Source organism: Hypanus sabinus, chromosome 15 (assembly GCF_030144855.1).
Source record: "Hypanus sabinus isolate sHypSab1 chromosome 15, sHypSab1.hap1, whole genome shotgun sequence".
Classification (NCBI taxonomy): domain Eukaryota; kingdom Metazoa; phylum Chordata; class Chondrichthyes; order Myliobatiformes; family Dasyatidae; genus Hypanus; species Hypanus sabinus.
The window spans coordinates 36908773-37197130 of record NC_082720.1 but is presented as its reverse complement, the minus strand read 5'-3'; the positions used below and the strand labels follow the sequence as shown (position 1 = coordinate 37197130).

The following is a 288358-nucleotide window of genomic DNA, read 5'->3' as shown; positions in this document are numbered from 1 at the left end:
CCCCCGCCACTGGCCACCGGCATCGCGACCCTGAGTACCGGGGGTCTGTTCTTCTCAGCAGAGACCTGGACGTCACAACAGCAGCAGCAACGAAGAAGGCCTTCCTGGAGATTCCCAGATGTTCCTCCGTGCTCCCACGTCCATTTTTCATCAGATTAGGATCGCACATGACACCCCGCTTAACAAATAACAGATATCAGCTCTGGAGTGGCCGCTGCAAACTGTGTTGCACCGCCATCTTGCTGTATATTATGGTTATTATCCTAATATGAATTTATTGAGTACACTCACAATGAAATGAATGTCAAGGTTGTATGTGCTGACATGTATGTGTATTGATAATAAATTTACGTTGTACTTTGAACTTTTGAATTTCCTTGTATTTAAGAAATTTTGTAAAAATAAAACCAATAATTCATCTCTTAAGATCAATGGATACAGAGACCTGTCAGCCCACAATTCCACTGTGTTTATAATTTTCCTTCCTCCCCACCAATTTTCAATTTTTATCTATATTTATGTTGGTTGTATTCTCTATAATGATGATAACACTCTGAATTAATTACCTATTCCCTTTTATTCCACTAATAATACCCTGAGGCATTTTTCGTAGGACCAAGACTCACCTGGTTTACCTTTCCTTTTTAAGCATCTGTAGAAGCCATTTGAATATCCATTTCTGGTTTGTCTTATCTTTATTTGTTGTATTTTCTTATTAATTTTTATATTATTCTTTCCTGGTTTTTATATTCTGTGCAATATTTTAGCAAGAATCTTTTGCAGCTGTATTTACTCAGGAGATGAACACCGAGTTTTTAGCAGTGTGGTCTTGGACCTTATACAGATTGTAGAGGAGGAGGTGTTTGTTGTCTTGAGGCAAATTAGGGTAGATACATCTTTAAGGCCTGACAGGGTGTCCCCTCAGACCCTGTGGGAGACAAGTGCAGAAATTACAGGGGCTCTAGCAGAGATATTTAAATTATCCTTAGCGACATGTGACGACTGGAGAATAGCTGATGTTGTTCCACTATTTTAGAAAGGCTCTAAAAATAAACCAGGATATTATAGACTGGTGGCATCAGTGGTGGGAAAGTTATTGGAAAGTATTCTAAGGGACCAGATATATCAGTATTTGGATGGACCTGGCTGATTAGGGATAGTCAGCGTGCTTTTGTGCATGATAAGTTATGTCTAACTAATATTATAGAGATTTTTGAGGAAGTTATCAGGAATTTTAATGAAGGTACGGCAGTGGATTTTGTCTACACAGACTTTAACAAGGCATTTAACAAGGTCCCACAAGGGACGTTGGTCAAGAAGGTTCAGTCACTTGGTATTCAACATGTCATAAATTGGAATAGACATTAGATTTGTGGGAGAAGTGATAGCGCTACTACCTCAGTGCAAGACAAATTGTTATAAGTTATAATAACAAATATAATATATAAGTAGTTCAAAAGAAGAATATCAAGGTATATTCATGGGTTGATGGACTGTTCAGAAATCTGTTGGCAGTGGGGAAGAAACTGTTCCTGAAATGTTGAGTGTGGGTTTCCAGGCTCCTAGATCTCCTCTCTGATTAGAGTAATGAGAAAAGGACTTATGCCGGATGGCGAGGGTCCTAAACCCTCTGCAGCCTCTTTCAATCCAGTGAATTGGAGCCTCGAAGGCAGGACTATCTGAATGCTCTCCATATTGCATTTGAAGAAACATATTAGAGTCTATGGTTACAGATCAAATCTCCTCAAACTCTTAATGAAGTACAGTGTGCCTTCTTTGTGATTGCATCAAAATGCTAGTTTATCCCATAATCCTGGGTTATCCATGTCGCCATATGGTATCAGTTCATACGTACTTACCTCTATTTGTGTTCTCATCTGCTTTGTTTTGAATGCTGCGTGTATTTAAATACAGATCTATTAGTTTTGTTATTTTATTGTTCTTGCAACACAAGCATTGTTTGCTAACATTTGCTTAGATTCATATTCTCTATTTCTTGCTCTGAGATTTTGCTTATAATTTCTCACATTAATACTCTTTTCTTTAGCCTTGTCTCTCATTTGATTTATCATATCTTTGCTGATCCATTGATGATGGCTAATGTTGTTGCCCATCCAAACCTCCCCGATTCTATCCCAACTGGTGAATAGCTTCTGGAGCTGCAAATTCAAGGCTGCAGTTCTGTAATGCCCTCTCACTGATGGCGAAGAACCAATCTGTCCTAGGCTGCATGCAACATAATCTATAATTGTACGACATACTGGTCTAAATGGTTGATCTATTTCCTGGGCCATTGACTTTCATTTTAGGCAGTAAATTGTCAACAGAAGTAGTTAAGTGAGAAAATGCTATGAATAAAGTCTTCTATAAATATAACTTAGCCATAATAAGGCCATTTTTTTTACTTTGAAAGGATTTCTTTTTCCATTCACTGTTCCCAAGAAGACTTTTTTATGAACTTGTATACACATTGATCATTTCGCTGTTCATGTCTGCCACCTATCTGCACTTCCTAATATTCTCAGCAGTGGTTTACAAAGCACGCTTATGAATATTTTAGCTAGACTTTTTACGAGTTTCACAGCATGTCTTAACTAAAACTGATAACTCTCTACAGCCCTGGCCACATCTCTTTCAATTTCCATTGGAAGAGATGAGAAGCATTGAATACATTGCCAAAGCTGAAACCTGAAATAGCTTCCCAATGAAAGAAAAATATCATACATTCTCAAAATTTTCCAGAAATAAAATCACACCATAAAGGACCTCCATTTGAATTAACTTAATTTTGGCCAGGTTGCTAGGAATAAAAAAATCCTAGATTTTGTGTCCAAGCTTTCACAGGACAGCTTGTCTCCATGTCCATATTGCTGTTGTACCTCCTCTACCTTACAAACTAGTGGAAAGAAACCCAGTAATCCAGCAAAATGCCTTTCGACTCATTCTCATCTGCTTCAGAATACAAATCCTCTCCAACATTTTTGGTTTCTAAATACTGATGCATAGTACTTCCTCAATACAGCATCTCTACTTTTTTGGATAATTATCTACAAGTTAACCGTGGGCTAGACATTGACCAGGTTACTAAATCTTTTAATGTGTTATTCATATAAAATTTATCTAAAAACTTCAGTATACAGGTCATGCTACTCTAGAATTTTGTTCTTGATCCTCTGACCGCCATTGACCCCACAAAAAGTGAAGGCCACTACTAAATTTGGCCTGAACAGGTATTTTTGATCCCAGTATCAGTTAAAAGGACATGCTTACCTATGCCTCACTCAGAGCATTCAAGACACTTATGTTCATAATGCAAGACAATTTTCCCAACCACAATACTGCTGATGCTATATAGGTCTCATCACTACACCCAAGGAGTTACAACAGCCCCCACTGTGCCAACTAGATCCAGATGCTGAGTCATTTGACTCATCACTCAATCTTTCATGTTTCTCCATTGCCCAAGGTCCAGCTCTGTCTGCTCATGATGCTTCGGGCTTTCACATCCGCCACTCTTTCAGCTGTCCTGACCTGACTTCCTACACTCAGCTGCCCTTTCTGGCCTTCACACACAGAAGTATTTAGCTGCTGGGGTCTCTCACTAAACTACTGCCGGTAACCAAAGTAATATGGATTCAATGCACCTTTCCGGGCCGGGATAAATTTCTGATTAACAATCTTCTCCTTGCAAGGCCCTGCCATTCTTCAAAATATTCTCTTTCTGTTAATAGATTCATTGTTTTCTTTCACCTTAGACCCTGAGTGAACTTAGATTTTAAACTTAAATTCTTTAGCTTTTCATCAACACTCATACACAAAAATGTAATCATTCTTAAATATGATTATTGTGTTTCTATAATAATAGAATTAAGTTTTTCTGGTAAATAATTAGCCATAATTGTATTGAATGCAAGAGCAAGCATGAAGAGCTGAATAAACTTTCTTCAGCTCCTTTATTTCTACGTTTCTATACTTCAAAGTTCAAAGAACATTTATTTTCTAAGTATGCATATATCATACAACCTTCAGGTTCATCTCCTTACAGGTAGCCACAGAACACAGAAACCCAAAAGGACCCATAAAAAAGAAGGACCAGTAAACACATACTTAGATTTTAAATGTTTTAAAAAATTGTTTTAAATATTTTTCATGTAAAATGTCTGCCAACCCAGTGCAAGTTTCTTCTTTGGTTAGCTTATACCTCTTCTGATAATCCTACCTTGGTTTTCAGTTCACGTTGGGTAAACTGAGGGTTGAAGACAGCAAAGCAACAGGAAGCTCTCTTTATACTGTGTATGCTAACAAGCAGCAATTCTGCCCATGCATTAGGGGCAGAAGGACTGAGGGAAAAGTGAAGGATAGAAAGGACAAACTACTCAATTGCAGGACTGCCTCAGTGGAGAGTTGGGAAGGCTGAGGAAGCTCGGCTGTCCCTTTGGTGCAGCATGAAGCTTACAGCAAATGGCTACTGGGCAGTGGCTATGTTATATCCTACAATCCAAAGTTAAGTACTCTTAATTGCCCCATGTATAAACAAGTGGTAGAATCTCAGGCAGGAGGGAGCTGCCTGATGAGAATACATTATGAGAAAAATTAGTAGAGGAATGGGAGCTGGTATTGACTGAATGAACCAGAGTGGTTTCCTTCCATGTTGTTAGGAAATATGAATATATGGAAACATCAAAGTAAAATTTCTGTTCCATTAATTTGATCAGACTGGTGCTGAGCTGTGATATACATCATGGCTCAAACTTAGTTGTATTTCTGAGGTTTTTAGGGAACATTCTGAGGATAGCACAGGGAGTTAGGTTAGGATTTTGGGACAGGGTTGAGGGAAAGATAGAGGTTACAGATTGGGGCTGTAAATGAAGATTCAGGGGCAGGAATAGGTGTTTAGAGTTCAGATTGGGGCTTTCCATGGTCAGCGATCCTGAAGGTTGGGACTTTAGGTGCTAAGGAGACCAGCAATCCCCATGTTGGTCAGTCCCAGGTTGGAGGCCTGAATTCGCAGAAGGCATAGAAGCTAGTGACACCTCAAACCCTCCCCCCAGTCAGTGAGCCTCGGCTTCAGAAATCCATGCGAGTCCAAATGTTGAGGCCCAAACGTTTGTGATCGTCGGGTCCTGGGGCAGAGGCCCAAGCTCAAACTTGGAGGTCAAGGAAGTCTAGAGGTCAAAGCCAAAGATTGAAGACCAAAGTTGACAAGTCCCGAGGTAGAGACTGGAAGATCAAAGCCCTGGGTCGGCTTGCCTGGAGGTCAGAGGCCTGATGACTATCAGTCTGCAAATCCAAGCCAGGGATTGGAGGTTGGAAATTCGATGTCTGTGAGTCTAAGAGTCCAGGACCAAGGGCTTGAGGTCCAGAGTTGGCCTTTCCTGGGGTTTTGATGTACATGTGAGAAATAAATCCAAATCTGAATTAATGTAAATCTGTATGATGAAATCAAACTGACAAAGCTTAGTTTATCAGTGTTTAGTTACAAATTAATAATAGTGAATTTAGTATTGATGAACTCTGACATTGTGCTGATATGCAATATCATGTCTGTTTTTTTAAAGTTTTATCCTTTCATTGCGTTATCATTACAGCCAAGCAAAGGTGCATTTAAAGAAATATCCAGTCTGTCCTTAGATGTTTATACCAGTTTCCCCAGTGTATTCCCAAACAGACCACTGAGATGAGATCATTGATATGTGTTAATATATTAATTATAAAGCTCTTGTTAGTTATGTCAAAATAAGCAATTTTCTATTTTTAATGTAAATAGCAAATGGCAAAAATAGCTTGAATTTTCCTCCTCTATCCCATAATAAATCAAGTGGAAGTAGCTGGAAAGTTGCAGTGAGTCTTAAACCCACTTGGCAATTAGAAGACTGAGAAGGCAAATTAATGGCTACTGCTCTTTTTGAAATGGATTCAGAAGCATATCAGCTGAACACAATGGTTTAGACTCAGGAGTGGTGTTCTCATTTTTAAACTGTGTGTTTGCTTTTTATTTATCCTTACCCTCCAGTGGTGCAGAGTGCGACATGTTCCAGAATCAGATCATCTAAATAATCAAGCTGGACAAATAATTTCTTGACTGGAGTGATCCTACCATGAATCTGACTTGCATGACTAGGTTAGGTTTGGAATAAATGAGAACTCCCTCCCTATGTCTCTTCCATATACCCATATAACAATTACAGCATGGAAACAGGCCATCTCGGCCCTTCTAGTCCGTGCTGAATGCTTACTCTCACCTAGAGTACTTTAAGTTGGGTGACAATAATACGATTTCACAACAGATATCTCATGAAGATAGTCCCCGGGATTGCAGACATATTGGGAAATATAATGAGCATGATCTTCATCCTTATTTCATTTGGAAGTGTATACAGTATTTCCAATTTTGTTTGTTCCCAGTAAAATTCTGAAGGACATGGATTATACCTCAGGATTTATGGTACCATTGTACCAGCACTCATAAGGAAGCACTAACATTTTTGTGTGGTTTCACGTGAGTGAATCAGGTTGATGCCACCTGCCATATTTCCCAGATATCAGTTATTTCCAATTGTGTTTTAAGGTTATTAAGTGCAAAGACAGAAAAGAATTTGTAGCGATGGAAAATGGTGGAGGTGTGGGGGAGGGAGTTAGTGAGAGAAAAAGTGTGTGTGTAAGAGAGAGAGAAAGAGAATCTTTATTTGTATGCATTCTCTCAATTCTCCCAGGGACAAACTGGAAGGGAGAGGAAGTGTTTCTGGAAGCTTCTCCTTGGGCATTGTTGCAAGATATGCAGGCAGAAATCCTTAAAATTTGTGAGTGTTAGTAAGTAGATATGGTATGCATAAATACTTGTATTAGATTGCCAAATATGAATTTTATAGTTCAACTGACTTTCCATCATATGAGGGGTGATTGATAAGTTTGTGGCCTAAGGTAGAAGGAGATGTTATTAATTTCAAACTTTCTGCATAATCACTCAAAGAGTTGACCTGCACGTGCATGTAACAAGAGCTGTATAACTCATCTCCTTCTACCTTAGGCGACAAACTTATCAATCACCCATCTATGGACACTTTCTGGAGGTCCAAGATCCATATGCTCCACGACCGCTGGACTGTGCGTAAATGTAGGAGAGGACTATGTTGAAAACTAGATGTGCTAGGTTTTCTAAAATTGACTCCTTCTACCTTAGGCCACAAAGTTATCAATCACCCCTCGTATGCTATTGTTGAAAATTGTTTTGATGTGTTGGATGTTGACTATTTAAGTCCTTATGACAGCTACTTGTCTAAGCATGCTGAATAAATTTTTGCAATTTGTATTTCAGGATTGAATGAAATTATTGATGTTATTTTTTTGATTCACCAAACTTTATTTAGCAATAAAAGTAAAGCTAACAATGTGCTCTCGATGTGATATTATTTATGCTTTTTAGGCTACTTGACAGACACAATTGCCGCCTTCTCCTCAGGCTCCACTGCTGGCTGCCAATTCATTGGGTTTTTACGATACATAGGCCATGGAGGGAGTGTTAGCAAGCACGAAATGGCAAAACCAGCCAGAACTATGTAAACAGTCCATCCAAACTGTTCAATTATGTAACCATAAATGAAGCCAATAATAGCAGATGCAATAAATACTCGTTGAAAAGTTAGTTCCGCTAACTGTTGTCCCTTATAATCCACGTTGGTCGGCGGCGACTTCAAGTAGGAAAGCATCTTTAGAGCTATTGCCACCAACGGCCCAGCAGCACTTCTCACTTTCCCATTCACAGCCTGGGGCAGGAGTTTCACCTCTACCGCCTTAAGGATACGTGTCTGAATGTAGCATAACCTAGAGAGGAAAAGATATATTTGCTTCCCTTTTGACATTTATATAGCATTATGAAAAGGTATTATACCATCTACATTAATTAACCAATCAAAATTTCTAATTTCCCCTTTGTACATTATGATATCTAAATTGTGTCAGCTAGCACTTTGTGACATCTGTAAAAAAAAAACAAATTGAAACAAATTTCTGTACAAATGAAATTACAACAGTATCTGATTTGGGCAAACAATGTCAGTTTCAGTCTGATGACATTCAGAATGAAAACGATAAGTACTGTGGATTCCAGTTAATGGGCCACCGGTTAATCAGGGCACTCTGCTTATTTGGGACAGCACTTAGAAAACAAAAACAAAATAGCCAGGCATCCCTTTGTTTATTTGGAACAGTATGCTGCTTAATTTGCGAGGAGGCACTTGTGTGGCTGTTAGACGCGACACCGATCCGAGTTGAGAGCGAAGAGTTGCGTCATTTGCGTGTGTTTGTGTGATGTTATCCATTTGGGACGATGGACGCCAATTAAATAAAAACAGTTATTTTAGATCTTTGACTTAAAAGAAAAAGTTTTTGAGACCTTTGTCACGAAAAGATTTGGCCATAGCCGGCAAAAAAAAAGATCCTACCGGCCCAAATTAAAAACCATCCGCCTACTAACACAACTCATCGTCATCTGGCAGAGATAACTGGAGTGCGGAAATCTGTAACTGCACGCTTGATACATAAGCAGTGAGAAGAATGGGTATTACGCGGAGGACAACAGAAACGAACACGTGAAGGTAGGGATCCAGATGTTGAAGGGGACCTCAGTCAGTAGTTTCCATTGTAAGTGGTCGAGGTGTACGTGTCCAATGGATCAAGCAAGTCAGACGAGATAGCTAAGATGCTGGGTCATGAAGATTTTAAAGCAACAGACGGTAGGTTGTTTCGATAGAAATGTAGGCACTACACTAAAGCCATGAAAGCACTTGACAAGAAAAAGTAGCGCTGATGCTGTACAAGTGCAGAAACAAGGAAATCTTGTTTCAAAAATGTTGTGGAGATGGTATCTACAATGCTGATGAAACGGGACTTCTCTTCATTGTGCCGTGCAAACATGCATCAGTATCAGTTTCAGCGAAAACAATGGATCGGTTAACCGTGTTGTGATACTCAAATATGCCAGGAACTGATAAAAATAAACTCTTGGTCTTTGGGAAAAGCATTAAACCTTGCTGTTTTAAGTGGCTAAGAATAGATAGTTTATCGATCGAGTATTATGCTAGCGTACATTTGACGAATTCCTCCCTCGATAAACTTTACAAATTAATACACAGTTCTATAGTACTGTAGTGATAATTGTATTGTCCTCATTTGTTTTGAATTTTACTTAAGTACATAAACTGTTACTCAGTTAAACAGTAGTTTGTCTTTTAAAAAAGTATCTATTTAACGATTTCAATGGAACTTCGAATAATTAGGGCAGCGGCTTAATTGGACCAAACGTACTTGTCCCGATGTGCCCCAATTAACTGGAATCCACTGTATATCAAATTCAATTTGCAACACCTTCTCCTCATGCTTATTTAATTATTTTAGATGGAAAAATTCAGACTGCTACCTGGAAACGATTTTAATGCCAGCAGCAAGACAATTGAATTCAACTTTTATTTAACAACATGTAAATTTTATAAAACACGAATGTTATAAAAGTAGTAGGAATTTAATTATCTCTTCCAGCTGATACATTGTGGGCAATAAAGGATTTACAGTCATTCAAATAGAATTTTACTCTTTTTGTTTGATCAGCGGTAATGTCACTGCATAGTCAAAACAATCCTCCTGAACAACCAAACAGGGCTGATTCCCCAGCTTTTTATTCATTTTTCAAGTCAAGTCACTTTTTATTGTCATTTCAACCATAACTGCTGGTACAGTACATAGTAAAAACCAGAAAACATTTTTCAGGACCATGGTGCTACATGAAACAGTACAAAAACTAGACTGAACTACGTGAAAACAACACAGAAAAAAAACTGGCTACAGACCTGCCCAGGACTGCATAAAGTGCACAAAACAGTGCAGGCATTGCAATAAATAATAAACAAGACAATAGGGCAGTAAGGTGTCAGTCCAGGCTCTGGGTATTGAGGAGTCTGATAGCTTGGGGTAAGAAACTGTTACATAGTCTGGTGGTGAGAGCCTTAAACTGTTCTTCAACAGATTTGACACTGTGGCCCCTGCCCATTCCCCCACATGATTCATCTGTTGTTAGCCCCCAACCAACGCATACTCCACTCTCCCCTCCTACCCCTCCTGACAGCCCCCCACCCTGCTCTCATGACTACACCCCTCCCTCACCTGAAACCACCACAGTGGGCTTCACAGCTGAACAGGTGAGAAGACAGCTGAAATGTCTCCATCCAAGCAAGGCTGCAGACCCGGATGGTGTCAGCCCCAGGGTGCTCAAAGCCTGTGCCCCCCAGCTATGTGGAGTACTTCACCATGTCTTCAACTTGAGCCTGAGTCTCCAGAGGGTTCGTGTGCTGTGGAAGACGTCCTGCCTCGTTCCTGTACCGAAGACACCGCGCCCCAGTGGCTCTAATGACTACAGACCAGTGGCATTGACCTCCCACATCATGAAGACCCTGGAGAGACTTGTTCCAGAGCAGCTCCGGCCTATGGTTAGGCCACACTTAGACCCCCTGCAGTTCGCCTACCAGCCCCGACTAGGAGTTGAGGATGCCATCGTCTACCTGCTGAACCATGTCTACGTCCACCTGGACAAGCTGGCGAGCACTGTGAGGGTCATGTTTTTTGACTTCTCCAGTGCGTTCAACACCCTCTGCCCTGCTCTGCTGGGTGAGAAGCTGACAGTGATGCAGGTGGATGCTTCCTTGGTGTCATGGATTATTGATTACCTGACTGGCAGACCACACTACGTGCGCTTGCAACACTGTGTGTCAGACAGAGTGGTCAGCAGCACTGGGGCTCCACAGGGGACTGTCTTGTCTCCCTTTCTCTTCACCATCTATACCTCGGACTTCAACTACAACACAGAGTCCTGCCATCATCAGAAGTTTTCTGATGACTCTGCCATCATTGGATGCATCAGCAAGGGAGATGAGGCTGAGTACAGGGCTACGGTGGGAAACTTTGTCACATGCTGTGAGCAGAATCATCTGCAGCTTAATGTGAAAAAGACTAAGGAGCTGGTGGTGGACCTGAGGAGGGCTAAGGCACCGGTGACCCCTGTTTCCATCCGAGGGGTCAGTGTGGACATAGTGGAGGATTACAAATACCTGGGGATACGAATGGACAATAAACTGGACTGGTCAAAGAACACTGAGGCTGTCTACAAGAAGGGTCAGAGCCGTCTCTATTTCCCGAGGAGACTGAGGTCCTTTAACATCTGCCGGATGATGCTGAGGATGTTCTATGAGTCTGTGGTGGCCAGTGCTATCATGTTTGCTGTTGTGTGCTGGGGCAGTAGGCTGAGGGTAGCAGGCACCAACAGAATCAACAAACTCATTCGTAAGGCCAGTGATGTTGTGGGGGTGGAACTGGACTGACGGTGGTAGCTGAAAAGAGGACGCTGTCCAAGTTGCATGCCATCTTGGACAATGACTCCCATCCACTCCATAATGAACTGGTTAGGCACAGGAGTACATTCAGCCAGAGACTCATTCCACCAAGATGTAACACTGAGCGTCATAGGAAGTCATTCCTACCTGTGGCCATCAAATTTTGCAACTCCTCCCTTGGAGTGTCAGACACCCTGAGCCAATAGGCTGGTCCTGGACTTATTTCCACTTCGCATGATTAACTTATTATTATTTAATTATTTATGGTTTTATATTGCTATATTTCTTCACTATTCTTGGTCGGTGCAACTGTAACAAAACCCAATTTCCCTCAGGATCAATAAAGTATGTCTGTCTGTCTGTCTGAATGCTTCGGTGCCTTTTCCCAGATGGCAGGAGGGAGAAGAGTTTGTATGAGGGGTGCATGGGGTCCTTCATAATGCTGTTTGCTTTGCAGATGCAGCGTGTAGTGTAAATGTCCATAATGTCGGGAAGAGAGACCCCAATGATCTTCTCAGCTGACCTCACTATCCACTGCGTCCACTATTTACCTGCATTCTGGCTTGAAGTAGACCTAGTAACCTATTTGAGGTCTGCTGTCCTCATGCAAAAGCAGAAAAAAATTCTTGTTAAAAAGTACTTGAGAATTAGAGATTAATTTGTCTTAATAGTGTAGTCTCAGTAAATTTCTAATGATCTGTGAAAAGGATGCAAAATCAACAAAGAAAATTTGTGAGTGGATGGCTGGCTTCATTTTCAAATGCACCAGGAAAATCTTATTGCTCAATTTTAGTTCTGCACAGACTTCACTCAGAATGAGCAACACAGTACATCCAACTAGTTTGCAATGAACTGAGGGGGAAGTAAAATTCAACCTGGTTTCCACTTTATGTTAGTACAAACGTGTCCAAGGTGAATTGAACACTATTCTCCAAATAACTCAATTCTCACTGGCATTTATTGAACCATAGAATCATAAAACATTACAGCACAGAAACAGGCCTTTTGGCCCTTCTTGGCTGTGCCGAACCATTTTTCTGCCTAGTCCCAATGACCTGCACCTTGCCCATATCCCTCCATACACCTCTCATCCATGTGCCTGTCCTAGTTTTTCTTAAATTTTAGTAGTGAGTCCGCATTTACAACTTCATCTGGCAGCTCATCCCACACTCCCACCTCTCTCTGTGTGTTTCCTTTAAACTTCTCCCCCTTCACCCTTAACCCATGTCCTCTGGTTTTTTCCTCCCCTAGCCTCAGTGGAAAAAGCCTGCTTGCATTCACTCTATCTATACCCATCAAGTCTCCCCTCATTCTTCTATGTTCCAGAGGATAAAATCCTAACCTATTCAATCTTTCTCTGTAACTCAGTTTCTCAAGTCCTGGCAACATCCTTGTAAACCTTCTCTGCACTATTTCAACCTTATTAATATCCTTCCTGTAATTTGGTGACCAAAACTGCACATAACACTCCAAATTCGGCCTCACCAATGTCTTATACAACCGCACCACAACATTCCAACTCTTATACTCAATATTTCAATTTATAAAGGCCGATGTGCTGAAAGCTCTCTTTACTACCCAATCTACCAGTGATACCACTTTTAGGAATTTTGTATCTGTATTCCTAGATCCTGCTGTTCTACTGTACTCCTCAGTTCCTTACCATTTAAGTTGCATGTTCTACCTTGGTTTTTCCTTCCAAAGTGCAATACCGCACACTTGTCTGTATTAAACTTCATCTTCCATTTTTCAGCCCATTTTTCCAGCTGGTCCAGATCCCTCTGCAAACTTTGAAAACCTTCCTCACTGTCCACTACACCTCCAATCTTTGTATCATCAGCAAATTTGCTGATCCAATTTACCACATTATCATCCAGATCATTGATATAGATGACAAATAACAATGGACCCAGCACTGATCCCTGTGGCACACCACTAGTCACAGGCCTCCACTCAGAGAAGCCATCCTCCACTATCACTCTCTGACATCTCCCATTGAGCCAATGTCTAATCCAATTTACTACCTCTCCATCTATACCTAGCGACTGAAACTTCCTAACTAACCTCCCATGTGGGACCTTATCAAACGCCTTACTGAAGTCCATGTAGACAACATCTACTGCCTTCCCTTCATCCACTTTCCTTGTAACCTCCGTGAAAAACTCTAATAGATTTGTTAAACATGACCTACCATGCACAAATCCATGTTGACTCTCCCTAATAAGTCTCTGTCTATCCAAATACTAGTAGATCCTATATCTTAGTACTCCTTCCAATAATTTACCTACTACCGACGTCAAACTTACCGGCCTATAATTTCCTGGATTACTTTTAGAGCTTTTTTAAACAATGGAACAACATGAGCTATCCTCCAATCCTCCGGCACCTCACCCATAGATACTGACATTTTAAATATATCTGCCAGGGCCCCCCGAATTTCAACACCAGTCTCCTTCAAGGTCTGAGGGAATACCCTGTCAGGTCCTGGGGATTTATCTACTCTGATTTGCCTCAAGATAGCAAGCACCTCCTCCTCTTCAATCTGTATAGGTTCCATGACCTCACTAATTGTCTGACTTATTTCCATTGACTCCATGCCCGTTTCCTTAGTAAATATAAACGTAAAAAACCCATTTAAGATCTCCCCCATTTCTTCCGGTTCCATACATAGCCGACCACTCTGACCTTCAAGAGGACCAATTTTATCCCTTACTATCCTTTTGCTCTTAATATACCTGTAGAAGCTCTTTGGATTATCCTTCACCTTGACTGCCAAAGCAAACTCATGTCTCCTTTTAGCTCTCCTGATTTCTTTCTTAAGTATTTTTTTGCACTTTTTATACTCCTCAAATACCTTATTTGCTCCCTGTTTCCTATACATGTCATACATCTCTCTCTCTCTTCTTCTTTATCAGAGTTCCAATATCTCTAGACAACCAAGGTTCCTTATTCCTATTCACTTGCCTTTAATACTGACAGGAACATACAAACACTGCACTCTCAAAATTTCTCCTTTGAAGGCCTCCCACTTACCAACAACATCCTTGCCAGAGAACAACCTGTCCCAATCCATGCTTTTTAGATCCTTTCTCATTTCTTCAAATTTGGCCTTTTTCTAGTTTAGAACCTCAATCCAAGGACCAGATCTATCTTTATCCATGATCAAGTTGAACCAAAGTGTTCCCCCCCCCCCAACCCTTCATCCCTCTGCCTCTATCACGTCTGAAACATTGGAACCCTGGAACATTGAGCTCCCAGTCCTGCACCTCCTGTAGCCAAGTTTCAGTAATGGCTATGATGTCATAATACCACGTGTCAATCCACGTCCTCAACTTGTCAGCCTTCCCCACAATACTCCTCGCATTGAAATACACATACCTCAGAAGATTATCACCATCACACACAACCCTTCTATTTGTGACTTTGCATGAAACTTTAACATCATTTATTTTCACCCCTACTCCACTATGGCACTCTGGTTCCCATCCCCCTGCAAATCTAGTTTAAACCCTCTACAACAGCACTAACAAACCTCCCTGCAAGGATATTGGTCCCCCTGTAGTTCAGGTGTAACCCATCTCTCTTGTACAGGTCCCACCTGCCCCAGAAGAGGTCCCAATGATCCTGAAATCTGAAACCCTGCCCTGTCCACCAGTTCCTCAGCCACGTGTTCATCCTCCAGAGCATCCTATTCTTACCCTCACTGGCACGTGGCACAGGTAGCAATCCCGAGATTACCACCCTCGAAGTCCTGCTCTCCTTCCTACCAAGCTCTCTATACTCACTCTTCAGGACCTCCTCACTCTTTCTTCCTACATCATTGGTACCAATGTGTACCATGACATCTGGCTGATCACCCTCCCACTTCAGAATCCTGTGCATGCGATCAGAGACATCCCTGACCCTGGCACTCGGGAGGCAACAAACCATCCGGGAGTTTCTGTCACGACCACAGAACCTCCTGTCTGTACCTCTAACTATCGAGACCCCTATCATTGCCGCTCTCCTCTTTTTCCTCCCTCCCTTCTGCACTGCAGAACCAGACTCAGTGCCAGAGATCCAGCTTCCACAGCTTGTCCCAGGCAAGTCATCCCCCCAACAGTATCCAAATCGGTATACTTGTTGTTGAGGGGAATGGCCACAGGGCCCTGCTCCTCCTGCCCTTTCCCCTTCCCTCGCCTGACGGTAACCCAATTACCTGTGCACTGCTCCTTTGGCATAACTGCCTCTCTGTAGCTACTATCTATAAACTCCTCATTCTCCCAAATGATCCGGAGTTCATCCAGCTCCTGCTCCAGTTCCCTAACGTGGTTTGTTAGCAGCTGCAGCTGGATGCACTTCTTGCAAGTGTCATTGTCAGGGAGACCTGACTTCCCACATCCTGCAAGAGGAGCATTCCAACATCCTGCCTGGAATTCTCTCTACTCTAAACGAACAAAATAAAACTTACCGGAACCTACCCTCACCTCTGCCTGTTCACACTAAAGCCTGGTGAGCCAAAGCCGTCCCACACTGACTCAGTCCACTCCAACGATGGCCGCTACAATGATGGCCACTGTTTATGGCAGTCTTTCTTTTAAACCTTGGCACGCTACGTCACGCGCCTGCGCAGTCTAGCCTCTTTTCCCTAATCAGTTAAAAAAAATGGCTTCTCTCCAAGATGCCTTTACTTCTTCACTCTCCGCCTCTTGCTTTGATTTGTTTAGTCTTATAGATAGAAAATGGTCATTCAGATAAAATACTGAATAACGGGAAAGACATACCCAAGCTCTGGCAGTTAAGCTTTGGTGTTATAAGATTTTTTTTCTTTCAGCAATGTGATGCAAAGTTTTCTTTTCAATGATTGGTCCATCTTTTATTGAAGGAATATTAAATCAGTAGTGTATCATTCTAGGCAAACAAATCACTGAGAATTCGAAATCAGAGACCACTGCTTTTCTTAAAAAGCAAGAAGGGAAGAAAAAGACACAAACACAAGGAAATCTGCAGATGCTGGAAATCCAAGCAACAGACACTAAATGCTGGAGAAACTCAGCAGGCCAGGCAGCATCTATAGGGAGAGGTACAGTCGACATTTCGGGCTGAGACCCTTCATCAGAACTAACTGAAAGAAAAGATAGTAAGATTTCAAAGTGCGAAGGGGAGGGGGAGATTTGAAATGATAGGAGAAGACAGGAGGTGGAGGGATGAAGCCAAGAGATCGAAAATTGATTGGCAAAAGGAATACAGAGCTGGAGAATGGAGAGGATCATAGGATGGGAGGCCTAGGGAGAAAGAAAGGGGGTGGGGAGCACCAGAGGGAGATGGAGAGCAGGCAAGGAGTGATTGTGAGGACAGAGAGAGAAAAAAGAGGGAAAAAAGGAGGGAAATAATAAATAAATAAACAAATAAATAAATAAATAAATAGATAGATAGATGGATAGACAGATAAATAAATAAATAGATAGATAGATAGATGGATAGATAGATAAATGGACGGATGGATGGGCAAATAAATAAATAAATAAATAAATAGATAAATAAATAAATAGATGAATAGATAAATAAATAAATAAATAAATAGATGGACGGACGGATGGATAAATAAATAAATAGATAAATACATAGATAGATAGATAGATAGATAGTTAAGGGACGGGGTAAGAAGGGAGGAGGGGAATTAACGGAAGTTAGAGAAATCAATATTCATGCCATCAGGTTGGCGGCTACTGAGACAGAATATAAGGTGTTGTTCCTTCAACCTGAGTGTGGCTTCATCTTGACAGTAGAGGAGGCCATGGATTGACATATCAGAATGGGAATGGGACGTGGAATTAAAATGTGTGGCCACTGGGAGATCCTGCTTTCTCTGGCAGACTGAGCGTAGGTGTTCAGCGAAACGGTCTCCCAATCTGCATCGGGTTTCACCATTATATAGAAGGCCTCACTGGGAGCACCTGATGCAGTATATCACACCAGCCGACTCACAGGTGAAGTGTTGCCTCACCTGGAAGGACTGTTCTTTTTCCTCTCTCTTTTTTTCTCTCTCTGTCCCACTCACAATCACTCCTTGCCTGCTCTCCATTTTCCTCTGGTGCTCTCCTCCCCCTTTCTTTCTCCCTAGGCCTCCCATCCCATGATCCTCTCCCTTCTCCAGCTCTGTATCCCTTTTGCCAATCAACTTTCCAGTTCTTAGCTTCATCTCTACCCCCTGTCTTTTCCTATCATTTTGGATCTCCTCATCCCTCTCCCACTTTCAAATCTCTTACTATCTCTTTTTTCAGTTAGTCCTGACGAAGGGTCTTGGCCCAAAACGTCGGCTGTGCTTCTTCCTGTAGGAGGAAAAGGAGGCATCTTCTGAGAATTCATTGCCCAGTGGTGATGCTGTTAGGAAGAGTAAAATCTGTGCCTAAATGAAAATGTTCGTAAGAATTTCAGTGGGCCTGCAGGGAGCAAGCATATCTATTTGATTGATCATTTGTTGTGATATAGTTACTTGAAACCATCCATTTTCAAAATGTTAAATGCAGTTTATTGCTTATAGAACCTGATAAATAGTAGTCTACATATTTAGACACATGGTGCTATATATATTTCTATGATAAATTATTGACAAAGTACTTTATGTGAAGTGTAATAACCATTTTAAAGTTGTTTTGTATTACTCCAGATGTTCAGCCAGCTGTTCATTTCCTAGCATGATGAAAACAGCATTAGACATACACCATGTCATTTCATTTCTCATACAAAGTTGCTTTAGAGCTTTGACAAGTAAATTCTTGCCTGTTATCCCAGGAAGAACCTGTCACATCTAGTATAATCATAAACACAAGTGATTCTGCAGATGCTGGAAACCTTGAGCAGTACTTTTTGAGTGTCATTACGTCTAGGATGACCATCTTTTCATAGTGCACCAATGAATGGGGATTCTAGTCAGATAGATCCCAAACTTACCTTTCAAATTCCCTGCACTGTCTCACTATTCTTGCACCAGTGTAAAACTTCTTCCCCCAATAATTTAAAAGTCCAATATCATGCTTGTAAGGAACAACCGTGGACCCCAACTGGTTTGCACAGAAGGCAATGTTCCTGGAGAAGAATTACCCAAACCACTCACATAAAAAACATGACAAAGTAAACAGAACATCTGGATAATAAGAACATCTGGGTCCAAATGCAAAGGAAGATGGATAATCTTAAGAAAGACACCTAGTAATTACTTCCAGGAGATTTTTATAACTAATCAACTTCCACAAAGATTTCTTGCAGTAATTGTCATGCAATACACATAACAAATATATATTTGAAAATATGGGTGTGATGAGAAGTAAGCAATGATTCAGATACTGGTTGTTTCCAACCCAACCTATCTCTGGAGATGAACCCCTCCCCATACTGGAAAGATGGCCAGATGATCTCCTGACATTTTGGAAATCAGGAAATTCAGAAGAACCTTCTCGAATTTCACATCTGCTACATTACTATTTTGAGTCCCAGCAACCCCATAACGTGGATCCTAAATTCAATTCCATGATTAATGAAAGCCAATACACTGTATGCCTTCTTAACCACAGAGTCAACCTGAGAAGCTGCTTTGAGCTTCCTATGGACTCGGACCCCAAGATCCCTGTGATCCTCCACACTGCCAGGAGTCTTACCATTAATACTACATTCTGCCATCATATTTGACCTACCAAAATGAACCACTTCACACTTATCTGGATTGAACTCCATCTGCCACTTCTTAGCCCAGTTTTGCATCCTATCAATATCCTGCTGTAACCTCTGACAGCCCTCCACACTATCCACAACATCCCCAACCTTTGTGTCATCAGCAAACTTACTAACCCATCTCTCCACTTCCTCATCCAGGTCTTTTATAAAAATCATGAAGATTAAGGGTCCCAGAACAGATCCCTGAGGCACCTCACTGGTCACCGACCTCCATGCAGAAGATGACCCATTTACAATCACTCTTTGCCTTCTGTGGGCAAGCCAGTTCTGGATCTACAAAGCAATATCCCCCTGGATCCCATGCCTCCTTACCTTCTCAATAAGCCTTGCATGGGGTACCTTATCAAATGCCTTGATGAAATCCATATACACTACATCTACTGCTCTTCCTTCATCAATGTGTTTAGTCACATCCTCAAAAAATTCAATCAGCCTCGTAAGGCACGACCTGCCCTTGACGAAGCCATGCTGACTACTCCTAATCATATTATACCTCTCCAAATGTTCATAAATCCTGCCTCTCAGGAACATCTCCATCAACTTAACAACCACTGAAATAAGACTCACTGGTCTATAATTTCCTGGGCTGTCACGACTCCCTTTCTTAAAGGAACAACATCCACAACCCTCCAATCCTCCAGAACCTCTCCCGTCCCCATTGATGATTCAAAGATCATTGCCAGAGGCTCAGCAACCTCCTCCCTTGCCTCTCACAGTAGCCTGGGGTACATCTCAGCCGATCCTGATGACTTATCCAACTTGATGCTTCCAAAAGCTCCAGCACATCCACTTTCTTAATATCTACATGCTCAAACTTTTCAGTCTGCTGCAAGTCATCACTACAATCACCAAGATCCTTTTCCATAGTGAACACTGAAGTAAAGTATTCATTAAGTACTCCTGCTATATAGTTACATACACACTTTCCCACTGTCATACTTGATTGGTCCTATTCTTTCATGTCTTATCCTCTTGCTCTTCACCTACTTGTACAATGCCTTGGGGTTTTCCTTAATCCTGCCCTCCAAGGCTTTCTCATGGCCCTTTCTGGCTCTCCTAATTTTCTTTTTAAGATCCTTAGCCTTATAATCTTCATTGGAAACAGTCCTGGGGGAGGTGGGACCAGAATAAACAGGACGGTCTGCACCTGGGCTGGACTGGAACCAATGTCCTATGGGGAGTATTTGCTACTGCTGTTCAGGAGGCTTTAAACTAATATGGCAGGGGGATGGGAACAAGTGCAGAGAGACAGAGGGGTGTAAAATGAGGGTAGAAGCAAAATAGTAGTAAGGTGAAAAGTGAAAGTGGCAGGCAGGCAAATCCAGGGCAAAAAGCAAAAGGAGCCACTTTTCAACATAATTGTATAAGGGCTAAGAGTGTTGTAAAAACAAGCCTGAAGGCTTTATGTGTCAATGCGAGGAGCATTCGTAACAAGGTGAATGAATTGAATGTGCAGATAGTTATTAATGAATATGATATAGTTGGGATCACAGAGACATGGCTCCAGGGTGACCAAAGATGGGAGTTGAACATCCAGGGATATTCAATATTCAGGAGGGATAGACAGGAAAGAAAAGGAGGTGGGGTAGCATTGCAGGTTAGAGAGGAGATTAACGCAATAGAAAGGAAGGACATTAGCCTGGAGGATGTGGAATCGATATGGGTAGAGCTGCATAACACTAAGGGGCAGAGAATGCTGGTTGTTGTGAATGTTGTGTACAGGCCACCTAACAGTAGTAGTGAGGTTGGGGATGGCATCAAACAGGAAGTTAGAAATGCATGCAATAAAGGAACAGTAGTTATAATGGGTGACTTCAATCTGCATATCGATTGGGTGAACCAAATTGGTAAGGGTGCTGAGGAAGAGGATTTCTTGGAATGTATGTGGGATGGTTTTCTGAACCAACATGTTCAGGAACCAACTAGAGAGCAGGCCATTCTAGATTGGGTATTGAGCAATGAGGAAGGGTTAGTTAACAATCTTGTCATGTGAGTCCCCTTGGGTAAGAGTGACCATAATATGGTGGAATTCTTCATTAAGATAGAGAGTGACATAGTTAATTCAGAAACGAAGGTTCTGAACTTAAAGAAGGATAACTGTGAAGGTATGAGATGTGAATTAGCTAAGATAGACTGGCAAATGATACTTAAAGGGTTGACGGTGGATATGCAATGGCAAGCATTTAAGGATCGCATGGATAAACTACAACAATTGTTCGTCCCAGTTTGGCAAAAGAATAAACCAGGGAAGGTAGTGCACCCGTGGCTGACAAGGGAACTTGGGGATAGTATCAAGTCCAAAGAAGAAGTATATAAATTAGCAAAAAAATGCAGCACACCTGACAACTGAGAGAAATTCAGAGACCAGCAGAGGAGGACAAAGGGCTTAATTAGGAAAGGGAAAAAAGATTATGAGAGAAAGCTGGCAGGGAACATAAAAACTGACTAAAAGCTTTTATAGATATGTGAAAAGAAAAAGATTGGTCAAGCCAAATGTAGGTCCTTAACAGTCAGAAACAGGTGAATTGATCATAGGGAACAACGACATGACAGACCAATTGAATAACTACTTTGGTTCTGTCTTCACTAAGGAGGACATAAATAATCTTCCGGAAATAGTAAGGGACTGAGGATCTAATGAGATGGAGGAACTGAGGGAAATACATGTTAATAGGGAAGTGGTGTTAGATAAATTGAAGGGATTAAAGGCAGATAAATCCCAAGGCCAGATGGTCTGCATCCCAGAGTGCTTAATGAAGTAGCCCAAGAAATAATGGATGCATTAGTGATAATTTTTCAAAACTCCTTAGATTATGGATTAGTTCCTGAGGATTGGGGGGTGGCTAATGTAACCCCACTTTTTAAAAAAGGAGGGAGAGAGAAACCGGGGAATTATAGACCGGTTAGTCTGACATCGGTGGTGGGGAAAATGCTAGAGTCGGTTATCAAAGATGTGATAACAGCACATTTGGAAAGAGGTGAAATCATTGGACAAAGTCAGCATGGATTTGTGGAAGGAAAATCATGTCTGACGAATCTTATAGATTTTTTTTGAAGATGTAACTAGTAGAGTGAATAGGGGAGAGCCAGTGGATGTGGTATATTTAGATTTTCAAAAGGCTTTTGACAAGGTCTCACACAGGAGATTAGTGTGCAAACTTAAAGCACACAGTATTGGGGGCATGGTATTGATGTGGATAGAGAATTGATTGGCAGACAGGAAGCAAAGAGTGGGAGTAAACGGGACCTTTTCAGAATGGCAGGCAGTGACTAGTGGGGTACCGCAAGGCTCAGTGCTGGATCCCCAGTTGTTTACAATATATATTAATGATTTAGACGAGAGAATTAAATGCAGCATCTCCAAGTTTGCGGATGACACGAAGCTGGACGGTGGTGTTAGCTGTGAGGAGGATGCTAAAAGGATGCAGAGTGACTTGGATAGGTTAGGTGAGTGGGCAAATTCAAGGCAGATGCAACTTAATGTGGATAAATGTGAGGTTATCCACTTTGGTTGCAAGAACAGGAAAACAGATTACTCTCTGAATGGTGGCCAGTTAGGAAAAGGGGAGATGCAACAAGACCAGGGTGTCATTGTACACCAGTCATTGAAGGTGGGCATGCAGGTACAGCAGGCGGTGAAAAAGGCAAATGGTATTTTGCATTCATAGCAAAAGGATTTGAGTACAGGAGCAGGGAGGTTCTACTGCAGTTGTACAAGGCCTTGGTGAGACCGCACCTAGAATATTGTGTGCAGTTTTGGTCCCCTAATCTGAGGAAAGACATTCTTGCCATAGAGGGAGTACAGAGTAGGTTCACCAGATTGATTCCTGGGATGGCAGGACTTTCATATGAAGAAAGGCTGTATCAACTAGGATTTTACTCACTGTAATTTAGAAGATTGAGGAGGGATCTTATTGAAATGTATAAAATTCTAAAAGGATTGGACAGGCTAGATGCAGGAACATTGTTTCCAATGTCACAGTTTAAGGATAAAGGGGAAGCCTTTTAGGACTGAGATGAGGAAAAACTTCTTCACACAGAGAGTGGTGAATCTGTGGAATTTTCTGCCACAGTGAACAGTTGAGGTCGGTTCATTGGCTATATTTAAGAGGAAGTTAGATATGGCCCTTGTGGCTAAAGGGATCAGGGGGTATGGAGAGAAAGCAGATATAGGGTTCTGAGTTAGATGATCAGTCATAATCATATTGAATGGTGGTGCAGGGTCAAAGGGCTGAATGGCCTACTCCTGCACCTATTTTCTATGTTTCTATTCCTAACATTACCTAGCTCTCTGAACCTTTTGTAAGCTTTTCTTTTCTTCTTGACTAGATTTCTTATAGCTTTTGTATACCACGGTTCCAGTACCCTACCAAAACATCCCTGTCTTATTGGAACGTACCTATGCAGAACTCCACACAAATATCCCCGTTCATTTGCCACATTTGTTCTGTACTTTTCCCTGAGAACATCTGTTCCCAATTTAAGCTTCCAATTTCCTGCCTGATGGCTTCATAATTCCTTTTACTCTAATTAAATGCTTTTCGAACTTGTCTGTTCCTATCTCTCTGCAATGCTATTGTAAAGGAGATAGAGATCGCTATCTCCAAAATGCTTTTCTGCTGAGAGATCTGACACCTGACCAGGTTCATTTCACAATACGAAATCAAGTACAGTCTCTCCTCTTGTAGGCTTATCTACAGAATCACTGTAAATATGTAAAGCAAATTAAAAGAAATTGAAGGTCTGTATGAAATATTTAAACAAGTAGATTTCTCCTTTTTTTCAATAAATCGATACTGTGAACCTGTACTGTGTATAAAATAACTCCCAGTGAACTGAATTCAGAAATGTTCAGAACTGTTCAGAGTTCAGAACCTAATGAGGTAATCTGAGAAATTTACTTTGTCAGTAATTCACTATAAATCAATCCTTGCAGAGGGATAGATTTAGGAGCTATGTAAATATATCTATTTTCAATCAATTGGGCTGGCTATGCAAGTTAATTAGAAATGTTATTTGACTTTTATTCCATATGCAGATATTATTAACGTCAAATTAATATATTACTGACATTGGAAACTGGTAGTAGCACATTATAAAACAATGGCTTTTAAAAACTTATCAGTCATTTCAAATATTGTGGTGAAATACACTATTTTCTAATGATTGAGAACATTGTACTCTCCAGCAAAAGTGAAAATCACAAGGGTTGCAATGAGAAAATATTTTGTTTTTTTCATTTTGAAGTCTCTTGCTTTCCTTCAAGCCACTTGTTATCAGCAGTATTTATATCTTTGCATGACCCTAGTTACCATGTTTGTGACATTACTAGGTACATATCAAAAGATAATCCATTACATTATGTGCACCTGCATTAGCTATATCCTTGTTTCCAGATGTTGCAAATCACTTTCGAAGTTTTATTTTCAACTTGTTAAACTTTAACTAAATTTGTTTAAGTGGCGGGTATTAAATAAATTTTTCATAATCTACCTCAGTTTATCAGGAACGTTTTACTAAGTGTTAGTTTATTTTAGAACAAACAAAAATGCTGGACAAAGATTTACAATGTCATTAGTTATTCACTTAAGCAACATATGACCATTTGTTCTTTCCTTTAATATTTAATAGTAGCTTAAAATATCAATATTGTATTTGATTAAGCAAATGTTATTCATCACTTTATTTAAACTTAGCTTCAAATGTTTTTTATGCATTTACGTAACTGCAAGTCATTCACAAGATCATATTTATTTATTTACTGTGCCGAGCTGTCGTGTTATGCTGTGTCTTGCTTGTCTTTAATAAGTTCCCACATGAGAAGGTAATGACAAAATTAGAGCAATATGGGATTGGTTGTAATAATTCCATGTGGATCAGCAGTTGGTTGACAGGCTAAGTTGCTCTTTTGCTATCTGGCAACTGATGACTCACGAGGTACAGCATAGGTCAGTGCTACGGCCTTAATATGTACAATATTAATCAATGATTTGGATATCAGATATCCAACAAAGTAAAATGTTCTTCTTCGCACAAAAAGTCAGGATGCTAAAAAGTTTTTTCTGATGTACATTAATAACACAACTGCTGGGTAAACCAAAGAGAAAAGACACTGGGTCCAGTTCAAGCTCCATCTTCAGGATCTTTTCCATTTCACCCAACATATAACTCCAGTATTCTAAATGTAATGTAAATACTGGAACTTTCACACACTGTATTGGACATGTCCCAAACTTCAGGCCCTAAACTTTTAATCCCTCCCTCGCCGGCAAGTGCCATAGGGAGTAATCTGGAGACTACAGCTATTGAGGATCCTCTGTGAACTGCTTGTATTCACTCTGCAGGGCCTCAGCTGCTTCTCTCCCTACATTGTTAATGCCAAAGTGTCCTTCAACATTTGGTAGCTACCCCTCCCTTTCAGAATATTCTGCAGCTGCTTGGAGATCAAGTTCATGTTTAAGTTCAAGTTCAGTATTTTCTCTTTTAAAACTCAGATGAAACAACATTCCTTCTGACCAAGGTAAACCACACAGTACATATAACACACACATTCAACATATAAAGTAATATTACCACGAATAAGCTAACAACTAATAAGCTGCACTTATGAGAGAAGTTAATGGTATAACACTGCTGACGTTTCATATGTGAGGAGATCAGGGTGGTGACAGGGAGTTAAGTAGCCCTACGGCCTGGGGGAAGAAGATGTTTCTCATCCTAACGGTTCTTGTCTTAATGCAGCAATACCTCCTGCCTGATTGCAGGGGATCAAAGAGATACAGTAGTTGGATGGATGGCAGGGTTTACTGGCAATGCTAAGGCCCTGCACACACAGCACACCTGATAAATATCTCTGATGTGTAGAAGATAGAACCCAGTGATTCTCGCAAACTTTGTAGCGATGTGGTCAAATGCTTTGCAATTCCCATACCAGATGGTGATGCAGCTGGCCAGGACACTCTCGATGGTGCTGCTGTAAAAATTTAGATATCCATTACCCTGGCACCCAGGAAGTAGCATACCATCGTATTGTTTTGATCATAGGCACAAAAACTCCCGTCTGGCCGCTAACTATTCAAGTTTCCTATCACACTCTCTCCTTGTCTCCCCGCTGTGTATTACGAGCCATCCACTGTGCCACAGACCTGAATGCAAGTGCTGCTCTTCTCTGAAAAGCCATGCTTCCCCACCTGCTCCCCACACTACCTCATAAGATCAAAAGCAATATACTTGTTACTGAGGGGAATTGCCACAGGGGAACTTTACACACCCTCGCCTACACCCTCTACCTTTCTTGGTGGTTACCTGCCAACTTGCTACCGAAATTTTTGGAATGACTACCTTGCCAAAGCACTGGTTTCTGGAAATCTCAACATCACCAATGCTTCTGAGTGAGTCCAGCTCCAGCTCCAGCCACGTGATGCAGTCAGACAGGAGCAGCAGCTGTTTATATTCCCCACAGCTTCAGTCACCAAGGACACCGGACTTTGTACTGAACAGAAGGGTCTCGAGGTTCAAGTCACTAACTCCCTGAAAGTGATGAAGATTAAAGATTAACAATAACTACCTTTATTAGTCACATGTATATAGAAATATACCTTCAGAGAAATGGATCACTTGTAGTGATGTGCTGGGGACAACCCATAAGTTTTGCTGTTTAACTTGTGACAACCTAACACGCCCACAACTTGCTAACCCTAAGTTGTGTGTGTATTTGGAATGTGGGAGGAAATCAGAGCTTCTGGGGGAACCCCACACAATAACGGGGAGAACATGCAAACGCTTTTCAGACAGCAGTGGGAATTGAACCCCAGTCTCCTGATCACTGGCACTGTAAATCATTAAGCTACATATCATTATGCATCCACTGCATAACAGATGCACAGTTTGATAGGGTAGTAATGAAGGCCTTTGACCTATTTGCCTTTATTAGTTGAGGCACTGAGTTGGAGTGCCAGCGAATTACGCTGCAGTTTTGTAAAGCTGTGGCTAAGCAGAGTATTACCTCTAATTCTGGTTGCCCCATTATAAGAGTGATGTGGAGGCTTTGAAAGGGTGCAGAAGAGGTTTACAGGATGTTGCCCAGCTGGAATATGATGTGTGAAGACATTAGTGCAGTGGAGATTTGGTGGAGACCTGCCAAGGGCATGCTTCTGTGCTGTACTGTGTTCTATGCTCTATGTACATTGTTTATATTCACTTGTAAATTGCTTCAAGTTATCCGTCCCCCATCTTTCCTTTGCTGCATCAATAACTGCATTGACGCTGCCTCCTGCACGCATGCTGAGCTTGTTGACTTCATTAACTTTGCACCCAACTTTCACCCTGCCCTCAAATCTAGCTGGTCCATTTCCAACACCTTCCTCCCCATTCTTGATCTTTCTGTCACCATCTCTGGAGATAGCTTATCTACTGATATCTACAATAAGCCTACGGACTCTCACAGCTACCTGGACTATTCCTCTTCCCACCCTGTCTCTTGCAAAATTGCCATCCCCTTCTCGCAATTTCTTTGTCTCCGCTGCATCTGCTCTCAGGATGAGGTTTTTCATTCCAGGACGAAGGAGATGTCTTCCTTTTTTTAAAAAAATGGGCTTCCCTTCCTCCACCATCAACTCTGCTCTCAAACGTTTCTCTCCCGTTTAACGCACATGTGCTCTCACCACCATCCTCCTGCCACCCCACTTGGGATAGGGTTCCCCTTGTCCTCACCTAGCACCCCACCAGCCTCCAGGTCCAACATATAATTTTCCGTAATTTCTGCCACCTCCAGCGGGATCCCACTACCAAGCACATCTTTCCCTCCCCTCCTCTTTCTGCTTTCTGCAGGGATTGCTCCCTACGCATCTCCCTTGTCCACTTGTACCCCCCATCCCTTCCCACCAATCTCCCTCCTGGCACTTATCCTTGTAAGCAGAACAAATGCTACAACTGCCCTTACACTTCCTCCCTCACCATCATTCAAGGCCCCAGACAGTCCTTCCAGGTGAGGCGACTCTTTACCTGTGTGTCGGCTGGTGTGACATACTGTGTCCGGTGCTCCCGGTGTAGCTTACTATATATTGGTGAGACCCGATGCAGACTGGGAGACCGTTTCACTGAGTACCTATACCCTATCTGCCAGAGAAAGCAGGATCTCCCAGTGGCCACACATTTTAATTCCACATCCCATTCCCATTCTGATATGTCCATCTATGGCCTCCTCTACCGTCAAGATGAAGCCACACTTAGGTTGGAGGAACCACTCCTGATATTCTGTCTGGGTAGCCTCCAACCTGATGGTATGAACATTGATTTCTCTAACTTCCGTTATTGCCCCTCCTCTCCTTCTTACCCCATCCCTTATTTATTTATTATTCCCCTCCTTTTTTCCCCCCTCTCTCTCTCTGCCCCTCGCACAATCACTCCTTGCCTGCTCTCCATCTCCCCCGGTGCTCCCCTCCCCCTTTCTTTCTTCCTAGGCCTCCCGTCCCATGATCCTTTCCCTTCACCAGTTATGTATCCCTTTTGCCAATCACTTTCCAGCTCTTAGCTTTATCCCTCTCCCTCCTGTCTTCTCCTATCATTTTGGATTTACCCCTCCCCCTCGCACTTTCAAATCTCTTACTATCTTTTCTTGCAGTTAGCACTGACGAAAGGTCTCGGACTGAATCGTCAACTGTACTTCTTCTTAAGATGCTGCTTGGCCTGCTAGGTTCCACCAGGATTTTGTGTGTGTTGCGTCAAGGAATTTGTTCTTAGATTAGAAAGACTAACTTGCTCGTTAGTGGATTGTCATCAAATCATCGCACCTGACATTATATACCACCACACAATCCCCCATCATCCAAGATGGAATACCTCTCTTCAAAACTATGCTTATGAAAAGAAATGTATTTGACAGGAGTGAGATATGCCAACTAGTGAAATGGTGCTGCAGCAACAACCTGGCACTCAACAACAATAAGACAAAAGAGCTGATTGTGGACTTCAGGAAGGGGAAGACGAATGAACACATAGCAATCCTCATAAAGGGATCAGAAGTGGAGAGAGTGAGCAGTTTCAAGTTCCTGGGCATCAAGATCTCTGAGGATCTAAACTGGTCCCAACACATTGATGTAGTCATAAAGAGGGCAAGACAGCGGCTATACTTTATTAGGAGTTTGAAGTGATTTGGCATGTCAACAAATACACTTGAAAACTTCTATAGTTTTACCGTGGAGAACATTCTGACAGGCTGCATCACTGGTATGGAAGGGCTACTGCACAGGACCGAAAGAAGCTGCAGAAGCTTGTAAAACTAGTCAGCTGCATCTTGGGTACTAGCCTACAAAGTACCCAGGACATCTTTAGGAAGCGGTATCTGAGAAAGGCAGTGTCCTTCAATGAAGGACCTCCAGCACCCAGGGCATGCCCTTTTCTTACTGTTACCATCAGGTAAGAGGTACAGAAGCCTGAAGGCACACACTCAGCGATTCAAGAACAGCTTCTTCCTCTCTGCCATCCAACTCCTGAATGGACTTTGAAGCTTTGGACACTACCTCACTTTTTTAATATACAGTATTTCTGTTTTTGCACTTTTTTAATAATCTATTCAATATGTGTAATTTACTTGTTTATTTATTATTATGTTTTATTTTATTTATTACCGTACAATATTTGTTACTGTTTCTGCTAGATTATATTGCATTGAACTACTGCTGCTAAGTTAATAAATTTCACGTTCAATGCTGGTGATAATAAACCTGATTCTGATTCTGAATTAATGAACCTAACCCCACAGTGGAATCAATGGCATTGCTTTTTATGTAAAAAGATCAATTTTAAACAAATTTAAACTATCCAGATTATTATACTGGTTTTCAAGTGAGTGGAAATAAAATCAAGACATGGTAATTAATTATGCTGTTGATTTTATGAACAAGTTTGTCATTGCATTTGCAAAAAATGCACTTTTCCTTCTGGTGTTGAAATGTGTAAATCAGCAAACTCCTCGTCTACTTATACGAATGTTGGTCTGACGTTGCCTGAAGAAAAATAAAGAATATTGATAGTGAGCTAGTGATTATTGAATTAGATAAACTTGGTATAAATTCAAACTGGCAGAACTTCAACAAGAACATCTGAAACATGTTGATATATTCACACAAATAAGGAAATCATAAAGTTTTCATTTGCTATCAAATACTTGGATTGTTTAAATTCATCTGTTTTTCTCCACCCACTAATTCTGAAGCACCATAATTAATTCAGAATTTAATTGTTAATCTTCCTTGGACAGTGATAAATTAACTGATCTTAATTGTACTCTACATTTTCAGATCCATGGTGGCCAGATACATATTATTGTGTATTGACATGTAATAGCAAATGCATTTTTGTTTTCTGGGTCTTCCCATAAAATTAATGGTGATGTGTTCTCTCATACCTACTGGCATATCAGTGTTATAACTATGTTTCTGTGTACTTTCAGAATACAAATTATAAAGTGGCATTATTATTCTAGTCGAACATAGCAGATCTGTAACCAATGTCCATTTGTGTGCTCAGTTACATATTCCATATTATACTTCTTGTCAATAACCCGAACGGCTCAGTCTCAAGTATTCATACCCTGTTTTTTTCTGAGCAATGGGACATTGCTGGCATTTTCCTCAGTAACCAATGAAGAACTCAGAATATTTAGAAATGTGTGCAGTCACAGAAGTCCTGGATGCCTGCAAGGAGTTCACTGCAACTGCTTAAGTGTACTTTGTTACTGGAGGTGTTCCACAGAACGGCTCCAACTTCCTCCAGTTCCCCAGCAGTTGTACTGCAGAATCTACCCAGTGAACCCTGGTGCTCCTTCACCTTCATTAATTCAAATTCAGAGGAACAGCTGTGAGTCAAGTTTCTGGTCATCTTTTGAATTAATTGCAATATTTTTAAGACCCTTCTAGCATTTTTAAATACCTTCTTAATGAAATAATTAAAACAACAGTTTTAATAGCTTTTAAATGTTTGTGAGTATTTCATAAATATTTTTGACAGTTGGTTGAGGCAGGGAGCATGGTTTAGTAACTTTCAGATCATTTCTGTGGGTGGGACATCTCCCCATGGTGCCACTTACAACCAAAAGACCATCTGCTTCACTAAGTCACAGGTAAAAATCTGATCTAAGTGCGTGCAGAGCAGTGTCAAAAAATCTGCTGGAGGAACTCAGTGAGTCAGGCAGTATCTGTGGAGGTAGAAGGATGGTCTAGATTTTAGGTTGTTGTCAGGTAATATCAGACTAAATTTTTGGTAGACAAAAAATATCAAGACAATTCTTAACTTCAGCAAGTTCTACTCTCTACTTTCAAAGGACTAGTAAAGACCTTTACATTTTATGAGGCTTCTATTTCTTTCATTCTTAAAAAGGATAAAGATCCTACTGATTGTGCCTCATAAAGACTTATTTAATTATTGAATGTTGATGCTAAATTTCTCTCAAAGATAATGGCCAATCGGTTGGAGAGTCTTTGGCTTTATAAAGGGTCATTTTTTTTTCAAATTTTCTGAGACTATTTAACACTATATATTCACCCTCTTCTAAATCTCCACTATGCGTTGTATCTTTGGATGCTGAAAAAGCATTTGATCGGGTCAAATGGAAATAATTATTTAACGTTTTAGAAAAAGTTGGTTTTGGTATTAATTTTAATAATTAGATTAAAATGATATATAAAGCTCTTATTGCTACTGTTGTCACTAATAACCGTAGGTCTCCTTTTTTCAGCTATCACAGGAGACAAGACAAAGTTGTCCATTAAATCCCTTTTTATTTAATTTAATATTAGAACCCCTTGCTGTTGCTTTTCGTGAAGTCAAAAATATTCATCGGATTTTTGTGAATGAGACCATGCAGAAGATCTCTCTTTACGCTGATGACTTATTGGTATATGTTTCTAAGCCTGAAGAATCTGCTCCTGCTTTGCTAAAATTATTTGACAAATTTGGAGATTTTTCAGGATATAAAACAAGTTTTAGTAAAAGTGAATTACTTCCTTTAAATGAATCTGTCTCTATATATGATAATATTCCTTTTAAAGTTATGGATTCTTTTAGTTATTTAGGTGTCATAATTACTAAAAAAATATAAGGATCTTTATAAAGCCAATTTTCCTCCTTTAGTGGACTCTATGATTTAGTAGATGGAGCCCACTTACATTTTCACTTGTTGGTTGTATTCATGTAGATAAAATGGTGATTTTACCAAAGTTTTTATATTTATTTCAGAATATTATTGTTTTTTTGACTAGGAAGTTTTTTGATCAGATTGATTCTATTATTCTATCTTTTATTTGGGAGAATAAAAGACCAAGAATTAGTAAATATCATTTACAAAATTTGAAAAAGGACGGAGGGCTCACTTTGCCTAATCTAAGAATGTATTATTGGGCTGTTAATTTGTGATATATGTCCTTTCGGTAATATTGGTGTAATAGGAATGACTGGCCAATCTGGGTAGACCTGGAACTGAGAGCTATGAAACAGTTTTATTCAACTTCATTATTAGGAGTTGCTCTACCTATACAATTAGATAAAGTTGCTAATTTAAATTTATACCCTATGGTTAAGCACTCCTTACAAATTTGGCTCCAGTTCCGCAATTTTTTTAATCTTAAAAAATTTAAATTTTGTAGTATAATTTATTGTAATTACTTTTTTAAACCTTCCTGGAGTGATCCAATTTTTTTACTTTGAAAATATAAAGGTATTAAGTATTTTGTGGACTTATTTAAAGAAGGCAGATTGATGTCTTTTGAACAATTAGTTGATAAATATTCTCTTTCATACTTACTTTTTTAACAATATCTTCAAGTTAGACATTTTTTACAAAAAGATTTAAGTAATTTTCCTTATATATTGGAGGCCGAATTGTTAGATACTGTTATGAATAGGAACCCTTCAATGAAAGGTTCTATTGGAAGAATTTATAATTTATTATTACAATGGGATAAGCGTCCTTAAGAATAAACAGGATTGGGAGAAGGAACTCAATTTAACTTTTATATAGGAGGATTGGACGCGGATTCTGAAGCTAGTTAACTCTTCTTTGATTTGCGCTAGTCATTCACTGATTCAATTTAAAATTGTACATCGTTACCATTTGACGAAGGAGAGACTTTCTAAAATATTTCCCAATGTTGACAAGTATTGTGATAGATGTAAAACTGAGATAGCTGCACTGACACATACGTTCTGGTCATGTTCTATATTAAAACTGTTTTGGAAGTCAGTCTTTTCGACAATTTTAAAGCACTCAGAATCAACTTACAACTGAATAAATTGACTGTGCTTTTTGGAATAATTCCTCAAAATATCCATGGTATTTCTGTGTCTGACCAACATGTTATTGCACTTGTTACATTGATAGCTAGGAGGGCCATCTTGTTAAAATGGAAGGATATATCAGCTCCTACTTTGTCACAATGGTTCTCTCAAGTGTTGCTGTGTCTTAGCTTGGCGAAAATTAGAAGTCGAACCTTTGAAACTTTATTTGATTTTGAGAAGAGATGGGGCTCATTTGCTCGTTATCATCATTTCAGTTAACTGATAGACTTCCTCCACAATCTAAGTGTAAACTTTTTTTTTTAAATATCTTTCTTTCTTGTTGGCGGATTTGATGTTTATTTTTATAAGCTTTCTGTATGATGCATGGCTCCGGGGTTATACCCCCAATGGGTTTCTTTTTTTTTCTCACTTCTCTTGCTTAGTAGGGTTTTTTTATTAATAAATTTTCAATCTTTAAGATAATTTCTTTTTTTGAGGCATTGTAAGTGCTGTTACTTCAATGTACCTGTATTATTTTTGAATAATAATAATAATAATAATAAAGATTTGAAAAGAAAAAAGATCAAGACAATTCTAAACTTCGGCAAGTTTTCTGAAAGGTCAAAAGGTCTGAAAAAAATTTTGAGCCAATGTAACTCGGCTTCATAATGTTCTAAACTGTTAACATGGTTGGAAAATATGTTCACCATTTCTCAGAGTTTTTCAGGTACATTCTGCCAATTTTATTCCTTATTCTTTATGATATATAAATCTTTAAATTGGATTTGTTTTATTGGTAGTAATTCCAATATGAAAATAGTTTACTGATAGAAAATTCAGTAATTTTGTTCCTAGCTTATTGAGAGTTTTTTTTAATTTTATGTTTGATTTATAGTATGCCTACATTTGACAAAGTATTGTTTGTAACAGATTTATATCATTTGTGTTATTATAAGAGATCCCACCATTATTTTTTGCAAACAGACTGTGCAATAGATTCAGGTGATCGATCTTTACTACTCATCTACCTCACTCAAAAGAAAGAATGAATTTACTCACTTGATCTGAAAGCACAGCACACACTCATTTGGGTAGGTATTACCATCCGTGCCACAGACGGGAGCATAATTCATTGGACATGCTGGCAAATTGTAATTATCACATGTCAGCTGTAAAGAATTAAAAATGTCACATCTCAATGATAGGAAACAAATTCTGGGAAAATCCTTTCAACTATCATATGGCAAATCAGATGATCTTACTTGTTCTGTTTCTTCAATAGTCTGACTATCAACGGACATACCTGAAATACAGTAACTTTATTGTAACTGATCGATTAACTAAATTGATTTTGCAGTCCACATCATTATGTGCAATGTAATGCAAGGCAATAACTCAATATAATGCATTAAAACATGCTGGAAACTGAAAGTGGTCTTTCGAAATATAAGATGAAAGATTTATCAAAAATAATATCCAAATAAGTATGTTTGTTAATTTAGAAACATTACTTTTGTAACCATCATCTAGAGTCACCACATAGGTTAATTCAACATAGAAACAGAGAAACATAGAAAACCTACAGCACAATACAGGCCTTTCGGCTCACAGAGTTGTGCCGAGCATGTCTCAACCTTAGAAGTTACTAGGCTTACCCATAGCCCTCTATTTTTCTAAGTTCCATGCACCTATCTAAAAGTCTCTTGAAAGAACCTATCGTATTCGCTTCCACCGGCATTGCTGGCAGCCCATTCCACACACTCACCACTCTCTGCGTAAAAAACTTACCCCTGACATCTCCTCTGTACCTACTCCCCAGCACATTAAATATGTGTCCTCTTGTAGCAACCATTTCAGCTCTGGGAAAAAGCCTCTGACTATCCACACGATCAATGCCTCTCATCATCTTATACTCCTCTATCAGTTCACCTCTCATCCTCTATTGCTCCAAGGAGAAAAGGCCAAGTTCACTCAACCTGCTTTCATAAGGCATGCTACCCAATCCAGGCAACATCCTTGTAAATTTTGTAATGTATTAATACCTCTCGGCTCCTAAATTCAATTCCATGATTAATGAAGGCCAATACACCATATGCCTTCTTACCCACAGAGTCAGTCAGCACAGCTGCTTTGAGCACGTTATGGACTCGGACCCCAAGATTCTGCCATCATATTTGACCTTCCAAAATGAACCACCTCACACCTATCTGAACTCCATCTGATACTTCTCACCCAGTTTTGCATCCTATCAATGCCCCACTGTAACATCTGACAGCCCTCCACACTATCCACAACACGCCCAACCTTTGTGTCATCAGCAAATTTACTAACCCACTCTCCACTTCCTCATACAGGTCATATATAAACATCACAAAGAGTAAGGAACCAGAACAGATCCCTGAGGCACACCACTGGTCACCGATCTCCATGCAGAATATGACCCGTCTACAACCACGCTTTGCCTTCAGTGGGCAAACCAGTTCTGGATCCACATAGTAATGTCCCCTTGGATCCCATACCTCCTTACCTTCTCAATAAGCCTTGTATGGGGTACCTTATCAAATGCTTTGCTGAAATCCATATACACTACAACTACTGCTCTTCCTTCATCAATGTGTTTTGTCACATCCTCAAAAATTCAATCAGACTTGTAAGGCATGACCTGCCCTTGACAAAGCCATGATGACTATTCATAATCATATTATACTTCTCCTAATTTTCATAAATCCTGCCTTTCAGGATCTTATCCAGCAACTTACTAACCACTGAAGTAACACTCATTGGTCTATGATTTCCTGGGCTGTCTCTACTCCATTTTCTTGAATAAAGGAACAACATCTGCAACCCTCCAAACCTCTCCCATCCCCATTGATGATGCAAAGATCATCGCTAGAGGCTCAGCAATCTCCTCCCTCACCTCCTGTGCTGTCTTTACGACAGTTATTTAGTTTATAATATTTTCGCTTAGTAATTCATTCAATAGTATTTTCTAGTTAGAATTAGAAGTGTTTAAAGTATATTCATTGCATGTAAAATATATCGGCATGCGATGACGTCACGTCCGGTTTCGCCGCGTCTTGTGGGAAAATACCGGTTTGAAATTAGCGCGAGGGTGGGGGCTTACCACGAGGCTCACCTGAGCAGAAGTAGTTTTGCAGGCATGAGAAATCACAGTGAGAGCAACGCTGTAAGTTAATAGATAATCGATATATTGAACTAAGATGTTAATGCCAATCCTGTTAGAAGTAACGACGGTAGATAATGTTTATGCTTTCGTTAGTTAAAGAGTCGCGGATAGTTTGCATGGAAGTGTATTTAGTCAATGGAGCAGGTAAACTCTCCCTGTATACTGCACCTTAGTGTAATGTAGTTATAGTCACCTTTGCAAGTATTTACACTTGAAATGTGATATTAAGGAAGGAACAAATACTGTATCAATCTTGTATTGTTTTATCAACAGTTTTCACCATATGTTAATGTGAAGAGTGAACAGTAAATGGTTAATCTTACTGCGATCTGGTTCTTATTAACTGTGGTTTATCCGGACGTTAAATTCGGCGTTCGTTACACCCGAAGGAGAACGTTACACCTCCTACAGTAGCCCGGTGTACATCCCGTCCAGTCCCATTGACTTATCCAACTTGACGCTTTCTAAAAACTCCAGCACATCCTCTTTCATCATATCTACATGCTCAAGCTTTTCAGTCTGCTGAAATGTCATTACTACAATCACCAAGATACTTTTCCATAGTGAATGCTGAAGGAAAGTATTTATTAAGTACCTCTGCTATATCCTCCGGTTCCATGCACTTCCCCACCATCACACTTGATAGGTCCTATTCTTTCACATCTTATCCTCTTGCTTTTCATATACTTCTAGAATGCCTTGGGATTTTCCTTAATCCTGCCTGGCAAGGCCTTCTCATGGCCCCTTCTGGCTCTCCTAATTTCCTTTTTAAGCTCCTTCCTGTTGGCATTATAATCTTCAAGATCTCTAACATTACCTAACTCTCTGAAACTTTTGGAAGCTTTTCTTTTCTTCTTGACTAGATTTATTACAGCCTTTGTACACCACGGTTCCTGTACCCTACCATAACTTCCCTGTCTCATAGGAATGTACCTTTACAGAACTCCACACAAATATCCCCTGAACATTTGTCCCATTTCTTCCGTACTTTTCCCTGAGAACATCTGTTCGCAATTTACGCTTCCAATTTCCTGCCTGATAGTGTCATATTTCCCCTTACTACAATTAAATGCTTTTCTAACTTTTCCGTTCCTACCTCTCTCCAATGCTATTGCAAAGGAGATAGAATTATTATCACTACCTGCAAAATGTTCTTCCACTGAGAAATCTGACACCTGACCAGGTTCATTTCCCAATACAAAATCAAGTACAGTCTCTCCTCTTGTAGGCTTCTCTACAGAATCACTGTAAATATGTAATGCAAATTAAAAGACTATAATTGAAGGTCTGTATAAAATATTTAAACAAGTAGAGATCCCTTTTTTTTCCAATAAATCCATACCGTGATCCTGTACTGTGTATAAAGTAACTCCCAGTGAACTGAATTCAGAAATGTGCAGAACTGTTCAGAGTTCAGAACCTAATGAGGTAATCTGAGAAATTTACTTTATCAGTAATTCACTATAAATCAATCCTTGCAGAGGGATGGATTTAGGAGCTATATAAGTATATCTATTTTCAATCAATTGGGCTGGCTATGCAAGTTAATTAGAAATGTTATTTGTCTTTTATTCCATATGCAGATATATGCAGACATTATTAATGTCAAAGTAATGTTACTGAAATTGGAAACTTGTAGTTGCACATTAGAAAATAATAGCTTTTAAAAACTTATCAATCATTTTGAATATTGTGGTGAAATACACCATTTTCTAATGATTGAGAACATTGTACTCACCAGCAAAAGTGAAAATCACAAGGGTTGCAATGAGAAAATATTTTGTTTTCTTCATTTTGAAGTCTCTTGCTTTGCTTCAAGCCACTTGTTATCAGCAGTATTTATATCTTTGCATGACCCTAGTTACCATGTTTGTGACATCACTAGGTACATATCAAAAGATAATCCATTACATTATGTGCACCTGCATTAGCTATATCCTTGTTTCCTGATGTTGCAAATCACATTCAAAGTTTTATTTTCAACTTGTTAAACTTTAACTAAGTTTGTTTAACTTGTGGTTATTGAATAAGTTTTTCATAATCTACCTCAGTTTATCAGGAATGTTTTACTAAGTGTTAGTTTATGTTAGAACTAACAAAAATGCTTACAAAGATTTACAATGTTATTAGTTATTCACTTAAGCAACTTATACCATTTGTTCATCCCTTTAATATTTAATAGTAGTTTAAAATATCAATATTGTATTTGATTAAGCAAATGTTATTCATACTTTATTTAAATTTAGCTTCAAATGTTGCTTTATGTATTTACGTAACTGCAAGTCATTCACAAGATCAATATTTACTTATTTACTGTTCTGAGCTACCTTGCTATGTTGTGTCTTGCTTGTGTTTAATAAGTTCCCACATGAGAAGGTAATGACAAAATTAGAGCAATATGGGATTGGTTGTAATAATTCCATGTGGATCAGCAGTTGGTTGACAGGTAGGAATAAGTTGCTCTTTTGTTATGTGGCAACTGATGACTCATGAAGCACAGCATAGATCAGTGCTACGGCCTTAATATGTACAATATTAATCAATGATTTGGATATCAGATATCCAACAAGGTAAAATGTTCTTCCTCACACAAAAAGTCAAGATATAAAAAAGTTTTTTCGGATGTGCATTAATAACACGACTGCTGGGTAGGCCTAAGAGAAAAGACACTGGGTCCAATTCAAGCTCCATCTTCAGAATCTTTTCCATTTCACCCAACATATAACTCCAGTGTTCTAAATGTAATGTAAATACTGGAACTTTCACACACTGTATTGGACATGTCCCAAACTTCAGGCCCTAAACTTTTAATCCCTCCCTCGCCGGCAAGTGCCATAGGGAGTAATCTGGAGACTACAGCTATTGAGGATCCTCTGTGAACTGCTTGTATTCACTCTGCAGGGCCTCAGCTGCTTCTCTCCCTACATTGTTGATGCCAAAGTGTCCTTCAACATTTGGTAGCTACCCCTCCCTTTCAGAATGTTTTGCAGCTGCTTGGCAATCAAGTTCATGTTTAAGTTCAAGTTCAGTATTTTCTCTTTTAAAACTGTCAAATGTAACAACATTCCTTCTGACCAAGGTGAACCACACAGTATATATAACTCACGCATTCAACGTATAAAGTAATATTACCATGAATAAATTAATCAATAAACAGCTGCACTTATGACAGAAGTTAACAAGTAAATGGTATAACGCTGCTGACATTTCATATGTGAGGAGATCAGGGTGGTGACAGGGAGTTAAGTAGCCCTACGGCCTGGTGGAAGAAGATGTTTCTCATCCTAACGGTTCTTGTCTTAATGCTGCAATACCTCCTGCCTGATTGCAGGGGATCAAAGAGATACAGTAGTTGGATGGATGGCAGGGATTACTGGCAATGCTAAGGCCCTGCACACACAGTGCACCTGATAAATATCTCTGATGTGTAGGACAGAGAACCCAGTGATTCTCGCAAACTTTGTAGGGATGTGGACAAATGCCTTGCGATTCCCATACCAGATGGTGATGCAGCTGGCCAGGACACTCTCGATGGTGCTGCTGTAAAAATTTAGATGTCCATTACCCTGGCACCCAGGAAGTAGCATACCATCATATTGTTTTGATCATAGGCACAAAAACTCCCATCTGGCCCCTAACTATTCAAGTTTCCAATCACACTCTCTCCTTGTCTCCCCGCTGTGTATTACGAGCCATCCACTGTGCCACAGACCTGAATGCAAGTGCTGCTCTTCTCTGAAAAGCCATGCTTCCCCACCTGCTCCCCACACTACCTCACAAGATCAAAAGCAATATACTTGTTACTGAGGGGAATTGCTACAGGGGAACTTTACACACCCTCGCCTACACCCTCTACCTTTCTTGGTGGTTACCTGCCAACTTGCTACCGAAATTTTTGGAATGACTACCTTGCCAAAGCTCTGGTTTCTGGAAATCTGAACATCACCGATGCTTCTGAGTGAGTCCAGCTCCAGCTCCAGCTCCAGCTCCAGCCACGTGATGCAGTCAGACAGGAGCAGCAGCTGTTCATATTCCCCACAGCTTCAGTCACCAAGGACACCGGACTTTGTACTGAACAGAAGGGTCTCGAGGTTCAAGTCACTAACTCCCTGAAAGTGATGAAGATTAAAGATTAACAATAACTACCTTTATTAGTCACATGTATATAGAAATATACCTTCAGAGAAATGGATCATTTGTAGTGATGTGCTGGGGACAACCCATAAGTTTTGCCGTTTAACCTGTGACAACCTAACATGCCCACAACTTGCTAACCCTAAGTTGTGTGTGTATTTGGAACGTGGGAGGAAACCAGAGCTTCTGGGGGAACCCCACGCAATAATGGGGAGAACATGCAAACGCCTTTCAGACAGCAGTGGGAATTGAACCCCAGTCTCCTGATCACTGGCACTGTAAATCATTAAGCTACATATCATTATGCATCCACTGCATAACAGATGCACAGTTTGATAGGGTAGTAATGAAGGCCTTTGACCTATTTGCCTTTATTAGTTGAGGCACTGAGTTGAAGTGCCAGCGAATTATGCTGCAGTGTTGTAAAACTGTGGCTAAGCAGAGTATTACCTTTAATTCTGGTTGCCCCATTATAAGAGTGATGTGGAAGCTTTGAAAGGGCATGCTTCTGTGCTTTACTGTGTTCTATGCTCTATGTGCGTTGTTTATATTCACTTCTAAACAGCTTCAAGTTATCCGTCCCCCATTTTTCCTTTGCTACATCGACGTCTCATTGGCGCTGCCTCCTGCATGCATACTGAGCTCGTTGACTTCATTAACTTTGCATCCAACTTTCACCCTGCCCTCAAATCTACCTGGTCCATTTCTGACACCTCCCTCCCCTTTCTTGATCTTTTTGTCTCCATCTCTGGAAATGGCTTATCTATTGATATCTACAATAAGCCTACAGACTCTCACAGCTACCTGGACTATTCCTCTTCCCAACCTGTCTCTTGCAAAATTGCCATCCCCTTCTCACAATTCCTCCAACTCTATTGCATCTGCTCTCAGGATGAGGCTTTTCATTCCAGGACGAGGGAGATGTCTTCCTTTTTTAAAGAAATGGGCTTCCCGTTCTCCACCACAACTCTGCTCTCAAACGTATGTCTCCCATTTCACACACATCTGCCCTCACCCCATCCGCTCACCACCCCACTTGGGATATAGCTCCCCTTGTCCTCACCTACCACCCCACTAGCCTCCGGGTCCAACATATAATTTTTCGTAATTTCCACCACCTCCAGCGGGATCCCACTACCAAGCACATCGTTCCCTCCCCTCTTTCTGCTTTCCGCAGGGTTCACTCCCTATGCGACTCCCTTGTCCATTCGTTTCCCCCACCCCCCCCCATCCCTTCCCATCCATCTCTCTCCTGGCACTTATCCTTGTAAGCAGAACAAGTGCTACACCAGCTCTTACACTTCCTCCCTCACCACCATTCAAGGCCCCAAACAGTCCTTCCAGGTGAGGCAAGTCTTTACCTGTGAGTCGGCTGGTGTGGTATACTGCGTTTGGTGCTCCCAGTGCAGCCCTCTATATATTGGTGAGACCCGATGCAGACTGGGAGACCATTTCACTGAACACCTATGCTCTGTCCGCCAGAGAAAGCAGGATCTCCCAGTGGCCACACATTTTAATTCCACATCCCATTCCCATTCTGATATGTCTATCCATGGCCTCCTCTACTGTCAAGATGAAGCCACACTCAGGTTGGAGGAACCACTCCTGATATTCCGTCTGGGTAGCCTCCAACCTGATGGCATGAACATTGATTTCTCTAACTTCCGTTATTGCCCCTCCTCTCCTTCTTACCCTATCCCTTATTTATTTATTATTCCCTTTCCCCCCCCCCATATTTCTCTCTCTCTCTCTCTCTCTGCCCATCGCACAATCACTCCTTGCCTGCTCTCCATCTTCCCCTGGAGCTCCCCTCCCCCTTTCTTTCTCCCGAGGCCTCCCGTCCCATGATCCTTTCCCTTCACCAGTTATGTATCCCTTTTGCCAATCACTTTCCAGCTCTTAGCTTTATCCCTCCCCCTCCTGTCTTCTCCTATCATTTTGGATTTCCCCCTCCTCCTCGCACTTTCAAATCTCTTACTTTTTTTTCTTGCAGTTAGCACTGACGAAAGGTCTCAGACTGAATCGTCGACTGTACTTCTTCTTAAGATGCTGCTTGGCCTGCTAGGTTCCACCAGGATTTTGTGTGTGTTGCGTCAAGGAATTTGTTCTTAGATTAGAAAGACTAACTTGCTCGTTAGTGGATTGTCATCAAATCACCACGCCTGACATATTATTCCACCACGCAATCCCCCATTATCCAAGATGGAATACCTCTCTTCAAAACTATGCTTATGAAAAGAAATGTATTTGACAGGAGTGAGATATGCCAACTAGTGAAATGGTGCTGCAGCAACAACCTGGCACTCAACAACAGTAAGACAAAAGAGCTGATTGTGGACTTCAGGAAGGGGAAGACGAATGAATAAATAGCAATCCTCATAGAGGGATCAGAAGTGGAGAGAGTGAGCAGTTTCAAGTTCCTGGGCATCAAGATCTCTGAGGATCTAATCTGGCCCCAACACATTGATGTAGTCATAAAGAGGGCAAGACAGCGGCTATACTTTATTAGGAGTTTGAAGCGATTTGGCATGTCAACAAATACACTTGAAAACTTCTATAGTTGTACCGTGGAGAACATTCTGACAGGCTGCATCACTGGTATGGAAGGGCTACTGCACAGGACTGAAAGAAGCTGCAGAAGCTTGTAAAACTAGTCAGCTGCATCTTGGGCACTAGCCTACAAAGTACCCAGGACATCTTTAGGAAGCGGTATCTGAGAAAGGCAGTGTCCTTCAATGAAGGACCTCCAGCACCCGGGCATGCCCTTTTCTCACTGTTACCATCAGGTAAGAGGTACAGAAGCCTGAAGGCACACACTCAGCAATTCAGGAACAGCTTCTTCCTCTCTGTCATCCAATTCCTGAATGGACTTTGAAGCTTTGGACACTACCTCACTTTTTTAATATACAGTATTTTGGAACTTTTTTAATAATCTATTCAATATGTGTAATTTACTTATTCATTTATTATTATGTTTTATTTTATTTATTATTACCATGCAATGTTTGTTACTGTCTCTGCTAGATTATATTGCATTGAACTACTGCTGCTAAGTTAAAAGATTTCACGTCACATGCTGGTGATAATAAACCTGATTCTGATTCTGACTCTGAATTAATGAACCTAACCCCACAGTGGAATCAATGACATTGTTTTTTTTATGTAAAAAGATCAATTTTAAACAAATTTAAACTATCCAGATATTATACCGGTTTTCAAGAGAGTGGAAATAAAATCGAGACATGGTAATTAATTATGCTGATGATTTTATCAACAAGTTTGTCATTGCATTTGCAAAAATGCACTTTTCCTTCTGATGTTGAGATGTGTAAATCAGCAAACTCCTCGTCTACTTATACGAATGTTGGTCTGTCGTTGCCTGAAGAAGAAAAAATAATATTTATTGTGAGCTCGTGATTACTGAATTTTTTGTTAGCTTTGATTACTGGCAAAGTAGACTAACAACTGAGCACAGGGTTATTTGATTACAAATTAGAACTTTAGAACATGTCTAAAATTAGATAAACTTGGTATAAATTGAAACTGGCAGAACTTCAACAAGAACATCTGAAACATGTTGATATATTCACACAAATAAGGAAATCATGAAGTTTTCATTCACTATCAAATACTTGTAATGTTTAAATTCATCTGTTTTTCTCCACCCACTAATTCTGAAGCACCATAATTAATTCAGAATATAATTGTTAATATTCATTAGACAGTGATAAATAAACTGATCTTAATTGTATGCTACATTCTCAGAATATTTAGAAATGTGTGCAGTAACAGAAGTCCTGGATGCCTGCAAGGAGTTCACTGCAACTGCTTAAGTGTACTTTGTTACTGGAGGTGTTCCACAGAACGGCCCCAACTTCCTCCAGTTCCCCAGCAGTTGTACTGCAGAATCTACCCACTGAACCCTGGCGCTCCTTCACCTTCATTAATTCAAATGCAGAGGAACAGCTGTGAGTTAAGTTTCTGGTCATGTTTTGAATTAATTGCAATATTTTTAAGACTCTCCTAGCATTTTAAAATACCTTCTTACTGTAATAATTAAAACAACAGTTTTAATAGCTTTTAAATGTTTGTGAGTATTTCATAAATATTTTTGACAGTTGGTTGAGGCAGGGAGCATGGTTTAATAGCTTTCAGATCATTTCTATGGGTAGGACGTCTCCCCATGGTGCCACTTACAATCAAAAGTCCATCTGCTTCACTGAGTCTCAGGTAAAAATCTGTTATAAGTGAGTGCAGGCCGGTGCAAAAAAATCTGCTGGAGGAACTCAGTGAGTCAGGCAGCATCTGTGGAGGCAGAAGGATGGTCTAGATTTTACGTTGTTGTCAGGTAATATCAGACTAAATTTTTGGCAGACAAAAAATATCAAGACAATTCTAAACTTCAGCAAGTTTTCTAAAAGGTCAGTAGGTCTGAAAAGAATTCTGAGCCAATGTAACTCGGTTTCGTAATATTCTAAACTGTTAACATGGTTGGAAATTATATTCACCATTTCTAAGAGTTTTTCAGATACATTCTGCCAATTTTATTCCTTTTTGATATATAGATCTTTAGATTGGATTTGTTTTATTTGTAGTACTTCCAATATGAATACAGTTTACTGGTAGAAAATTCAGTAGTTTTGTTCCTAACTTACTGAGAGTTTAAAAAAATTTTTATGTTTGATTTATAGTATGCCGACATTTGACAAAGTATTGTTTGTAACAGATTTATATCTTGTGTTATTATAAGAGATCCCACCATTATTTTTTGCAAACAGACTGTGCAATAGATTCAGGTAATTGATCTTTACTACTCATCTACCTCACTCAAAAGAAAGAATGAATTTACTCACTTGATCTGAAAGCACAGCACACACTCATTTGAGTAGGTATTACCATCCGTGCCACAGACGGGAGCATAATTCCTTGGACATGCTGGCAAATTGTAATTATCACAGGCCGGCTGTAAAGAATTAAAAATGTCACATCTCAATAATAGGAAACAAATTCTGGGAAAATCCTTTCAACTATCATATGGCAAATCAGATGATCTTACTTGTTCTGTTTCTTCAATAGTCTGACTACGTACGGACATACCTGAAATACAGTAATTTTATTGTAACTGATGGATTGACTAAATTGATTTTGCAGTCTACATCATTATGTGCAATGTATGCAAGGCAATAACTCAATATAATGCATTAAAACATGCTGGAAAGTGTAAGTGGTCTTTTGAAATATAAGATGAAAGATTTATCAAAAATAATATCCAAATGAGTATGTTTGTTAATTTAGAAACATTTCTTTTGTAACCATCATCTTGAGTCACCACATAAGTTAACTCAACAAAGAAACATAGAAACATAGAAAACCTACAGCACAATACTGGCCTTTCGGCATACAGAGTTGTGCCGAGCATGTCTCTGCCTTAGAAATTACTTGGTTTACCCATAGCCCTCTATTTTTCTAAGTTCCATGTACCTATCCAGGAGTCTCTTAAAAGACCCTACTGTTTCCGCCTCCACCACCATTGCTAGCAGCCCATTCCACGTACTCACCACTCTCTGCGTAAAACACTAAAAAACATCTCCTCTGTACCTACACCCAGCACTTTAAACCTGTGTCCTCTTGTGGCAACCATTTCAGCCCTGGGAAAAACCTCTGACTATCCACACGATCAATGCCTCTCATCATCTTATACACTTCTATCAGGTCACCTCTCATCCTCCATCACTCCAAGGAGAAAAGGCCGAGTTCACTCAAACTGTTTTCAAAAGGAATGCTCCTCAAACCAGGCAACATCCTTGTAAGTCTCTTCTGCACCCTTTCTATAGCTTCCTCATCCTTCCTGTAGTGAGGTGACCAGAACTGAGCACAGTACTCCAAGTGGCATCTGACCAGGGTCTTATGTAGCTGCTTCATTACCTCTAGGGTCCAAAATTCAAATCCACGATTAATGAAGGCTGATACACCGTATGCCTTCTTAACCACAGAGTCAACCTGCCCAGATGCTTTGAATGTCCTATGGACTCGCACTCCAAGATCCCTGTGATCCTCCACACTGCCAAGAGTCTTACCATTAATACTATATTCTGCCATCATATTTAACCTAAGAAAATGAACCACTTCACACTTATCTGGGTTGAACTCCATCTGCCACTTCTCAGCCCAGTTTTGCATCCTACCAATGTCCTGCTATAACCTCTGACAGGGCTCCACACTATCCACAACACCCCCAAACTTTGTGTCATCAGCAAACTTACTAACCCATCCCTCTACTTCCTCATCCAGGTCATTTATAAAAATGACGAAGAGTAAGGGTCCCAGGACAGATCCCTGAGGTACACCACTGGTCACCGACCTCCATGTAGAAGATGACCCATCTACAACCACTCTTTGCCTTCTGTGAGCCAGTTCTGGATCCACAAAGCAATGTCCCTTTGGATCCCATGTGTTTCGTCAAATCCTCAAAAAATTCAATCAGGCTCGTAAGGCACGACCTGCCCTTGAGAAAGGCATGCTGACCATTCATAATCATATTATACCTCTCCAAATGTTCATAAATGCAGCCTCTCAGGATCTTCTCCATCAACTTTACAACCACAGAAGTAAGACTTACTGGTCTATAATTTCCTGAGCTATCTCTACTTTCTTTCTTGAATAAAGGAGCAACATCCGCAACTGTCTAATCCTCTGGAACCTCTCCTATCCCCATTGATGATTCAAAGATTATCACCAGAGGCTCAGCAATCTCCTCCCTCGCATCCCACCGTAGCCTGGGGTACATCCCATCCAGACCCGGTGACTTATCCAACTTGATGTTTTCCAAAAACTCCAGCACATCCTCTTTCTTAATATCTACATGCTCAAGCTTTTCAGACCACTGCAAGTCATCACTACAATCACCAAGATCCTTTTCCATAATGAATACTGAAGGAAAGTATTCATTGTACCCCTGCTATTCCCTCTGGTTCCATACACACTTTCCCACTGTCACACTTAATTGGTCCTATTCCTTCATGTCTTATTTTCCCCATTTGGAATACTGCGTGCAGTTTTGGGCCCCATATCTTAGAAAGGATGTACTGATGTTGGAGAGAGTTCAGAGAAGATTCACTAGGATGATTCCTGGAATGCAGGGACTAACACATGAGGAGCATTTGTCGGCTCTTGGATTGTATTCATTAGAGTATAGAAGAATGACAGGGGATCACACAGAAACATTTTGAATATTGAAAGGGTTGAACAGAGTAGACGTGGAAAGGCTGTTTCCCTTGGTGGGTGGGTCCAGGACAAGAGGTCACAGTCTTAGAATTAGAGAGTACCCATTTAAAACAGAGATGAGGAGAAATATTATTAGCCAGAGGTTTGTGTATTTATGGAATTCATTGCCACATACAGTTGTGGAGGCCCAAACATTGAGGGTGTTTAAGGAGGAGATTGACTACAGTGATGTATCTAAGGAGGTATCTAATTAGTCAGGGTATCAAGGGATAAGGGGAAAAAGCCGGAACTTGGAACTAAATGGGAGAATAGTTTAGCTCATGGTGGAGCGGTGGAGCAGTCTTGATGGGCCGAATGGCTTACTTCTGCTCCTTTGTCTTCTGATCTTGTGATCTTATCATCTTGCTCTTCATATATTTGTAGAATATCTTGGTGTTTTCCTTAATCCTGTCCGCCAAGGCCTTCTCATGGCCCCTTCTGGCTCTCCTAATTTCCTTTTTAAGCTCCTTCCTGTTAGCATTATAATCTTCTAGATCTCTAACATAACCTACCTCTTTGAACCTCTTGTAAGCTTTTCTTTTCTTCTTGACTAGATTTCTTACAGCCTTTGTATAGCACGGTTCCTGTACCCTACCATAACTTGCCTGTCTTATTGGAATGTACCTGTGCAGAACTCCACACAAATATCCCCTGAACATTTGTCACATTTGTTCTGTACTTCTCCCTGAGAACATCTGTTCCCAATTCAAGCTTCCAATTTCCCGCCTGATGTCCTCATAATTCCCCTTACTCTAATTAAATGGTTTTCGATTCTGTCTGTTCCTATCTCTCTCCAATGCTATTGTAAAGGAGATAGAATTATGATCACTATCTCCAAAATGCTCTTCCACTGAGAGATCTGATACCTGACCAGGTTCATTTCACAATACGAAATCAAGTACAGTCTCTCCTCATATAGGCTTCTCTCCAGAATCACTGTAAATATGTAATGCAAATTAAAAGACAATAATTGAAGGTCTGAATGAAATATTTAAACAAGTAGATTTCTCTTTTTTTTTCAATAAATCCATACCGTGACCCTGCACTGTGTATGAAATGACTCCCAGTGAACTGAATTCAGAAATATTCAGAACTGTTCAGAGTTCAGAACCTAATGAGGTAATCTGAGAAATTTACTTTGTCAGTAATTCACTATAAATCAATCCTTGCAGAGGGATGGATTTAGGAGCTATATATAGATATATATATCTATTTTCAATTAATTGGGCTGGCTTGCAAGTTAATTAGAAATGTTAGTTAGTTTATTCCATATGCAGATATTATTAACATCAAAGAAATACGTTACTGAAATTGGAAACTGGTAGTCACACGTTATAAAACAATGGCTTTTAAAAACTTATCAATCATTTTGAATATTTTGGTGAAATACACCATTTTCTAATGATTGAGAACATTGTACTCACCAGCAAAAGTGAAAATCACAAGGGTTGCAATGAGAAAATATTTTGTTTTCTTCATTTTGAAGCCTCTTGCTTTGCTTCAAGCCACTTGTTATCAGCAGTATTTATATCTTTGCATGACCCTAGTTACCATGTTTGTGACATCACGAGGTACATATCAAAAGATAATCCATTACATTATGTGCACCTGCATTAGTTATAACCTTGTTTCCAGATATTGCAAATCATTTTCAGTTTTATTTTCAATTTTTTAAACTTCATCTAAATTTGTTTAATTGGTAGGTATTGAATAAGTTTTTCATAATCTACCTCAGTTTATCGGGAATGCCTTACTAAGTGTTGGTTTATGTTAGAACTAACAAAAATGCAGGACGAAGATTTACAATGTCATTAGTTATTCACTTAAGCAACACATGACCATTTGTTCATCCCTTTAATATTTAATAGTAGTTTAAAATATCAATACTGTATTTGAATAAGGAAATGTTATTCATCACTATATTTAAATTTTTTTGTTTGTAATTTATTTTTTTATTGAAGTTCATCATCAAACAAACATTTCCATAAGATGTATTTCAGACATTGTACATATATACCATATAATCATATATATTTAGCTTCAAATGATGTTTTATGCATTTACATAAGTGCATGTCATTCACAAGATCATATTTATTTATTTACTGTGCCAAGCTGCCTTGCTATGCTGTGTCTTGTTTATCTTTAATAAGTTCCCACATGAGAAGGTAATGACAAAACTAGAGCAATATGGGATTGGCTGTAATAATTCCATGTGGATCAGTAGTTGGTTGACAGGCAGGAATAAGTTGCTGTTTTGTTATGTGGCAACTGATGACTCATGAGGCACAGTATAGGTCAATGCTATGGCCTTAATATGTACAATATTAATCTAAGATTTGGACATCGGATATCCAACAAGGTAAAATGTTCTTCCTCGCTACAAAAAATCAGGATGCTAAAAAGTTTTTTCTGATGTGCATTAATAACACAACTGCTGGGTAAACCAAAGAGAAAAGACATTGGGTCCAGTTCAAGCTCCATCTTCAGAATCTTTTCCATTTCACCCAACATATAACTCCAGTGTTCTAAATGTAATGTAAATATTGGAACTTTCACACACTGTATTGGACATGTCCCAAACTTCAGGCCCTAAACTTTTAATCCCTCCCTCGCCGGCAAGTGCCATAGGGAGTAATCTGGAGACTACAGCTATTGAGGATCCTCTGTGAACTGCTTGTATTCACTCTGCAGGGCCTCAGCTGCTTCTCTCCCTACATTGTTAATGCCAAAGTGTCCTTCAACATTTGGTAGCTACCCCTCCCCTTGAGAATGTTCTACAACTTCATGTTTAAGTTCAAGTTCAGTACTTTCTCTTTTAAAACTATCAAATGAAACAACATTCCTCCTGACCAAGGTAAACCACACAGTACATATAACTCACGTATTCAACATATGAAGTAATAATACCACGAATAAGCTAACAAATAATAAGCTGCACTTATGACAGAAATTAACAAGTAAATGGTATAACACTGCTGACATTTCATATGTGAGGAGATCAGGGTGGTGACAGGGAGTTAAGTAGCCCTACGGCCTGGGGGAAGAAGATGTTTCTCATCCTAACAGTTCTTGTCTTAATGCTGCAATACCTCCTGCCTGATTGCAGGGGATCAAAGAGATACAGTAGTTGGATGGATGGCAGGGATTACTGGCAATGCTAAGGCCCTGCACACACAATGCACCTGATAAATATCTCTGATGTTAAGAAGATAGAACCCAGTGATTCTCGCAAACTTTGTAGGGATGTGGTCAAATGCTTTGCAATTCCCATACCAGATGGTGATGCAGCTGGCCAGGACACTCTCGATGGTGCTGCTGTAAAAATTTAGATATCCATTACCCTGGCACCCAGGAAGTAGCATACCATCGTATTGTTTTGATCATAGGCACAAAAACTCCCATCTGGCCCCTAACTATTCAAGTTTCCAATCACACTCTCTCCTTGTCTCCCCGCTGTGTATTACGAGCCATCCACTGTGCCACAGACCTGAATGCAAGTGCTGCTCTTCTCTGAAAAGCCATGCTTCCCCACCTGCTCCCCACACTACCTCACAAGATCAAAAGCAATATACTTGTTACTGAGGGGAATTGCTACAGGGGAACTTTACACACCCTCGCCTACACCCTCTACCTTTCTTGGTGGTTACCTGCCAACTTGCTACCGAAATTTTTGGAATGACTACCTTGCCAAAGCTCTGGTTTCTGGAAATCTGAACATCACCGATGCTTCTGAGTGAGTCCAGCTCCAGCTCCAGCTCCAGCTCCAGCCACGTGATGCAGTCAGACAGGAGCAGCAGCTGTTCATATTCCCCACAGCTTCAGTCACCAAGGACACCGGACTTTGTACTGAACAGAAGGGTCTCGAGGTTCAAGTCACTAGCTCCCTGAAAGTGATGAAGATTAAAGATTAACAATAATTACCTTTATTAGTCACATGTATATAGAAATATACCTTCAGAGAAATGGATCATTTGTAGTGATGTGCTGGGCACAACCTTAAGTTTTGCCGTTCAACCTGTGACAACCTAACATGCCCACAACTTGCTAGCCCTAAGTTGTGTGTGTATTTGGAATGTGGGAGCAAATCAGAGCTTCTGGGGGAACCCCACACAATAACGGGGAGAACATGCAAATGCTTTTCAGACAGCAGTGGGAATTGAACCCCAGTATCCTGATCACTGGCACTGTAAATCATTAAGCTATCCACTGCATACCAGATGCACAGTTTGATAGGGTAGTAATGAAGTCCTATGACCCTCTTGCCTTTATTATTTGAGGAACTGAGTTGAAGTGCCAACAAATTATACTGCAGTTTTGTAAAACTGGTTAAGCAGAGTATAAAATACCTTTAATTCTGGTTGCCCCATTATAAGAGTGATGTGGAGGCTTTGAAAGGGTGCAGACGAGGTTTACAGGATGTTGCCCAGTGGGCATATGATGTGAGAAGAGATTAGACCAGCAGAGATTTCGAGGAGACCTGACAATCGCATGCTTCTGTGCTGTACTGTGTTCTATGCTCTATGGACGTTGTTTATATTCACTTCTAAACTGCTTCAAGGGATTTGTTTTTAGATTAGAAAGACTAACTTGCTCGTACATGGATTGTCATCAAATCACCACACCTGATAGTATATTCCACCACGCAATCCCCCATCATCCAAGACTGTATACCTCTCTTCAAAACTATGCTTATGAAAAGAAATGTATTGGACAGTAGTGAGATATGCCAACTAGTGGAATGGTGCCACAGCAACAACCTGGTACTCAACATCATTAAGATGAAAGAGATGATTGTGGACTTCAGGAAGGGTAAGATGAAGGAGCACATACCAATTCTCATAGAGGGATCAGAAGTGGAGAGAGAGAGCAGCTTCAAGTTCCACAAAGTCAAAATCTCTAAGGATCTAACCTGGTCCCAACATATCGAGATAGTTACAAAGAAGTCAAGACAGCCGCTATACTTTATTAGGAGTTTGAAGTGATTTGGCATGTCAACAAATACACTGAAAAGCTTCTATTGTTGCACTGTGGAGAGCATTGTGATAGGCTGCAAACTGTCTGGTATGGAGGGGCTACTGCACAGGACCAAAAAAGCTGCAGAAGGTTGTAAATCTCGTCAGCTCCATCTCGGGTACTAGCCTACAAAGCACCCAATATATCTTTAGGGAGCGGTGTATAAGAAAGGCAGTATCCATTATTAAAGACCTCCAGCACCCAGGGCATGCCCTTTTTGCACTGTTGCCATCAGGTAGGAGGTACAGAAGCTTGAAGACACACACTCAGCGATTCAGGAATAGCTTCTTCCCCTCTACCATACGATCCCTGAATGGATTTGAAGCTTTTGACACTATCTCACATTTTTAAAATACAGTATTTCTGTTTTTGCACATTTTTAATAATCTATTCAATATGCATAATTTACTTGTTCATTTATTATTATGTTTTATTTTATTTATTATTACCATACAATATTTGTTACTGTTTCTGCTAGATTATATTGCATTGAACCGCTACTGCTAAGTTAAAAAATTTCACGTCACATACTGGTGATAATAAACTTAATTCTGATTCTGATTCTGAATTAATGAACCTAACCCCACAGTGGAATCAATGGCATTGCTTTTTATGTAAAAAGAACAATTTTAAACAAATTTAAACTATCCAGATTATTATACTGGTTTTCAAAGAGTGGAAGTAAAATCAAGACATGGTAATTAATTATGCTGATGATTTTATCAACATGTTTGTCATTGCATTTGCAAAAATGCACTTTTCCTTCTGATGTTGAAATGTGTAAATCAGCAAACTCCTCGTCTATTTATACGAATGTTGGTCTGTCGTTGCCTGAAGAAGAATAAAGAATATTGATTGTGAACTAGTGATTATTGAATTAGATAAACTTGGTATAGATTGAAACTGGCAGAACTTCAACAAGAACATCTGAAACATGTTGATATATTCACACAAATAAGGCAATCATAAAGTTTTTATTCACTATTAAATCCTTGGAATGTTTAAGTTCATCTGTTTTTCTCCACCCACTAATTCTGAAGCACCATAATTAATTCAGAATTTAATTGTTAATATTCTTTGGGCAGTGATAAATTAACTGATCTTAATTGTACTCTACATTTTCAGATCCATCGTGGCCAGATACATATTATCATGCATTGACATGTAATAGCAAATACATTTTAGTTTTCTGGGTATTCCCATAAAATATGTGTTCTTTCGGACCTTCTGGCACATCAGTGTTATAACTATGTTTTTGTGTACTTTCAAAATACAAATTATAAAGTGTATATAATTGTTAATTCTTTATTAACAATATAATTGTTAATATTCTTTGGACAGTGATAAATTAACTGATCTTAATTGTATGCTACATTCTCAGAATATTTAGAAATGTGTGCAGTAACAGAAGTCCTGGATGCCTGCAAGGAGTTCACTGCAACTGCTTAAGTGTACTTTGTTACTGGAGGTGTTCCACAGAATGGCTCCAACTTCCTCCAGTTCCCCAGCAGTTGTACTGCAGAATCTACCCAGTGAACCCTGGTGCTCCTTCACCTTCATTAATTCAAATTCAGAGGAACAGCAGTGAGTTAAATGTCTGGTCATATTTTGAATTAATTGCAGTATTTTTAAGACTCTCCTAGCATTTTAAAATACCTTCTTACTGAAATAATTAAAACAACAGTTTTAATAGCTTTTAAATGTCCGTGAGTATTTCATAAATATTTTTGACAGTTGGTTGAGGCAGGGAGCATGGTTTAATAGCTTTCAGATCATTTCTGTGGGTGGGACATCTCCCCATGATGCCACTTACAACCAAAAGACCATCCGCTTCACTGAGCCTCAGGTAAAAATCTGTTCTAAGTGAGTGCAGACCAGTGCAAAAAAATCTGCTGGAGGAAACTCAGTGAGTCAGGCAGCATCTGTGGAGGCAGAAGGATGGTCTAGACTTCAGGTTGTTGTCAGGTAATATCAGCCTAAATTTTTGGCAGACAAAAAATATCAAAACAATTCTAAACTTTGGCAAGTTTTCTAAAAGGTCAGCAGGTCTGAAAAAATTCTGAGCCACTGTAACTCGGCTTTATAATATTCTAAACTGTTAATATGATTGGAAATTACATTCAGCATTTCTCAGTTTTTCAGATACATTCTGTCAATTTATTCCTTTATGATATATACATCTTTAAATTGAAGTTGTTTTATTGGTAGTACTACCAATATGAAAATAGTTTACTAGTAAATTCAGTAATTTTGTTCCTAACAGATTGAGAGATTTTTTAAATTTTATGTTTGATTTATAGTATGCCTACATTTGACAAAATATTGTTTGTAACAGATTTATATCATTTGTGTTATTATAAGAGATCCCACCATTATTTTTTGCAAACAGACTGTGCAATAGATTCAGGTAATTGATCTTTACTACTCATCTACCTCATCCAAAAGAAAGAATGAATTTACTCACTTGATCTGAAAGCACAGCACACACTCATTTGGGTAGGTATTACCATCCGTGCCACAGACGGGAGCATAATTCCTTGGACATGCTGGCAAATTGTAATTATCACAGGTCAGCTGTAAAGAATTAAAAATGTCACATCTCAATGATAGGAACCACATTCTGGGAAAATCCTTTTAACTATCATATGACAAATCAGATGATCTTACTTGTTTTGTTTCTTCAATAGTCTGACTGCGTACGGACATACCTGAAATACAGTAATTTTATTGTAACTGATGGATTAACTAAATTGATTTTGCAGTCCACATCATTATGTGTAATGTAATGTAAGGCAATAACTCAATATAATGCATTAAAACATGCTGGAAAATGAAAGTGGTCTTTCGAAATATAAGATGAAATATTTATCAAAAATAATATCCAAATAAGTATGTTTGTTAATTTAGAAACATTTCTTTTGTAACCATCATCTTGAGTCACCACATAAGTTAATTCAACATAGAAACATAGAAAACCTACAACATAATACAGGCCCTTCAGCCCACAAAGTTGTGCCGAACATGTCCTCTACCTTAGAAATTACTAGGCTTACCCATAGCCCTCTATTTTTCTAAGCTCCCTGTACCAATCTAAAAGTCTCTTAAAAGACCCTATCGTATTCATCTCTACTACCGTTGCTGGCAGCCCATTCCACACACTCACCACTCTCTGCGTAAGAAACTTACCTGTGACATCTCCTCTGTACCTGCTCCACAGCACCTTAAATTTGTGTCCTCTTGTGGCAACCATTTCAGCCTTGGGAAAAAGCTTCTGATTATCTACACGATCAATGCCTCTCATCATCTTATACACCTCTATCAGGTCACCTCTCATCCTCCAAGGAGAAAAGGCCAAGTTCACTCAACCTGTTTTCGTAAGGCATGCTCCCCAATCCAGGCAACACCTTTGTAAATCTTGTAACGGAACATTTCCTCTCAGCTCCTAAACTCAATTCCACGATTAATGAAGGCCTATACACCATATGCCTTCTTAACCACAGAGTTAGCCTGTGCAGCTGCTTTGAGCATCCCATGGACTTGGACCCCAAGATCCCTCTGATCCTCCACACTGTCAAAAGTCTTACCATTAATACTATATTCTGCCATCATATTTGACCGACCAAAATGAACCACCTCACACTTACCTGGGTTGAACTCCATCTGCTACCTCTCACCCAGTTTTGCTTCCTATTAATGCCCTGCTGTAACCTCTGACAGCCCTCCACACTATCCGCAACACCCCCAACCTTTGAGTCATCAGAAAACTTACTAACTCATCTCTCCACTTCCTCATCCAGGTCATATATAAACATTACAAAGAGTAAGGGTCTCAGAACAGATCCCTGAGGCACACCACTGGTCACCGATCTCCATGCAGAATATGACCCGTCTACAACCACGCTTTGCCTTCAGTGGGCAAACCAGTTCTGGATCCACATAGCAATGTCCCCTTGGATCCCATGCCTCCTTACTTTCTCAATAAGCCTTGTATGGGGTACCTTATCAAATGCTTTGCTGAAATCCATATACACTACATCCACTGTTCTTCCTTCATCAATGTGTTTTGTCACATCCTCAAAAATTCAATCAGACTCGTAAGGCACAACCTGCCCTTGACAACCCATTCATAATCATATTATACTTCCTGGGCTGTCTCTACTCCCTTTCTTGAATAAAGGAACAACATCCGCAACCCTCCAATCCTCCAAACCCCTCCCATCCCCATTGATGATGCAAAGATCATCGCTAGAGGCTCAGCAATCTCCCCCCTCACCTCTTACAGTAGCCTGGTGTACATCCCGTCCAGTCCCATTGACTTATCCAACTTGATGCTTTCCAAAAACTCCAGCACATCCTCTTTCATCATATCTACATGCTCAAGCTTTTCAGTCTGCTGAAATGTCATCACTACAATCACCGAGATCCTTTTCCATAGTGAATACTGAAGGAAAGTATTCATTATGTACCTCTGCTATTCCTCCGGTTCCATGGACTTCCCCACCGTCACACTTGATAGGTCCTATTCTTTCACATCTTATCCTCTTGCTTTTCATATACTTCTAGAATGCCTTGGGATTTTCCTTAATCCTGCCTGCCAAGGCCTTCTCATGGCCCCTTCTGGCTCTCCTAATTTCCTTTTTAAGCTCCTTCCTGTTAGCATTATATTCTTCAAGATCTCTAACATTACCTAACTCTCTGAAACTTTTGTAAGCTTTTCTTTTCTTCTTGACTAGATTTATTACAACCTTTGTACACTTCCTGTACCCTACCATAACTTCCCTGTCTCATTGGAATGTACCTTTACAGAACTCCACACAAATATCCCCTGAACATTTGTCCCATTTCTTCCGTACTTTTCCCTGAGAACATCTGTTCGCAATTTACGCTTCCAATTTCCTGCCTGATAGTGTCATATTTCCCCTTACTACAATTAAATGCTTTTCTAACTTTTCTGTTCCTACCTCTCTCCAATGCTATTGCAAAGGAGATAGAATTATTATCACTATCTGCAAAATGTTCTTCCACTGAGAGATCTGACACCTGACCAGGTTCATTTCCCAATACCAGATCAAGTACAGTCTCTCCTCTTGTAGGCTTCTCTACAGAATCACTGTAAATATGTAATGCAAATTAAAAGATAATAATTGAAGGTCTGTATAAAATATTTAAACAAATAGAGATCTCTTTTTTTCAATAAATCCATACCGTGACTCTGTACTGTGTATAAAGTAACTCCCAGTGAACTGAATTCAGAAATGTACAGAACTGTTCAGAGTTCAGAACCTAATGAGGTAATCTGAGAAATTTACTTTGTCAGTAATTCACTATAAATCAATCCTTGCAGAGAAATGGATTTAGGAGCTATATATATATATTTTTTTTTTCAATCAATTCGGCTGGCTATGCAAGTTAATTAGAAATGTTATTTGACTTTTATTCCATATGCAGATATTATTAATGTCAAAGTAATATGTTACTGAAATTGGAAACTTGTAGTCGCACATTAGAAAACAATAGCTTTTAAAAACATCAATCGTTTTGAATATTACGGTGAAATACACTATTTTCTAATGATTGAGAACATTGTACTCACCAGCAAAAGTGAAAATCACAAGGGTTGCAATGAGAAAATATTTTGTTTTCTTCATTTTGAAGTCTCTTGCTTTGCTTCAAGCAACTTGTTATCAGCAGTATCTATATCTTTGCATGACCCTAGTTACCATGTTTGTGACATCACTAGGTACATATCAAAAGATAATCCATTATATAATGTGCACCTGCATTAGCTATATCCTTGTTTCCAGATATTGTAAATCACTTTCAAAGTTTTATTTTCAACTTGTTGAACCTTATGTAAATTTGTTTAACTGGCAGTTATTAAATAAGTTTTTCATAATCTACCTCAGTTTATCAGGAATGTTTTACTAAGTATTGGTTTATGTTAGAACTAACAAAAATGCTGGACAAAGATTTACAATGTCATTAGTTATTCGCTTAAGCAACATATGACCATTTGTTCATACCTTTAATATTTAATAGTAGTTTATAATATCAATATTGTATTAGATTAAGCAAATGTTATTCATCACTTTATTTATTTATTTTTCTGTTTTTGTTTGTAATTTATTTTTTATTGAAGTTCATCATCATCAAACATTTCCATAAGATGTATTTCAGACATTGTACATATATATCATATAATCATATATATTTAGCTTCAAATGTTGTTTTATGCATTTACGTAAGTAAATTTATTTACTGTGCCGAGCTGCCGTGCTATGCTGTGTCTTGTTTGTCTTTAATAAGTTCCCACATAAGAAAGTAATTACAAAATTAGAGCAATATGGGATTGGCTGTAATAATTCCATGTGGATCAGCAGTTGGTTGACAGGCAGGAATAAGTTGCTCTTTTGTTATGTGGCAACTGATGACTCATGAGGCACAGTATAGATCAGTGCTATGGCCTTAATATGTACAATATTAATCAATGATTTAAATGAGGGAACTGAACATAATCCTTTAAGCTTAATGATTACATAAGACTAGATGGGGTTTTGAGGAGGTCTCAAAGGAACTTGGACAAAGCAGATAAATTGAGTAAGTGGGCAAGCTCAGACACTAAGTCATCCATAGCGGAAGGAAATAATGTGGCAGAATGAAGGCTGAATATTTTTCAGATGACATTGTATTGGGTAAGGTTAACATATAAAGGTACCTGGATGTCCTTATATACCTGTCACCAAAAGCAAACATGAAGCGAACAGTTTAGAATGCAATTGGTATGCTGGCCTTTGATACCAAGAAAGGGAAAAATTTTATCATTCAGAGGATGGCAGACTATATATATATATATATATATATATATATATATATATAGAGTTTAAAATCTCTCCATTCTCCTTTTATGAATTTCTTGATTCTAGAGTGCCATTAGAGGAGGGTGGGGGATATTTTTATCTTACTATTTGGTTTCAAGAAAGTCAAATAATTGGGTGCACCAGATTGATTGCGATATGAAAACATTAATCACCTGGTCATCCCTTCATTTAAGGACTGAGCATTCTGCCAAAGAAATCTGGAATTAATTTTTCCTGCACCAAAGCAACAGGGGAGTTATTACCAAAGCCAATGATAAATGATGTGGAGACCATAGCAATCACTTGAACAAATCTTGCAGGTGTTCGTATTTTTTAAAATTCCCATGAACACATCACTGATGGTAAATTATTTGCTACATTTTCCAAATACTGTGTAAGCAGTAGTTAATTTACAGAGTAAAGTTTCAAATATCTTTTGTGCTATTTTAATGATTTACTGAGATTATGGGACTGAACTGTACAATTTGTCATCTATTGATACATAACTGTTTCTGATGCAAATAACCATGGAAGGAGGAACAACTGTTAAATGAGAATGTTCCAGTTTATTCAACAAATACACTGAGATCTAAAGGTGCAAGATTATCTTCAACAGGTAGCTCCACACCTTTAAGATTGAACCAGGATCTACAAAGTTGTCAATGAAAATTCAAGTTTAAGATGCCCTAAAAAAGTATTCATTTCTCCCAGGATATTCTTTTTGGCAAGCAGTAATGGCAGAGGAGATGCAAGATGCTGTAATTCAGATGCTGTAACCTGGACCATCAATACCTCTAGTGGAGAAACACAGCAGGTTGAGCTGCATTTGAGTGACAGCAGAGGATTGGTATACCTCCTGGACTTGTAATAGACCAGAAATAGGCTACTATTACCAGACTAGAAACTTCATTCTGAGGCAGATGCTGTGCCATACTACTCTCAGCTGGCAGAATTACTGAAATGCTTTGTTAGCCCATCCTTTAATGTAGCTGTAAATAATTAATGATAATACAATAAAACTGATTTAATGGCCTGAGTTGGCGGTACTTACTGTATCTGTGACTGTTCCATAGAAAATGACTGGGAACATTCTGTTCTGTGGACCTGTTCTGATTTTAACATGGAAGTCTGAACTTCCACGTAAAAATCAGAAACTAGTTGATGGTCAAGTACCAGTTCTTCTGTGTAACTGCATCTAGAGTCCAGTTTACATTTTTGGTCTCCTTATTTAAGAAAAAAGATAATACATCGAAAGCAGGTCTGTCTGAGAAGGATTACTGGATTACTAAATTTAATGGTGTGATTACTTTTTGAGGAAATATTTACAGACATGACCAGTATCCACTGGAGTTTAGACAACTGAGAGATCTTGATTGAAACATCAGGGTCTGAGAGTTTTGACATGGCGGATATAAAGAGGGCAGTTCCTCAAGTGAGATGATCTCAAATTAGGAACTACTGTTTAAAATAAGGGATCACTATTTAAGGTATAGATGAGACTCTTTTTCTCTCGGGGAGTTGTCTTGTGATGGTGGGGGTTGGGGGTTGGTGGATACTTATGAAGAAGAGGTTCACAGAATTTTGATAAATAAAGAGGCTATCATGCAGAGGTGGGATTGCAGAGTTGAGGTTATAATCAGATTGTTCATGAATATATTAAATAATGTCGGGGGACTGAGTAGCTTGCTCTTGATCCTAATTCGTGAGACTTCCTGCTTCAGCAAGGATTACTTTCACCATGGTTAGCTAAAAGAGTACAGACAACACAAGCTTTGGATTCAAATCCATTGATTGAGCATATATAAATAGAATTCAGTCTGAGTTTTAGAAATTAATTATAAAGATATTTCTGTAGAATTTAAGTTGTTAATTGATGCCATTTCTAATTGTTAGCTGGTAAGTGAGATCATAAATTTGAAGACAAACATCTGAAAATGTTTAATAATTAGTATTTTTTAGTACAAAAATGTTACCAGTGCCTTTGCTACTCCAACCCCAATTGTCACAATGTTCAGAAATGGCCCAAGTGCAGAGTGAGAGAGGTCGATAGTTCACAGAATTTAATGCGAACAGAGTTAGAGGAAAAAGAAAACAATAAACACTAGGCAAAACAGGGCTGTTAACTAAAACTCTCAAATTGGAAAATGAAGCCAACCGTATCGCTGAAAGGAATAACTAATTATAAAATGAATACTGCTAGGCTTCAGAGTCAGATGACTCGACAGTACAAATTCTCAGGCAAGGCCGAATGCAAGCAAGCAGCAAAACATTGCTGTGCTTTGTTCAAGACAAAGCACTATGATGAAAAGAATGGAGTTAAATACCATCACAGTGAAATAATAATTAGCTGACACGAGCATATTCACGAGCGCAATTGCTGTATCTGCTGTGCTACTAAATCTGTGGTTGTGACACCAATGAGGAAATGCAAAATTGATGGTAGAAAGTTTACAAGGCTGACTATAGTTTGTTAATCTGATATATCAGAATTTGAAAGAAAATTCAGTTATAACAAATGATCTGGTATGCAGTCTGGTGACTAAAAGGCTCAGTCTTAGGTGGGCTGCAGGGGTTTTGTTGGTCAATCCCTTTGCCAAGCTTACATCTGGATGGGCATCTCAGGACCCTAGAAAGGAAAGCCATGAGGAATACTATAGCGGCAGCAGAGAGAGCCTCGAGATGGCTATGGATCAGGAGAGGTGATCTATGGCAGAATGCTACTCAGACACAAGTCAGGGCTTGAGCAGTCCCAGCTGGCTACCACAGGCAAGGGTCTCCGATGTTGAAAGACCTGAAATGCCCTGTGACTCAGGTTACATCAGTGATGAGTACATCCCAAAATGTATCATTCTATCACTGAAACATAGCCTTCCATTGTAGGGTTCTTTTCTTCAGCCTCTCATTGGACATATTTAGGTTAAGAAAACAACAATTTATCCTTGGTTTCACATAAACCAAAGATTCCCATGGACTCTCAAAGCAGCTGCGCAGGCTGATTCTGTGGTTAAGAAGGCATATGGCGTACTGGCCTCCATTAATCGTGGTATTGAATTTAGGAACCAAGAGGTAATGTTGCAGGACCCTGGTCAGACTCCACTTGGAGTACTGTGCTCAGTTCTGGTCGCCTCAGTACAAGAAGGATGTGGAAGCCATAGAAAGGGTGCAGAGGAGATTTACAAGGATGTTGCCTGGATTGGGGAGAATGCCTTATGAGAATGGGTTGAATGAACTCGGCCTTTTCTCCTTGGGGAAATGGAGGTTGAGAGGTGACCTGATAGAGGTGTATAAGATGATGAGAGGCATTGATTGTGTGGATAGAAAGAGGCTTTTTCCCAGGGCTGAAATGGTTGCCACAAGAGGACACAGTTTTAAGGTGCTGGGGAGCAGGTACAGAGGAGATGTCAGGGGTAAGTTTTTTTACGCAGAGAGTGGTGAGTGCATGGAGTGGGCTGCCAGCAACAGTGGTGGAGGTGGATACGATAGGGTCTTTTAAGAGACTTTTAGATAGGTACATGGAGATTAGAAAAATAGAGGGCTATGGGTAAGCCTAGTTATTTCTAAGGTAGGGACATGTTCGGCATAACTTTGTGGACCGAAGGGCCTGTATTGTGCTGCAGGTTTTCTATGCTTCCATATTTCAAAAATGAAACAATCTCAAAGGCAGAGGTGTGTAGTTAATCTGAGGGAACAATGTAGAAAAGTTTCACATAAAATAAAGACTTCCTTTATGATAGGTAAGCAAGGGAGAAAATGGTTGATAGGCTGTTACTTGAGGCTCATGGAATGCATTTCTTTTTGGTCCAGGATCACAATGATCACACAGTGGCTGCAGAATTCCAAACTTTCCATTTGTTTGAGTACAAAAATCCAATTTTATAATGGAAATTTGATTGGTAAAGATTTGCAATATGATGCAGAAATATAAATTAACAAGACACATAGTTATTTCATCGCAATGGGAAAGAAGTCAATAGAAAGAAATGGAAGAAGGCAATAATATTGAGAAACTTCAACTATTAACTAATTTAAAAAACAATCAGTATTATTCTTTCTGATGTACCATATCCATAACTTACTTTCCATTATGTACAAACTAATAAGCCACTTATTAACAGCCAATTGGTTTCATTAAATTTCAGTGAATATTCTTGTATTTTGTTGTTGATCTATTAACATTTTAAAATCTGGGAACAGTTTTCATTCCTAATTGTTTCACCTTCAGTTTTGGGAAGGAAAATACAGGATGAAAATTCTTTTTTTTTACATATTTTATAGAATGATTAATCCTGAACTAGCTGCTTTAGTTAAATGGGTAAATATTATTGAATTTTTTCCATTCTTCTAAATGAACAATGGTTCCCCAGAAAAATTACAACCTTCATATAAATAAATTTTCCACCATTCTTTGACCAAATTTATGGTAGAGGACCAGAATTCTCTCTGCAATTCATTACTGAAAGGCAAGTAAAGAGAACATTCAGAATCTATTTTGATGTTTTCCTTTGTCTCAAACATAGCTACAATATCACTTGTAATTAAATGGTGCAGTGCGCTATACTGATGGTATACAATGTACTGCACAACAGGGTATAAGATAATTCAGCTTCAGTTTAAATATTAGGAAAGACTCTTTAGAAAAATGCAGCTACAATGAGATAGGAAGATGCCTAGAATTTGAAAGTTCTTGGTCCTGACAGAGAGAAGATGATAACTTAATAACTACAGCTAATCTTTCAGAAGGAAAAGGTGGGTGGGGGGGGGGGAGATAGATGAGAACAGATAGATGAAAGAGGGAAAACGATGTTGAGACTATGAAATACAGGATACTGTAGTTGCTGGAAATCAAAACATAACAGTAAATGCTGGAAATGCCCCAAAAAGAGAGCATACATATGAAGACGGAGAAAAATAGTAACATAGAAACATAGAAAATAGGTGCAGGAGTAGGCCATTCAGCCCTTTGAGCCTGCACCACCATTCAGTATGATCATGGCTGATCATCCAACTCAGAACCCTGTACCTGCTTTCTCTCCATACCCCCTGATCCCTTTAGCCACAAGGGCCATATCTAACTTCCTCTTAAATATAGCCAATGAACCGGCATCAACTGTTTCCTGTGGCAGAGAATTCCACAGATTCACCACTCTCTGTGTGAAGAAGTTTTTCCTCATCTCAGTCCTAAAAGGCTTCCCCTTTATCCTTAAGCTGTGACCCCACGTTCTGGACTTCCCCAACATCGGAAACAATCTTCCTGCATCTTGCCTGTCCAATCCCTTTAGAATTTTATACGTTTCAATAAGATCCCCCCTCAATCTTCTAAATTCCAGTGAGTATAAGCCTAGTTGATCCAGTCTTTCTTCATATGAAAGTCCCGCCATCCCAGGAATCAATCTGAGTTAAAAAAATAGAGTTAATATTACATGTTGATGACTTTACAACAGATCTTCAGGTGGCTATTCTGCCCCAGTGAACTCTTCTGCAGAAATGAGAACTTCTTAATCTATCTTAATGTTACTGACTAACATGGCTGATATATACAATTAACTATTCGTATTTTGAATAACATCCTATATATAACTCTCAGAAGCTACATATGATAAATTGCTGCCTTGATATCCAACTGCAGCATTCTAAATACTCTGGGGATGTCATGTGCAAATATTTAATTTATATAAATACATATGCAATTAGTAGTGGCACAATGGCTGAATCACTTCTTTTCCTGCAATTGCAAAGATTATGATAACTTACAATTCAGAGATTACAATGCCCTTAGAAGATGCCATATGACTAATAACACTGATAAAATTTATTGTATTTGCACTGTATCTTCATAGCACAATCAAACATGTTTAAATCAGAATTAAATAACCAAACCTCTTCTACGTACTGTTTGAGAAAAAAGTGAATACTATCAGAAGATAAAACTTTCTGGCTGATCTGAAATGGTCCCAGTGCAGGGAACTGGTGCTGTGAAATTTTTTGTGGTATGAATCACACCCGTGCCGTGATTAGTGGAGAAAAAAATCAAGGTGATTTTTTTTCTTCAATTAGCCACCTGAAATGCAACTTTCTCTCCAGAGATGCCAAAAGACATTAGGTCATTTAAACCTTTCCACTAAAAATCTGAGACCAACTTCTCTTCATCAGTTACAATTTTCCAAAACAATCAGTCGTTGTCCTTTGATCTTTGGCATATCTAAATGCAGCTTCTTCTTTCTCTTGTTCTCAATGTGGTTCCATTCTGATCATCATTAATACTTTTAAATTCTGATGACTTTACTTTGATTTGAAATATTGTCTCTTTTTTTCCCATTTGCTTAAACTGCTGAGTAATTTTGGCACAGTCAGCTTATAATTCCAAATAGTTAAATAGGTTGCATCACAAACAGGAGGAAATTTGGAGATACTTGAAATCCAAGCAACATACAGAAAGTGCTGGAGGAACTCAGCAGGCTAAGCAAAATCTATGGAAAAGAATACAGATCATGTTTTGGGCTGAGACCCTTCATCAGACACAGAATAGGTTGTTTGTACTGAGGGATAGGTCATACCTCTCATGGGTTTGACTGTACAGATTTAAGGATGCTCACAACATGGCATTTGTTTTCTCGATTATGGTCATTGTCCTTCTTCCAGAGGAGAGAACAAACTAGATGATTTGGCATATAAATTGAAGGTGCGACACCAAATGATATACTTGAGGATGAATAAACAAGACCAGAACATCTAATTTGTGTCTAATAACACAGCAACTTGCAGGAGGAAAATAGTTTTAGATAATGAGGAGCTTTGATTCAAATACTAATGACGAAAAGAGAGAAGCATTAATTTGTCTAGAAACCAATTGTTATCTTTTATTCTGGATTTTAAGGCAACTTTTCATTAGATTTAAGAATTCTCTAATGTGGGGAGGGAAGTAAGAATGTCATTAGTGGGTTGTAGGTGGAGGAGAGGGTGAGGGTTTAGATTGAGTAACCCTGCCCGCCCACTTAGTTCTCATTGCCCCTTTGACGTTTTTGTGATCAGCCTGGCTCTCACTAGGATTTACACATGTGACTTTTTTTTGTTTATTTTCTCTTCATCAGTATCTTGTTTATCATGCAAGGAGCTCTGGAATTTGCCTCTTATTTGAATATAAGAATAATATCATAAGACACAGGAGCATAATGAGGCTGAACAGCCCATCAAGTTTGATGTATTATCCCTCTCAATCCTATTCTCCTGCCTTCTTCCCATAACTTTTGATGACCTGTTTAATCCAAACCTATTAACCACTTTAATTACGCATACCCAATGATTTAGCCTGCACAGCTGTCTGTGGCAATGAATTCCCCAGAAAGTTTCTAAAGAAATTTTTCTATTTCTAAAGAAAGTTTTCCTCATCTCTGTTCTAATTGAATGTCCTTTAATTCTGAGGCTGTGCCCTTTGCTTCTAGACTCCCCCACTGCAGCAGACATCCTCTTCACATCCACTCCACACAGACATTTCAAGATCCGATGAGGTTCAGAGAGATTTCCATTCATTCTTCTTAACTCCAGCAAGTGCAAGCCCAGAGCCATGAAACAGTCTTCATATGTTAACCTTTCATTCCTGGGATCATACTCATGAATCTCCTTTGGACCCTCTGAAAAGCCAATACATCTTTTTCTTAGATAAGCAGTCCAAAACAGCTCACAATATTCCAAGTGCAGTTAACCAATGCCTAACAAAACCTCAGCATTACATCCTTGATCATGTATTCTAATCCTCTCAAAATGAATGCTAATATAGCATTTGCCTTCCTAACCACCAACCCAATCTGCAAGTTAAACTTTAGGGAAGACTGCATGAGGACTTACAGCTCCCTTTCCATCTCTGAGGTTTGAATTTTCTCCCCATTTAGAGAATAGTCCTTGCCTTTATTCCTTCTGTCAAGTGCATGACAATGTACTCCCCTGCACTATATTCCAACTGTCAATTGTTTGTCCATTCTTCCAATCATGTCTAAGTCCTTCTGCAGACTCCCTGCTTTTTCAACACTACCAGCCCCTCCACCTACTTTCAAATCATCTGCAAACTCGGTCAAACTCATCAATTCTTTTATCCAAATCCTTGGCATATAATGTGAAAAACAGTTGTAACACCAATGCCTATGGCAACCAACCAGAAAAGACCCGCTTTATTGCTGCTCTTTGCATCCTGCCAGTCAGCCAATCGTATATCCATGCTAGTACCTTTCTTGTGATACCATGGACTCATATTTTATTGAGCATCCTTATGTGTGGCAACTTGTCAAAGGCCTCCTAAAAATCCAAATAACCAACATTCACTGACTCTCCTATGTCTATCCTGCTTGTTATTTCCTTAAAGATTTCCAAAAGATTTGTCAGGCGAGATTTCACATCAAGAAAATAATGACTGAAGTCAAGTTAACAGGCCAATAATTACCATCCACCATTTCTTTGTCCCCCAACACTACCTCTTGAGCAAGAATTTCCAGTGGTCTGATATCCATTCTCATCTCTCTTTTACTCTTTGTGTATCTGAACAAACTTTTGTATCCTTTTTTATATTATTGGGTAGCTTACCTTCATATTTCTTCTTTTCTCTCTTTATGGACTTTTTAGGTGCCTTCTGTTGGTTTTTAAAAGCTTCCACATTCTCTACTTTCCTACTAAGTTTTGCAATATTATGTGCCCTCTCATTTGCTGTTATGTTGTCTTTGACTTCCCTTGTCAGCCATGATGGCTTCATTGTCCCTTTAGAATACTTTTTAATTTTTGGGATCAATTTTTCCTGTGCATTCCAAATTTCCCACAGAAACACCTGGCATTGTTGCTCTGCCATCATCCCTGCTAGTCACCCCTTCCAATAAACTTTGGCTAGCTCCTCTCTCATACTTCTGTAATAATGATATGTCAAATTTTAGCTTCTCTGTCTCAAACTGCAGTGTGAATTCTTTCATATTATAATCATTTTCTCCTAAGGGGTCCTTTACCTTAAGTTCCCTAATCAAATCTGGACTATTATGTAACACCCAATCCAGAATTGCCATCTCCTTTGTGGGATCAAAACCAACCTTCTCTGAGAAGCCATCTCACAGGCATTCTACAAACACCCTCTCTAGTCTCCAGCACCAATCTGATTTTCCCAAACTACTTGTATATTGAAACCCGCATGATTATTCTAATTTTACATAACTTTTCTATCTCCAATTGTAATTGGTAGTCTGCATCCTGGCTGCTGTGTGAAGGTCTGTATATAACTCCCACCAGAGTCTTTTTATCCTTGCAGTTTCTTAACTGTAGCCACAGGGATTCTACATCTTCTGATCCGAGGTCACCTCTCTCTAAGGATTTTATTTTATTTTTAACAACAGAGTTACCCCACTCCCTCTGCCTATCTGCTCATCCTTTTGATACAATATGTATCCTTGGATGTTAAGTTCCCAACCAAAATCTTCTTTCAGCCACGACTCAATGATGCCATAACATTATACCTGCCAACTTCTAACTGCATTGAAAATCATCTATCTTATTCTGTTGTTAAGACATGCACCCACCACGCCAGATCCAGCATTTAGATGCCCTAACTCTCCAGAATAGGAATAGCTGGTGCAGCTCCTTTAAGGCATCAGGACTTTCCCACTAACAGACAATCATGTTTTGGATGCCAAGAATCGAGTATTTAAAGAGAACCTGAACTGTAATATCATTTAGATTTCTGTTTTTGCACAGTTCTATTCCAGCTTTATACCATGTCTCGATTACAGCCTCGGATACTCCAGCACTTGGGTCCAAATCATTCTCATCACGGTCTCTTGTCATGTCTGTATACTGTGTGTATTCAGACATAACACTTCCAGTCCTGTATTCATCACCCTTTTTGATTTTGACTCAGTGTGACACTTTAACTCATCACACTAATTGCAATTTTGCCCTATTATCTGTCTGTCCTTCCTCAATCTCTCTGCACTCTTCATCTAGCTTTATATCAATTGTTCCATCCTCAGCCCTTTCTCCCTGGTTCCCAGACCCCTGCTAAATTAATGTAAGTCCTCCCCAACAGCTCTAGCAAACCTACCCGCAAAGATATCCCCATCGGATTCAAGTGTAATACGTCCTTTTTGTACAGGCCATACCTTCCCCAGAAGAGATCCCAATGATCCAGAAATCTGAAAGTCTGCTCCCTGCACCAATTCTTTAGCCACACATTCATCTGCCAAATTATCCTACTGTACTCTTACTCTTACTGCATGTGGCACAAGTAGCAATCCAGAGATTACTACCCTGAAGGTCCTGACTTTCAGCTTTCTGCCTAACTCCCTCTGCAGAAATTATCTGATGACTCAGCAACAGTTTGGTGTAAAAAGGGAGGATGGGAAGGTGAATACAGGGCCCTGGTGGAAGAATTTGTCAAATGGTGCAAGCTGAATCATCTGCATCTCAGCATCAGTGAAACAAAGGAGATGTTGAAGGACTTTAGGAAAACTAAGCTGCACTGCTCCCCGTTGATGGTGAGGATGTGGATGTGGTTAGGATCTTTAAGTGCCTGGGGTGTCACCTGGATAACAGACTTGAATAGAGCACCAACACAGAGCTGTGTTCAAGAAGGGCCAAAGGCACATCTACTTCCTGAGTATACAAGCCTCTCCTTCACATGTTCTACCAGTCTGTTGTCACCAGAACCATCTTCTATGTGGTGGTGTGCTGGAGCAATGGCATTGACACTAGTGATGGCAGTAGGTTCAATAAACTGATTAGAAAGGCTGGCTCTGTTATAGGAGTCAAAGTGGACACACTGCAGGGTGTGGTAGAACAAAGGACCCCACAAAAAATCCTAGCAATTCTGGACAATGTTTCTCACCCTCTGCATGCCACTTTGGCTGAACAGAGGAGCACTTTTAGTAACAGACTAAGACAACTGCACTGCTCCAAAGAAAGCTATATGAGATCATTCTTACCCTCAGCCATTAGGCTCTGTAATGAGTCAAATATGGCTGAGGAAGTAATGAAACCCTCCCGATAGACTGTTTGAGGTAACTTTTCTTTTATTCTTTCTTACTTCTCTTCTGATATTTGTATATCTGTGCACTTATAATTCTACTGTGAGACTGTAATCTCTTTCAGGATAAATAAACTATCTATCTATATTCTGTCTGCAGGACCTCCTCCCTTTCCCTACCTATATTGTTGGTACTAACAAGTACCATGACATATGGCTGACCATCCTCCCGATTTAGAATGCTATGGACTTGATCCAATATATCTCTGACCCTTGCATCTGGGAGGCAACATACCATCCAGGAGTCTCTTTCACAACCACAGAATCTGCTTTCTGCTTCTCTAATTACGGAATCCCCTATCACTACTGCGCTCCTCTTCTCCCCACTTCCCTTCCGAACCACAGAGTCAGACTCTGTGCCAAAGACTTGTTCACTATGAGTTCCCCGGGTGGTCATTCCACCCAAACAGTTTCCAAAGCAGTATATTTGTTATTGAGGGAAACAGCCATGGGCGTATTCTGCACAGACTGTCTATTCACCTTCCCTCTCCTGACAGTCCCCCAGGTAACTGTCTCCTGCAACCTAGAGATGATCACCTCCCTGTAGCTCCCTTCTATCATTTCCTCATTCTCACATATGAGCTGAAGTCCAACCAGTTGCAGCTCCATTTCCTTAACACAGTTTTTAAGCAGTTGCAGCTCAGAGCACTTCATGCAGATGTAATTGTCAGGGAGACTGGCGGTCTCCCAGAGTTCCCACATCTCAAACAAAGAATGTACTGTTACCCCTGGACCCATTCTCAACACACTAGCTATGTACAAACAGAAAAAAAACTTACTAGAAGCTTTATTATTTGCTTAAAATCTCCGTCTGTACTTGACCAAGCCTATTCTTGCCTAAGCCTGTTGAGCCAAAGCCTGACCATTCTAACACTGGCCACTCTGCTTACATCTCCCTTCTTTTTACTGGCCCTGCACTGATTTTAGCCCACTAAAGAGAGTCAAAAGCGTCAGAGCTCATTTTAAACCTCACAATGACCTCACACACTGTTCTCAGCTCACCAAAAAGAAACAAAAGCACTGGAGCACTTTTGAAGCCTCACACTGCATCACCAATGAATGACATCAATTGTAGTTGAACCACCTCTTTCTTAAAGGCATCCCATTATTCCGTTAAGGTTCTGCCTGTCAACTTCTGCTGACCCATTCTCATCCCATTGAATTTGGGTTTCCACCGAATAATTATTTTTACTTAGTGTTGTGCCTTCTCATTCTCTATAGATAACTTAAGTTCTATTATATAATGATCACTATCTTCTGAATGTTCCCATGCTAAAAAGGTGCATTTATCTTATTTTTGCCTGATCTAGAAAAACCTCTTTCCTAATAAAATGAAAAACATAATGCTCCGGAAAATTACCCTGATCCATGATACTATTACCTTTGAAATCTGTATGAGATAGTTATAACTCCTAATATAACTACCTACATTTTTCCCTCTGCATATTTGCCCCTCTATCTTTCCCTCTCAATGGTGACCTATAGAATGCATGTAGCAACGTAATCTACTGTTTCTTAGCACAAGCCAAATAGATAGCATTATAATATTCTATGTATCAGCATTGCTTTTGTTTTCTACCTCTGATATCCTTCTTGAACACAGACTCTGTGAGAATTTAAAGCCCAGTACTGCTGCTTTTTGAGCCACATTTTGAATATCACTATAGTATTATATTCCCACATGGCTGTAATTTCAAATTTAGTCATCAAATTCTGTGCCTTCACAGTAATCAAATTTAGTCATTATATCATTTTCATTTTCACTCATCCTGTAAAGCCCTTAAAATGATCTAATATAAATGATCTTTTCAGATTCAGATTCAATTTATTGTCATATATAAACCACAAATACAATGCAGTTAAAAAAAATGAGACAACATTCTCCAGAATGATATCATGAAAAAGCACAGAACAGATCACACAAGAAAAACCACATAACATTTGGTAATTCCCAATCCAGAGTATGGAGAGGCTGCTGCGTATCAATATCGCGCTACCGTCTTAGCACGTACCCCGGAAAGGAACTACAAACCCAACAGACAAACCTAAAGCTACAAGACCTACACAAAACCACATAGATTACATATAGTTATAGTTAACATATAGTTTCAACAGTGCAGATAATACCATAATTAATAAAAGACTAACTGATAAAGACCACATAATTATAACACATAGTTTCAGCAGTGCAAAGCAATACCATAATCTGATAAAGAGCAGTCCATGGCACGGTTTAAAAGAAAGTCTCGAAGTCCCAATAGCCCATCATCTCACGCAGACGGTAGAAGGAAGAAAAACTCTTCCTGCCATGAACCTCCAGCGCCGCAGCTTGTCGATACAGCACTCTGGGAGCCCCAACGACAGCCAACTCCAAGTCCATCCGAAAAATTCGAGCCTCCGACCAGCCCTCCGACACCGAGCACCGAGCAACATCTTTGCAACAGGCAAAGCCAAGGACTCGGGGCCTTCCTCCCGGAGATTTTTCCGATTGCACAGTAGTAGCGGCAGCGAAACAGCATTTCAAAAGTTCCACCAGATGTTCCTCCATGCTTCACATGTCCGTCTCCATCAAATCAGGATTGTACACGGCCCCTACTTACAGATAACCGATATTCATTCCTGGAGTGGCCGCTGCGCGCTACGTCACACCGCCATCTTATAATAGATCTTTTCCATTTCTTCTTGCGCTTTTGCATTTATTCTACCTTATCATTTATTTCTCTTTCTCCAATTCTGCTAGCTGGTGCATTTAATCCTTCATTACAACACTGTCCCATTGATCAAAGGAGACTCTGGCTGCCAGTGAGCACAACATTAACCATGATTTGCCGTGCTTGTTTCCTTCTGGAAGCCCTGTGGATCTCCTGTCCATATCTACAGCTCCCCACTGGGCATCACACCCATTTGCTGATACTGCTGCCGTCTCTCTTGGTAAACAACTTCCTTCTCCCTTGCAGTTCCCTTTTCCATTGCGGCAATGAGAGTATGCCCTGCTACTGTGTGAATATGTGGGATGATACTGCAGTGTTCACAGCTATGCTGAATTTAGAATGATCATGTTGAGAACTGTGCAGGTCATGTTTTAGTGCCTCTCTGTGTGTTAAATCCCTTATTACCATTGTTCTTTGTTTTAAATTTACAATTCTATAAATGACTCTCCACGTTGTTCAATGCAACAATAGTTTTCCAAAGATGGGCAGAATCCAAATTAGACACATCTGTTTTTTAATCAACTGTATGGAGGAAAGGTAAGTTTATTGGGGTTATAACAAACCATTATTTGAAGTTACATTTGTTTATCTTTTCCCGTAGATCTTTGAATAAATAGGTAGAGAAACAGCAACAATTTTATCCTTATTGCTACATGATATTGCCTGTAGTCAATTGGTCTTGCTTGTTAGTTGATCAGCCAGTGTTCATCAACCATATTTGAGATGTCATTTTATCCAAGAAGAATGACCTTACACATCAATGTCCACACCAATGACGCACATCTTCAAAATTATTTGTGATATTTTAAAATAATGACTGATGTGGGGGTTTAAATTTAAAGATGTAGCACGTATCACCATTAGATATTTACAGAGCACAGAACATACAGCATTATAGTGCAGTATGGGCCCTTTGACCCAGGATATTGTGCGTACCTTTTAATCTACTCTAAGATTAATCTAATACTTCCGTCCCACAAAGCCCTCCATTTTTCTGTTTAAGAGTTTATTAAATGCCCCTAATATATCTACCTCTACCACTGCCCCTGACAGGGCACTCACCACTCTGTTTAAAATAATTACCTCTGACATCCCCCTATACTTTCCTCCAAATTACCTTAAAATTATGCCTCCTCATAGCCACTTACACTCTGGGAAAAAAGTCTCTGGCTATCTACTCAACCTATGCCACATCATCTTATACAGCTTTATTGTCACCTCTTATCCTCCTTTGTTACAGAGAGAAAAGCCCTAACTCGCTCAACCTATCCTTATAAGGCAGGCTCTAATCCGGGCAGCATCCCAGTAATTCTCCTCTGTACTCTTTCTAAAGCTTCCACATGCTTCCTATAATGAAGCAATCAGAACTGAACACAATAGTCCAAGAGTAGTCTAATCAGGGTTTGGTAGACCTACAACATTGTCTCACAGCTCTTGAACTGATTCCCCCTAACTAATGAAGGTCAACGCACTATATGCCTCCTTAACATCTCTATCACTCTTCATGACAACTTTAATTCAATTATTTGCTGCTTTTTTAAATTTTGCTCTGATAACATCTGTTTATAAGTTGGATTATGTCTGAATACAAACCTTAAATATGTGGTTAGCCTGTGTTTACTCATGCTAGTTTAGACTTGATATGGCATTTGATCACAATGCTGTTGAAAATATCTGTGTGTGGTTTGTGTATGGAAAGCTGTCTTAGTGCATGAGTCATCAATTTGTGGCTCAACATTTTACATGTTCTCAACCATTCCTGGCAATTTGAAGCCACTTGATGTGTGTATTTAGATCACTTCTATAATTAGCTTAGTGTGCCTTTGCAACAATATAGAAAGGAAGTGTATGGCCATATGAGATAAGCCAAAGTTAGTGTTCTGATACCTGATTGGTCTGGCTGTTTGCTGCATAATTGTCTCCACAGATGAGTTGCATTAACACCTGATATGTGCATTATTTCAATGAGCCATTCCCACGGGTGTATTAAAATAACAGTTCTACCTCAAATGGAGAGATATGTGAGTATCCAGTGGTGGTCTATTTCAGAGGAAAATGTGGCCCAATGTCACCTACCAACATTCCAAATTAGTAGTGCACAACAGAAGATAGTTATCCAATGTCTGAAGCCTGGTGCACACGAGCATACTCTGAATAGAAGATGCCCCAACAAATTTTTGAATTGTGATTCTCAGATTACCTGTATTTGCAATATTTTTTCAAAAAGCTCACATGTCAGTCACTAGCACTTAAAAACATGCTATTCTATTAACACGTCTCTTGTAGTTAAAATAGGTTTGAATGAAACACATACTTAAGACAGTGCATTGAAATTAACGCTCATCAATATACAAGTAGATTATACATGCTTACAAAATAATGACAAACTGATGCTAATCTAGAAAGTAAAGCTATTTAAGAACTAAGACCAAAAGACATAGGGGCAGAATTAGGCCATTTGGTCCATTGATTCGATTCTGCCATTTCATCATAGCTGACTTATTATCCATCTCAACTCCATTCTCCCGGCTTCTCCATGTAATCTTTTATGACCTGACTAATCAAGAACCTTCCAATTACTGCTTTAAATATACACAACGACTTGACTGTCCGTGGCAATGAATTACATACATTCCCCACCCTCTGTCCTAAGAAATTTCTTCCATCCCTGTTCTAAGTGCACATCCCTCCATTTTGAAGCTGTTCCCTCTGGTCTTAGACTCACCTACTCTTGGAAACATTCCCTCTATATCAACTTTGTACGTGCCTTTCAATATTCAATAGGTTTCAATAAGATCCTACCTCATTCCGCTAAAATCCAGTGAGGACAGGCCCAGAGCCATCAAGCAATTCCTGATGTTAACCGTTTCATTCCCAGAATTATTCTCGCTAAGCTCCTCTGGACCGCACCAATGCCAGCACAAATTTTCTCAGATAAGGGGCAGAAAACTGCTCATAATATCAATGTCTTACATTCTTGCTCTTATATTCTCATTCTTTCAAAATGAATGCTAACAACCCATTTGTTTTCCTTACTACTGATTCACCCATCAAGTTAACCTTTAGGGAATTTTCTACAAGCACTTCCAAGTCCCTCTGCACCTTTGATTTTTGGATTTTCTCTGTTTAGAAAATATGCAACACCTTTATTCCTTCTACCAAAGTACATGATTATGCAATTCTCTACACAATATTTTATCTGATACTTCTTTGCCCATTCTTCCAATCTGTCCAAGTCCTTCTGCACACTCCCCACTTCCTCAAAATTACCAGCCACCCCCACCCCCTCACCTATCTTCACATCATCTGCAAACTTGGCCACAAAAACATCAATTCTGTCATCCAAATTGTTGATGTATAACTTGAAAAGAAGCAGTTCCAATTCCGACCCCTGCAGAACACTACGTGTCACTGGCAGCCTTCCAGAATAGGCCAGATTTATTCTATTTGCCTCCTGCCAATCAGCCAATTTTCTATCCATGCTAGTACCTTTCCTGTAATGCCATTGGTTCTTATCTTGTTAAGCAGCCTCTGAAAATCCAAGTAAGCAACAACCATAGACTCTTCTTTGTTTCTCCTGCCTGTTATTCCTTCATTTTCTATTTCCCACTGTAATTTGTAGCCCACATCCTGGCTACTGTTCAGTGGCCTGTATATAATTCCTTTCATGGTCTTTTTACCCTTGAAGTTTCTTAACTTTGCCTGCAAGGGATTCTACAACTTCCAATCCAATGTCACCGCTTTCTAATGATTTGATTTTTTTTTTGCCAACAGAGCCACACTATCCCTTCTGCCTACCTGCCTAATCTTTCGATACAATTTGTATCCTTGGATGTTAAGCTCTCAACTATAATCTTAATTCATCCATAAATCAGTGATGCCTGCATCATACCAGCCAATATCTAACAGCGCTACAATATTATCCACTTTATTCTGCATAATATGTGCATTCATCATCCTTTTCGATTTTGCCCCCACATTACAGTTTACCTCATCCCACTGACTGTAATTTTGCCTCATCATCTGCCTGTCTATCCTCATCGACTTGTATACCAACTGCCCCATCCTCAGCTCCATCATTCCGATTTCCATTCCCCGCCAGTTTAGCTTAATTTCATGGTTTGTGTCATCATTCCATAATGTTACCCTGTAAATGTGAATCTATCAATTAGTTTTTAAATCATTGCCATGTTTTAGTGCCTCACTGCAATTTTCATGAATTGTATCCCAGTGCCAAATTATAATGGACAACTTGAAGCTGCCAGTTTAAAGCTGGAATGGGTGATATTTGATTATGTATTTAAGCACCATTTTAAAAGTTTCATCAATCCTAGCTGACAGTCCTCAAATGAATTTGAAACTGAAACATTTTTCCATTTGAAACATGGTCTTAATAATCTCTTCTGAGGATTGTATCAGTATTAATAGAAATGTCCATATACAGTTGATAAAATACTTTACTGTTCCATATTTTAGATTTGGATGTTGCAACATCTAGTGGCAGAAATTAAACTCTACACTGCAAAGCCTCAATAGAAGTACACACTTCGAACATTAAAAATTTATAGATGAGAGCCTCTTGTCGCAATGCAGTTAATAAAAGAACTGTATTTTCAGTCACATTAATTATGTTTGGTCTACTTTCAAGAATCTATTTTTTTAATGAAATGCATTTTAATTGACAATTTTAAATTTGATTCACGCAATATTAAGCAAAATAAAACAGAAAACTAAAAAATATAAAGTTCTAACTTTCTAATTGCAATTAAGAATCTAATCACCGTGCCAACTGATTTTTTTTCAAAACTCTTCAGTTTATATGTTCCTCTTGGCAACCTTTTGCCTTATGAGTGGATTCAATCAAAGTGATTTAACATAATGCTGATATCTTCTTGCCAATGCAAACAGAAATCATGTTTTTTAACTAAAATTGTTATTGTACTGAATCTCCAGTATGGAAGCACTTTTGATGAAATTGTCTGCATTTGCATAGTAAATGGAAATGATCTCATTAGGCATTCAAGCACTAACATGTGATTTAGTATTTTAATATGGGTTGATTTGTTGACAGTAGTAAGCAAACGATTCAACAAATTGTCAGATGAAATCATGCAAATTAAACAGATTAACACCTGGAAATTATCCATCTGAGCTTTGTTAAAGACTGATTTATTTTACATTCATAGTAAAACTGAACTAAAAATGGCACCTGAGTTTCAAACAAAGTTACAGATAGCATACAACTTACTTTAATAATATTATTTATTAAGATGAAGAAAGTTTGCTTGGTTTGGATTTGCTACTGTTAAAGAATTACAATACCAAACAAAAATCGACAAAATACAAATAACTGGAGAAACCTGGAGTGATTGCTTTGGATGTATTTGGAATATATTCTGCAGATATAGTATATGCACCTTTTCTTTAATGCAATACGAGTTCAGACGATATGAGTTCAGAGGGAATTACACTACAATAGAAGTTATTCCGACAGAAATTTATATTGATGGTAGCTATGGTAAAGATTTTGAAATTTGGCTTGCAAAACGTAAGCTGTTTACTTGACATTAGAACACAGCATGGAAGCACCAATCTAGTTCATTGAATCTATTCTGTCTTTTTAAATGAGCATCTATCATAATCCTCTCTCCTGGTTATTTCCCCATACATTCTATAAGTTTTCTCTGCAACTATTTGTCCACTTTTCTTTGAAAGCTATAAAGAAATCTATATTCATTATGATATCAGATGGTGTATTTTTCATCTATTTCAGGATTTTGGTTTTATGGACAAGGCCAGCATTTACTTCTCACCACTTGAGAAGGTAGTGTTGAACTCCCACTTTGAACTATTGGAGTCCTTCTGATGAAGGTAGTTCTACAAGGAGTTTAAGGATTTGTACTAAAATGGTGGGGTGACATGGACCTGCTCTTGTAGCTCCAGTATTTTTGTATCTGGTCCAATTAAATTTCTGGTTAATGTTGCTTTCCAGGATGTTGATGAATACCAACATCCAATACGGAGTATAAAAGTTGCATTGTTTGCTGTGTAACCAAAACGATGTAGTCAGCTTTGAGTTTGCTATTTGCTATGCATGTATCCAATTTAGTAGGAGAATGAAATCTTAAGAATGTAGAAGATAATGGTGTGTTAAGAAGAGGTAGCTAAGAGATGTAGATTAGAACATGATTAAGTCAATGGGTAGAAACAATAGTGGTGGATGTACTTGTGATACGCAAGTGTAGATCGATTGGATATGCTAATGCAACTAAACCAGGAGATTGCTATAAAAAATGCTATGTACAAGGATCGGTGGGCAGTCAGCGACTAGCTCAATGACTGTCTCAGCTTTGATTTGCAAATTAAAGTTTAATACTTCTTGAAGAATCTTCTGCGTCTCCTGGTCATTTGTGGGGCACGAGAAACCACGACAAAATTGGCGACCACGACAGGACCGGAAAGAGACCCGCGGAAAGGAAACAGCAGATTGGGGATGCTTCCCAGTCCTCTAGGGACCCCCACAAGGTTAACAGAATTAAGGGTGCACCCAAACAAAAGGTAAGCGCTTTTTGCGACAATTTGGACTAAGAATTCTGTTGGTTTTGGGGAGGTCTTGGAGTCTCAGAAGTGTGGAACCACTGCCGAAGGGTCTCTCTAGTCCAAAGAATCTGGCAGAATTGGGGGTTAACAGGAGGCTCAGAGAATTGATCAAGAACACTGCAGTGAGGGTAAAGTACAAATAAGCTAATAAGAAGTTAAGTGAAGAAAAATTCCACATGGTGTTGGTAGGTCCCTGTGGATACCGCTTCATATGAAACAAAGGTCTGAATGGGCAGGGAAAGGAAAAATAGAGAACATCCTCGTGGATACCGCCTTAAGAGATAAGGGTCTGAATAGACGAGGTGCATAGAGAAAATTCCTGTGGACACCGCTTCATATGAAACGAAGGTCTGAATGGGCAGGGAAAGGGAAAATAGAGAAAATCCCTGCGGATACTGCTTCATATGAAACCAAGGTCTGAACAGGCAGGGAAAGGAAAATAGAGAAAATCCTCATGGATACTGCCTTAAGAGATAAGAGTCTGAATAGACGAGGTGCAAAGAGAAAGTTCTGTGGATACCGCTCTGAATAGAGGTCTGTATGGGCAGAACAGAATAGGAAACAAGGACAGTCCAATATAAAGTTTAAAGCGCTGGTAGATAGACGATAGACTAGGCATAGAATTAGAGTAAATAATATTATCCAGTAAACGAACTGTGAATTTCTGAAATACCTTAAAAAGAGAGAACAACATGACAGGTAAAGGAACGGCAGTAGAGATTCTGAGCAAAAAAAAACGGTAAATAAATATGAGATCACAAGAACTTCAGAAATATGGGAAAAGAGAACAAAAAAGCTGGTCAGAAAATGGCCAAGAGAAGGAATGTTTGATGTAAGCTTGTGCGAAGAAATGGAGGCACTAATTAAAAATTACAAACCAAAAGAAAAATCTGAGAAAAGAGGGCAAAAAAGAGAATGAGAAATGGAAGTGCTAAAACTCTTCAGAATGGAGGAACAAAGGCTGGGGAGGACAGGTAGAATATTGATTACAAGCGAGGAAGACACAAAGGTGCTGGAGAAACAGCCTGTTAGAGAGAGAGGAGGGTACGGTGAGAAGCTGGCTTTGGCTCCTTACCCGGATGCGAAAGAAACAGAAAAGCCCCCTCCCTATAATGAGGAAGAAACCCCTAAGCAGTGCCCCCTGCTGACAGGAACAGTAAACATGCAGGGAGAAGTACAATTTTGGGATAATGAGGAGGAAAAAAGACAATACGAGAAGGAAAAAGCGGCGATATGGAAGGAGATACAGGCAGAAAGGATAAAGGTGGAACAGGCAAAGAGAGAAATGAAAGAAGAGATTGAACGGATGAAATACTTGAGAGAGGAAAAGGAGAATGAGGAGTATCGGTTATACCATAGAAATAAACAGACTAGAAAAGAAAGTGGCTTGTCAGGGCAGGAAGAGATGAGGCATTCAAGCGGAAGTGGAAAAAAGATAGGAGAAGTGAGTCTTGGAGAAACACAAGACAGAAGGGAATCAAGCACGAGTAAGGATCATGAGGAGTCCCTGCCACAGGTGTACAGACACGGACAGGAAGAAAGAGAAGGTGACTCATTGGCGGAGCAAGAGTTAAGTGGAGAGGATGCGAGAATTTGTGGGGAAGAGGTAGGAGGCAGAAGCCTAGAAGAGCAGAAGGAGGCAGTAGGGAAGCGACTTGCAGAAGTAGAGAGAGAGATAGATAAGTTACTGAGAGGGGATTGCCAGAGGAGATGTGAAAAATACTCCAGGGGCCAACAAAGTATTGAATCAGGACAGAAAGGAAGGACTCCACAAGGAGACCGAGGGAAGAAGAGGACCCCGGAGAAATTTCTGTGGGAGGCAGTAAAGACATACCCTGAGACAGATGGGGAGTCAGGCGAGGAGGAGAGCCAGGGCAGGTGGGAAGAAGGAGGAAGAATGATGCAGTTGTTAGATAAAGGATCAGGACAAGTGCAGTATATCCCTTGGGGATCCCAGGACCTAGAAGGGCTGAAAAACACTCTGCCCAATCTACATGAAGGAGCAGGGAAATGGATTACAGCCTTTGAAGAAGAAATGGCGGGACGATTATTGGCTATGGGAGATTTGAAGGCACTATTGATAAGGTTGATGGGAACCTCCAAATTTAAAGATCTAATGGAAATGGCTGGCATAGTAAACTCGAACGACCCGAGAACTGATGGAGACAGGTTTGACAGAGTGAGGCAGAGGGTATGGCAGGCCCCCAGGAAGCTTTATCCACCCAAAGTGGACCCCAAAGCCTTAAAGGGGGACCCACTGGGAGACACTGAAAACCCAGAAGCCTACGTAGAAAACCAGTTGAAAAGGTGGAGACTGGAGACTGAGCAAGAGGTGGAAAATAGCTTATTTATCACCACACTTTTCCGACATAGCATTTTGGATGCAATGCCTCTGCAAGTAAAATCCAAACTGGAGGAAGTGGTTGGGCTGACATCAATGACCCCACAAGAATTTAGAGACCACGTAGTCCATGCGGTTGAGAAATACCAGAAAGACAAACGAAGGTTGGCTGAGCAGCAGGAAGAGGTGCAAAGATAGTTAATACAAATGCAACTCAAAGAACTCAAAAAGAAGGAAAAAGAGAAAAGCAAAAAGATGCTGCCAACAACCCCCGGTCCGAGTACAGCCATCGAACTGGATGAAGCACCGCTATATAGAGGAACCGATCATACTGTAAGACAAGGGCCAGAAAACCCCATGCCAATAATCAACGTCTTTGGAGGAGCATTCCCAAAAATGCCCTATCAGGAACAGACTAAATTCAAACAGCCCAGACAGGACTGGAAGTCCCAAGGAGGGGGACAGAGGAGCTATGGTCAGAGGGGACCAGTGAGGAAACAGGGGGAAAGAGAGGTAGAGAGATTGTGCTGGGGATGTAATCAGCCAGGTCACATGAGAAGAGATTGTCTGTTTACACCATGGCCTGTCACACACCAGCAGGAACCGATAAGAAGGGAACTAAAGTTTAGCCAAGGACCAGCCCCCACAGGCCCAAGCGGACCTGTGAACCACTATGCAAGGTATTCGGGGTGCCCCAAGAACTCGAGTGGGAAGGGACATTACCCATTGATAACAAGGGAGGCAGACGAGGAACCCATTGTTCAGGTTATGTTAGAAGGGCAACTGACACCAATGATGATAGATACTGGAGCCACGTACACTTGTGTACAGCAACAGTATGCCCTTCACCTTCCCATGTCAGGAAAGTTTATTAAGACAGTAGGGTTCTCGGGGAAAACACAGTTGACACAGTGCACGGCTCCAATGCAGTTGAGAATGGGAAATGAATTGTTTTGCCGGTGCTAGTATATAAAGGAACTCCGATTAATTTGTTAGGCAGAGATGCCTTATTGAAACTGGAATTAAAATTAGAATGCACCAGAAATGGGCTGAGTGTGGAAAGAGCAGGGGCTCAATTGATAGTGTGAGAAGACAAGAAGGCTAATGTCTTTTGAATGTCTTTTGGATAGGAGACATCGCAGATCAGATTCAGGAAACCTGGGAAAAATGGAAAAAGGGCGTGCAGGCTATATTACCCAGTGCTGTAATGCCCAATTCTGAGCTACATTGTACAGTGATTTTTGACGAGACTCAGAACAGGGAGTTAGAGGAGAGATGGCACCTGGAGGCATGTACCCAACAGCACCTGGAAAGGGAGGCTGTGATAATTGGAAAGCAAGGGGCAGCTTTACAAGTTAAGTGGAATACCTTTTTAGAAAAATGGTACAGGATACCAGAGGCTGTGCCCCACGTAACGTTGTTGGTAAACAAGGGATATCAGTCTAAAGACTTAGGACTCTTAGTTAAGAGTGTTGAAACCGTAACAGTGTGGAGGAAAATCACGCCAGAGGTGTGGATATCAGAAGACAACAATTGCATTAAAATAATGGTAAGTGTAGATATGGTAGGGACAGTAAGAGAGGTCAAAATAACTCCCCAACCACACATGCCATTGCTGGAAAAGGAAAGAGGCCAGCAGAAAGATAGAAGGTTAGATGAGTTGCCATCTATTCTGTGGTCACAGCATGACACGGACGTAAGGAAAATAAAAACAGCTAGTCCGGTGGAAATAAGGCTAAAAAAAAAGGAGCAATTCCACCCAGGAGACCACAATACCCTCTAAGACCAGAAGCAGAAGAGGGAATAGCATCGACAATGCAGGGGTTGCTTGAAATAGGAGTGCTTAAAAGAACAAACAGTCCATGCAATACCCCGTTGCTGCCGGTCTTAAAAGCAGATTAGTCTAAGTGGAGATTGGTGCATGATTTGCGAGCGGTAAATGATGTGGCAGAGGACTGGCCAGCGGTAGTCCCCAACCCACACACGCTTTTGACTAATGTTCCACCAGAAACAAGTTACTTTTCAGTGATTGATTTGTGTTCGGCTTTCTTCAGCATTCCTCTGGCCAACCAGTGTCAGTATCTGTTTGCATTTACTTAGAGGTGCTCAGTATACCCATACCAGAATGCCGCAAGGGTTTAAACATTCACCACATGTTTTTAATCAGGTGTTGAAGGCAGACCGAGAGGGCATACCATTGGAAAGTACATTGTTACAGTATGTGGATGACCTGTTGATTTGCTCCCACAGTAAGGAACAGTGTGAGCAGGACACTATAACTCTGTTAGAGAAGCTGGCGCACGGAGGACATAAAGTATCCAAAAAGAAACTGCAATTTTGCACGCAACAAGTGGAATACTTAGGCAGGGTAATATCCAAGGGAGTGAAGGCGATAGCACCAGATCAGATTGAGGCATAACTAAGGCCCCAAAACCCCAGACTGTAGGGCAGATGATGACGTTTTTGGGAATGGCAGGGTACAGCTCAGATTGGATAGGAGAATATGGTGAGATTGTGGCACCTTTGAGAAAGATAATGAAAGAAGCAGGACATAAAAATTTGAAGAACGGCTTACAGTGGAATGGAGAGGTGGAAATAGCTTTCAATACTATTAAGCAGGAATTGCAGTCAGCACCAGCATTAGCTTTGCCTGACTACGAGAAGGTTTTTCATTTGTATGTATCCAACCAACAGGAGGGTTATGTCACAGCAGTTCTAACACAAGAAAAGGAAAGCAGCCGATAGCATACTACAGTACGAGACTAGATGAGGTGGCTCAGGGGTATCCACCCTGTTATCAGGGATTGGCGGCGCTGTACTTTGCATATGAAAAGGCATCATCTGTAACCCTGGGCTATCCTGTGACTCTGTACACACACCACAAAGTAGCAGATTTGCTGGAAAGAGGGAAATTGGTGCTGACCCCAGCCAGGATAGCAGCGTATCAGTTGCTATTGACATTTCCAGACATAACTATACAGAGATGCACTACCAGTAATATAGCCGATTTTGGCCCTTTGGACTATGAAGGAGAACCTCATGATTGTGTAGGGAAGACGATGGCATTCGCCAAATTGAGAGCAGATTTATAGTCAGAACCACTAGAGGATGCAGATAAAAAGGTTCTGTTCGTAGATGGCTCTTGTTATAGGGATTATGATGGAAATCATGCAGGGTTCTCAGTCGTGCAGCAGGATCAGTCGAGCTTCAAGATTATTAGGATGGAGTCCTGCCCCCAACAGTGTTCCGCCCAACTAGCAGAAATCAAAGCCCTGGCAGCTGCGTGTGAAATGATGGAAGGTGAGAAAGTAGACATCTATACTGATTCGGCATATGCTCATGGAGTATGCCATTTGTTTGCGGCAGTGTGGAAACAGATTTTTTAAAAAGCAGTGGCGATCCCATACAACATTGTCAGCAAATTCTAGGCTTAATAAAAGCCATAATGAAACCTAAAGCATTGGCCATAGTAAAATGCCAGGCACATAAAAAGGGAAACAATGTAATAACAAAGGGAAATCAAGCTGCGGACAAGGCAGCCAGAAAAGCGTCTGGATGTACATCAGCTGTCATTGCCCCCCAGGTAAGCCTAACTCCAGAACCTGTGGTAGAGGACCTAATTGAAATACAAGGTAAGGCAACTTTGGCAGAACAGACAATGTGGAGAAAAAGGGGGGGCCAAGCAGAACCCGGAAGGCTTGTGGAGCACGGAAGATGGTTTGTTGGTAGCGCCCACCCCTCTACTGACGATTCTGATTTCAGAAGCGCATGGGATTGACCATTGTGCAAGGGTGGAAGTGATAAAGAAAATAAAGAAGGATGGTTTTTGGTCACCTTATTTACAGGCTTCAGTGGACTTTGTCTTGTCACAGTGCGAGGTATGCGCACAGAATGCACGGTTCAGACATCTGTTATTTGACTGGTTAGAAAGTAGACTCAGAGGATGGGGAGCATGGCTGACTAAAATGGCAATAACTATCAGTATTGTATTGTTGAGCTGTGCGCTTGTGCTGTGCTGTTTTCTTCCTTGTCTCAAGTCTCTTGTAGTGCTTGCTGCAACCAAACAATTTCCGATGCTCGTGGCAATTACCGAAGCAAGCTTAGTGGAGAAAGAAACACCGAAAATGTATCGTTACAGCCTACAACACCTGCAGGATGAACAAGAGCAAAACGACAGTGTGGGAGTAGATTGTAAGGGCTTCTGAGTTTTTTTTCCCTGTCTCAGGTACAAAGGGACAGGTTTTTGGCTCAGCGGCCCAGGGTAACAGGGAGAGAATACTTTGAGGTTTTGGCGCAGAAAATTATAGTTTAACCCGAGATTTGGGAATAAGTGCTTGAGCTTATTGGGGCTTCTGTGCGTGGACTCTTAGTCTTCTTTCTCTGTGTGAGTACCTATGGGTCTCAAAGAGGGATATATTGGAGTATAAAAGTTGCATTGTTTGCTGTGTAACCAAAACTATGTAGTCAGCTTTGTGTTTGCTATTTGCTATGCATGTATCCAATTTAGTAGGAGAATGAAATCTTAAGAATGTAGAAGATAAAGAGGTGTTAATGAGAGGCTAGCTAAGAGATGTAGATTATAAAGGTGTGTTAATGAGAGGTAGCTAAGAGATGTAGATTAGAACATGATTAAGTCAATGGATAGAGACAATAGTGGCGGATGTACTTGTGATACGCAACTGTAGACCGATTGGATATGCCAATGCAACTAAACCAGGAGATTGCTATAAAAGATGCTATGTACAAGGATTGGTGGCCAGTCAGCGACTAGCTCAATGACTGTCTCAGCTTTGATTTGCAAATTAACGTTTAATACTTCTTGAAGAATCTTCTGCGTCTCCTGGTCATTTGTCGGGCATGAGAAACCATGACAATGGTGGGAACATGATGATGCTTAAACGCAAGGATAAATGGTTAGACTCTTCCTTGGTCCAGATGATCATTGTCTAGAACTGAAGTAGGGCAAATTTTGCTTATTGCACATCAGCCTATACCCGAATGTTGTCCAGTTCTTACTGTGTGCAGGCACAAGATGCTTCACTTGCTATAGATTTCCCAATAGAATTGAGCATAGTGCCATCATCACAAATAACCTGATTTATGACTTTAATATGAAGCAGGTAGAATGCTTTTGTTTTGATGCCATTGATTTCAATTTTACCAGGGTTACTTGATGCCACTCTCAAATAAATGTTGCCTTGTGCCGACAACACCCACTCTCATCTCAACCAGTGGAGTTCAGCTCTTCGGCCCATGCTAGGAGTAAATCAAGGCTTGGTGAGTAGGTTATTGGTGAGCAAATGCTGCTTGATTACACTGTTGATAACACTTTTCATAACTTAGTTGATGATTGAAAGGAGATCAATGGTAGAATAGCTGGGTAGGATTGTCCTGCTTTTACTTGTGAATTTGGGCGCATTTTCATATTGTGTTGCAACTGTCAAAAGTCAAAGTCAAAGTAAATTTATTATAGAAACCTAGAAACATAGAAAACCTACAGCCCAATACAGGTCCTTTGGCCCACAATGCTGTGCCAAATATGTGCTTAATTTAAAAATTACCTAGGGTTACACATAGCCTTCTATTTTTCTACGTTCCATGTACCTATCAAGGAGGCTCTTAAAAGACCCTATCATATCAGCCTCCACCACTGTTGCTGGCAGCCCATTCCACGCACTCACCACTCTCTACGTAAAAAAACTTAACCCTGACATCTCCTCTGTACCTACTTCCAAGCACCTTAAAACTGTGCCCTCTTGTGTTAGCCATTTCAGCCCTGGGAAAAAGCCTCTGACTATCAATGCCTTTTATCATCTTTTACACCTCTGTCATGTCACTTCTCATCCTCCACCGCTTCAAGGAGAAAAGGCTGAGTTCACTCAACCTATTCTCATAAAGCATGCTCCTCAATCCAGGCAACATCCTTGTAAATCTCCTCTGTACTCTTTCTATAGTTTCCACATCCCTCCTTTAGTGAGGTGATCAGAACTGAGCACAGTACTCCAAACGGGTTCTGACAGGGTCCTATATAGCTGTACATTACCTCTCAGCTCTTAAATTCAATCACACAGTTGAAGAACACTGTTTGCCTTCTTAACTACAGAGTCAACCTGCACAGCAGCTTTGAGTGTCTTATGGACTCAGACCCCAAGATCCCTCTGATCCTCCACACTGCCAAGAGTCTTACCTTAATACTATATTATGCCATCATATTTGACCTACCAAAATGAACCACCTCACACTTATCTGGGTTAAATTTCATCTGTCACTTCTCAGCCCAGATTAGCATTCTAGCAATGTCCTACTGTAACTTCTGACAGCCCTCCACACTATCCACAACACCCCAACCTTTATCAAATTATGTTTTCTTTACACAATCTTGAGATTTGTCTTCTTACAGGCAGCTACAAAGCTAAGTACCCCAAGAGAACCCACTGAAAGAAAAGAAAACCTTCAAGCATCCAACGTGCAGAGAAAAAGAAATTTATTGCAAACAATAAAAATAAGCAACTAACTTTCGGAACTGAAATTCACAGAAGTGAGTTCGGTGAGAGGTGAGTAAACATTGTGGAGTAACAAGTTAAATTAATTTGAATTTGAATTTAATTCATTTGGATTTATTTAAATTTCACATCCATCTCACAACGTGAGGGAGTGCATTATGACAAATTTTTGCATTATGACTCTGCCACAATGTACAGATGAGCGAATTTAAAAGTTTAATGGCTTGTAGAAAGAAGCCTGGTTTTAATGCTGTGGTACCATTTGTCAGACAGAAGTAGCTGAGACAGTTCATGGTTGGGGTGACTGTTGTCCCGATGATCTTCCAGGCCTTCTTTACACACCTGCTGCTGTAAACGTCCTCAATGGAGGGAAGTTCACATCCACAGATGTGCTGGGCTGTCCATACCACTCTCTGCAGCGCCCAGTGATCAAGGCTGGTGCAGTTCCCATAGCAGGTGGCGATACAGCCAGTCAGTATGCTCTCAATGGTGCCCCTGTAGAAGGTCTTGAGGATTTGTGGCCCATGCCAAACTTCTTCAGTTACCTGACGTGGAAGAGATGCTGTTATGCTTCTGCTTTAGCCACACAGCCAGTATGTACAGTCCAGGTGAGATATTCAGTGATGTGTATACCGAGGAACTTGAAACTATTCACCCTCACAACTGCAGTCCCTTTGATGTTGATCGGGGTGAACCTGTCTCTGTTCCTCCCGTAACCCAAGTTCAGCGATGAGACAAGTAAACCTCACTGAGCAATAATCTGAACCAGCCTACTGTTCGCCTCCAGCCCTGACTCCCTGTCCTTTTCAATCTGGCCTGGCACTTAAATCATCCAGACCTTGCTCTTGGACTCGGACCCTGCCGCGTCAATACACTCTTGGCCCGTGCCCCACCACCTCAATTTGGCCCATACCCAAATTTTCCAATTTGGTTCAGCTCTTAAATCGATCAAACCTCAGGTCTTTCTCCACTCTCAGGCCCGGGTCCAGGCTCTGGCATCTCGACTCTGCGTCGTCTCCACTCACCGCACATTGTTCTGCCGAATCGAATTGCCTCAAGTTCGCTCCAGGAATGGCCAAGCCGTGGCTCATTCCGGCTCTCCCCAGCGCCTTGATTCAGCCTGTAAACACAGCTACCTGCACCTTCGAGACTTCAGTTCACACTGCAAAAATGCTGGGTCATAAAAGCTCAACTCCAACAGGGAAGTTATAGTCTATTGTCTGCACTGATCATTTAACAAAAAAGGTGTATTGAGTAGGTTTCTTTGTTTTATTTTCCACCAGAAAGCAATCACTGAGCTTCACCAACGACATCTTACACCAGAAACTGTGTAATATCTGTGTAAAAAACACTAACCACTCAATGTAGATAAAAAATATTTTCCTCATTTTAGTTCTACATTTGTTGCCAATCAACTTAATTTATGCTGCAAAGTGATGGGTCATTCACCTTCATTGGATTCCATGTCAGTTTTAATGTTGACTGTAGATCTCCAGCTCCCCTATAGGGTTAATAAGTCTGTCAGAGCTCACTAGGTTTGCCCACTCCCACTGAGTACTTAAATGAATGCCAGAGGACAGCTAAGATCAATAGTGTTAGTCACCGTATTCAAGAGAAGAAAGAAAAACATTGTCAGAAACAAATGTGCAAAAGAAAATGAATAAATATTTGGACACAATAAAGCTCTGATTAAGTACAATATATGCCAAAGAGATAATCTAATTCTATGAGTAACACAACGTGTTGGCACTGTGGAACACTGTGCCAACTTGTCTAGCTGTGTAGAGTATAATGTCAGATTAGAACAAGATCTAAGTTTTGCTTTATTTTAGGCACAAGTGAGGTCTTAAGGAGCAAAATACATTATGCACTGACTATGATTATGTCAGGAGCTTGTGATCTGAGGAAGGAGTGAGACTAGTAAAACTAATAATAAAATCTTGCTGATGCAGAAAATCTGCAGTAAAGAAGAAAAGGGTGGTTTGTACAGGATCCATAGAGAGTGAAAATAAACTTTGAGTTGTTTGCCTTTTGCCCGAATTCAGAGACTAAATAGAATTTCAAGATGCAGAGAAGGAAAGCAATGGGACAAAGGAGGAATATAAGAAATACTGTAGATGCACCAATTTGCTAGACTTCCCTTTGTACCTACTCCACTATTCAAAAATTACCAAGGCTAATCTTTTATTTCAGTCCACTTTTCAACACTAATTCTGTAATCCAAAATAATAGCAGAAAGTTGAGCGCTGTCATGGCAACAATCTTGCACACACAATGTCAGTAAGACCAAAGAACTGATTCTGGACCTTCAGAAGGGGTAAGGTGAGGGGACACACACCAGTCATCAGAGAGCGATCAGAAGTGGAAAATGTGAGCAATTCCAAGTTCCTGGGTATCAATATCTCTGAGGATCTATCCTGGGCCCAACATATCGATGCAGTTACAAAGAAGGCATGACAGCGGTTATATTTCACTGTGAGTTTGAAGATATTTGGTAAGTCACCAAAAGCACTTGCAATTTCTACAGTCATACCATTCTAACTAGTTGCATCACTGTCTGGTGTGTGTGTGTGTGTGTGTGTGTGTGTGTGTGTGTGTGTGTATGTGTGTGTGTGTGTGTGTGTGTGTGTGTGTGTGTGTGTGTGTGTGTGTGTGTGTGTGTGTGTCTGTCTGTCTTGGGGAGGGGGGAGGAATCAAAATAAGCTGCAGAGAGTTGTAAACTTGGTGAGCTCCATCATGGGCACTAGTATCCAGGGTATCTACAAGAAGTGATACCTCAAAAAGATGACATCCATCATTAAGGACCCCATCACCCAGGTCATCCCCTGTTCTCAATGTCTGAAGGCACACACTCAGCGATTCAGGAACAGCTTCTTCCCCTCTGCCAATCTGATTTCTGAATGGACATTGAACCATGAATGCTGCTTTTTTATTTTTATTTTTGCACTACTTATTTAATTTAACTCTTTTACACACACACATGCACGCACGCACGCACACACACACACACACACACACACACACACACACACACACACACACACACACACACACACACACACACACACACACACACACACACACACCTACCTACCTACCTACCTACCTACCTACCTACTGGGATATTTTTTCTCTATTACAATGTATTGGATTGTACTGCTGCCACAAAGACAACAAATTGCATGACATATGCTGGAGATATTAAACCTGATACTCATTTTATTCTAACCCCTTGACTTATTTGATATACAAAATCCAGCAATCTTTTGAATATTCTCAGCACTTGAAATTCCACACCTCCTTCTTGGGCAAAGAATTCCAAAAACTTACTGTCCATTGGCTGTTGATATTTTTATTCTCATCTCAGCTCAGAATGGCCAGCCACTTATTTTGAAACTCTCACCTGTGGCTCTAGACAGTCCATCCAAGGGCCATCCCTGTACGTTTCAAGATTATGGTGTGTTCATCTAACTCTAGAAAGTATATGCCAGCTGGCTTCATTTCATTTCCTAGAATAATCACCCATGTCCTATTCCCATGACATCCTCCCTGCCACACATCAGTGAGCAAAAGAATAGATTTGCAATAGGTTAGAAAGCAGTTAAAATCAACTTTCAGTAGGGCAAAACTGAAAAGAAGCAGTATTAGATGATAGTTGATCCATCTAAATTTCTGCTTTATTCCAAAGGAGCATTAACACATCTGCATGGTAGTCTGAGAGGAAGTGAAAGAGCAAGGTTTATAGCTGGTGGTCCAGTGTAGATTCCATCATTCCAGATTACGACTCCAGTTCTCTGCTGAAACTCACCATTTGCTGCTCACTGCTACATCCACACTTTGTCTACTCCTTCTGGGCATGATGTATACATGTCTTCCCTGAAATGCAGGCATCTTTAGAGATTATGCTCTAATTTATCTGTAAGTTTAATGGGCCACATCTCAAATAACAATGAGGAAAGAGATAGAGAGACTAGTGACATGGTATCATGACAACAACCTTTCCTCCAACGTCAGCAAATCAAAACATCTGGTCATTGACTTCAAGAGGCAGGGTGAGGGGGTAGTGCACATGCCCCTGTCTCCATCAAAAGAGCTGAAGTTGAGAGGGTAGGGAGCTTCAATAGTCTATCCTGATCCAACCACATTTGTGCTATGGCCAAGAAAGCTCACCAATGCCTCGACTTCCTCACAAGGCTAGTGACTTCAAGAAACGGCAGAGTTGTAGACACAGCTCGGCAAATCACAAGAACCAGCCACTCTCTATAGGTCTATAGGATCTGTATATATTTTTCACTGTCTCAGTAGAGCAACGAGCATAATCAAAGACACCTCCAGATATTCCTCTCCCATTGCACAGGAGGTACTAAAGCAGGAAAACACGTACCACCAGGCTAAAGGACACTTCTACCTCTCTGTAACAAGACAACAAGACTATTGAATAGTTAGTTAGTACAATAAAATTGATTCTTGACCTCATAACCTACCTCATTATGGATTTAGCTGTGTGCTTAACCCCCCCCCCCCCCAACTCTACACTGTGTGGCTAAGTACAGCTTCAATGCCATATCAAGTTTGCTGTCAAACTAAGTCAAAGGTGGTGATAAACCTGTATATAAGAGGGAAATTAAAATATGGCTGAGAGATGCCATAACAACAACCTCAATGTCAGCAAGACCAAGGAGCTAATTATGGAATTCAGGAGGAGAGAATCAGAGGTCCCTGAGCCAGTCCTTATCATGGACAGGGTCAGCAGCTTTAAATTCCTTGGTGTTATCATTTCAGTGAAACTGTTCTGGGCACAGCATGTAAATGCAATTACTGTACAAAGAAAGCATGGCAGCACCTCTACTTCCTTAGGAGTTTGCAAAGATTCGGCAGGACACCTAAAACTTTGAAAAACTTGTCCTGCTTTTTTCTCACTGCTATCATCATAAGGAAAGTACAGAAGCCTCAGGACACACACCACCAGGTTATCACCACTCAACCATCAGGCTCTTGAACAAAAGGGGTAACTCCAATCAACTTTGCTTTCTCCATCACTGAACTGTTCCTACACCCTAGGACTTACTTTCAAGGACTGTTCATCTCATGTTCTCGATATTTATTGCTTATTTATTTATTTTATTTTTTTCTCTCAGCTCAATTGTAAAAGTTGAAGTATGGGCATAGTCAAGCATGCTCATTCCTCAATTGCTTGGAACTTTCTGACTAGTAGTGCTTAGTATTGTGGATTTCTGAAGATGTACATAGATATTACTGTGTAGCCCTAATTGTTTCCTGCTATTGTGTAGTGTCTTTGGAATGATTCCAATTGTAGATACTACTATTGGGAGGGTGTATACCCTGTTTGTGTTCCACAGACTTTCAATTTCCTCTTTTAATTCAGAATATTTCTGGTGTTTTCACATTAATTTCTGTAAGTTATGTGTGTTTGGAATGGCTATACTGTATGTATTAAGTTATTTTTGCTTGTTAATCCTATATTATCATATCCAGATGGTTATCGTGGATTTTAGTAGCTAATCAACCATAATATAATCTGTGGTATTCTGACTCTAAAACTAAATCAGGGTTGCATTTATAGTAAGGTGTGATTTCATTTATGAGTTTGTATTTTAAAGCAAGATTTTGATTAATGACATTTGCCACTTGATTGTGCCTGTGTAAGTAATCAGATTGAGTTAAACTGCTACAAGATGCTTAAGTGTGTTGGATTGTTTCTGGTTTTTCTCGGCATTTTCTACATTTATCATCTTGAATTGGTGGCGTTTTATTATGTATTTTTGATTTTTTTTGTGTTAACCACCTGGTCCTGTTACTGGGAAGAGGTCTCCAACTCTGAGCGATGTGTTTGGTGCTTCTTTGTTGACATCAAGTCTACTCAGATTGTGGGAATGTCTTCCATGGAAGGTCATGTTCTTTCATTGGTTAACTTCTTCTCAATGGTGCTATTTTTTTCATTTTTCTGGGTTGTGCTCTCATTTAAGTTTAGTGGTGTATACTGCTCACTTGGTGGGCTGAATCCTGTTTTCACTAATGACAATAAATCCTTGGAAGTTTTATCTGACTGCTGTGTATATTTTTAATGTCTATTATTCCTCTTCCCCCTTCAGTCCTAGGTAGTGTAATCCAAGCACATTCGAGTGTACATAATACTTGCTGACATTTGTCATTTCAGTTCTTATCTTTCTTTGTAAATTTTCCAGATTGGTTTCAGACCAAGATATTATGCCAATGTTAGTATGAGTAAAGCAAAAGTGTTTGCTGCCTTTCTTATATTTTTACTGTTGAGCTCTGTGTGGCAGATTTTCTTAAGCCTTGTAGTAAATTTTGTCGAAAGTTTTATTATCGTTATTAAAATTTCATTCATTTTGCATTGCACAGTTTGCTGTCTTTTGCACACTGGTTGTATACCCTAGTGATGTAGTCTTTCATTGATTGTATTATGGTTATTGGGTTATTGAGTATGCCCGCAAGAAAATGAACCTCAGGGTTATATATGCTGACATATAAGTACTTTGATAAATATTAAAGTTCCAAATAACTTTATTAAGTCCATTTTATTGTTTGACTGCACTGCACTTTCTTTGTAGCTGTTACGCTTTATTCTGCATTGTCATTTTTTCACCTTGGTCCACCTCAATGCACTGTGCAATGATTTTTTTTTTGAATGGACAGTACAGAAGACAAGCATTTCACTGTATCTCAGTACATGTGACAATAATATACCAATGCTAATACCAATCAGTATCAATATCCGCATTCACAGTGACATCCCTGGTGGATCCAATCAGGATCACTTGATTGTAGTCCCAGAAGATCTGTGGCATACGGTATGTTACAAGGACATTCTCTTCTTTGGTCACTGCTCTCCATACAGGTCCCTCAGATCAATTGAAAGCACCCTCTAAGCTGCACCCTGACAACAGCATTCCCCCCACCCCCATCACCAGCACCTGCATGTTCAATTCAATTCAATCCACCGTGAGAAACTTCGTTTGTGGCGTGGTAAGGACAATATCACAGCACTTAAGAAATACAACACCACACTGCATATAATTAAACACAATATAAAATACTCACAATAGATAGTAAATACTAAAAATTAATGCACATAATTTACAATACAAATACACATAATAAAACTGACTGTTTTTACTGTCAAAGCTCCCTGTTTACCGCTCTCATGCTGATCTAATCATAATTTAAGCATTCATCAGTAAAGGCTGTCTCCAGGTAATGTATGTGTTTTATTTTTACACCATAGTTAAGTCAATTCTGTCCATAAATTGGAAGCTACACACACAAAAAAATCACTTGCCATTATTACCATACAACCACAGTATAGTTAGCCAGCTGGTGGCGTGGTGGCACCTGTGAATGGTCTCGGGTTCAAATCCGGCCGGCTCCTTGCGTGCTTTCCACCCATACTGGGTAAGTGTCTCAGCCTCGTAAAAAACAGAAAATGCCAATGAAACAACAAGGTTACTGCCTTGTGTGCCATAAGGTACATAAAGGAACACTACCACCCACAGTATTGTAAAAAATCATATCAAAAACACATCAGACTGATTTGAAAGAATAATGACTAAAATGGAAAAAGAGAGGAAACTAATTCTGTTGTTCTTAACAAGAAAGATATGTCTACATTTTGGACTTCTGAATGTATAAATATTATGAGAACTTGTTTGTATGTAGAAATGACCATAAGCCTTGGTTCATAACCCAGAGACACACTTCAGCTGGAAGCGAGCTGCTTGTATTGTTGTCTGTCACTTTTGGGGCTGATGAATGATGTTAGATCTGTGAACCTAAGTGTTGACAGCTTCAACAATTGTTCAAAACTATAACTCATGCTGAAAATGACATAATGTGGGATTTCACAGGAAACCTGACAGTGCTGTTCAGAGAACTGCTCACAAAGGAGTGCATTGTTTATATGATTTGTTAAATAGCTTTGTGTACAATACAACACTCATGTTAATAGCACTGACAAGTAGTAAAGCAGCCTCTTGGCCTCTTAATTTCAAAATTAAAATAATCCTCTATCAAAATTATTACCGTTTTTTTTACTACTTTTCTAAAATATTTTGTATTCAGGAATAACATAACAACTATTCCTCCCTTTTATGAGCCATTTCCTTGTACCGCAGCCTAGAAGACAAGAGTAACTTGAGGGTTCTGAGGTTTTGCAGCCCTGGGGACAAGCCGATTCTAGGCCGGTGCTGCCGACTGGACTGAAGCGTCATGGGAGGAAACAGAACGGAACAATGGATCTGCTGTTGGGGGCTCTGTATCCAATCATGCTCTCTCCCTCTCTTTATCTCATTGGTGGGGGAGAGTTTGGTGCTGATTCTTGAATTGGAAAACTCGGGGGCAGAAAAGCAACATAGCAGACTTTAGCACCATGAATCAATGAGTTGTTTTGCTTAGGTCTCCCCTCCCGCAGTGAAAGTGTGAAAGGGTGACACCTTGTCCCTTTATTAAGGAGAAAGAAAGTCTGCGGTATGTTGAATTGTCAGGTGAATGATCAGTTTTTGTTGTACTGCAGATCATGGTCTTTCTTGGGGCCTTTGCTATTGCTTGCTTGGTGAGTGAAGGGCATTGATGCTTCTTTTGGAGAAATAAGTGGAGCAGGAGGAGGGTCGTTGCTTTGGTGCTGCTTGTGCGAAGGAGAGGGGGAGTAGGGGGGCTTTGGGGTTCTAACATTTTTGCTATCACTCATTCTTTGGGGAACTTTTCTGTTTTCATGGATGTCTGCAAAGAACAAGAATTTCAGGTTGTATATTGTATACATTCTCCGATATTTAATGGACCTATTGAACGACTGAACTGCCACCAAATCTTCTTACTTTCACGTAACGTCACAGTTTGGTACAGCGGTTGATCTGGTGCAGAAACATATGAAGCTGCAGAGAGTAGTGGACTCAGCCCAGTACATCCCTCCCCACCTTCAGGAATGCTGCATCAAGAAGTCTATCATTCAGGCTATACTATCTTCCCTTAGCTACCAGTGGGCGGAAAATACGGTATTTTGAAATTCCGCACAAGCAGACTCAAGGACAGTAACCATTCAGTTCTTGAACAAATCTGCACATCTCTAATTACTGCAAGATGGAGACATCAAATGAGAACATGGTCACTGACAAATTCATTTACAAGTTGCACTCCATTCTGACTAGTAAGTATGTTGTTGCTCTTTCATCTTTGGTGGAACTCACAAAGCACCAGTATTGCTGAAATATTATCACAAGAAGACTATTGATGTTCAAAATGGTCATTGGTATAGACAGCAAAAAACAATGGACCCAGCGTCAATCCCTGTGGCACACCAGTAGTTACACAACTTCAGTCCGAAAGGTAGCCATCTACTACCACTCTCTAGCTTCTCCTTCTAAGCCAATGTTAAATCCAATTTATTGTTTCATCCTGAGTGTTAAGTGATTGAAACTTCTGGATCAGCCTCCCATGCGGGACTTTGTCAAAGGCTTTGCAAAGGTCTAGTTAGACAATGTACATTGCTTTTTCTTCCTCAAGTTTCCTGGTAACCTCCATAAGAAATTCTATAGGATCGGTTAGACACAACCTACCATGCGCAAAGTCATGTGGACTATCCCTAATGAGGCACTGTCAATCCAAATGCTTACAGATCTATTCCATCCCTCAGAAGGCCTTTCAATAATTTACCCACTTCTGATGTTACCCTCACTGACCTATAGTTTCCCCATTTATTCTTGGAGCCTTTCTTAAACAAAGGAACAATGTTATCTCTCCCTACTCCTTCGGCACCTCACTGCGGCTAAGTAAGTTTTAAATACCTCTGGCAAAGCCCCTGCAAATTAAGCAATAGCCTTCCACAAGGTCTAAGGAGACACCTAGTCAGGTTCTGGGGCCTTATCCACCCTAAATTACCTCAAGACAGCAAAAAGCTCTTCTTCTGTAATTCAGATACACTCCATGACCTCCCTGCTATTTTACTTTAGTTCTATACACTGTGTTTATACAGACACAGAAAATCTATTCATAATCTCCCACCATCTCTTTTGACTCCATGCATTGATAACCATGTGGATCTTCAAGTGGGGCAATGTTGTCCATTGCTATCTTTTTGCTATTAATACATCTGTAGAAACTCTTGGGATTCTACTTCACCTTGTCTGCCAGAGCAACCTCGTGTGTTCTTTTAACCCTTCTGATTTCCCTCTTAAGTGTCTTCTTATGCTCCTCAAGCTCTTCATTTGTTTCTTGTTGCCTAACCCACTACACATCTTCTTCTTAGCAACAGCCTCAATATTCCCCAGGAGCAAAGGTCCCCAGAAGCAAATTCTGTATTCTCATATTTCACTTTCAAGTGCCTCCCACTTACCATGCATCCCTTTGCCAGATAATAACTTTTCCCTTAAGACCATGAGAGATAAAATCATACTGTCGGAGCAGAATTAAGCCATTTGGCTCATCGAGTCTTCTCCGCCATTCCATCATGTTTGATTTATTATTCCTCTCAGCTGCATTCTTCTGCCTTCTCCCTGTAACCTTTGACACTCTTACTAATTCAGAACCTATCAACCTCCACTTTAAGTATACCATATGATTTGGCCTTGAGAATTGTACGTAGCAATGAATTCCACAGATTCCCCATCCTCGGGCTAAGGAAATTCCTCCTCATCTCTTTTCTGAGGCTGTGCCTTTGGGTCCCAGATTTCCCACAATGGAAACATTCTCTCTACATCCACTCTGTCTAGGCCTTTCAATATTCGATAGGTTTCAATGAGATCTCCTCCTCCTCCTTCTAAACTCCAACAAGGAAACACCCAGGGCAATCAAATGTCCCTCATATTTTAATCATTTCATTCCCAGAATCATTGTGACCCTCCTCTGAACCCTTTCAAATGCCAGTGCATATATTCTTAGATAAGGGGCCCAAAACTCCTCACAATTCTCCAAGAATGGTCTGACCAATACCTTACAAAAGTACAGCGTTACATCTTTGCTTTTATATTCTCATCATCTTGACATGAATGCTAACATTGTATTTGCACTCCTTACCACCCTCAGCCTGCAAAGTAACCTTTAGGGAATCCAGCACGAGGGCTTCCAAGTCACTTTGCACCTCTGATTTCTGAATTTTCTCCCCATTTAGAAAATTGCCTACACCTTTAGTCCTTCTACCAAAATGCAATTCCAGTACATTGTTCCATCTGCCACTTCTTTGTCCATTCTTCTAATCAGTCTAAGTCCATCTGTAGATTCCCTGCTTCCTCAACACAACTTGCCCATCCACCTAACTGTATTGTCTACAAATTTGTGTCAAAGCCATCAATTTGGTCATCCATATGTAGGGTTCTCAGTAATATTAACTGTTAACTGCTAATAATGAAATAGCTTCTCTGTAGTGTTATAATGAAATGGCTTTGCTGTAGTGTTAACTATGAGGTAATGTTCTCTGTAGCTGAAACTTTTGGGTTATAACTACTGATAACAGGAGAACTGACCAATGGGAGTCTTGTTGTTCTATTTGTATGTGTGGGAACTGGGATTGATGCGTGGGAGATTCGGGAGGAGAAGCGAAGAGGAAGGATGTGCGGGAAGTGCTCTTGTAGACCACCGTGGTTGGTCCCAGGCCGAGGGTCGAGGAATTCGGAGCAGATTGTTCGGTGGAGTAGCATCTGCAGCGTGAGCTCCAATGATTTCTTTGTGCATGAACTATTTCATTAAAAGTGGCGCCTTTTTCTTTCTCTTTTCCATTTATATTCTGTTTCTCTGTTAACCCTTTAGCCAAAGTAAGAGTTCTAAAGTGTAATCATTTAATTGCTTAAGATGTACTGTCTGATATTTTACATTGTGGGTTGTACCGGAGTGCATTACACAGCATCCGCACAAAAGTGATTACACCGCTTGGAGGGGCAGACGGCAGCTTTCCCTAGACGAACATGACTTAATCGAGCCTGAGTGTTACACATATAATGTGAAAACAAGTACTGACCCCTGCAGAACACCACTAGTTACTGGTAGCCAACCAGAAAAGGCCCTCTTTACTCCCTCCTTTGCATTCTGCCAGTCAGCCAATCTTCTATCCATGTATCTTTCCTGTATCTAGTATCTTTCCTACAATACAGTGGGTTCTTATCATGTTTAGCAGCCTCCATTGGCCTTCTGAACATTCAAGTAAACATCATCCACCGATTCTCCTTTGTCAACCCTGCCTGTTAGTTGCTCAGATATATAATGGAATTGTCGAGCAAGATTTCCCCATAAGGAAACCATGATGACTTCACTCTATTTTATAATTTTCCTCAAGGAACCTGATGCACCATCAATAACTCACTCTGAGACGTAAAGGCATGATATCTGCTTTTATAGACTGGAAGAAGGAACAAGCAGTGAGTGACCACCATACTACATCCTGGAGACTGAGAGGCCAGGCTCAGGCCTCGATCGCCTTTATACAGGGGTCTGTGGGAGGAGCCACAGGAGCAGTCAGCAGGGGGCGTGTCCAGACAGGTATATATAGTTCACCACAGAACCCCAAAACCTTATCCTTAATAATGGACTCCAACATCTTGCCAACCACTGAAGTCAGGCTAACTACCAACAATTTCCTGTCTTTGCCTCCCTCCCTTCTTAAAGAGTGGAGAAACATTTGCAATTTTCCAATACTGTAGAACCATTCAAGAATCTAGTGATTCTTGAAAGATCACTACTGATGCCTCCACAATCTCTTCAGATACCTCTTTAAGAACTCTGGGATGTATACCATCTGGTCCAGGAGCCATACCTACCTTCAGACCTTCCAGCTTCTCCTTTTGATGCTTCTCCTGACTTATAACACCTACATTCACTTCTGCCTCCCTGACACTCACAAATTTCTGGCATACTGCTGGTATACAACAAAGGCTGATATAAAATATTTATTAAGTTCAGCCACCATTTCTCCATTCCCCATTAGTACCTCTCCAGAGTCACTTCAAGTGGTTCAATATTCATTTCTGCCTCTTTACTCTTTATCTATCTGAAAAATTTTGATATCCTTTTTTGTATTATTGGCTAGTTTATCTTCATATTTCATTTTTTCTCTCTGTATTGCTTTTCTCGTTGCCCTGTGTTGCTTTTAAAAAGCTTCCAAATCCTTTAACTTTCCACAAATTTTTGCTATTTTATATGCCCTCTCTTTTGCTGTCATGCTGTCTTTGACTTTCCTTGTCACACATGTTTGTCAACCTCCTATTAGAATACTTCTTACTCTTCAGGATGTATCTATCTTGCTCCTTCCAAATTGGTCCCAGAAACACCAGATATTACTATTCTCCAGTCACTGCCTGCTAGTAGCCCCTTCCAATCAACTTTGGCCGGCTCCTCTCTCATGCCTCTGTAATTCCCTTTATTCCATTGTAATACTGACACATCAGACATTAGCTTCCCCCTGTCAAACTGCAGGGTGAATTTGATCATATTATGTTCACTGCCTCCGAAGTTCCCTAATCAAATCTACTTCATTACACAACACACAATCCAGACTTGCCTTTTCCCTGCTCTAAAAAGGCATGCTACACAATTGGGAAAACTCACCAATGTCTCTACTTTCTAAGGAGGCTGAAGAGAGCTGGACAATGCATGTCTATACTCACATCGTTCTATAGATGTGCAAGCCGTGTCTCTGCATGGTATATAAAAAACTGCACTGTGGTGGGCAGGAAAGCTCGACAACAGGTAGTCAAATCTGCTCACTGGCACCAGCCTACCCACCATCAAGGACATAGATACAGAAAGGTGCCAGAAAAGGGCCAATAACATCATGAAAGATCCCATCCAACCTGCTCAAGGACTGTTTGCCCTACTCTCATCAGGGATAAGGCTATGTAGCATCTGTGCAAGGACCAAAAGTCTCAATAACAATTACTTACCCAACACAGTAAGGCTGGTTAACACCTCCATCCACTCCATGCCCCCAACCATCATTACTTTATCACTTCCTCTTACAGTCTCCTTATGTACAGGCACCCATGTGCCTAGTGCCACTTTATAGGTGTACAATCAGTTTGTGTCTGTAAGCTATCTTATGTATTCACGGTATCTTTATTGTGTGTTTTCTTATTATTATTGTGTCCTTTATCTAGTTGTGTCTTTTATTTTACTGCATCAGACCTGGAGTAACAATCACTTTGCTCTCCTTTGCATTTGTGCACTAGAAATGACATTAAACAATTTTGAATTTTAAATCTTGAAGTCTTTAAATTCCACCTCTTGAGATCCAGCACCAACCCAATTTTTCCAATTTATGTGCATATTGAAATTCCCCATGACTATCATAATATTTTCCTTTTTACATGCCTTTTCTATTCCTCTTTGTAATTTGTACCCCAAGTCCTAGCTACTGTGTGCAGGCCTATACGTAGCTCCCATTGGGGTCTTCTAACCCATGTAGTTTCTACGCACAAGGATTCTACATCTTCCAGTCCCATTGTATGTCACCTCTCCCTAAGGATTTTATTTCATTCTTTTACCAGCAGAGCCACCCCTCTCTCTCTCTCGGCTTGTCCTTTTGATACAATGTGTATCCTTCAACATTAAGCTCACAAATATTACTGTTATTTCAACCGTGACTCAGTGATATCCATGACATCATACCTGCCAATCTCTAACTGCACTACAAGATTATCTACCTTATTCCATATGAAGCGTGCATTCAAATATAACATTTTAAATTGTGTTCACCCTTTTCGATTTTGTTCCGATATTACGTCTCAACTTAATTTTGCCCAGTTATCTCCCTGTCCTTGCTCGCAGTCTCACAAGACAGTACATGGACTTGTAGACCAAATGCCCCATTCTTAGCCCTATTATTCCATTTCCTAACCCCACCAAATTAATTTAAATCCTCCCCAACAGCTTTAGCAAACCTGCCACAAGGATATTGATTCACCCCAAGTTCAGATGTAACCCATCCTTTTTGTACAGGTCATACCTTCCCCAGAAATAGTGCTGACGATCCATAGAACTGAAACTCTACCCACTGCACCAATTCCTCAGCCACACATTCATCTAACAAATCATCCTCTTCCTACCTTCACTGACACATGACACAGGCAATAATTCAGAGATTATTGCCCTTGAGGTCCTTCTTTTCAGCTTTCTACCTAACTCCCTACATTCTCTCTTCAGGAGGTCGTATGTGATATGTATCACAACTTCTGGCTGTTCACCCTCCCCTTTTAGAATACTTTGGACCCAATCCATGACATTCCTGACTCTGGTACCTGGGAGACCAAACATCCAGGTGTGTGTTTCACATTCACAGAATATCTTGTCTGATCCTCTAATTATGGTATCCCATATCACTACTGCACTCCTCTCCCGTCTGAGCCACAGAGCCAGAGTTCTGGTCGCTGTGGCTTTCCCTTGGTAGATTGTATCCAAAGTGGCATGCTTATTATTGAGGGGATCAGTCACAGTCAATTTAAAATTTCAACCCAAGAATCAGTCCTATCCTTCTCCATAACTATCTTAAAATGAATGGAATTATGACCACTAGATCCAAAGTGTTTCCCTACACACACTTCTTTCACTTACTTTGTCTCATTCCCTAATAGGAGATCTAATCTCCCACACTCTCTAGTTGGGACCACTGTATTTTGATTAAGAAAACATTTCTGAACACATAACTCTATCCCATCCAGTCCCACTATCATAACTTTATTTTTCTTCCAACTGTCTGTTATCTCTCGACAAATGTGCTCCTTTAAACACTGTTGAATATTGGGTGGTCTATAATATAATCTCACCTCTTTCTGATTCCTCAATTCGCCCATACTGCTTCAGTAGACGAGCCATCCTGTTTTTCTCGTCTGGGCAGTACTGTGATATTTTCCATGTGTTATCTTCCCTCCCTCTTAATACTTCATCCTTTGTCATGTCTAAAACAACAGAGCCCCAGAATACTGAGCTGCCACTCTTGCGATCAAGAGTCACTACTGGCCACAATATTATAATTCCATGTGCTGATCCATACTTTAAGCTCAGCTGCCTTATCTGCAATACTCCTTGCATTGAAGATGCAGCTCAGAACGTTAGTCCCAACATGCTAAACCTTTCAGTCCCTGTCTTTTTATTTAGGCTTTCCCCACAATCACTCCGCTAGCTGTCCTACTTCCCATCCCCTTGCAACTCCAGCTTAACTCCCCGCCCCCACCCCCCACAGAGCAGCACTAGCAAACCTTCCTGCAGGGATATGTGGAAGTTGTGAAAAGACAAGGGTTAACATTATGCCCAGGCATGAATAGATTGCAGATAATGCAGAAAGCACAGGCAAGGATAGATTGCAGATAGACAGAGTGCAGAAAGCCCAGGCAGGAAAGATTGTGGATGAGCATAGCTTTCATTTTCACACCGGGATCTCAAGACAAAATAAGCAATCCAAGGCACCCACACCAACTAAGGAACAATTGCTTACTAACTTCAGAGTATTTTTGGTTGTCTGCATGTAGGTTCTATTGACTTTTAACACCTGTATTGTGAGTGGTGATTAATCTTGCAAGTAAGGAATTCAAACATACACAATTTACCAAATGATCAATATTCATAACTGCTGGTCAATTCTGAACATAAATGGCATTTCTCTGTTGAGACTTTAGAACAGTGTGGTGACAGGGCCCATGCTGTTCTCTTTGTGCAGAAGTCAAATAAAATGTGATTGAGGAATGAGTACACATGTTCAATCTAGTTAATTGGTGACTACAGTTACTTGTCCCCCTCCAGTTCAAGTGCAAAACATCCTGTTATGACACCAAGTTTTAATCTAGGATCAATTCTGATGAATTCCTGTTACCATCAGGTAGGAGGTACAGAAGCCTGAAGGCACACACTCAGAGATTCAGGAACAGCTTCTTCCCCTCTGCTGGATGGCATTGAACCTTTGAAAACTACCTCACTTTTTAAATATATACTATTTCTGTTTTTTCAGAATTTTTAATCTATTCAATAGATATATACTGTAATTGATTGATTGATTTCTTCTATATTATGTATCGTATTGAACTGCTACTGCTAAGTTAACAAATTTCACAACACATGCCGGTTGTGATAGTAAACCTGATTCTGAATTCTCCTCAATGTATTATGTTATCATGACTTTTTTTGCTTCATGGTGCTTGTCTATTTGGTATTTTTTGAGGCACTTTTGTCACCCTCACTAGCATTTATTGCTGTTAACAGCATCGAACTTCAATAGCATTCTTCCATTGCATTTCCATTCTAACATCCAGCAGTCCATGATAGTGAATTCTGCTTCTGAGGAGAGAGACAATCATGAAGATACCAAATGCAATCAAGGTCTCTGACCTCAGATGAAGATGATTCAGTCCATGGGAATTTCAATGTGAACTGCAGATTATTCAACTTTGGGCCTCTATTTGTGACACATGATTAAGCAGCAGTTTGAATGTTTGATCTAATCTTGTCCTTGGACATGTGTACATGTACCTAGCTTCAGGCTTATGAGAGATAGGGTCAGGGTTAGTGTTGCCAACATTGCATTCTAAATGTGATTAAGTAGTTTGGAGCAATCTTGTTGCAGAAAGGCCTCAGTTGCCTTAAGGGATAGAGTTCTAACTGTTCTTGGAAGGACCCACAGGTTTCATTAAGTTTGTTTGCTGCTGACTGGAAAGTTCAAAGTTCAAGGTAAATTTATTATCAAAGTACATATATAACACCATACACAACCCTGAAGTTCATTTTCTTGCAGTCTTTACCAGTAAATACAAGAGATGTAATAGAACCAATGAAAGAATGCACCCAACAGGACAGACAAAGTGTGCAAACACCAAAAGAAATAAAATAGTCATAATAATAATAAAGGCAATAAACCTTTCATTACACCTATATTAATGTTTTCTTTTGGCATAATACCTTGGTCTGAAACCAAACTGGAAAATTTATGAAGAAAAATAACTGAAATGATAAATTTCAGAAAACATTATGCATATTCGAATATGCTGATCTAACACTACCCAGGACAGAGGTGGAACAGGAATGACAGACGCTAAAAATCTAAGCAGCAGTCAGGTAAAACTTCCAAGGATATACTTTCATCAACACAAGCAGGAATCAGCACTCCATGCAAGCATATGCAATTCTGGTAAGAAGTATACAACGCTGAACTTAAATGAGACCACAAACCCAGAAAAATGAAGACATTATCACTATTGAAGAAGAAGTTAACCAATGGAAGAGCATGGCCCTCCATTGAAGACATCACCACCATCTGAACAGACTAGAACACCTGGAAGTGGAAGCATTGAACACCTGGCTCAGAGTTGGAGACCTCTTCCTGGAGTCAGAAGAAATATTAAAAATACATAATAAAAGACCAACAACTTCAAGGTGATAAATGTAGAAAATGTCAAGGAAAAACAGAAGCAATCCAGCACATTACAGGATCGTGCAGCAGATTAGCTCAATCTGATCATGCGCAATCAAGTGGCAAACATCATTCATCAAAATGTTGCTTTGAAATAGAAACTCATCAATTAAATCACACCATCCTATAAATAAAAGCCTGATCCACTTTTAGAGTTGGAATACCACAAATTATATTACAACCTATCAGTTATTACAGATAAGACAATCCATATAACCGTCCAGATATAATACTACAGGATAAACAAGTAAGAAAAACTTACTTAATAGATACAGTATAGCCATTCCAAACACACTTAACTTATGGAAATTAATGTGAAAAACACCAGAAATATGTTGAAAGCAAAGGGGAAATTGAAAGACATTGGAACATGAACAAGGTACACATTTTCCCAGTAGTAATATCCAGAACTGGAATCATCCCAAAGGCACTACACAATAGCATTAAACAATTAGGGCTACACAGGAATATCTATGTAAATCTTCAGAAAGCCACAATGCTAAACACCACTGGACTAGTTCAAATGTTCCAAGCAATTGACAAGTGTTCATGCTTGGCTATGCCTTTGCCTCAGGTTTTTTCAGCTTTAGCTGAGAAAAAATAAATTAAAAATAATAATTATTATTATGATAATTAAGAAACTCTTAACATATATAAATTACACCCAATACATGTGAAATTCCTTTGACTTTTGATGAAGTTTTGGTGTACTATAATTACCCTATCTACTAACAATTAAACAAAACAAGCACCATTATCAACATAAACTGAGGCATTTTCCAGGGAAACTCTCTAAGCCCTCTATCGTTTTGTCTAGATTTAAACCTGCTCTCTAATTTACTGAATCAGATGAAAATAGGGTATCAAATCAGAGACAACCAAATAAGTTATACCTTAGGACTCCTTTCACACATAGACAATTTGAAAGTGTATGCTTCTATGTCAATGAAGCTAAAGTAATTAATTCAACCAGTAGAACTATTTTTAAGAGATATAAACATAGAGAAATGCTGAAGATTAAACATAAAGAAAGGTGCAGAAGATAATACAGAGTGGTAGGATATAGCACAACCAATGGGTGAATCTGAAACATATAAATTCAGAGATATCAAGAAGCAAAGAAAATTGATCATATTTGCAGTAAGTGGAAAACTTTCAACAGAATTTACTTCAAGTTAATACTCTACTTCAAGTTAGAAGGGCCGAGATGGCCTGTTTCAGGTCTGTAATTGTTATATGGTTATAAGTTTCAAGAAAATGTGCCAAACAGAGCTCAATAGTAAAAATATAACAAAGGCAATAGACACTTCCGCTCTACCATATTAATGTAGTCTTTCTGCATAACATCTTGGACTGAAACCAATCTTGAAAACTTACAAAGAAAAATAAGAACTGAAATGACATATTTTAGAAAACACTATCTACACTCAAACACATTTAGATTAACTAGCTAGTACAGAAGGGGGAAGAGGAATAACAGACATTAAAACTCTACGCAAAAGTCAGACAAAGCTTCTAAGGATATATTTTCATCAACAAAAACAGGATTCAGCACTCTGCACAAGCATATACAATTCTGATTAGAAGTATACACCACTACACTTAAGTGAAAGTGCAACACACAAAAATGAAAAAAAAATCACCAGAGAAGGAAAATATAACCAATGGAAGAGCATGACCCTCCATAAGGACATCCTCAGAATCAGAGCAGACTAGATATTGACAAGGAAGCATCGAACACCAGGCTCAGAGTTGGAGGCCTCGCCCAGAAACAGAAGGGTTTCTTGTGGCAATAGAGGATCAAGTGGTTAACACAAAAAAATGATCAAAAATACATAACAAAAGACCAACAAGTTCAAGACGATAAGTACCAGAAAATGCCAAGAGAAACTAGAAGCAATTTAACACACTATAGGATAGTGCAGCAGTTTAACTCAATCTGATTACTTACACAGACACTGTCAAGTGGTAAACATCATTCAACAAAATCTTGCTTCAGAATACAAATCATACCTTACTATAAATACTAGACTGATACTGTTTTCAAGTGAGAATACCACATATTATATTACATTTGATCAGTTATTAACAATAGGACAATCTATAATAACTGTACAGATTTAATATTGCAGGATAAACAAGCAAAAACAACTCAGTTCATAGATATAGCCATTCCAAACTCACATAACATACAGAAATCCACAAGGGAAAAAGCACCAGAAATATGCTAAAATAAAAGGAAATTGAAAGAACATGAATAGGGTATACTTTGTCCTGATGGTAATATCTACAACTGGTGTCATCCAAAGGCACTACACAATAGCATTAAATGATTAGGACGACACAACAATATCTGTGTAACTCTCCAGAAACCACAATACTAAATTCCACTAAAGTAGTCCAAAGATTCCAAATCATTTGAGAAATGAGTGTGCTTGGCTATGCCCTTACCTCAGGTTTACCAGCTCAAGCTGAAAAAAAAATCAATCAATTAATTAATAAGCATATGGCGACCCATTTCCTGGCACATCCAAACCGGCTCACAATTAGCCAGCGTTCCAGCTAAGGGAGATAGCCTGCGGGGATTTGCGAGCACAGAGCTTTGGAGCCTCTGCGCCACGGGGGGCAGGTTGAGGGAGGCTTAAAAGTGAGGCTGGGGATTTCGAATAAAGTTTTTCCTTCGACTGCAGTTACCGACTCCGTGTCGTAATTTTAGCGCTGCGTGTAGTACACTGCTACAAGCAAGCAATAAATATTAAGAATATGAGATGAAAGATCCTTTAAAGTGAGTCCATAGGTTATGGGAACATTTCAGTGTTGGCAAGCTGACACACCTATGATACCTTGACACACCTACAAGACATGGACGATTTGAAATTCCATGTTCTTTCATCAGTATAGCTGAATCAATTAATTCAAATAGTAGAACTGTTTTCAAAAGATATAAACATGAACTTTGGCTAGATAAGTACAGAACATTAAACATAAAGAAAGGTCCAATACAGCTAATAGAAGACAAAACGGAGCAGCAGGATACAATACAACTGATGGATGAATGTGAAACCTATAAGTACCCAGAGTATCAACAAGCAAAGAAAATCGATCATAGTGTGATAAACAGAAAACTTTCAACAGAATTTACTTCTACACTTAAGAAAATCTGCCAAACAGAGATTATTAATAAAAATATAACAAAGGCAATAAATACTTTCACTATACCTATATTAACATATTCATTTGGCATAATATCTTGGTCCAAAATCAACCTGGAGAATTTACACAGACAAATAAGAACTGAAATGACAAACTTTAGAAAACACAATGTATACTCGAACATGCTTTGATTAACATTACCTAGTGCAGGAGGAGCAAGAGGAATAACAGACATAAAAAATTTACTTACACAAGTCAAATAAAACCTCTAAGGACATTTTTCATCATTGAAAACAAGATTCAGCACTCAATGCAAACATATGCAATTCTGAGAAGTACAGACCACTAAACTTCAATGAAAGCACAACCCAGTAAAATGAAGACAACTTCTTTACAGAAGTGAAAGTTAACCAGTGGAAGAGCAAGACCCTCCATGGAATGCTTTGAGAAGACTAGAAGTTGACAAGGAAGCACTAACCACCTGACTCAGTGTTCAAGACATAGAAACATAGAAAACCTGCAGCACAATACTGTGCCAAATATGTACTTACTTTATAAATTACCTTAGGTTACCCATAGTCCTCTATTTTTCTACACTCCACGTACTTATCTAGGAATCTTTTAAAAGACCCTATTGTATCCACCTCCACCACCATCGCCGGCAGCCCATTCCATGCACTCACCATGCTCTGCATAAAAAACTTACCCCTGACATCTCCTCTGTACCTGCTTTCAAGCACCTTTAAACTGTGCCCTCTCATGTTAACTATTCCAGCCCTGGGAAAAAGCCTCTGACTATCCACACAATCAATGCCTTCCATCATCTTATACACCTCTATCAGGTCACCTCTCATCCTTTATCACTCCCAGGAGAAAAGGCCAAGTTCTCATAAGGCATGCTCACCAATCCAGGCAACATCCTTGGAAATCTCCTCTGCATCCTTTGTATAGTTTCCACATCCTTCCTGTAGTGAGGTTACCAGAACTAAACACAGTACTACAAGTGGATTCTGACCAGGGTCCTATATAGCTTTAACATTACCTCTTGGCTCTTGTACTCTATCCCATGGTTGATGAAGGCCAATACACTATATGCCTTCTTAACCACAGAGTCAACCTGCACAACAGTTCTGAGTGTCCTATGGATTCGGAACCCAAGATCCCTCTGATCCTTCACACTGCCAAGAGTCTTACCATTAACACTATATTCTGCCATCACATTTGACCAGCCAAAATGAACCATCTCACACTTATCTGAGTTGAACTCCATCTGCCACTTCTCAGCCCAGTCTTGGATCCTATCAATGTTCCGCTGTAAGTTCTGACAGCCCTCCACACTATCCACCACACCTTCAAGCTTTTTGTCATCAACAAATTTACTAACCCATCCCTGTACTTCCTCATCCCTGTCATTTATAAAAATCATGAAGAGAAGGGATCCCAGAACAGATCCATGAGGCACACCAGTGGTCACCAACCTCCATGCAGAAAATAATCTGTCTACATCCACTCTTTGCATTCTGTGTGCAAGCCAGTTCTGGATCCACAAAGCAATGCCTCTTTGGATCCCATGCCTCCTTCAGATTCAGATTCAGTTTATTGTCATTTAGAAACCACAAATGCAATGCAGTTAAAAAATGAGACAACATTCCCCCAGAATGATATCACAAAAGCATATGACAAAACAGACTACACCAGAAAATCCACATAATGTTTGTCAATCCCCAATCCAGTGTCCGGAGATGCTGCTGCGTATTAATATCACACTACCGTCTAGCGCGTTCCCCAGAAAGGATCTCCAAATCCACCAGACAAAAACAAGACCAAAAACTAAAGCTACAAGACCTGCACAAGACCACGTAATTACAACATATAGCTACAACAGTGCAAACAATAGCACAATTGATAAAAAAACAGACTATGGGCACAGTAAAAATAGTCCAAGATGTTAAAGGACTGTAAGTTCAAAAGAAATCACCACAGTTTCCACAAGTCCCCAGGGTCCCAACAGACTCGCCATCCCACGCCAGCAGCAGAAGGGAGTACCCCCGCTATGGACTTCCAAAGCACCACCGACTCAGCCTCGCAGACGCAGCACACACCGAAAGCAACCCGAGTCCATCGAAAGGATTCCGAGTCTGTTGAACCTCCGAGCCGACGACCATCCCCTCCGGCACAACTTCTCTGAGCACCATCCTCTGCCGAGTGTATTAAGACGGCCCTGCCAACGGCCATCGGCAAAACATGACCCCAAGGACTGGGGGCCTGTTCTTCCCAGCAGAGTCCCAGACCTCACAGCAGCAGCAGCAACGAAGAAGGTCTTCCTGGAATTTCCCGATGTTTCTCCGTGCTTCCACGTTCGTTTTCAATCAATTATGATTGAGCACGGCACGCCACTTCACAAATAACAGATAATCAGTTCCGGAGTGGCCGCTGTAAGCTGCATCGTGCCATCATCTTTTGCGCCTTACTTTCTCAATAAGCTTTGTAAGGGGAACCTTATCAAATGCCTTGCTGAAATCCATATACACCACATCTACTACTCTACCTTCATTAATGTGTTTAGTCATATCCTCAAAAAATTCAATTAGGCTCATAAGGAATGACAAAGCTATGCTGACTATTCCTAATCATATTATTCCTCTCCAAATGTACATAAATCCTGCCTCTCAGGATCTGCTCCATCAACTTATCAGCGGCTAGAGTAAGATTCAGTGATCTATTATTTCCTGTGCTATCTCTACCTCCTTTCTTGAATAAGGGAACAGTATCTACAATCCTCCAATCCTCCGGAACTTCTCCCATCCCCTCTGATGATGCAAAGGTCATTGCCAGTGGCTCAGCAATTTCCTCCCTTGCCTCCCACAGTAGCTTGGGGTATACCTGGTCTGATCCCGGTGACTTATCCAACTTGATACTTTCCAAAAGCTCCAGCACATCCTCTTTCTTAATGTCTATATGCTCAAGCTTTTCAATCCGATATAACTCATCCCTAAAATTGCAATGTCCTTTTCCGTAGTGAAAACTGAAGCAAAGTATTCATTAAGTATCTCTACTAACTCCTCTGGTTCCTACAAGCCCAGATAAGAACATAATAGGCGTAATTTTTAATTTGAAACCTTTTGAAAATGGCTCAATATCTTATATTTATGGTCTGTTGTCGGGATAGAGAATGCCTTCTTTAGATAAAATTAAAAAAGATTGGGAAAAGGATTTACAGACTTCATTATCTGATGAGACCTGGAGGGTTATTTTCAAAATGGTTAATTCTTCATCATTATGTGCTCGTCATTCCCTCCTACAACTTAAAGTAGTACGTAGGGCTCATATGTCTAAAGACAAGCTCTCTCGTTATATTGTAGATATATCTCCTTATTGTGACAGATGTAATAATGGAGAGGCTTCATTAATTCATATGTTTTGGTCATGTTCAAGGCTTGAAAAATATTAGAAAGATGTATTCCAAACTTTGTACTTTTTAAAGTTAGTTTTAAGCCCAATCCTTTGACAGCCTTATGTGGTATTGTAGAGGAAAGAACTATAATTTTGGAGCCTTCTCATTGACAGGTACTGGCTTTTATTTCTCTTATGGTTTGGAAGGTGATCTTGCTTAAATGGAAGGAGGTTGCCCCCCCCCCCACAGATGCTCAATGGTTATGTGATGTTATGTCATGTTTAAATCTAGAGAAGATTCGTTGTTCGATTTCTGATTCTAACCAAGATTTTCAAATGCTATGGGGACTCTTTCTGAACTATTTTAAAATTCTTTGAATTGTTATTAAAATATAGATCTGGGTTACTATTATAAAACACAATATGGTAAAGTACTCTTTTTTTTCTCTTGTTTTTTTTTCCAACCAGCTTTGTCTTGGTAGGGGGTGTAGATTTTTTAAATAATATAATTAACCATACTTTTGTATTTCATCATTCAATTAATTTTATTTGATTGATCATCAATATGGGAAACTGATTGTATCAGTGAGATTTATATATAGTGCATTTTGTGCTATCTTATTTTGATTTATAATAAGTATACTTATGAATTCTGTATTTGCGTTTATGAAATTTAATAGAAATATTGGAAAAGAATCCAGCTCACCAAGGCCTTCTCATGGCCCCTTCTGGCTCTCCTAATTCTTAAGCTACTTCCTACTAGCCTTATAATTTTCTAGATCTCTCTCATTACCTAGTTTTTAGAACCTTCTTAAGCTTTTCTTCTAGACTAGATTTTCAACAGCCTTTGTACACCACAGTTCCTGTACTCTGCCATGCTTTTCCTGTCTCATTGGAATATAGCCTTGCAAAATGGCACACAAATATTCTCTGAACATTTGCCATATTTCTGCCATACATATCCCTGAGAACATCTGTTCCCAATTTATGCTTCCAAGTTCCTTTCTGATAGCTTCATATTTCCTCTTACTCAAATTAAACATTTTCCTAACTTGTCTGTTCCCATCCCTCTCCAATGTTATGGTAAAGGAGATAGAATTGTGATCACCATCTCCAAAATGCTCTCCCACTGAGAGACCTAACACCTGACCAGGTTCACTTCCCTATACCAGATCAAGTACAGCCTCTCCTCTTCTAGGCTTATCTACATACTGTCTCAGGAAACCTTCCTGAACACATCTTCCCAGAAACAGAAGGGTTCCTTGTGGCAATACAGGACCAAGTGGTGTTTAAAGATATCAAGAATACAAAACAAAAAAACAACAAATTCAAAAAGATAAATGCAGAAAATGTCAAGAGAAACCAGAAACAAACCAACACATTAGAGGATCCTGCAGCAGGTTAACTCAATCTGATTACTTACACGGGCACAATCAAGTAGCAAACACCTTTGCCAACAACTTGCTTTAAAATACAAACTCATCAATTAAATCACGCCTTACTATAAATACAATCCTGATCCAGTTTTAGAGTCAGAATCCTACAAATTATATTACAACAAACCTGTAATTACAGAAAGGACAATCCATTGTAACTGTCTAGATAAACAAGCAAGAACAACATAGATATGGCTATTCCAAACACACATAACCTACAGATATCAATGCAATATACACCAGAAATATGTTGAATTAAAAGAAGACTGAAAGACTATGGAACATGAACAGGGGAGACATTGTCCCAATAGTAATATCTACAGTTGGTATCTTCTGAAAGTCACTACAGAATAGCATTAAACAATTAGGGCTACACAGCAATATTTATGTAAATCTCCAGAAAGCCACTATATTAAATACCACTACAATACTCCAAAGGTTCCTAGCAATAGAAAAATTAGTGCACTTGGTATACACGTATCTCAGGTTTTACCAGCTTAAGCTTCAAAAAGAGTAAAAAAAATAAATGAATGAATGAATGAATAAACATACAAACAAACAATAAACTAAATAAGCAATAAATAAAGAGAACATGAGACGAGGGGTGCTGGAAAGTGTTTTTGAGAACAGTTCAGTTATGGAGAAAGTGATGTTATCCTGTCTGGTTGTCAATACCTCCAGTTGAACTTTGTCTTTTTGTGTGTTTTTCTCCTAGCTGTCAGTCTGTGGTTTTGTATTGCCATGTACTCTCGTTCGTTTTCATGCCCCAGCCCCTGTATCACTGATTACTCTGCCCTCACCTGTTTCTCATTATTACCTGCTTTGCTGCGACTTCTGTCTCATTGTGCTCCACCTATCATCTGCCTCTCCGTTTATTGTTCAGTGTATTTTAGTCCTGTGTTTTTAATCTATTTGTTGCTAGATTGTGCCAGTGAGTTTTCCTGAGTCTTTCCAGCATTTGTATCTGTAATCTGTCTGTCTGAATATTGATGCTGCCTGTTTCCTGATTCTGGTTTTTGGATTTCTCTGGATGTTTTGATCTCTGCCTGAACTTAGACGCTGACTTTGTTTGCACTTTGGGATTTGTTACTCAATTAATATCACTGTATACACAGTACTGGGTTTGTGATTGGATCCCTGCTTCAGCGTCCTAACACTGAACGTAAGAAATAAGAGCTGGAGTAGGCCATCTGGCCCAACAAGCATGCCCCACCATTCAATAAAATTACGGCTGATCTGTCTGTAAATTCAGCTCCATCTACCTGCCTTTTCTCCATAACCCTTAATTCCCCTACTATGTAAAAAGCACTGGTTCATCAACCTAATGGTTGAGGGGTAATAACTGTTCCTGAACTGGTGGTGTGGGCCTGTGGCTCCTGTACCTTCTTCCTGAGGGCAGCAGCAAGAAGAATGAAGGGTCTGGATGGCTGGGGTCATTGCTGATGGATGCTGCTTTCCTGTAACTACGCTCTGTGTAGATGTGCTCAATGGGGGGGGGGGGGGAGGGCTTCTGCCATGATGGACTGGGCCATATCCACTCATTTTTGTTGGAATTTCTATTGATGTTTCCATGCCAGGAATATATTGATACAACCAATCAATATACTCTCCACCACACATCTACAGAAGTTTGTCAAAGTTTTAGATGACATGCTGAATCTTCACAAACTTGTGGTTTTTTCATAATGGCATTTACATGCTAGATCCAGAATAGATCCCCTGAAATGATAACACAACAATTTAAAGTTTGCTGACCCTCTCCACCTCTGATCCCCTGATGAGGACTGGCTCATGGACCTCCAGTTTCCTTCCTCTGAATTTAATACTCAGCTCTGGGGTCTTGCTGACATTGATTGAGGGGTTGTTGTTGTGGCACCCTCAGCCAAATTTTCAAGCTACCTCTTATAAGCTGATTTGGTACCACCTTTGATTTGGTCGACAACAGCAGTGTTGTCAGCAAATTTAAAAATGGCATTGGAGCTGTGCTCAGCCTCACAGTCATAAGTGTAAAGTGAGTAGAGCAGGGGTCTAAGGACACAGTTTTATGGTTCACTTGTACTAATGGAGATGTTGTTGCCAATCTGAACTGACTGGGGTCTGCAAGTGAGGAAATTGAGGATCTCCAACATCCAGATGTTTCAGGTCGAATGAAGAGCCAATGGAATAGCATCTGCCATTAACCTGGTATGATGGTCGGCAAATTGGAGCAGATCCAAGTTGCTTCTCAGGCAGGAGTTGAAACGTTTCAGCAATGACCTCTCAAAGTACTTTATCACAGTGGATAAGAACTATATACTCTTCTGTCTGAAGTGTCAAATAATGATGCAGACCTCAGTTCTATCAGATTTCAGCCTGGGATGGGAAAATTGTAAAAGTAAGTGCTCATCCTGTTCTGATATTGAGTGGAACAACTCATTTCCATTTAAATACAAGGGACTTTGTTCATTTCAGGAATGTTGGGAACCATAATCCTCATTGCTCACTGCTCTTTGCACTTCCCTTGCTCCTTCTGAGCTCTGCTCCTCCATCTTCCTTTCATAATTCCTCTCTCCTCCCTTTCCATTCCTCTTGCTTCTTCCCAATCCCTTGTTTCCACCCCTTTCCTTCCTCTTTCTCTCATCCTCTCTTCTACCCTCCATTCTTCTTTTCTCTCTCTTTGTCAGATACTTCCCCCTTCCTCATATTTCTTCTACTCTCACTCTTTTCTTTTCCTTCCTTTCTCCTCTCTCCCCTACCCATCCTTTACTTTATTCTCTCTCCCACCTTTCCTTCCCTATCCCTGGCTTCATTCACTTCAATTTATCTTTTTTTTCTTGTCTCCTTTCCTCTCCATTCCCCCCTTTCCTTCTCCCAATTATTCTCTCTCTCTCTCTCTCTCTCTCTTTTTCTCTATCCTTTCTCTACTCTAGCATCAGCCATTCATTTCAAGACAGCCAACCAAGTCATGTCTCTGGCCCACCCAGATGGCTAAAAGGACATTTAACTCCTTGAGCAATACTGCTATGTGTGGGGCTTGAGCCTCCCATGGTATTCACTAAGAAAATCTATTCATTTTGCAGTTATCAGGGAGTTGGCAATGTGCAGTCATCTCAAAGAAAAATTGAAGCCTTTTTAAACAGCAAAAAGCCAAAGAATTATAGTGTACACTCAGTGACCACTTTATTAGGCATACCCATACACTGACTTGTAAATGGAAATACTGTACCTATTCAGCCAATCATTTGTCAGAAATCCAGTCTACAGAACAGTTCTAAAGCTGGACCGTGCAGACACTGTCAAGAGGTTCAGTTTTGGTTCAGACCAAACATCAAATGGGGTGGAAATGTGATCTAAGTGACTTTGACCGTGGGACAATCATTGATGCCAGACAGGTTGGTTTGAGTATGAGGAACTGCTGATCTCCTGGAATTTGAACTTAACAACAATCTCTAGAGTTTATAGAGAATGGAGTGAAAACAAAAAGAAAAAGTCCAATGAGTGCCAGTTCTATGGTGAAAAACACCTCATTAATGAGAGGGTTCAGAGAAGAATGGCCAGATTGGTTCAAGCTGACAGGAAGACGACAGTAACACGTGTTACAACAGTGGTGGGCAGAAGAGCATCTATGAATGCACAACACAACAAACTTCAAATAGGAAGGGCTAAAGTAGTCAAAGACCAAGCACATACGCTCCATGGTCACATTATTAGGTACTTCCTGTATGTCTCAATAGATAATAGACAGTAGGTGCAGGGGTAGGCCTTTCGGCCCTTCTAGCCAGCACCGCCATTCACTGTGATCATGGCTGATCATACACAATCAGTACCCTGTTCCTGCCCCCTCCCCATATCCATTGACCCCGCTATCTTTAAGAGCTCTATCTAACTCTCTCTTGAATGCATCCAGAGACTTGGCCTCCACTGCCTTCTGGGGCAGAGCATTCCACATATCCACCACTCTCCGGGTGAAAAAGTTTTTCCGCATCTCTGTTCTAAATGGCCTACCCCTTATTCTTAAACTGTGGCCTCTAGTTCTGGACTCACCCATCAGCGGGAACATGCTTCCTGCCTCCAGCGTCTCCAATCCCTTAATAATCTTATATGTTTCAATCAGATCCCCTCTCATCCTTCTAAATTCCTGGGGCCACTGAGTGTATTTCCAAATTAAGATGATGTTGCACGTAAGAGAACCTGTATATGGCTCCAGTTCTCTTGCACCCTTTGCACTTCTGATTATTATAAGAGATGTGTCAGCTTTGTGTAATACCTCCTGGGAATGGAATACACAGCAGTTACAGTCTGCCTTGAGTATGCCGAGTAAATGTTGAGCGCAGTAGTTGGTCTTTTGTCTTAAGGAATGCGTTTATTCAATGCTTCTCTGAGTATGGCAAATCAGGATCTTCATCCTGACTTCTGTCTTGTAGGTGTTGTAAAGTCTTTAGAGAGCCAGGAGCTGAGTTGCTTGCTTCAGGATCTCTGACTTTAGAACTGTCCTGAAGACTGTTTATTTGACAAGTGATTTATTGAACCTAAAAATATTGGTGACTGGTAGAATATGATGATTCTGAAAAAAAAAAACGAATATTATGGAGAGATGACTTGATGTTCGTTTTTGCCTGGACGTGCTGAGATGGTGCATGGTCCAAAGACATTGTGAGTGATTATCTTGGAAGTGTTTATTGTGATTGCAAGACCCTGTTGGACATTGGTAGCGTATAACACTGCAAGTGTGGTTCACTGGTTCACCGGAGAGACTGACAGCATGGGAGCCAGGCGGCCTCCATTGCTGTGCGGACAAGACCCTCATGCCTTGGAGTCGCCTGTTGCGGTTGCCAGTAAAGGAATTGCCTGAGCTGACTGCGTGTTGCTGGATTTCATACTGGCTTGGAGGCTGACCCATCCGTCAGTGCTGCTTTCCAGTGTTCACTCAGTCCTGCCCTCGAGTGTTTGCTCAGGGACAGATTAAGCTCAACCAGGACAACTCAGATATTTGTTATCTCTTTGTGACTATAGTTTTCTGAAATTGTAAGCATATGTGCTGTTTCTGCTGTGTGCTATGTGCAGTGTGTGGTTGGTAATGTGTTTCGCACCTTGGTCCTGGAGGAGCCTTGTCTTGTTTGCCTATATTTGTGTATGGTTGAAAGATAATTAAACTTGAAACTTGAACTTGATTTACTCTAGTTGGAAATGGGCAATGTCTAAAACATCTAAAGTACAAAATGGTACTTGCCACTGATCTTCTCCACTTCTCTTCCATATCCCTACATCCTTTAATTTTGAGTCCAAGTCCTGCATTAAGACCTGATGTAGGGTATCAATCCAAAATGTTGACAATTCATTTGCTCCCACAGACGCTGATCAACCCTTTGGATTCATCCTCAAGACTGTTAGTTACCCATGTTCAATCCTGACCAGTTTGCATGGCCTCTGGGTCTCTGTGATTCTGCCAAGTGCTCTGATTTTGTCACATATCCCAAACATTTTCTCATAAGTTAAGTGGCACATTTATTGCAATAACATCTTCACCTTGATGACAATCAACACTGGTGCACCTCAGGGGTGTGTGCTTAGCCCACTGCTCTACTCTCTCTATACCCATGGTTGTATGGCTCGGCATAGCTCAAATGTCATTTATAAATTTGTTGGCAGAATTTCAGACGGTGATGAGAATGTGAACAGGAGAGAGATGCACCAGCTAGGTAAGTGTTGTCACTGCAATGACCTTGCATTCAGCATCAGTAAGACTAAAGAACTGATTGTGGATTTCAGAAAGGATTAGACAAGGGAACACATACCAGTCCTCATAGAGGGATCAGAAGTGGAAAGAATGAGCAATTTCAAGTTCCTGGATTGTGGTGAACTACATATACCTGTCTGGACACGCCCCCTGCTGACTGCTCCTGTGGCTCCTCCCACAGACCCCTGTATAAAGGCGATTGAGGCTGGAGCCCGGCTTCTCAGTCTCCAGGATGTAGTATGGTGGTCACTCACTGCTTGTTCCTTCTTCCAGTCAATAAAAGCCAATATCTCGCCTTTACAACTCAGAGTGAGTTATTGATGGTGCATCATGGATATCAATATCTTTGATGATTTAGCGTGGACCCAATATATCAATGCAGCTACAAAGAAAGCACCAAAAACACTAACAAAATTCTACAGCTGTACCGCGGAGAGCATTCTAACTAACTGCATCACCCGCTGGTCTGGGGGGGGGGGGGTGCAACTGCACAGAATCAAAGTAGGCTGAAGAGATTTGTAAACATAGCTCCATCATAGGCACTAGCCTCTGTAGTATCCAAGACCTCTTCAAGGAGCAATGCCTCAAAAAGGCAGCATCCATCATTAAGGATCCCATCACCCAGGTTATACCTTTTTCTCGTTGCTAGCATCAGCAAGGAGGCACAAACCCAACGATTTCTGAACAGACACTGAATCCATGAACTACTTTTTTATTTCTACTTTAGCACTACTTATTTAACTTACCTCAAAGAGGATCACGACATTGTCATGGTTTGGAGGCTTGCGTGCCTCAATGTGTCCTCCATGCTGGCTGGAGTCAGGGTTTTGGCTCTTGGTAGGTTCATTTATGCCAAACAGGTCAAAGGGTAGAGATCAGGCTAAGAGTAGTCCACTGGTTCTCCAGGTTCGGGAGTTCAGCTTAGGGCTAACAACCCTGATTGGTAAAACAAAATTTGTTACAGAAACAGTAACGAAGAATCATTTGACATCTGAATGTGATGGTATTCCTAAGTCTCCCCCTGGGACTTGCCTGACTGAAAGCAGTGAAAACCAAGAAGTTACTGACATGATGAAATAATCTCTGAACACTGCTAGAGATGGAGGACCTTCGTTGGTGCCCTAAATGCCTGTGGTGTAACATACAATAAATATTTAACTATATATATATATATAAAATTACAGTAATTTAGTTTTTTCCTATTATTATATATTGCACTGTACTGCTGCCACAAAAGCGAATTTCACAAGCATATCTACTTATCTTAAACCTGACTCTGATTCTGTTCATATGTAATGTGTGAAAAATGAGTGAGATGGATCACAAATAAAAAGCAGAAAATCCTATAGATATCCTAAGCATATGAAGGGTCATATTAATTTGAATACTCCTCCGAAGGGTATAGGCCTGAAACGTCAACTATTTATTCATTTCCAGAGATGCACCGTGACTTGATAAGTTCCTCCAGCACTTTCTTTGTGTGTCTTAAAAGCGGATATATTTTACTTTGTGTTTTTTTCCCCCGAAAGAATGCACAATGCAATCAGCACATATATCGATCATGTCATCAAACCAATGCATCCATAGTTCCAATATTCTTTTAAAGCACCAAAGCCGATGATCGTATTAAAAGAGGAAACTCAGGCCCAGACTGGGAAAGAAGCGAAACGCGTTTTCAAATTTGAGGAGGTTTGTTTGGCCTCGCCAGCTCGCCGTGGCTGCGGAGCATGCGCAGTGACAGCCAGCGGACAGTGGGGGTAGGTGACCGATGTTGAAGTCGCCGGTCCCGAGCTCTCAGAGCGGCGGCTCCACGGAGCAGGTGAGGGGAAAGGGGGCAACGGCCGGTTGGAGCTCAGAACGTGCATTGGGGTGGTGGCGGTGGTCGGGGGTCAAGCGTAGGCCGGCCTCCACCGGGGTGCGACGGGGCTGCTGATTAGCAAAGGCACAGCACCGGGCCTGACCAGCACGGCCCGGAATCCCAAGTGGGGAATAACAACAGAACGGCCCAGAACCGTCCCACTCCGGACGCATAGCCAATCAGTCCCGTCTTACCTCCCCACCCCATGACAACTCTATCCACCTTACAAACAACGACCTGTCCTCCCCTCCCCCTCCAAATGCAGCCCCGTCTCCTCCATCCCAGTCCCCCCCCAGACAGCTTTAGCCTCCTCCACCCCGACCCCCAGATAGACCTGTCCTCCTGTAACACGCCAGAGACAGTCTCGACCTCCTCCTCCAACACCCCCCCCCCCCAACCCCAGATAGCACCAGCCTCTTCCATTTCTCGGGAGCAGCCCCTCCTTCACCCCCCCCCCCCCAAAGACAAGGCTTTCACTCCACCCCAGAGTTAGGTCTGCCCTCCTCTCCACAGTCCAGAGATACGTCTGCCCTCCTCCCCACACCCCCAGAGACACGTCTACACTCCTCCCCACACCCCCAGAGACACATGTACACTCCTCCCCACACCCCCAGAGACACGTCTACACTCCTCCCCACACTCCCAAGATGGCACTGCCTCCATCCCCACTACTACACAGAACCCATTCCTCTCCACACCCCAGAGACAGCCATATCTTCTCTAGGAACAGTCCTGTCCACCTGCCCATAAAGACAGTGCTGCTACCCTCCATAGTACTCCTTAATTGTATCCCCAGAGATGGCCACGTTGTCATCCCTCCCCCCCAACAGAGATGGCTGTTTTTCCATCCCCACCTCCAAAGGGCAGTCCCATTACCAAACTCCTCCCACAGAACTGGCCCTGTGTTTCCACCCTCCTCAGAGGCGTCCCTTCATCTTCCAGTTACAGACTTATCATTTCCACTGCACCACAGCCATAGACAGCACCATCCCCATCACTTCACACATCTGCCCCCGGCCCGGCAGTGCAGTCTCTACCCATGTCCCAGACAGACATCCTCATCTCTGCTCAATCAGATTGATTGCCCATTTCTGACCCTGCAGACAGTTAGTAGTCCCCTCAATTCCCCACCCCCGCCCAAGCCATCACAGTGCAAGTGTCAGCCCCATCTCTAACCAATCCCTACACAATTTACAGATAACCTCTTTTGCCTTAACTGTCTGCCATCTCTCCCATTCTACTGAGCCCAACAAATTCTTACATACATACAACAGTAGCCGACAGCCTGTGGAATAAACATTGAAATTTCCGATTTCAAGTGCCCTGCATCCCCTGTGCTCATTTCTTTCCTGATCAATCCAGGTTCTCTCACTCACTTCTAACACCCAGGCTTGCTACCTTCACTCTTCTTGTTTCGTACATATTTAATCCATGGGGTCTTCTGTCTCATCTCACAACTGGATCTATCTGCCATTATCTCTTCTTTAGTTCCATTTAGTACCTCCCTTATTCATCAACATCTGCAACATCTTGTGTCTCTACGTATTAGCTTCCGCTCTGCCCTCCCGCCACATACGGCCATCATCCCTGCTGTCATCTAGTTCTTCATTCCCCCCTCCTTAATTTTATACTGGCTCTCCCCTCTACACTTGGAGTGTTGATGCAGACTTTGATCTACGTCGACCATACCTCTGCTTCCACAGGTGCTGCTTGACCCTGCAGCAGCCAGATTACAAAAGTTGCTTGATAGGCACTCTCCCATCTCGCCCACAGTGCCCTATACATGCCTGTTCCACTCCTCCTTCCTCGTTCCACAACCCTATAATGATATATTCAGCCCTTCTGTTATATTTTTCTCTCAGTTCTCCTGCACTCCCTGTCACCTGCAGGGCCAATATCAGTTGTGACCATCTTGAACTGTAGTCAGCCTTCTTTCCCCCATATAGGTCTACAGATCTACCTTTTGTTTCCTCCCCCACCTGTATCAAGAGGCATTTGTCCATGTTGTATTTATAATCCATTCCTTACTACAGATGCCAGATTACTGCTTTCCTATTTACTATTTGCCAATATGCTGATATGTTAAGAGACATGGATGAATAAAATGGAGGGTTATGGCCTGTGAGAGAGTGAACGTTTAGGTTGGTCAGCGCAACATTGTGGGCCTGAGAGTGCAGTCTAGGTGGGTTCTGTTCTGGGAGATGCGGAGCTTTTGAAAATGACAAATTGCATTCCCTACCTTCACTTTCAAAACCGAAGAATGTTATCCATAATTCAACATTTCCTGGACATTTGTTTTTCTTTCATTTTTACTCTTGCTATTTACTTTCGCTGTTTCATACTGTATGATTGTTGATGGAGGTTAACTTGTATATACAGTATAATTAGATTTCCAAAATGCATTTGGGGCTGCTACTTAAATGAAGAGCTGAAGACATTGGAAGAATTGTTCCTTCATGGATTGAAAATAGGATGCCACATAGTAAACAAAGATTTGGAATAAATACGTCTGTTTCCGAGGGATATTTCAAAATTTGGTTTTTGACTTTTATTGACTTGGAGGACAGATGAATTGTAAAGTTTCCCAACTTGCTGCAATGATGAAAATCATTGGAATTATCATGAATATCATGATGATTCTGTAATGGGATTTAGATAAATTGAGTTCAGAGTCAGATTCAGGCTTAATATCACAGTACCTGTAAAAAAAGTATTCTCTACATGCCACCCCCTGGAAGTTTTCATGTTTTATTGTTTTACGACATTGAATCGCAGTGATTTTAATGGGTTTTTTGACACTGATCAACAGAAAATGACTCTTCGTGTCAAAGTGAAAACAGATTTCTATAAAGTGATTTAAATTAATTACAAATATAAAATACAAAATAATTGCATAAGTATTCACCCCTTCAAGGCAGTATTTAGTAGATGCACCTTTGACAGCAATTATAGTCTTGAGTCTGTGTGGATAGGTCTCTATCAGCTTTGCACATCTTGACACTAATTCTCCCCCATTCTTCCTGATAAAACTGCTCAAGCTCTGTCAGTTTGCATGGGGATCGTGAGTGAACGGCTCTTCAATTCCAGCCACAAATTGTCAATTGGATTGAGGTCTGAACTCTGACTTAGCCACTCAGGATATTAACCTCATTGTTTTTAAGCTTTCACTGTGCAGCTTTCGCTTTATGCTTAGGGAAAACAAATCTCCCAAGTCACAGTTCTCTTGCAGATTGCATCAGGTTTTCCTCCAGGATTTCCCTCTATTTTACTGCAATCATTTAACCCTCTACTTTAACAAGCCTTCCAGGGCCTGCTGCAGAGAAGCATTCCCACAGCACGATGCAGCCACCAGCATGCTTCATGGTAAGAATGGGGTAGTATTGATGTGCTGTGTTTGGTTTACACCAAACTTAGCATTTGGTCGGATGGCCAAAAAGCTCAATTTTGGTTTTATCAACCATGGAACCTTCTTCCAGCCAACTTCAGTCTCCCACGTGCCTTCTGGCAAACTCTAGCTGAGATTTCATGTGAGTTTTTTTCAACAGTAGCTTTCTCCTTACCACTTCCATAGAGCTGCAACTGGTGAAGCACCCAGAACAACAGTTGTTTCATGCATATTCTCTCTGATTCCAGCCACTAAAGCCTTTAACTCCTCAAGAGTTGTCATAGGTCTCTTGATGACCTCCCTCACTCGTCCCCATTAATGCATGGTTACTCAATTTTTGAGTGTGTCCTGTTCTTGGCAGATTTACAGCTGTGCCATATTCTTTCAATTTCTTGATGATTAACTGTACTCTAAGGGATATTCAGTGACTTGGAAATTTTCTTGTATCCATGTCCTAATTAGTGCTTTTTAGTAACCTTTTTGCAGAGTTGCTTGGGGTATTCTTTTGACTTTATGGTGTAGTTTTTGCCAGGATACTGATTCACCAGCAGTTACACCTACCAGATACAGGTGTATTTTTACTACAACCAACTGAAACACCTTGACTGCACACAGGTTTCCAAAAACAGATCTCTGTTTTAACTAATTACATGACTTCTAAAACCAATTGGCTACACCAGTAATGATTTGGTGTGTCATATTAATGGGTGATGAATACTTATGCAATCAATTATTTTGTATTTTATATTTGTATTTAATTTAGATCACTTTGTAGAGATCTGTTTTCTCTTTGAAATGGAAGAGTCTTTTTCTGTTGATTGGTATCAAAAAAGTCAAATTAAATCCCCTGTGATTCAATGCTGTAAAACAAAATAAAACGCAAAATCTTCTGGTGGGGGGGTGGTGAATTCTTTTTGTAGGCACTGTATGTTACGAAATTTGTTAACTTTGTGGCAGCACTACAATGTAATACATGTTATCGAAAAAAACTGAATTACATTGTATATATACATATTAAGTAGTTAAAATAAGTAGTGCAAAAACAGAACTTATTAAAAAAAAGTAGTGAGGTAGTGTTCATGAGTTCAGTTCCCATTTGGAGATTGTATGGCAGAGGGGAAGAAGCTGTTCCTGAATTGTTGAGTGTGTGCCTTCAGACTTCTGTACCTCCTACCTGACAGTAACAGTTAGAAGAGGGCAGGTCCTGACTGGCAGGAGTCCTTAATGATGGATGCCGGCTTTCTGAGGCACTGCTCCTTGAAGGTGTCTTGGATATTACAGAGGCTAGTAACAATGAAGGGGCTGACTAATTTTATTCCTCTGTGCAGTTTACTTTGATCCTGTGCAGTGCAGCCCTTCCTCCCCCCACCCCCCCCCACCACATACCAGACAGTGATGCAGTCATAAGAATGCTCTCCAAAGTACATCTGTAGAAGTTTTTGAGTGCTATAAATGATAAACCAAATTTCCTCAAACTTCTAATGAATTATATTCTCTGTCTTGCCTTCTTTATAGCTGCATCACTGTTGTTACCAGGTTAGATCCTCAAAGGTATTGACACCCAGGAACTTGAGATTGCTCACCTTCTCCACTTCTGATCCCTCAATGAAGACTGATTTGTATTTTCTCATCTTGCCCTTTCTGAAGTCCACAATCAGCTCTTGGGTGAAAACCTAATAAACAAAGTTTAATGTGGGGAAACCATGCTCTCTGGTAAGAGGTGTCAAATGACAGGTTATTGTCTAATGGAGCCTGTAAGTAACTAGCTCAGAGGGATCTCGCTGTTCTAGTGCATGAATCAAATACAGTTAGCAGGCCTATACATAAAGTATTTAACAAGGCAAGTGACATGATGGCCTTTATTACAAAGGGATTGGAATTTAATAGTTAGAGAAGTTCTGTTACAATTATGCAGTTTTGATGAGATCACACTGGAATACTGTGTATAGTTTTAGTATCCTTGTCTAAAAGTGGATGAAGTGGCATTGGAGACAGGAATGAAAGGGTTATCATACGAGGAACGTTTGATGGCTCCTGGTCTGTACTTGCTGGAATTCAGAAGGATGATGGGGGATTGCATTGAAACCTTTCAAATGTTGAAGGGCTTAGACAGAGTAGATGTGGAAAGAATGTTTCCCATGGTGGGAGAGTCTAAGATAAGAGGGCTCAGCCTCAGGATAGAGGGGCACCCTGTCAAAACAGAGATGCGGAGAAATTTCTTCAGCCAAAGGATGGTGAATTTGTTGCCAAGGCCAAGTTGTTGGGTGTATTTAAGGCAGAGATTGAATGGACTTGAAGGTTCTAGGGAGAAGGCCAGGAACTGGGGTTGAGGAGGAGATAGAAAAAAAGGATTAACTATGATTGAATGACAGAACAGACTCAATGGGCCTGATGGCCTAATTCTGCTCCTATGTCTTATGGAAACACAGATTCACCAGGATAATACTGGGTTGAGGGGTTGTCCTGTAAAGAGACACCAATTTGCATCAATATTCCTTGGGAGTTGAGAGAAATGAAGGGGAACCTTATTCAACACGTAAGATCCTATTGGAGGTTGACAGCATGGGTGCTGAGATATTCTCCAATTAGTGAAAATCACAAAATAATAAGATATGGAACTATTCATTCAAAAGTGCAGTGCGAAGAACTTGTTCTCTCAGACAGTACTGCATCTGTGGAATTCACTGCCCCCAAGAATGGTAGAGGTTGGATTGTTAAGTATTTATAAGATAGGGTGGATAAATGATCAACCGTTGGACCTGCTCCTTTTTCTTTTGTAAAGATTGCTCATTCATCTTTGACCTAATAGTGCTATGATTTATTAATTGCCAAATTTAGGCAAACTTTTCTGTTAGGCTTACTTTTGCATCAAGGACATACAGATGAATTGTAAGACTGTACTAACACTTTAAAACTTAGCTATTACTTTTTATTGTCATGCTTTTTAATGTATTTGCCTAGTTAACCACAACCAAATAGCCTTTATAATTTCTTATATTCCAGTTAGGAATACTAATTTCAGACCACAATCAGAGTCAGGTTTACTGTCACCAATATATGCAGTGAAACTTTGTTAACTTTGCGGCAGCAGTACAATATAGGGGAAAAAACTGAATTCATGTAAGTGATGCATATTAAATAAGTAGTGCAAAAACAGAAATAAAAAGTAGTGTGAGGGAGTGTTCATGGGTTCAATGTCCACTCAGAAATCAGATGGTAGAAGAGAAGAAGCTGTTCCTGAATTTCTTGAGTGTGTGCCTTTAGGCTTCTATACCTCTTTTCTGATGGTAACAATGTGAAGATGGCATTTCCTGGGTGGTGGGGGTCCTCAATGATGAACGTTGCTTTTTTGAGGCACCGTTCCTTGAAGATGTATTGAATGTATTTCAAGTGTTTAGGTGACATACCAAGTCTCCTCAAACTCCTAATGAAATATAGCTGCTGTCTTGCCTTTTTTATAGCTGCATTGACATGTTGGGACCAGGTTAGGTCCTCAGAAATATTACCCAGGAACCTAAGGTTGCTCACTGTCTCCACTTCTGATCCCTGTATGAGGACTAGTATGTTTTCTCTCATCTTACCCTTTCTGAAGGCCACAATCAGCTGTTTGGTCTTACTGATGTTAAGTGCAATGTTTTTGCTATAACATCACTCAACTAGCTCTTGCTCTTGCTTGCTTTCTCGTCACCATCTGAAATTCTGCCAACAATTGTTGTATTGTCCCCAAATTTATAGATGGCATTTGAACTGTGTCTAGCCACACAGTCATGGGTGTAGAGAGAGTAGAGCTGTGGGCTAAGCACACATACTTGAGATGTGCCAGTGTTGATTGTCAGTGAGGTGGAGATGTTATTTCCAAACCATATCATTAGTGGTTTTCTGGTTGAGAAGTTGAGCATCCAGTTGTGGAGGGAGGTACAGAGGCCTGGGTTTTGTAGCTTTACAATCAGGGCTGTAGTAACGATGGTGTTAAGTGAGAGCTATAGTCAATGAACAACATCCTGACATAGGGATTTGTATTATCCAGATGATCCAAGGCTGTTCAAAAAGCCAATTACATCACGTCCATAGTAGACCTATTGTGGCGATAGGCAAATTACAGTGGGTCCAGGTCTTTGCTGCCGCAGGAGTTGATCCTAGCCATGACCAACTTCTCAAAGCAGTTCTTGTAGATGTGAGTGCCACTGCACAATAGTCATTAAGGCAGCTTGCGCTGCTCTTCTTGGGTGTTGGTATAATTGTTCCCCTTTTGATGTAGGTGGGAATTTCCAACTGTAGCAGTGGGAGATTGAAAACGTCTTTGAACACCCCTGTCTGTTGATTAGTACAAGATTTTGGAGCTTTACCAGATACTCCATTGGGGTCTGCTGCCTTGTGAGGGTTCACCCTCCTGAAAGATAGCATGATATCAGCCTCTGAGACTGGTCACCAGGTGCTTCAGGGATCCTTATAGTCGTAGTTTTATTCTCTCTTTCAAAGCGAGCATAAAAGGCATTGAGCTTGTCTGAGAGTGAAGCATCACTGCCATTCATGATGTTGGGTTTCACTTTGTAGGAAGTAATGGCATGCAAACCCTGCCAGAGTTGATGTGTATCCAGTGTTGCCTCCAACCTTGCTTGGAGTTATTCCTTAGATCTTGAAGTACCCTTTTGCAAGTCATTTCCTGGTTTTCTTTACAGGCTTAGGTCACCAGGTTTAAATTCCACAAATCTAGCCCTCAGCAGACTATGAACCTCCTGGTTCATCCACCTTTTTTGATTTGGGTATGTACAGTAAGTTCTCATAGGCACACACTCATCCACACTTAGTTTTAATGAAGTCGGTAATGGCTGTGGCATGCTCATTCAGACTCAAAGATGAATCCCTGAATGCAATCCAATCTACCGATTCAGAGCAGTCCTGTAAGTGCTCCTGTGCCTCCCTTGTCCATACCTTCTTGGTCTTCACTACTGGTGCTGCTGTTGTCAGTCTCTATCTATACCCAAGAAGTAGAAGTACAGCCAGATGATCAGACTTTCTAAAGTGTGGGCTTGGAATAGCATGGTAAGTATTCTTGATAGTGGTGTAACAGTGGTCCATTGTGTTGGTTCCTGTGGTACTACAGGTGATTTGTTGATGATAATTATTTAGAGATTCACTACAATCTTCACAATCTACCCTCTGCCCACCTTCTTCTCAAACTTGTATGGTACTGTGCAAAAGTCTTGGGCACTGTGGAAATATATCTGTAACCCTGACTTCTTTATGAATTTCTAACTTTTGTAAAATGTAATGTGACAAAATGGAGCCTATGACATCCCAGAATGGTTTGCTGGTTTGGATAGAGGCTTATAAGAAGCTGTGTGTGTTTTATGACGGGAGATGTGAGTTTAATGGCTGGGGTGGTTTAACAACAGAGGTAAATAGGACACAACTTCTAAACAAATGTCAGGACCAGATAAGGATGCAAATAACTGTGGAATGTTATACAATAGAATTAATTGTTGTTCTTTGTAAAAAGTATAAAAGTCGTTTGGTTTGAGCTATAAGAATGAAGCTATTTCCAGGTGTATGGTGTTAGATCTTCCCTTGCAAAATAATAAGTGTGCTAGTATTTGATCCATTCTAAATTTGTTGTAGTTTGTTACTACTGTATATTAGAAGACCTTTCTGAAAGGTACACGACTGCACCCTAGATGGTTTATAAAAAGTTTATTTTAAATGCTTTTTTCTCTCTGTATTGGTGTGTCAGTAGAAGAGAGTACATTTTAGATTTTCAAACGTTCCTTTTCCAAAAAAATTAAATGTTACAAAGAAATTGTATTTTGATAAATAAAGTAACATATTAAGTAATGTGCCACTTTTCAGATAAAAGCTTGATTATTTTGTAGGAACGTAGCCTTGTGTATGATTAACCAAAGATAAAAGACAGGTCCTTATGATCAATGACTGAAACAGAAACGGATGTAGAAGGAATCAAACTGGGTGAAGGACAAACAAACTAATAGGTGACGGTGTGGCAGTTGTGACAGTTTAACCTTCAAATCATTAGTTATTATACCATGGCAAAAGTGATCATAGCAACAAGATGCAAGGTGGTTATCTTGCTTCATCAGCAAGATATCTCCCAAGCAGAAATTTCACAGCAGACAAGAATTTCAAGATGTGCTGGCCAAGCTCTTAAGAAGCACAAAGAAACAGGCAAGGTCGAAGACCAGAAACACAGTGGTCGGCCATGGAAACTGAGTGCATCAGATGAGAGATACATCAAACTGACATCCCTTCTAAATTGGAATAAATGCAGCACTGTTATCAGCTCTGAACTCTCAGAAATCACTGGAATCCAAATACATGTCTCTACAGTCCTGAGAAGTCTTGTCAGAAGTGGTCTTCATTGGAAGAGATCAAGTCAAATCACTTTTTATTGTCATTTCGACCTTAACTGCTGGTACAGTACACAGTAAAAAACGAGACAATGTTTTTCAGGACCATGGTGCTACATGAAACAATACAAAAACTACACTGAACTATGTAAAACAACACAATAGCTACACTAGACTACAGACCTACCCAGGGACTGCATAAAGTGCACAAAACAGTGCAGGCATTGCAATAAATAATAAACAAAACAATAGGCACAGTAGAGAGCAGTAAGTTGGTGTCAGTCCTGACTCTGAGTGTTGAGGAGTCTGTTGCTTGGGGGAAGAAACTGTTACAAAGTCTGGTCGTGAGGTGCGTGGGGTCCTTCATAATGCTGTTTGCAGATGCAGCGTGTGGTGTAAGTGTCTGTAATGGCGGGAAGAGAGACTCCAATGATCTTCTCAGCTGTCCTCACTATCTGCTGCAGGGTCTTGCGATCCAAGATGGTGCAATTTCCAAACCAGCCAGTGACGCAGCTGCCAAAAAGCCAGTCCTCCAAAGTGGAAACAAAGCCAAAGACACAAGGATTGTTTTGCTGAATAATGGCAGCAAGTGCTCTGGACTCATGAGTCAAAATTTGAAATTTTTGATCCAAACAGGAGGAAGTTTGTCTGTAGCAGAGCTCAAGAGGTCTACGTGGATGAGTGTCTGCAACCAACGGTGAAGCATGGCAGAGGTTCACTGTGGGTTTGGGGCTGCATTTTTGCAAATGAAGTCTGTGATCTGGTCAAAATTAATGGAGTGCTCAGTGCTGAGAAGTATAAGCAGATTTTCATCCATCATGTAATACCATCAGGTCTGACTGGTCCCAACTTCATTCTGCAAAGGGATAATGACCCCAAACACAAGGCCAAAGTCGTAAAGAACTATCTTCAGCAGAAAGAAGAACTAAGAGTTCTGCAACAAATGACATGGCCTCCTCGGAGCCCTGATCACAACATTGAGGCTGGCTGAAATTATCTGGAGAGACAGAGCAAACAAGCCAGCTAAAGTCTGAAGGCAAACAATGGCAAGTTCTCCAAGATGCTTGAAACAAACTACCAGTCAATTTTCTTAAAAAAACTGTATGACAATGTACCAAAGAGAATTAAATCAGTTTCAAAGGTAAAGGGAGGTCACACCAAATCATCTTTTATTTTCTGTTTACTGCTTTTTATAGTAATATTTTTGATATTTAGAAGCTTTTCATTTCATTATTCTTGAAAGTGTCTTCACATTACAAAATTTTTCTTACATGTGTGTCTAAGACTTTTGAGCAATAATATGTGTCAGTTATTTGGATGAAGATGTTGATGGCTTTGTGGTCAAGTTTGTGGACGATACCAAGATAGGTGGAGGGGCAAGTAGTGTTGAGGAAGCAGAGTGACTGCAGAAGGCCTTAGATTGGGAGAATGGGCAAAGAAGTGGCAGATAGGATATAGTGTTGGGAAGTGCATAGTAATACACTTTGGTGGAAGGAATAGAGGGGTGGACTATTTTTTAAATGGGAAGAAAATTCAAAAATCAGAGGTGCAAAGGGACTTGGGAGTCCTTGTGCAGGATTCCTTAAAGGGTAATTTGAAGGTTGACTCAGTGGTAAGGAAGGCAAATGCATATAGATAGATACGTTATTGACCCCAAAGGAAATAGGTGTTGCAGTAGCATTACAAATGCATAGATATACAAATATTAGAAAAGAAGCCAGAAAGAATAATAAGTGTTACCTCAAGCAGTCGAACAGTAGAGGGTTATCTCTTCCCTAGCTATAAGCTGACTCACTATAGAATCTAATGGCCAAGAGTAAGAATGACCTCATGTAACGCTCTTTGGAGCAGCACAGTTGTCTTTGTTACTAAAAAGTGATCCTCTGTTCAGCCAAGGTGGTGTGCAGGTGGTGAGAAACATTGTCCAGAAAAGATGTGCTGGCGTTGGAGAGGATCCGGAGGTGCTCCATGTGAATGATCCTAGAAATGAAAGGGTTAACATATGAGGAGTATTTATGAGGATTAATATATGAGGAGGGCCTGTACTCACTGGAGTTTAGAAGAATGAGAGTGGGTCTCATTAAACAGAGATGAGGAAAAATTTCTTTAGCCAGGGATGTGGAATTCATTGCTACAGACAACAATATAGGTTAAGTCATTGGGTATGTTTAAGGCAGAGGTAGATAGTTTCATGAGGGAGACGAATGGGGTTGAGAAGGATAGTAAATCGGCCATAATGAAAGGGCAGAGCATTCCATTGATGGGCTGAATGGCCTTATTCTCATGTCTTATGGTCTGTGGTCTGTTTCACTCAATTCATGTCACAATTAATGTAGGATCTGATTTTCATTGGAATTATTTTCTGAGACTCAAATTAGCAGATTAAGAGACTAGCTGGTTAATAGGTTCAAAGATCTAGTACAATTCTCATTAGGAAATTAGGGAGGAGAGCCATGAGGAATTGGAGTTTAGGGAGGGAATGAGTGGTGAATAATGATTCAGATGCTTGTAGATTATTGGTCTGTCAGGTGTGCAAAGGAGAAGGGACACAGGATATAGAGAACATATCCTCAGGGAAGCCACTGGAAGATTTCAGCTCATAAAGAACATTATGAAGGCATTGAATGATAATGGATTTTGCAGTTATTGTGGATGTAAACTAGATAGGTTGGGCTGTAGGAGAGCTATTCAGATTCACCAGTTATGTTGGACAGGTACTGAACTGTTAGAACAAGCAGTCACAATCTCCCTTTAGCTGCTGGAAATTCCAAGATTTACAAAAGTTACTGACAAATGTTGCAGTTAGAACAGAAATAAAATTGTCAGGCATGCAGTGTGATTAAAATATTTCAATCAGATCTGTTCTTGTGAGTATTCTCATATTCACCTATGATAAAATCAGACATAGCTATACGATGGTCATTGGGTTTACTTCTAAATTAGTTAACTTCCCATATAATTAATTTCATTCCTCCCTGCTCCAAATTGCTGCTCACCCTATTTTTAAAAGTACTCATTTTCACTCCCACAGCTCTTGCCTGGTCAACTGAATATGCTCAGTAGTGTTTTTTTTATTTGAATTTCCAACTTTTGCAATGTTCTTCCTTTTCTCTGTTTTACTTTCCTTCTTTAATGAGAAAAAAATCATAGTGCTTCATCGTGTCACTGGATGATAACATCGATTAGTTGTGATATGTAATCTGAGTCACCCCAACCACAATCTATTCCAGCTGCTACCATCCAGGAAACAGTACCACAGCATAAAAGCCAGGACAAACAGGCTCCGTAAATTCTTCTTCCACCAGGCCATCAGACTGATTAACTCACACTGATTTGAGTATATTTCTCTGTTACACTGACTTCTGTTTATTATAAATTACTAGGATTCCATATTGCACATTTAGATGGAGATGTAACTTAAAAGATTTTTATTCATGTATGTGAAGGATGTAAGAAATAAAATCAATTCAGTTCACTACTATTTTAAGCCAAATGTGAGTAAACTTTACACACGAGATCCAGAAGAGCTAAGTAAGATGAATAGCCAGGTTTTTCTTTCTTTCAAGTTTAGTGAGGAACATTATCCAGACCACTGCTCCTTCATTCTACAAGAGGTTTATATCTCCTCAGGGCCACACTTAATTTTCAATTTGGCTTGTTGGCTTATGTGACATTGAAAAGATTGTTACAACCTGGTCTGATTTGATATTTCAGTTCATTATTTTGTTGCTTTTATGTTTTTTAAATAATATTATTCTACTTTTTCTCGCTTAAAAAAACCTGCCTGTGTAAGATCCAGGTTTAAATGTTGACTTAAACTGAGTGCAACATTTACTGTGACCACTTGCGCATTTTTGCAAGAAAATCTAAGACCTCTCAGTAACGATATTAAAGAAAAAATTTAAAAATAGAATCAACCTGGAAATACACAACAGTTCTACTGCACCTGTTAAGAGAGGAAGTGGAAGAGAGAGACTTTCATGTTGGTGACCTTCTATCATGTGCTGAGTCTTTCCAGAAGTTTCCACTTTGGTTTCAGATTAGATATTAGGTATTAATTAGGTATTTATTTGTTCTGCTGTGATTGCTCACAAGAAAATAAATCTCAAGATGGTATATAGTGACATATTCATACCTTGATACTAAATTTACTTTGAACTTTAATTTCCAGAATCTGCAGCATTTTGCCTTAGTACTAAGTTACATGGGTCTAGATGATAATTATTAATCTGTTATGCAGGTAACTGAATGGGTAGGTTGCACAAGTAAGAAATATATAAAGACATGAAGCATTATAAAAGAAGTGAAGAGATGCTGTCCCACATTAGGTCTAGTGGTAAAAGTCAATTCAAGGGTGTTCTCTGGAACAACTTTTTCACAGGTTGAAGGATACCATTAAAGTTGTATTTGATGTTGTAATCTCCTCACAAATCTTGATGCAAGAATGACCCTGTGTTTCAGACTAGGTTTATATGTAATACAAGTTGCTATGACAGTAAGTTATTTAGTGTGCAGTGCATCACTGTTGCACTTAAGAAAATGAGAGCAAGGCCCCCGTGCATATTTAGGTGAACAGAAAGTACCTTGTGGGATCTAGTGAAGAGCAGAAAATTCTCATGGAGCACGAGACAACAATCATTCCTTGTGCAGTATAATCATCTTAATCAATGCAGAGTGTATTAGTTGGCAGATGAGGAACAGACATCTACATGGCACACAAGTGAATCAGCATATATTTACCATCTCTCTGCCACAGTTCACTTCTGTATTGTACCTTATTAACATGTGCAATGAACCACCATTTGTTTCCTGATTGTTTATATAAGCTATTCAACAATAAGCTGCCTGCTCATTTTTGTATTCTAATGTTTTCTACTAGGGATGGAATGGCAAAAGATCTGTCATTACCACTTACATGAGATTGTCACTTGGTGCTAAATTGTGTTTTATTTTTGCCGACAGTTCTTGTTAATTAAAAGCTTATTTTATCAGTGTAGATGAGATCAGAAGAATTATGTCAAGCCATGTTCATTAATTAAGGTTATTTTTCTCAATTGATACTGCCCAACCTGAGCTTTTTCAACCTTTTGTGTGTGTTGTTCATTAATTAATCATATGATCCTAACTTACTGATTATTTTTTGAAAATGTTATGTTTGGATTTTTAGTGACTATATAAAGGAGTATACTCGAAGGGGTACTTGCTGAAGATGGGACCTCGACGAAAAATGATCAAAACATGTCCAAATTTGAATAAAATAGGTGAAGTTGCAAAAGAAGATGAGCCAAGGGATTATATGAATCATTTCTCGCATGAAGTGCTGTGTCATATATTCAGGTGTGTGCATATAAAAGCTTTTACTATTTCTGTGTGGCAAGAGAGAACTATTTGACTTGTGACAAATATCTTGGTATGTACCCTACCTTTTAGGAACAGTAATCTCCAACCGTCCAACTGAGGATACTTAACAACTTCTTCACCAAGCATGCGATCTAGAAGTGACTCACGATAACCTCATTTGTCCATATCAGCTCACTCAGTGCGGATGGACTATTTTTCAAATGGATCTGCAGTCACTGTTTTTTACGTGTGTATAGAATGTCCATTTATTTGGTAGTGATGGCCTGCCATTCACAAGTTTATTGTGGGAGATGATGACATTCTTCTTAAATGAAGCCTTTTAGTCTACCACTTATCCTGCTTAGACTGACGCAGTGGTGATATTACTCTTATCACCTTAGTCCATTGTTAATACCTCCCCATTTCTCCTACCTCCAGCCCAATCAACTTTTCCCTGGCACTTCCATCTTTTTTGAGCATCTTGTGTTCTTCCTTTGATTCATTTGACATCCTGTTTCTCAAGTTTCCCACTGGATAGTTTCTCCAAAATTCTGCCTTGCAATTTCTAATTTTCTCCTTAACTTCCACCTTAATTCATCATGCTTGCTCTCCTCTCTAATTTCACTGATATCCCAAGCCTGATTAAATTTATTGGCTGTTCAATCTTAATTGAAACCACAGTTTTAACTTTGACAGCTCAAGTGTTTCTGTGATTAAAACCATAGATTTGGTCATCCATGTCTGAAGATAATAAATTTGCATCCATATTCCCAAGCTTTCTTCCTGTCCTGTTACTTTTTGTTTTTTTTTTATTTTAGCCAGTATTTTGGGGGTATCAAATGAAGCTATGTGGGTAGAATTTGGGAATAAGAGAGGTACAATCACTGTGCAGGTTTATACTAGAGAACTTCTGTAGTCAATGGGAATTAGAGGAAAGAGATATGTAATCAAATGGCAGAAAGATACAAGAGTAATAGTTAGGGATTGTAGTTTTCCCAGTATTGACTATGGTTTCCTTAGTGCAAGGGGCTTGGATGGGTTAGATCCAAGAGAGGTTTTTGAGATGATACGTAGATGGCTGCACTAGAGATGGAGCAGTACTTGACTTAAGGAAATGAAACTAGGCATGTCCTAATGAAGGGTCTCAGCCCGAAATGTCGATTGTTTAATCCCCTCCATGTTGCCTGTCTACCTGAGTTCCTCCAGTATTTTCTGTGTGTTGCTCAAGATTCCCAACAGCTGCAGTCTCTTGTGTCTCCATATGGTAGAAGTGTCCATTTGGGAACAAGAGCCATATTTCTGTAAGTCTTAAGGTCATCATGGAAAGGGATAAGGTCAGTCCTCTAGTTAAAGGGAAGACTGATTTCAATAGTGTAGAAGAAAATCTGGCAAAAGAAGTTGGGAGAAATAACCCAAGACATTCCATATATTTATCAATAGCAAGAGTAGTGTGCAGAAATAAGGTGGATCCATTTAGGATCAAAGGGCTAATCTGTGCAGGCAGGGTCATAAGTAAATACTTCTCATCCTTGGTGTTCATCAAGGAATGGAATGTGAAAGATAGTGAGTGGTAGGGTACATTCATGGTCTGGAGCATATCACTATTAAGGGTAAGGTGTTAAATGTTATGGAATACATAGAATCTATCCCAGAATGCTGTGGGAAGCAGTGGAAGAGATAGCTGGGGTCCTGAAAAAATTTGCATCTTTGTTAGCCACAAGTGAGGTAGACTTGAAGATATCTAATGTTGTTCCATTAGTTAAGGAGGGCAGCAATGATTAACTTGGTAATTACAGGCTGATAAATAAATTATTTGAAACTTTATAAAGAATAGGATGCATGTGCATTTGGAAAGACAGATCAATGATTTGGATGTGACTGTAGGAGAAATGATTAATAATTTTGTAGATGACTTCAAAGTTCAAGGTTTTGTAGATAATGATGGAACTTATCCAAAACTACAGCATAGTATAAACCAGATTGAAAGTTGAGGGAGTGTTGACAGATCATATTTAATTGTGTCAAGTATAAGGTGGATGCACTTTAGGAAGCCAGGTTGAGGTAGGACATAACAGTAAATGGTAGGGTGTAGAGGAATATTGATGAATAGGGAACCTTGAAGATCTTGATCCTAATTCCTTAAAACAGGTAGATAGAATGGTGCATAAAGTATGTTGCATATTTGCCTTCATCAGTCAGCATAAATCCGATTAAAGGCAACTTTACAAAACAGTTTAGTACATGTTTTGAGTGTTGTGTGTACAATTATGTTTGCCATACTGTGGGAACAAACTCATTGCCCTGGAGAGGCTACAGAGGAAATTCTTCAAGGCATGGAGTGAATTGGAGAACTTAGTTATGAAGAGCGATTGGACAGGCTGCACCCCCCACCCCCCCAGAGTGAAGGAGGCTGAGAGATGACCTGATATAGAGGTATATATATTGCAAGGTTAAATGTCTGATTCTTTCCTCTTTTGCAAATCAGACTTTTAAACCTGTGTCGCCTCTTCCCTTCCAGTCTTGTCTTTAATACAGGTAAGAAGCCCTTCTCTACACTAAAGTTGAATAATTTTGCTGTATCTTCTTTATCCCCTATCTTAGTTCACAAAATCAGACTTCTTCCAATTGTTTCCTGTCCCACCCCTGAACTTACACATTTCCCAAATTTTTCATTCTCGCTGAAGGTTTGTTAGTCAGGTCTGCTTATGCCCTTTTGACCCTATTTATTTAAAACTGCTAGCAATGTAGTTTTATGTGTGTTTTTAATGAGTAAATGTGTTAACTGATCTACTCAGGTTCTCTTATTGTAAATTTGTTGGTAGTGCTCTGTTTCCCAAATAACAAGAGAAGGGTGAGGAGGCTAATTTTGTTTCCATAACAGTGTGATTATTTGACCTGTGTTATGTCATTTCCAGTAATATTCCATATTTTATCAACATTATTTCAATCAGCATTCTCTCTGACCTTGAACTATTGACACCAGGCATAATCATATCAGTTTTCTAGGAAAAACTGTTATTGACCACATCCCAATCTTTTTGCAGGTATCTTCCGCTACAGGATATCATGTGTATGGAATGCTTGTCTCGGAAGTTGAAGGAGGCTGTAACTGTGTACATGCGAGTAGTGAAGGTTGTTGATCTTTGTGCTGGGTGTTGGTGGGAGTACATGCCATCAGGTACATCAAACGTAACAATAAATTACTGATTTATGCATTGCTCTCGTTTTAGGATTTAATTTAATTATACCATAATGTGTTACATTGTATTGCTGCTCCCAATAGTTTACTAACACTAAGAAGTTATGGAAACTGATCTATCTTGTACACTTGAAATGATCTTATTATACTAATGTTATATAATCAGTATAATCTTATATGTCAGATATCTATTAATTTGATATATTGAAGATACATATTGTTCTCAAAATGTTTAACTAAAATGTTATTACATTTGTTACATTTAATGTTTCTAGTTTTGAATTTGTGGAAGAGTAATATGAACTAATTCTGTGTATTCAAAACCAGGATTCGTCGATGCCAGTTTTTTAACATTGTTGAAGAAAATGCCTGATTTAGAACAGCTGTATGGGTTGCATCCTCGACACTTAGAACGGCGGCGAGTAAGGGGACATGATGCATTCAGCATTCCTGGTGTACTTGAAGCTCTGCAGGCCTGTCCTAATCTGTTAGTAAGTAAAGTTAATCTCCAGGATGTGGTATAGTTTTAAAAGTTAACCATAAGGAAAGGCAGAATTGACCATGAGGTTCAGTTCCATTTAAAATTCCACTGTGCATTATCCTGTGCCCAGATACAGCAAAACCTGGAGAGTATTTGGCCATAGCTCATATATTACCTGTATCAGAAGCTGTACAAAATTAATATAGATGATTGCTGTTTTGAACAAGATGTACATGAGTGTCCTCTCCTGCATGTTCAAAAGCATGTTCATTGCTGAACGCTCTCAATATCAATATCGTGGTATGGGGATGTGATGACAAGAATTTTAATTGGATATAAACCAAAGAGCAGGTCAGAGAAAGTTTTCTTCAAATGACTCAACATGCTGATGGGTCGAAAACTTAGAATGGTTTACCTAACAGTATTTTGGAATACCTTTTAAACAAGAATCTAGAGTTCTTTTTACACCTGAAGGTGAATGAAATAGATATTAAATAGTGAATATATTCTGTGTTTTTAATCTTAATAATTGTCCAAGAACCTGTTTTCAGCATGATGGTGTTTTGTCATTATCAGTGCAGGAGACCAAAATAAACAGGAATTTACAGCAAGACAGATGAAAACCTAAAAAAAAACTTGTTTCACTGTCATTTGTCTGAGTCTGCTGTTCATTAAATCTTTTCACTAAATTTCAAATTCAGATGCTGAAATTTTGCAATTTGAGAAAATAGAGTAAATTGGTGTACTATTGTAACAAGTACTGAGATACAGTGGAAAGGTTTTATTTTGCATGCAGTTGTATACAGATAATTGCATCACATTAGTGCATTGAGGTAATACAAGGGAAAGGCAATTACAGAATGCAAAATAAAATTTTAAAGTTATAGAGAAAGTGCAATGATTAGATCAAGGCCATAAGGTAGATTGTGAGGTCAAGAATCCATATTTACAAGGGGACCATTCGATAGTCCTATAACAGCTGGATAGAAGCTGGTGGTTTGTGCTTTCAGGCTTTTATGTCTTCTGCTTGACAGGAGGAGTGAGAAGTGAGATTGCCTAGGGTGCGCATGTCTTTGATTATGTTGGCTGCCTTACTGAAGCAGCAAGAAGCGTAGCCAGAGTCCATGGAAGGGATGCTGCTTTTTTTGATGTGCTGAGCTATGTCCACAACTCTGCAGTTTCTTGAGGTCTTGCCAGATCAGTTACCATACCAAGCTGCAGACATCTAGATACAATGCTTTCTATGGTGCATTTGGAAAAGTTGGTGATGGTCAAAGGGACATACCAAGTTTCTTTAGCCTCCTGAGGAAGTAGAGGTTCTGGTGTACTTTCTTGGCTGTGGTTTCTATCTGAAAATGAATCCCATTTTCCTTGCAGAAAACCCTCAGTGATTTTCCAAGAAGTTTCTGACAAATGTGGAAATACATATTGACTGAAATGTATAATTTACCATCATGTATTTTAGATCAAAGTAAACTTTAAGAGTGTTGGCTGTGCTTTTGTTTCCTCCATACCATCATAATTATGTTTTTTTACTTTGGCAGGGTGTAGAAACTTCTCATTTAGAATTAGTTGAAGCCATCTGGAATTACATGCCACAGGTCCACATCTTGGGAAAATTTCGAAATCGTAATGGTGCTTTCCCAGTCCCTACAGAAAATAAATTAACAATTCCAGTAGGAGTGAAGATACAAACTCTTCATCTAGTTGGTAAGCCCTTTCTCTGACGTATGATTCACTGTTAAAAATGAAGGATTTTTCTCTTAAAATCTAACAGCTAAGTTATTCCATTAAACTTGCATTAATTAATTTATTTTTCTTCTAGGAGTAAATGTTCCAGAAATTCCTTGTATCCCAATGTTGAGAAACCTGTATTTGCAGTGGGTCCGACTAATCAAACCTCAGCCTTTCAAAGACTTTCTCTGTGTCAGTTTACGTACATTTGTTATGAGGAATTGTGCAGGTACTAAGGAAGAATAATTCTAGCATGTGTTTTTCTGTTTTTTTTTCAAGTGTACTTTTATAAATTCTGTTGTAAGCCATGATTTATATATTTTAACTTTTAACTAATTTAACTTTATATAGTTTAACTTGTTCAAAGATAAATTTCTAAATTAAAATTTGTGTGTTATTTTGTATTTTTTAGGTCCCACAAATTCCTTAAAGTATGTTCCATTAGTGACTGGGTTAGCTTCAGCCAGAAATTTAGAACATTTAGAACTGGTTCGAGTACCTTTTCTTGGAGGATTAATTCAACATGTTGTTGAGGACAGCTCAAGATCAGGTACTGACTTGTCATTATACAATGGACTAATGTGTTAAAATTTTGACGTAGTTTATTATTCACACAGAAAAATAGTCCTCGTGCAAAACTTCAGTTACATCTAGCTCTAAGTAAACAAACCACAGAAGACTTTCATTTAGTTATAAGATTTGGAATTGAAGTGATAACAGATTGAAATATATTTGTGTGCTTTATGTTTGAAAGACCACCAATTTAATGGGATCTTTATCAAGCTTTCCTGCATGTGCATAGCAGGAAAATATCATGCAATTTACATTTTTGTAATTTCCGAGAAAAGGTTGGTATTTCAGGAAAAACCAGGAATGACTTTCAACTTCAGTATTGAAGCAAAATTGGAGGAAATGAGTTGGCCATCCATAATATATTAATTCTAATATTCTTATCCAGTGTGAAGTGTATCATTAGTGGGAGATCCAATATTCCATCTATCTTCTGTATTTGCTGAATCTCTCTTTTAAAATAGAATTACAGAAAAATAATTTATAAAGGTTTATAGTTATATTTAATTTGCACTCTTTGTTACTTCGGTTTACTCCAGGAGCTAAACTGTAAATATAGAACTGCTTTAACAAAGTTAAATTTTTAGTTAAGTGTAAATCTGTTCACTTTCTATTTTAATGTGTAAGTGGGGTTTGATGTGATAGTCTGCAACTCTAGAAGATCAAAATGAGATTTTGTGAATGCATAAAGTAGCCGAGTACTTAATGCAGTTACTCAACAGGATTTTATGATCAGTTGCATTACTGAACACTGCTTAGATGTCATGGTAAGTTTAGATAATCTGAAAGGTGCATGATGACGGGATTCTCCCTTGAAAGTGATAGTCACATTGATCTTTCCCCGGGTAGGGGAGTCTAGAAGTAGAGGGCATATATTGTTAGAAGGGAAAAATGTAAAAGGGATCTGAGAGACAATTTTTCAGACATAAATTGGTGGGTATATGGAACAAATTGCCAGAGTAAGCTATAGTATATAATTACAACATTTAAACTACATTCATACAGGATTTAGACCAAGTGCAGCCAAATAGAACTAGCTCAGGGCAAGAACTTGGCCAGCATGGACAAGTTGAGGTGCAAGCTCGGTCTCTGTGCTGTATAACTGACTCTGTGGGACAAAAGTTAAAGGCTTTTTTTTTTGAAGATAAGAAATTTGCTTATGCCTCTCAGAATCGAACCTCTATAAATACTTTTTTGTTCATCGTAGGTGGCTTCAGAAATCTGCATACTATTGTATTTGGAGCATGCAAAAATGCACTTGAAGTGGACCTTGGCTACCTCATTATTACTGCTGCACGTAGGTAAGTTTATGTAACATACTTCATAACCATTGTGAATTGCATTGCATGCCTGGAATACTATGTGTTTCTGGACAGATTTGCATTTCATATGTTTTTTGTTTCAGTCATTTCAAATTACATTTCCTTTAAAAAAAACAATAGTGTGCCAAATGCAATAATATGTGAAGGAATACCCTAAGTATTTTATTTTAAAGATATCATGCTTGTTTTATATATGATTTTTTTTCTGGTGAAGTCTCAGTAACATAAAGAATAACTAAATATTGTTGGAACAAATTGGAAGATAGTTACGATGTGAAATTATTTTTTATAAGCTGGAAGATTCATAAGTTAATTTCTTTCCTCTGCAATATCATAAAATAAGAACCCTTTTGAATTCTTAATGTCGTCTGTAGCTATTGTACTTCATTCTGCATTCTGTTGTTGCTTAACTTTCTACTACTTCAATGCACTGTGTAATGACTTGATCAGTGAACAGTATGCGACAAGCTTTTCACAATAACTCAGTACATGTGACAATAAAAACCTAATTTCAATTCCATGTTGTCGGACTACAGGAAAGTTAACAAAAGGCTAACAAAAATGAAAATAGAAAGGATTGTGAGAAAATAAGATTTGAGAAAAATCTTGTAAACCTGATGGGGTTAAGAAGTTCATGAAAAATTATTGTATATTAATAACAATATCATGATGAAAACCTTAAATTGAATATTCTTTGCTGTCTGATTGATTTTAAATAAAATCTAACTTTAAATTTAGGGATCAGGCAATATTGGTACATCATGGAATCACAGAAATCTTGGTCTAATTAAGTATCAATTTCACTTCAAATGTGTATCACAGTGTTAACACTGCTACTGGAAGTAATATGTTCATATTTTATTGCTTTACACAAAATAATTGACTATCTTTTATGTACACTCTATGGGTTATATCACAAAAACAAGGAAGTCTGAAGTTGCTGAAAATCCAAAGCAGCACAGGAAGAACTCAATAGATCAGACCACATCAGTGGAAAAGAGTTTTGGGCTAAGACCCTTTTTCAGGACTGGACAGGAAGGGGGAAGGCCTGAATAAAAAGGTGCGGGGGAGGGGAGAGAGGCCAGCTGGAAGGTGATAGGTGAAGCCAGGTGGGTGGGAAAGGTCAATGGCTGGAGAAGAAAGAATCTGATAGCAGAGGAGAATGGACAGTTGGAGAAAGGGAAGAAGGAGGGGACCCAGTGGGAATAGGCATGTGAGAAGCGAAAGGTCAGAGTGGGGTAAAGAGGAAGGGTGATGTGGAGGAATTTGTTCACCGAAAGGAGAAATCAATACTCATGCCATCAGGTTGGAGGATACCCAGATAGAATATAAGGTGTTGATCCTTCGCACTGAAGGTGGCCTGACCTAAGCATAAAAAGAGGCCATGGACTGACATGTCAGAATGGGAATGGAATTTTTCTTTTATATCTTTTTATTAATTTTAAGAAAAACATAGATGAAATATGAATACAAAGTGTTTGAGAATACATAATTAATAGTTTAAATAGACAATCAGATATATAATAATCAATATATAAGGCCTCCCAAACTCACAGTATTTATGTAAAAGAGACAAAAAAAAAAGAAAAAAAAACCCAAAAAAGAGAAAAAAACAACTAACCAACATGGGCCAATATATAATGTTAAATACATACAGTAGTGCCAATAACTCCGAACCTCCATCCAATTAATTAAGGATAATAAAAGTAAGGTTTTGGAAAAGACAATTTAACTCATATGAAAATGTTGAATAAATGGTCTCCAAGTTTCTTCAATTTAACTGAAGAATCAAAAACCACGCTTCTAATTTTTTCTAAACTCAAACAAGAGATAGTTTGAGAAAACCACTGAAATACAGTTGGAGGATTCATTTCTTTCCAATTCAATAAAATAGATCTTCTAGCCATTAATGTAACAAATGCAATCATTCGTTGAGATGAAGCGGATAAACGGTTATTATCCATCATTGGTAAACCGAAAATTGCAGTAAAAGGATGCGGTTGAAAATTGATATTTAAAACTCTTGAAATAATACTGAAAATATCTTTCCAATAATTTTGTACAAGACAAGACCAGAACATATGAGTCAATGAGGCAACAATAGAATGACATCTGTCACAGGTTGAATTAACATGAGAATAAAATCAAGCCAGTTTGTCCTTAGACATATGAGCTCTATGTACAACCTTAAATTGTATTAGGGCATGTTTAGCACAAATAGAGTACGAATTTACCAATAATAAAAAATTTTCCCATTGCTCAGTGGATATAGGACAATGCAACTCTTCCTGCCATTCCTTTTTAATTTTTTTCTGATACATCTGGCTGTAAACTCATGATCATCTTATAAATGATGGCTACTAAACCCTTTTGATAAGGATTAAGGGCTAAAATTCTTTCTGTAATGTCCAATGGACATTCTTTCGAAAAAGACTGTAACTCATTATACAAAAAATTTCTAACTTGCAAATATCAAAAAAAATGGGTTTTAGGTAAATTATATTTATTAGATAGCTGCTCAAAGGACATAATGTTATCATCCAGAAACAGATCACGAAAACATGTTATACCTTTTGTTTTCCATAAAAGAAAAGCTTGATCCATACATAGATGAAGGCCGAAAAAAAATAGTTAGATATTATAGGACATGATAAAATAAATTAATTCAAACCAAAAAATTTACGAAATTGAAACCAAATTCGTAATGTATATCTGACTATAGGATTAGTTATCTATTTATTCAATTTGAATAAAGAAAAAGGAAGTGAAGATCCTAAGATTGAAATCAGTGAAAAATCTTGCACAGATTTACATTCCAAATTTATCCATTGTGGGCAAGCAGCTATAGTCAATTCTTGTGTCCAGAATATTAAATACCGTATGTTAACTGCCCAATAGTAAAATCTTAAGTTTGGTAGAGCCAAGCCACCCTCCTCCTTAGGCTTCTGTAAATATTTTTTACCCAATCTAGGATTTTTGTTCTGTCACAAGTAAGAAGATATTTTGGAGTCAATAGTATCAAAGAAAGATTTAGGAATAAAAGTTGGTAATGCTTGAAATAAATATAAAAATTTAGGTAGTATCATCATCTTAATAGCATTAACTCTGCCAACCAATGACAAAGATAGTGGAGACCACCTAATAGCAAGTTGCTTAATTTGATCAATCAAAGGTAAAAAATTAACCCTAAATAAATCTTTGTTTTTTAGTAATTTTAATACCTAAGTAAATAAAATAATCTGTAACGATTTTATATGGTAAATGTTTATAAATTGGAACTTGCATATTTAATGGAAATAGTTCACTCTTGTTAAAATTCAATTTATAACTAGAAAGTTACTAAATTGAGCAAGCAAAGACGAAATAGCAGGAATAGATCTTTCAGGGTCAAATATATATACTTTATACGTCCTCTCCCCACGGGTAATACCCAGAATATTGGGTGATTCACGAATAGCTATAGCCAAAGGTTCTAAAGCGATGTCAAATAGTAAAGGACTTAAAGGGCAACCTTACCTTGTACCACGAAATAACTGAAAAAAAGGGGATCTTTGATTATTGGTAAAAACTGAAGCTAAGGGTTTATGGTGTATTTAATCCATGATATAAATTTTGAACTAAAATTAAATTGTTGCATTGTATTAAATAAATATGGCCATTCAACTCTATCAAATGCTTTTTCAGCATCTAAAGAAATGACACATTCTGGTATTTTAGATGAAGTATAAATAATATTAATTAATTTTCTAATGTTAAAAGATGAATAGCGATTTTTAGTAAATCCAGTCTGATCTTCAGAAATAATTCGAGGTAATATATTTTCTAATCTAATAGCCAAAATTTTACTAAAAATCTTAAAATCCGTATTCAACAAGGATATAGGCTGATAGGATGCGCATTCAGTAGGATCTTTATTTTTTTTAAGAATTAAAGAAATAGAAGCTTCACAAAAAGATTGTGGTAATTTGCCTATACTTAATGCATCTTTAAAAAATTTACAAAGCCAAGGAGAAAGTATAGAAGAAAAAGGTTTAAAAAATTCTGCGGAAAAACCATCTGGACCAGAAACTTTACCAGAATTCGTTGAAAAATTAGCCTTTTCTATTTCGGACTCCGTAATAGGTGTATCTAAAAATACGTTATCCTCAACAGTTACTTTTGGAATATTCCATTTTCTTAAAAATTCATTTATTATAGAAAAGTCCTTAGTGAATTCTGATTGATATAAGGAATTATAAAAATCTTGAAAGGCTTTATTTATCTCTTTGTGGTTGATCGTCAGAGTACCATCTTGTTTACGAATCCTAGTAATCTTTTGTTTATCCGAAACAATTTTCAATTGGTTAGCCAATAATTTACCAGACTTATCTCCATATATATAGAATTGGGTTTTTGATTTAATTAGCTGACTTTCAATCAAAGAGGATAATAATAAACTATGCTCCATTTGAAGTTCCACTTTTTCTTTATAAAGTTCTTTACTAGGGGTCATTGAATAAATCTTATCAATTGCTTTGATTTTATCAACTAATGTTAATATTTTAGAATTAGTTCGTTTTCTAACTCCAGCAGAGTATGAAATAATCTGTCCACAAATATATGCTTTAAAAGTATCCCATAAAATTCCACTAGAGATCTCTGCTGTAGAATTTGTTGAGAAAAACAACTCAATTTGTTGTTTGATAAAGTTAACAAAATCTAAATCCTGCAATAAAATAGGATTAAACCTCCAAAATTTAACATTGATATATGAATCTGTTATTTTAATAGATAACTTCAGAGGTGCATGATCAGATATGGTAATAGAGTCATATTTACAATCGGTAACATCTGTAAGTAAATGGTGATCAATGAAAAAGTAATCAATTCTTGAGTAATTATGATAAACATGGGAAAAGTATGAGAACTCATACTTTGGTGTAGAAAACGCCAAATTTCACAAATAGCTGAATCAATCATAAAAGAGTTAATAAGAGAAGCCGATTTATTCGGAAGAGTTTGGGTGGGCTTGGATCTATCCATCAAAGGGTTTAAACAACAGTTAAAATCCCCACCCATTATCAATCTATATTGATTCAGATTAGGAAAGGATGTAAATAAGCATTTAAAAAATTCAGAACAATCAGTATTTGGAGCATAAACATTAACTAAAACAACTTTTTGATTAAAAAGTAGACCAGTAATAAGCAAAAATCTACCTTGTGTATCTGAAATTGTTTCATAATGTATAAAAGAAGTTGATGAGTCTATAAAAATGGAAACACCCCTTACTTTAGCTTGCGAATTTGAGTGATATTGTTTGCCCTTCCAAAACCTAAAAAAGCATTGACTATCCACCTTCCTTACATGAGTCTCTTGCACAAAAATAACATTGGCATTCATTCTATGGAATACTTTGAATATTTTTTTCCGTTTGATCGGATGATTTAAACCATTAGTATTCCAAGAAACAAAATTTATAATCCTATCCATATTGACAATATTTATTACAGTTAACACATAAGTTTAAAAAAAGTGAACTCATGAACCCGGAAGAAGGAAGTGAGTTCAAGGAGAAACCGGAAGTCACGGCACTGCAACCATTTTTGTAGTTTCATATAAGCCCATGAAATAAAACTACGCAAAAAGAAAAATCCCCCTCCCTCCACCCTCGAAACCCCAGGAAAAAAGCCAAAAAGAGGCAAGCAGGCAATCTAACACTAAAATTACCCCCGTGTCTCAAGACGGCAACTCAGACAAAAGGAAATTGAAAAAATATAGATATAAAACAAAAGGGTTAAAAAAATTAAATTGATAAAACCCATAAATGAATAATATTAAATTGGTATTTTAAATGAGAGTTTAAAACTTTCAAACACATCAAAGCGGATATGACGTTCCAAGCACTAAAGTCTGTCGGGAAGAAGAAACGCCATTTTATTTTTTTTAAATCTTAATATTTAAATGTTGAAAATATAAAAAAGTGTGTACAAACTTAAAAAAAAGAAACCCTAGTAAGTTATTTTCAAAGGTAATAGATTAATAATATAAAAAAATAAGTCAGAATAAACCAAAAAAAAGAACTTTTACCGTATATAAAAAAAATACATGTAAGCCATACCCAAAAAAAAACATCATTCTGTAAAAGATCCAAATCTATAGACTAATTATTACATTAGTCAACCCGATAGAGTGTCATTGTTCCAAAAAACTTTGAGCATCCGCTGGAGATTTAAACAGCCGAAAAGTTCCGTCTTCAAAAGTAACTCTCAAGTGTGCTGGAAATAACAGCGCTTGCTTGTAGCCTTTCTGGTGAATTTTTGACATAACCGGTCTAAAAGCCATTCTTGCCCTTAAAACTTCAGGGCTATAATCTTCCAAAATACGAAATTTAAATTCTTGAAAGCTAATCATACCCTTTTTCCGGGCCGCCCGAATCAGACGCTCTTTGGTATGAGGGTAAAGGATCTGGAGAATTACATGTCGTGGTTTCAAATTTGAATCAGAACGAAAGCGAGAGACACGGTGTGCACGGTCGATTATTGGAAGAGAGTCCAGTACTTCTGAACCAAAGACATCCATTAGAAATTTAGAAAAGAAAACGGTAAGATTACCGCTCTCAAATTTTTCCGGAATCCCAATTAACCAAAGATTTTGTCTTCGAGAGCGATTTTTCAAGATCAGTAATTTTAGATTTATAACGATCCATCTGATGAGAAGTCGAAGTTTGCTCTTGTTGCAAAGTTTCAATTATACAATCTTTCTTGTGAGCAGCTTCTTCAAGAGCCAAAATACTTGCTTGTTGTTTTTGTAATTCCAGTGTAAGTGTTTGAAATTTTTCTTCGAATGACTTTAAACGCTCATCAAACACAGAGAGCTTTATGGTTATTTTTCTCTCCAGTCCTTCAAATTTATCTTCTATAAGCTTCGCAATTGTTTCTAAAGTTATCGGTTCTTTCATCTGTTTCGATTCTTTTGCTTTAGACATTTCAACGAGTTGAAAATAGTTCAAATAGTTAAAAAGAAAAATTCTGTATGTTTAGACCCCTTTAGAATAAGTATAAAAAGATCATTTAAGGGGTGTTTGTAGGTTAAAAAGATGTAAAAGGTTTGGAGCAAAGCCTAACAGCGGTTTACTCCATAAGCGCCATCTTGAGACCTCCTCAGGAATGGAATTTTTAGCCACTGAAGTCACGCTTGTAATGAATGGTGCAGAGGTGCTCAACGAAGTGGTGTCTCAGTTTACGATGGGTCTCACCAATGTAGAGGAGGTTGCATCGGGAGCATGCACATACACTGCAACCAAGGAAAACTTCAGTTTGTGAAGCTTGTTCATACCATTGGATCCGACCTTCTGAGATCAAGAGAGTTGAACTGCCCCAGTGCAACAGCTTTTCCACAACTGCCACCACCATGGAGAAGGGGAATGCAGGGTTGGTTGATGAGTCCTCAGATATTCATTTTGGATGGGCAATGCACCTATGAGCAAAAACAAATAGAATAGAAGTGAAAGAAATATTTAGATTTACACCCAAAGCAAAAAGTTGAAACTAACAACATTTGTACATTACTGTGCAAACAAGGCAGTACTTACTGTGCTCTGAGCTATTGGTTTAGTGAGTGATAAAATATTTAAGTTTTAACGAACTATTGAATTTACTAATAGAAGAATTGTTCTGTTTGTTTTACTTCAGGTTACACGAAGTTCGTATTCAACCTTCACTAACCAAAGATGGTGTTTTCTCAGCACTAAAAATGGCAGAGCTAGAATTTCCCCAGTTTGAAACTCTACATCTTGGATATGTTGATGAGTTTTTGTTGCAATGTAAGGATCTAACTTTCTTTTCCTTTTTCCTAAGCTGATGCTGATTTGATGATAGTAAATCAGGGTGTTTTTGTAAACAGATACAACAGCTTGTTTGGAAAGAAGATGTTAATTATCTCTATATGCTCAAACTATCAAGTATGGTTTACAAGATATACTTCTATTTTGCCAGGTCAAATGAACAATGCTGAATTAGTGAAACACGGTTTGGCAGATGTGGTGGAAAATCCGGGTATCATTACAGATATTGGGATGAAAGCAGTAAATGAAGTATTTCCTTGCATCAAATATTTACATATTTATAACTGCCCACATCTCCACAATGCACACAACTGGATAACAGGTACATTGAAATTGTATAAGGTCTGCAGTTATATTATTCATATTTTTGTTAATTTTGATTAAGTAACTTAGACTTAAATTATCTGAACATAAATTGACTGAGGATACTCCAGATGCACAAAGTTGAACCAGAATTGGGTTTGTTATCAGTGATATATGTTGTGAAATTTGTTGTTTTGCAGCAGTAGTACTAAAAATTACTGTAAGTTACAAATATTAAATAGGAATTAATATGTAAATTGTTTAAGAAAATCAAAAAAGCTAAAGCTGCCAATTTCAGTGACTAAAGGTAAACGGTCTTTGTAGGTGATATTAAAGTCACTTTGAATCCAGAAAAAATGTCAATTATACCCCTTTTTAGTTCACTAAATTAACTAAGTTAATGGCATTATTTTACATTTGTCAGAAAGTGGTATACAATAGTAGTGATAGCAGTAGGAAGTAATTTTTAAGAGACTACTTACTGCTACATTGCTTACAGTATATAATTTGTATATAAATGCTCCAATATCAGAATCAGACTTTAATCGCCAAGTACCTGTGCACATACAAGGAATTTACTTCCGGCAGATGTTGTCTCTCTGCTCATAACAATAATAATGATAAATATAAATGAATATAAATACATTCTTTCAAACAGTTCATAAATTGAACCAGGCAAAAGAAGGTCTAGGCTTTCAAGTGCCTCAAACGACATATTCAGATTTCACTTGCACTGAATTAGATTAAAGAACTGTGACAGTGATAAATAAATTTGAAGATTTAAGGAAACGGACGTGACTTTCAGCACAATTCTTTAATTTTTTTTTAATTGTGCAGTCTCATGCAAATAGGAATTAAAATTATAGCATTAATGTGCTTTAATATGGAGTAATTACTGAAATTTATAATGCATGAACAATATTACACTCATCATGTTTACTAGTTTAAATGTTAAAGAGAAATTCATTCTACAAGTAATCTTTTGATATTTCATAGACCACTCGAGGTGGAGTCGCCTAGTGGATCTCACACTTGTTCGTTGTCATGCCATTAAATTGGAATCATTTAGTCAATTTGTAGAAATGTTGCCAAGTTTGGAGTTTATTTCATTGGATCAAATGTTCCGGGAGCCTCCAAAGGTATGATATTTGTTGTTGTAAGAACAAACGCATCAATGGTAATTCTTTATAAACTGCTGTTTTGACTGTGTGGTCTCCAACTTTAATAGGCGCTATTTTGTCTGAAGGTTTTTTCAAGTTAAATCAATTCTGAGATTCATGAAACTGTTTTCCAAGCTAGCATATTCCATATTCCCTCGCGAGCAAAAACATTTCAGGAGCTTTCCTTAAATATGTTTCAGTTGGTCACCTTTGCACTTTCAAGGTTCAAGCTGTTTAACCCAGTCATCCTTTGTCTCACTGTCTCATGGTACATATAACCTTACTAAGCAATGAGACCACAATTGTATTCAATCACTTAAGTCTAGAAGCAGAACTTCCTTACTATTGTGCTCCATTTCCTCTTAATTGAAGCCAGTATTTCATACGTGTGTTTGTTTAATTGCCTGCTGCACCTACTTGTTGAATTAGTGTTTCTTGTATATGGACTCTCAAGACCTGAGTGCATTCATTCAATAGTGTCTCTCTTTACATATAATGAATAATATCATGTTTCTCCACACTCTGTTCCACATACATTAGTTTTATAAACCCCGTCCTTCTCACAGTCTCGCATTCACCTTTGTATTATCAGCAAACTTCAATCTAGTACACCCAGCCTCCTAGTCTAGATACAGTGGATTCCGCTTAATTGGGATAGATTGGAACCGGTACATTTTGGCAAAATTAAGCAGCTACCCCAATTAGTTAAAGCTTCATGGAAATAGTTAAAAAGTCTAATGTTTAACTGAGTAACAAATTATGTATTTAAATTAAATACAAAAAAATTAGAACACTATCGATACTACTACAGTATTATAAAACTGTGTTCTTAATAGTTATCAACTGAAGAGTTCATCCAATGTACTCTTTTGATTGAGAGTAAATGAACAAAATCAGCGCAGACCCCTAGTGTAGATCACATCTTCCAAATCCTCATTTTCATTTGAAATGATTGTCAATAACCGTCAAATTTTTCAGCGATTTGAAGGGTTATTTCTTCAGCAGTTTGAAGGGTTATTCTTCAACGGTTTGAACGGGGCATGACTGCGCAAGCATGTGGATGTCAGCCAGTGAGAAGAGTTCAAAAGGTGATAGTTATTTCTGCAGCGATTTGAACGTGACACGACTGCACAAGCACGTGGACGTCAACCAGTGAGAACAGCAAGAAGAGTTTAAAAAGAAGACAAGTTTATATAGCGGGCGTCGGAGTAGAGGGATACAGAGTAGGAAGGCTTTGGCTCAACGGGACTACGACAATAATGGGTTGAGGCAAGGTAGGTTATCAGTGTAGAATACAGATTGAAAGTATGTGTGTAAGGCCGGTTTTCTGTGCTTGCTGTCAGATGTGGGAGGTCTGGGAGAATCCCAGCCTCCCGGATGACAACATCTATATCAGGTGCGTTGAACTGCAGCTCCTTAGGGACCGCGTTAGGGAACTGGAGATGCAGCTTGATGACCTTCGTTTGGTCAGGGAGGGCAAGGTGGTGATAGAGAGGAACTATAGGCAGGTAGTCACCGGGGCCTGGGGAGACAGATAAGTGGGTAACTGTCAGGAGAGGGAGGGGCAAGAGGCAAATGTTAGAGAGCCCCCCTGTGGCTGTGCCCCTAAACAATAAGTACACCCGTTTGAATACTGTTGGGGGAGACGGCCTACCTGGGAGCAGCAACAGTGGCCATGCCTCTGGCACAGCATCTGGACCTGTGGCTCAGAAGGGTAGGGAAAGGAGGAAGATGGCAGTAGTGATAGGGGACTCTATAGTTAGGGGGTCAGACAGGTGATTCTGTGGACACAGGAAAGAAATGCGGATCATAGTTTGTCTCCCAGGTGCCAGGGTCCAGGATGTTTCTGATCGCGTCCATCATATCTTGAAGTGGGAAGGAGAACAGACAGAAGTCGTGGTACATATTGGTACCAACAACTTAGGTAGGAAAAGGGAGGAGGTCCTGAAAACAGACTACAGGGAGTTAGGAAGGAAGTTGAGAAGCAGGACCTCAAAGGTAATAATCTTGGGATTACTACTTATGCCACGTGACAGTGAGTATAGGAATAGAATGAGGTGCAGGATAACTGCTTGCCTGAGAGATTGGAGCAGGGAGCAGGGATTCAGATTTCTGGATCATTGGGACCTCTTTTGGGGCAGGTGTAACCTGTACAAAAAGGACAGGTTGCACTTGAATCCGAGGGGGATCAATATCCTGGCAGGAGGGTTGCAACGCCTATTGGGGAGAGCTTAAACTAGAATTGCTGTGGGATGGGAACCGAGCTGATATGATGGAGGAATGGAAAGTTGTCTAACAAATAGAAAAAGCATGGAGATAGTTGGAAAGGCAGGATAGGCAGATGATAGAGAACGTACGCACTCAGACCGATAGTTTGAGATGTGTCTGTTTTAATGCGATGAGTGTTGTGAACAAAGTGAATGAGCTTAGAGCGTGGATCAGCACTTGGAGCTATGATGTCGTGGCCATTACAGAGACTTGGATGGTACAGGAGTAGGAATGGCTACTTCAAGTGCCAGGCTTTAGATGTTTCAGAAAGGACAGGGAGGGAGACTAAAGAGGTGGGGGGGGGGGTGTCACTGTTGATCAGGGATAGTGTTACGGCTGCAGAAAAGGAGGAAGTTGTGGAAGGATTTTCTACAGAGGCTCTGTGGGTGGAAGTTAGGAGTAGGAAGGGGTCAATAACTCTACTGGGTGTTTTTTATAGGTCACCCAATAGTAACAGGGAAATTGAAGAGCAGATAGGGAGACAGATTCTGGAAAGGTGTAATAGTAACATGATGGGAGATATTAATTTCCCAAATATTGATTGGCATCTCCCTAGATCAAGGGGTTTAGGTGGGTTGGAGTTCATTAGGTGTGTTCAGAAAGGTTTCTTGACACAATATGTAGATAAGCTTATAAGAGGAGAAGCTGTATTTGATCTGGTATTGGGAAATGAATCTTGTCAGGTGTCGGGTCTCTCAGTGGGCGAGCATTTTGGAGATAGTGATCACAATTCTATCTCCTTTACCATAGCATTGAAAAGCGATAGGAACAGACAAGTTAGGGAAACGTTTAACTGGAGTAAGGGGAAATATGAGGCTTTCAGGCAGGAACTTGGAAGCGTAAATTAGAAACAGATTTTCTCAGGGAAACGTACGGAAGAAATGTGGCAAATGTTCAAGGGATATTTGCGTGGGATTCTGCGTAGGAGAAGGAAAGGATTGCAGGGTAGAGGAACCATGGTGTACAAAGGCTGTTGAAAATCTAGTCAAGAGGAAAAGAAGAGCTTACGAAAGATTCAAAAACTAGGTAATAATAGAGATCTAGATTATAAAGCTAGCAGGAAAGAGCTTAAGAATGATATAAGGAGAGCCAGAAGGGGCCATGGCGGATAGGATTAAGGAAAACCCCATGGCATTCTACAGGTATGTGAAGAGCAAGAGGATAAGACTAAGAGAATAGGACCAGTCGTGTGACAGTGGAAAAGTGTGTATGGAACCAGAGGAGATAGCAGAGGTACTTAATGAATACTTAAGTATTCGCTACGGAAAAGGATCTTGGTGATTGTACGGATGACTTGCAGCGGACTGAAATTCATGAGCATGTAGATATGAAGGAAGATGATGTTTTGGAGCTTTGGGAAAGCATCAAGTTGGACGAGTCACCGGCACCGGGTGGGACATACCCCAGGCTGCTGTGGGAAGCGAGGGAGGAGATTGCCGAGTCCCAGGCAGTGATCTTTGCATCATTAATGAGAATAGGAGAGGTTCCAGAGGATTGGAGGGTTGCGGATGTTTGTCCCTTATTCAAGAAAGGGAGTAGAGATAGCCCAGGAAATTATAGACCAGTGAGTCTTACTTCAGTGGTTGGTAAGTTGATGGAGAAGATCCTGAGAGGCAGGATTAATAAACACTTGGAGAGGCATAATATGATTGGGAATAGTCAACTTGGCTTTGTCAAAGGCAGGTCATGCCTTATGAGCCTGATTGAATTTTTTGAGAATGTGATTAAACACATTGATGAAGGTAGAACCATAGATGTATTGAATAAGGATTTCAGCAAGGCATTTGATAAAGGTACCCCATGCAAAGCTTATTGAAAAAGTAAGGAGGCATGGGATGCAAGGGGACATTGCTTTCTGGATCCAGAATTGGCTTGCCCACAGCAGGCAAAGAATGGTTGTAGATGGGTCATATTCTGCATGGAGGTCGGTGACCAGTAGTGTGCCTCAGGGATCTGTTCTGGGACCCCTACTCTTTGTGATTTTTATAAATGACCTGGATGAGGAAGTGGAGAGATGGGTTAGTAAATTTGCTGCTGACACAAAGGTTGGGGGTGTTGTGGATAGTGTGGAGGGGTGTCAGAGGTTACAGCTGGACATTGATAGGATGCAAAACTGGGCTGAGAAGTGGCATATGGCGTTCAACCCAGGTAAGTGTGAAGTAGTTCATTTTGGTAGGTAAAAATATGATGGCAGAATTTAACATTAATGGTAAGATTCTCAGCAGTGTGGAGGATCAGAGGGATCTTGGGGTCCGAGTCCATAGGGCACTCCAAGCTGCTCTGCTTGACTGTGTAGTTAAGAAGGCATACGGTGCATTGGCGTTCATCAACCGTGGATTGAGTTTAAGAGATGAAATGTAATTTTGCAGCGATATAGGACCCTGGTCAGACCCCACATGGAGTAATACACTCAATTCTGGTCCCCTCACTACAAGAAGGACGTGGAAACCATAGAAAGGGTGCAGAGGCGATTTACAAGGATGTTGCTTGGGTTGGGGAGCGTGTCTAATGAGAATAGGTTGAGTAAACTTGACCTTTTCTCCTTGGAGCGACAGAGGATGAGAGGTGACCTGATAGAAGTGTATAAGATGATGAGAGGCATTGATCGTGTGGATAGTCAGAGGTTTTTCCCAGGGCTGAAATGGTTGCCACAAGAGGACAAGTTTAAAGGGCTGGGTGTAGGTACAGAGGAATTGTTGGATAAGTTTTTTACGCAGCGAGTGGTGAGTGCGTGGAATGGTCTGCCCACGACAGTGGTGGAGGCCGAAACAGTAGGGTCTTTTAAGAGACTCGTGGATAGGTATGTGGAGCTTGGAAAAATAGAGGGGTATGGATTAGCCTTTGTAGTTCTCGGGTAAGGACATGTTCGGCACAGGTTTGTGGGCCGAAAGGCTTGTATTGTGCTGTAGGTTTTCTATGTTTCTAAATTACTAACATGTTGAAATAGCGAAATCATTTTATTTTCATTTCCAGCTGTTTCTGGCATCTCCAAGCCTCAAGGTTTGAAATCGCAGTGAGCAAACCAGTTCTGAATTTTCTTGCTGCTTATTTCTCACGAGCTATCAGTGACAAAGATCACTGTTTTTTGAACGCAAGCACACACAATTGACGCTATTTTAAAACTAAGCATGGTGTAATATCTAAATGGTGTCTGATACTAGTTAGAAGCTATTTGGCCACAGTCTCCTGCCCCAATTCAGCTGCATAGTGTCCCAAATAAATGAAGGGAATCCTAGCCTTTTTCTCGATTAGATTTTACTCTGTAAGAGTTCTCCCAAATAAGCAAATGCCCCGACTAACCAGTGGCCCAGTTAACCAGAATCCACTGTAACTGGTAAGGATTTGTAAATACATGAAATTTCTATACTGATCCCTGTAACATCTATTAGTTTGCTTGCTGTTTCTGAAAATGAGCTTGAAGCATCAGCATTGAATTTTTTGTTGTATTTTATGTAATGTGGATGTCATTGGAAGAAGAATATTTGCTTTAACTGACTGCAGTCACTCGAGTTTATCAATTCCAGCCACACATAGATTTTGCTGATAATTCTGCAAATCATTTAATGCAAGGAAGAAAGCTTAGAATAAAATTGTAATAGTTGCTTTTTTTCTTATCTGTTACTTCAGGGCTGTGCTCGTGTAGGGTTGAGTGCCGGCACAGGAATTGGTGTTTCTTCTGCTCTTGTTAGTAATCAGAACTCCAACAATGATAATGATAACCACCAAAATAATCACGCTAACATCAATAACAACAATAATGAGGAAAATGATGTCCAACAAGAGAGAGCAGCAGCTGATCTCCCGAACCCAGTGAATGGTAATTTTTTTTTCAGCAGTTTTATAGTTTACTCAACTTTATGTTGCAAGATCCACATTATCAGATATATGAAGGAAACTCACATAGTCATGAGAATGTGCAAACTCGTCACAGCATCAGAGGCCATTTCTTCAATTGTCTCAGTGGACCTGTTAGCCAAGCATCTCTACCAGCTAGGTCTCTGAGTGTGGCTAAATCAGAGTGCATGCTTTGAGAGTTGGCAGTTTTTCAGCAGTATCTTTAGCTTATTCTGGCCAACATCATTCTTCCCTGTGATGGGATTTACACTATGCTAGTGCATCAGATAAGACTGTTGGAAATTTGTGGTTGCCTTCCCCATGTTCTCTCAGTTGTATGCAAATAAAGTAATTTTCAAGTTTGTTGTCTGACGCTGTACATAGATATATACAGCCAAAAAAAACACAGTTCTTCTGGACCATGATGCACCTACGAAACATGCATATACACAACTTGTAAAACAAAATATTACCACAAGTAAATTATCAAGTATAATTCAAAGTGCACATAGCGTGTAGAACAGGGGGACAGTAAGTAAACTATTTGTTGTCCTAGTGATAAGAACTTGTTGACAGGGTATTCATTAGTCTCACAACCCGAGGGAAGAAGCTGTTACCCAGTCTGGCAGTCCTAGTCCTGACGGTAGTGGGTCAAAGAAATTGTGGGGTGGGTGGTAGTGATCCTCAACAACGCTTCAACCCCTTTCTATACAACACTCCCAGTAAATGCCACAAATGGGGGGGGGGGGGGGGGAGGAGGTGGATTCCTGGTAATACTCTCAGAAGTTCTTACTATCTTAGAAAGGATCTCGCAATCTGAAGTCTTGCAGCTTCTGTACCACGCAATGATGCAGCCTGACAGGAAACTCTCGACGGTGCTCCTGGAGAAAATTGTTAAAATGGGGTCAGGGAACCTTGCACACTTTAGTCTCCTCAGAGAAAGTCTGGACACAGCTGTACCTTCTTGACTAATATGAAAGTGTTGTGGGTCCTATTTGATTGTCTTTTCTTTTAAGTGCACACCAAAGAAGTTTGTGTTCGTCACTCTGTGCAGCAGAGCCATTAATGTGCAGTGGAGAATGGTTGCCCTGCACCTTCCTGAAATCCAGAAGCATCTCTTTTGTCCATGTTGGGTCAGCAGCACACTGAGCATGCAGTCCTGGGAGGTACCAGAACTCAGAGCGATGGAGCTTGAGATGTTGCTGTTCTCACACCATTTTACAAGCCTCTTTACCTCTCTCTGTATGTCGACTTATCATTGTTGATGAGGCCAACCACTGTTGTATCATCAATGAACTTGATGCATTTTGAGCTAAATCTAGCAGTACAGTCATGAGTCAGCAATGTACTGAGCACACAGTCCTGGGAGGCACCAGTACTCAATGTGTAGAACTTGCGATGTTGCTGCCAACTCAGACTGGGGTCTTTCCATCAAGAAATCCAAGGTTCAGTTACAGAGAGAGATGTTGAGTCCTAATGAGGACAGCTTACCGGCCAATCTCTGAGGGATGATCTTGTTAAGCACTGAGCTGCTGAAGTCCGTGAACAATAACATGGTGTATGAGAAATAATATTTTACTTCGCACAGAACAGAATGGAGGGCTGAGGCTATGGCATCATCAGTGCACTGGTTTGAACAGTAGGCAAACTGGAAAGTGTCCAGTATAGCTAGAATGTGGGATTTTATAGTCCAGAGATCAACAGAAAACATGAGCAGCTCTTCCCAAAATCTGGATCATTGTTACATGGCGTTTGCTTGAGGCTGTGCTGCTGCAGTTAGCATAAGGGTTGCTCCTTAAGCTCACTTAAATAAGTAACACATGTTTACTTTATTGGCATTTTCAGATGTTATAGTGACATTTTCTTTGTATTGGTTATCAGTTAATAATACACAATGCTGCCTATTATTTTACTTTCTATATGTTAGGTCATTGAGGTCTTTTTGCTATTTCAGAACAAGGACTTCAGGAAGCAGTCGAGGAAAGCAGGCCAGGTGGTGCTGACTGTAATTATCACCAAAATAGTGAACAATCTGTGACTTCCATGGATGTTGATGAAGAGCAAGCAGGTAAATTATTATGAGCATATAATGTTTGGATTTTTGGGCAGAAATCATCCCTGTCACTTCTGTGCTTTGTTTATGCTTGTCACACTTGCCACCTTAGTTCCTCATGATGCTAAATAATAAATTATTTCACCTTAACCAATACACTTTGTCATAAAATATCTGCCAACATGTTCAGCGATAAACATCATTTGTGGTGTTTCATGTCCTTGACCCTAATCATAGAGTTATAAGACAATACAGCATAGATGAAGAATGTCACAGCAGGACCCTGAAAAAAGAATTGTATTCTGTAGATTCAATATGGACTTATGAAGAGGAAATTGTGTTCGATTAAGCTGTTGAATTTCATTATGAAAACTATTAATATAATAGATAAAGGGGAAATGGTGTATGTGGTGGTGCATTTACATAGGATTTGATAAGGTGCCACACAGGGATGATCAACAAGAAAAGAATGTGGAAATAGGAGTTATAAACTAGCATGACATGAGGCTGGTTACCTGGAAGTAAAGAGCATGTGTAAATTAATACTTCTCAGGTTGGTGGGCTGTGATTAGTGTGTTGTCAGAAAGATTGGTACTTGTGCTTCGGACATTCATAATCAATTGCAATAATTGGCTGAGTAACAAAATAGTATATTTTGATTGTGAATTGGAAGTGGGTGGGCAAGATAATAGCAGAATAAATAAAATGTGGGAAAATCTAAAATCATGTACTTAATACAAAGCAAGGAAAACAATATTTGTAAAATGTAGAGAATTTGTTAGTGCTGCTATTTAAAGGAATCTGGGTGCCTTTGTACGTTTGTAGATGCAGCAAGCAATCTAAAGTACAAAAACAAAGTTTATTTTCATATGCACAGGTACAATTGAAAAAAAACATGCAACCACATTACAAGCACTTGGCATCAGATATATAACATTCATAAGAAGTCAAGTTTATGTTCCAAGTTTAATTGTCATTCAAAGTTCAAAGTAAGTTTTATTATCAAAGTCCATACGCTTGCAAGAAAAAGTTTGTGAACCTTTTGCAATTCTCCTCGTTTTCTGCATTAATTGCTTATGATTTGCAAAATATCATTTGAAATGTCTTTTTCTTTTATATTCAGGGGAATGCAGATGGGTAATGTATGCTAGCATTTCCAGCAATTGGCACAGGAGCGGGATAAAGACAATTGTAATAATGCCTTGATTATATAGGACTTTAACAAGACTGCATTTGAATGTAGTTTTGGTCAATTTATTGAAAATTAGATTTACTTGCCATTGTGGGAGTGCAGTGAAAACTCATTTGACTGGTTCCTAAAATTGCATTTGTTGTATTTGTATCCAATTCCATAATTTTCTACTTCTGAAATTTGCATTTGTTCTTCCTCATCTGAATATAGACTTCCAGTCTATATCCTTCTTCCTTACTGTCTATCATGTTGTTTTGTTTTGTATCACAGCTGTGCTTTAGAATCTACTGTAAATCATTGATAGTTTCTATGAAAAACATTTGGCCAAGTACTGATCTTTGTAGAATCTCACAAGAGATTGCCTTCAAGACTAAGATATTGGTTGAGAAATTACTTTGTTTCTGTCACTGAGCCAATTTTTAAGACATTTATCACTTCCTTTGAATTACCTTGGCTCTTATATGTTTCTCACCATTATGATATTGATCCTTGATATAAACCTTGATAAAACTCAAATGTATTGTTTATGATGAGGCAGAGAATAGATTTTTTTGTGTATTCATTTATACCAGGCAACTGTTTTGAAATGCCTACCCCCTGAATTTAAGATTTCCCATTATAACTCCCTTTCAACTGAAAACAAACCTGATCTATCCAGTCTTCCCTCACAGTTAAAACTCTTCATTTTGGTCACTCGCCTCCGTACCCTCTGAGTATATTTCCTGCTAATTAATACATTAAAAACATTATTGTCTAATAACCCCAGTACCAGATATCAACCAATGTACATATTAAAAAACGCATATTCATCAAGTCCCCTTTAAAATTATTACTTCTCTTCGTAAACTTAAGCTTTCTTGTTTCTAACTGTCCAACTACAAGAAGAATGTTTCTGACCATTTACGCCTCTTATTTTATATACCTTCTATGAGAACACCCCTCAGTCTCTTGTGTTCTGGATAAAACAAATACAGCCAATTCAATCTCTTCCCATAATGCATCCCTTTTCCAAGCAACATTGTGGTGAATTTTCTCTAGTGCAACCTCATCTTTCTCATGGTGATCAAAACAGATTATCAAATCCCAACCCAAATCATACCAAATTTATATCACTCGTGCAGCAACAAAATCAACAACCCCCAATCCCCTGCACAAAAAAGCCTTACAGATTGTGCCAAATTTAAATTGTACAGTGGCAACAAGAGCAACAACCTTTCACCCCCCTCCCCAGCGGAAAAGCAAATCAAGCAAACTCAAAGAACGTCAAATCATAGCAAATTTAAATTGGTCAGACAGCAAGAGCAACAACCCTTCCACAACCCCCCGCGCAGAAAGAACTTACAGATCGTGCCAACCTAACACCCCACCCTCCACTCCTGGCAGAAAGACAAATACCCAGTATTGCTAAGTTAACAGTTTGCTGCATTTATTTTGGAACTTCATGAGATGGATAAAGTGAAAGAACTGAATCTGTAAATTTAAACCCATTGAAAATATTAATCTACAACACTTCCAGAGGCTACTACTGCTTGAGTCAGAAAGCCAAATTGTTTCTGTATGTGGATGGACTTGAATATTAATTTTAACTTTGTTGAATATACTAATCTTATAATTTTAGGTTTGTTGGCTCTTTGTCATCCTTCATTTTTGTTGGAAGATCTTAATGCAATGCAATGATTGCACGCAATATTTTGTTGCATAGCTGTTTTACTGCCATGCTATTCTTTAGTTTTCTACCAAACTAAGTCAGTATTAGTAAAGTCAGACATCCAAATTAATACTTAAGAATTCTTACAGCAGTTTTGCAATATAAATGTGACATTTTCATTGTCAGGATACCGGATACTTTCTATATGATTTATCAGTTTGACTTGTGTTCATTCATTATTTGATATAAAGGGAAAGTTTGATTTCCAGTTATTAAATCTTGGTGGAGGATTTTTGAGTTTGAGTGTTTAATTATGGGAGTTGTGCTTGTAATCTAGGTTGGCAATCTACTCTGGTATTGTATAAATGCACCACTGCTCCCAAATTTCTGCATTTCCCCAATTCAGATCCCTTGTACATCTTAATTACTCCATTATTGTCTATTGTGTTCAGCTTCCTGAGCTTTGTCATTCTGAAACTCAACTGAACTTCTATCCCACTACACTTTTCCTTTAACATGCATCAACTATGTTAATAAAGCTTCAGCTGGCCTAGTATTTTGAGTGGCTTGTCACATTTTGTTTAATGTTCTTATGAATTCTCTTCATTAAAAACACTAAATCGTTGCAATTATGTTGTAAATAAATTTCAAATGTGTATGTTGATCATCAAGAGATGATTAATTTTCTTAATAAATGCAAGTCCTTTAGTTTCCAGAACATTTGTGTACTTGCTTTCTTGATTTTAATAAATATATATAGGTGTTTACTTTGAGCAATACATTTACTATAGCTATGTGTAACCTCATTTATTTAGGACCAAGTGGACTGCAGCCAACTGTCAAAGTAAATCCAGTAATTGTACATGATTCAGATAGCGAAGATGATGATGAATATAACATGGATGCTTCTGGGAATTGGAATGGACACAATGGTGATAATTTTTCAGACGAGGGGACAAAAAGTACACATGTACTTTGTGAAGGAACTGGTGAGTGTTGAAGGTGGTGTGCAGAACTGTGCTTGTATTTTTTCCCTGAAGCTTTCATTTGTCTATTATCTGAGCATTTTTTGGATGTTAGTTGTCAGTAAAACATTTTATGTTGAGTGACATGATGTGTTGTACATAATTACATTTAGTATTTAAAAATGAATGCCAGCTTGAAATGAAGAGGTAATTTTCATTATTTGCTATATGGACGTTAGTTCTCAAACTAATTGGCGCTAATGTTCTTGACTGGAGTTTTAATTCAAATTTTCCACCTGAACAATTAAAATTCATTTTTCCCTTCGTCTCAAGTTCTCTTATTATTATTCTTGCTGTCTTTCTGGAAGTAGTCTGTTATTTGCAGCAAAGCGTATTTGAGCACATAAAAAAAACACGTGAATGTGTTTAAGGAATATTAATTTTATTTACCACAGTTTTTCCTAAAGCCTCGTGGCCTATTTTATTCCAGTTTTCTAATCCAAAGCATAGTTGGAGGTATTTGATCCAAGTAAATCCTTTATTATACGTTCATTTGAAGCTGCTTTCATCAAAATAACTTTCATTTTTGGCTGTTCTCCAAGTTGCAAAAAAAACAGCTTATTTAGTTAAATGAGATTTTTGTATAATGTAAGTAATACAGTTTTAAACAATTTGGACATAATGCAAAATACATTTGTTTGATGGTTGATTAATTTTTATTTGCAGGCATTTGTGGTAAAGGCAAGGCCCCATTACGGAAAAAAAGCCCAGTTAATCAGTCCGGTTTGCCAAGACCATCCGTAGTGGATGAAAGCAGTTGTGAGAAAAGCTGTCAAGTGACCAGTGAGCAAATAAAAGCTGATATGAAAGCAGCCAGTGATATCCCAGAGCAGAATAGAGACAAAGATGTTTCTTCTACAACTGGAATTTGTTCAAGTCCATCAGGAGCCGCCAACTCAAACATTGTTGCATCTTCTCAGAGTATGGAATCTAAGGGGACAGACACCATGAATGGAGGCTGTGGACATTATAATGCAACATATTCATCACAGTTTGATAGTGGAATTCATACCCATTCATGTTCAACGCATAGTATTGGGGATTCGGCTAATAGCAAGGAGCAAAACTCAAATAACGGCTCAGTTCCTACTTCCTGCATGTGCAACACAACTCAGGTAAATGAAAGGAGGACGTGTGGATGCTCAGAGCCTGAAGAACCTTCTACAAGCAAGGCTTTTTCTGAGAACTGTGATATAAAAGGACACTGTAAAACAGATTCAATGGTAACAGAACCTTCACAGAGGGAATCTTCCATTTGCACCCAAGAGCAACAGAATGTTGATAATGGGAGGACTAATGGTGAGTGTGGTGTTACCAGAGACACAGAGAATGTGAATCATCATCCTATGTACTCCAAAGGGGGCCAGCATGAAGGCTATCCACGAAGACCTGTTACAAGATCAAGTAGCAAATTTGGCCAGATTCCATTGATCACAGAGCCAGGTAAAGCATATTTAACTGCAAATTTTTTGCAATGCTTTATACTTAATAGTACTAACTGTTGAAATTTTTTGCTGTAATACAAATATGGAATAGGATAGCAATTTAGTTCATCCATGCACATCCCTTCTCTACACCAGAGCTTCCCAACCTTTTTAATGTCATGGACAATACCATTAAACAAGGGGTCAGTGGACCCCAGCTTGCGACCCCTGCCCTACACCAATGCATCTCTGTGTTGCTGTTTGCTATTTTTCTGTATGAAACACTTCACTTTGCTGCTTTGCAAATATTAATCTTGACAAAGGTATCTATTTGAAAAAGGTTTTTTCAGAGGTTCAGATAATCCCAAAGTCCTTCAATTTAAGTGATTAGTTTTGAAGTTGAGCTCAATTTCTTATTTGGACAAACCTGGCAACTAATTTGATAGTGTTCTACAAATAGAATTACTGTTTTACATAGCACTGCAACCAAGCTGATTCTTTGTACATGTATCTTTGCTCTCTGCATATGAAGTTAAATTGCTTTATTATTGTCACGTGTACCTAGGTAGAGTGAAAATCTTATTTGGCAAACCATCCATCTGGGTCTTTTCATCACATCTTTACATTGAGGTTCACTCCACTGAACTAAAGGAAAATCGGCCTCTTTCTCAACCATTCTTAGCAGTTAAACATTTGTTTTAATTTTTTTTCGTGGCAGCCACACATATGACAAGACTTGGGGATACAATAGGCTGACATGCTGGATCTGGCCTGCTTCTTAATTTCAGTGGTCCTTCATGGTTGCAGATACTTGAGCTGGATGCAGTGGGCTAATCTCTTTGACCATCTGTATTTAACGTTCCTAGGTCTTAGCTGTAACTGGGCCTCAAGTGACAAAATGATGCACACCCAACCCTTGTGAGGTTCCTGACAGATTCTGACAGAAGGCGAAGCTGGCTGAGGACCTTTGCCTTCTGTCATAACTGTTTCAGGTTTCAATATTTTTTAATGCCTGTGACTTTAGCCATTTAAAACTATTAAAATGGATGTAAATTATTTTAAAACATACATTTTAAACAGATCTAAGGATAGATTACTAACTTATTAAGTAACTTTCTCTTTTGCCTACTAATCAATAAGATTTAGATATTTGACTTGGTCTCATGCAGGCTTTGCACTGTTATTTCCTATATTTAAGCCTGCTGGGGTACACAAAATTAAGTGAGAGCTTAGATGTTATCTATAACTTGGGAATTGATAGATAACATACTCAGAAACACCTGCATGAAAATCACAGACCTAGTTTTAATAGCTAAAGTTTGGTTTTGAACAAATTTAATGTACGGGGGAGGAAAAAAACTTCAATGACTCTTAAGTAAAGCATTTTGATGTTGATTGCCAGGAATTTGTTCAAGTTTATTGTTGATGCTTTTCATGGTCTCCTGATCCAAAGTACCATTAGCCCTAAGCATCATTGACTGTAGTTAAAGTCAGAGAGCTATACAGCACAGATATAGGCCTTTTGATTCAATGAGTCCATGTTGACCACGATGCCCACCCAGCCAATCCCAATTTCCCATGTTCACTCTATATCCTTTGGAGCCCCATCGTTCTGTGTACCTATCCAATTGTTACTTAAATTATACTATTGTACCTCCCTTAACCACTTCTTGTTTCATATACTTACCACCCTCTGCATGAAAAAAATGGCCCTCAGGTCCCTTTTAAATCTTTCATGTTGCACCCCAAACCTATGTTCACTAATTTTGGTCTTGCATACCTTGGCACAACACTATTACCATCTACCTTATTTATGCCCCTCATAATTTCAAACATTTCTATAAGGTCGACCATTAACAACTTACATAAGTGCCACATAATGTCCCAACTCCTATTCTCAGTGCCTGGCTGAAAAAAGCCAGCATGATGAATGGATTTTTCACCACCCTGTCACTTCTGATATTGCTTTCAGTGAACTCTGCAGTTATGCTCCCAAGCCTCTCTGTTCTATTGTACACCCAAGTGCCCACTAATCATTGTATAAAACCCATATTGGTTTTACTTCACAAAATATATTACCTCACACTTATGAACAGTATATAAAAATCCAATTGCCACTCCTCAGTCACTTCCCAAACTGACCAAGGTCCCCTTGTAATCTGTAACAACCGTCTTCATTACCAGCCACGACACCTAGTCAGCTGCAAACTTACTGATCAAGCCTTGCGTATTCACAAACTAATTTATTTTTATAAATAAGGAATAACATAGATACCAACACTAACCCCTGCAGCACTCCAGTAGTCACCAACTTATATTTTAAGAAACAACCTTTAGCTTCCTACCTCAGCCAATTTATGAACCAACTGAACAGGCTTTTCAGGGATTCTATGGGATTTTACCTTTCAGAGCAGTCTACCATACAGGATCTTTTTGAAGGCCTTTTTAAAGTCCAAATAGACAACATTCACTGCCCTCCTCTCATCTACCTTCAGAAAATCTAAAAGGTTCATCAAACATGACTTTCTACATACAAAGCCACACTGACTCCTCTATCTATCCAAATTATAATAGATTCTGTCCTTCAGAATTCCTTCAATTACTTATCCACTACTGATGTCGTTTTGACTGGCATGTAGTTCTATGACGTATTCTTGCTCTCCTTTATAAACAACAGAATACATTAGCCATCCTCCAGTTAGAAGCAAATAACAGTTGCAAGGAAAAGTTTGTGAACCCCTTTCAATTACCTGGTTTTCTGCATTAATTTCTCATAAAATGTGGTCTGCTCTTCATGTAAGTCACAATAATTGATAAACACAACATGCCTAAACCAATATCACACAAACATTTGTACTTCTTCTCATCAATGGTGAGTACACCATTTGAGCAATCACAATCTTAAGTTCAAAAATGTATGTGAGCCTCTGGAATAATGCCTTCTACAAAAACTATTTCAAAGGTTCATTTAGTATCAATGCATGTTTCCAAATACAGCTGTGTAATTTCCCTCCATATAGTCATGGAACAAAGAAAAGACATGAGAGTCATCCAGAGAGAAACATCAAACCCACCTCCCCCAGCCCCCTCCACTCAAAAAAGAACAGCATCCCAATCATCAACCCTCCTAAAACATCCCTTCCCCGCACAAAACAGAACAGGAAAATCAACCCCCAGACACCCACCCCTCACACAAGAAAATGGAAAAGGAATGGGTGATTTAAAAAAAACAATATAAAAACCATAAGTCTGAAAAAGTCCACAGTCTATAGATGCAGTAATCCAGATTCACGATACCATCTGACAACGCAGATTCACGATACCATCTGACAATACCAGCAGTAGTCATCAAAAGAGAGGGATACTACATGAGGCAGAGAGGGAGGACTACCCGCCTGCCACAGCGAACCACAAGGTGATCGGTCGCTCACAGACTCCTTCTCTGGCAGCGATCGAAAGGCAAGCAGTTGGCACTGAAACTCTCGCTCACCTTCCAGATGTGACTCGATATCTCAATCTTCCTTGACACTTTAACGACAATTAATGGACACTTCCGCCAGTGAAATGTCTTCACATCGGGGAAGTCCAAGTACCCGCTTGCTTCAGAGAATCTTCTCGGAGACAGCAAAGCGCTGAATCGCTCAAACTATCTCTAAACTGTAAATCACAGGCTGTAGCAGTTCCAGGAACACATACAAGGTGAAAAACAGACTTAAAAGAAGTTAAAAAGATAATTTATGTAAGCTATCTGGAAGATGTCCATTGAGGGAGTGCCATCTTGACTGGATGTTCCAATCAATGTGATGTAATTGGTGGTGTGGGTTGTAGAGGTGCCCTGCCCTATAAAAAAGACACACAGTTAGATTACTGACAGAGCCTGCTCTTCTCCAGTAAGATCTATTTATGTGCACCATGCCTTGATCAAAAGAACTTTCTTAGGACCTTAGAAGAATTGTAGAGATCCATGAAGCTGGAAAAGGCTACATAATCATTTCTAAAGATATGAGTGTTCATCAGTCCACAGTAAGAGAAATTGTCTATAAATGGAGGAAATTCAGTACTGTAGCTACTCTCCCTAGAAGTGGGTATACTGTAAAGATCACACCAAGAGTACAATGTACAATGCTGAAGGAGGTGAAAAAGAACCGAAGGATAATAGGAAAAGATCTGCAGAAATCTCTAGAACTTGCTGAAGTCTCTGTTCACGCGTCCACTATAAGAAAAACACTGAACAAGAATGCTGTTCATGATAGGACACCATGGAGGAAACCACTACTCTCAAAAAAATAATTGTTGCATGTCACAAGTTTGCAAAAGATCACATGGATGTTCCAGAATGTTTCTGGGACAATGTTCTGCGGACAAATGAGACAGAAGTTGAACTTTTTGATAGATAGAAATGCAATCCACTATGTTTGGAGGAAAAAGGGCACTACACATCAACACCAAAACCTCATCCTAACTGTGAAGCATGGTGGAAGGAGCATCATGGTTTGGGGCTGCTTTGCTGCCTCTGGGGCCTGCAAGTTATTGTTGCTAAAGGAGGTTCTACGAGTTACTAAATCCAAAGGTTCACATACTTTTTCCAGCCTGGACTCTGAATAATTAAACAATGTTTTCAATGAAGACGTAAGAAGTACAACTATTTGTGTACTATTAGTTTAGGCAGATTGTGCTTGTCTTTTATTGTGATTTAGATGATCATGCCATGTTTTATGGGTAATTAATGCAGAAAACCAGGTAATTGCAAAGGGTTCACAAACTTTTTCTTCCAACTGTACTTCTGCAAGGGACTTTGCAATTTCTCCTCTCACCTTCCACAAAGGGCCAGGATGTACTTGGTTAGGCCATGGAGATTTATCCACCTTAAAATGCTGTAGGCTGCAAATACTTCCTCTCTAGTAATATGAAAGCATCTTCATTTGTTTTACTCATCTCTTGAGCAACTATGATTTTTTTCAGTAAACACCAAGGAGAAATATTCAGTTAAAAAAAAACCTATCGATCTCCTGCTGCTAGAGACATAGGCAGCCCTGCTGATCACTAATAGGACCTACTCTCTCCCTAGCCACCCCTTTACTCTTAATGTAGCTATAGAACTTATAGAGATTTTTCTTAGCCTTCCCTGCCAGATCCATCTCCTACCTATTCTCTGCCCTCTTGATTTTCTTTTTAAGAGTATTCCTAATCTCTTTATAGCCATCAAGGTATTTACTTAGTCCTGTCCTTCTAAACTCAGTGTATTCTTCCTTTTTCTTGACTCATTATCTCTTGGCAGCCAAGGATCCCTAAACTTGCCAGATTTACCCTTCACTGTAACAGGAACATTCTGTTCCTGGACACTTGCTTCACACTTAAAAGTTTTCCGCTTCTCAATCCTTTCAAATTTCCCTCAAAATCATCTTTGCTGCAGTTTTAGTACCTTAACCTGTGGACTAGTTCTATCTTTTATGATCACTATCTTAAAGCGAATAGAATTATGTTCTCTAGCCAAAGTGCTCCCTTCTTTTCAGAATCAGGTTTATTATCATCGGCATATGACGTGAGATTTGTTAACTTAGCAGCAGCAGTTCAATGCAATACATAATCTAGCAGAGAGAGAAAAAAATAATAAATAAAACAAAACATAATAAATGGACAAGTAAATCAATTATGTATATTGAATAGATCTTTTAAAAGTGTGCAAAAACAGGAATACTGTACAGTCGGCCTTCCTTATCTGCGAGTTCGCATGCACGAATTCAACCAACCACGAATCGAGAAAACCCGGAAGTGCTCTTCCAGCACTTGTTGTGCGAGCAGGTACAGACTTTTTTTTTCTTGTCATTATTCCCTAAACAATGCAGTAAAACAACTACTTTGCATAGAATTTACATTGTATTAGGTATTATAAGTAATCTAGAGATTAATTAAAGTACATGGGAGGATGTGCGTAGGTTATCATGGATCCGGATTGAAAAAAATTGGATGTTCTCTTACTAAGTAAGTCAGAACAGGTACATCCCTTATTATTTAGCATCAGTTAGTCCAAAACATTTGTCTTAGTATATAGTAAATACTTAACCTTTCTATGCATATAAAACGCTTAAGAATGTATGTTTCAGTGCTGGGCATGGGAACGAAAGTTCCCGAGTTCGATCCAGTGACAGTTCACTTCCGAGCGTGCTCTCCATCCGTGCCTGATTGATGTGGAGGATCAAAAACCCAAAACCTAATAATTAAACTACTGCATTGCTTAGTAATATTTGTAGCTTTCATCGGGGCAGGGCCTTTCTCACTTTATCCTTTAAAATTGATCCGATCGTTGACTGACTGTAGCCTAACACTTTTCCACTGACAGATGGCGTTTCACCTCTTTCTGATCACTTTATTATTTCCACTTTATTTTCAATCCTGATGGTGATTATTTTCATGAACAGAAACACTGCGGATTCAGAAGTCCTCCGCCAGGTCCTGATGTCCACCGCACTGAAGCAGGTTAAATAAGGTCTGGGGTTCTGCTGGGTCCTAAAGTCCACCGCATTGAGACAGGTTGAATAAGGGACTTGAGCAGCTACGTTTTTTGGTATCCGTGAGGGGTCCCAGAACCAATCCCTCGTGGTTAAGGAGGACCAACTGTATATGTAAGAAAAAGTGAGTTAGTGTCCAAAGCTTCAATGTCCATTTAGGAATCAGATGGTAGAGGGGAAGAAGCTGTTCCTGAATCGCTGAGTGTGTGCCTTCAGGCTTCTGTATCTCCTACTTGATGGTAACAGTGAGAAAAGGGCATGCCCTGGGTGCTGGAGGTCCTTATAATGGGCACTGCCTTTCTAAGACATCACTCCATAAAGATGTCCTGGGTATTTTGTAGGTTAGGTCCCAAGATGGAGCTGACTAGATTTACAACCTTCTGCAGCTTCTTCCGGTCCTGTGCAGTAGCCCCTCCATACCAGACAGTTCCAGGTCCCCTAGGTGCCCTGAAACTACAACTTCAGTTACTCGCCTTGCCGCAATCCTTAAGAGGAGGCTGTATATTGCACTGTATTGGATAAGATCCTGTAAATATAAACTCTTAACTATATTTTAAGAATGAAAGACACACTTTCTTGGACATGTCTCACAAATTCCACTCTCTCCAGGCCTTTAAAATTGGGGGTCTCAATCAGTAGTGAGGAATTTAATGCAGCCACATTATTTTTCCAACCATGGACAATTCCTCTATGCATTCTTGAGGTGTGCTAATGTTGATTGTCAGCAAGGAGGAGGTGTTATTTCTGAACTGCACTGAGTGGTCTGATGAAGAGGATCCAGTTGTAGTGGGAGCTAGAGCATTAGAAATATTTTACTGGGTATATTCCTTCATTATTGGAGAATACTTTTGACTTTAAAACTGATTTAGAGACAACTGGGTCCTTTAATTCCAATACTCTTCCTTTTTCCAAACCAAAAATACAGAAAATTCTGGAGATGTACAGCAGAACAGGCAGCATTTGTGGAGAGTGAAACAGTTAATGTTTCAGATTGTTGATTTCAATCAGAATTCATAAAAGTTCATCATCCTGAAACAGTATCTGAATCATAAATAACTCCAACATTTTCTGTTTTTCATTCATAATTCCAGCATTTGTAGTTTCTTCCTAAATTGTTCACTATTGCATGCTCCACATATCCTTGCTTCTGTTCATACTCTGCTCTAATTAACATGATCTTTCAATTTTTGTTGCTCTATGTATTCACTGGTCTTCAGACCTAAAAATAATATGTGTGCATCTTTAGAGTAATGTTGAGTCCTGAATATTTTCCATTGCAATTAATTTTTTCAACGTTGCCCCTGACTCATAATTCCAAAGCATACAAAACTGATCAGCAACCACTGGGGCATCTCCGTTTTTGAATGCATTATTTAATATCTTCAAATTTATTCAGTATGCATCATTTACTAGAAATTGTGATTTTATAAACAGAATCTCAGAAACATAATGACACCAAGGGAGATTATTTGACCCCGAAAATGCTTTAAATCCTTGAAAATGTTATGTTTCATATTTTTTTTAATTGCGAGAATATCCATGATGCTTCAAATTGTGTTTGTCCTTATGGAACAAAGCATTTATTTATGGCAAAGTGGCCTTTATTGCATTTCTACTTATTAAAATGTAGTTATTAAACATCTGTGATTGTACAACATCTAGGTGGCATATCAGCCAGTTATTTAGTTATTTCTGCAGTAACGTTTGTCACAACCCAAGAATGAGAAGACAGAATCAAATTCAAAGTGACTCTTTTTTTCAACTGAATGAGAACTGAAAGCTATCCAATATGCATTAATGAACAATTATTCAACAAGAGAGCATTGTTTTCCAGAATCGGATTAACAAAACTGGGCATTAACTTGTGTTTATCATTAGGTGTAAAATAACTCAAATGTTAGAAAATTATCTTTGATGCTTTTTAAAATAAGTTAAGACCCAAGCGTGATCTTAAGAAAGCAGGGATAAAACTGGACAATGTGAAATCATCAAACAATACCTTTCATTCCCATCACTGTCTGTAAAGAGTTTGTTCTCTCCCTGAGCAGGTGGGTTTCCTCCTAGTGCTCCAGTTTCCTCCTAGTGCTCCAGTTTCCTCCCATGGTCCAAAGACGTACCAGTTGATAGGTCATCAGATCTACCAGCATCAGACACTCTCACCCAGGCGACCCTGCCAGGAGAGTTGGATGTACTCAATGTTAATCGTTCCGTGGTTAATCTATGATTAAATTGGGTGTTGCTGAGCAATGTGGCTTATAGGGCCAAAAGGACATACTACACACTGTATCTCAAAAAATTAAGAAAAATTAAAAACATTTTCTGTGAGGTTATGAGTAGCTAGTGAAGCAAAGGAAAAGATTATTCAGTCTCAACTATCATCCATTACTCCGGGAGATTGGATCTGGGACCCCCCGCGGATACCAAAAAAAGGGGATGCTCAAGTCCTTTATTTAACCTGTCTCAGTGTGGTGGACTTTAGGGCTCAGTGGGTTCAGGACCCACTGCCTGCAGTGTTTCTGTTCAGTTGATGGAAAACAATCACGATCGAAAATAAAGCAGAAATAATAAAATGATCAGAGAGAGGTGAAACGCTGTCAGTCATTGGAAAAGTGTTAGGCTGCAGTTGGTCAACGATCAGAACAATTTTAAAGGATGAAGTGAGAATAATGGAGCATGTGAAGGCCCTGCCCCGATGAAAGCTACAATTATTACTAAGCAACGCAGTGGTTTAATTATTGAAATATATACGTTTCTTAAGTGTTTTTTATGCATAGAAAGGTAAAATATATACTAAGGCAAACTTTTGACTAACTGACGCTAAATAATAAGGGATGTACCTGTGCCAACTTGGAGAACTTTCCATTTTATTTTCACTTCCCGATCCGCATGTATGCACCTGTATACTTTAAGTCATCTCTAAATTATTTATAATACCTAATAAAATGTAAATGCTATGTAAATAGTTGTTATACTGTATTGTTTTGGGAATAATGACAAGAAAAAAAGTGTACATGTGCAAACAACAAGTGCTGGAGAGAACTTGTGGGTTTTCCTGATCCGCGGTTGATTGAATCCGCACATGTGGAACCCGCGGATAAGAAGGGCTGACTGTATTCCTACTGATGGTAATATTGACAATTCAGGCATTTAATTTACAGTGGTAAAAATCCATTTTATATGCTTAACTCCAAAATTTTAAATAGTATTTAGTTCATTGATGTTGTAAGTCTTAGTTTTGCACGTTTCAAGCGTGTGTACAGTGCTAGAAAGTCTGTGAACACTTTAGACTTTCTCTGTTTCCCCATAAATATGACCTAAAATGTGATCAGATCTCCATTAAACAAATAACACAAAAAATTATACTTTTATTTATTGAGAAAAATGATCCAATATTACATGTATTTGTTGGAACCTTTGCTTTCAGTAACTGGTGTCTCCCCCTTGTACAGCAATAACTTCAGCGACACATTTTTGGTAACTATTGATCAGTCCTGCACATTGGCTTGGAGGAATTTTAGGCCATTTCTCCTTACAAAACTGCTTCAATTCTGGGATGTTGGTGTGCTTCCTTGCATGAACTGCTTGCTTCAGGTCCTTCCACAACATTTCTATAGGATTAAGGTCAGGACTTCAAGTCAGCCATTCCAAAACATGAATTTTCTTCTTTTTAAACCATTCTGTTGTTGATTTACTCTTCTCTTTTGGATCATTGTCTTGTTGCATTATCCAACTTCTGTTAAGCTTCAGGTGATGAACACTACCCTGACATTCTCCTGTAAAATGTCTTGATACAATTTTGAATTCATTGTTCTCGCAACGATTTCAGGCTGACCAGGCCCTGAGGCAGCAAATCAGCCCCAAACCATGATGCTCCTTCCACCGTGCTTCACAATTGGGATGAGGTTTTAGTGTTAATGTGCCTCCCATTTTCCTCAGAGTACATATCTATGAAGATGTTCAATTTTTGTCTCATCTGTCCACAGAACATTGTTCCAGAAGTGTTGTAGAACATCCAGGTGGTCCTTTGCAAACTTGAAATGTGCAGCAGTGTTTTTTTTTTTGGGGAGGCCAGTGGTTTCCTCCGCAGTGTCCTTCTATGAACGCCTTTCTTGCTCAGTGGTTTTCTTCTAGTGGACATATGAATAGAGACTTTAGCAAGTTCTTGATATTTCTGCAGGTCCTTTTCTGTGTTTCTTGGGTTCTTTTTCACCTCATTCAGCATTGCACATTGTGCTCTTGGTGTGATCTTTGCAGAATGTCCATTCCTAGGGAGAGTAGTAACAGTACTGAGTTTCTTCCAAATGTAGACAATTTCTCTTACTGTGGAATGATGAATGCTCAGGTCTTTAGAAATGCTTTTGTAGCCTTTTCCAGCTTGATGTGTCTCTACAATTCTTCTTCTAAGTTGTTTTGTTTGGGGCATGGTGCACGTAAACAGATCTTTCCGGAGAAGAGCAGGCCCTGTCAGTAACCTGACTTTGTGTGTCTTGCTTATAAGGCGGGGCACTTCTACAACCCAAGCCTCCAATCTCATCTCATTGATCGGAACACCTGACTCCAAATAGCTTTTGTGGAAGATATTCCCCCTGAGGTTCACATACTTTTTCCAATAAATACACGTAACGTTGGATGATTTTTCTCAATAATTAAATGAGCAAGTATAATGTTTATTGTGTTATGTATTTAATTTGGTTCTCTTTATCTTGAGTGAAGATTTAATCATATTTCGGCCATATTTAAGCAGAAATAGAGAAAAGTATACAGGGTTCACAGCTTCCTAGCACCACTGTAGCAGAGGAGCTGAGGTGGATAGAATCTTATGTTGGCCCAAGCAGAGGTGCCCTTTCCCAGCTGTATTTTTTTTGATGCTAGACTCATTAACCGTAGTTAAGACCAAATTGTCAGTCTTGGTTGGTCAATAAATCTTGCTTTCAGCCAGCTGTTTAATGTTTTGGCAGAAACTTTAATTGCAATAGATGAAGAATATTTTTCCTCTTGCATAAGGCTGCTATTTTATTGCTAACATTTTTTGCATCATTAACGGTGCTTCTGGTTCTGTGAATGAACTTGAGTTTCACATTTTTAATTTGTGCAGAATTGTGAATAAATAGTGCACAAGTTTGGGGAAAAAAAGTAGGAAACCTGACACCACATTAATATGGACATGCATTTCCTTTGTAATAATTCAGCTGTCCAAATGTAAAAGTTACGTTAGAAATATCCTAACTCCATCTTAGATTCTACAAAATGAAGTTATTAAATATATTCCTATTCACTTGTTTTATGTTCTCAGTTTTCTCAGTGAATTTCTCAGTATTTTTGTTTCCAGATGTTTCTAAACCTAAGCCCAGGCAAACTGTCAAACGGAAACGTACTGCAGATAAATCCACAAGCACCAGTGATCCTGTCATTGAGGATGATCATGTCCAGGTGAAATATGACATCAGTTCTTCAAAATTACTTGCTGTTTAATTTATGTAATATATCCAGTAATTGCCTCTTATGTTCAATGGAATTAACATCACAGAATGCCCTGCTGTCAATATCCTGGGGTGGGTACCATTGGCTAGTAGTAGCCATAAACCCAACATGACTCCAAGAGCAGGTCAGCGGTTAAAGATCCTGTGACTTCACCTCCCAATTCCCCAAGGCTGTCCATCATGTACAGTACTCAAATCAGAATTGTGACAGAATGTTCTCCATTTGCCTGTGGCACTATGGAGCATACACTCCTCTCAAGGACCACACTGCTTCAAGAAGGTAGTGCACCACCACCTTGAGCAACTAGGAATTTTCAGTAAAATGCTAACTAAGCCTGTGAAGTCAAAATCCCTTGAATGAATATAAAACCATTGTCATTAGTACAAAGAACTCCCAGGTTGTTTTTTTCATCGTTTTCAACAGACTTCTCTTTTTCCAGTCCATCTGAATATTCTGCCCCCATGTTGAGCTCTTATGGGTGCCCTTTAACAGCAAGGTTTAGTGGCCATTTTGCACGTGTGAGCCTTAGCAATGAATGTCAGGAAACAATGTAATCACATGGAACATTGGCATTCTTCATCCTCAAGCACATTGATACAGAATAATCATTGGGAATGAAATGCATTCCATTCCTCACTCCCTGCACCCCTTTTAGCAACTGTGCTGCTGCTGTGATTGCAATGATAGCACATGCCTTGAATCTTGCAACAATGTGCAGTTCAGTTTCCATTTAAATGATCAAATAATGCATTCCTTTAGTTGACCATTGTCATGGTCTATGGGCCAGTTTTTGACCATTTTTATCTAAATTACATAGCTGCCTTTTTTACGACTTCAATAATCAACAAGTAAAATGTTTTGCAGGTTCTTAATCTCAAATCCAAAAATTTAGTTGGGATTACTCTTACAAATTGCGGAATTACAGATTTACTGCTCAGAGATTGTCCTAAAATGATGTTTATCCATGGTAAGTAGCATTATTTTGGCTAAATCACCATAATGATATACTGGGACAGTATTTTTTAATATCATATGCCAGTCTCTTTAACAATGTAAACATGCTCTTGTGGGTAGTGTTCACAATCAAGAAATGAGGAAGCAGTTCAGCTTTGTTGAAGTACATTCAACTGTACCAAACTTTTTTAAACTATTACAAATTACTTTAAGGTTGCAATGCTGCCATAAGGTATTCATTGTTTAAGACTGTTTTTGTTTTAAGTGTCACTGGGTCAGTATCATGATAATGTCATTGTAGGTGAACCGAACATAAAATTCTATTTACAGAAAGGTAGCAGGCCATTTAACCCAATAGGTAGATGCTGGTGTTTAAATTTACACACAAACTTTCTTCCACTTCATGGCATCATATCCAACTTGTTACTTTCTCTTTGTGTATTTGGTAGTTAATTGAAAAAAAATCATACAAGTTACTCATCTCAACCCCCCCCCCCCCGATAAATAGTTCCACATTCTAGTGATTCAATAATGAAAATTCTCCCAAATCAATTATTTAATTTTTAAGTATCGTATCTGAATTTACATCTGTTCAACACTGCCCACAATTACCTTCCGAGGAACAAAATTAGATGGACAAGTTGCCAGTAATATCCATAATTCCAAAAATGATTTTTTTAAAAAATTCATTCAGAAAGTATCCTCAAACATGAGGAAATCTGCAGATGCTGGAAATCCAAGCAACACACACAAAACACTGGTGGCATGCAACAGGCTAGGCGACATCTATAGGAAAAAGTGCAGTCTACGTTTTGGGCTGAGACCCCTCATCAGGACTAACTGAAAGAAGAGATAGTAAGAGATTTGAAAGTGGGAGGGTGAGGGGGAGACCCAGAATGATAGGAGAAGACAGTGGGGGGGGGAGGGGAGGATGAAGCTAAGGGCTGGAAAGTCGATTGGTAAGAGGATACAGAGTTGGAGAAGCAAGAGGATCATGGGATGGGAGGCCTAGGGAGAGAGAAAGGGTGAGGGGAGCACCAGAGGGAGATGGAGAGCAGGCAAGGAGTGATTGTGAGAGGGGCAGAGAGAGAAAAGAAAGAGGGGAAATAATAAATAATTAAGGGATGGGGTAAGAAGGGGAGGGAGGCATTAATGAAAGTTAGGGAAATCAATGTTCATGCCATCAGATTGGAGGCTACCAAAATGGAATACAAGGTGTTGTTCCTCCAACCTGAGTGTGGCTTCATCTTGACGGTACAGGAGGCCATGGATAGACATATCAGAATGGGAATGGGACGTGGAATTAAAATGTGTGGCCACTGGGAGATCCTGCTTTCTCTGGCATAGAGAGCCTAGGTGTTCGGCGAAATGGTTTCCCCGGTCTGTGTCAGGTCTCACCAATATATAGAAGGCCGCACCGGGAACACTGGATGCAGAATAGCACACCAGCCGACTCACAGGTGAAGTGTCGCCTCACCTGGAAGGACTGTCTGGGGCCCTGAATGGTGGTGAGGGAGGAAGTGTAAGAGCGGGCGTAGCACTAGTTCTGCTTACAAGGGTAAGTGCTGGGAGAGAGATTGGTGGAAAGGGATGGTGGGGGTGGGGGGGTAATGAATGGACAAGTGAGTCGCATAGGGAGTAATCCCTGCGGAAAGCAGAAAGGGGGGGAGGGAAAGACGTGCTTGGTGGTGGAATCCCCTTGGAGGTGGCAGAAGTTACGGAGAATTATATTTTGGACTTGGAGGCTGGTTGGATGTTAGGTGAGGACACGAGGCACCCTAACCCGAGTGGAGTGGTGGGAGGATGGGGTGAGAGCAGAGTGAAATGGGAAAGATGTGTTTGAGAGCAGAGTTGATGGTGGAGGAAGGGAAGCCCCTTTCTTCAAAAAAGGAAGACATCTCCTTTGTCCTGGAATGAAAAGCCTCATCCTGAGAGCAGATGCAGTGGAGATGGAGGAATTGTGAGAAGGGGATGGTATTTTTGCAAGAGATGGTGGGAAGAAGCCACACGCAGGTTGGAGGAACAACACCTTGTATATTCTGTCTGGGTAGCCTCCAACCTGATGGCATGAACATTAATTTCTCAATGCCCCTCTTCCCCTTCTTACCCCATCCCTATTTATTATTTCCCCCCACCTCTTTTTTCTCTCTCTGTCCCTCTCACAGTCACTCATTGCCTTCTCTCCATCTCCCTCTGGTGTTCCCCTCCCCCTTTCTCCCTAGGCCTCCCGTCCCATGATCCTCTCCCTCTCCAGCTGTGTATCCCTTTTGCCAATCAACTTTCCAGCTCTTAGCTTCATCCCTCCCCTTCCTGTCTTCTATCATTTCAGATCTCCCCCTCTCCCTCCCACTTTCAAATTTCTTATTGTCTCCTCTTTCAGTTAGTCCTGACGAAGGATCTCGACCCAAAACGTTGGCTATACTTCTTCCTATAGATGTTGCCTGGCCTGCTCTATTCCACCAGTATTTTGTATGTGTTGTTCAGAAAGGATCCTAGTCTTTTCTCTGTAGTGCTCAACAAAACAACCGTATTTGAGAACTCTGGCTACCTTGGGCTTGGGCAGGCAGACTTCTCCTCCTTGGGCTACCACTGGTTCCAGCACACCCACAGGGGGCCAGCTGATCATCTATCAGATGTAGCTATTTCCTCATGCATAGAGATATGTGGGAAGACTTCCAAGGCAAATTCTGATGTAAGATATGTCTAGCCAACATCTTGAGCAAAAAATAAAGGCATATGTGATATTAGATAATCAGAGCAAAATGTCATTGAGGAAGTCAACATTCTGTGACATATTCAATATTCAAAGTTATGTTTTCCCATATACTCTAAAGTCATGTTCTGAAACGCCAGAAGAAGAGCCAGTAAATTTGTCATAGTCAATAGGAGGAGAGGCTGTTTACCCTTGCCAACCCTCTTTGAGTGTGACTATAATTCCCAAAAACAGATATTAAATCCCAACTGTTGAAGCTGCATGTGGTAATTCACATCTTAAGGTCATTGCTGATAAGAATCCCCATTTGTCTGTTCTGCTAAGATTCTTCTGCTGCTTGACAGAGGCACCATTTGTGTACATAAGATGTGTGAACAGCCAAATGGTCAGCACATTACACCTTATGTCTAATGACTGAACTAGGTTGGGTCATAATTGGTGATGCATGCTGCAGTACTGCTCATAAGCCTGCTGTCATCACATTTAAGACTAATGTCCTGGAGAATCTATACAAAAGTTTGTAGTAAGCAAACCAAGTGCCCCGACGTTCTTGCCTCTGCTCAACCAGATTTAGGCAAGCTGGCACCTTCCATTGAAAGTGAGGTCTTTGAATCCTGAACAAAGAGCCTAACAGAGGTGAGTCAAACAGTTGGGTAGCTCCCCTTCCCTTCCACTCTCCATGACAACTCCTACCAAACACAGAAAGCAGGCCCTTAGTTGACTCATGTCCTTTAGTTGCACATTGAGAAGGAAACCAGAAATGAAAGATCATTATGTCAAGCTCACCGAGAGACTCTGGAGGAGCAATCATGTTGATCTAGCTCCTCCACTAGATCCGAACAAAATAAAAACTGGTATTTGCCCAACTTTGGTGTTTACCTTCCCAAGAAAACTGCACTGGTACAAATTGTCTTTGATTCAAGTGCTCAGTTCAAAGGCATATCACTGAACAATGTACCTCATTTGGGGTCCAGACTCCAATAACAGTTTGCTCAGCGTTCTCATGCCCTTCAGAACTGAATCCATTGCAGTGATGGCAGACATCAAAAAAATGTTCCAGACCTTCCTAGTGAGAGGATCATCGAGGCTAGCTCAGATTCTTGTGGCTTTGTGACCACCAACTTGATAAAAAGCTTCTGGCATAGAGCATGAGAATTCATATACTTGATAACTGCCCCTCACCACCTGTGGCAATCTATGGCATTAAGAGGATAGCTATCTAGGGAGCAAAAAATTTCAGCACTGAAACATGGAGATACATCAAAAGGTATTTCTATGTTGATCATGGTCTTAGATCCTTTCTAGTGCCGAAGAAACAGCGTGCTAAAAGTAGCATAAGGCATGTTGGCGCAAACTGGTTAAGATTGCATCTAACAGTGCCGGGGTTATGCAGTACTTCCCATCTGACCTTTGGTCAGATCTTCAGAATCTGAACTTGGACAGGACCTCCCTCCTTTACAGCACCACAGTCTAGGTCTTGGATGAGACCTCAATACCAACACCTTACTTTCAAAGTTGCTGATACCAAAAGATCTTTTACGTGTCATTGTGTGCTGTTGACTATTAACAGTCTATTTGACCCTCTTGAATTTGCTGCTCCAGCTAGTATCCAGGGATGCTTCATGTTAAGAGAGTTGACCACGGACACTTGTGGATGGGATGTCCCACTCCCTAATAAGAAACATGAGCAGCGGCAGTAGTTGTGTTCTTCCATTCAGCATCTTAAAGGCTTGAAAAATCCAGGAATCGACACAACAAATCCACTATCTGCAGGAACGCTCACAAAATGCTGGAGGAACTCAGCAGGTTACACACCATCTATGGAAAAGTGATGTTTACTCTTTTCCATAGATGCTGCCTGGTGTGCTGAGTTCCTCCAGCATTTTGTGTGTATTGCTTTAGATTTCCAGCATCTGCAATTTGTCTCATATTTGTAATACCACTATCTACAGGGCCCTCTCTCTCACTGGATCTCTCAGAGGAAGGTGTCCACATACAAATGGTCTATTTTCTCCCTCTCAAATGATGGTGCAGGAGTCCTGTTTCTTGGGCAAGGTTTAATTGACACAGTTTGTGGTTTGGACTCCCGACAATCACATTTACCACTCAATTAGGATTGTTTGTATATTTTCATTCTACAACCAGTAACTGATTCTTACGCTATGTCGCTAAATCCTAGGGTGTTAGCTCTTATGCCACCCCTCACCCCCCATCGTTCCCCTCCTCACAATTGTTGATTGGATAATGATGTTGAATAGCAAAGGGGAAAGTGCATGACAAGTAAAACCACAATGATTTTTCAGAAAGGGGTGTAAATTAGAAAAGTAGAATTGAAATTGCAATGGGATAATATCATGGATGCTGAGCATCTGAACTGATACAGAAAATTCTGAGAATGCTCATCTCAGATTGAATCCTGAAGATTGATGTGCTTTGTCCAGTAAAATGAGGTGTTGTTCCTTAAGTTTTGTTGTTACTAATATTACTAAAAGAGAAGCCTCACGGGTATTGTTGAACAGAGCCAGAAATGTAGTGTATACTGATTAAAACTCTTACTGTGCTAACCTTCCTGTCTGGCCCAAATAATTAATTTTCTATAATCTGTTATATAAACCAATGTGTAACAAAGTGCTTCTTTTTAAGCTACACGTTGCAGGGTACTGAAACATTTAAAAGTGGAGAATGCACCAATTGTAAACAGATTTGACTACGTGCAGTGTCGGAAGCTCAACATTGAACAAGTTCTTGACCAGATTTTACGAATGCCCCCAGAAAGAAACCGAATCATTTATCTCCGACCAATGCAACAGGTGAATGAAGCGAGTTACTTTTCAAATGAATTTGACTTTTTATACCCTTAAAATGAATGTTATCTTTAATTTCCTTTATATTTCCACATAAGCAGTGTTTCATTTTGAAGTAGTTTTAATGCAAGTACATACAATTGCAAGAAAAAGTTGGTGAACCCTTTGTAATTACCTGGTTTTCTGTATTAATTATTCATAAAATGTGGTCTGCCTAAATTAATAACATACAAACAGTTGTACTTCTTCTTGTCAATACTGTAGAAATATGTTCTCAAGTTTCAACCAACATCACTCATTTATCACTGTTCCACCTTGGCAGTGCATGCTTTGAGCATTTTTCATACTGAGTCCACCATTTAAACAATCACAACCTACGTTCAAAAAAGAATGTGAACTTCTGGGATAATGCCATCTGCATAAGCTATTTGCAGTCAGGTGTTCCAGTCAATGTGATGAGATCTCTGGAAGTGCTTCATCTCTAGAACCTGCTAAAGTCTCTGTTCATGTGTCCACTATAAGAAGAACATTGAACAAGGATGGTGTTCATGGAAGAACACCACGGAAGAAACCACTGCATTCCAAAAAAAAAATTGCTGCATGTCTCAAGCTTGCAAGAGACCACCTGGATGTTCCACGTTTCTGGGACAAATTTCTGTGGACAGATGAGACAAAAGTTGAACATTTTGGCAGAAATGTACACTGCTTTGTTTGGAGGGAAAAGGGCACTGCAAACCAACACCAAAACCTCATCCCAACTGTGAAGCATGGTGGAAAAGCATCATGGTTTGGGCTGCTTGCAATCGTTGAAGGAACAACAAATTCAAAACTGTATCAAGACATTTTACAAGAGAATGTCAGGGTAGCGGTCTGTCGCCTGAAGCTTAATAGAAGTTGGATGATGCAACAAGACAGTGATCCGAAGCACAAGAGTAAATCAACAACAGAATAGTTTAAAAAGAAGAAACTTGTGCTTTGAATTAGCCTAATCAGAATTACACGATGTGATTGATAAGTTTGTGGCCTAAGGTAGAAGGAGATGAGTTATTGATCTTATAAGTTAGATTATTAACAAAATCACTCAGAGTTAATCTGCATGTGCATGTAACGAGAGCTGTATTTCCTCTACCTTAGGCCATGAACTTATCAATCACCTACCTGTGGACACTTTCTGGAGGTTCAAGATCCGTATGCTCCACGACCACTGGACTAAGTGTGTAAATGTAGGAGGGGGACTATGTTGGAAAAAGTATGCTAAGTTTTCTAAAATTGACTCCTACCTTAGGCCACATACTTATCAGTCACCCCTCAGAAGACCTTAACCCAATTGAGAAGCTGTGGTATGACCTGAAGAGGGCTTTTCATGCAAGATATCCCAGAAATATTGAATGAACTGAAACAGTTCTGTATGGAGGAATGGTTTAAAATACATCCTCTTCATTGTGCAAGTCTGATCAGTAGCTAAAGGAAACATTTGGTGGAGGTGCTACCAATTATTAAATACAAGAGATAACATTTTTCCAGCCTGGACTGTGAATGATTAAATAATGTGTTCAATAAAGACATGAGATGTACAGTTGTTTGTGTGTTATTCGTTTAGGCAGATTGTGTTTGTCTATTATTGAAACTTAGATGAAGATCAGATCCCTTTTCATGAGTAATTAATTGCAAAAGCGAGGTAATTGCAGAGGGTTCACAAACTTTTATTGCAACTGTACCTGCAAGGTAACATTTCAACTTCCCATGGATATTCACTGTTTGTTTGACGTTGGATAGTGTTTATTTGGGTGAAAATTAAATTGCAAATCCAAGTCACAGGCTGCATTGAATGCAGTAATATGTAACATGGCAATTTGAATGAATGATCTTGGAGTAAAAGATCCTTTTAGAAGTAGTAGAAGTTAGCATTCATCTTCAGAGCCTTCAGCTCTTTCACTTCTTTATTGAAATGTTCATGTAATGAAAAATATCAAAGTATGTGGTTCATTTTGGTAAAGTTGAATTGAGCGGGAAAGATGGTGCACACAGAATTAATCTAAATTTGGTAATAAAACAGAAAATACTGAGATACTCAAGTCAATCTACATCTGTGGAGAAATACAGCATGACATTTTGGGCTAATGCCTTATCAGATCCAAGAAGAGCTAGTCATAAATTCTGAGGTGCAGGGAGAGAAGAAAGCAACAGGAAAGGTTGATAAAAGAATAGATTGAATAGAGATGTTAAATATTAAAGGGGAAAGTGCAGAAAAGTAGAATGGAAATTAATTAGGAGTATTGTGGATGCTGGCCATCTAATGTGAAAGTGGAAAATTCTGAAAATACACATCATCCCAGACCAATTCAAGAAGACAGTGATGGGCTATGCCCGGTAAGATGAGATGTTATTCCTTAAGTGTAGATGTTACTGATGTTACAAAAAGAACACATATATCACAACTGATTTTGTGAGGCTGAATTGAACCAGAAATGTAATGTACACTGAATTAAACTGCTTTTGTAGCTGCCTTCATAGCTAGCATAAACAATATGTTTATTGCAATCCAATGTATAAAAGTGTTTCTTTTTAAGCCGCACAATACCGGGTACTGAAACATTTAGAGGATGAAAGTGCTCTAATTATAAATAAATTTGACTATATGCAATCTTGAGAGAAATTCGGGTTGGAACAACATTTTTAAACTTTAACCCATCTTGAAAGACTCTCATCATCCATGACATGCCCTCTTCTTACTATTACTATCAGGGAGGGGATATAGAAGCCTTCACCATTAGATTTCTGAACGGTTTATGAACACTATCTCAGTATTTTGGTCTCTTTTTGTTTTGTTTATTTTAGCTTATATTTCTTATTGTAAGTAATAATCATTTTTATGTATTACATTGTACTACTGCCACAAAACAAATTTCATGATATATGTCTGATAATAAAGCTGATTTTGACAAGGGAGTTATAAAGAAATGGGAAAAGAATTAGTTAAATTAGCATGTCAGTATGGAGATACAACAGGTAATTAGGGAGGCTATTGGAATATTGCTTTTTATTGCAAGGGGTTTTAATAGTAAGTCATACTACAGATGTACAAGTCACTACTGAGACTTTTATACAGAGTAGTGCTTGTTCCCCTTTTGTTTAAGGAAAAATATTATTGAAGGCAAATTAGAAAAGTTTTACTGGGGTGATCCTGAGCATGGGATTATGTTATGAAAGACTGAACAAATTTGCTATATATTCATTGGAGTTTAGAAGAATGAGCAGATTTGTAATCCATGTATATGACACTCCCAGGTAGCTTGACACCATAAATGCCAGGAGGATATTTCTCTTCATAGGATAGGCTAGCAAAAAAGTACATAGTAAGACCATAAGATATAGGACAGAATTAGGCCATTTGGCCAATTGATTCTGCTCTGCCATTCAGTCATGGCTGAATAGTGAGGGGATGTCCAGCTATGATTGAGATGACTCACTCAAAGGCATGCATATCTTTGGAATTCCTTATCCAGGAAGCTATGGAGGATGAATCCTTGAATATATTCAAAGTTGATACATGTTAGATTTGTGATCAATAAGGGAGTTGACAGTTACTGGAAGAGAAAAAGAAAGGGGACTTGGGGATAGCTGAATAAGACTTGATTTTATTTAAATACATTGCAGCCTCAAGGGGCAGACAGTCCTACTCCTGGGGTTATTTCTTATGGTCATAGTGGACTACTTGTTTTGTATTTTAAGCAGATTTAGTTTATGAAGTGACGGTTGACCTGCTCAATAATATTTGCTCCTTGTTTATACTTTCTCCTTGTGATATATCTAATGTACTTCTGTATCCATATTGGTAAAGTCATGTAAATGAGGAAGTCCTAATAATTTCTTTGCTCCACTTGCAGCTAAGAAGTGTTACATGCAAGTACAGAATCCTACAGTGAAAAGTGAGACCATCATGTCTTTACTAATCTTTCGAAAGATTTATCTAATTAATTTCACTTCCCTGCCCTTTCCCTTAAAAATGGGACTCTACCATGGGGCTGTGGGAGTAACTTCACCACATGGTCTGCATTAGTTCAAGATGGAAGCTTGCTAATATCACCATCAGCAGGTTGCAGTCTTTTGGGAATGGTAATACAAAAGTTGTGTGCCATTAATGCTTCCATCTCTTGAAAGAATTCTAAATAAAAATACTGATGCAGCAGTATTTCAGTGGAGTAAATGAAATTACAGTGGTATGAGTGAGGAGTTGGCCATAGTCAGTTGGAAGGAGATGTTGGCAGAGATGACAGCAGAGCAGCAATGGTGTGAGCTTCCAGGAAAAATGTGGAAGGTGCAGGATAGATGTATGCCAAAAACAAATACTCAAATGACAAAATAGGTCAACCATGGCTGACAAGGGAAGTCAAAGCTAATGTAAAAGTAAAAGAGAGTGCATACAACAAAGCAAAAATGAGTAGGAAGACAGAGGATTGGGAAGCTTTTAAAACCCTACAGAGAGCAACTGAAAGAATCATTAGGAGTGAAAGGATGAAATATGAAAGCAAGCTAGCAAACAAGGATAGTAAAAGCTTTTCACATATGTAAAAAAAAATAAAAGAGACATAAGAGTGGATATAGGACCGCTGAAGAATGAGGTTGGAGAAATAATATCGGAGACCGAGGAGATGGCAGATGAACTAAATGAGTATTTTGCATCAATTTTCACTGTGGAAGACACTAGCAGTGTGCCAGATGTTGAAAGGTGTGAGGGAAGAGAAGAGTATGCAGATACTATTACAAGTTGATAGTTTCTTCATTAATAAGGGTGTCAAAGGTTAAGGGGAGAAAGCAGAAGAATGGGATTGAGAAAGAAAATAAATCAGCTATGATTGAATGGCAGAGCATACATGATGACCAGATGAACTGCACCCTAGGGTTCTGAAAGTGGTAGTGGTAAAGATTGTGGAGACATTAGTAATCATCTTTCAAAACTCATTGGACCAAGGTATCAGGGAACTGAAAAATTGCAAAGGTCACTCCACTCTTTAAGAAAGGAGGAAGGCAGCAGAAAGGAACTTATAACCAATTAGCCCGACCTCAGTGGTTGGGAAGATAATGGAGTCAATTGTTAAGGATGAGATTATGGTGTACTTGTTGACACAGGACAAGATAGGACAAAGTCAGCATGGTTTCCTTAAGGGAAAATCTTGCCTGGCGGGCCTGTTGGAATTCTTTGAGGAGATTACATGTAGGTTAGATAAGGGAGATGCGGTGGAAGATGTATATTTGAACTTTAAGAATGCCTTTGAAAAGATGCCACACATGAAGCTGCTTACCAAATTAACAGCTCATGGCGTTACAGCAAAGTTACTGGCATGGTTAGAGCATTGGCTGAGTGGTAGGAGACAGCAAGTGGAATAAAAGGATCCCTTTCTGGTTGGCTGCCAGAGACTAGTGGTGTTCCACGAGGGTCGGTGTTGGGACTGCCTCTTTTTATGCTGTTTACCAATGATTTAGATGATGGAACAGATGTCATTTTTGCCAAGTTGTAGACGATATGAAGATTGGTGGAAGGGCAGGTAGTGTTGAGGAAACAGGAAAGCCACAGAAGGACTTGGATGGATTAGGAGAATCGACAAGAGAGTGGCAACTGAAATACAATGTTGGAAAATACATGGTCATGCACTTTGGTAGAAGAAATAAATATGCAGGCTATTTTCTAAATGGGGAGAAAATCCAAAAATCTGATATGCAAAAGGACTTGTGAGTTCTTGTGCAGTTAACTTTGCAGGTAGGGTTGGTGATGAGGAAGGCAAATACAATGTTAGCATTCATTTCAAGAGGTTTAGAAATTAGAGCAGGGGTGTGATGCTGAGGCTTTATAAGGCACTGGTGAGGCCTCACTTTGATTATTGTGAACAGTTTTGGGCTTCTCATCTAATTAAAGATGTGCTGGCATTGGAGAGGGTTCAAAGGAAGTTCACTAGGATGATTCCAGGAATGAAAGGGTTATCATGCGAGGAACATTTGATAGCTCTGTGTCTGTACTTGCTGAAATTTAGAAGGATGAGAAGGGGTGATCCCATTGAAACCTTTCAAATGTTGTAAGGCCCAGACAGAGTAGATGTGGAATCGTTGTTTCCCATGGTGGGGGAGTCTAGGATAAGAGGGCACAGCCTCAGGATAGAGGGGCATCCATTTAAAATGACGTGAGAAATTTCTTTAGCCAGAGGGTGGTGAATTTGTGGAATTTATTACTAAGGGCAGTTGTGGAGGCCAGGTCATTGGGTAAGACAGAGCTTGATAGATTCTTGATTGGGCACGGCATCAAAGATTACAAGGAGAAGGCCAGGGAGTGGGGCTGAGGAAGTGAAAAAAAGGATCAGCCATGATTGAATGGTGAAGCAGACTCGATGGACAAAGTGCCTAATTCTACTCCTATGTGTTATGGTCTAAAAACAGAATAATACAACTGTTGGGATCAGAAATTAGAGAAGAGTATTTCAAAAGGACACACATGCCAAACAATATCTACTCGATGTTGCTGTTTATTATTTAGTTTCAAAGTTTAGTGCTGAATTATTGGAGAATTGAAGATTTTTTTTGTTTGCTTTGTTTCTACTTTAGTATTTTATTGATGTCTAAAGGTCATTCACCCTCATTTCTACCAGTTTCAACAGTAATCCCTTAAGGAAATGTTACGATGCAGAAAATTAGTGTAACTATGAAGAATAATTTAAATTGAAGGTTATCCACTTCATAAGAAAGAAGTTATGATTGTACCTATTGTAGATTTTTTAAGCAATTACTGAAAATAGTTTCAGTATCATTTCTGATACCATTCATATTGTGTTACAGATTGATACTTTGAAACTGGAACAGAGCATATTTAGTGGACCATATCCTTATCATATTTGTATTATTCATGAGTTTAGTAACCCACCAAATGTGCGAAATAAGGTTCGCATTCGGAGTTGGATGGACACTATTGCGAATATTAATCAGTAAGTATTTCTGTTCCACAAAGTTAGGATAACTTGAACAATTCTTTTAAAAAAAAAACTTGGCTTGTATAATGTGTAGATGGTGACTAATTATTGCAAGAATTGTTTTGGTAAAGCTTAAACTGCCTTTAAAAAAATGCAAGTTATTTGGCATTTTCTCATACTAGTCATTTTGACTAGATGCAGTTGGTCAGAGAATAGTTGGTTGGTGTGTGGGACGTGCATAAGATAGTGTCTGAAAGGCGTATAAACGATGCAACTACATGATGGAAGTTTATGGTTCAGAAGATAACATTCTGATCCAATCACATTGAACTATGATTACAGGAGAGCAAATTAGTGAAGACATTAAATTATGAATTTATTAGGAAATTCTGAACAGGGTAGTAAGTGAATTAACTAAAGATCCTTGTTGAGTTCAGCATTTAATCATAATTTTATTCTTCATTTGATTTAAGGACCTGCTAAATCTAAAAAGTGTGTAAGCAATAAGAGGTCCAGCAGCTCTAAGTAAATGAATAAATATTGTATCAAAGATGAAATCAAGTAATTTGTGTTTTTTAGAGTCTTTATCTTCCATAGGACATTTCATGGTACTTTCCCAATGTTTTCGCCGTCATGAGAAAGCAAACACTTGAAATGTTATCACTTTCATTTGGAATGTTAAATGAAGCAAATTAATCAAATGAAGATTATTTTCCCTTGGGTCTGGGCAGTTGAGCGAATGCGTAAATATTTTTAAGCTTTCAGAACAGGAAAATGGAGTTGGATTACAGAAAAGTCAGCTGATTTAATGACAGAAGGTACCACTAATTAAATGATTAATTTCTAAGCATGTTTTCGTGCTTAGAGATTAATTATATTTTGTATTTTTACAAAAAATGACATACTTTGCAAATTTGCTAGGTAAGTACAATTTGAGATTTACAATGATTGCTGATTCGAACTTTAATTTGTTTTTAATTAGGGAATTGATCAAGTATGAGTTCTTTCCAGAAGCTACTCGGACTGATGATGATGTGAAGAAATATCCAAAGTACCCATGGGGGAGGGATATCTACACATCAGAGGGTAGGTATTGGAAACATTTACTGATTTTTTTGTTTCATTGAGCAGGAATTTGTTCACTTAAAAAAGTCAGAAGGTCCCACTGTGGAAATGTGTTCGCTATGGAGTAAATACAGTTATCTAGTTATTCATTGTATTTATTTTTAACTAATGGGATAGCAGTAAGAGACACATTATTATTTTCAAAGTTAAGTTTTCAACTTTCAGAGCCTAGGTGTAATGATAAAACTGGGTCTCGTGCTTTCCCGGCAGAGGTGATGAATAAACTCTTCTTCAGCTTTCAGCAGTATAGAGATATCGATTATAACCAACGTTTGGATGACAAACTCTGCCACCTTCTTCAGGGATAATGCTTGGGTATGTTTAATCCATTGGTATTTATACCCCTATAGTCCGTACCTCCTGATTGGTTAGTCCTCATCCATCAGGTTTCCGCTCTCTTACCTTGTTTACAGTCAAATTCCTGCTCTTACTTAGAGTGAGACCTTGTCTTTGTTAAAATCCTTTTCCTCTAGTTTTATTTCAATGGCTTCCTTTACTAGGCGGTCCCAAAAGCCATTGGGGTGGCGAAGTAGGTTTGTGCCTCGAAGTCAATCCTATGGCCATTGCGAATGCAGTGTTCTACTACTGCCGATTACTCCAGGTACCCAAATAGATACACCATCTGTGCTCCTTGATGCAGGCTTTCACCGTGTGGCCTTTGAAATAGCCTAGTAAAAGAAGACATTGAAATAAAACTAGACAAAAGGAATTATAGCAAAGAAGTTGTTCTCTAAGTAAGAGCTGGAATTTGATTGTAAATAAGGTGGGAGAGCAGAAACCTGATTGAATGAGAACTAACCAGTCAGGAGGAACTGATTATGGGGGTATAAATACCACTCGACCAGACACACCCAGACATCATCGTTAGAAGTTGGCAGAATTTATCACAAGCCTGAGAAGAGTTTACTCATCAAATGTAATGATGTTAAGACTTGCAATCTTGGCGGAAATTGACCTTTTTCTTGTCTCCAATCATTTATATCGGCTCCTGTGCTCCAGCTCCATACTATCCTGCTTTATATAATGCAGAATTTGGGAGAATTACCTGTGTTATGGCTATGCTGAGCAAGAGGAATCAGCATTTGGTATCTTTCAAGGTCATATACAATATTCATAGATAGGAGAAGCCAATATAGTCATTTATTGGAGCATGGCAGGGTTGTGGGAGAAAAAGCAACAGCTACACAAGCAACAAATGATCCCATCATAGTTTCACATCTATTTACGATAAGGAGATTGGAGTATTTTTTCCTTCCTGGCTTACATTTAATTGAAGTAAAGGGAAGCATGAAGCTATCAGGCAGGAACTTGGAAGTATAAATTGGGAGCAGATGTTCTCAGGGAAATGTATGGCAGAAATGAGGCAAATGTTTAGGGGATATTTGAGTGGAGTTCTGCATAGGTACGTTCCAATGAGACAGGGAAAGGATGGTAGGGTACAGGAACCATGGTGTGCAAAGGCTGTTGAAAAACTAGTCAAGAAGAAAAGAAAAGCTTATGCAAGGTTCAAAAATCTAGGTAATGATAGAGATTAGAAAATTGTAAGGCTCGAGAGAAGGAGTTTAAGAATGAAATTAGGAGAGTCATAAGTGGCCATGAGAGGGCCTTGACAAGCAGGATTAAGGAAAACCCCAAGGCATTCTACAAGTATGTGAAGAGTAAGAGGACAAGACATGAGAAAATAGGACCAGTCGTGTGACAGTGGAAAAGTGTGTATGGAACCAGAGGAACTTAGGAACACTTTGCTTCAGTATTCACTACAGAAAAGGACATTGGCAATTGTAGGGATGACTTTCAGTGCATTGAAAAGCTTGAGCATATAGACATTAAGAAGGAGGATGTGCTGGAGCTTTTGGAAAGCATCAAGTTGGATAAGTCACTGGGACTGGACAAGATACACAGTGGCATGCAAAAGTTTGGGCACCCCGGTCAAAATTTCTGTTACTGTGAATAGCTAAGTGAGTAAAAGATCACCTGATTTCCAAAAGGCATAAGGTTGAAGATGACACATTTTTTTGATTTAAGCAAGATTATTTTTTAATTTCCATCTTTTACAGTTTCAAAATAACAAAACTAGAAAAGGACCCATTCCAAAAGTTTGGGCACCCTGCATGGTCAGTACTTAGTAACACCCCCTTTGGCAAGTATCACAACTTGTAAATGCTTTCTGTAGCCAGCTAAGAGTCTTTCAATTCTTGTTTGGGGAATTTTTGCCCATTCTTCCTTGCAAAAGGCTTGTAGTTCTATGAGATTCTTGGGCCATCTTGCATGCACTGCTCTTTTGAGGTCTGTCCACAGATTTTCGATGATGTTTAGGTCGGGGGACTGTGAAGTCCATGGCAAAACCTTCAGCTTGTGCCTCTTGAGGTAGTCCATTGCGGATTTTGAGGTATGTTTAGGATCATTATCCTTTTCTAGAAGCCGTCCTTTTTTCATCCAACTGTGCTAAGCAGTTGGAGAGGCGTTCTTTTCATGAAATTCTGCACCCTTTTTTCTTCAAACATACTTTTTACTCATTACAGCCAAAAAGTTCTATTTTGGCTTCATCAGTCCACAGGACTTGTTTCCAAAATGCATCAGGTTTGTTTAGATGTTCCTTTGCAAACTTCTGACACTAAATTTTGTGGTGAGGATGCAGGAAAGGTTTTCTTCTGATGACTCTTCCATGAAGGTAATATTTGTGCAGGTGTCGCTGCACAGTAGAACAGTGCACCACCACTCCAGAGTCTGCTAAATCTTCCTGAAGGTCTTTTGCAGTCAAACGGGAGTTTTGATTTGCCTTTCTAGCAAACCTACAAGCAGTCCTCTTGGAAGGTTCTCTTGGTCTTCCAGACCTCAACTTGACCTCCACCATTCCTGTTGACTGCCATTTTTTAATTACATTGCGAACTGAGGAAACGGCTACCTGAAAACACTTTGCTATCTTCTTATATCCTTCTGCTTTGTGGGCATCATTTATTTAGATTTTCAGAGTGCTAGAGGAGCTTAGCGGAGCCCAGGACAGCTGATTGTTGGGACAAAATTTGAGGAGTCAGGGTATTTATAAATCTTTGAAATTTGCATCACCTGGCCTTTCCTAACAATGACTGTGAAGAAGCCATAGCCCTAACAAGCTAATTAAGGTCTGAGACCTTGGTAAAAGTTATCTGAGAGCTCAAATCTCTTGGGGTGCCCAAACTTTTGCAAGGTGCTTTTTTCCTTTTTATCACTCTAAAATTGTACAAAACAAAATAATACACTAATCTTGCTTAAAATGGTGAAAAGAATGTTTGATCTTTAACTTTGACTTTTGGAGATCAGTTCATCATCTACTCACTTAACTATTCACAGTAACAGAAATTTTGACTGGGGTGCCCAAAATTTTGCATGCCATAGTACCTCAGACTACTGTGAGAGGTGGGGGAGGAGATTGCTGAGCCTCTGGCAATGATCTTTGCATCATCAATGGGGACGGGAGAGGTTCTGGAGGACTGCAGATGTTGCCTTATTCAAAATAGGGAGTAGAGATAGCACAGGAAATTATAGACTAGTAAGTCTTACTTCAGTGGTTGGTAAGTTGTTGGAAAAGATTCTGAGAGGCAGGATTAATGAACATTTGGAGAGGCATAATATGATTAGGAATAGCCAGCACGGCTTTGTCAAAGGCAGGCAGTGTGTGATGAGTGTGATTGAATTTTTTGAGGATGTGACTAAATACATTGATGAAGGTAGAGCAGTAGATGTAGTGTATATGGATTTCAGCAAGGCATTTGATAAGGTACCCCATGCAAGGCTTATTGAGAAAATAAGGAGGCAAAAGATCCAAGGGGACCTTGCTTTGTGGATCCAAAATGGGTTTGCCCACAGCAGGCAAAGAGTGGTTGTAGACGGGTCATATTCTGTGTGGAGGTCAGTGACCAGTGGGGTGCCTGAGGGATCTGTTCTGGGACCCCTTCGTAATTTTTATAAATGACCTAGATGAAAAAGTGGAGGGATGGGTTAATATATTTGCTGATGACACAAAGGTTGTGGGTGTTGTAGGTAGTGTGGAGGGCTGTCATACAGTAGGACATCAATAGGATGCAAAACTGGGCTGAAATGTGGCAGGTGGAGTTCAACCCAGATAAATGTGAGGTGGTTAATTTTGGTAGGTCAGGTACGATAGCAGAATATAGTATTAATGGTAAGATTCTTGGCAGTGTGGAGGATCAGCGGGATCTTGGGGTCCAAGTCCATGGGACACTCAAAGCTGCTGTGCAGATTGTCTATGTGCTTAAGAAGGCATTCATCAACCTTGAGACTGAGTTCAAGAGCCGCGAGGTAATGTTACAGTTATATAGGACCTTGGTCAGATACCACTTGAAGTACTATGCTCAGTCCTAGTCACCCCACTACATGAAGGATGTGGAAACCATAGAAAGGGTGCAGAAGAGATTTACAAGGATGTTGCCTGGATTGGGGAGCATGCCTTATGAGAATAGGATGAGAGAACTTGGCTTTTCTCCTTGGAGAGACAGAGGATGAGGGGTGACCTGATAGAGGTATATAAGATGATAAGAAGCATTGATCGTGTGGATAGTCAGAGGCTTCTTCCCAGGGCTGAAATGGCTAACACAAGAGGGCATAGTTTTGAGGTGCTTAGAAGCAGGTACAGAGGAGGTGTCGGGTAAGTTTTTTATGCAGAGAGTGGTGAGTGTGTGAAATGGGCTGCTGGCAATGGTGATGGAGGCGGATACAATGGGGTCTTTTAAGAGATTCCTGGATAGGTACATGAAGCTTAGGAAAATAGAAGGCTATGGGTAACCACAGGTAATCTTTAAAGTACATGTTCGGCACAGCATTGTGGCCGAAGGGCCTGTATTGTGTTGTAGGTTTTCTATGTTTCTAATTTAAACTCTTATTCTGAAGAACATGTAGAATCAATTGAACCATGTTAAAAATTGTTAGATGAAGATTATGAGTGTACAGATAAAGTTCAAGTTTATTGTCATCTGACTGTACATATACTCTATACAACCAAACAAAAATAGAAAAATAGAGGGCTGTGTGGTAGGGAAACTTTAGAGTGGGTTATGTGGTCGGCACAACTTTGTGGGCCAAAGGGCCTGTAATGTGCTTTAGATTTCTGTGTTCTATGTTTTAACACCTGTGTCCTGTGGCACTGTACAGTAAGTGAACCAGTTTTGATGTGGCTTTTCCAGACAGCAAGATTATGGGCAAGTTCTCCCAGTTAAAGAGAATACTGAATATCGTGAGACTTAGTTGCTGCATCAGAGCCTTGATTTTTCTGTGTTGTGAGTAAATCTTGTGTTCTTCATGCAGCATGGCCTTCAGCAAATTAGCTTGGGGATTGTTTCATTTATTCTACCTGGTGAACTCTTTGGCCATCCAGCATAGTCTGCATGGATTAAAATGGGATAATTTGAAATAAACTAATATTCCTGGAAAAGATAGGTCTACCAGATCCCTCTTGAATTCTAATGGGATAGCAGATGAAAGGATAATGCTTGTCTACAGTCTAAAAGCACAACTTGGTCACAAACAGCTAAAGAATTCATGAGAAAACTTCTTACCCTTTAGGAATAAATGAGATAAACAGCATGAACCAATGTAAATCAGGAGAAAATCAATAGGAAGAAATGTTAATAACATTCCTTTAGTACTAATCAAAAAGCTACTAAACCTCGGCTTCTCTATGTCCTTCTAATTGGATTCTAGAATTTCTTACTTTGGAGACCACAGACAGTGCGAATCAGAAATAACATCTCCTTGCTGACTGTTAACACAAGCTAACCTCAAGGATGCATGCTTAGCCTACTGCTCTACTCTCTTTACATTCATGACTGTGTGGCTAGCAACAGCTCAACCACCATCTATCAGTTCACTGATGATGCCGCTGTTGTTGGTAGTATTTCAGATGATGACAGAGAGATGTGTAGAAGTGAGACAAATTGGCTGGTTGTGTTGCAAAAACAACCTTGCACTCAATGTCAGTAAGACAAAGGTATTGGTTGTGGACTTCAGGAAGAGCAAGTCGCATAAACACTCACCAGTTCTTGTTAAGAGATCAACAGTGGAAGGGGTGAGCAGCTTTGTCCTGGGTGTCAACATTACAGGTTCTCTCTTGGGCCCAGTGGAGTCTTGAAGAAGGCACACCGCAGTTATTTTTCTGTAGGACTTAGAGGGAATTTGACATGTCACCAACATGTGCAAATTTGTACAATATTCTGACTGATTGCATCACAGCCTGGTATGAAGGCTCAAATATACAGAATCACAAGAGGCTACAGAGGGTTGTGAAGCCAATTCTATAACCCTTCCTTCCATCGAGGACATCTTCATGAAGCAGCGCCTCAAGAAGGCAGCGTGCATCATTTAAGACCCAGTCAACCAGAATGTGCCCTCTTCATGTTATTACCATTGGGGAGGAGCTGCTGGAGTCTGAGGACACACGTTCAACATTTTAGGAGCAGCTTCTTCCCCTCTGCCATTAGATTTCTGAACACTACCTCATTATTTATCTTTTGAGCTTTAAAAAAAATTATACTGATTATGTCTTGCACTGTACTGCTACTACAAAACAATAAATTTGATGACTTATGTCAGTGATAATAGACCAAAATCATAATTATGATGCTGAAGAGGTACTTGCTCTGCTTGTGTTCTAAAATTCTGCAGTTGTTCCATCTATAAATTTTATCTTAAGGCTGTCTTTAATTTGTTGTCTCTTGCCACTTGTCTTTTTCTTATATATGCACACATCTACTTACTAATTATCCATACTTCCTTTTCATGCCACTATAAATCACTCTCATGGATGCCACATGTTGTGAATCCAGACGGTACTATTTGAGCAGTGTTACCCTCGATTTCCAGATGTATACTTCCCAAAAAAAAAGCTATTGTAACATGATCATGCTTTTAGCCCCTTGAACTCAATATTTCGTTTTCATTTAAAATTTATTTGATAATACTTTAGGAATATAATATAGTTTCACAAAGAGCTTGACACTTAGTGTTCTTTTTAAACTTGTAACTTCGAAAAATAGATTTTCTCAATTATGCAAAATATTCTACTCACAGTTTTGTTTTGACAGGAACAGTAGATGGAGCTCCGTACTTCATGATCACTGATTTCCCGTGGCTTCGTTCACTGCGTACTGCAGAACCAAACAGCTATGCAAGATATGACTTTGAAGATGATGAGCGAAGTAAGTATTCTCTCTACACATTTACAGTTTTGTACCATATACTTAACACTAAAGGGCCCATGAAATTACAATAGTTACCTTTATTCTGACATTGTACTTTTCCAATCAGTATACATTCTTGATCTTTATAGAGAGAAGTGACAAATGCTGTCCATTAATCAACATCAGGGGATTTTTTCTTTGTCCCATAATCTGATTACTATGGGTGGCACTATTGGCACTGGGATAGAGTCTCACTTATGAATAGTTAATTTACAAGAAAATGAGATCTGGTGCATTCCCCTAACCTCCACTGCCCTCACCCGCATCGCCTCCATTTCCCAGACATATATGCTCACCCCATCTCCCCTTAACAGAGGTAGAGTTCCTTACTACCACCCCATGAACCTTCACATTCAGCACATCATTCGCCACAAATCTCCGCCATCTTCAACAGAGATCATACCACCAAGAACATCTGCCTCCTCACTAATCTCCCTTCTGGCACATAGCTCTGCAAGCGACCAAGATAGGACATGGTCAGCAGAGTTTTAGAATGCCTCCAGTCAGTAAAGCAAGCTAGGAGGATGCGGGCTGACCATGAATACGTTGATAAGGAGCTAATCCTGAAGTTAATATAGGCATGTAGAGGTAAGCAGGGGTGAAGTCAAGCATATAAATGCTTTGAAATTTTAACATTGAGTCATCCATCTTCAGCAGTGAGGAGAAAGCTAGCTAAGGTTACTGCTCCTTTCAGTGCTTAAACACAGCCATTGAATAGTTGCAAAAAATAATACTTTCTTTGGACCTAAAAAAGCAAGAATGTGGTAATTTAGTCATTATATTGAGTATATTTGATCCATTTTGTATGTAATTGTTACGGGAATCTTTTTTCGCAGCTACAATCTATGCTCCTCGGAGAAAAGGACAACTGTCAGCTGACATTTGTATGGAAACAATTGGTGAGGTGATCTCTGAACGACGGCAGATGAGAAGTGGTGTATTTCCACGAGTTGTAGCTATTTTCATACATTACTGTGATGTCAGTGGAGAGCCTGTTCATGATGACTATATCTGACTATGCCTTCCTTGCATATGACTGTTCAAAGGCCAGAGACTACAGCCTGCAAGATTTGAATTATCAGCACTGTGTAGCTGCAATATATCCCAAATACTTTTGGAAGAAATTATATAATTATGTATAAAGGAATTTGTGTACAAATGATTTCTGTATAGAGATGTTCTGAAAATAATTAACTTCCTGAAGCAGTATCATTTCATATGTCTATACAGTTTAATTCAGTTAATGTTATTGATAGGGAATTTAAAAAGAGGCTATTTATATCCCCAAGTTATACAATTAATAAGATGAACATTTTTGATATTTTGTTACAAAACAGGTGCAAATGTTAAAAAAAATACGAAGGCCACATTCTTTGGCATATTTCATAGCCCAGTAAAGAAGTGACTTAACTCAATGAATTTTCTTTGGTACTATGTGCCTTTTCCCCTTAAATTACACTTTTGAATGTGTTATTGAAGAAAAGAGGAAAAACAAGAACTTTGTGTGGATTTCCTTTATACTATATATAATATATATACATACAGTATATATCAAATTTGAACATTATATTCATGCCTTGTTTTGAGGCATTTACCCTTGTTGGGAATAGTCTAATAACTAAAAGTAGCTTTTTATTATACAATGACATGCATTTTGTTATGCACTGCTTCCAAGGAATAAGTGGCAGGGAAATTCTATTATAATAAAATATTTAAATATAAGAAGAATTTTCTGATTAAAAATTTCTTTAGGTTTTTTTCTCTTCCAAATGTTCAGAATTTCTGGTTTATAATTAACTAAATGCTTTATTTTGTTTCCTGATAGATGAAAGTGTTGCTTTCAGTTATTTTAATTATATCTATAGAAGCACCTTAACTGACATTTTGTGTTTGGTGAAAGGCATTTTAACATCTTTTCCTTGTACTTTTCAGCCTGTTGATTCACAATACCAGACTAAGAATTTAACTAAGAATGAGCACTTGAACTGCAAACTCAGTCAGTTTTGAATTAGCCTGTAGTTATCATAGTTGTGAAGGAAACCTGACTTAATCATATTACCCAGTGCTGATGTTATCAGCTGCCAACCAATAGACAACTCCTTAGGAGAACATCACACTCAACTTGAGTAATTGCACTAGTACTACTATAACATGACTAATACAGTGGGGAAAAAAAATCATTCTAAGCACAGATTAGAAACAAACATTTTCTATCCACAATCTATTTTGTAGCTGATATCTCATTGCCAGTTGTACTTTGTACCCAACGTGCTAAACCTCGTATTTCTACAGAAATTTGTGTAAATGTTTGGTGGTTTCAGTGCAATAGTAGTTTACTATTAGAATAGCTGTAACATGTTTCACAGTTTTAATATGATTGGGGAATAATTGGTAGTAGACTATAAGGCCTTATCCAGTATGCCTTCTTCCCATCTGCATACACTTGCACTTGTGATCTGCAATCTAACCATTAAAATTTTCATATTCAATGGCCTTGCCCTTTGTTATCTATGTAATCTTATCCTGACCTCTATACAAACCACCCTTGCATTTCCAAGATCATCCCTTTCAGGCTTATTATATCCTTGACTTTAATTTCCCTTTGCTGGGAGCTGTGTCTTGGGACCCTAAGTGCTGACGTTTTTTCACAATGTATCTACTTCTATCAAGATGTTTTTTAAAACTATCTCCAGCCAAGCTTTTGACAACCTGACCTGATAAACCTTTATTTGACTGCATCAAATGCTTGTTAATCGTGGTTCAGTGAAGTGCCTTGAAAATTATGATTACATTACAGGCCAAGTTGTAGTACAGCTGTAACTGTTCACTAATCCATATTTTTTTCCCCCTTCTGGCCATTAGTTTTCTTTCACTCCTGATATTTGAGCAATCCCAGGAGTGGCCAATTCTATATTTGTGGTTCAGTAGGTTAGTTTATGGTGCTTTAAGTCAACAAAGATTATTTTGTGGTAACTCTCAAATTATAAAGTGCAAGTGAGCTTAAAATGACAACCTTAGGTACTACCACAATTTGACATTAATTTTGTGGCTTTTGACCAATAATGTTATGACTGCTAAATATAGCGTCTGTTATCTTTATGTTCTTTATGGGTGTTTATTTTTTCCAGAAATAGTTTGTTCACTCTTCTTTCTATCTCAGAGATATATGTGAAAGAAAAAGTACCCCTACCCCCACCCCATGCATTTCAAGTAAATCATTATCCTTAACACAAAACAACATTGTTTGCACATTCCTCAAGAAGACCATAAGATATAGGAGCAGAACAAGGCCATTTGACCCATCAAGTCATTTCATTATGGTTAATCCAACTTTCCTCTCAGTCTCAATCTCTTGCCTTCTCCTCATATCCCTTCATGCTCTGACCAATTGATAATCTATCAACCTCTGCATTAAATATGCATAAAGACTTGGTCTTCATGGCTGCCTGTGGCTAAGAATTCCACAGATTCACCACTCTCTGGCTGAAGAAATTTCTCATCATCTCCATTCTAAAAGGACGCCTCTCTATTCTGAAGCTGTGTCTTCCAGTCTTAAGACTCCCCCACCGTATGAAACATCCACTCTATCATGAACCTTCACTATTTGATAGGTTTCGATAAGGTGACTCCTCATCTACAGAGTTCCAGGGGATACAGGCACATAGCCATCAAATGCTCTTCACTCAACCTGGAATTATTTTCATGAACCTCCTTTGAACCATTTCCAGTTTCAGCACTTCCTTTCTAAGATAAGGGGCTCAAAACTGTTCACAGTACTCCAAGTGAGGCCTCACCAGTGCTTTACGAAGCCTCAACATTAAATTCTTGCTTTTATATTAAAATGAATCCTCTTAAAATGAATGCCAATATTGCATGTGCCTTCCTCATCACAGACTCGACCTGTAAACTAACCTTTAGGGAATCCTGCACTAGGACTTCCAAGTCCCTTTGCACCTCAGTTTTTTTTTTGTATTTTCTCTTCATTTGGAAAATAGTCAACCCTTTCATTTCTTCGACCAAAGTGCATGACTTCCTGATGCTGTCTTCTGTCTGCCATTTCTTTGCCCTTTCTTCTAATCTGGCTAAGTCCTTCTGTAGCTTCTCTACTTCCTCAACTATCTGCCACTCTACCTAACTTCGTATCATCTACAAACCTTGCAACAAAGCCATCAATTTCATCATCCAAATCATTGACATATAATGTTAAAAAGAATCGGTCCCAACAGAGACCCCTGTGGAACACTACTAATCACCGGCAGCCAACCAGGAAAGGCTCCCTTAATTCCCACTCTTTGCCTCCTGCCAATCAACCACTGCTTTATCCGTGTTAGAATATTTCCTGTAATACCATGGACTCATAGCTTGTTAAGCATTCTCATGTGTGGCACCTTGTCAAAGGCCTTCTGAAACTCCAAGACCACAACATAAACCAATTCTCCTTTGTCTTTCTTGTTTGTTATTTCTTCAAAGAATTCCAACAGATTTGTCAGGCAAGATTTTCCCTTGAAGAAACTGTGCTGACTACAGGCTATTTTACCATGTGCTTCCAAGTACCCTGAGACCTCATCCTTAATTGTCGACTCCGTCATCTTCCCAACCTGAGGTCAGACTAAATGGCTTATAGTTTCCTTTTTTTTACCTCTCTCCCTTGGAGAATGGAATGATGTTTGCAAGTTTCCAGTCTTCCGGAACTATTGCAGAACACAGAGATTCTTGAAAGATCATTATGTAATGCCTCCACAATCTCTTCAGCCACCTCTTTCAGTACTCTGGGGTGTACACCATTTGGTTCTTGTAACTTTTCTACCTTCAGACCTTTCAGTGTTCCAAGAACCTTCTCTCTAGTTATGGTAACTTCACACACTTCATGACCCCGACACCTGGAACTTCTATCATACTGCTAGTGTCTTCCACAGTGAAGACTGATGCAAAGTACTTGCTCAGTTTGTTTGCCATTTCATTGTCCCAATTACTACCTTTCCAGCATCATTTTCCAGTGGTCCGATATCCACTCTTACCTCTCCTTTACACTTTATGTATCTGAAGAAACTTTTGGTATCCTCTTTAATATTATTGGCTAGTTTACCTTCATATTCCATCTTTTCTTTCTTTGTGACTTTTTGTTTCCTCTTTCGGCTTTTAAAAGCTTCCCAATCCACTCACCCCACTAATTTTTGCTCTATTATATGCCCTTCCTTTGGCTTTTGTGTTGGTTTTGACTTGATAGCCATGGTTGTCTCATCTTTCCTTTAGAATACTTCTTCTCTTTGGGATGTATATATCCTGTGCCTTCCAAATTCCTTCCAGAAATTCCAGCCATTGCAGCTCTGCCATCGTCCCCGGTAGTAGTCTTTTCCAATCAAATCTGGCCAACTCCTCTCTCATGCCTCTGAAGTTCCCTTTATTCCACTGCTATACTGATACATCTGACTTTAGCTTACTCTTCTCAAATTTCAGGGTGAATTCGATCGTATTATGATCACTTGTCTCTAAGGGTTCTTTTACCTTAAGCGCCCTCATCAATTCTGATTCATTGCACAACCCCCTATATAGAATAGCTGATCCCCTCATGAGCTCAACTACAAGCTGCTCTAAAAAGCCAACTTGTAGGCACTCTAGAAATTCCCCCTTGTGGAATCCAGCACAAACCTGATTTTCCTAATCTACCTGCATATTGAAGTCCTCCCCCACCCCCCACCCCCATGACTATTGTAACATTGCCGTTTTGGTGTGCATTTTCCATCTCCTGTTGTAATTTGTATACCGCATCCTTAGTGCTGTTTGGGGGTCTGCTTGGCATTATGAAGACCCTGGAGAGACTTGTTCCAGAGCAGCTCCGGCTTATGGTTAGGCTTATGGTTATGGTTAGACCCCCTCCAGTTCGCTTGTCAGCCCCGACTAGGAGTTGAGGATGCCATCGTCTACCTGCTGAACCGTGTCTACACCCACCTGGACAAGCTGGCGAGCATTGCAAGGATCATGTTTTTTGACTTCTCCAGTGCGTTCAATACCATCTGCCCTGCCCTGCTGGGTGAGAAGCTGACAGTGATGCAGGTGGATGCTTCCCTGGTCTCATGGATTATTGATTACCTGACTGGCAGACCACAGTACTTGCGCTTGCAACACTGTGTGTCAGACAGAGTGGTCAGCAGCACTGGGGCTCCACAGGGGACTGTCCTGTCTCCCTTTCTCTTCACCATCTATACCTCGGACTTCAACTACAACACAGAGTCTTGCCATCTTCAGAAGTTTTCTGATGACTCTGGTATACTTGGATGCATCAGCAAGGGAGATGAGGCTGAGTACAGGGCTACGGTGGGAAACTTTGTCACATGGTGCGAGCAGAATCATCTGCAGCTTAATGTGAAAAAGACTAAGGAGCTGGTGGTGGACCTGAGGAGGGCTAAGGCACCAGTGACCCATGTTTCCATCCAAGGGGTCGGTGTGGACATAGTGGAGGTTTACAAGTACCTGGGGATACGAATGGACAATAAACTGTACTGGTCAAAGAACACTCAGGCTGTCTACAAGAAGGATCAGAGCCGTCTATTTCCTGAGGAGACTGAGGTCCTTTAACATCTGCCAGAAGATGCTGAGGATGTTCTACGAGGCTGTGGTGGCCAGTGCTATCATGTTTGCTGTTGTGTGCTGGGGCAGCAGGCTGAGGGTAGCAGACTCCAACAGAATCAACAAACTAATTCGTAAAGCCAGTGATGTTGTGGGGGTGGAACTGGACTCTCTGACGGTGGTGTTTGAAAAGAGGATGCTGTCCAAGTTGCATGCCATCGTGGACAATGACTCCCATCCACTCCATAATGTACTGATTAAGCACAGGAGTACATTCAGCCAGAGACTCATTCCACCGAGATGCAACACTGAGCGTCATAGGAAGTCATTCCTACCTGTGGCCATCAAACTTTACAACAACACCCTCGGAGTGTCAGACACCCTGAGCCAATAGGCTGGTCCTGGACTTATTTCCACTTAGCATGAGTAACTTATTATTATTTAATTATTTATGGTTTTATATTGCTATATTTCTTCACTATTCTTGGTTGATTTCCCCTCGGGATCAATAAAGTATGTCTGTCTGTATACAACTCCCATCACGGTATTTTAACCCTTGCAGTCCCTTAGCTCTATCCACAAATAATTCAACACCCTCTGACCCTATATCACCTCTTTCTATTAATTTGATTTTTTTCTTAATCAACAGAGCAATGCCATCCCCTCGGCCTTCCAGTCTGTCCTTAACATCCAGTATGTATCCTTGGACGTTAAGCCTCCAGTTATAATCTTCTTTCAACCATGATTCAGTGATGCCTACGACATTATACCTGCAAATCTGTAACTTTGCTTTATTCCATATACTGTGCGGATTCAAATATAACACCTTCAGTCCTGTATTCATCTTTTTCGATTTTGTCCACCTTTTATGTTGCAACCCATCCTGTTGACTGCAGTTCTGCCCTATCAGCAGCCTCTCCTCATTCCACATTGCCTCTGTTTGTAATCCAGCTCCCTCATCTTCAACACTACCATCCATTTTCCCTATGATACTTCTTGCATTGAAATATATGCAGCTCAGGACACCAGTCACACCATGATCAACCTTTTGATTCCTAACTTTGAGCAGTTACCAACGTCTGCCTTCACAATCTCTTATGCCCTCCTTCCTACACCAATTCCTTAACCTGAAGGCTCTACCATTTAACTTAGCACATAACTCCCTGAACTTCCTATGCAGAACCTCGTCACTCGTCCTACCTATGTCATACATGTACCAACTGCCACAACTTCTAGCAGTTCACCTTCCCACTGAAGAATACTGAGGGCTTGATCTGAGAGGAAGTGGCTTGGACTACCGTGATGCCTTAGCAGCATAAGACTTAATGGGAACAGAGCCCTTTCTCTGCCAATTTCTGGCCTGGTGGAGGAATACAAATGTGCCAAAGCAAGGCTGGAAATGACACTCAAAGAATCTCAGGACCCAATCATAAGAGCCGTTGCTCCTGCTCTAGCAACAGGGAAGAAATGGACCCCAGCCGCAGCAGTACTGGATGCAGAAGCCTGCCTCTGATACCGGGACATAGTGGGCTATGTCCAACAGGGCGGCTTTGGCCTTGGAGTAATGAAACCTACCTGGCAAAACGCTACTACAATTGTACGCCGGCACTTGGTGGTGGAGGAGGTGCGCCACCAAGAAGAAGCAGCCAAATGTGCCAAAGCAACATCCCAAGTCAAGCAAGGCTGCTGGATGAGGTGGGAGGGTGTTAAGAGGAGGAAAATCACATGGAGTGAGCTGTAGAGCATGGCGTCAAATAGATTGAGCTTCATCATCAGAGCAACATATGATCTCCTGCCCTCTCTTACGAACCTAAATCCTTGGCTGGAAGAGGATCCAGCCTGTCCTCTGTGCACATTTCCGGCATCCCTCAAGTACGTCTTGGTTAGTTGCAAGACCAGCTTAACACAAGGCAGATACACCTGGCGACACAACCAAGTGCTGAGGTGTTTGGCAGCTGAACTTGAGTGTAAGAGAGTAACCACTAATGCCAGGCCTCTCAATGCCCAGACAATGGTCCCACAATTACCATCCTTCATCTGGGAAGGAGAGAAAACAGGGGCTGACCTCTTGCCTCATGACTCATGCCCACTGAGTGCAGCCAGGGACTGGGAAATGCATGTTGATTTAGGCCAGAAACTTACCTTCCCATCTGAAATTGCAACGACCAACTTGTGGCCTGACCTGGTCCTTCGGTCTAACTCCTGTCTTTATTATTGAGCTGACGATACCCTGGGAGGATGCTGTGGATGATGTACATAAAGTTTAAGAAACTATAATCAAACAGAAACCTTGAGGACTATATAAAGAAAAGCCAGAAAAGAACTCAAGAAGGGAATTAAGAAAGTCAAGGCATTCTATTTCTATATTATGAACAAGATTATAACTAGAAAGAGAGTAGGACCACTCAAAGATGGGGTGGGGGGGATGTGGAGGATGTGGGTGTGGTCCTTAATGAGTACATTGACATTTACCAAGGAGAAGGGCATGGAAGGTAGGTGCTGAGCAGATTAATACGGTCATTTCAAAGTAAAGGAGAAGGCTGTGTTGGGTCTCTTAGAGCATTAATTTGGATAAGTTCCCAAAGCTGGATGTGATACACCCCAGGTTATTGAGAGGCAGGAGATGAGAAGGCTGGGGCCTTTGTGTCTGTCCCAGCCACAGGCGAGATTCTGGACGACTGGTGAGGAGCTAATGTGCCATTATTCAAGAAAGAGACCAGCGAGTCCATGAAGGTGGTAGGGAAGTTACTGGAGAGAATTATTAGAGGTAGGATTTATGAACATCTGGAGAACCATTGCTGAGTTAGGAAGAGACATTAGAATTTTGTACAGGGCAGGTTGTGTCTTACTAACTTGATTGAGCTTTTTGAAGAGGTGACGAGAGTGACTAAGGAAGGTTAGAACTATGGTTGTCGTTTACATGGATTTTAGTAAGCCACTTACTAAAAGCACCTCATAGGAGCCTCATCCTAAGATTAAGATGCATGAGATGCATATTGGATTCTGAACTGGCTTGCCCATAAAAGACAGCCTAGTATTTGAAGGGGCTTATTCTAGCTGGAGGTCAGTGATTTGTGATGTTCCACAGTGATCTGTACTAGGACCTCTGCTGATTGTGACGTAAATAAATGACCTGGATGAAAATGCAGTTGGGAGGGTTGGTAAGTTTGCAGATGATACCAAAATCAATAGTGTTGAGGATAGCGTAGAAGACTAGCAAAGAATACAGTGGGATATAGATCAGTTGCAGATATGGGTGGAGAAATGGCGGATGGAGTTTAACCCAGACAAATGTGAAGTCTTGCACCTTGGTAGGTCAAATGTAAAGAGAGAGTACACTTTTAAGGGCAAGACCCTTAGTGGTGTTGATGAGCAGAGGATCTTGGAGTCCAAGTTCACAGTTTCCTGAAAGTGGCTACATATGTTGGTAGGGTGGTTAAGAAGGTATATGGCATGCTTGTCTTTATTAGTTGAGGGATTGAATTCTAAATTCAGGAAGTTGTGTTGCAGCTTTATAAAATTCCAGTTAGGGCACATCTGGAGTATCGCATACAGTTCTGGTCGCCTCATTATAGGAAGGATGTTGCTATTTTGGAGAGGATACAGAAAAGGCTGATCAAGAAGTTGCCCAGATTAGAGGGCATATGCTGTAATGAGAGTTTGCGTAAACTTGGGTTTTTTTTGCTGGAGCGGCAGAGGCTGAGGGAAGGTCTGATTGAGGTTTATAAGATTATGAGAGGCGTACATAGAGAAAGCAGACAGTATATTTTTCCTAGGGTTGAAATGTCTGATACCATAGGGCATGCATGAAAGGTGAGAGGGTGTAATTTCAACAGAGATATGAGGGACAAGTTTTTTACACAGAGAGTGGTGAGTGTCTGGAATGCATTGACTTTTGTGGTGGTAGAAGCAGATACATTAGAGATTTTTAAAAGATAGTAGGTAAGCATGTGAATGTGAGGGAAATGGATTGGAACATCATTGTGGCAAAGGCCCTGGTCCTATGCTGTACAGCCCTGTTCTGTATGTTCTATACCTAACCCAACAAACCATTGTTACTTACTTTGTAGTAACATTTTACATGACTCAGTCAAATTATATTTAACAATGGTTCACTTGCTTAAGCTGCTCTGAGTCTCAATTCCCACAATGGCTACCTTTATTTATCTCATTCTCGGCAGGTGGACGTTGACTTCTGAATATTTAATAGATTCTATTGCTTCAACAGCTGGTACCTTTTTTAATCCTTCTCCAACTTTCCATCTCTACAATGCTGCTTTATTTTGAGAAGGGATTTTTAATTTTAACATTATAACTTGAAGTTCACAGTAAACTGTAAATCAGCACTTGTTAATTCTGCCTGAAACTGCCTATTTGGTTGATCTTGTGTAAGTGTCACTTCATGCAACACTCTCTATTGGGAAACAGGATCCTTTCAGAGCAAGGCAACCAAGAGCCTTAGCCAATCAGATGGTAGAATCTTGATTGAAATTGAGAGGTTTTTTTAAATGATATTTAGAGTATAGCCTAAGAAAATGAGAGTTAGAATATGTAAATAAATATATAACTATATACAGAAAGCAAATAAAGTTGTGATTGACAAGAAACACATAGAAAAGTTTTAACTATTTTAACTCCCAACTTTAAAATCCAAAGAAATTATTCTCCGGTCTCTAAAAGTAAATATTCAGTTGTCCTGTTTCTCAACAAATCTTGGTGATAAAACCTTTCAAGCTATTAGATGAGTAGTAATTTTTTTTTTAGTACTCTTTTTTTCTACAATTTCATCCCCATCAGGTACTTTAAGGTTGGGCCTCCTGTTAGGGTTCAAAGTAAATTTATTATCAGAATATGTACTGTATATGTTTAAATTTTCTTTGCAGGCATTTAAAATAAAAAATACAATATAATTTACATCAAAATATACATAAAGACTGATAATGTGCAAAAGAAGACAAATTGTGCAAATAAAAAATACAATGCTGAGAACATGAGTTGTAAAATGAGTCTGCACATCATAGAATCAGTTCAGAGTAGTGACTGAAGTTTTCGATGCCAGTTCACAATCTTGATGTTTGTACGGTAATAACTATTCTTGAACCTGGTAGTGTGGGACCCAAGACTTCTGTATATCTCCTGCCCAGTGGTGATAGTGGGAATAGAGCAGAGCCTAAATGGTAGGATTCTTTGATGATCGGTGCTGTGGTAGTGCTCCATGTAAATGCATTCAGTATTAGGAAGGACTTTGCCTATGATGGACTGGGCTTTGTCCACAACTTTCTTTTCCTGGGCATTGATGTTGCCATACCTGGTCATCTTGGTTAGACACACACTCTCTACTGTGTATCTATAGAAATCTGTCAAAGTTTTTGACAAGCTGAATATACTCAAGCTTCTAAAAAGGTAGAGGCACTGTCATGCCTTATTTGTGATGACATTGAAGTGCTGGTCCCAGGACAGATCCTCATTTATTAATACCAATGAATTAAGCCAAGGCCAAAGAATGCCAAGTGTCATGATATTGAGAAGCTTTTTGAAAAGCAGTACTTTTCAGACCACAGCTTAAATATTTAAGCAGACACCAAGTTTTCTTAATTACTCGCTTGTCAGAGTTCCATGGAGTTTTCCTGCCTCAAAGTTCAAGTTCACAATACGTTTCTTATCAAAGTACGTATTAAGTGTACAACCTTGAAATCTGTCTTCTTGCAGATGGTCGCAAAACAGAGAATCACCATAGAAACCATTTATAGAAAACCCCCACACAAGACCAAGTATGAAAAAAGAACAAATGGCACAAACAGCAAAAATTGAACAAATGACCCACAAAACATTAAACAACAAACTGTAGAGTCCCCAGAAGCATGTCCACAGCCACGAGCTGTCAGGGGTGAATAAACACAGTCCAGGAGCCAATGTCTGTGGCCACAGCCACCAAATCAGTCAGTTCAATGCTGTGTTAATGGTTGCAGACTACAGTCACAGATCCAGTTCCATGCTGAATCGCCTCAATCAAATCATGCTAACAGTAAATCGCTGAGGAATGGATGCAGTTTACTCACCCAGCAACAGACATCGCTGCACTCCACACTGAATCCACCATGAGATTGCAAAAGCACCAAATCATTCTGTCAACCCAAAACTACATTTCTTAAAAGAAAAATTACAAGTTGCAGTCAATCCCAGTTAAATATCAAATATTTATCAACTGTTACCAAAAATATTCAAGTATCCTGTTAAATTTATACCTTATTTCTTAGTTTTTTTTACATTTGATAAGTATCAGGTATTTTGGGAGAAGTGTGAGAAATGAGTAAAGTCACAGGGGAAAGAAAAGAGAAAGCTATGTGGAAAAAGTCATTCTCGTTGTAGGGGCCCAAAATTTGATTGGAGCTACCAACTTTTATCTCCATGACCAAGTACCTCAGCTATAAACTGCCTGAAAGCTGCATTAATAACTCAATTTCAGAAGAATTGAAGAAGTTACAAGTTAATTCAAATGTAATTGGCATTAAATTTATGAAACAGTTGTTAAATTTTCACTTTCAAAGTTGCAGTTATGGCTTAACCTGTTTTTAAAGAATCTATATGAGATTCTAGTCACCTCATCGCATGAAGCGTGTTGTGCCTTTGGAGAGGGATCAGAAGAGATTTATCAGGATGCTTCCCGGTTTTGAGGGTATGTGCTATGAGGAAAGGTTGGATAGTTTCCATGGTGTATGGCTCCAAAATAGTCTACAATCCAGTACATGTTGCTCAGAGGACTCAACAACAACATGGGGGATCATAAGGGATTTTAACTTCCACATAGAGTGAGTGAATCAGGTTAATCAAGAAGTCTTGAGAAGGACTTCATAGAATGTATCTGTGATGGCTTTCTTCAACAGCATGTTAGTGAACCTACAAGGGAAAATGCTATCTTGTGCAATGAGACGGTTAAGATTAATGGCCTTGTAGTCAGGGATCCTCTTGGAAAGAGTGATCATAGTATGAATGGATTTCGCATTCAGATGGAGGATCAAATGGTTAGATCTAAAACTAGTGTATTATGCTTGAACAAGTGAGACTACAACGGGATGAGGGAGGAGTTAGCTAATGTGGATTGGGAGCACAGGCTATTTAGTAGGACAGTTGAGGAATGGTGGAATACTTCCAAAGAAATTTTTCACAGTGCTCAACAAAAGTATATTCCAGTCAAAAGTAAGGACAGTAAGTGTGGGGAGAGCCAGCCTTGGATAGCTAAGGAAATAAAAGATAGAATCAAATTAAAAACTCATGTGTACAAAGTCACAAAGAGTAGTGGGAGACTGGAGGATTGAGAAAACTTCAAAAAACAACAGAGAACAACTAAACAAGAAATAAGGAAAGGGAAGATAGAGTATGAAAGTAAATTAGCACAAAATATGAAAACAGCAAAAGCTTTTATAATTATATAAAGCGGAAGAGAGTGGCTAAAGTCACCATAGGTACCTTGGAAGACGAAAAGGGGAAATTGATATTGGTGATAAGGAAATGGCTGAGGCATTGAACGACTATTTTGTGTTGGTCTTCACGGTGGAAGACACGTCTAATATGCCAAAGAAGGATGTTATGGGCAAAATGGGAGGTGAGAACCTCGATGAAATCACTGTCACTAAAGAGATAGTGATGAGCAAACTAGAGGGCCTGAAGGTAGATAAGCCCCCTGGTTCAGATGGGATGCATCCCAGGGTCCTGAAGGAATTGGCGGAGGTTATAGTAGGTGCATTGGTAATCATTTATCAAAACTCTCTGGACTCTGGGCTGTTACGGGCAGATTGGAAGACAGCAAATGTCACACCACTTTTTTTAAAAAGGATGTAGGCAAAAGACGGGCAACTATAAGCCAGTTAGCTTAACGTCTGTAGTTGGGGAAATGCTTGAAGCTGTCATTAAGGAAGAAATAGCGAAACTTTTAGAAAGGAGTGGTTCCATTAGACAGATGCAGCATGGATTCAGAAAGGGCAGGTCCTGTTTGACAAAGTTACTAGAGTTCTTTGAAGACATAATGAGTGCAGTGGATAGAGGGGAACAGGTGGATGTCGTATACTTGGATTTCCAGAAGGCGTTTGATAAGGTGCTGCACAAAAGACTTATAAATAAGATACGGATGCATGGAGTCGGAGGAAGTGTATTGGCATGGATAGTGGATTGGTTAACCGATAGAAGGCAGACAGTTGGTATAAATGGGTGTTTCTCTGGTTGGCAGTCCATGGTGAGTGGGGTGCTACAGGGGTTGGTGCTGGATCAGCAGCTGTTTACCGTTTACATTGATGATTTGGAAGAGGGGACTTAGTGTAGCATAGCAAAATTTGTTGATGACACTAAACTGAGCGGAAAAGCAAATTGTGCAGAGGATGCAGAGAGTCCGCCGAGGGATATAGATAGGTTAAGTGAGTGGGCCATGGTCTGGCAGATGGAATACAGCGTTGGTAAATGTGAGATCATCCACTTTGGAAGGAAAAATAGAAGAGCAGAACAGATTATTATTTAAATTGTGAAAGACTGCAGCATGCTGTTGTTTAGAAGGACTTGGGAGTACTTGTTCATGAATCGCAAAAAGATGGCTTGCAGGTACAACAGGTTATTAAGAAGACAAAAGGAATGTTGGCCTTCATTGCTAGTGTGATTGAATTCAAGAGCAGGGAGATCATACTGTAACTGTAGAGGGTACTGGTGAGGCCACACCAGGAGTACTATGTGCAGTTCTGGTCTCCATACTTGAAGGATATACTGGCTTTGGAGGCAGTGCAGAGGAGGTTCACCAGGTTGATTCCAGGGATGAAGGGGTTAACCTGTCAGGAGAGATTGAGTCACCTGGCACTATACTCTCTGGAATTCAGAAGAATGAGAGGGGATCTTATGGAAACATACAAAATTTTGAAAGGGATAGATAAAATAGAATTAGGGAACCTGTTTCCATTGGTAGGTAAGACTAGAACCAGGGGACATTGCCTCAAGATTCAGGAGTGAAGATTTAGGACGGAGATGAGGAGAAATTGTTTTTCCCAGAGAGTGGTGAATCTGTGGAATTCTTTGCCCAAGGAAGTAGTTGAGGCTACTTCACTAAATATATTTAAGAAACAGTTAGATAGGTTTTTACATAGTAAAGTAATTAAGGGTTATGGGGAAAAGGAAGGTAGATGGAGCTGAGTTTATGGACAGATCAGCCATGATTTTATTGAATGGCAGGGCAGACTCAATGGGCCAGATGGCCGACTCCTGATCCTATTTCTTATATTCTTATGTTCTAACAACAATAATGCCCATACATATGATTTCTCCACACTTGTTAATCCTAGTCAGCCTCAAAACTTTAATTTACAATTTTCTGTTGTAGAAAAAATGTCGTGATTTTAATATTCTAATTTGCATATTGTTCTATCAGACAAAGCTTCCCTGATTTTGTATCCTGCTCCGGCCCTCCAATATTTCAAAGAACTCAATGTGCCTTCAATATTGGTCTTCCATCCTTATCTGCCTCTCATAATTTTATAAACTTCTATCAGATCTCCCTACAGCCTTCAACACACCGGAGAAAACAATCAAGTTTGCCCAATCTCCCGTAATACACGTAGCTAATTCAGTAAACGTCCTGGTGACCTCTATGTGCACCCTCACCATATCCTTCCTGCAATGCAATGACCAGAAGTGCATACAGTACTCCAAACATGGCCTAACCAAACGTCCATAAGACTGTTTTTTAACATGATGCCCCATCTGATGAAGGCAGGTATACCAACTTGTTTGTCTTGTTGAAGGGTCTCAGCCTGAAATGTCAAGTGTTTATTTCCCTCCAAAGATACGGCCTGATATGCTGAGGTCCTCCTGCATTTATGTGATGGTCAAGTTTTCGTATTCAGATTTATCACATGTACTGTATATGGAAACATACAATGGCGTGTCATTTGTCTTAACATCCAATGTACCCCAAGGATATGCTGGGTACAACCTGTAAGTGATGCCACACATTCCAGCACCAACATAGCATGTTCACAATGTTCAGCAGGCCAATACAAGCAAAAAAACATAACAAGACCACAGCAAAACAAGCCCCTTTCAAATGTCCCTCACACACAAAGGTGAGCTTCCAACCCTAGGACAGGCTGCCTTTGGGCCTTCAGTCCCTGACCCTGGACTCTTAGACATCGGACTTCACCATCCTCTGGACATCGATCCCAGGACTCTCTGACCATGGGATTTCCCTTCAGGTCTTGACTTAATGGCTTGCATGGACCTCTGACCCTGGTGACCAGGGGAGGAGGGAACTCCAGCCTTCGTGACTCTTTCAGTCTTCTACCTCCAGACTCACCAGGCTCTGATCTTTAACCTTTGGCTTTGCCCTCTAGACTTTGCTGCCATCAGGTTATCAACACTGGCCCCCCAGGGATTGTCAATCACAGGTTTGACCATTGGGCCTTGAGCCCAGAACACATATGGACCTCTAACCCTGATGAACTAGGGAGTTACCAGCCCTTCTGATAGCTACTCATACATACTTCTGACCCGGGCGGGCATTGTGGGTCTCCTGAGTGCCTGCAGACTTGTCCTCTGGGACCATCGATCTTCAATTGTGGACCACAGAGTGCTTGACCTGGACACCAAACACCAGCTCTTGTTCAGACTGTTTATTTCCAGCACTTGCAGAATCTCTTGTTACTCAGTATCCCAAGTGTTGTCACTTTTAGGGAGCTGCCTGGAAATCTCAGTGCTGTTTTTCTTCAATGTTACTTGTTGAAACTCCATTTAAAACTAAGGAAATCACTTTTGCAACAATTTGAGTCTAATCATGCCAATCAGAAAATTCAACTGGCACTTCCAGCAGCAAGCACCCTTTGTAACTCTGATCTCTGGCGCTCAGTTAGTCTTTGGAAAACCTGGAATGGGAGTTAATGGGAGGTGGCCAAAGGTGATCTGACAGGAACAAGTTGCAGTTTTCTCCTTTTAAGATATTGCTTCACCATGGGGTAAAGCACCAAATTTCATACGAGCATGGTCAGATCATTTGTGGCGACCCATTTCCTGGCACATCCGAACTGGCTCACAATTAGATAGCCTACGGGGGTTTGCGAGCACAGAGCTTTGGAGCCTCTGCGCCACGGGGGGCAGGTTGAGGAAGGCTTAAAAGTGAGGCTGAGGATTTTGAATAAAGTTTTTTCCTTCAACTGCAGTTACCGACTCCGTGTTGTAATTTTAGCGCAGCGTTTAGCACACCGCTACAATTGGTGACCCCGGCGGTCCAAACGATTTTTGGACCAGAAATGACCGATGCCGCCTCTGTTCATGAGGTTTCGTTGAAACTGCCGGGTTTCTGGACACAGCGACCGAACCTATGGTTCCAGCAAGCCGAAGCACAATTCCATGTTCGCCAGATCACCTCAGAAGACACCCGCTACTACTACGTGGTGAACTCCCTCGACCAGGACACAGCTGCCCAGGTCGCGGAGTTCGTACAGTCGCCCCCGGCAGACGGCAAGTACACGGAATTCAAAGCCCTGCTCCTCAGGACTTTTGGACTCTCACGGCACGAGCGGGCTGCCCGTTTACTGCACCTGGATGGCTTGGGCGACAGACCTCCATCAGCTTTAATGAATGAGGTGTTGTCTCTCGCTGACGGACACACACCCTGCCTCATGTTTGAGCAGGCATTCCTGGAGCAGCTGCCCGAGGACATACGCCTGCTGCTGTCCGACACAGATTTCAGTGACCCCCGGAAGGTGGCAGCCCGGGCGGACTTGCTGTGGAACGCCAAAAAGGTGAGCGGGGCGTCCATTGCACGGATCTCCCAGCCACGCTCCCAGCAGCAAACCAGTCCAGGCCCGGCCGCAGAGCCCGCCAACCCCCGGCCCAAGGAACACTGGTGCTTCTACCACCAGCGGTGGGGCGCAGAAGCCTGCCATTGTCACCCGCCCTGCACATTCCCGGGAAACGCCAGGGCCAGCCGTCGCTGATGGCTACGGCGGCTGGCCATCGGGATAGCCTCCTGTATGTGTGGGACAGAAGGTCGGGACGCCGGTTTTTGGTCGACACCGGTGCCGAGATCAGCGTTTTACCTCCGACGAGTTATGACACCCGCAGCAGGGCACCAGGTCCCCCCCTAAGGGCCGTGAACGGCAGCGCAGTAAGGACCTATGGCACCCATCAGGTGCAGCTACAGTTCGGCTCCAGCCAGTTCACGTGGGACTTTACACTGGCTGCCGTGGCCCAACCGCTTCTGGGTGCGGATTTTTTGCGGGCTCACAGCCTACTGGTCGACCTGCCCAGGAAGAGACTGGTACACACCGAGACCTTTCAGACGTTCTCCCTGGGTGCAGCCCAATTGCCAGCCCCTCACCTCGGCTCCATCACGCTGTCCGACAACGACTTCACCAGGGTCCTGGCGGATTTCCCTTCGGTTCTGGCACCGCAGTTCACAGCGGCCATGCCCCGACACGGCGTACAGCACCACATCCCGACCCAGGGACCACCCCTCCACGCCCGCGCTCGGGGGCTTCCCCCGGACAAGCTCCGACTGGCGAAGGAGGAGTTCCAGAGGATGGAGGTATTGGGGATCATCCGGCGGTCCAACAGCCCATGGGCCTCCCCCCTGCACATGGTGCCCAAAGCGACGGGAGGCTGGAGACCGTGCGGCGACTACCGCAGGCTGAACGAGGCTACCACACCGGACTGCTACCCTGTGCTGCACATTCAGGACTTTGCAGCAAACCTGCACGGCGCACGTATCTTCTCCAAGGTAGACCTCGTCCGAGGGTGCCATCAAATCCCGATGCATCCTGACAACGTCCCCAAAACGGCTCTCATCACCCCGTTTGGCCTTTCGAGTTCCTCCGCATGCCGTTCGGCCTGAAGAATGCCGCACAGACGTTCCAGCGGTTAATGGACACGGTGGGATGGGACCTGGACTTCGCGTTCATCTATTTGGATGACATCCTCATAGCCAGCAGCAGTCGTCAGGAGCATCTGTCCCACCTCCGTCAACTCTGCGCCCGACTGAGTGAGTACGGTCTTACAATCAACCCCGCCATATGCCAGTTCGGACTCGATACCATTGACTTCCTGGGCCACAGGATTACTAAAGACGGGGCAACCCCTCTGCCCGCTAAGGTAGATGCGGTCCGCCACTTCCCCCGACCCACCAAGATCAAAGACCTTCAGGAATTCGTAGGTATGGTCAATTTCTACCACCGCTTCCTCCCTTCAGCTGCCCGGATCATGCGCCCCCTGTTCGCCCTGCTGTCCGGTCCGGGGAAGGACATTACCTGGGACGAGGAGTCCGCCGCCGCTTTCGTTCAAACAAAGGAAGCTTTGGCGAACGCCGCGATGCTAGTACATCCCAGAATGGACGCCCCTACCGCCCTCACAGTGGACGTATCTAACACGGCAGTCGGACGGGTGCTGGAGCAACTCATCGCAGGTCGCTGGCAACCCCTGGCGTTTTTCAGCAAACACCTGCGGCCACCCGAGCTCAAGTACAGTGCTTTCGACCGGGAACTGTTGGCGCTCTACCTGGCAATCCGGCATTTCAGGTACTTCCTAGAAGGTCGGCCCTTCACCGCGTTCACGGACCACAAACCGCTTACCTTTGCGTTTAAGAAAGCGTCCGACCACTGGTCGTCCCACCAGCAATGCCACCTGAACTACATCTCTGAATACACGACGGATGTCCAGTACGTCTCGGGTAAGGATAATGTCGTGGCGGATGCGCTCTTACGCCCTACCGTTTATGCCCTTTCCCAAGGGGTAGACTTTGAGGCACTGGCAGAGGCGCAGCAGGCGGATGAGGAGATTCCGAGTTACAGAACCGCAGTCTCCGGTTTGCAGCTCCAGGACCTCCCCTAGGCCCGGGTGAGAGGACCCTACTCTGTGACGTCGCCACCGGCCAGCCCAGTCCCGTCGACCCGACAGCCTGGTGGCGCCGTGTTTTCGACTCCATTCATAACTTGGTGCATCCCTCCATCCAGACAACTGTCCGGATGGTTTCCAGCAGGTTCGTTTGGCACGGACTCCGCAAACAGGTCAGTGAATGGGCCAAAACGTGCATGCACTGCCAGACGGCCAAGGTGCAGTGGCACACCAAAGCCCCACCGCAGCAGTTCCATCCCGCCCACCGGTGTTTCGACCACATTCATGTGGATATCGTGGGCCCCCTGCCAGTGTCACGCAGAGCGCGGCACCTCCTGACTATCGTGGACCAGTTCACAAGATGGCCAGAGGCGGTCCCGCTCACCGACACCACCTCCGAATCTTGCACCCGAGCCCTAATCACCACCTGGATATCTCGTTTTGGTGTAGCGGCCCAAATTACCTCCGACAGAGGCGCCCAGTTCACCTCCAGCCTGTGGTCAGCTATGGCCAGCCTTTTGGGGACTCAGCTGCACCACACAACTGCCTACCACCCACAGTCGAACGGGCTAGTGGAGCGTTTCCACCGTCACCTGAAGTCGGCCCTCATGGCCCGCCTGCGAGGAGCCAACTGGGCGGACGAGCTTTCCTGGGTCCTACTCGGCATCCGCACAGCGCCCAAGGACAACCTGCACGCCTCGTCGGCTGAGTTGGTTTACGGCGCGCCCCTGGTCGTCCCCGGGGAGTTCCTACCAGCCCCACGGGGGCAAGAGGAAGATCCCACAGCGGTCCTGGGCAGACTACGCGAGAAGCTTGGTAACCTGGCCCCCATACCCACTTCACAGCACGGGCGGAATCCGACCTGCGTACCCAAAGACCTGCAGAACTGTAAGTTTGTGTTTGTACGAAGGGGCAGGCATCGGCCACCGCTGCAGCGGCCATATGAGGGGCCGTTTATGGTGCTCCGGAACAACGGGTCCACGTTCGTGCTGGACGTTGGGGGGAAAGAGGAGGTTCTCCTCAAACCGGCCCATGTGGATCTGGCACAACCGGCCGAGTTTCCAGCACCTCGGCGCAGAGGCCGACCTTCCAAGCAGGTTCTGGCCCAGACTGTGGACATTGGGGGGTGTATCACTGGTTCTGGGGGGGGGGGGCGGTTATGTGGCGACCCATTTCCTGGCACATCCGAACCGGCTCACAATTAGATAGCCTACGGGGGTTTGCGAGCACAGAGCTTTGGAGCCTCTGCGCCATGGGGGGCCGGTTGAGGGAGGCTTAAAAGTGAGGCTGAGGATTTCGAATAAAGTTTTTTCCTTCGACTGCAGTTACCGACTCTGTGTCGTAATTTTAGCGCTGCGTGTAGCACACCGCTACACATTAACATTTCCAATTTAACCCATTTGTACCAATTGCAATAGTCACGTTGTTAGGGATACAATGTTCTGTCTTGCTCTCATCTCCACCACTGCTAGATTGGCAGTAATAACTGACTTCCACCAGTGTCAGTAAGTGTGTAAGTGAGAAGTGGTCCTGGGTTAAGGATGAGAGATGAAATGTTTAAGGAGAACATGAAGGTGGTGAGAGCATGGAACAAGCTGTCAGCAGAAGTGATGGATACAGGTTCAATTTCAACACTTAGGAGAAATTTGGCTAACTACATGGATTTTGTAAACTTCTTGGCGTGCCTTCAAAAATGTTACAGACCAATTCTACTGTAGCCAGGTCCCTTCGCATGATGGAAATGCATGCAGAAGAAGCAAAAGAAATTAAGAGGCTGGAGTAATGGTTGCAGAATGGGGAAGAAAAAGTACTGTGATTACAGAATGCTATGGAGCTGCAAGCTGGAAAAAAAAAGAAGATATTGTGCTTTTGAGGTAAGAAGAGTGTTGGGCCCTTTTTGTCTTGAACTTAAGTGTCTGAAAGTAACTGGGGGTGGAGGAGTGCTGTTCAAATGAAGAGTGTGAAATTCTGAGGTGAGGGAACTTGATTTAAAAGTGGAGAATATAATTGTACAATGCCTACGAGATTGCCTTTTGTTTAGAGCAGTTCGTCGTTGAGCCCACTAGGGGATCAGCTATTCTGGATTGAGTGTTGTGCAATGAACCAGAACTGATTAGAGAGCTTAAGGTAGAGGAAACCTTAGGGGTGAGTGATCATAACATGATAGAATTCACCCTGCAATTTAAGAAGAAGAAACTAAAGTCAGATGTATCAGTATTACTGTGGATAAAGGGAATTACAGAGGGCTGAGAGAGGAGCTGGGCAAAGTTGACTGGAAAGAAGACTGGCAAGGATGACAGCAGAGCAACAATAGCTGGAGTTAATGGGAGCAATTCAGAAGGCACAGTATAGAAACATCTCAAAGAAGAAGTAGTTTTCTAAAGGCAGGATGATGCAACTGTGGCTGACAAGAGAAGTCAAAGCGAACATAAAAGCCAAAGAGAGAGCTTGTAATAGAGCAAAAGTTAGTGGGAGTTAGAGGATTGGGACACTTTAAAAAACCAACTGAAGGCAACAAAGAAAAAATGGAACATGAAAGTGTTACGAATGAAGAGCAAATCTGATGGACGGAAGGGTCCAGAATCACCAATGCCCCCCGCCTTTTGAGAATTGCAAGATCACTATTATCTCGGGTCTGAGACCCAGGAAATGAGAGAGATACACAGCATGTCAGTACTGAGAGAGACACAGGAACAGCAAAGGCAGTTGTTATAGACACCACAGAATACACAAGGTTTGGAATGTCTCCTAACAAATGCAGAACGGAACCTCTGATTACTGCTATTGTCTCTTGGGGAAGGAATTGTGTATTGAGTACGGTACTATTTATTGAAACCCCTCAGGGGACAACCAGAGTGGTCTGGTTGAGGGATTGCATCATCCCAACCTGATTGACATCTGAGACCCCTTGAATGAGGATAAAAGGAGGGTCTGGGGAAACGCCCCTCAGACACACCAGGAGAAATGCTAGAAATCCAGTGACGGTGTTTTATAGCGAAAGCTGGTGAGAGCTCGTGTGTGTCCTCCCTTGCCTGGGTGGCAGGCTCATCATGGAGGAACGGTTTAGCTGAAGGAGAGGTCACACTCGAACGGCCACAACAACGAGACACCGACGGATCGAAATCATAAAGGAAGGTTGGCAAAACACTTAGTGGTAACTGTTCCCATTCTTACATCTCTCTCTCTCTCCAACAATTGCAACACAGCGACAAACAAACGACAGCAGCCTGTGTGAACTGAAGCGAACTTTATATTTCCATCAGACAATTCATTATCCCCTGGACAACGATAGAGCTTATTTCTTATTGATTATTATTATACCCGCACTTTTAGGTTTAGCATTAATGATGTATATTATCTGTATATTTGCATTGATATTATTTTTGTGTATTTTTACTAATAAATACTGTTAAAAATAGTATCATCAGACTCTAATGGACCTCTCTATCTTTGCTGCTAAGTAACCCAGTTACGGGGTTCGTAACAAAGGTAAGCCTGCTAATAATATTAAAGAGGATACCAAAAGTTTCTTCAGATATATAAGTGTAAAAGAGAGGTGAGAATAGCTGTCAGACCACTGAAAAATGATGCTGAAGAGGTAGTAATGGGAGACAAGCACATAGCAGATAAACTGAAGGGAGCATTTTGCATCATTCTTCACTGTGAAAGACACTAGCAGTGTGCTGGTACATTGAAAGTATCAGGACCAGATGATCTACACCCCAGGGTGCTGAAAGAGGTGAATGAAGATATTGCAGAGACATTAGTAATGATCTTTCAGGAATCACTAGATTCTGGGATAGTTCCGGAACACTGGAAAATTACAAATGTCACTCCAAACAGAGAGAGAAGCAGAAGAAAAGAAACTATAGGCCAGTTAGTCTAACCTCAGTGATTGAGAAGATACTGGAGTTGATTGTTAATTATGTGGTTTCAGGGTACTTGGAGGCACATGATAAAGTAGCCCAAAGTCAGCATGGCTTTCTTAAGGTAAAAACTTACCTGACAAATCTGTTGGAATTCTTTGAAGAAATAACAAGCAGGATAAACAAAGGAGAATTGGTTGATGCTGTGTACTTGGATTTTCAGAAAGCCTTTGACAAGATGCCACATGTGAGGCTGTTTAACAAGTTAAGAGCCTATGGTGTTACAGGAAAGGTACTAGCATGGATAGAACATTGGCTGATAGGCAGGCGGCAAAGACTGGGAATAAAGGAAGCCTTTTCTTCTGGTTGGCTGCCTGTGACTAGTGGTGCTGTACAGGGGTCTGTGTCCTCACAACAGACTCAACCTGCAAATTAACCTTCAGGGAGTCCTGCACGAAGACTCCCAAGTCCCTTTGCACCTCAGATGATTTTAAGGCACTGGTGAGGCCTCACTTGGACTATTGTGAGCAGTTTTGGGCCCCTTATCTAAGAAAGGATTTGCTGACACTGGAGAGGGTTCAAAGGAGGTTTCACAAAAATGATTCTGGGATTAAAAGGCTTATCATATGAGGAACGTTAAATGGCTCTGGGCCTGTACTGGAATTCAGAAGAATGATGGGGATCGCATTAAAAACCTATCAAATGTTGAAAGGCCTCAATTGAGCAGATGTGGAGAGGATGTTTCCTATGGTAGGGGAGTCCAACACCAGAGGACATATTCTCAGAATTTAGACAGACAACCATTTAGAACAGAGATGAGTAACGAATTTCTTTATCTAGAGAGTAGTGAATCTGGGGAGTTCATTTCCACTGATAGCTGTGGAAGCAAAAGTCATTCTGTATACTTAAATCAGAAGTTGATAGATTCTTGACTAGTCAGAGCATGAAAGAATATTGGAAGAAGGCAGCTGCCTGGAGCTGAGAGGGAAATGGATCACCCAAAATGAAAAGCAATGTTAATGGGCCAAATGGACTAATTCTGCTCCTTTCTCTTATGGTCTAATTTGGCTTAAAGACTTAATAGAAAAGAAATCTACAGAAGAGACATCCTCAATGATAGGGATTTAAAGAGGGTTTCTAAGGTCTGTTAAAAGACTTAGAGGATGTGTTGCAAGAGTGCAGGTTCTGAGACTATGTAGGATATGATGAAATCTAAAGGCAGAGCAGAAGTAGATCTTGCCTATTCTGAGGTCTCTGAGAGTGGAAAAGCAGAGAAGTGCAAATTAAAAATGCAGGTTGGTGTTTGTGAAAATATTAAGGCTTAAAAATTCAGCCATTGTTGCTAATAAGGCCTTGCTTTTGAAATCCAATTTAAATCAAAGCCATATACCACTTTATTGTGAATGAGCTGAATTCCTACCCAGGCATAATTCAAATTGACTAAGAATTGGCATCAGCTATATCAAGGCCATCCTAAATTTGTTTTCATGCTCTGTCATAATTAAGACAAATAATCACTATTTTTGAAATTCTCCTTGGGTCCTCAGGGCAGAGTAGAGGACACTGTGTTACTAACCTGTTATCCTGTTCTATTCTTAGCGCAAACATTATGAGAAAGTGACAGAAGATGGCAGCAAATAGCAATGTAGAAATCCTGGCGATATTAGTGTTGGCATCTCTGAAGCATAATATTAGTTGTGTTGTAAGAAGTTTAAGAATAGAATGTTTGATTCACATAAACAATTCCTAAATGGTTATGTCTAGTTCCTAGTCAATCTCTATTTTTTTAAATTTTCGACTTCTGACAAACTTTTCTGGAATGTTCCATGTTTATTTGTCTATTTAGGATGATTTATTGGAAAGACTGGGAATGTGTTTGGCCCTCAAGCTTCTTTCAAAGACTGGATCTTATCCCTGAACATCTAATTCTAAATTTACTCTGTATGCCCCTTAGTGCCCTGGTTTCTGTAGTTTCTTTTTGATGTTTAAGATTTTAGGAATTAGAATCATAGAGCCATAGAGCACTACAGCATAGAAATGGGCCCCTTGGCCATCTAGTCTGCACTGAACTATCATTCTGCCGAGACCCAGCTACCTGCACTTGGTCCACAGCCCTCCATGCCCCCTCCCATCCATGTATCTATCTAAATTTCTCTTAAATGTTGAAATCAAACCTGATTCCACCACTCCCTATGGCAGCTCGTTCCATGCTCTCACCACTCTTATGTTCTTCTTAAACATTTCATCTTTCGCCCTTAATCCATGACCCCATTTCCACTGGCAGCTTGTTCCACCTTCTGAATGAAGAATTTCTCCTCATGTTTCGCTTGAACATTTCACTTCTCCCCTTAACCCATAACCTCTGCTTCTAGTCTCACTCAGAAAAACCTGCTTGCTTGTACCCTATCTATACCCCTCGTAATTTTGTGCACCTCTATCAAATCTGCCTTCATTCTCCTATGGTCCAGAGAATAAAGTCTTAACCTATTCAACCTTTCCCAATAACTCAGTCCTCAAGTTCCAACAACACTTTAAAGTGAAGTTTAAAGATTAAAGATAAGATTTGATTTATTTGTCGCATACATCAAAACATGCAATGAAATATGACACCTGCATCAAATCAAATCAGCGAGCATTGTGCTGGGCAGCCCACACTTGCAAGTCAAGTCAAGTCACTTTTTATAGCCATTTTGACCATAATTGCTGGTACAATACATAGTACAATCAAGACAATGTTTTTCAGGACCATGGTGTTACATGACACAGTACAAAAACTAGACTGAACTACTTAAAAATCAACACAGAAATAAAAAACTACACTAAATTACAGACCTGCCCAGGACTGCATAAAGTACACAAAACAGTGCAGGCGTTACAATAAATAATAAACAGACAATAGGGCAGTAAGTTGTCAGTCCAGGCTCTGGGTATTGAGGAGTCTGATAGCTTGGGGAAAGAAACTGTTATATAGTCTGGTCATGAGAGCCCGAATGCTTCAGTGCCTTTTCCTAGATGGCAGGAGGGAGAAGAGATTGTATGAGGGGTGCGTGGGGTCCTTCAAAATGCTGCTTGCTTTGTGGATGCAGTGTGTAGTGCAAATGTCCATAATGGTGGTAAGAGAGACCCCAATGATTTTCTCAGCTGACCTCACTATCCACTGCAGGGTCTTGCGATCAGAGATGGTGCAATTTCTGAACCAGGCAGTGATGCAGCTGCTCAGGATGCTCTCGATACAACCTCTGTAGAATGTGATGAGGATGGGGGGTGGGAGATGGACTCTCCTCAACCTTCGCAGAAAGTAGAGACACTGCTGGGCTTTCTTTGCCAAGGGGCTGGTGTTGAGGGACCAGGTGAGATTCTGCACCAGGTGAACTGCAAGAAATTTGGTGCTCTTAAAGATCTCTACCGAGGAGCCGTCGATGTTCAGCGGGGAGTGGGTGCTCTGTGCCAATATTCCAGCACCAATATAGCAAGCCCACAACTTACTAATGCTAAACCATATGCCTTTGGAATATGTGTAGAAACAGGAGCACCTGGAGGAAACTCACATGGTAAAGCCATGCACTATCCTCTCCGCTACCATGCTGCCTCACTTTTGTAACCATAAATAAAGAAATACTAAATATGAATCAGTTTCCAGGGCATCCGTATGAACAAATCAAAATGTATACCCAGTGGCCACTTTATTAGGTACACACCATTAATGCAGATATCTAATCAGTCAATCATGTGGCAGCAATTCAATGCATAAAAGCATGCAGACAAGGTCAAGGGGTTCAGTTGTTGTTTAGACCAAACATCAGAATAGGGAAGAAATCTGATCTGTGGCTTTGACCATGAAATGATTGTGCCTGACAAGATGATGTAGGTATCTCAGAAACTGCCCATCATTCGGGATTTTCATGTGGAGCAATCTCTAGAGTTTACAGAGAATGGTGTAAAAATGAACAATATCTGGTGAGCAGCAATTCTATGCACAAAAGTACCTTGTTAATGAAAATTGAGAGGAGAATGGCCGGAGTGGTTGAAAGGGACAGGAGGGAACAGTAACTCAGATAACCATGCATTACAGCGGTAGTGTGCAGATGAATATCTCTGAATGCACAACACATCAAACCTTGAAGTGGTTGAGCTACAGCAGCAGAAGACCACAGCCACTCAGTGGCCACTGTATCAGGTACATTAGGTATCTAATAAAGTGGCCACTGAGTGTTTCTACCTTCCATTTTTAAACCACAGCTTGTTCAAAGGTAATCACGTTATCTCGTACATCATTGCCTAAAAATTAGTGCAAAAAAATAGTTAAAATCCCATGGCACTTTTACTTTACCTGGTGCTTGCATCAAAGTGGGAGGTGTTCAAACAAAACATCAGAAAAAATCACAAAGCATCAAGGAATATTTGATGTGATTCTCTCATATTTTGAAGTGCAACCTATGACCAGTGCAAATGTCAAAATAGAGGAACTAGAAGCTGAGGTTGCAGCTGTCCTGATGACGAGAGAATTGGGGCCATGGGCTAATGAAAACAGAATTTCACAAAGATCCCTCCTACTGTATGGATGATGGTAATTTTGCCCTTGCTCCAAATGGCCTCAAGCGATGGCCTCATGTGCACAGTGCAGAGTCATTGAGTTGCCTCCACTGTGATGAATAGATAAGAAAATAGAAGTGTATGCTGGGAAGTTGCTTTATAAAACATAACATAACATCCCAGGAGTACCCTTCATTCGCCCATGATTCCCTCATGTTTACAATTTTGCTTCCGTGTTTTGAGTGAGTGTCCCATGTGTCGATGATGTTAACAACAATGCAAATTATAATTGAGTGAATCATGTCCCAAAGTGAATTTTCTAGTTTTCTAATGAAAGTTAGGAAATGGTTGCAAACATCATCATCAAACAGCCACAAAATTATTGTTATGCACACGTTACACGGCATGCAAATAATCCAGTTTTAGGCATATAATTTTTATCCATGAAGTCCTTGGAGTATATTCATAACTGATAGAAGATTAGAAAGAGTACATGTTGGTTTAGTATGTACCAAAAATTAATAGTATGTACCAAAAATTAAAAATTAATAGAATTCCAAAAGAGGCTCGTTTTGTTATCACAGTCCTGTAATTTTATTTCTGCATTGATTACCTGCCAAGTAATTCAAGCACTTTCTGTTTTTATTTAGGTTACCCCTTAGAGTCTTTTTGACTGACAGTCTTTCTGTCACCATAAACCAAATTAAAACATCTATAGATGCATATGCAGTATGAAAAAGTAAAGTATTAGTGAGGTAAAAGCCATGGAACATTCAGACAGCCAGGACTATGATATAAAGACTTAAGATAATGAGAAAGACATAGGACAGTACTGACAGTAAATTGTTTAAAAAAAGCTGATGAGACCTAAAATAAAGATTGACAAAATAAACTGGTAAACAGTTCCAACAAACAATGTTGTAGATTGCAATTCATGATATTTCAACCAATATTCAACGAAGTCCTGGAAAAATAAACACTATCGATACATTAAGGAACCAAAAGAGAGAAGTTGAGAGGACAGAACATGTTATATGTCGAGCACTTGGTAAGCAAGGTCATCAAAAAATGAGAAAATAGAGGAAGAGAAATTTAAAAAAGGAGGCAGAGATGAAATATGAAGTCAAATTATCAAGGGGAAAAATAGTACAAGTGTAAAAAAAATTCTACAAAAACTTTCTTCATAAAAATAGGTAATCAGGATAGGCAGGATAGTGAAATTGCAGAAGCAGTAAGTATTTTTTTGATTTTGTTTAGCACATCATTAAATTATTTATCTCTAATCTTAAAGCATATGAAGTATCAAATTAAATAATTTTAAACAATAAAATCCTTAGCCCTCATGAAGTAGTTCAGAGATTTCTGGGGAACAAAATCGGAAGCATAATTTCACTTCAGAGAAAAATCTGTTGTGCTTTTGGACAAATGAGTTAATACAATTATTTAAGAAAGATAGCTTTTTTAGAAAACTGTAGTTCACTTTAGGTAAGTATAGGAAAGAAAAAATATAATGGAAACAGCATTTAAAAATAAAAACAGAAACCAAAAACATTATTTTGGAAGTCTAGGTTGACTATTCAATATAAAGTTTTGAAGTGTAAAAGAGAAGATAGGCATGGGTAGATATAATTTATTCACTGAGGACCTTTTGGAAATCTAAAGTACCATATAATAAATTAATGACCAATGTTAGAAAATGCAGATGTGTGGGAGTAGAATCATAGTGAATAGTTAGCTTACTTTTAGAGAAGTTATAAAATGTGTTCAGAGTGGTAAATTGAAATCCCTGTCTATCTGGAGCCTTGATGGCTTAATTATTCACTATTTATATTAAACAGCATATATACATTTGCAAATTTCACAAGTGGAAAGGGTTAATTAGTGGAGTACTGTGCTATTACTAGAAGGCACTAATAAACATGCAAAAATTGATAACTGAATTTTAAATTACATGTGAAATTATTTCCTGAGTGGCTTAATTTAATTTTTAATAATTCCTCAATAGTTTGAAGCAAAACCTTCACTGCACTATACATTGGTCAAACTAATATTTTATTATTTTGGTATATTTTTACTCATTTTATCTTGCTCATAGGATCTCAGATAATATTGCCCTTGATTGTGGCTTAGGTTAACTGCATTCATGTTTTTGGAGCTTTACAATAAGCAAAAACAGCTTCCTTCACATCCTCAGAGTGATATATAGATCAAGAATTAATTTTAAACCATACTTAGTTATGCATGGCATATAATTCACACAAACAGGACTGAGCTAAATATTTTCAGTACAGAAATAAATATGAACTTGGACACCAAAAAGAATTCTGTTTTTCTTCAAGGATGCCAATGATGTTAGACATATGTCAAAGCTGGCAAACCCAGTCTAACACTTATACTCCTTCCAACTGGGCTACGCAAACCTAAGTTTAATGTTTCATCTGAAAAATAGCATCCCATCAGACACAGACTAAAGTGTTTATCTAGATCATGTGCTGAAATGCTATAATGAAACATCAACCTAGAGCCTTTGGAACTAAATAACATTACAACTGGAGTGCAAATAAATTACAATCCAGTTTAATCTGTTTGGGGTAGAAATTCAATCTTCATAACTTGACTAAATGCACAATAATGGAACAGCTGCATATTATATTCCAAATCCAGAAGGTAGTCCCATTGGCTTTGTGTCATTAATAATAGCAAATGATCTAGGTCAAATTTCTGTGTCACTGAACTCCAGAAAATAGTAAACATGAGTGACAAACACTGGACCCATGTATCATTAGAAATCTTTGAAATGTTATTCTCAGTTAGCAGGCCATTCACATAATGGTTAAAATAATCTGACGACAGGATGTTGTCTCAGTATGTAACATTGCTTAATTAAATCAATTTTGGGAAAACAAAAGTGCATAGTACCTCACCAAATTGTCGATAAACTGGAAGACTGGAGTTCAGGATAATAAATTAATTAATTCAACAGTCCATCCACTTTCAACCTGACATTCTGACTTCAGATAGTGGGACGGGTGTGGTGACAGCAGAAGAAAAAATCTGTGAGAGGTGGAAGACAGGAAAAGCTAAGTGACAGTAATCTGAAAATGTACTTTGGGCAGTAATGGCACAGAACTTAGTGAAGCTGCCTTACAGCTCCTGGAAACGGAGTTTCTACTTGCCCTGCAATGGAGTCCATGCGAAATGTGCATATTCTCTGTATGACCATATGGTTTTTCTCCAAGTGATTTGATTTCATCCCACGTCCCAAAGGCACGCTGGTAGGTCAACTAGCTACTGTAAACTACTCCTTCATGTAGGTTAAAAGAATCAAAGGGGAGTTGATGAGCAATTATGAGAGAGGCTGTGTTGCAGGAGTATTGAGAAATAAAGAACAGAATGGGAATAATAGGATTATTCCCTCTATAAGGTAACTTGGAAAGGCAAGGACAAATTTTGATGGCAGAACTCAAAAAATAGAGAAATAATTTTCAATCCAAAGATCCTTTCTTGAGGTTTGGAAAACTAAAACTAAGTTGTGCTTGTTTTCCTTGCAAGCTACATAAATGATAATGACTTGTTTAGTCTTAAATGCTTTGACATCCCTCAAGTGCTGGGTGAAGTGATAAGGCTGATGACTATTGTTTCCTGTTTAAAATCTATTTTCCTATCGCTATTCCTGTTGAAGAATGACATCTTGAAGGAAGATATTGTACAGAATATTTTAGTGTTAATTGTTATCTCTTCACCCAAATTTCTTAAGCTTAAATGGGTTAATGTCAAATCAGAGGGGTACTTGAATTTATGTGGATTATTTCATAAATTTCTCAAAAGAGTTCACACAAACTGAATTCTTATAATAAGATGTTAACAAAGCACACTGCAACGCTGTAGCTTTTTATTTTGTCTTTTTATAGAAAATGTATAATGAGGGTAACTTCACCTTGGATATTTTCTCTCGTGCAAGAGAAATCCATTGAAAACAAAATTAAAATTTTATTTACTCTGTTATGATTGTGGCTTTTAATTATAATTCTGTCCTAAATAAGTTTCAGTTTTAAATTCAATCCAGAATAAAAGTATGCTTTTATGTACAAAATTAAGGAAATAATATTGTTTAATAACCTCAGGTGCATATGTACCTACCTTTCAATGATGGTTCAGATCCCTTATGCTGTCACACAATTATTTACGTAAGCTAACAGTGAAAGTAAGACATTGAACCTACTGCAACTGATGCAGTAATAGTGTCAAAGTCCTGGTAAGTCTGTTCCTAAGTCCTTCCAAAAGTGATTACAGAATAAAAAGACATCAGTTATGTTAAGAAACTAGAATAACTCATATAGTTTTCCAAAATGTATTGAAAGAAAAATTCATGAAATATTCAAAGTTGTAATTTTGGAAAAGTAGTTTGAGAGAATGTATCTTTTAAGGGGCATAGATTTAGGATACAAATAAATTAATGGTATAATGAGTTTTTAATCAAATGGAAACCTGAAAACTAACATTCAAAAGCACAATTCATGTGTTCTAAGAAAGGCACTTGGACTGCCACAAGAAAAGGCAATTAGGACTAATTTGATACTCAGTCCTTAGGAAGATGTAGGCATGATGGGAAAAAAGACCCATCATTATTGTTCAGATGCAAGTAATACATAAATCCATTCTGAACTATCCTATCCCACTCTCCTCTCCCCTACTTCAAACTCATCTTCAGACATCATTCTTGTGAGGAGCCCTTAGATCAAGGGTTCCCAACCATGGACTGGTACCATTAAGCATGGGGTCCACGGACTCGAGACTGGGAACCCCTGCTTTAGATGTTTTACTGTGTTGAGAATGTTAAACAAGTGGAAGCCGTTGTTGCTCATTGTGAAGGCATTTGTTAAAGAGCATAACAAAAAAACTGGATTTTAAAGATTAGTTAACCAGTATAACAAATTGTTAAAGATGCAATGGGTATGGAACTTAAAGTCTGAGCTACAGAAACATTCCATTTTGTCTCAAACCCCAGCTTCCAAAATTTGTTTAAAATGCATATCATAATTCTTTACGACCTACTCTGTGATTTTTTTTACAATACATTAGAAAAACAGGTATTTTAAGAATGCAGTAAATTATGAGATTTTGAACATTTTTGGTAAAATGGGAAATTATGTGAAAGATGGCCAAGTTAGGCAAAACAAATTTTAAATGCTTTCAAATTCTCCATCTCCCTACAACCATGACAAATATCCACAAGAGGTCTTGGATGCATGCTAGAATGGCACATTCATTGTGAGATTTTACAGGCATGACAATGATTTCTCTATATTCTCTGCTTTTGCAATTGGATTGGAAGAATAATTCTCATTGGAAATAAAAAATACTGCATGTTCCAATAAACTCATTGTCATTTGTCAATAGACCAGCTCACCCAATACCATGAACATAAAAGTGTCAACTTGTGACTTACACTAACTGTTTGAATTTTGTAGCACAGAGATGAAGTCACACAGCTGGAACCTTGACCAATTAATGAAGTGTTTTTAAGATGTTAAACCATTTATATTAACTTAAAATCCCACAAATATAGTCATCAGAAACTAACTAGAAATAGTCATTAGATATTTTAATGTTAATATCCATATTTCAGTGCCTAATGATTACAATTTCCAGTTCTTATAGAACTCAGATTCATCAAATCAAATGAATCCATGACATAAACCATAACATCTTTGCACTGTTATACAGAGAGAAACTTTGAACCACTTTGCTCCAGATATGTTCTTACATCATGGTACTTCAAAGGCATTATGTGTGTTTTATCAAAATGTGTTTAAACATTTATTGTATGCTAAGTTTCCAAATATGTTTAAAATATAAATAAGTTAGGAACAGGAATTGAAGGGTATAAAGGACATTATCTTGTCCAATTGTTTTTTTTAACACATTTAAATGAGCTTTCTTTCAATTAAAATCAATGTAGCAGCTCAGTTAGCTGCTGGTTAATTCATAGATGGGTGTTGGGTCATCTATTATCCATCCTTAATTGTCTTAGAATTTGGTGGCTTTTTAGGCATTTAAGAGCACCGTAACTGTGTACCTGAGTCTGGGATCACATGTGAACCAAACTGTGTAGTAGCTCTATATATCCTTCCCTCAAGGATATCAATGAACTGGATGGCCTGAGGACCCTTAGGCTTAAAATAAATACTGGTCAATGGACAGCCTGCTATCCATTTTTTGAAACTAGTTTAATAGCAGCTGCCCAGATGAGTGTGCCCAAAGCTTTGGGTCATCCTAAGGTCAGAGCATTTATTTCCTAGTAACTCTAAGTCCATGGCTGCTGGACAAATGATGTATAAAACCCACTGGCCATTGCTTTAGTAAAATTCTGTTCTGAAATTGAGGTATATCAGTGATGTGGGCCTCCAATAGCAACCCTGCCCTTAACCAGGGAATTCAGGCCTATTCATTGTGGTATTCATATTGTATGTCCCTATGTGACCAGGTGCTGTGGATTCCAGGATAAGTCCTTCCATTACTTTTTTTCTTCCTTGGAGATCACTTCAAAACTGTCACCCCAACCCTTCCCTGGCTTAATATTTGAAGTATGCCACCAGGTAATCTGCCTCACCCCTTCATCCACCTTTAGCAGTTAAACTTGTCCTGACCCTGGAAAAGATCTTCATTCTCACTTTGAATCCTCTCCACCATCACACGCATATAACAGGTCTTAATCCTCTCTCTGACTTCACCCTTATTTCTTACTCTTCTGACCTACACAACTCTTTCTAATCACAACTAATGCATCCAAAATTCTCAATCCTACTCCTTCCCATTCTCACCTTACTTGTAGCTTCTAATGCTGTCCAATGAAAGCTTGAGAAACAACATGTTTCCCTTTCCACAGATCCTGCCTGCTCTACTGAGTGTTTTCAAAGTTGTGGCTTGTGCTGTCAACACATCCAGAATTAGCTCCAATATGTATTTTCTTCTGCTTGTTATCCAAACAAAAATATAGCCTTTTATCTCATTGTATTGGGCTACATTCAAACTCCAATCCTGGAGGTGAAAAGAGGATATTTGGATGCTGACTCCACCCAGTTTTGCAATTGTGTTAGTTGGTAAACATTAATCATAAATGAATGTAGTAATTCTCCTAGGAATTACTAAGCATTACTAAGCTTAATTACTAATTAAGCATCTCCAAGGAATACAATATATAAAATTCTGTCATAACCAAATTTCAAGCTCCATCTTTTTATTCAAAAGTAAAGTGCAAAACAAATGAAATACCTTTAGTTTACTGACAGTGTTACAATAAATCTTGGCAGATTATCTTCAACTAGTTTCTAATAAAAATCAAAATCATTAGCCCTTACCAAAGTCACAGTATTTACATGTTCTCATGCTAGGAATACTCTGACATCTACTTTTGTTTGTCTGGTTCTCTTTCTCTCTCTTTATCCCCCCTCACTATAATCTCTCCCCAGCCCTACCTTTCTTTCTCTTTTATTTCCCATAATTCTGCACCTTCCCCCTAGCCCATTTCCCTCCAGCCTATCACTTCCCAGCTCTCTACTTCATCCCCCCTCGACCATCCCATGTTACTTCACTCCTGATGAAGAGCTTCGGCCCAAAACGTCTTCACTACCTCCTCTCATAGATGCTGTCTGGCCTGCTGAGTTCTGCCAGTATTTTGTGTTTTTATCTACTTTTGTTTAGTTGCCTTGTGCTAATTCTGGCATGATGAAAGACTGAAGTCTCTAGGAGAGACTGTAAGAGTTGCTGGATAACTCAGCATAATTATCAGATTATCAGTTGGGAAACTGAATTACGTTAAGTTTAAGAATCAGTCTGCAATATAAACTAAACCCATTTCAGTTGCAGAAAGGAGCATTTATAATTGACTTCAATACCTTGGATGACACTGAGAAATGTTGGCCAATTTTTCTGCTTATAAGAAATTTGTTCAATTATTGCTAATCATATTGCTAGATCGGTAATTAAGAAACAAATCAAATTAGACAATGATGCCCTACACAGTCAAACAGCTATCTACTATTTTACTGCTGTAAACCACTAAGCTAGCCCTATCCTGAATAATCTCAGGTATCCTTACCATCTAATTTTTAGCAAAAGGATGCTGTAGAATTGAAATGGAACTGATCTCAAGCAGGGAAAGTATGAATTGTGAAGGAAGTTCCTTTACACTTGGTAACACTAGTTAAGAGACAAGAAGGGAAACAAAGTGAAGCATCAATAATTCACTGGATAATAGGGAAATTAAATTACCAAAGGTCATTAGAGGTGATATAAATATGGTTGAGGCAATTAGTCAAGGGATCTGCACCTAAGATGTTTCAATATATAGTGAACATGCAATGTTGGTCATCTATGAACTAAGGTAATGTTCGCTTTGATAGGTAAGTGCAGTTTGAAGTTTCCTTCTCTTGCTCTTTAGCAGGAAATATCACAGAGAAGGAACTAACCAAACAACCAAGATGCAATTCCAAACCTTGTTTGGGTTTGCATGATGATTTCCGTAAGCTACCCAACTCCACAGCTCGCTGACTTGAGCTACTGCTCACGATGAATGAATAAGAAATATTACAAAATTGAAATCCAGCTACGTGATCAATGTAGTAAAAAGGGAGGTAACAAATTTAAAGAAATGTGTTTAAGTATCAAATAAAATAAAATGGGACGGTGCCAAAGGAAATATATTTTGCTACGCTGAAGGAAACAGTAAGGAACTTACTTTGAAAGTGGCAAAAAGATTGGAAGAGGCCCTTCATATTGTTGAGTGAATACATTGTCGGGCCATATTTATTGATTTTTATAAAGATTATGATATGAACATCTCTTTGCTGTTATTAGATGTGTTGATAATGATAAATAAAGGGGAAGAGGTTGTGAATTTAATTTTTGTTTGGTTTTGTACTGACTATCTTTACACTATCTAAAATGACTCCCTAAAAAGTGATTTAATTCCATCTTTTTATCTCTGTGGGTGGTTAAATCAGATGCTCAGAAAAACGTGCAGCCATTCCCTTCAATAAATGATCACCAAATTATGATTATAGTTTAATACACATAACTCTACATTTTCTGAGCTTATTTCTTTTTTCTAACATCTTTAGAAAAGCAAATATACTTTTGAATAAAGTAATTTATTAAAAATTCTGCACAGTGGATTTTATTGGATTCTTATGACCCATTAAATGTTATTTCTGCATTCTGCTGAAAATCTATTTTACAATTAGAAAACATAATTTTTATTTGATAATTGTTGTATGAATCACATTTTTGTTACTTCAGTTTGAGACCAAAATAAGACCATAAGATACAGGAGCAGAATTAGCCCATTCGGCCCATTGAGTCTGCTGTGCCATTTCATCATGGCTGATCCAATTTTTCTCTCAGCCCTAATCTCCTGCTTTCTCCCCATATCTCTTTATGCCCTGACTAATCATGAATCCATCAACCTCTGCCTTAAATATACATAAGACTTGGCTTCTACAGCTGCCCGTGACAAAGAATTCCACAGCTTCACCACTCTTTGACCAAAGAAATTCCTCCTCATCTCCCTTCTAAATGGATGCCCCTCTATTCTGAGGCTGTGGCCTTTGGTTTTAGATTCTCCCACCATAAGCAACATCCTCTTCCCATCCACTCTATCAAATTTAGTTCTTAACACTCAGCTTTAGATCTATAAAAAAATTAGGAATAAAATAATCTGACAGATTTCCAAGATCTCAGTTCAGGTTAAAGGCTATCATGTATCTGGACAGCAGTTTTAAAATGTGTAAATATGAAAACGCAAAGCAAGCCAGAATTACTCATTTCTCAGACATTTTCTCAAGCACGAGAATAACATTTGTGACATTGCTATTTAAAGAGATTGTCAAAGCTGATTTCAAAGGATTTTCTTTGCTTTTCTATTATGCATAGTATACATTAAACTTTCAATTATAAAATAGCACTCCTGTAGCATCTAACATATGCAGCAGAGCTAGGGATTTCTGATTTGCCTTCATCTTCCAAACAACGTCAGTTTCAGAATCTGTGGGTTTAAATCTGTTCCTTGTATGTATGTTGCACAAATAAAGTTTTATGTATATACAATGAGAAGGTATTGTAACAAGAAAAGAACTATTTGAACTGTCTAAGATTCCAAAGCAAACTGGAATTCTATGTACTTGAGTAATTTAAAGCTTGTCAGTCTGCTTTCCCTTTTTGTGGCTATAATCTCGAGATGCAGAGATTGTCCACAGGGAGATGGAGGAAGTTAGTTGTTATAAACAATCTCTCAGGCAGTTCACTCATGTTCCCAGGCATAAAGCTGGCGCTAGTTACAGAGTCTCTCAATTTTAATGATTTCCACATGGATGAGGAGAGTCTCAAGCCAAGCCTACGATATCGTCAAAAACTCCAAATTTAGAAGAAACATGAAAATTGCCAAACACGGCTTCCTTAGTGGGTAAAAGAAGTCCTGTGCTCAACGGCCACAGGTCACAGCAGGGTACATATGACTTAGTGCAACCAATAGAATTCATTCAGTGCTCTGTCAGTTGTGGCATGTAGCAGTATTAACTCCTTTTCAGTTCATATAAGGTAATAGAAAAGGGTTTTCCAAAGGAAGCAGCACAGAAAACTATTCAAAAGGCCCACAACTAGAAATTTCTTGTGTTGTTTGGTTTTCAGCAACCGTATTTATATTCAGGAAGAGAGAAGTTCAGCCTCTATCAACAGCTCCAACAGGTGTGATTCCAGAATGGAGCAACTGCAAGAGGTACGTACCGTTAATGCTTGTATCTGTTCTCGTGAAAGGAAATTTAAACTTTAATTATTAAAGCTTAAAAGATATGCAAATTGCATCAAGAATTTTAAACTACTTTTCTGAACTGATTATGTAAAAAAATAGAGGTTTTATTTTCCTGCTTCTTTGGGTTGATGCAATCTTACAATAAGTCTACAGCAATATAACTCCGTCCTTTTCAAATTTCACATACCCACAAGCTTTTATTGCAGTTTTTGTTCCAAGCCAATATAGAGTCATATTTTCCTCTGGTTTTGCACTTGAGAACTGCAAAAAAAAAAAAAATTCTCTCTGATGATTCCCATCTGTTTTATGCATCACTTACACAAAGCAGAATTGCTTTTCTAAACCTACCCAGGCAGTCTATTGTACACTTTATTGCACAATTTTATGTTATGATACGAGAGAGATTTAGATTTAAACCTACATCAAGCTCTGTGATAGTGTATAGGTTGACATGAAAAGTGCCTGAAATGTGGTAAAGCAACATTTTAGCTGAAATAGACTGGATGATTATTGCTAACTTTTATGCTAACAAAGAATGGAAAACACTGGGGTGGTTGTGTCTGGAACAGAACACTAATTCCAGATGCTTCCAGCTGTCTGCAGAAACAATTTCTGAATATCAGTAAAGCCATTTAGCTTACTTTCCTATGTCAGTGAAAAACAAATTGTTTAATATCTGTGATACCTTAATAGATACATGCCAGCTGATCCTTTAAAAGCAAATGCATTTATTGCCAATATTTAAATTATATTGAAATCAAATGGAAGCAAAATAAGCCCTGTTTGCGAACATCTCCAAGCATACAGACTGGTAGAATATCTGAACATGGGTATCCTTAACTAAACAGTGAATTGATTTTCTAAGATTAGTGAGCTCATGAAGGTGTAGATTACTGAATATACTGAACATGCACTTCCAGATTGAAGATCGTAATGATTATGTACTGGCCATATGTCTATTTGCAAACTGAATAACTACTATCTTTTTACTGTTAGCATTTGAGTTAAATTTAATCACTTAAATTAAGCAACAAAACTATCCAGACTAAATCTAGTTCTGGCTACCTAATCCTTTGTAACCAAGTTGTTCATTCTTCTGTTGCCTTTGTTATACCAATCTTGCCTCAAATATGCCAAGCCAGTACAGATGGATAATGGCTATGGAGATTAAATGTTTAATACTTGCAGTTAAGGCTGTATTAACAAAGGGATGCTTTTCACCTCAAATCCAAATGGTAGCGCTTGTTTTTTGACTAACTATATACTTGTTCAGATGGAACATTAGGTAGAACTTACAACAGCATCAGAATATTAGCTTTTTTGGAAAGCAAAATTTAGAACGACTCATTTGTTCAAAATGGAATATATCAAGATATGTGAGCTTAAGAAACAAGTCCAATAACAGAACATTCAGGCCTACTTCTCCATTGCCTAACTGATCAGCTAATTCAGTCTTACCTCTTCAATGTCCAACATTCAATGATCCCCTTTATTTACAAAATGTTAACTCTCTCTCCATTGAATACATATAAATTCACAACATTAACATCCTTTTGAGTAAGGAAGTTTTAAAGATTCAAGACATTTTGAATGAAAAGATTTCTCCTTGTATTTTCTTTTAATTCTAAGACACTGATCCTAGACTCCCCGAGCCAGGGAAAACAACCTTTGAGTGTTTATGTGGTCAAGCTTCTTAAGAATGGTGTTTTCATATAAGAACACCCTTATTTTTCTGAACTCTAAGGAATAAAGACTTCATCCACTCAATCTCATATTTCAGGAACCTGTCTTGTCAACCTTCAGTGTTCTCATTCTAGGACAAGATTGTGTTTCCTCAGGTGAGGAAAATATATTTGTACACAGTACCATGTGTATGTTCTCACCAGAGTTCTACATAATTGCCATGAGAATTCTTAACTCTATACCACAATCCTTTTATGTTAAAAGGTAACATGCCATTTAGTTCATTAATTACTGGAAGATATTCAGGTATGATTTAAGTTTCATTTTCTGATCTCTCATCAGAATCATATTTAGTATCCCTGGCATATGTCATGAAATTTGTTAACTTTATGGCAGCATTACGAAGAAATATATGATAAATATAGAGAGGGAAAAAAATGAGCTACATTAAGTATATATACATCTATTAAATCTATCTGGTAACAATACTTAGCATGCAACTAACTTACAGAAAGGACAAGTGAAATATTTCCTTACAACTGTGCCTTTCTATGCAACATTAAAGTGAAATAAACTTTCTCAAGAACTATGTTAAAACAAGGAGAAATTGAGATAAATTGGGTTTCTATCCTATCAGCTCAAAGATGACTGTACTATTATCTGTTTGAAATCCCTGCTAAAATGTTCATGCCAGTCATTTCTCCTTTGCCACCAGCCCAAAACTACTGACTGCAGATCGCTGAACATTTCAGTCCTGGCAAAGTCTTATCATTGCCTCCTCCAGCCCACAGGGAAAGTTGTCAGTCTATGTATCTGCAACCTAACTCATCTAAAGTAGCAATGAATGTGTAATTTGTTTTTGATTATACACAAAACTAAAGAAAGTTAATTTTACATTTAAAGTATATAAAATCAAATTTATAAACAGTTCAAAGTAAAATAGAACCAGAGTGCTGAAAATGTTCTGCAAGTCAAAGAGAAAGACTAATGATTGGTCAGAACTGGGGAAAGTTACAGAGAAGATTGGGGAGGGGGTACAGATGGGGCAAAGGGAATATGTCTGATAGGGTGAGACCAAGATTGCTGTGCTATCTCCTATAGAGTAATTTGTATTCATTTTCTTACCCTCAAACTGTTCCTATTAACATAACTACCAGAGATCTGTTCAACATATCTCCACATCATTCCTGGTTTTACCATATTCAAAGCCATCCTTTTTGTTCTATCTATCCTTCCCTGCCTTCCTTGCAGATTAAGGCTAATTTTCTCTCTCTGGTTTTAATGAAGAATCCTTGAACTGAAATGTTAATGCTATTTCTCTTTCTACAGATGCTGTTTCACTTGCTGAATGCTTATAGCACTTTCTATATTTATTTCAGATTTCCTGCACCTCCAGTTCTTCTGATTTTCTTTCCAATAAAATGCATGTTTTCATGAGAATGAACTTGATTTATAATAGCTTTAAATACTTTTCCATGTTATGGGAGTACAGGATCATTGACATTATTTTGGAGGCGAGTATTAAGTCAGTAAAAATCGCTGACTGCTATCTGTAGCTTCAATTGTTTTAAAGTTTAAATAAATAAACAAAAAATGTTTGTACCACAGTCTAAAATACTTCATTTTCAAGAATGAAGCCAAGATAGAGAAGTCAAATATTCCATTAGTGTACAACTTGCTTATGTCAGATGAAGTTATGAAGTTAGGAAACTTCAGACAACAACATACAATCTTTACACAGTCCAAAAAGTTCCATCACCAAAACCTGTTATTGAATTACTGTTGTCAAACAATGAAGTGAAACTGTAACATTTAAAGAATATTTAACATCAGGGGCTCCTTACCTTTTTTCAAAAGAAAGAAAAAGGCTTAATAAATCTAGCTTTGGAAAAGTCCAGACTGATTTGTAATTTTTAGCTTGTGGGAAATGAGCTGAATTCCAAAGAATGCTGTTGTAAAAGCAGGAAATGTGCTGGGAAACTGAAGAGGCCTCCTCCTGATTTAGTCTGATTGCTGTCTCGATGAATACAACAGATCAAACGGCAAGTTATACCTTAAAAGGCAATAGTTGGATCTATGTTATAGTTTTAGTTTTATATGCTGGGCAATGTGTTTGGGCAGAGATTAATTTGCCTTTCTCAGTTAATTATGATTTGTAATTGCTAATCAAGTTCATTGCCATTTTCCATATAAATTTAAATAGATTTATTTTTCTCGTAGATCTTACAATATCAATATAGCCACATGATAATGTTTAACAGTAAAACCAGCAAAAAGTGATAGGATTACAAGAAATATACCTACCTGAACATTTATTTTGTTTTACTCATCTCATTTATTTAATATAACCTTTTTTCTACCAATATTTTATTTGATGTTGAAAGTGAGTAATGAAAATGAGTAATAAATATCTTCTCTAATAAATTTAAATTTTACATCCACTTTTTACGGTTAGTATGTGGAATATTTATTGACTCATTCAAGTAGCACTTTACGCATTCTCTCATTAAATTCTAAAACTTTGGTATCTACCTTGCTGGTATGTCATACCTTGAGAGGGTTAATTACATGTTTAAGAATACTGGTCTGTGATCTAAAATCTATAGATTTTTTAAGTTAAGAGCTAGATTATCTATTATCTACTTTGTGGCATTATGATCTTGTTGGAGAAAGTGCTGGAGATGGGGAATGACAATGTACAGCTGTGAGTGTTGGCCAATGACCAGCTCAAAATTCTACAGTCTTTCATCAGTGAAACATTGACATGCAAGTGCCCATATTTGGTGTCCTGTTGATGCTAACCATGCTACCCAATGAAAGTACATGCTTGCAGGGACCAATATCATTGCGGTCCACCTCTAGTTAAAATCAGTCTGTAGCGCTTAAAGCTAGACTGGCCATCTTAAAGAGGAGCAGAAGCTGGCATTAATATTAGAGGAGAATCGGATCCATGAAATACCATAAAGTGGTGTAGCATGGGAAAGAAATGACTCCAAGATGGTAAGTCATTTCTGTTCCTCCCATTACTTCAACATACATTTATCCTCTGCCTTTAGATGCCCCAACAGCAATCCAGCCTTCAGCCAGGTTGAGATGCTTGCAGTCCATGTTCCAGGTCACATTTGTAGTCACCTCCACTTGTTGAACTGCTTCCATTAATTTATGTTCCATTGAGATAGCATTGGTAATAATAATTAGCATTGATAAAGACATCAGAAGGACATAAGAGTTTGTACAATGCTAATAAGTCAACTTTTATATTGTGTTTGGCATATATCAGTATGGTTTAGAAAGTTTATTTTCTCTTGGCCTTTGGTCTAGAACTTTGTGATGTACAGCATAAGAGATGAGGTAAACTGCAGAACTCTGGTGAATGGAGAATTGGCCCTAGATCATGCCAATTATACAATACATGTTAAAGTGTTCATGATGGACTCTATACTTTGCCTCCAGACATATGCCATTTGCGCTGGTGACAAGAATTGAGCTGGCTGCTGATAATCTTCACACCCTGACGGTCAATTACTGCGGGGCTCCTCCAGACCAGTCCTTGCAGCAAATCGATCAAACGTGATCACATGGCTTTCATTCTACACATGTTGCACAGGAGAATTTAGATTACACACTTGATTTGTCAGCCTTGACACCAGCCGGTTTCTCTTGTCCCCAAATGGTCAACCTTCAGTTTGACAACTGCAACTGTCAGTGCAAGCTTCTACAGAACCAAAGACATTATTTGAGGTAATGACCTATAAGATTGACTGTCTATGATCTTAAACTAAAATAAGCATCAAGAGAAAGTAATTACTTCACTTCTGGGACATGACGGAGTCAACAAGCTTTGCTCATTCATCATGCACAGAGTCAGCGGAACGCTACATTGCGCACATCTCATCCTGTCCTGTAGAGCTGCTTTCTTTCTTTTCTTACTGGTTCTGGTACGAGAGGATAATATGCAATTGTGTCTTTCATGAAAAATAGCCTCTTTGACCATGTTTACACTATAGCAGAAATTTAGTTGAGGGATACTACAAATATTGCCAAATTTAGCTGTGACAGAGTCAAACGCATAAAATAAAAAATCACGGTTATTGTTGCCTTTCAGTCCTTGCCCTGCTGCAAGAATAGTTTCCATGAAAGACAGCCAGCTTCTGTGAAGATATCCTTATTAAAGCACAGTCATTCTCACTTACTGTTCTTCCACTTAAGTTCAGAAAGAGCATTTCACTTAAGTTGCAGCTGATACATAGATTGGTGGTGCAGATAGCATAGGTGATTAGCAAAGAATACAGTGGGATATAGATTGGTTGCAGATATGGGAGGAGAAATGGCAGATGCAGTTTAACCTGACAATTGTGAAGATTTGCATCTTAATAGGTCAAATACTGTAAAGAAACAGTATGTTGTTAAGGGCAAGTCACTTAACACTGTAAATGAGCAGAGGAATTTTGGAGTTCAAGTTCACAGCTCCCCAAAAGTGGCTACATGGGTTGATAGGGTGGTTAAGAAGGTATAAGGCATGTTTGACTTTATTGATCAAAGTGTTGCGTTGGAGAGTCAGCAAGTTATGTCACAGCTTTATACAACTCTAGTTAGGCTGCATCTGGGGTATTGCATACAGTTCCGGTCACCCCATCTTAGGAAGGATTTTGAGGCTTTGGAGAGGGTACTGAAGAGGTTTACCAGGATGCTGCCTGGATTAGAGGGCATGTGCTAGAAGGAGAGGTTGGACAAACTTGGGTTGTTTTCTCTGAGGCAGCAGAAGCCTAGGGGAGATTTGATCGAGGCTTATAACATTATGAGAGATAGGGCTGAAATGTCTAATGCCAGAGAGCATGCATTTAAGATGAGGGAAGTAATTTTAAAGGAGACAAGGAAGTCAAGTGTCTTACAGAGTGTGGTAGGTGTCTAGAAAGTGCTGACTGAGGTGGTGGTAGAGGCAAATACATGATGGACTTTTAAGAAGCATTTGGATAGGCACATGACTGTGAGGAAAATGGAGCGATATGGACATCACGTAGGGAGAAGGGATTAGTTTAGTCAGTCATTTGATAATTAATTAATTTGGATTGTTACAACATTGTGAGCTGAAAGGCCTGTGCTGTACGTTTCTATGTTCTAAAAGAGAAATCTATTTGGACATGACCTTCTCATCTCACACACCCTTCTTTTCCCCTTCATTCTCTTCCAGGAGTTTATGCAACAGCACACCTTTTCTTATTACTCTCCTAGCTGCACTCTCTCAAGTGGAATGTCTAATAATTCCTTAATGTCTAGGAAATAACTGGTTTGTGCAGAACATTTGAAAACAGCAAAAGTTCCTTCAATGTCTGCCGCACTATTCTTTATTGACTTTGTCAACTCGTTATAGTTGTATACAATATAAACATTCAGAATCAATTCAAGAAATCACGTAGCGACCAACACGTAATTTGCTGAAAATTCCATTAACTGATGTTGGTGTAGCATCTTTCTTGCTCCTGTGTTCAGCTCTGCAAAGTTAAGCTGCTGTCTGGGAGCATTGCCATCAATCAATACTGTACACTGGTTTACAAGACATTCTCCACTACCTGGTGATTTGCACTATGGTGTCCTCATCATCAGAAACACAAGTCAGTACTTAGACGATCAAATAAAAGATAGGAACAAATCCATGTCCTTGCTGTATAATGAATATGTTTGCCAGGAAAATGAATTTTATTTTTCACAGAAAAGCTTTGATTTAAAAAAACATGAGTAACATTTTGCTAACACTAGAGATTCCACAGATGCCAGAAGCACAGAGCAATACACACAAAATGCTGGATGAACTCAACAGGTCAGGCAGCATCTTATTATTTAACATTTTATTGTTGAAATTAATCTTGTATGGAAACAAATGCCTCAGCTTTGACAAAATACTAGTACTGTACCAAAACGATTTCTGTTATAAAATGTTTTAAATTATGTTCCCTTGTGTTCAGAAATTTTAAAATGTTTGGGAAAAATAGCATAAACATGTTCCATTTTCATATTTGAATTTGTTATAAATTGAATTGTTTAGAAGTAATTTTTCATGAATTATATTTTGGCATTTATATTCTTTTATAAATTAGCACATAATTTTGAATCTGTATTAGGGAGTCACAGAATTACATCTTAATCATTAATGATCTAGTTTTATTAGCTAATTTGTACCAGGAAAAAAAGATTAAGAAAATAACATTGAACCTTTTGTGTGCGCAACTGTTAACACTTTTCCCTGCTTTGTGAATGTGACAGGAGAAATCGTACCCTTGAACAACAACATTTTACATTGTAAATAATGTACAATTTTAAACATGTTTTCATTGGACTTTTGAATGATTAAAAAGAATGCACTTTTGGTTCTGAAAAAATAATATTTTGCTATTAAGCAAAATTTTATGCAATAAATGTATGGAGAAAATGGCCCTATGACTTGCACAACTACACACAGCTATTTATATCTGGTAGCATTAAAGAAAATAATACCTTTTTGTGCAGCTTAGTTTATGCTGCTTATTAGTTCCTAATTTTTGAGAAATCTATTGCATTTCGCAGAACCTAAAAAATCTTATTTTAACCATTCTAAAGACACAAAAAGCCAATGAAAATACATGTAAAATTATACATCTTCTACAGCACCAAAGATTAAAGTTGATTGCCATGGTTGATGGAACTTTCCCTGTAACATTCTTGGAAAAGTGAAAAAAGTAGGGATGCACAAAGAGCTAAAAGCAGTTTATTAAAATCTAAATAAAAATGCATAACTAAAGATCAATATTTCAAACTGCTGTCTCCTTGAGAATAATTCTGGTTAATGTTAGGATGATTTTTTTTAGTTTAACTGGTTATACATTTGGCCCATAACGTAGTTACTTTACAACGTAAATAAAAAAAAATCAACTGTAACATTTACCCTTGTTTCCCACCCCTTAACCTACTGACATTGTCCAAGGCACACTTCTCTTCTAGCTCAGCAAACTTGAAAACATAGTATCACACATGAACCCTGTGTTCTATTAAACTTTCTGCATGAAGACTTCCTTTTTGATCTTTACTGCACAGTTGCATGCAAAAGAGCAATTAATTTTAAACTGCAGTAATTTTTTTCATATAAAATGTTGTATGTTTCATAGTGAGGGGTTCCTGAAGAGAACCCACATCCCTTCGTCTTCTTGCTTTGAAGTTTTACCAATCAGTATTGGCTGTACATTGTTCAGGACAAATCCTTTCACATAAAATGCTGCATGTTTAATTGTGAGGGGCTTTCTGAAGGGAAATCACATTCTTTGGTCTTAATCATTTTGTTTTGAAGAATTACCAATCTATATTTGCTGTACTTTGTTTGGGACAAATTTCTACAGTTCTTCATATTTCCGTTACATAATTGGCTAAAATTCAAACCACACATTTGTAAATCAGTGAAAAATTAAATTCCTTACTCTCCTATCCTCTCCAGTTTAACATTTATGGTTACTTCCATTGGAACATTGAGGCAAAAGCTGAATATAAAATGGTATACAATAGTTTGTATTGGAACAAGCAAGTTAAGCTTTGATTCAACGGATGCATGTATTGTAAATCCTTAAGCAAATCACTCCAATTACATGAAGACAAATAGCATCCTACTTCTGAAATTTCTCAAGTTCAGATTCAGTCTGTCATCATGCAACTGTACACATGTATACTGCTAAATGAAGCAATGTTCCTCCGGACCATTGTTTATAACACAGTGCGTATAACTCACACACACAATACATATTACTACAAATAAATTAACAAATAATGAGGTGTATTTATGGCACAAGTTAAAAAGTAAACAGTATAGTGTTACCGGCACTTCATACGTGATGAAACCTGGGTGTTGGTGGGGAGTTCAGTAGTCTTACATCTAGGTGGTAAAAGCTGTTTCTCATCCTAACAGTCCTTGCCCTAATGCTGAAGTAGGGGGTCAAAGAGATTGTTGGACAGATGAGTGAAATTATTGACAAAGCTAAGGGCTGTGCATATGCAGCACTGCAGATAAATATCTCAGATGGCTGGAAGAGAGATGGGTGCCTCTAAAGAAATGGCTTCCTATTCTCTTAAAAATGCAACTGATAAGCAAATACTTACATGTGCAAGCATTAAAGCTTTGTTCCCCAAGCCAAATCCAATGTACAAGTCAGCTCTATTCTTATATTTAATGTTATATCAAAAACAAAGTAAATGAACACTGCATGGTGGACTCAACCAAAACTAGTAAATGACAAAGCCTAGCAAATCAGTCAGCATATGCAGTGATGTTTAAGATGTAACCTTTCAATGCATTAAAGAAACTACTGATGGCTTACTGAGTATTCTCACCTATTTTGGTCTTGGTGATTTAGTAGTGCCAGTTTCAAATTGCAACTTGAAGTGAATGATATTTTCACTTATTAATAAATTATTAGCATTAGGTCTGATCTTAATCAGAGGCAAAGGACAGACAGGCAGAAGGATCAGCCTACACTGTTTAACATCACAGTGTATCGTCAACTAATTTGGCACAGCTTGAACAATTTTGTAAGGAAGAATGGGCAAATCTTGCTCCCTCTCCTTGTGCAAAGCTAATAGAGACATATCCAAAACGACTACTGGTTGTAGTAGCTGCAAGAGGTGGTTCAGCTAAGTACTGAGCAAAGGGGGATGAATACTTTTGAACTGCTGGCATTTCAGTTTTGAAGTTTTAGTTTATCAAGCTTTACAATTTTCCCTGTTTTTTTGGGCTCTACTGTGGAAAAAGAAAGGAGCATGTGATCATTAAATAAATATTGATCAAAATCCCTGGTTGTAATCCTTACTTACGTAAACAAAGGGTTGGAGGCTGAAAACTTTTTCAAGGCACTTTATGTTAAGTATACAAGTTCAATCTTCTGAGATCCTTTCTGAAAAAAGCTCCAGCACTGGTGAAGTAACTTTACAATACATCAAGAAGTGTCTCAAATATAGTTTGTTTGTTCACTCTCAGTGAATTATGGTTATTTGTAGCCAGATATATATGAAAGTCTGTTTTGTTTAACTGTGGATGATATCTTTGATATATATTCTTCTGACAAATGTATCAGATGATCTTTTCAAAGCTTGACCATTAAAGATTGTTGTAATTTTATTTTAATATTTCCTCAACTGGAATGATTTCTTTGTATCTTTCCCCTTTCCAGATATCTTTAAGACAATATTGATATTCAATGTTGCAATAGCCCTTCAAATAAGAAAAGTTTTACCATTATTTCTTTCATTTCCATAATAATTATCTTGATTCTTCTAACAATAGAGTTTTATCTATAAACTCATCCCTTGTCATTTGTATGAAACCTAGTAGATAATAGTGACCACACGTCCTACTCTGTCTACTTTTTGAAATCAGCCGGATGGATTTCTGAGGCAAAGCACAATGACTTGATGCTGCTATTTAGTGCACTTTTAAAACCTTGAAATCTAACAATTCTTTAACTGATATTATACAAAATGAAAAAGTCACAACATTCTAGGTGCCAATATGTATTAATGCCTTTATGCAATAAATTTTGTAAACTTTTCCTCCACTTTTCTGAGCTCCAATATCTTTCTAATAACAAATAACTACAGTATATCCAGTTCCGTACTACTCTCTTGCATTTCCATTCAATGAATTTGCCTGTAATCATTTACCATTTATCATTTTATAAAGTTACTTGCCAGCATTTTCACCTTGAAGTATAAAAGGTAACTGATCAGAAACATTGCCTGTTTCTCTCTTAATAAACGCTGCCTGATCTGTTGTACATTTCCAGTACATTCTCCCTTTCATTTTTGCTCTTTCCATTGCATCTTCACTCTCATTTTTATCCATTTCTTTTTCCACTCTGCTACAAATTCTACTATGTGGCAAATATTTCCATTTGTTTTAGTGTAGTGCTTCACAATAATCTACATCAACACACATCTGAGTACCTTGCTGACTTGCCGGTGACTCTCTACAACATTTTCCCTTTGTTCTTAAGTCTGTCCCACTATTGTTAAGGAAACTTCTATATCCTTAGTTTTGATAATAAATCTAAACCCATCATTCCTAGTATCATCAGCCAACAATTCCAGGACACAACCTACCTAATATGGGCAAATCATCATTCTATTCATAAAGCCACGTTTTCTTTAACTTCCATGCATGAAGCAACATCAATTTTGTTCTAAAATCCATATATTCAATGGCATGAATGTACACATGATTAATATCTGTAATGTTCATGAAATGTAATAATATTATAGATCAATTTTAACTATTATTTTATTATATAAAATTAATGAAATGTCAAATTTAACCTCAGTAAAAAGACTTCAGCTTTTGTTATCAGTAGATCCAAATTGCAAAGGAACTCTGACCAATGTTCTTCACTTTTATCACCAGTGAACTATTTTCCAGCCACAAATCCAACTACTTGATGCAGATGTTGTCTTATATTACGGACTAAACTTGGAGTTCAAATAACAGACCATAGCTGGAATGACTAGACTGAAATTGATACCCTACACATCTTAGTTCTTAGCAACTCTAGTGGGAAGAGTATTAAAAGTTAGGCTAAATTCCTTCTTTAAATATCTGGGTTTTAGTAGCATCATAGAAATTTAATTTTCACTGGTAATGCAAAGATAATTCTGTAAGATATGTCATGTAGTCTCTTTTGCGAAGGTTTACTTTATGCAAGACACTAGGTATGCCAGTGTTACACATTTAGAGAAAAATATTGCCTATTTATTCTTCAATGATGCACTCTGTCTGTCTGGGTTTTTGGCTGTACCATATATATAAATGTTAAATATAAAATTTCAAATCTATATCAAACATCATTTGATTTGATCAAAAGATCTGTATGATCTGAAACCATGCTCAGTAGAAAAATATACTGTTCCCTTTTAAAGTTAACAAAAAAGAACAGCTGCATTCCAAATAGTTGACCTTCAAGTTCATGTAAATAATTTAGTTTAGAAAGATTTAAACCATCTGGTTTACTGCACTTATTCTCTAAAATTCTTTTCATAGCTGGTTATAGAGTTCTTGATCTGTGAATTTTAAAACTAATCCTAAAATTTTAAAGTTGTTGATTGTGATGCAATGCTTTTCTGAAATAGTTGGATAATTTTCTTCCAAGTTTTTATTATGGATAGGCCTTTCAAAAACACTTAATTGAAATCCTGGAAATCTTTGACCTGAAACTTTTATTTTATCCACAGATGCTGCCTGACCTGCTGAGCATTTTTGATTTTCGATTTTCAATTCTATCTTTCTTTCATGTTGATGATCACATGTTATTTTGTTCTAATATCTATTAATTTCACTATACCCATGGATGTTGCACTTAAATAAGGGACAGGTTACACTTTGGGAAGTCTAATGTAAGGGAAAGGTGTACCATTTACCTCTTAGTCAATGGCAGAGTTTAACAGCATTGATATATAGAGGGATCTTGGAGTCCAAGTCCTTAACTTGCTGAAAGTGGTCAAACAGTTCGGGCAGAAAAGGAGATGTAAGTCTTGTTATGGCTATATAAAACTTTGAAGTATTGTGTGCAATTTTGGTTGCACCGTTACAGGTGTGGAGTTTTTAGAAAGGATGCTGAAGTTATTTATCAAGGTTCTGCCTGTATGAGCCTTAAGGAAAGGTTGGACAATCTCAACTTGTTTTCTCTGGAGCACTGGAGGTCCAGGGCAGACCTGATAAAAGTCTGTGAGATTAAGAGAGCATAGATAGGGTAGCCAATTAAAATTATTCTCCTGAACTAGAAAAGTAAAGTACTAGAGAACACAAGGCAAGTTTTTTTTTAAATACATAGAGTATTAGGTGCCTAGAATGGACTGCTGAGGGGAGTGGTGGAAGTAGTTATGACAGTGGTGTTTAAGAAGCTTAGATAGGCACATAGAAATGTAAGGAATGGAGGGATATGGATCTTGTACCAGCAGAAGAGAATTAGTTTAATTCATTATTGTGTTCAGCATGGACATTGTGGCCCAAAGGGTCTGTTTCTGAGTATAGTCCTCTGTGTTCTATTGTTATAAGTTTACTTTGTTCTTCATCTGGAACTGGGGATTTACATGAAGGATTTTTACAGAATATATCCTTTTCTATTAATCCCTTCTCATCTTTTACCATTGTTCTATTATAAGTTGCAAGGATGTAGCTCATATCATAACTGGAAGCCCAGTGCACAAACTCACATAGTCCAATGCTTTCCTATAAGGTTATTTTCTAAAATCCACTTACCTGACCTATTTTCTGAATACTTAGTTATTTAACTAATAATAAAAGGAAAAACAAGTAGTCAAAAATTTTCATCAGTTTAAAGAAGGAAATCTATTTAAATGCCATTGTAAGTAACTAAAATTGATGGAAATTGTTCAGGATATTCAAGAATACTGCCACTGGCAGTGTTATTACTACAGTATAGAACAGAGACTGTGGACCAATACCATTAAGCAAGAGGTCTGTGGAGCCCAGGTTGGGAACCCCTGATATAGAAGAAAAAGAGAAAGCTTCCAAGGACATAGAGAAGTATAAGAATAGAAAATATGTAGCAGCAATTATAATGGTAGGGCAAAAAAGATTGCAAGATGGGGCACAGACTCCTTGAGACTACACTCTTGGCCAGTGACTCTTAGTGACAGCCAATTGTCTACTAAACACCATCAGTTATACTGAAGGTCCCTGAATCCATTAGCTTTTGTACTCTAGGTACTTCTCATTTTTCTACATCGATCACCATAATATCAACCACTTTGTAAATGTGCAGTTGATTTTTTTTTTTTGCAATTAAAGATTGGCATGACAAGATATATTTTAAAGTATTGATTAAATTATATTTTTATGCTTAAATATATATAATTTACTTAGCTGGTAAATTTAAACTTATCTATGTTATTTGTTTGTAACATTCAGTTCTCATCAACTGGCGATGCTGCCTCCATTCGGGAATCCATTCTCAATTGTGAAGTTATGAAGTAGTAAAACATAATGTTAATATATCTTGGACTAATTTTTAATGGCTTGTATCAATGCAAGAACATTTTTAACTGCATTTCTTTAAATGATAATAGTTATATGGAAGTCAATCAGCTGCTCTGTAAAAGGCCACATCGTCTCACAGTGAGTAAGGCTGAGTCACGGGAATAATACCCATATATGTCTAACTGTAAGAGGTTAGCCATTATTGCGGGTTAGAATTAGAATTCCAATGAAAGATAAAGACAAGGCCATATAAGCCAATACAATGTACAATAAGGTATCTGGAGACAGTATCAGAGTATATGACAGTATCAGTAAGAAATTTACACATTAATACTTTTACCAGGACTCGTCCCCCATTGCGCCAGGTACCTCATTGGACTAAAATGCCATGTTTCAGATAAGAACACATTACTGTTATATGATGTACAGTATTCTTCTGAAACCAGACCCTCAAAGATCTCCATTTAACTGAGGAGTTGACATCATTATGAATAGTTATCTGGAAAGTCAAAGTCAAGTTCACAGGATATGTGTCAGGAAATGTAGAGGAGGCTTGACCCAAACACAGAGCAGTGGATATGATTTAGCGGTGAGCAAACACTTTAATAATAAACTGCAAAATAACTAGACATGAGAGTCCACAAAACAAGAGAGAACAGGTATTTAACACAACAAGGCATTAATGTAACTAAAGGCCAGAAGCAACTGGTTGAATCTGTCTGGTTCAATGGGTGATCAAGAGAGCTGGATTTAAATAGGCTACAGGTGATGTGGTAGGAATGAGTGATCGGTGATTCTTGTTAGCTTGGTGGAGACTGAGGGGTATCTGCTGGTGCAGGCCTGACAAACTCTGTACCCGCCCTAGGCCAGCACCCAACAGCCCAAGATGATCTGTGTGGGTTGTTGGAATTCCTTGATGAAAGATGGTTCCAAGATGAAAGTGGACCAAGAGCTCACGTCCAGGCCATATTCTTCCCAGTCAATTAGGTACAGCATACCCATCCACGATGATGGGAACTCGTCAACTGGACAGTGGACCACCTTCCACCATCCTAGGCTATGGAGGTGAAGGGTTAGGTGGGTTGAATGGTCCATGGATAACAGACTTGAGGCAGGACATGTGGAAGGTAGATGTTCTCCTGAGGGACTGTGGCTGCTGGAAACAGTAAGTAACTGGATTGATACAATAGGTGATTTAGGGTGAGAGCTGGTGGGAGTTGGTGTGCAGGGGCAGATCTCAGATGGACAGCAAGACATGGTCCCCAGGCTGGAGTAATTAGCCTGGTGGCAGTAGGCATGGTTGACAGCTAGGATGGCCCTTGGTGCACTCTACGAAGCATCCCAGAAGCCCTGGCAGATGGAATCTCCACTGTTGGTTCTTCTGTGGGGAACAATGGGGGTTGTTAGCTTTAAAGCACTTCACTGGTAACATACCCTCAGCAGCAGATGTGTGCAGATTGTAGGACAGTTCAACCCAGAGCAGATACTTTTTCCATGTGGAAGGGTTGGAGGTGGCGAAGCATCACAGAAATTCCCCCACTTGCTGATTGGCTCTTTTTCATTGACCATTGCTCTATGGATGATAGCCAGAGGAGAACCTCACTGAGATGTGGAGGAGAGAGCAGAAGGCTTGCCAGAAGCAGGAGGGATTCAACTGGTCCAACACAACACCCTGAGGGAAACCATGTATGTGAATTACATGTTGGAGAACCAGGTCCAACATCTCAGTGGCTGATGGAAGTTTGGGGATGGCAATGAAGTGGGCCACCTTGGAGAACTGGGCCACTACTGTCATGATCACCATGACCCTATTGGAAGGTGGCAAACCCATGATGAAATCCATGGCATTGAGGGACCAGTAGGCACCACACAAACCCAGATGGCTACTGGTTGGAGGAAATGGAGTGGGCACATTGAGGGCAGATAGCAACGAACTGACATACATCTACAATTGTGATGGGCCACCAAAACTGGCGTCACAGAAAATCTGGTCTGTTTTGCACCTGGATGACTAGAGAGGTGTGGGCAGTGGGCCCTCTGGAATGCCTCAAAGTGCAAGGCCACCAGCATGTACATTCAGTTGTCAAATGTGCTGGCCGGAACTGGCTTTTGTTGTAGAGCCTGGTGGATCTGGATATCAAGATCCCATTTGATCAGCATGAGGATCTGTAAGCTGTGATGGGCTGACAGTTGATCTTCATTTCAGCTGACTTGAACTGTCATGACAGAGCATCTAAATTAGTATTTTTGCAGCTGGATTGGAGGTGAAATTCAAATGCTTGAAGGAGAGAGCCTGATATGAGTTCAGCTGGCAAGTCTGTTGTATGGATATGATGTTCTGGTGATCAATCCAAATCAGAAAGGGCTGGGTGTTCCCCAGCAGCCAATGTCTCCTTTCTTCCAAGTCCCATTTAATGGTGAGTAGCTCCCTGTCTCCTACTCCATAATGGCACTATATATGGTTGAATTTACATAAGAAAGTGGAAGAAGGGGGTGTCTTCTTGTCCAGTGTTCACTAGGAGACAATGGCTCCAGCTCTCATGTCAGATGTGTTACAACAAAACTTCTGAAGGGGTTTGGATGGTGGAAAATGAAAGTGTCTCTTAAGCGTGGTCCATGGCAGCAGACCAGGTTAACCCTGAGGTACGTGACTTGGTGAGGGAGGTGAGAACAGCAGTGATTTGCCCGTAGTTTCTAATGAAATGGTGGTAGAAGCAGAGAAGCCCAAGCAGCACTGTATCTATTTGAGGGAGTGCGGTCGGGGCCTTTCAACGATGGAGTGCACATTCTCTGGGTCTATGGTTATGCCTGGGGTGAAGGGACGTAACCAAGAAAAGAAATAACTGGGGTGAGCAACTGGTATTTCTCTGACTTGCAAAAGAGTTGGTTTTCAATGAGGTGTTGAAGGACTGAATGGACACGACAGAAATAGTCTTGGGGGTCCTTGGAGAAGATGAGGACATCATTGAAGTTGATGAATACATACCTACTGTACATAGCATATCTCAGAGGATCTTGTGAATGAAGGCTTGGAAAATACCTGGACAGTTGGAAAGTCCAAAAGGCATCACCAAATATTTGTTGTAGCCAGTGGTTGTCATGAACACCGTCTTTCACTCATGCCCCTGGAGGATACAGATCAGGTTGTACAAGCTCTGAATTTCCAGATTGTTTTGAATGCACTATCTATCATGGCAGAGGTTAGCAGTTCTTAATGGTGATTTTGTTGAGTCCATGGTGGTTGATGTAGGGACAGAGACCCCATCTTTCTTTTTTATAAAGAAAAATCCAGCCCTGGCTGGGTACTGGGATAGTTGAATGAAGCCGTACTGTAGTGCACCAGCAACGTAGTCGTTCATGGCTTGAGTCTAAGGAGGAGACAGAGAGAGCAGATGACCTCTTGGAGGGGTGGTGCCCAGGAGGATGTCAGTCATGCAGTCATGTGGTCTGTGAGGCAGCTTCCCTGTTACTCAGGGTGATGACTAAGTCGTGTATTCCTGTGGGTGAGGTTGAGGGTTTCCTCTGTCTCCATGGGTTTAACTGAAGTTGCAGGCAGGTGGGTCACCAACTCTGCAGTGATCTGGGTGACCAGGTGAAGGGAGGGTCATGAGTGGAGAGCCAGAGGTAAGCCAAGATGAGGGGAGTGTTGTGTGAGTCGACAAGGAGGAACTGGATGGACTCATTTGCACAAGCCGTGTGCATGCTCAGACCATCGCAGACCCCATGGGACATCCATCCATGGCTGTGATGCAGAAGAAGTGAGAGATAGGCTCAGTAAAGAGTCCAAGATGCACAGAGAAGTCCGGTAAGTTCCCTGTCCACCAGAGCCTCCAGTGTGCATAGAGCCATGGGGGTGTGGAGGTCTATGGTGCTGGACAAGGGGCCGGGGTGGCTTACCTGCTGGAAGGACTCTCCTGTCTACCTGGTGATGCTGTTTTCCTGGAAACAGTGGCCATTTGATGGGGGGTGACCAGCTGCTCCACAGTACTTGCACAGAGTGTTTCTCCACCAATGATTACACTCTTGTGGTGGAGGGGGTGGGGTAAGAGAGCTCTCCTTAACTGCCTGGGTTTGGGGGGCATTGCAGCCTGAAATGGTTCTGGGAACTAAGCTAGGGTTCAGGCTGATGACTGGGAGGGTTGTTCCATAAGATGTTGCTTGTCAATGCAGAGGGCCAAAGTGATGAGACTTTAGAAGTCAGTGGGCATCTCCTGGGTAATACCTCATCTTTCAAGTACTCCGAGAGGCCTGATGACAACAGACCAGCAGCACTTCCGCATTCCAGGGCACTGAATTCCACAGTATAATCCAGCAACGGGCTTCAGCCTTGACGCGAGCGATGTAGCTGATTCACTGTGTCCCTTCCACTTCCCCGGTGATCAACGGTGCACCTCAATGGTGAATCCCTCATAGCTACTGGTGGTTTTATTGTCCCAGTTAGCTGTCGCCTGGGGCAGAGCTGGGCCAGCCAAGAAACAGATGATAAAAGCAATCTTGGCTCGGTCTGTGGAATACAGAGATGACTGCAGTTCGAAATGCAAGACACACTGGGACAAGAAGTTTTTGAAAACGGGTCGTGGATGCATCAAAACGTTCAGGCATCAGAATCTGGGGCCCTGATGGAGAAGGTTGATTGGCGCAGGGTTGCTGTAACAAGACAGAGAGTTGTTTGAGAGTGGCAAGCAGACAGTCATTGGTTTTATGTTGATTGTGGATCATGCGCTAACGTCGACAGTTGACTTCTTTAAGACAAGTAAACTCTGCTGCGTCAATCACTGGTTCACCCACCCTGTCAGGAAATGTACAGAGGGCTTGACCCAAATGCAGCACGATGGAGATGATTTAGTAGTGAGAGATCACTTTAACAATAAATTGCAAAACAGCAAGCCACAAGCAGCCACAAGTCAAGCGAGCATGGATACTTAACATGACAAAGCAATAAGATAACTGAAGGCCTGGAGCAACTGGTTGAGGTTGGCTGGTTCAATGGGTGGACAAAGACAGTGAATGTGAGCTGGGTTTAAATAGGCTGCAGGTGATGAGTTGGAAACAAGTAGAGGTGACTTCTGTTAGCTGGATAGAGACTGGGTGGTGCCTACCTGTACAGGCCTGACAATATGGTCATGGAGGTTAATAATTTTAAAAGTTTTATAGATACTTGGAATAGACTTAGTCTATAATAAGATAAGGATTAATATATTTTATATTAACACTGGATATGTCCTGCTATTACAAATGTCTGTTCATATATTTCATACAAAGACATATTAATGCAATATGTAACTTCTGAAGCGGAATATGTTTAATTGATAGATTCAGTTATACAGCATTGAATCACGCCATCTGGTCATATCTATGCTATCCTATGAGAACTTACCTTTATTAATCCCATCCTCCAGCACTTGGCTCAGGGCCTTCTACACCAAGGAAACTTAAATGCTCACCTAGACTCTTCTTAAATGTTGTCAGTGCTTCCATGACTTGCTCAAGAAATGTATTCAAGGTACTCACTAGCCTCTAGGTGAAAAGGTCCCCATCGGATCATCTCTAAGTATTTTACACCTTACTCAAAAGTTATTTCCTGGAGTTTCATGTACCACTAGCACATAAAATATTTCTTTGAATTCCAGTGTCATTCAATTCTCCTTCTTAAATGTCAGAAATATCTTGTGTCATAGTATATACAATATTGTTTTTTTGAAAACTGCTTTTTCCTGCTAGCCTTTAAACATCATAAACATGATTGGGATCAGCATTAACTAATTTAGTTTGTGAAAATCCCTGTTTGGGAAGCACTAACTGTATTTTACAGATTATCATGTTTTGTAATGCAACTTGAATATTTCTGCTATTGTTTCTAATATTGCTTATTATATTCATGATAATTCACTGTATCAGTGTTACATTTTAATGAAATACACAGATTCAAATACTTTAGATATTGCTAATTTGTTACAATTTTTGTGCCTTGGCATTTCTGTATCATGGAATTCCTGCCGGATGCCCACAAGGTCCTCCAGTGTGTTCTACTTTGCTGACATTTTGATTGTTTCAATTTGAGTTATTATTCCTCAGAGAAATTGCACTTACCAGTATCTCCTTGGCTGATGGTAAGCTGGACTTCTCAGACTTTACCTTGTGCTGTGGAATTATTAACAGGTTTTTCTACATTTACATCAGCTCAACATCAATTAAATGTGTAACAGGCACTAAAGAATCATTACCATGTGTATGACATACTTGGTAGAATATGACTTCTGAGATGGAGTTAACTGAATTATAGCAAATCAGCAGCCTGTTTTACATCTCTGCTGATTTTTAGGGTTCAAGAATAATTGGCTTTCAACTATTTTCCACAATTACATACTATTAAGATCTGCCTTGCTCTGTCTTTTGTTCCTTGAGAAAATTACATTTCAGGTTTACAGAAACAAAATCAATGGTATCATGCTACCATGCAAGTCATCAAAAAGCAAACATTTCATTCGTCTTTCAAAAAGTTTCATGGAAAATACTGAAGCCCTGGAATGGACAAAGAAATTTATGATTTTTTTGTTCTTTTGACAGCTCCAAGGGCTAAATATTTTCTAAGCAAATTGTTTGAATTCATTCTAAACTTCTCTGCATTCAGTCCAACAATTTCAAAGAAAACGGAGTTTAAATGGGGAAAAAATATTCAGAGGAAAGATATTGTCTGATCCTATCAAAAAATCTTTTCAAAATCAGACTGAGTTCTGTAAGTTTAACATGTTGTATGTTTTGCAAGTTGTGGTATTATAATTTATCCTTGTAAAAACCACAAATTCCTAGATCCTTTGGTAACTTTCCAATAACATGATTAAGGCACTCTGAATCATGGGTGCTAGAACCAGGCTTTTACCATATATGGTATTGATTTCTTACAGAGAATGGAAAATGTTATGGTATTTTTAGTTAACATTAAGCTTTGTATGAGATCATCAATAAACTGCTTCGATATCAGAACCAGGCTCGTTTTTATTGCATTTTTGTACAACTTGTCCGTTTCTGTTACAACATAGCATACACTGCATACTTAATAAACTAAGACTATAAAATGCCTTTCATCTTTTCTAATGAACATAAAAGCAAATTAAATGTGTTCTTTTACCAATTAAGGATATATAAACATAAGCGTCTCAGCCTTGTTCGGCAAAGTATTACTTAGAAGCAGACGTATATTAAAAGACAAGACTGCCAATATAATTACTATTTAAGGAAGAGAAACTAAGGCTTGGAAAGAATTTGTAAATGAAAAGGAATTTGTTTATCTAGGATCAAAACTTGATTGAGTGCATTTTGATTTTGCTGTATCTGAATTGCATGTAGAACATATAATTGCAGTTTAATAAAATTAATTTCACAGTAAATTCCATGTGTAGATTTCAAGTTGGATGATTAACTTTGATTGGGAAACTATTAAATGAACACAATAAGTAACACATTTATTGAAAAAAGTTGAAGGCTTTGAACACAAACTATTTGGCTTAAAATTTGACTTTGTAATGTTCAGCATTGGTATTAGTTTCAAACTAAAATACTTTACAGATGTTGCATAATAGAAAACATATTCTGCAAGCTACACAAAGTTTCAAGATTCAGTGGATGATTGGCTAAACTGTTAATAATTCTGGTATGCACCAAAGGAAGCTGGAGTCCCATGGACTCATATATGAACTACAATTTAAAAGAAAGAAATCATTACTTATTGAATCTATCAGGAGAAAAAAACTCTCCCATTTTGGAATACAGAATGTGAACCGCTGTACAGAGCAGTGGTCAAAGCATATAGAACCAGGCTTTAAGATCAAGTGCTTGAAAGCTGTCATTTTTACAGATCTGTGGATACAGTATGAGCCCCAAAACACATGCAGTGATTACAATCTTTACAAATTCTAACCACTTGTTTTCTACCTATCATTTATGAATATTATTAGGGCAAGTTCAAGCAATTTTTACTCAACAGTTTTGAACCATCTGCTCTGTACAATGGTGATTGTGGATATCAATTGCTACTCTCAGTTTTAAGTAACTTTCTTAATATTGACTAAATATAGGATAAAATAACCAGGCTCATATTTGAGATGCATTTGGATTCCAACACATATTAGAAATAAATCTCCAATTAGAATGTCAATTTAGACCTAGTATTGCAGTCTCTGCTTGCTATGAGGCCTGATGTTGGAAATGTACTGGGAAATGGGAATAAGATTACTGATTTAGATGCTTCTCTGTCTGATTGCAAGAACCGCACAAAGTATGATTAGCATCGACACTTTACCTTTCACTCGGGGATATCCAAAATGGGGTTTCAATCATCTGCTCTAAGTTTGACATCCTCTAAGCCAATATCTTTTTTTCCTCTCAAAAGCCTAGCAATAAGTGTCCAAAGTTCTTTCATGAAGATGCGATATTGTCTCAGCAGAATACATATATTTTCAGCATAGAAGGAACTGTGGTAAAAGATAGACAGGATGATAATTACACCTATTTGGAGTTCTTCAGAAACAGCTGAGTGGCATTCAAACAATTACTAAAAATGTGATACTAATTGTCCATTTAGAGAACTGTTCCTACAATAGGCAAAAATGCAACAAGTTCTGAATATCTGAAATTAAAAAACAAAAGGTGCAGGATATAGGTTTAGCAGTGTGTGTGTGTGTGTGTGTGTGTGTGTGTGTGTGTATAAGGAGGGTGGTGACACAGACCGCTTGGTATACGACGACCTTTGTGGAGGTACGAAGGCTCCTGTTCTGAAAGACTCTACGCCGAAGTCTCCCAAAGGCAGCTGATGCCTGTTTAATGCAGCTCTGGATGTCGTTGGCAATGCCGCTATCCTCAGAGAGAACGCTCTCCTGTAGAGTGTTATACGGCCAGTTACATCATGGTCGTCGCTCAGATGGAGGACCGAAGAAGCGCTATAAGGATCATTGAAGAAAGTGCAAGATCAGACCCGAGGACCTGGAGGATGTTGCTGCTGACCGTAACACTTGGCGACAGCTGTGTAGGGATGGGGTTCATATTCTGGGGATGGAAAGAACAACCAGAAGACAGCAGAAGAGAGCCAGGAGAAATGCAGCCATGGTTGCCATCAGCACCATCTCTACCACATATACATTTTCCACCTGCAATAGAACTTGTGGGTCCAGGATAGAACTGTATAGTTTATTAGAGAGAGAGGGTGGAGGGAGGAGGAAAAGGAGCAACAGTGATCTGAAACCTTAACTCTGCTTCTTTCTCTTCATTTGCTGCCTGAAGATTTCCAGAATGTTCTGTTTTAATGCCTTCAGAATTTCCCTTTATGTAAATACTGGAGATAGTGCAGGGAGCCTGAAAGCTTGAAAGATGTTGAGTTAATGAGAAGGGAAGCAAATGGCAAAGAGTCAATTTTCAACCATACAGCTAAATACTCTACAAGCATTTCAACACATGAGGCAGAGAATTTTCAGATATTTCATCTCCAGAGAGTAAAATAAACTTTGATATTATTTACAACAAAAATGAACTTTGACCATTCATTATCTCAACATTTTTATGCTTTCTCCTTTGGAATTTGAACCATAGATAATTGTTGGCAAAATCAGAAAAATCTATTAATCCAACATTAAAAAATAGTGTTACCATAACAACAGCAAATTACATGTTCATCAAGACATGGTTCCTGCACACAGTTTACATACTGTAGCCCTGTTGGGTGTGTCGAACCCATTTGCAATGATTCTGCAAAAGATCTTTAACTGTTTCCTCTAGGAAACAGGAATCCTAATTATCAGAGATGATTGCATTTAATTAGGAAACTTCGCAATAATTGGCACGTAATGACATATTATAGATAGTTTATCAGAAGTGAAAATGTATCTCCAAACATCCTTCCTGACAAACTGGGACTGGCATAAAAATCATACAGCATCTGAAAACCTAAAAGATAATTTTAAACAAAGTATTCCCTTGGACATAAACATCCTGTGATCAACTCCCAGTGTCATGATTATTAAGAAAATTATTCCTAGATACTTTGTAGATATCTGAAACGTAGAGATGACAGAGACCTTCAAGTTCTATTGGTTAGATGTAAATATAACCAATACCTTGCCCTAGTCCCACCACATAGATGCTATGGTCAAGAAAGCACACTATCACACCAGTTGTGATCTTCAGAAGCCTAAGGAATTTTGTCATATCCCCTGTGACAGTTACCAGTTTCAACAGAAGCACCATGGAAAACCTCCTGTTGGTTCTGTAACTACTCAGCCTAAGACTACAAGTGCAAGGGATCATAGAGAGTTGTGAATGCAGCCCAGTTTGTCACAAAAACCAGACTCCCTTCCATTAACTCCGTCTCAGGTAAGCAGCCAACATGATCAAAGACCCCTCCTACTCCACTCATTCTTTCCTCTGTCCATTTCCACCAGACAGAAGATACTAAAGCATACCATCAGATTCAAGGACAGCTTCCATCCATTGTTAAAAACCTCTTGAATGGACAAACTGTATGATAAAGACAAATTCTTCAACTATCAATCTAACTTGTTATGACCCTTTCACCTTATTTATCTAACTACAATGCACTTTCTCTACAATTGTAATACTATATTCTTCAGTCTTAAATTGTTTTTTATTTTTAATTCTACCATGATATAATTATATTTGAAAGGATCTGTTTGAATGGCATATAAAGCAAAGATTTTCACTGCTATCTGTCCTTAGGGTAAACCTTTATCAGTTCATAACAACTTTGATCTTCTTTACTTTTGTAACAAATAATCAAAATATGCTGTTCTTTTGCTGTCTTGTAATAACTGATGGAATCTTCCCCAGGGAACAAAAATTATCCAACAGAAAAAATAAATTTTAATTGAAAATTCAAATTTCAAGGTTGTTTAATGCCATTTCCTGTACGTAGGTGTAAAGAGAACGAAATAATTGTTATTCTGGATCCGATGCAGCACAAAAAAACCCCACAAAAGATAAAGAACATAACAATAATGTGTTGATTGTCCGTCCTTTCCGATGATGATGTTTCCTGCCCGGAAGGAGTTTTATAGTGAAAAAGCTATTGCAGCAGGGCAGTTCCTCTCTCGTGACCTCAAAAATCTAGGTCTACTGGTCTAAAAATCATGATGACTGGTGACTTCCTGGGCTGCAGTGGATAACCGTGATACCTTCTGTGCTTTGTCTTGCCCTGTGCTCTCCATGAGGTGTTGCTGCACCACCTTCTTGGCCATTGGACCTTGTAGGTAGATGAGCTGCCCCTGGGCAAAGCAGGACAAGCCTGCCATTAGAGGTGCTACCCCTCCCTGGACACCCCATACACTGCACACAACCCACACAATAATAATAATAAAACACACAATAAATATATAAACAGTGCGGTGCAAATGTCATAGGAGTGGATATATAGCTAAGGTGCCTAAGACTTTTGCACAGTACAGTAATAATTTTATATATTGCACAGTACTGCTGCCATAGAAAAAGACAAATTTCTTGACGTACGTGAGTAATGATAAACCTGATTCTGATATGCGTCTCTACTGTGGACTGAAAGTGGGAAGGGGGTGCAGAGAGGAGTATCATGGTTGGGGGAAATGGAAGGGAGAGGGGAAGGAGCTCAAATGACCAGAGAGACATTCTGTAATGATCAATAGACCAATTGTTTGGAATAAAGTAACCTTTCCTGGTATCTCAGAGCTGGGCTTGTCTGCACCCATGACAACACCCACACATGGCATTCCTTCTCTGACAACTGTCCTACACCTCTACCACAGTGCTCCATCTTGCCTTTACAAACAACCTTTGCTCCTGCCGGATTTTAAAACTCGCTCTCCACTCAACATTGACAGATTGAGCACACTGTGAAAGTTTTAGGCACACTATACACACACACACACACACACACACACACACACACACACACACACATACACACACGTGTGTGTGGGTGTATGTGTGTGTGTGTACCCAAGACTTTTGCACAATACTGTGCATAAGAAAGCTTATATACATTGATTGATTATGTGATAAATCTCAGGGCTATATACTGTATACATAATTCCATTATAAATGTACTTCGAAACTTGGAAAAAAAGTGATTCCAGCACTTCTGTTTATGTGTCCCTGATAGCAGGTAGGCTGGTATCAATGATGCCTTGGGCAGTTTTAATTACTCATTATAGAGCCTTCTTGTCCACCACAGGACAGGTTCTGCATGAAGCAGTGATGCACTTGTTAGGATGCTCTCTACTACACATCTGTAGAATGACGTGAGTATGGATGTGCAAGGCCCAGCTCTCTTCAGCCTTCTCAGAAAGTAAAGGAGTTGTTGAGCTTTCCTGACTGTGTAGGATGTCTTCTGGGGCCATGAGAGGTTGCGTGTGAAATACACTCCCAGAAGTTTGAAGGCACTTGCAGTTTTCACTGCTGTGCTGCTGATGTAAAGGGGATTGGGGGGCGCGTACGTGGTATAAGTACTCCTTTGTTTTAGTGAATAAACTTCATATTTCTTCCAATTATTTGTAGTCTTTATCTGGATTCTTCTTAAGCAGACCCTCAAATCAAGGATGACATGGAGTTCTGTGTTCAGGAGAAGGCTGGTGGGGCAAATGTGGTCCTTCTACATTTTGAAGCTCAATGATTGAAATTGGGGTAATCTTACTTCTGGAATGGAGCTGACATTGGTTGACTAGTTTCCCATTTGTCCTAAAAAGACTGAGAAAATGATTAGTCTTCTGATGGTTGAAATCATGGCTTGCATACTATTGTTGAATCTGGTGATAGATGGAAATGAATTCTTATGGGCAAATAAATCCAAAGACTTGCAATTATAAAAAAGAGATTGTGTGGTACTGCTGCCTGCATTTCTCTTGGAGTTAAAGTGTGATAAACCTCATTTCCACTGGGCCTCTAGATGAATTGAATCCCTACTGAAGTTCAGTGAGTAGATGTTCACTAACTGGACAAGTGTAATTGAGCAGGACCATGGTAATGATTTATCCTGTGGCAGAGAGCATTGAGATCACTCTGTAATTTCCATAATCTGATCTGCCTTCTGTTTTGAAGATGATTATAATTCAAGTCCCAGGCATATCTTTCTCCTCCTAGCTGTGAGAAATTTATGACTGAAGTTCCTTTTCATTGATAGGATTCTGTTGCCAAGTCCTTATTGCTCATCGATGGTCACTCTAAACTTTTCTCAGTCAGATTGATAGTGAGACCAACTTATTCTCTGTGGAAAGAAGTCAAGGGATTTCATCTCAGATGAGGAATTCTTTGAAGTGTTCTTTCCAGAATGCATGAACTGCCTTCTTGTTTTTGATAAGTTTATCTTTTTTCTTGGCACTCTTAAGGCTTTGGGTGATGGTGTTAACCCCACTAAAGATTCCAGACATGTTATGTTTATCAGTGAGTTGATGGGTCTCTTGTGCTGTCTCCATCCACTACCTTCTTCAGGTTAAGGGATTTCATCTGCCTTCAGGTGCCTATAGAGTTGCTTCTTGGAGGATATTCCATTGTGCCTGGTAAGAGATTGGAAGGATCTCTATATCAAAGTACTGGATCCCACCAATTCGGTGCTGAAATAGCTGCATTTTCTTGTGTGAAAATTAGTGCTTCATTCTTCACCTTTAATCATAGCAGAGATGTCTAAAACTGGGGAGCATAGATTTATGGTAAGGAGTAAAATACCTGCAGGAATCTGAGGAGGAACTTCATTTACCCAGAGGATAGCAAATGGAAATTTCTACTGGGGTGGGGGTGGGGGGTGGGGTTGTGGTTAAAGTCAGATAGTCGCAAAATTTAAGTATCAAAGCACTTCAATTACTGAGACATAGAATATATAGGATTAATTGCAGGAAAATGGAATTAAAACGGATGAGTATTTGATGGTTAACTTGGACATAGTGAGCCAAAGAGCCTTGTTCTGTGCTGCATAACTCTAAGACTCTAAAGGTGAAGGTTTCAATGATCCTTCAGATGAGCTTTACACGTGTAGCATCCAATTGGAGACACGAAGCATTTGAATTGCCTTGAAGTTCACCATAATTAACACCTTCAAAGAGACTCTTGGCTTCTCCACCAGAAAGCACCAGAAATGGTTTGAAAAGAAAGTTAAGGAGACCCTGCGGCTAAATGACCAAAAATGCAAGCACTCTTGACTAGAAGCACTTTGCTCTATCTGCATACTGTTCTCAGCACAACAAAGATATGACACATCCCAGCCCACTTTTTACAGACAGAATGAACAAATTAACTGTGGGAAAGTAGAAAAGATGTCTGGAATTGGAGACAGGAATAAAGAATAACATGAACTCTTGGGCAGTTCGAAAGTAAAGCATTTCCTTTCATGGTATTGAAATTTACTATGTCTGGGTTTATATATGAAAAAGGGGTTGGGCTTCACTGACAGCTGCTGCTTTTTCTCACTGCAGATGGTTTACAAATCCTTAGTCCCAGAAATCTCAACAAATGTCCCAGATAAATTACCTTCCTTTCTGTCTTTTAAAAGTTCAAAAGAAATTGATGTGCTTTTTTTCATTAACAGTCAATTTTACAATTCAAGAAGTACGTATTAGGAAAATCTTCTTTTTCAATGCGCCTGATACATATCTTCCTCAATTTTCATAATATAAATAAAGAATCTATTATAATACTCTACTGTTCTCTACTTTTTTCTCCTTTTCTTTATGACGTTGGGAGAAAGGGACCACTCTTTTACCCTGGAGTTTAGCTCACAAATGAGATGCCATCAGTTTGTTAAAGATATTTTGCAAGTGGGATATATGCAAAGGTGTAAATTTTTTTGGATTCATACTAAGCTGCAGCATTCACATGAAAAGATACCAAATATATTAGAGAAGGCTTCTTCTTCAATCTGCATGCCATTATTTGCTATGACATGTAAAATTTCATGTATACTTCTACAATAAAAGCAGAGTGTCTCATAAAACTTGTATTACCAAAGCCATCACAATATCTTAGCTTTATTTCCTTGACACATCGTACTAACAGCATCTATTTAATATTGACAATCATTCCTGGCTTGAGTCTCATATGACAGTAGGAACACCTGCACATTACTCTTAAAAATGTAGCATAACTCCAGCTTTTTTCTGCATAATCACTGAAGTATCGATGCCTATAAAACAATGTGCAACTTCCCTAATCAGACCAATATCAAATTAATATCCTATTGTTCTGTTATTTCACGTCAAATGCTTTGAAATAACCTGTATGATTTTCAGTTTATTTGAAACTAAGATTTATTTTCAGTTTCTCTGAAGAAAATATACCTGGAAGATTAATAATATTATTTTACTCTCCTTTTCTTCTCCCCTTGAGAGTGAGAATGGTTTGGTTTCACTCAGGTTCTGAAGAAAGAAAATCTTTTGATGTGTCTCAATTCTGTACATAGTGGCAGCTGCTGCACAAAAGCTTCCCATCAATTTTAAGGGTCTGAGGTCTTAATCTAGTCGTAAGGAGACCCAGGATGATAGGAGGCCAGTTTTTGCTGCATGGTCATTACACATTCACATATGCTGTACATAGGCGATACATGGTTGTAACCCTTGCCTGAGTCCCTTTCTTTAGCACCCACCTCATGAAAACCTTCCCTGCTATGTGTCAAGTAGCTATGCATTAAACGGATAAGCTAAGACGGCCAAATTACAGACCTATTTGTCTTCAATTCATTACACTTTCATTTACAGCAGATTCTGGTTATTTGAGCCATTGGTTAATCAGGGCAGCCACTTATTTGGGACAACTCTTAAAAAACAAAAACTAATTAAGGATATAGCTGGGATTCCCTTCATTTATTTGGGACTCTATGCCATTTAATTGGGACAGGAGACTGCTTCTGAACAGTTCCCAACTACAGTCAGATGTGTGCACATGTGTGGCTGTTAGACACTACAGAATGCTTGGAACAGTTTTGAAATAGCATCAGTTGTGTGTGCTTCAAAAAGCAGTGAGTTCTTTCACTGCTAGTTGGCGAGAAATAAGCAGTAAGACAATTCAGAACTGCTTTTTACCTCTACCTCCCAATCCTGAAGAACGGTCTTTAACCCAAGCATGATGTTTATTTTTCTTTCACAGAATTTGCCTCATGTGCTGTATATTTCCAACATTTTCTCCACATCCCAGATTTCCAGCACTACGGTCTTTTTTAGAATTGAATGTATTAGAACTGTTTTTGCATATTTATTAATATTAGGAACAATCGTGCACACAATGGTCTGTCAATCGGGAAAGTTAACTCGTCAATATTTGTCCAACTGAGAGCCCACTCCTGCATCCTCTCCAGATTTTTTACAATAAAATATACAGTATCTCATCATCTTTGGCTATTGTTCACCAATTCTGTGCAGTGGTACAGGAGAGGGGAAGAAAACAGGAATAAAATCTGAAAATGGTGCAAATACTTAGCCAGCCAAAGCAGTAGATGTGGAAAAAGGAGAAACAGTAATTTTTTTGATGTTCATAAAGAAGTGTTCTTTTTACACAGATGGAACCAGGGATCTCTTTATGCATATACCGTATATACTTAGGAGCCTGGAGTCACTGGCAAGGCTAGCATTCCATTACCTCTATTGTTCCTGAGAAAGTGATAGAAACTAATCTAGTAATGATGCAGTCCATGAAAAGAGATTCTTACAGTGTTGAGTAGATTTAAACCCAGTTGTAAAGCTTGTAACTCTTTGCATGTAAGGTATGCTCTTTTTTATCAAATGATTCAAATTTTAAAGACAACATCAAAGTAGCAGAATGGCAGTAGATGGGCCTTCTTATGTTTAACGTCACTGATGTGATGAATTACTCAGCTACATTATTTTGTTATTTCAGATACTGTATATCAGTACTGAATGTAAACAGAGGAAAACTTTGATTACAGTTGAGATTCCAATGTGCCGGCTTCATGAAACACAGTTTATAATTAAAATGGTTGTCAATCATCATGTATTTATATAATGAGCACAAGTACTTTGTGGCCAAGTAAAAGTATGTGTAAAGAACAGTAATTTATTTAACACATCTAGGTAAGACAAATGGCCTGAGCTGTTAAAACACTCTGGCAGTAATTATATAAATACAATATGTATCAAATCCAGTGTGTCTATTTTACTTGTGGGCCTTTTTAGAAGAGCAAATATTTAACATCTGGTTCTGTGTGAATACAAAAGCATTGGAAAATTTGGGTGACTTGCTTGAGCAATAAGACTTTGCAACATATTTTAATATCAGAAGAGAAGTACCTCATGGTAGTCGAAGAAGGAAATTATAGATAAAAAGATCGACCATAGTGACTACTGTTGGTTTTCAAGTTGGCTACATCGAATAACCAGAGTTGGGTATGATAAGAAAGAGAAGGATTAAAGTTACTGACCATGCTCCAGGTTACAATTTCAAAACAACTATATAGCTTATAATATTAAGCAGAAATGGATTTGGGGTTTTCAGATAAGATTGCAACAATTAGATCATGCTATTGAAAGGTCATCTTGTAAGCTGGTCTTATGGTTTGAGGTTGAAGAATAACACTTAATAAATATGCAATGTTGTTTGTCACCAAAAACCATCTGTTTCTCATTGTCTCCTTTCTATTAGAAGGGCATGATTTATCAGCAAGAAATTAAAAAGTTTAGTCTTTATTGGGAATATGCAATTGAGGTGAAGTGTCAAACAGATCAAGAAATATGACCAACACATCCATGGGCAACAAAAGTGACCTTTAATCACATAAGTGAAGAGTCAAACTGAACAAGAAATATGACAAACATGTTCTAGTGCAACGAAGGCCACCTTGAATCACAATGACATTCTAACATAAAAATGACTCCAGGCATGTAATCATAATGTCAATTGGCGTGGAACCCACATTTGACATTGTAACTGCAACACTGGATCTTGAAAACACAGCTGAAAGTTATGCTGGGTCTTGATCTTGAAAACAGATGACAATAGAAGAAAGCAGGTTGGCTTGAGAGTGCCTTACCTGCACCGTTGAAGATAATAGAAATACTGGAGCCAGAGCAACAAACACAACATGCTGAATGAAGCATCTATGGAGCCACTGGGACCAGATTGCTTATCATTTGGCATCTGAGTCTTCCAGCTTGTTTTTGATGGCTGTCTATTTCTGATATCCAGCCAATGTTGGAGAGGCAGATTGCTCACTGCCACATCAGCCCTGACGCTCTTCAATATTTCCAGCAATGAGTCTCATCAAGAGCTGCTGCCTGAAGCATTCCAACCTACTGGGACATCATGCAATTAATGTCCGTATTCCCTCATGATTCAGAAGGCTGCACTTTTGTCCATTGACAGCATGCCAGGTCTGAGAACATTCCTACTAATCCCATTCACCTACCTATTATCACAGAACATTTTTCTTCACAGATTCACAACACCACTTGGGTTTCCCTGTCACCCACCGATACCAGAGGCAGGGAGAAAAATTAGAGGGAGGAAAATTATTTGAAGTTGGATAAATCAATGTTCATGCCATCAAGTTGGAGACTACCCAGGCGGAATATGAGGTGTTGCTTCTCCAACCTAAGAGTAGCCTCATCATGGCAGTAGAGATGGCCGTGGATCAACGTGTCAAAATGAGAATGGTGATTGGAATTAAAATGGTTGGCCACCAGGAAATTCTGCTTTTTGCAGATAAAATGAAGTTGTTCTACCTTCCTAAAGTCCTAACCTATTCAACCCTTCCCTGTAACTCAAACCTTCAATTCCCAGCAAAATTCTTCTAAATTTTCTCTGCACTCTTTTAATCTTTTTTACATCTTTCCTGTAGGTAGGTGAACAAAATTGCATGCAATACTCTAAATAAGGTCTCACCAATATCTTATACAATTTCAACAGAACATTCCAACTCCTGTATTCAATGCATAGGTTTATGAAGGCCAACATACCAAAAGCATTCTTCACGACTCTATCTACCTGTGATGCTACTTTCAAGGAATTATGAGTCTGTATTCCCATGATCCCTCTGTTCTACTGCAGTCCTCAATGCCTAACCCTGCCTGGTCCTTCCAAAGTGCAACACCTAACACTTGAGTGCATTAAATTCCATCCGCCATTTTTCAGCCTATTTTTCCAGCTGGTCCAGATCCTGCTGAAAGTTTTTATAGTCTCCCTCACTGTCCACAACACCCCCAATCTTGGTGTCCACAAATTTGTTGATCCAGTTTACCACATTATCATCCAGGTCATTGATATAGAACTCTGGCAGAGAACTTGTCACAGGCCTCCAGTCAGAGAGGCAACCATCTACTACCACTCTCTGGCCTCTTCCATGAATCCAATTTACTACCTCATTTTGAATGCCAAGCGAATGAACCTTCTACACCAACCTCCCATATGAGGCCTTGTCAAAGGCCTTGCTATATACCATGTATACTGCCTTGCCTTCATCAACTTTCCTGGTAACTTCCTCAAAAACTCTAATAGATTGGTTAGACATGACTTAACATACACAAAGCTATGTTGACTATCTCTAACCAGTCCTTGTCTATCTCAATTCAGCGGATTTTCATTAATTGGGACACATTGGGACCAGAACATTTTGTCCCAATTAGCCAACATTTTATGGAAATAGTTTAAAAGATATAACAAGGACAAACTACCATTTAACTGAGTAATGAATTTTGTATTTATCCGAAATACAGAACAATTTAGAACACTGCCAATCCTGCTGGTGGTTACCTGTCATATCTAACGATGACAGTAAACCTGTGCAGGAGAGTTTTAAAGTGGAAAAACTATTGCACTGGAGTAGTTACACTCTCTTGACTTCAAAAGTCTGTCCAGTGGTATAAGAGGTCATCACAACTGAGTTCTTCCTTATTTGCAATAGATGACCCTGACTTCTTCTGTGCCTCGTCGTGCTCTTCACTCTCCATGGAGCATTGCAAAACTTCCTTTGTGGCTGTTGGATCTCACTATAGATCTCATCCATCCTGTCCGCTGGAACTGACTTTACATACTGAATTTCTTCTCAGTTTCATGTGATAAATCTCTGATAATCTGATAATCTTAGTTGCTTCAAAAAAAGAATATTTCGACATTGGAGAAAGAAAAACAAGTGTTTTTAGTCAAAGGATAATATGTGTGTAGTGTTCCTTGACAATGCAGTTTTCAGTCAACTAACAGCTTACAACAGAACACACCTTATAGTATACGCTTACAACTAACAGCAGCATCAGTTAGTTAACTCTGCCTACAGGTAAACTTATACATCCTACAGTGCTTCTTCAAAATGCTTTACCTCAGAATATTTGAGTACATTCAAGATTGAGATTGATTTTTACTACAAAAGAATTGTGAGAAATGGCATTGGGTGGGAAAATGGAATTGATGGAAAAGTGTAGTCAAGATCTCATTAAATGACAAAGCTGTGACTTAATCACATTCCAACTTTGTATTTCTATGTCATGAGAATCTTATTCTTTCTACTTAGCTAAGAACTTGGGAAAAAAAAACTTCTGAAGGGCTGACAACTTAGCTTAAACCATCTGGTCAACAAACTAGCTAACTCCTGGGAGAAATGCTAAATCTCACATGGGAAAAATGGTGCTTTGCTCCTGCAAGACAAAAAAAGATCGTGACGCAGAAGTGTGGGAATGGAAGGAAAAAAACTGCAGGACAGCACTAAATAAGCTGAACTATGAATTTAAAAAAGGACATGAAAGGAGAAAATACATATTTGAAAAGGATTACCTATAGCCGAAACTCGTATGGTCACTTTTGTAACTGTGATTATTTGATTCATTATTAGATGGTTGAGGAGTATTCAATTGCTCTGAAATATCGACATTAGCAATCATCATAATATTTTCAGGATAGTACATCATTTGAGCATCTTTATATGTTATCAATATTAACCATAAATCAATTTTAATACTGACATTTATTCCTAAATGCTTTAATTGATATAATTTAACTTTGAAATAATACTAATATTCAGTTGAAAAAGCTGAAACCCTTAACATGGCAAATTCAATTATTTTCGAACAAATTTAATATGCACTTAATTTCATTTGAAGTAGAAATTTAAGTGTTTTCCCTTTTGTTTCGTGAAGGTGAGACCACCCACGATTGTTCACGATTGGACAAGGAACCAAGACATTCCCAGTGGGCAGCCAACGCAAATACAAAGGCGAAAGGTCATCAAACGTGAAACACTGGGACAAAGTATCTGGCTAGATGCTAATTTCATTATTTCCATAAGTTGCTTTTGCTATTTTACATTTGAGCAGAAAGTACAGTTCTGAAAATTTAATACAGGCCAGGTTGCATTGAGTGAATCACATGCATTGCCTCAGGGTTTTCATCATTTGCTTGTTTGAATTGAAGGAGAACTATAAAGTTAACAACATGCTATTTTTGTTTCAAATATTCCATCATTCACAAAGTGCTAGAGAAACAAAAGAGATTTTAATTATGTAAAATGTTTCGGCCAAAAAAGATTAGCAGAAAGAAGAAACAGTCTGAAAGTTCTCCAGCAAAAGTAAAATTCATGATTTATGCTTATTTTCTCGGAAAGGCACAAGTAAAAGCAATAATTTTTTTGTGGGGCCCAAATAATTATTCCTCACTGTCTAGGAAAAGTTGACAAGAAAATTTTTAAAGGGCTTTCACTAGGCTCCATGGTAGCGTAGCAGTTAGCACAAGGTTGTTACAGCTCAGGGAATCAGAGTTGAGAGTCCTCAACAGTTACCTCACTCCACAGCAAAGGGCATAGGCTTCCAGAATGAACAATTAAACTTGAGGCCTGACATGTGAATCAGCCATAGGTGCAGTGCTGCATCTCTGGTCAGTTGTGAGTCTGAGATGAAGCACTGTAGCTCTGGAGGATGGACACTGCAGCAATGGCCTGGAATGAAGAGTGGGACAGCAACGCACAGCCTGGAGGTAATGTTATCTGTAAGTCTGCTTATTGCATCTATAAAAAGATCGTTGATGAGTTTTCCTTCTTTTGAGGCAAACACTATAATATGTTTATTGTTGAATAATAAAATATATATTTAAAGTCATAACCCTTTCAAAGTAATCAGGTTAATTTTATTTACTAAAAGAAAATCTTATCATAAAAGTTGGGTAGTAAAGACAAGATGCACATATGAAGATACAAAAGAAATTGTCTAACAAGAGCTTAGATTTTCAGATTCTAAAAACACTGTGAATTAGATAGATTTGTACTAAGGAGGGAGGAGGTGCAGTTTTTCTTGTTACACACAAATTCATTAAAAATTATCTCAACGACAGCCAGACTTCAAACCCATGGGAACGTGCAAAATGTTCCTTATCAGGAGGTCATCTTCTCATGGTTCCGGCTCTTTTCCTGTCCGTAATTGTGCTGCTGCTGAGAGCAGAGAAAGTATTTGCTACAGGAACAAATTTGTTTAACAAAAATGCAAGAGCAATATCACATTGTGCAGTTGTCTAGTGAAAAGTATATTAATACACATAATATTATGGCATATGGTAATTTCATGCTTAAAAACAGTCTTTTTTAACTTGAAAAGGGTGCCATTTGTTACTGTCACAGGGTATTAGTAATTGGCAGCAATTAATCCTCAGTGTTATTCTTTCCTCACTGACATTAGATTGCATGTTTTTCATCTCTTTAATTGTTGGTATAATATTTCAGAATTTAAACATAATTGCAAGATTCTTATCCAATCAGGGGTATTAGTTAGAGACATTAAGTAGGGAGAGTTCATGAGTAAATACTCAAAAGTTTTGTGAGCCTCCTTTTGTGAAGGGGCAACTCCCAATCCATTTCCTGCCCCCCTTCCGTGAGACTAACTCTAAACTAACAATTCACAGAAGTACTTTCAGTATAGTTCCAAGTAAGATAAAAGATTTCAGTAAAGCACAATGGTCTAGAATTCACCTCAGTGTGTATGCTCCTATAAAACGGCAACTGCATGTTCTACTCTAATTCTGAAATTTGCTTCTTATCAACTTCCACAGAACCAAATTTCAGAAGCTTAATAGAATGTGTAGCTACTATTATGCTATGACTTTAGTTCCATCTACCAGTGCATGTAATTGGACAAGATTTTGTTTGAAAAGAAAAAGCAAATTTAAGAAAGAATAGCTCTGAACTACAAATTTTTCAGCAAAGTAGTTACATGTTTGAATTTGGTAAAATACAACTAGATAAGCAATAGTAATAACAATATTTCCTATTTATACTCCGTTTCCAGTATGCAAAACAAAGATGCAAATAAAATTATTCAATTGTTGCTTTTGTGATTTTAGTGCTGGGTTAATGTTAGTTGGCTTCAAAAACAATTGTAAGTTCTCCAGGTTTAGTTCAAATTGGACCAGGCTGGCAGTTTGTACTTAAGGATTGGGGAACAAGTGATAAAATTTGGACATGTTGACAAGGCTGCTGTGAACTTTCATTATCAGCTGGGCACATGCTGGATTTGTGTTCCAACAGGATTCTAGATAACGGCTACTTAGATAGTTGGTACTTCGGTCCTCAGGACGTTTAATTTGTAGCCGAACATACTTTTAATTGGAAATAATCAAATTTAAATCTATATTTTACATCTACTAAATCAAGTCAGATTTTATAAAGGAAAATTAACTTGGATGAATGATATTCAAGTGAAAGCCATGGGTATTGATAATCTGAAATACAAACGGTAGAAGTAGGACAGTTGAGAAAATTAAGCAGATAACAGCAGCTGAATAAGACATTTTGAGTAATATCTTGGGTGGAAGCAATTATAAGAACACAAAACAATTATATTCTTTCAGGTGTTGATTGACTTACTGATCAGCAGAGATCAGCACTGGTTTTCTAGTTTAAGGATAAGAATGTATATTTTATGGAACAAGAATCCTAGGGAAGAAACTTTAGGAAATAAGAGTGACAAAATGGATATGCAATTCAATATGTTTGATTCATTCTCCTTAAAGTTCCTGTAAGAAGTTTATTCTTTTGCCTGGTTTTCTGATCCAGTCAAGCCCACAGAAGTCCCAGAGACTTTTCTCTACATATTAGAATGTAAAATTCAGTATAGCTCATAAAACATTTAAAAGGGTAGTATATATCTCTTGCCTTAGAGTTTCCAATCATAAATAATTCAATATGAACTTAAAATCATTAATATATTTTACAGAATCCCCAAAGCACAGCTTGCATATTATATCAGCATAAAGGTATAAATCTATCTTAAATCAGATTTGTTTATGTGCTTCCAAAATAAATCTACAAAGTATTTCCAGATATTTTATTCTGTTGGTGATGAAAGAAGGAATATAGCATAATATTTCTCTTGGGAATGTTGTTCTTTATTCACAGGTCTTCATTTCCGATCTTCCATTGACCTTCTCCTCAGGGTCCAGTTTTCCCAGGAATCCCTTCAATAATGATAAGGGGATTCCTGGAAATACTGTTCTTGGGGGCAAGGCTTGGCAGCTATACAATGAGGAGACCACCAAAACTGCGTTCATGAAAGCTCCTGGATTATTGTGGAAAAAATTAATCCTTTAAATTCTATTTGTGAGTACGTTCCCCCCAATGTGAAATCTTAATGTAATAAACATAAATTAAAACAAATTATGAATCACTAAAATCTTAGTGTCTGATTCTATTTTCAAAAATTCATATTCACAGTATATTTATGTTAATGGATTATAGATTTCCAAACAAATTTTCAGAAAATTTCCAGATAGATTTCCAGAAAATAATTATTTAATATGGACAGTTAATTTTAAAATTCTAACCCATCCTTACCACAAGTCAACTAATGGAATTTGAAGTGGTAAAGTACTATCAGCCTCCATGCTGAAGTGCACTTTAGATGTAACATTTTGTGATTTCAAAGTGCTCAGGTAATTGTAGATTTAGGATGAACAATTTAATCTTTGTCAAAGTGCTACCACAGCCTTATATCATACTGACATCATTTATATTCTGCAACTTATTCATTCACAGGACGTGCAGGTCACTAGAGATGGTAGCATTCACTATTAATCTCTAATTGTCCTAAATTGAGACAAGATCAACTGCATTGATGGGTCTGGAATCTATGGAAAAGACTGGAAGATTTCCATTCCAGAAGGACGTTAATGAACTAAATAGGGTTTTATGATACAGTACTATGCAAGAAGTCTTAGTCATATATATATATATAGCTAAGTTGCCTAAGTGCTGTATTTGTCTACGTGGAGCAGAGACGAAATCTATTGGGAGCAAAGGATGTTGGGAATAGAGAGAATGGGATGCTCTGGGAGGAATGTGGGCCCAGTGGTAGCGAAGCAGTGCCAGGGTTGGTGGCTTGGATGCAGACAGACCCAGTCCTGAAACACCAAGCAAGGCCTCTTGATTCCAAACAACTGGTTTGTTGGTCATTACAAAAATTTTCTGCGGTTCTCTCTGCTCCCTCCCCTCTCCCTTCCCCTTTTTGCAACCATGATTCCCCTTGCACTGCCTCCTTCTCACTCTCAGTTCACAATAGAGACCCATATCGGAATCAGGTTTACCTTTACTCACGTGTCATAAAATTTGTATTTTTTGCGGCAGCAGTATAGTGTAATAAATAAAATTAATTCAATACTGTGGAAAAGTCTTCAGCACCCTAGCTATGTATACGTGCCGAAGAGTTTTCCACAGTACTGTAGTTTCATAATTAATGAAACCAATGTTAGATTTACTCCCAAATGGTTAATTACCCAAACTGAAATTTCTCAGGTAGCCTTGGAACTCATTTATCTGAATCAATAATCCAAAACTCTGACATCTAGTTCATTGATTGGCTCACAATATTTTATGCTTAAAATGTATTGAATTGATTTGAATTGACTTGAATTGACTTTATTATTTCTTACATCTGTCACATACATGAGGAGTAAAAATCTTTACTTTATGTCTCCGTCTGAACGTGCAATATGCAATTATAGTAATTTGTAATAAATAGTGTGTACAGTAAGACATACAAAAGAACAGTCATTATAGCTTAGAAATACAAGTGTGACAGTGTGAGTTAATCAGTCTGATGGCCTGGTGGAAGAAGCTGTCCCGGAGCCTGTTGGTCCTGGATTTATGCTGCAGTACCATTTCCTGGGTGGTAGCAGCTGGAGCAGTTTGTGGTTGGGGTGACTCAGGTCCCTAATGATCCTTCTTTTTACGCATTTGTCGCTGCAAATGTCCTGAATCAAGGGAAGTTCACAACTACAGATGTTCTGGACTGTCTGCACGACTCTCTGCAGAGTCCTGTGATTGAGGGAAGTACAGTTCCCATATCAGGCAGTGATGCAGCCAGTCAGGATGCGCTCAGCCATCTGAAGGGAAAGAGGCGTTGTTGTCCTTTTCTTCACCATACAGCCAGTACGTACAGACCACATGAGGTCCTTACTAATGTGTATACTGAGGAACCTGAAGCTGTTCACCCTCTCAACCCCAGATCCATTGATGTCAATAGGGGTTAGCCTGTCTCCATCCCTCCTGTAGTCCACAACCAGCTCCTTTGTTTTTGTGACACTGAGGGAGAGCTTGTTTTCTCGTGTCGGGGTGATGTCTTCTCTGTAGGCTGCCTCGTTAATATTTGAGGTAAGGCCAATCAATGTAGCATCATCTGCAAATTTAATTAGCAGATTGGAGCTGTGGGTGGCGACACAGTCATAGGTGTACTGAGAGTAAAAGAGGCGGCTTAGGACGCAGACTTGGGGGGCTCCTGTGTTGAGGGTCAGAGGGGAAAAACTGAGGGAGCCCACTCTTACCACCTGCCAGCAATCAGACAGGAAGTCCAGATTCTAACCGGACAAGTCATAATATATGTTGCAGGTGCACATGCAAATCAAGAATGGGGAATAATGGTAAGGAAGAAACCACTTATCATTTAGAAGACATAGAAAACAACAAAAACAGCAAAACATCAACGTGGATTTATATACTGTTGTTGCGATAATGGAGTGTCTCTAAGATGGTTGTTTGGCTACTACTGAGTATACATTGACACCCAGCAACACGTGGTGCTATTGGTGACGTAAGACTTAGTCAGGGTATAGGTTCCAAAGTCCACTTTAAATAGTGAGAAAGATGTCACGGCTTAAGAAAGGAATTACAGAGTTTTAGGGTCAAGGCTCTGAATGCACAGTAACTAAAGATGGAAAACTTGAAATGAGAATAGGTGAGAGGCCAAAAACAGAATGCAAAGTTATCTGAGGGCTGCTGAGAGTTACCTGTATAGTGACAGTAAGACAGTGAGGTGTGGGATTTGCAAACAAGGATGAGAGTGACACAATGACGATGAATTCAGGGCAAATTTAGGACAACAAAATCAGAAGCACTGGGCACCAGTCAAAGCAGAAGCATCAAAGTTTTAGGTGAACTTAGTTAATGAAAAATAGAAAATGGGAAGATGAGAGGCAAGCTAAGAAAGTTTTAGAATAATAGGCTGAAGGTTTCTTGTGGAGATGAACCAAGGTTCCTGAAAAGTCCTGATCAATTTTTTTTTAAAGAAATACCAAACCAATATCAGTTTAGAATTAAGGCTAAAATAATTATTAAAGCTTATTTTGGCTTTCAATTTCAATTTAACTGTCAAAGATAGTGGTTTCTGAGATGACAATATTTTGTCTATAAAATCACAAGGAGTTACTAAAAAAATACCTATGATCAAGTATGTCTTTGAAAAGGTTTTCCATGGAAACTTGTAATGGAAAAATGAATTATTCTTTCAATTCAACATTCCATAAAACTAATGCTGGAAATGATTAGTCGGCAAGAATGCAGTAAGTGTCTGTGACACTTAAACCAGCATCTCCCAGCACTTTCAGTTAAATCGGTAACATTAAGGGCTGGGCCACAATGAATACCAGGATTTCCTGTTTGTAATCTGAAATTCCCTCGTGCATGGAAAATTATAGAGAATAACCACCCAGCTCTTAGAATGCCCTAATTCATTAAGAACCCTGAGTAGTAATCCTAGCATGTTGTAAAGAGCATCTTCAAAAAAAAACATATTGATTAATGGTATAAAAACAGCCCACTTAAATGGAGTGTAGCCCACATTACATGTGGCAACTAATGGGCTTATGAAAGTATAATATTAGCAGGAAACAATGACACAATGAATAATTTTACTGTCTACATCCACTGTGAACAAGATCACGTCGATCCAACTTTCCTGATCGGTCCCAATCACAGAAAGGCGTGTAGTGTGAAGATTGGTTCAGCTGGTCACACACTTACTTTTGAATCTGTGAAGATAGAAGCAAAAATAATAAGGAAAGCAAGTGCTGAAGGAATGCTGTACTGCTGGAGACAGAGTTGTTTCGCCATCTGTCAGGACAAAAGCTCCACTCACTCTGTTAGGTCAAAGTGGAAGTTCCCACGGTTACTGTTTGAAGATTGGTGAGAGATCCAGTGTCCTAAATAATAGAGCACAACTTTGCCTATATTAAAGAGAGTCAATTGGTCACTGCTTATCCCACAACCTTCCTCTGGGTAATTGACTGCATGTACCTCGACTGCAACAGTGACTGCTCTCCTTGTTGGAAGTGAAGAACTTTGAGAGATTCTGAAAGTGCTGTGGGAGGAGCTAGATAATTGCAAGTTTCTTTCTGTATTGTATCCTCATACTTCCCTACATCTATTTTATGAATAAGTCTTCCACAAATTTTAATATAATAATGCATAAATTTGGTTCACATTCATGGTCAATTTTTAGAATTGTTAATTTTAAATACTGCTGAGCTTCAACATTAGGATATCTGCCAAGAAAGTTTTTGTTTGTACTCAAATATTGTGTCAAGGATTGAAGAAATGCATTAAAACATAGTCATGGAAATGTTCCTCTTGGAGACTTTGTGGTCTGACATTTTGTCTGTAGGCTCAATGCCCAGAAATTCCATTTGAAACAATTAGTGGATCTAAAAGAAAATGCTTTCAGTATCAACATCAATATATTTCCTGATATGAACTTGGAAACAGGAAATCTGAGTATACCACAGGCCCTGTTGAATTTAACAGCAGAGGCTGATTAATACTATTTTTCCTCCACTTTGCAACTACAGTCAACAAGCTTGAGAAACTGACTAGACTTCTGTTAATAAACCTTCGCCATGGACTGAGGAGCAATGAGGAGGAAGAAGGAAGAGGAGGGGAAGGATGTGGGAAAAGGAATGGAAGGATCAGGAGATGGGAAAGGCCCAAACTGAGAATAGTTACAATGGCTTTGAAGGGGAACTGAATCATTGTCTAGTGATTTTCAGGAAAATGGGTGTCACTAACAATTACCTTTGAGAGATATGTTCTTAATCTATCGTAGTCCTTCTGGTAACAGTTCTGCCTCAGTATTGTTGTGAAGGAAGTCCCAGGATTCTGATGGAATGATAAGGATTAATAACAATAATATACAGTGTTACAAATCTGGATGGTATATGACTGAGAGGGGATTGGGCAGTGTTGTTTGAGTAACCCAGGGAGTGATCATACGTATCTCATAGCAGTACACCCTGCAGCAAGGATCCATCACTTGTGAAAGAAGTGAATGGTCCGGAATGGAAAGAAGGGAATCAGTCAAATGAGCTGTTTTGTCCTGGGCGGTGTTGATCTACCTGATCATATTCAGGCAACTGGAGAATATTCTTGATTTCGTGCCTTGCAAGAGGTTGAAGGGCCTTGGGAGTTTAGGATGGTGGTGAATATTGGTAGCTCAGGTTGAGACTTTTCATGTTGCAAAGTTCGCTGAGTTTGGCAATTTGCTTGCACACGTTTCATTGCCATTCGAGTTGACATTCTTAGTGCACAGATGTTGCTTTTTCTCTCTGGGACACTGGCACAGGCAAACACGAAGCAGGCATGAGTAGTTTTAGGAGTGTGATTCTCTTCTGATGACTTGCTAAACCAAATCGATGCCATCTGCAAACCCCTAAGAGTCAAAGAAACACGAGTCTATAGAATTCAAGGTCAACTGAAGGGGTAGCCACTCAAGACTGAGGCAAGTGAACGGTTCCCTACATAAGCACGAGCACGCCCAGAGAAAAACACCAACAACTCACACTAAGGATGCCGTCTTGACTGGTGATGAAACGTCCACAAGCTATTTGCCAAGCTCAGCAAAAACTGCGGCATTAAAGGCCTTGGGAGTGTCTAGAAGTCAGTCATTCACCACACGATGCAGTCTTTGACCTGATCTTATCACCACAGTAATTTTGAGGCTGGCCAACAAGTTTCTGGCTAATAGTGATAACCAGGATTTTGATGGAGTTGGGTTTTCAGCAGTGGTATCTCTTAATATCAGGAGTGACAGGCTATTGATCAATTCTCAGTTGTTGGAGGTGACGATTGCATGATGCTTTGCTGATACTATTTATCAGCCCATTGGCTGCTTATTGACAGGAGCTGCTTTATTTAAACCCATAGTGGAGGATTGGTGATGGAGTTTAGAAATGTGGTAGCATAGTAGTTAGCACAACACTTTACAGTACCAGCGACCTGGGTTCAATTCTCACCATGGCCTGTAAGGAGTTTATATGTCCTTCCTATGACTGTGTGGGTTTCCTCCAGGTGCTCTGGTTTCCTCCCACAGTCCAAAGACGTACTGGTTAGTAGGTTAATTGGTCATTATGAATTGTCCCATGATTAGGTTAGGATTAAATTGGGGATTGTTGGGTGATGCAGCTCAAAGGACTGGGAGAGCCTGTTCCGCACTGTACAGCAATAGATAGATAAACAAACAAACAAACAAATAAATAAATAAACAGACAGACAAACAAACAAACAAACTTTGTTTTAATTGCGCAGGGATTTGGCAAGGCCTCAACTGGAATACCGTGTGGATTTCCCTGTCCTTATTTAGAAAGGATACACTAATATTGGAAAATGTCCAGAAGACATTCACTTGGCAGAGTGCTGGGATATGAGGGTCGCCTTAGCCACAACAGCCAGAAATATTGATTTATAGTCTTCTAGAAGAATGAGAGGCAAGCTTATTGAAAAATATAAAATCCTAAGGGTACATGCAGAGATATTTCAGCAGTATCAGAATTTCAAATGAGGTGATGTAGTTATAAGATAAAGGTGTCTGTCTTTTTTAAAAATGCCTCGGAATTTCTTCCTCCAGAGGGTGGTGAATTTAGGGAATTATTTAATTGGAGGGTTGTGAGGCTGGAATGTAGTAAGTATTTATTAAGGAAGTATATCAATTTTTGAAAGATTGGGGAATTAAAATCAATGTTGAGTTGGCACAGGAAAGAGGCTGAGGCTGAGGAATTGGTTCTGATCAAAGGAGTGGTGAGTATGCCAGGGGCTATGTTCTACTCCTGCTTCGATATTCTTGTATCATTTCAATATTTAAGAGACAAACGTACATCCTGACACTGAAGTTGCTTCTCCCCAGTTGGAATCAGGTTGGGGTTATGAGTGGAAGTTTTTAACTTATTTTGCATCCCATTAACTCATTCTACAGGGGTTTAAAACCATCCATTGAGAATTATTCAGAATTAATTACTTTATTTTCCTTGTTTGTTTGCTGTTTAGAATAAAATGGAATCAGATTAATTGATGGCTCCAGTAAAATCCCTGCCTATGTATCCACTAGTCAAGTTTAATCCAACTTTTAGTGATACAGCCCCAAATTATTCTTCAATTTAATGGCACAAAGTGATTCGTTTAGTGGGACTGATTCATGCTCATTTTCACAGAGGATTTACCCCACATTTGGACTTAGATAATTAACTTCAGGCAAAGGATGAGAACTAAAACCAGGTGTGGACGCCTGAAAGTACTTAAGTGTCACAGCAATGAAAATGGCCATCGTATTCATTCATGTTTCCACATACTGAGTTCTGCTTTCTGTGCAGATGCGGGGGTGTGGGTGGGGACAGGGGGTGTCAGGCAGCAAGGTTGGAATACAAATTTTAACTAATATTACAATACTTGCAGAACATCTCCCATAAAAGTAATGTATAACTGTATGACAATTTTTATGACTGGATAGCATTCTTACCCTCGGCCTTTTCTCCTTGGAGCGACGGAGGTTGAGAGGTGGCCCGATAAATGTGTATAAGATGATGAGAGGCATTAATTGTGTGGATAGTCAGAGGCTTTTTCCCAGGGCTGGAATGGTTCACATGAGAGGGAAAAGTTTTAAGACGCTTGGAAGTA

General features: G+C 39.4%; 2 protein-coding genes and 2 long non-coding RNA genes across 8 annotated transcripts; 2 read left to right on the top strand and 2 right to left on the bottom strand.

The window, feature by feature from the left end:
• Window positions 1-29853: 29853 nt before the first annotated feature.
• si:ch211-195b11.3 (uncharacterized protein LOC100334344 homolog) lies at window positions 29854-38448 on the bottom strand. The gene is made up of 4 exons (XM_059990227.1): window positions 38291-38448; window positions 34628-34668; window positions 34425-34534; window positions 29854-30097 (listed from the first exon to the last, which is right to left on the bottom strand). Exons 1-4 carry the CDS (start codon window positions 38343-38345, stop codon window positions 30052-30054), a joined length of 252 nt encoding a protein of 83 aa, XP_059846210.1. The 5' UTR covers window positions 38346-38448; the 3' UTR covers window positions 29854-30051.
• Window positions 38449-89110: 50662 nt separating this feature from the next.
• On the bottom strand, window positions 89111-122796 carry LOC132405431 (uncharacterized). 2 transcript variants are annotated; one of them, XR_009515866.1, is made up of 3 exons: window positions 122707-122796; window positions 121880-122069; window positions 89111-89568 (listed from the first exon to the last, which is right to left on the bottom strand). It is a non-coding gene; the product is annotated as an uncharacterized LOC132405431 (long non-coding RNA). The 2 variants fall into 2 exon arrangements; XR_009515867.1 differs by having other exon boundaries at window positions 122640-122748.
• A 73-nt stretch (window positions 122797-122869) lies between these two features.
• Window positions 122870-213461, top strand: fbxo38 (F-box protein 38). 4 transcript variants are annotated; one of them, XM_059990224.1, is made up of 22 exons: window positions 122870-122952; window positions 137906-138075; window positions 141123-141256; window positions 141605-141768; window positions 143303-143468; window positions 143584-143721; window positions 143905-144042; window positions 145270-145363; window positions 153058-153188; window positions 153361-153531; window positions 154509-154651; window positions 160568-160757; window positions 162729-162842; window positions 166483-166656; window positions 167359-168135; window positions 179955-180055; window positions 180971-181073; window positions 186417-186583; window positions 193403-193548; window positions 194516-194619; window positions 199839-199931; window positions 201735-201847. In XM_059990224.1, coding segments are annotated over exons 2-22 (3378 nt in total). In that variant the 5' UTR covers window positions 122870-122952; window positions 137906-137947; the 3' UTR covers window positions 201737-201847. The 4 variants fall into 4 exon arrangements, with proteins under 4 accessions (XP_059846207.1, XP_059846209.1, XP_059846208.1 ...); XM_059990223.1 differs by lacking the exon at window positions 199839-199931 and adding an exon at window positions 202727-213461 and having other exon boundaries at window positions 122873-122952; window positions 201735-201848; XM_059990225.1 differs by lacking the exon at window positions 199839-199931 and having other exon boundaries at window positions 122871-122952; window positions 201721-201848.
• Window positions 213462-241261: 27800 nt separating this feature from the next.
• Window positions 241262-284958, top strand: LOC132405428 (uncharacterized). The gene is made up of 3 exons (XR_009515865.1): window positions 241262-241309; window positions 241400-241487; window positions 277305-284958. It is a non-coding gene; the product is annotated as an uncharacterized LOC132405428 (long non-coding RNA).
• Window positions 284959-288358: the final 3400 nt, after the last annotated feature.

Bases quoted from the DNA above. Each gene is read 5' to 3' on its own strand.
- fbxo38 (XM_059990223.1), top strand. From the start codon at position 137,948: ATGGGACCTCGACGAAAAATGATCAAAACATGTCCAAATTTGAATAAA. The intron at 181,074-186,416 runs GTAAGTAGCATT...CTTCTTTTTAAG, and splicing joins TAAAATGATGTTTATCCATG to CTACACGTTGCAGGGTACTG. The intron at 193,549-194,515 runs GTAAGTATTTCT...GTTTTTAATTAG, and splicing joins ACTATTGCGAATATTAATCA to GGAATTGATCAAGTATGAGT.
- si:ch211-195b11.3 (XM_059990227.1), bottom strand. From the start codon at position 38,345: ATGAAGAAAACAAAATATTTTCTCATTGCAACCCTTGTGATTTTCACT. The intron at 34,535-34,627 runs GTAAGATCATCT...AATTCTTTACAG, and splicing joins CTATTGAAGAAACAGAACAA to CTGACATGTGATAATTACAA. The intron at 30,098-34,424 runs GTGAGTAAATTC...ATTTTTCTTCAG, and splicing joins GTGCTGTGCTTTCAGATCAA to GCAACGTCAGACCAACATTC.